We start from the raw sequence: 288,358 nt of genomic DNA, 5'->3' as shown, positions 1-288,358 counted from the left end.
AGGTGTAGCTAGGGGTTGAAGGGAGGCCAGAAGGACAGAGTAGTTAATTTTTGACCACCATTAACTCCTAAATTTTCTAGTATTGTTCAAAACAATAATATAATAACTCTCACACAAATATACAATGAACTCATGCCAAAGATTTTTAGCTCATTAATTAGTGAGACAAGTAGGATATTACCATAGGGTCAAATAATTCAAGGAACCACACATATATGGACTACAAGGAGTGCTGAGATGAATTTGCACAGAAATGCTAAAGGCTCTAAGCATATGGCAATAATCAATTACATTTCATCAGACCAAATTAGTTTGCTTTTTAATAGGTAAGAGTCATTTTCATTATTATCGGCTTTCTACAACTTGCAGAATTATAAAGAAGCTTAAAAACAGTGAAGAGTGGCTATAACAACAAGAGTACATTAGATGGGACACCCAGTAACTTCTCTTTTATCTGTTTAAAGTGTTTCACAATTTGTCCCAACATTTTAACAACAGTCCTTTCAGGTCACTCATATCCCTGAAATACTGAATTCCAGATAGCAGTTCCCACACTGTCTCTAGGGTTGTCCAATAGAAATATAACATAAACCACAAATGCAGCCATATATGGTATTTTTAATTTTCTGGAAACCACTGTAGGGGGATGACCACCCCATACTACATTTTAAAAAATCAGTTACAATTAATTTTAATAAAATATTTAAGAAAACATGCAAAATATCATTTCAACATGTAATCATAAGAATGAAATATTAATAAAGTATTTTGTATCCTCTTTTTCATGCTAAGTTTTCAAAAGCCAGTGTATGTTTTGCAATTACAGCACATCTTAATTCAGAAAAACCACATTTCAGATGTTTTACTGGCCACATGTGGCCCATGGCTACCAGACAGCACAGGGCTATATAAATCAAACATTCGTGAGCTAGCCAAGTTTTGCATTTCTTGAAATATTAATTAAAATGTTTAGGTATGTCCCAACTCTTCCATGCCCATTGTTTTCAAGGTAGCTGGGTTACCGGGTTTCCTCACATGGGAATGAAGCATGATCAATGCCCAAGGAAACCATAATTTGAAATGTTTGTCTAGTGTGGCCCCATGAATTTTCTCATTAGCAGTCTGCACCATTGTCTTTTCCCAGGGAGACCATACATACCCTGTGATGTGAGAGAGAGAGAGAGAGAGTAATGAGCACACAGGGACTCGGTGGGAACCATAATAATAAACATAAGGTTGCCTTGCCTGTCACCTGAGCAAGACAGTGCCTGTCAAAAATATTAGCTTTTTCATTTTCATATCACCCTTCTGAAGTAAAGAGAGAAGGGACTTTTCTCCTAATCTCTCTTTCACTGCAGAAAGAAAAGAGAAATTTTTCTTCTTAGCAAGGAAGTAACTTAAGTGTACCTACTCAGCATCTTATGTATTGCACAGGTCTCAACTGGGCACAGATAAATCCAATTCAAAGTCCTGCCTCTAGGAGGGAGGAAGACCCATCCTTATAGCGAGGCCGCCAGAGCAGCCTGCCGGGTGCAGCACCACGTCACTAGAGCCGGGCAGGGGTGAGGAAGAGGGAAAAGCAGGGAACTCAGCTCCACCGCAGAGCAGGGAGGACACTGGGTCCCTCCCTCTTTAAGCCAGCATGCTCAGAATCTCTGTATATGTATTTGCTTCTCTTTGTGGACTCTTCTCGTCACAGGGATTTCTGAAAAAAGGGATGAAAATTTCAGGGCCAGACAACACACTAGGATCCCCAATAAAAACTTTATTTCAGAGAATTCCAGAATAACACTTACTGTATTCTGGCATTTTATATAACCTGAGCTAGGAGAATAAGCCATAGGGCTGGGTGTAAATGTGTGTGTGGGGTGGGGAGAGAGAGAGAGAAAGAATAGCTCAAGACTGTCCTGAGCTCCAACATCTTTCCTCCCTCCTCATTTTCTTAGGACCCCAGGGACCAAAATCAGTGCTCCAGGGACTTGTGGCTCCCAAAACAACCTTTCACAGTCCTCCCCTCATACCATTTTTTGAACTTTCAGAAAAATATACAAACTTTTCTGTTCCCCAGCTATTTTGACTCTGACGGCCAGCATTTACAATTGTCACTTCCTGTGCATGAATGGCACTTTTACACCTGGGGGACAGTCATCCCATTCAACTGGCAAGTTTTCATCTGTATTTAACATTAGCTGCTAAATAATAACCTATTGAAGGACTAGGCCTGATCATGTTTGTATAAGGAGGGGAGCCGTTAAGAAAAGACTACATGTGCTGAATTCAAGAAGGGGGCTATTTCTTTCCTACTATAAACAGAAATGATTATAAAACCAGAACCCAGAAGAGTTCCTCACCCTTCACTTTGGCATGAGGGGTTTCATTTCTCTGCAGAGGCCTCCTCTCTGAGTGCTGACTTCCCCAGGTTTTTACTGCATTCCAGGGAGGGAGATAGAAACCAAAGCAAACAGAGTGCCCCCAAAGGACCCTCTCCTCCCTCCAAAAAGCTTCTATTTTTAATTCTCTGCAGCTTTTAAAACAGTGAAATGGGAAGGTTTCAACAGTCTGTGGTGGAAGAGAATTCCTGCTTTCTCTAAGGACACCCTCTTTAGATAATCCCCCACTGGCAGCGGGACCCTGGGGCAAGGACTGGGCAAAGGGGTTTTCCTGGCAGCTTCTCTTTAGCACACTCTGTCATCTCAACTTTTAACATCTATGTTTTACTCTCTGGGCAGGAGTAGAAGGCATGTTTTGAACTGGTGGCAAAATGTACCTACCTTTCTGTCTGAGCATCTGTCTCTAATGCTAAAAAGTGGTGCTTGGTACTTTGTATGGGTACTTGACTTTCAGCCAGGGATCCCTAAGCTCTCTGTAGGACTTCTCACATCCACCCCACATCCACCTCACAAGGTGGGTGGCAAACGGCGAGCCCAGTTTTTTTGTCAGGTGGGGAAACAGGGCAGACCCATAGCACATGGTAAGTTAGTTTTCCCAAGCATGTATGGGGGAATGTTACGGCAAATGTAAACATTCTTTGCATGGCTCTGTCTGGTTTGTGGGCTCATAGTTACTCTGACCCAAACACACATTACAGCGTATCGTCACGTAGGCATCAGATATGCCTTTTCTGCCCAGGTTCCAGGACATTCATTTGGCAAATGGTCCCTAAACTTCAGCCACATACCATGCCCTCTGATTCCCAGTAGCCTGCCCTGTCCCCACACAGGTCTTCTGAGGTTGAAACAGCATTGGACACGCCTGATCACAGGAACCACAAGGAAGAACAGAATGTCTTAGTGTTTCCTCTGCTTCATCCCCGGCTGCCGTTGTAGAGCTACTCCCGTGTACCCCCAGGGCCCACTTTCAGTAAAGCATACTCAAGGCAATTGGCCACAGAAAGTACTAGACCCAAATAACCGCTCAGGGTTCTTAAGGACAGGTCTTGAAGCATAGGAGGATGCGCCAAGTAAGCTGTAGGCATGAAAGTGATGAGAAGGGCTCCAACATAGTGGAGAGCTAGGCAGCCGAGATTTCAAAGCTATTTCTACCTCCTAATGTTACAACCATTAAATCAAGAATTTAATTCTTTAGCCAAAATGCCCTGTTTCCTAATAGAGTTCTTACTTGGCAAAACATTGCTTATAAATATCTCCTGCTCTTTTCTCTTCTCTCTAGCTTCCAGAGTTCAACCAAAGCCCATTTTATATTAAATAAGGAACAAAGCAACAGAAACTAAAAGAACAAATGTGTTTGGGCTCATCCCTTGTCATGTCATTTCATATCAACTTTGAATCCAAGAAAGCTTAATAGTAATTCAGCCATGAACCTGCTGCATAACCTGGGGGAAATTTGGAGCATACGTTTTTGACTCATTTATTCTTGACGCATCACAAAAGGTTGCTGCTTTAAAAAAAAAAAGTTCTATTTGATGTTTAAGAAAATATTTCAACCTTTTAAAATAAACCTTTTAAAGTCTTTCTCTATTCACAATAGGATGCTACAGAATGCTAAGAGAATAGGAACTCGAAGGCAGGAAGGTTCAGGGACAGTTCAAAACTTGGAGCCATGAATCTACAGAGTTCAAAAGTTGGCAAAGTGAACCCTCTCATCCGTACCCACAAATAATAAATAACAATCACAACAAGGAAAAGGAGGAAGGGGAAAGCCACTGGAAAGCTATAACTTATCCCGTCTCCAGCCTTACAGCTCTCTCCAATAAAACAGGATTCTTCGGAGAATTTAGGCTGTGCTGCCTGCAGGGAGCTGACATTGTCTTCTGTCGTAAATTACCTTGCTGGGGTAAGCTTTCCTCCAGGTCCAGCAGACAGGCAGCTCTGTAAGACCCATCACCCAGCTCCGTGCTTCTTAAATTATCCTTCATCTGGCTGTGACATCTGAAAAGCTAGAGGGAGAATGATCACCCCCAAATTTGACCTTCCCACTAGGTCTTTTTTTATAAAGCAATACAAGAGATAGACACAATAGCATTCAATTTGCAAACAAAAATTGAAGGAAAAATAGGGCTTTCTATGTACTTCTTCAAATAAACAGTACAATGTTTTCAAACTTGTTCACCTAAAGAGTTTTTTCATTAAAAATGTGACCCTAAGTCCTTTTCTCAACTAAGATAGCCATAGTGACACAGAAAATCATTAGAAGTGGGGACTGGAGGGAGCCTTAACTTTTCCCCTTCGTTCTCACTTTGCAATCAACAGCCTTGCTGCAGCTTCCCCACCGTATTCAGAAGTGTACACACACAGACAGATGTGTGCATACAAACATCTGAGGACCTAGAATATTTGAGTAGATGACTGTAGTACCTTGAAATGCGATCAAGCCTGGAGAGTAGGTACCAGGCCAAGAGAAATAACTCCTATGCATAAAAAGCTCCTCAATAAATCAGTAAGTCTTTTCTTCCATATGTCACCTGACATGTTTAATTTGTCTGCTTTGACGGGACTGTGGCGAGTGGAGCTGACCGCTGGTAAAATTAGAATGGGCTTTTGTGAAGGGCAGGCCATCAGGTGTGGATGGACACAGTGAAGGGCTACAGAGAGTAGGCATCTTACAAATGCCTGCAGGCCAGCTTTGTGTGATGGATGCCCCAAAAGAAGGGAACAAATATTTCAGATGTTACCAGTTTAAAGCACATCAAGCTAATGGGCAGACACGGTAATAGTCACGTTGTCCAAGAAATTCAACTTCTTCCTTCCCTCATTTACTTCTCCTTGGAATTCAGTCTTTGTCACAGATAATGAGAAATGTGATAGATCCATTCACTTCCACGTTAGCATTTTAATTCTGGAACACAACTTACTCCAGAGACAGGGAAATGTACTTTTCGCAATGTCTGCACCTTCTGAACAAGGAGGTGGATTCATTTGTGTCAGGCTGGCTAATCTTGGATCTGGTTATACAGCTTGTGGTAAAGGAAAGAGCTTTTTACTTGAAGAAGGAACACACCTAGACTCTGCCAATGAAATGGCTTTTAAATATCTGTACTTTGACATTTCATTCAAAATATTTTCTAATATTCTTAATTTTTTGATATATTGCTTCAAAGAGGTGAATTATTTTCTGTATAATTGGTGCTTTTGTTTTTGTGGAATTCTAATTTGTAGTGGTCAGAGAATATTCTTTGTAAAGTTTTAGTCTTTTGAAATCTATAGAGACTTGCTTATAGTCCTGCTATTGTCTGTCTTGGTATTCATTCCCTGTACATTTGAAATGAATGTGTATTCTGCAGTTGTTAAGTGGTAATAGTCTATAAATGTCAAATAGATTAAAGTGGTTGACAGTGTAATTCTGAGATACTCTACCCTACTGATTTTATTTCTTTAGTTTTGTATAAATTATTAAAATAGATATGTTAAATAAAAAAAAAAAATATCTGTACTTTGCTTAAGAAGCAGAATCCTGGTCACTAGCCATGAAGCCCAGTGCTTATTCCCCTGCACCTGCTGGGACACCCTGGTTGCCCTCACCACCTTAGCATCAAAGAAGGTGAGATTATCTCCACTTCCAAGTCTTTATATAAAGTGATCGTTCAATCCTACCCTGCAATGTAGGAATCAGCCATACCCAGTTTTGCAGAGAAATAAACCGAGAGATAGAGATCAAGTCATTACGCAAAATTATCTAGCAGTGAGACCTCCACTCAAATCCAGGGCACCTGCCCAACTACCTACATATGGGAAAAATTCCCTCAGAGACTCTTTTGACAAGATTATTTAATGCAAATGACTATTCAGTTTTCCCGCACTATATATATTTCCATATATATATATATATATGGAAATGAGCAAAAATAATTAAGATATTTATGCTCATTTCCTTTTTCTCTTTTAATTCAATTGAAGTGTAATGCACACTTTGGATTTAAAAATACAGAGGAACCAGAGATCAAATTTCTAGCATCTGTTGGATCATAGAAAAAGCAAGGGAATTCCAGAAAACATCTGCTTCATTGACTTTGCTAAAGCCTTTGACTGTGTGGATCAAAACAAACTGTAGAAAATTCTTAAAGAGATGGAAATACCAGACCACTCACCAGTCTCCTGAGAAACCTGTATGTAGGACAAGAAGCAATAGTTAGAACTGGACATAGAACAACAGACTGGTTCAACATTGGGAAAGGAGTATGTCAAGGCTGTATATTGTCACCCTGCTTATTTAACTATACACAGAGTACATCATTCAAAATGCCAGGCTGGATGGATCACAAGTTGGAATCAAGATTGCTGGGAGAAATATCAATAACCTCAGATATGCAGATGATACCACTCTAATGGCAGAAAGCAATGAGGAACTAATGAGCCTCTTGACAAAGGTAAAAGAGGAGAATAGAAAAGCTGGCCTAAAACTCAATATTAAAAAATGAAGATCATGTCATCTGGTCCATCACTTCATGGCAAATAGATGGGGAGAAAGTGGAAATAGTGACAGATTTTATTTTCTTGGGCTCCCAAATCACAGCAGATGGTGACTGCAGCCATGAAATTAAAAGACGCTTGCTTCTTGGAAGAAAAGCTATGACAAACTGAGACAGAGTTTTAAAAAGAAGAGACAGCACTTTGTCAACAAAGGTCCATATAGTCAAAGCTATAGTTTTTCCAGTAGTCATGTACAGATATGAGAGTTGGACCATAAAGAAGGCTGAGCCCTGAAGAATTGATGCTTTCAAATTGTGTTGCTGGAGAAAACTCTTGAGAGTCCTTTGAAGAGCAAGATCAAACCAGTCAATTCTAAAGGAAATCAATCCTGAATATTCACTAGGAAGGTCTGATGGTAAGCTGAAGCTCCAATATTTTGGCCACCTGATGCAAAGAGCTGACTCATTAGAAAAGACCTTGATGCTAAGAAAGATTGAGGGCAGGAGATGGGGGTGACAGAGGATGAAATGGTTGGATGGCATCACTGACTCAATGGAAATGAGTTTGAGCAAACTCCAGGAGATAGTGAAGGACAGAGAAGCCTGGTGTGCTGCAGCTCATAGGGTCACAAAGAGTTGGACACGACTTAGCAACTGAACAACAGTACATACATAAAAGTGCACGAGTAGTCAGTGCCCCAGGGTCATGTATGCATGTGAGAGTTGGACTGTGAAGAAAGCTGAGCACCTAAGAATTGATGCTTTTGAACTGTGGTGTTGGAGAAGACTCTTGAGAGTCCCTTGGACTGCAAGGAGATCCAACCAGTCCATTCTGAAGGAGATCAGTCCTGGGTGTTCATTGGAAGGACTGATGTTGAAGCTGAAACTCCAACACTTTGGCCACCTGATGCAAAGAGCTGACTCATTTAAAAAGACCCTGATGCTGGGAAAGATTGAGGGCAGGAGGAGTAGGGGATGACAGAGGATGAGATGGTTGGATGGCATCACCAACTCAATGGACATGGGTTTGGGTGGACTCTGGGAGTTGGTGATGGACAGGGAGGCCTGGCATGCTGCAGTTCATGGGGTCGCAAAGAGTTGGACATGACTGAGCGACTGAACTGAATGGAACTGAGTCAGTGCCACAGATTTTTACAAGATGCCTGAACCCAGCAGCTGGATCAAGAAACAGGTCATTTCCAACAAGCCTCTCTTCTGCCCTCCTTCAAGTCATTACTCTCCCATCCCGCCAACCATTATATTCCTGTCTCCTTTTTTGCCAGGGGTGATGGGTTTCTCTGTGTGTGTGTAGTATTTGGTTGTGTGTGTGTGTGTGTGTGTGTGTGTGTGTGTGTGAATGTATAGTATTTCGTTATAAGCATGTACTTTGGAGCCAGGCTGGGCTGCCTGGGTTGAAATCCTGCTATACGGTTTACAAACTATATATTGTTGGGCAACTTACTTCCCCTATGACTCAATTTCCTCAACTTTAAAATGGGAATATTAACAGAACCTATCTCGAAAGCTCGCAGTAAAGATTAAATGCTGTGGTTCATTTAAAGAGCTTAGGTCAAGGTAGATAGAGAAGCTCAGAGTAAGCCCTCAGAAAGCACTGGCTATTTTGGTTGGACACTTCTCCCTTCTCAGAGACTGTTTATGGAAGACCAAGACGGTTCAAAGACAGTAGAGCAAGGGAGAGGAAGAGAGAGGAATTCCAACCAAGCATGTGCTTTCTGTTATATATCTCTAGGTTGGGGAGAGGATCAGAGTTGAACAGGTGGAAGAAGAGCTAAACCAAACAGTTCTCCAGTCATACAGAATCAAGTGTTTAGAGTAAAACTGATATTTGAAACATTATATATTTTCTCTTCAGTCCTATATATGCTTCCTACATGTGAAGGTATAACAGAAATACTTTTTGAGACAATCCATGAACTTTCCATGACTCCCAGTGGTCCAGAATTGAATGCATATTTTAAAATTTCCTACAATAGAAAAAGAAAATGAGTGTGAGGTTTTTTTTCTACCCATTTCACAATTAATTCCCAACATAACTTTTTAGGTAGGACAGACTCAGGTATTTTTCCATATCACATTTCTTTATATTTTTGCATCATTTGAAACATTTTTTACCTATTTAATTTAAAACTTCTCAAAATCATCTGCTGTGTAAATCAAAAGTAAATAGCTCATTTAAAGAGCATTTTCCAAGAAATCAGGAGCTTAAAAAAAAAAAAAAAAAAAAACCAAAAACGTAAGATTGACAATTTGCTGGGCAAATTTCCTTTTTCGCCTCCAGTCCAAAAAATGCATTCACTGAGGCATCTATATATTTTATGAAATGCTTAACCAAGTTATGTTGGTTAAAAAAGAAAACAGAAGAATAAAAACACATTTCATGTAACATTGAAAATGATACGCCTATAATAGCAATTTGAATAATGAGTTGATTACAATAAAGAATTGGCACCACTTAGGTTTCCAACAATTATGAAGTAGGTTGAAGCCTGATGTATTGATTTGTTGTTTTACTTGGATGTAGGGAAACTCAAAATGGATAGGGAAAGAGACATGAACTTGATTACATCTGTCTGTCTCTCTGTTTCTGTCTCTCTCACCATTGCTTCTCCAAGTTTTCTTTTGATACTTGATTTCAAGGTAAGCCGATCAGAGATAACTATTAAACTCTAACGCTGCACACTTTCCAGTTCTTGACCTTTTTAATGCAGCAAAAAGAATCTTCTTTAATATGCACAGAGCTTTTCAACAACGTGGCCACTGGCTAGCCAGGCCCTCTGTCTGAAAGGAATGAAATGCTTCCTTCCTGGGTGGCTGCCTATGAGCTGGAACAGCACATGATGTTCAAGATAAGAAAACGGAAGTTCCAAGCATGGAGCTTGCGTGGTTTAGCCAAATGAGGTAAAATAAGAAAAGAAGGACAGTAAGAAGCTGCCTTATTTGCAGCACAGTGTCAGAGCCAGCACAGGGGTTTGGGGTTGGTTAGCATCTTTCTCATCCTAAGTGGGAAGACCTTGTCCCTGCTCCTTAGCTCTGCGTGGATATAAATATGAGATGAAGCAGCCTTGTTGCCTTTTAGGGATATCATAAATACTGAAGAGATCATTATAAAGTGATTCTTAATGCCCTTGAACTTGCTTTGAAAGATAAAGTAAATTGAGTTTATAATTTCCAGTCCAGCAGCTGAAGGTTGTGTTCACTCATTTCTAAAACCAGGGATTAAGATTTGAGCCCTTGGATCCCTCCACCCTCTTAGATCAGCAGTCCCCAAGCTTTTTGGCCCCAGGGACCGGATTCATGGAAGACAATTTTTCCACTGCCAGCGGGGAGAAAGGGATGGTTTAGTGTTCATCCTCTGCTCACCTCCTGCTGTGTGGCCTGGTTCCTAACAGGTCATGGATTGGTACTATGGGTTGGGGACCCCTGTTAGACAGCTGGGTTCACTCTGAACAGGATGCTGGCCAGCATCTCAGTCATGGCAACTGGTCTCTAGACTGACTCAGGCTGACACACTCAGGGACCACAAGCCCAGCTCCTGTCCAGAACAAATTCTGGTCATTACAGCCTTCTTCTGAACCTCTGGCTTTCTCATTTGTAAAATGGGGATGATGACTATTAATTCCTGCCACATGGGGGTATCTCTGCTCAACCTGCTGCAACCTATAGGTGAACAGGGTAACAGAACCATGACCCTCAGCAAGTCACTTCATGCCCTGGCTCTCCATTTCCTCATCTGTAAAGACCCACTTCATAGTGAGCTCAACAGCATAAAAGTCAATAAATTGTTACTACTGACTTGGCTCCTTTTGCTTTGCTTTGAATTTTCAGTCCTTCTTCTGCTCACAGGAATCCAACAAGAGCCAGTGATGCCCAAGCTTTATTCCTGGGTCTCTTCCATGGACACAACTTAAATTCTTCCCCTTGTAAATCAAGGAGCTCCCACCTACTCAAGTCCCCCTGTCCAGCTGAAGCTCACATAGGACTGCTGACCTCACATCAGGGGAAGGTGGGGTTGGGATATGGGCTGACCCCAGCCAGGGTGCTGGTTTGTCTCCACTTTCTACTCAGTCTTGTCTCAGGAAGCCATTGCTAAGTAAACAAAATGGGCATCTCCTCAGTCCCCAGACACTCCTTGATTCATTCCTTATGCTGTCTTCTGGGGCTGGTGCCTTCCAATTGTTCTTTCCAGAACTCCTTACAGTAAAACATTTTTGAGTGCACACATCAGTGTATGTTTATATATTTATAAATTTTATACATGTGGTACTCTGCTGATATGTTTTACACATTCTGAAAATATATAACACCACATGGAAATTTTTAAAGAATGAGATTAAAAAGTAAGTAGATAAATGAGTTAAATAATTTCTTTTGTGCACCCCAACAGATCACCATGGGCTCCCTCTGCTGCTGTCTTATCTCCCTGGCACTGTGAGAAGAGCATTCTCCCATGGGATCCTGGACCTCTGACCTTTGAGAGATTTACACACACCATAACCCAGAGCATGTAGGCTGGCCAGAATGAGCCTCCACCATCAGCTCAGGAGCCTCACCTCCAAGTCAGGCTCAGCTTCATGGGTTTGTAATCTGTGCAGTCAGATAGGACCCCATGCCCCATTCTCAGTAGGGGCCCATGCTTGGTTAAACCACAGCTATTGCCATCTTGAAATTTTCAAAAATTTTATCCTTGAACTTGTGAGGTCCAATGGGACAAAGGAGCATGTGTGCAAGCAGAGAAGATATGCACAGTAATGCACATCTCCGGTTCCCTGCTGCCCCATTCACATATAGCTTTGGCAATGCCTTTCAAGTATAGCATTCTGGTGGACCAACTTTGTGTGGGACTTTAATGAGACTCAAAGTGAGTACAAGGTTAGCGTATTATGGAAAAAGCCATCTGCTTCCCAAGTGTGGCAGAACATGCATGTCTCAAGAAGTGAAATACAAATAACTGAGTTTTGTGAAGTGTTTCCACTGTTCTGGTAAGAATTAAATTTATATGCATGTTCAGTTCAGTTCAGTCGCTCAGTCGTGTCCAACTCTTTGCAACCCCATGAATCGCAGCACGCCAGGCCTCCCAGTCCATCACCAACTCCCTGAGTTCACTCAGACTCACGTCCATCGAGTCGGTGATGCCATCCAGCCATCTCATCCTCTGTCGTCCCCTTCTCCTCCTGCCCCCAATCCCTCCCAGCATCAGAGTCTTTTCCAATGAGTCAACTCTTCACATGAGGTGGCCAAAGTACTGGAGTTTCAGCTTTAGCATCATTCCTTTCAAAGAAATCCCAGGACTGATCTCCTTCAGAATGGACTGGTTGGATCTCCTTGCAGTCCAAGGGACTCTCAAGAGTCTTCTCCAACACCACAGTTCAAAAGCATCAATTCTTCGGTGCTCAGCTTTCTTCACAGTCCAACTCTCACATCCATACATGACCACAGGAAAAACCATAGCCTTGACCAGACAGACCTTTGTTGGCAAAGTAATGTCTCTGCTTTTCAATATGCTGTCTAGGTTGGTCATAACTTTCCTTCCAAGGTGTAAACATCTTTTAATTTCATGGCTGCAGTCACCATCTGCAGTGATTTTGGAGCCCCAAAAAATAAAGTTTGACACTGTTTCCACTGTTTCCCCATCTATTTCCCATGAAGTGAAGGGACCAGATGCCATGATCTTCATTTTCTGAATGTTGAGCTTTAAGCCAACTTTTTCACTCTCCACTTTCATCAAGAGGCTTTTTAGTTCCTCTTCACTTTCTGCCGTAAGGGTCGTGTCATCTGCATATCTGAGGTTATTGATATTTCTCCCGCAATCTTGATTCCAGCTTGTGCTTCTTCCAGCCCAGCGTTTCTCATGATGTACTCTGCATAGAAGTTAAATAAGCACGGTGACAATGTACATACTATGAAAAACAAATTGTATCATTTCAGTGATTCTGCACACAAGTTAAATGTTCTTCCATTTGCATTTAAAACTGGCATTCTAAAATATAAAGACAAGTAATATAATTCATTCCAATAATTTAAAATTTTTATTTTTACTTACCAAGAATACTAGAGCGGGTTGCCATTTTCTTCTCCAGGGGATCTTCCTGACCCAGGGATCGAACCCAGGTCTCCCACATTGTAGGCAGACGCTTTACCATCTGAGCTACCAGGGAAGCCCCACTTAAAAAGATATCAGATAGTAAATGAAAACTGTGACAAGTTGAGAGATTGTGAAAGAAAGGAAAGCATTCTATATTTTACTACTTTTAATGCCCTTTATTCTTGCTTTTTGAACAAAGGGCTTTGCATTGGTATTTTATATGGTATTTATTGGTATTTTATCTATTTCCCCATGGCCCCTGATTCACCTCTAAATGACTAACTTATTTCTATCAAGAGTGAGTCCACCCCACTTCTTTCTGTCTTTCTGGAAGAGATAAGATCTTCCTCAATTTTGCCTTAAGAAAAGATCTGTCCTTTCAATACCATGGTTAATACATTCAGTCGATTTCATGCTTCAAATTTCATTCATTCAACAAGTAAATATTTGTGTATTTGTATAGTTAAACTTTAAATAAGAAAATAGTAAATATTCGCCCAAGAGAATAGCTGCCTCTTCTACCCTGTTTGTGACAGCAGAAAATTCCTGCTGAAATGAAGAGATCTCAGTTCAAAAGAATAATGCTATTGAAACTCAAGGACTGAGATTTGGAGCAACCACCCTTCAGAATTCTTCACCCACACCCAGAAGCTAATGATTTCCAGAGATGACCACAGCAACGAATTCACAGGAACATGGGTCACTGTGTCAAGGATCATGTCAAAAAGACAAGGTCACCAGTTCCAAATATTTCAGGGGTGAAAAGGTCATTCTTATAAATACCGTATCCTTCACATTCAGCACACCATGGTACGTGCTTTGTCATAATATGGTGGGTCACCAGCTGTCACCAGCGGAGCCTCCATCCAAGTGAAATTCCTCAGTCTTCAAGAGCCAGATGTCACTCTTGTGTCTTGGTTGATAGCTTCTTCCAAGAGTGGACAAAGTTAGGTTTTTGTCTCTAGAATCTGAAAAGTCAGTGGTTCACAAAATACAGTCCAGGGACCCCTGGAAGTACTGGAGACTCTACCAAGGCGTTCATTCAGCTGAAATTATTTTCATAATAATATCAAAATGTTATTTGCCTTTTTCACTTTCACTTAGTTGACAGTGGAGTTTTCTAAAGGCTATAATCATTGTTCTGTTAGGGGTTTCCTGGTGGCTCAGACAGTAAGAATCTGCCTGCAGTGCAGGAGACCTGGGTTCAATCCCTGGGATTGGGAAGATCCCCTGGAGAAGGGAATGGCAACCCACTCCAATATTTTTGCCTGGAGAATTACATGGACAGAGGAGTCTGGTGGGCTATAGTCCGTGGGGTCGCAAAGAGCTGGATACAAATAACACACTGGAGTGACTAACACACACGCACACCCATTGTTCTGTTGGTTAACAAATGGAATGTGCATTCTTAAATTTTAAAGAATTCTTCATTTAAATTTCCAATATAGTTAATATGTATAACCAGATAAGCATAAGTTCTCTCGGGTCATCAGTAATTTAAAGAATGTAAAGAGGTCCTAAGACCAGAGAGTTTGAGAAGTGCTAGACTTAAGTGAAGTAGGTATCCATCACATTTTGCATTTTCTTCAAAGATGGGTCTACCCTCTCCTTCCCAAGATAAATTCTTTCTCACAGTCTCAGCAGTCACCACTGACTCTTATAACTCACTAACAGATTGCCATGCCAATGACCAATGGGCAGATATTATAATTCAGTCTTGGTCACTTTGACAACCAAAATACTAAAGCTATACAACTATAGGGCTTTGTAAAGTGATTCTTCATATGACATAAACATCAATTATGTTTTATGTGAGCAACAAGATTTTAAATGTCTTTGCATAAGAAGGGTCCAGTATAGGAATTAATTTTAAAGTACATTTAGAAAATATTACCTTGTTTCCCCAAACCAAAAAAAAAAAAAAAAAATCAGTTAAATAAATTGCATCTGACAGAGAATGTACGTGAAAAAGGAATTCACTACTACTTCATAGAGAATATCAACACACAGGCACGTGCGTGCGCGCATGCACACACACACACACACACACAAAACCCTTCATGAACACATATGGTATTTAATGCATACCTGTTACACAACAACCAACACTTTTACCTTTTCATGAACTATGAGTCATTCCCCTGTTCCAGAGAGTGTTTCCTGAGCTTCATAAATATTAATCATACTCCCTAAATTCTAACAGACGGTTTCCTCAAATGTGAATGATGCTTCTCAACTTCACTCTGTATTTTCTCTATTCAGTCACATTGTTGACTACCATGGAAGAAAACGATTTTCCATATAGATGAACACTCCTGATAACCAAACTTTAGCTACTTCAAACCCCAAGACATGCTTTCATTCATTCACCCAAAAACATTCCTGGACCACAAACCAGGAATTGTGCTGGGCCTTGAATACAGTGATAAATAAAGCAAAATATGCCCTCAAAATAGCTTACATTCTAGTGGATCTTGAATAGAATTTGGCCTAAAATTTATCCCAAGAGTCTTAAAAGGGGGTATATGTGTAGAAAATGTTAGAACTTCTAATTTCATTAGAAGTAGAACTTCTAATTTCATTTTTATCTTGTATATGTTTTTATGATAAAACAATATGAGTTTAGAACACATGTATAAATAAATAAATCTATAAATAAATAAAAATACACATCTATTCAAAGTGGGTATCCCCAAAATTTTTACCAAGGAGGTGTACCATTATAAAAAGGTTAGAGACCCTGACTGAGCACACTTTGGGAGGCCTCCTTTTTGAAAAAAGCATCAGTCTGTTATCCTCACGAACACTTTCCTGACTGCTCAGCAGCTGCCTGGGAGTTGATCATAAAAATTAGTATATGCTTTTAGCTGGTCTGGCTGAATTTAGAGATCATACGCTAGGGGTTTTCTTTCACAGAAGCAGTAGGGCTCAGAACAAGACATGATTCAAGGAAGCCATTTCCCAGTTTGGCAAAGGAATAAGCCGTGTTTTTGAAAGTGTGATTCTGAGTCACCATCACTGTGGGAAGGGCCTTGTGAAAATGCAGAATCCTGGGCTGAGGATCCGGATGTTTTAGATCAGAATCCCCCAGGGCAGGGCCTCAATTCTGGGCTCTTATTAACAGCAAGGTCCCAAGGAGATTGCCAAGCACTCTAGGGGTAGACAACCTAGGAAGGAGATGGACACTTGGCCAGGGTCTCTGTGTTCCCAGCACAGGCTTGCTCCTTCATACGGGTCATCTCTGCTGTTGGAGCAGGAACCATGGTGCTCAAGAACAGCTGCGCCATGCTTTGACCCCAAGCGCTGTGGACTGCTGATCTTGCTAATTTGGGGGCTGCTTTTAAGGGGCTTGTTTTTATCTCTTCCTTTGATTTCAGACTGTCATCATTGCTGACTGCCTTCAGTGTGATCACTACTAATCTCTCTGCCATTCTTCCTCATCCCCCTCTAATTTTCTGCTTTTAATTCGCTGTGAGCTGGGAGACCACAGAAATGGGCTTGTTAGGAGTGTGTGTTAATTAAGAGTCAATTAGACATAGTTAAAGTGCATTGCTTTGTGACTGGTGTTTCCGCTGCTTCAAGCCTGTTTTGCTTCCTTCCTGCTTCTCAACGGAGTTCCAGAAGGCGGATTGAGGGACGCCTGACCTCTAGAGAAGTGGGGCACCAGGATATTTACTTTCTTGTCACATTTCACTGCTGTCAAAACTCAGAGGGTCTAGCTGGCCCCCCAGAGGAGCCAGCAAGCTTAATGATTCAGGACACCTGGGTCTGACCCGCTCCCCTTACGTTTCTCTGGGCTCAGAGTGATTTACGGGAAGAGGGCCTAGGATCCAAGAGACAGGAGACAGGGCGCACTCTCCGGTGTGGACCAGAAAGTAGGAATCCGCTCCTCTGAGAAATACACTAATTTCCAGTTCTCCAAGGGCCCAGATCCGTCCCCATCTAGTAGCTATGGAGACTCAGCCATGACACCCACAGGGATATCTGAATAGGGGTTGTAGAGGTGGGGGCAACTAAGTGATTGACATGGGAGGAGGGCAGAGAGCTATCTCTAGCCTGGAAGGCATAATCAAAATATTTAACATTAACGTTCATTCTGTACAAAAATACTGCTATTTAAAAAAAAAAAAAACTTCCAGTGTAGAACAATATCTTTAGAGCCTAAGCTTTATCTGTGATGCTATTGTTAAATGATGTAAAGACAGTAGTGAAGATCATAAAATTTTCCTCCTCATCGTGTATTGGGAAATAAAACTTAATCATCCTTCCAATACCCCAGGATCTTTCACCCTTCCTTTTTTATACATAAACATACAATCTTTTGAATGGAGACATCTCTTTTGTCTTTCCAAAGTTATAAAATGAAAAAAACAAAACAAAAAAAACCAAAATGGGAACCCAAAGTCAATGTTATTTTACTTCACGGGGTTCTAGGTTCGTTGCGGGCTAATTTCTTGTTTTTTTTTCCAAAAAAAAAAAAAGTAATATCCTTAGCTAATATCCCAGGTCAGGACATGCATGACTAAAGCTGAAAAGTGTGTTTATTTCAGGGAAAAAAAATAAAAGGAATTTTGAAAAGAGGCGAAAAATGAAAGGTACTTATATGCAGGGAGGGATCATACTGATCCATTTTCAATGCTTAATTACAAATCTGCTCCAACTAATTTCCTTATTGTGCCCACAGCTGCTGTTCTTTTGTCACCAGTTTATTTTTCTTTGAAAATCTGAAAGGCATCAAGGCTGGCCCTGAAAGTCATCAGGAGCAGAACTGGTGTCCCAGATGCCTCATTACTGGTCTCGTTTGCCAGCCTGTTTGGTTGTTTATGTCTTGCATTCAAATCATTTATTTTGTTCAGACCTTCTTTGCTTTGAAAATGATTGTAGAACACAGGACTTTTATCACTCAACGGTTTGCCCTGCTGGGTAACAGGAACATCATGGTTTAATCAACATCACAATTCCCTATAATCTCTGGGCAGGCCTTGTTTAGTAAATATCAAAAAGTGTAGAGCTCCAAAGACTCTTTCACAGTGACCCAGGGGTCTGAGTTTCTTTGCTGGAAGGCAGAAAATGTTGTTCACATGAAATCATAGTGGTTTTGGAAGATTTTCATCTGTAAGTCTAAATGTCATATGGAATGGTTTGGAACTTGCAAAGGTTTTGCTTTCACATCCAAGATAATTGGCTGCTAAAACCAGCCAAAACCCTGGGTGAAGAGAGGGGGGCACAGTATGGCTATTAATAAAATGCATAGTACTACAAGCAGCATGATGGAAAACCAAAACGCTGGTGCCTGGGAGTCAGAGAGACTCAAGTTCAAATACTGACTTAAGCAAGTTGTCTTAACCTTTTGTACCTCAATGGTCCCAAATGTAAAAGAGAAATGAGTAACATTTAATTTCTAGAGTTTAATGAAAAATCACATTAGCTAATGCTTGGAAAGGCCTAGACAAGAAGGCCAGGCACATGGTCAACTTAAAAAACAAGAGCTGTTATTATTACTATTGTTTGTTTCTTGGAAGAAAACAAACTAGTTGTTCAACTAAATATTTCTCTTGCCTTTTTGATTAAAACCTGTACTGTGGAAAACAGTCTAAGCAAGTGTGAAGGGAAATTGTTATAGTAACTGTTATAGGTAGGGTGACCACATAGTTTATGGTCCAAACCAGGATACTCTTGAGAGTGAAAATGTGCATTGTGAATAATCACAGTGGCATAAATCAGGACCATTGCAGGCAAATCACAACATGCTGTTCCTTGTCATTAGAACCTCAAACTGACAAAGTATTAGAACTGGAAATAACCTTTGATATTAATATTTCTAGTTCAAAGTTCCATCCAGTCTTACAGATGAGGAAAATAAAGTCCAGAGAAGCAATGTAACTTTCCGAGGTCACTCAGCTACTAGTTGAAAACCAGAGTCTGGAATATTGTTCTTTAATTTTAACTCCAGTGACTGTAGTTCTGTTTTCGATTCTCTTTAGCAAGACTGAGCACTTTTCTTTTTCCTTATTTCTTCTACTGAAAGAGTCCCAATCATCCTACTTTTTCTGCCTCCATTTCATCTGCCTCTTTGAGCAGATGAAACCTGAACAAAGCTATCCTCAGAAAGGAAGGCTTGTCATTTTGTTAACCTAAATCCCTTATGCTTTTGTTAAAGGCTGTTTTCTCTATTTATTCAGTCCTGGGCTGAGAGAGAATGAGAGCAACTATTTCCTACCATCTTTCTATTAAGGAAGTTCTTTTAGGTCTCTCTTGATTATTCTTTACTCTATTTTCCTTTGGGATCAGTGAGTTACAGTTAGTTCTTAACCAGGATACCCTCTTTTAAATCATTTTTCCAAAATATCTCACCAGGATGTATCTGTTTCTAAGACCCTGGAAATTGCACACGTGAATATCCATCTTTAATCCCTATTAATTATACAGTAGGTATTATATTTACCTCATCTAGATTTCAGTGGCTTTCACTCCAGGCAATTTTGTTGCATTATTTAGACAAGGCAAATATTCCATGTACAGGACGGCTTCAAAGAGACAAGGGAACCAGATGATCAGAAATCATTGGCGTCAGGCCCTCCTAAAGGTACATCACCAGCCTCTCTTTAATGAAGACCACATTTTACAACAATGCTCCCATGCACATGCAAATTTATGTAGATTGTTTACTTAGACTAGCGCTTTTGTACATCATTCTCGCTGTGCACCCTCCTCTCCTTTTTGCCTTAAAAGAGATAATGTGGCTATTCCAGTCATCTGTCTTCGGGTTTTATGGTCTGGAGTGCCCATAAAGAAGACAAGGGCTGCGTTTCACAGGCAGCAGCCTTCCACGGCCCTGGCTGTGTTGTGTTGAACTAGATGAGACACAGTGCTGAACCGGATAGGGTCCGTGCTCTCCTCCAGGATGTATAGTTCGGTGACAAGTGAGGCACCAACTTGGACAGTCATGCAAGTCCTGGCTGCTGCTGAGCATTGCTGGGGGGATATCCACGGAACACTCTTCTGCACCCTTCAAAGTTGGCCAGTCCGACACACTGCCAGTCCACGCTGTTCTTCTCACTTAGATTTACCTTGGGATGGGGTGGTGTGGGGCATCTTTCCATAGTTCTGATTACAAGCCCATTTTTGGAAGAAAGGGCTAAGACATCCAAATGACAAATTGTTTATTTACCACAAACCTGGTTAGAACTGAAGGGGACCCCAAAACTACACCTGCTGAGAAGATACCATTTCAATGATTTATTTCATTTTAAGAAGCACCGTGAGTCCCGGTTAAGAATTCAGACTGATGTCAGATAGATTTGAGTTTAATCCCAATGTCTTCCACTGTATGACAAGGTTCTTAATGTCCCTCTGACTCAGTTTCTCCATCTGTAAATTGGGAATGGAATCTGCCTTGTGGGAGTCTGTGTGGGTTAAATGCAATGAAGCACATAAATCTCTTAGCATAATGATTAGCATGTTACAAAAACAAAAAAAGACTTTGGCAATGATTTCATTTTTTAATAGGGTACTGTGAAATAAAGGTACCTGATTTTGTTTGGTTGTTTTTTTAAAAAAAAAAAAACAAAAAAACACAAGACTCGGGAAGCAGAGTTCTGACTGTGTGGCCTCTCCCCTGCATGGAGTCTGGGGGAGGAGGGCAGTGTGGCTGACCACACCACATCCACATGCAGAGGGATGAAAGGGAATGTCTATAACCAGAGGTCTAGGTGGCTTGGAGACAGAGGCCAACAGGGCACCCTTTCTACACAGAAAGTGCAAGCACCAACCACTCTGCTCAGCATTGGAGACTTCCCCTCGAGCCCCTGACCATGTTTTTAGGCTCACTGTGGATTTCCCTCATTCATGGTCCTACTAACACTGCATGCATCCCCATGTCCACACCTTGGCCTTCTGAGCGCTTATTCTCTTTATCGAGAACACTCTCCCTTCCAACCTTTGTCTAAAATTCAGTCCATTAAAATGCCTTTCAGTGAAGACCTTTCTTGGCATTTTTTTTTTTGAAGGTTAGGGTTTTAAACAAATAATAGTAAAAATCATCTCCTGTGAACACCCCCAATCCAGAAGGGGTTTCCTTCCCCTCCTGAGAGCACTAACTGTGAGAAGTGCCTTGCGGGAGACTGTCTTCTTATACTATTCTCTTTGGAAGACCATAAGCTCCTGACAGCAAGGAAGCCTGTGTGAGAGGCTGAGGACAGTGATTTTAGGAACTGAGCAGCAGGGACAATAGGAGACAGAGACAAATGATACTGCATGGCCAGACAAAAGCAAAAGGGGAGGACAGTAAGAGAGGAAGACATGCTCAAAATTGCCTAGCTGATCAGGATTATGTCGACCCCATTTCCACTCCAGGCTCATCTCTAGTTTAATATGGTGACCTTACCTCTACGGGCTTCCCTGGTGACTCAGATGGTAAAGAATTTGCCTGCAATGTGGGACACCCAGGTTTGATCCCTGGATCAGGAAGATGCCCTGAAGAAGGGAATGACAACCTACTCAGTATTCTTGTCTGGAGAATTCCATGGACAGAAGAGCCTGGCTGGCTACAATCCATGGGGTCACAAAGAGTCAGACCTGACTGAGCGACTAACACTTTCACTATCTCTATATATACAGCAAGATCTAGTAACTCAATTCATAGCATACTTAATAAACGGTTGCCTGAGAGTTCATGAGGAACCACAGCTTCCAGAACCAAGTAGGAGAAGGGTCCCCTCCCAGGACCACCAGGTGTCCATCCCTGGGGACATCAGTGAGCAGGATACATCAGCTCATGCAGACAACATTCACTTTGATTCTCAGCCATGAAGAAACCACAGGCCTCTCTGTGTTTATTGAAACCCTGGGCCTCAGTGCACCTGGTTTACAATCCCTGAGCTGAAAGCAGAGACAGCCCTGTTGCCCTCACAGCTCTGTGCACTCCATCCACAGCCAAAGAGTCAGGGTGGGCTCAGGTTTCATGGTCAGACACGGAGGCCCTCCAGGTATATTCCAATGGTCCATTTGATATGAAATCTTGCAGCTTGACCAAGAGTCAATGACCTCGAGAGTGGCCATTTAACCTCCATTATTTGGTTTATATTGGTAATATTTACACTGGGAACTTGATTAAAGCTGCCCTCTTGGTAAAAACGGAATCCGATACGTATCTGAAACCCCCGCCTTCTCCACCCAGTGTCAGGTGTCGTCTGCTTCACTTCTCCCCTAATTGGCAGACTGGCCTCCACTTTCCCTGCGTCCACCTCTCTCTCTGAATGTGTGCAGTGCCTTGCACTGGGCTCTGTACCTTCATCCCCCACCTCTATGCTTGAAAGTGAACCAGGTTAGGAGCTGCTGCTAAGTTGAGTCTGAGGACAGTTAGTCTCTTGTAAAGTGGTCCTAGTCATTGTAAGGTGCAGGAAAAACTTCAAATATCCTCCTCCTCTGTGTTCTGAGTAACAGTATCAATGTGCAGCCCTGTACACAGCCCAGCTCCCACCTTCACAAGGGCACTGCTCTCTCAGAGGAAGGAACGCAGTGGCCATTGGTTCAAGATAACCCTCCTCTACCTACCTGAAAATTTTATCCATATCACTTTTCAGATCAATATATCTGTAAAATTGAAGGGGAAGCTACTTGAAATGTTTGTCTGCTGCCATGTCTAGGAATTCCTCCTTCTCTCGACTGGCCCAGTTCAGCAAGTTTTCATCGATTACTCCCTTCAAATGCAGGACAGCCTGTGAGCAGATATGCCTGGAGGGAACTTTAAAAACCAGTGTGGGCACATTCGGGGTGGATGCTGAGGTAGGAGTCACACGTGAAAACACAGAAGTTAAATAATATTGTGAGACTGGGTTAGGGAAAACTCTGCTGTCCTCTGCATCTGGAGACCAAGCTTTGCCACGAGTGAGCTTTGGTGTTTGCAGTAAGTCACACAACCTTCTGGGTCTCCTGGACTTCCCTTCTAAAGGGGAAGGATTAGCCCAGAAAGTAAATTAGATCAATTTCAGCCTGACAAAATTTGTGACTCCAATGATATTAATATCAAACAACAACCTAAGGGTATTGCAAGACTGAGTATGATGAAGGTGCAAATGCAAAGTTGCATCAGAGGAGGGGAAGATGGATTTCATGGGCTGCTGGTGCTGGGAAGGGGCTACCCTACAGAGCATGGATGACCCAGCAGCACTTGTCCTGTGTCCTTGGCTTTATGGTTCCTGCTCCAGCTGTGTGGTGTGAGACACAGATGGTATGATATTCCGGGTGGGATGGCTTTCCTTTTGCAGAGATCAGGGGTCAAACTTTCAACTAGGGAGTGTTTTTCCTATGTCTCAGGCATTTGATTTCATGTCATCCTTACAATCCTCTGAGTCTGGTATAATTGTTCCCATTTTACAGATGAAATTGGGCATGCAGAGGGTCTGTTTCCTCCTGTCACATAGAACAGCAGTCCTCAACTTTTTTGGCACCAGCCAGGGACCAATATCGTGGAAGACAATTTTTCCCCAGATTTGGTGTGTGTGTGCCAGGGGTGGGGGGAAGAGGGGGCAGGGATGATTTGGGGATGATTTGAGCACATTACATTTATTCTGACTTTATTTCTAATCTAATGCTGCCACTAATCTGGCAGGAGGTATGGGCCCATGGCCCAGAGGTTGGAGACCCTGACATAGAAGATAGAAGCAGGATGTGAGTCTAGCTGTGTCCTTCCAGCCAAGTCACAGTGCAGGCCCCCAGTGTCCCCAAGGAGCAGCCCAAAGTGAGACCAATGCCTTCACCAAGGGAGCCAGCTGTGGCCTCGCTCACCACAAATACTGCACACCACGGAAAACAAAAGGCACACACAATACACTAAAGAAGCACCCAGTCTATCTCCTGCAAAATGAAAGAGCCTATGCTTCTCCAGAAGGCAGGAGCAAAGCCAAGTGCTTGGAAAGAAAGAAAAGCGATGAGCATAGCAACATGTTAAAAGCCTGTATCAAAAGGAAAAAAAGCTACCGGCTAAAAAATACCCGGACCACTGATGCCTTTTCATTGAACCCAGGAGAGTGGATGTACCTCACAGAAAGTGAAAGGCAAGGAAACTTCTCTCTGCTCTGCCCTCCCATCCACCTGCCATCAGCAGCTGCTCACAGTTTGGGCTGACCAGGCAGAGGCCTAAAGAGGAGGTAGAGACTCCTGTGTAAGTCACTTGACTACATGTTCTTTGGCAACCCCACCCCCACCCCGTAAGGACACCCCGGTGATGTTCACACAGCCAGACTTTACGATCCCTTTGGGAGCTAAATTGTGAGTGTGCAACCAAGAAAGTGAGTGAGTGTGTGTGTGTGTGGTGGGGTGGGAGTGGTGGGGTGGTAGGTGCCTCTTCAGATGCTGGACAGCTGCTCCCATACACTATAGAAGAAATAGCAAATTATTGGTAATTGTGTGATAAATTACAATTTTTCAAGATCATAGTCTTTTTTCTATTTCTAGCCAAAGACTCTCTTTCCCCTTATCTAAACAATCAGGATTTGGTTCTCTCAAATCCCAACCTTCTCTGCGAAGGTTATTATTGGCTTGGTTAAACAAAGTACTTGTTTATAATAGATATAATAGATGATGGAGTCATTTTGAAATTACACAGTTGGTGTAATAAAACCAGTTAAAACCTTATTTAAAAAATGTCACAGCTGGTCAAATGTATTAATGGCATATGGTTTAGTTTTCTCTCTTTTTTTTTCCCCAGAACAATATGTGCATTCTCATTTCACAGAGTGAGTAGAGGATTAATGGAGCAAGATAAACTTTCTCCTGGCTTTTCTTCTAGACAATCTACACTTTCATTAACTGCCTCGAGCTTTATTTATCTCCTTTCTCCATCTTCTCCGTCTTGTCTTTCTCTTCCCCATAGCACCCAATTATGGAATTCCTAAAATTCTGGGTAATGTAAGAGATAAATATTATATCATGTAGAGCATGTTTGAGAGGAAAAAGTTAATGCAGAAATTACACACTACATAAACAGAATGCCCACAACTGGCAGGCATAATTATTTTTCTCCTGTTGATATTACCAACTGTAATACTAAAGTTTAAAATGTGCCTCAAAACATAATATTTCAGCTGCATGTAGTCATCATACCAGTGAAGAATGTAATTGCATTATTTGTCTCCTCTGAAAGCTCTCACTCATAGCTATACCTTTTCTAAGATTTCTATTTGGAGATTTGCTTGATAGTTTCTAGAGATAATGCATCAATGGAAGTTTTGAAGTCAGGGCTCGTCAGGCTAAGCAGGCTGTACCTGGTCAAGTGGGTCACCCCAGAACGGTGCCAGGGCTCTGCCTGGAGCTTGGAGATGCCATCTCTAATCTACAGTTCTGCCATGAATTTGTTTTTTGTCATAAATGAAGCATGGGGCTGTGCTTTAATTTTCCTCACTGCCCTCTGTCAAGTAATAACCATAAATATTGTCCTGAATCATTAAGTCACAACCTGAAACGTGATCCTGCCCAGCTCCCAATCAGACGGCCATCTGGAAGATGAAAGAAGTCTATTTGGGTTTCAGAATGATCCAGACTCTAATTTGTAGTAACAGTCTTAACAGGCTGTTTCAGAGACATTAACCAGTGACTTGTCTCAGATTCTCAAGGAAGGTCCATTATCCACAGTTGGAGGTATTTGCTTCAAGCAGAACTGTGAATTGTAACTGTTGGAAAACTACCAGACTCTGTGGCTTTCAATCAAATGCCATGTTCTTCCATGGACACTAGATTTCTACCTAAAGGCAAGAATATATGCATAAAGCAGATGCATACATAATATATGTCCAAATATTCTCCATGTCACAAAGAAAGCAAATATTTCAAGAGAAGAAAACAAATTGCAGCTTCTACAAGCAAACAACAAAGCAACATGATAGATATATAATTTTTCCTATCACCCTGAGGTTACTTTTGTGGAGAAAAATAAATTGTACTCTTGTTTTGCTATAGAAATAATCCTGTAAACACAAAGAGAAAGACTTTATCAGAAGTCTGGAAACACATGCTTAAGCATGAGTATACCACTGATCAAAGGGATCAAGCAATTGCATCGAATATCTGAACTTCCTGGTCATTAGAGAAGCAAGCAATATCAATAGGAGATGCCTTTCCATTTCTACTTGGCTTTGAATTGGAAGACCAAAGAAAGAAAACAACAGGGGGAGATCATGTTTCTTCTCTTCTCTGAATTACACATTGCATCATTCTCGACAAGGGAGTGTGTTGAATTTAACTTTTGAACATTACAAGTGCACTAAAAAATAAAATAACAATTTTCATGTATAAATGCATGAAGTAAATGATATTTTAGACAAATGAGTGTGTCAGTGGTGAGCTGGAGCAAAACTAAACCAACATTAACAGCAAAAGAGTGTTTATCACCTTCAGGGAAGAAAATTTCATACCAACTTTCAGAATTCTTTTTTATTTGCCTCAAAATTTGTTCAGCATCTCTCACTGTCAGTAACTGGAAATACATATTAAATATTAATAATAATTAACAGCATGGACAAGATAGATAAAAAGAAATTTAAATGCATTTCATAGTCTTATTTAATTCTGATTTGAGCAAACAGATTTCAAGGCAAAGTCCATAGTTTAAGGCAATCATGGAAATCTGTACATCGACTGAGTATTAGTGTTAAGGAATAATTATTAACCTTGTTAGATGTGATGCTATTATGATAACACTTTTTCTATACAGTTCTTATCTTTTACATACCAAAGTATTTAGGAATGACATGACATGTTGCCTGAGATTTGCTTTAAAATACTCCAGAAAGATAGTAGGTGATGGGAGATGAAACATAATATAAATAATATTTGTAAAATATCAATGGTTATTGAAGAGCAGTGGTGGATACTTATGGTTTGTTACCCCTTCTTTTTCTACTTATATGTTTGCTTGTAATTTTTTTTGTAATAAAATACGTTGAAAGGTATTGATTAAGATTCTAGAACAGTGGTTCCCAACCAAGGTGACTTGGCTCCCTTATTCCTCCTAAATTCATAAAGTAAATTCTGGAGAAATTTTTGGTTGTATAATAACAGTTGGAAGGTAGAATGGTACTGGCATCTAATGTATGAAGCGAGGCCAGAGATGCTGCTGAATAACCGGCAATGAAGAGGACAACCCCCCAACAAAGAATTATCACCCAGCCCCGAAAGTCCACAGTGCCGAGATTGAGAAACTCTGGCCTAGACTGTGTCCTGTTAGGATAGAGTTGATAAATAGATTAAAAACTCTACACCTTTATAGAGTTTATAGTCTTCCAAAGAGAACAGGACAAGACAAATAGCTATCCTTCAAGGCATTCTGCCCTGGCCTCTGGTGGGGATGACTTCTCATAGTCAGTGCTCTGCAGGATGAACCCCTTCTAGTTGGGATGTTCAAGGAGGAACCATTGCTAGTACTTAATTATAACGCTATCCTCCAAAGAGGTTAAGAAGGGTCTTCCTCAGGAAGTCATTTTAATGGACAACTGCTGGTGCTAAGTTGCTTCAGTTGTGTCCGACTCTTTTCAACCGCACAGACTGTAGCCCACCAGGCTCCTCCATCCATGGCATTCTCTAGGCAAGAATACTGGAGTGGGCTGCCATTTCCTTCTCCAGGGAATCTTCCCCACCCAGGGATTGAACCCTGGTCTCTTAAGTCTCCTTCATTGCAGGCATGTTCTTTACCACTAGTGCCACGTGGGAAGCCCCTTAATGGACTGTTTAGTTCAGTCACTCAGTCCGACTCTTTGTGACCCCATGGACTGCAGTGCACCAGGCTTACCTGTCCATCACCAACTCCCAGAGGTTGCTCAAACTCATGTCCATCGAGTTGGTGATGCCATCCAACCGTCTCATCCTCTGTCGTCCCCTTCTCCTCCTGCCTTCAATCTTTCCCAGCCTCAGGGTCTTTTCCAATGAGTCAGCTCTTTGCATGAGGTGGCCAAAGTATTTAAGTTTCAGCTTCAGCATCAGTCCTTCCAATGAATATTCAGGATTGATCTCTTTTAGGATGGACTGGTTGGATCTCCTTGCAGTCCAAGCGACTCTCAAGAGTCTTCTCCAACACCACAGTTCAAAAGCTGGGAGAAGATAATAGCAAATGAAGCAACTGACAAACAACTAATCTCGAGAATATACAAGCAACTCCTACAGCTCAACTCCAGAAAAATAAATGACCCAATCAAAAAATGGGCCAAAGAACTAAATAGACATTTCTCCAAAGAAGACATACAGATGGCTAACAAACACATGAAAAGATGCTCAACATCACTCATTATCAGAGAAATGCAAATCAAAACCACTATGAGGTACCATTTCACACCAGTCAGAATGGCTGCCATCCAAAAGTCTACAAGTAATAAATGCTGGAGAGGGTGTGGAGAAAAGGGAACCCTCTTACACTGTTGGTGGGAATGCAAACTAGTACAGCCACTATGGAGAACAGTGTGGAGATTCCTTAAAAAACTGGAAATAGACCTGCCTTATGATCCAGCAATCCCACTGCTGGGCATACACACTGAGGAAACCAGAAGGGAAAGAGACACGTGTACCCCAATATTCATCGCAGCACTGTTTATAATAGCCAGGACATGGAAGCAACCTAGATGTCCATCAGCAGATGAATGGATAAGAAAGCAGTGGTACATATACACAATGGAGTATTATTCAGCCATTAAAAAGAATACATTTGAATCAGTTCTAATGAGGTGGATGAAACTGGAGCCTATTATACAGAGTGAAGTAAGCCAGAAAGAAAAACACCAATACAGTATACTAATGCATATATATGGAATTTAGAAAGATGGTAACAATAACCCTGTGTACGAGACAGCAAAAGAGACACTGATGTATAGAACAGTCTTATGGACTCTGTGAGAGAGGGAGAGGGTGGGAAGATTTGGGAGAATGGCATTGAAACATGTAAAATATCATGTATGAAACGAGTTGCCAGTCCAGGTTCGATGCACGATACTGGATGCTTGGGGCTGGTGCACTGGGACGACCCAGAGGGATGGAATGGGGAGGGAGGAGGGAGGGGGGTTCGGGATGGGGAACACATGTATACCTGTGGCAGATTCATTTTGATATTTGGCAAAACTAATACAGTTATGTAAAGTTTAAAAATAAAATAAAATTTAAAAAAAAAAAAGCTCAGCTTCAGTGCTCAGCTTTCTTTATAGTCCAACTCTCACATCCATACATGACTACTGGAAGAACCATAGCTTTGACTAGACAGACCTTTGTTGGCAAAGTAATGTCTCTGCTTTTTAATATGCTGTCTAGGTTAATGGACTGAGTTTTAGACAAAGATTGGAAGGAAAGGTGTTCCCGATAAAGAGAATAAAGAGCATAGAAGACCAAGATGTGAAGGCAGGGAAGCACACAGTGCTAGTGGGAACCACGAATGAGGGAAATCCATGATGTGCCTGAAAACATGGTCAGGGGCTCAAGGGGGAGTCTCAACACTGAGCAGAATGGTTGGTGCTTGTACTTTCTGTGTAGAGAGGGTGCCCTATTGGTCTCTGTCTTCAAGCCACCTGAAGCTCTGCTTATAGATGTTCCCTTTCAGCCAACTGCATATGGGCGTGGTGTGGTCAGCTCCCCAAGGACTCCACACAGGAGAGAGAGCAGAAACAGCAGGAAGAGGTGGAGCTGAGTGTGCTCAAGTGGGCGGCAGACATTCCCACCCCTGGAGTGCTTGTTATGCCCTGCTCTAGGCACCTTCCAGGCAACAGCATCTTTACTCCATATAACAACCCTGAGAGGGAGGTAGCATCAGCCCCATCGTGAGTTAAAGACTCTCTAACTTGGTGAGAAAGGTGGCTTTTCCTAAGGTCCCATGGCTCCTAAGTGTCATATGTGCGGTTTGGAGCCAGAACTGACTGATTCTAAAGGCACACACTGAGCCTCACCCTAGCCTTGCCATCTTCATGGGGCAGTAATAGCAGCCATGACAGTGAGTGAGATGCTCCAGGCTGGAAGCTCCTTGCTGGCCTGGCTGTGGGGGTGGGCAGTCCTGGTACAAATCCTCACAGGCTGAGACTGAGGCCAGGTGGACCAGGAGGGAGGGAGCAGGCACCACTGTTTCAGGTCACGCTACTGGCGCTGTCACCTAACTGAAGGAAGGGAAACTGCACACCCCAGCTGAGGGCTATGTCATCGACCCTGGGAGTGTGCTGGTCTTGGGGCTTTGAGACGCTTATGTTACAGGGGTATTTGGACAGGGAATTATCAGGAAGTAGAGAAAGAGCAGGAAAGCTGCCAACTCCAGGTCAGAGCTCCCTAATGGAGCCCTGGCTAAGAGGCACTTTGGGTGGTCCAGAATTGGTGCCTTCACAAAACAAGCAGGAGATACCTCTGTTCCCAGCTGACTCTCCCTGTGGCCCTAATCTGGCACCTGAGGCCACTGCCTCAGCTTTGAGGGTTCATTAGTGTCCCTGTCTGGGCAGAGTGGGCTGGAAGAGCAATTGGGAGGGACAAGAAAAGCTGGAAGCCACTCACTCGAGGACTTGACAGAGCTGACAATGGGCAGAGGGAAGGATCCTGGAGCGGGAGCCCATGATGCTGCTCCCCAAATGCATTGCAGACAGACTTCGATGCCTTTGAATAAGGGCTTAGAGTTAACCAGCTCTGGCACTAACTAGCTCTGCGACCAATCACTTGACCTCTCTGAATTCTTTTTCTTATCAACAAAATGATAGAAAAGTGACTTCTTCATAGGGTTGCTGTGAGAATTAAACAGTGAGCATTCATAGACTGCTCGGCCCAGTGCCCTACACATCTCAAGTATTCAATAGATGGGAGATTTTACTCTTGTCATAGTTTTTCTCACATAGATAATGCCTCAGGCTCTGTCTCAGCAAGAGGTTGTTACAATGATCCAATGAGCTCGTCTACACATATGAAAGTACAGCTTAGGCTGCAAAGCACCACAGAGACAATGGTTAGTCTTCTAAGTGGGGATATGCTGTCGTGGTTCCCTCATCTTCTTTCCTGGGTTCAAGGAAATGCCCACTCGAACATCCACTGAGTTAGGAACATCCATTGAGATAGATATCTGTTAAGGGTAATTGACTGTCACATTGGATGATTATTGGAAGAATAATCCTGACTTCAGAGAAGTTACCTGCCATGGGCAGCTTGCTTTCTACATATACCCAACATGAGAGAAGAAGCTCTGCTCACAGAAGACATTGGTTTCAGAGCCTGGGGGCCTCAGGATGGAGCAACTGCTTCATCGTTCTTGTTTTCCTTACCTACCAGCCTTCCTTCCACCCCAGCTTCCTGTCTTAAACAGAACTTTTTCCCATACATGTTTGTTAGACAAGTGATTTTCTTTTTTTAACTTTTTAACAAATTGCTCAGGCAACCTAGTGAGCCAGGCTCAGGGTTGTGTGTGTAACCCTCCGCTGACCCCAACCCTGGGAGGCTCCGGGGGACACAGTGAGGAAGCCCAGGACGCCCAGCCATTTGCCTCTTCAGACCTTTGCAGTCTAGAGACTTCAGTGAGAAGCTCTGGAGAGAAGAGTCCTCGTGATTGTTTACTCTTCCCTGCTTCCTGTGGGGCCTGCGGCCTCCAGTGGCCTCACAGATGGCCCCTCTGAGTTCTATTCTTCAGACAACTGAACCTTCACAGAAATCTGGAGAGACGGCATGACGGTCTGAAAATGTCTTCTTTTCAATCTGCTGAAAGTTTGGCTTTAGGTTTGGGACAAAGGTCAGGTCAGTGTTGAAGCTCCCCGTCCCGGGTCACCCCAAGCTGTGAAGGTGGCCCTTCGGGTCTGCTCTGATACAGCCATTGCCATTCTCCTTGTCATCACCCCATCCTGCACCTTGGAGGCTGTGCTCTGAATGTTTTGCTTCTCCTGATGTTACTTAAGCCCTGTGGTCACTGGCCCGTTCTGGCCTCTTGTCCACCACATCTGTCTTTCTGTCTGGTCTGCCCAAACCCATCCCCATGTGTCAACCTTCCCACTTCCGGGTTGGTCTCTGAGCCCACAGCAGGCTTGGCTGCTCCCTGGTTCTGAGGACCATGCCTGGGAGGACTTCTCTGGGTCCTCGTGGAGAAGGTGTTGCCTCTCTAGTCGGGGAGAGCTGCCTGGCAATGCTATAACGTGGGGCGGCCTTGTCCTCATATGGATTAAAGACCATTGGGTGGAGTTAGCACCACAGCCTGTGCTGTCTGGCTATAGGAGCTCCCCATAAACCTGATTCAACGCTCTGGGGTCATTGGGAGCCACAGGGCCTGAGAGCAGGCCTCCTGAGCCTGAACTCTGAGCCTCTTGTGAGCAGTCTGTGGTCCACCATGATGTGTTCCAGAGACCCAGCTACCACGCCCTTTCCTGGCTTCCTTATGGCCACTGGATAGTCCCCCAAACCCAGCAGCACAACTGGCCTCGACTGCTACCAGGCACCAGGTAGAGTGTGTCAGATTCTGAACTCAGACTGTCTAGGTTTGAACCCTGGCTCTGCTGCTTATTAGCTGTGTGGCCTCAGGCAAGTTGCTCAACCTCTCTGCGCTTCCACGGCCTCATCCATAAAGTGCAAGTGATAATAGGACCTACCTGCTTTGGTTGTTGTAAGAATCAAATGAGTTCACATCTGGAAAGTGCTTGTATCAGCACCTGGCATACAGTAAGAATTCATAAAATATAATATGCAGGGATCCAATGTCAATTTTTGCATGGGATAATAGGAGTAATTACTGGGCAGATGCTGTGAACTTTCTAAGTGGTGGGGTTGAAATTCACCTAGAATATAGTGGGGAAAGAAAAAGCAGTTGACATCCTCAGTGCTAGAGAGACATAGATTATTTGCCTTGGTTTCTTCTATTGTAAAACAGGAAACAGAGACCTCCACATAGAATTTTTTAATTAAATAAAATAATCCAAATAACTCTCAGTACCAGGGAAAATATTTAATACACACTTAGCTATACTTATTACTGTTATTAATGTAGCTGAGACGGCCAAGGAAAGCGTTGTTCTCGGATTCCAGCCCTCCAGGGCAGTGGATCCCCAACATTTTCGGCACCAGGGATTGATTTCACGGGAGAGAGTTTTTCCACAGATTGGGCGTGGGGGAGGTGGTCTCAAGATGATTCAGGCACTCTACACTTACTGTGCACTTTCTCTCTAATCTAACGCTGCCGCTGATCTGACACAAGGGATCCTCGGCCCAGAGCTTGGGGACCCCTGTTTCACGGGATATTGTCAATGTCTGGAGTAATTTTTGGTCATTATAATTGAGGCGTATCTGGTGGGTAAAGGCCAGGGATGCTGCCAACCATCCTACAATGTACAGTTCAGCCCCACCCAACAAAGAATCACCCAGCCCCAAACCTCCATAGTGCCGAGGCTGACTGCTCTGAGCCTAGATAGTGCCACAGGGAACCACATTCCCAACTATTGTGAAATCCCCCTCAGAGCAGAAATACCTCTGAACAGAGTTTCCACATCTTGCACAGAGAAAAGAAGGAGATAATAATTAGATTTATTGGGTTAATTAACTTCAGGTTTTACAAACGCCAGAATCAGGGAAGCCCATGAAAGCAATATTGACTCTGGACCATGTTCCCAGAACAGCCGCTTGATTGAATTCTCCCTAACAGTGATCAGAGGCTCATCAGATGTGGGTTCTGGCTCAGCGGGCTTCTACAGGTCAAACTCTCCCTGCTCCTTGCTTAGAAGGGCCCATGCTTGGTTCAACAGTTCTCTGTTATTATTCTGAAATTCTTAATTTTTTTTTATCAAGGGGCCACACATTTTCATTTTGTATTGGGTTCCCCAAATATGTAGCTTGTTAGTACAAGCTACTGAGTTTTACATGCTTTATGTTCTTTCTGCATGGTATCTATCAACTTCTGAAATTGTGTGTTTCACTTGTTTACTTGTTTTCCACTGTCTCCTCCAAACAGAAGAAAAACTCCTTAACAGGAAGCACCTTGTTTGTCTTGAGAGTCTTTGTAGATAAACAAGTGAACAACCGCTATAGCTTCTAAAACCAGACAAAGATCTGGGAACACTTCATGCACAAAAGCATTGGTTTTTCTCAAAGGAAGGTGCCTTAAAAACCAATGCTTAAGCATGGTCATTTCTCATATTCACCCTTTCCTATCGCTTATCTACCCAGAGTATCTGGAACCTCAGTGAAATTAGGACCCCTGTAAAATCACCTTCTGTATTCATCATCTAGGAAATGAACTGGAGGACAGGATAAGAAAAGCTTTTTTTTTTCTTGAGTTATTCCAAGAATAAGTTCCTTTCTTCAAGTGTGATTGGAGTAGAGACTGTTCACTGTCCTCTTGATTCATTCTTCCTCTTTATTTTAGCAACATGATGTCCAGAATTTTTTCTGGGCACCAGCCACTCAGCTTGGGCCCCCCTTGAATCTAGCTGTGCTGTGTAACTCATTATAGCCAATAAGATATAAGCAGAAATAAATTGTAGAATAACATTAATTCCACAGAGTGACTTCAAGAATGCAGTAAGCTAGCATGTCCCATAACGGATTTAGAGCAGCGCCTGACTCTAAGTGAGCACTCAATACATGTCGGTCACAGTCGTCATTATTATTTGAATTTCCAATTTTTTGCTTGTTTCAGAAAGATTAATTATGACTCTTCCACTGTTCTTATAACCAAGTGGTATCACAAGCTTCTCATTATTGATTCAGAGGCAGTTTGTTTATTGTCATTTGTTATTGTCTTTGTTTCGTTGCTAAGTTGTATCTGCCTCTTTGTGACCCCAGGGACTGCAGCATGCTAGGATCCCCTGTCCTTCACTATCTCTCTGAGTTTGCTCAAATTCATGTCCATTGAGTCATCTAATCATCTCATCCTTTGCTTCCCTCTTCTCCTTTTGCCTGCTATCTTTCCCAGCATCAAGGGCATTAATATTCATTGAATATTCATAGGAAGCACTGATGCTGAAGAAGGAGCTCCAATACTTTGGCTATCTGATGTGAAAAGCCAACCCACCGTAAAAGACCCCGATGCTGGGAAGGATTGAAGGCAAAAGGAGAAGAGAGCAGCAGAGGATGAAATAATTAGATGGCATCACTGACTCAATGGTCAAGAATTTGAGCAAACTCTGGGAGATAGTGATGGACAGGGAAGCCTGGTACGCTGCAGTCCATGGGGTCACAAATAGCCATACATGACTTAATGATGGAGCAGCAACAATTGTCATTTAGCAGAGTTCATTATCTTTGAGGAGACATTGCAGTGGACTAAGTATTAACAATCAACAAAGCATCTTCCTATCAGATTCCAATTCTTATGGGCAAAGTTATCCCTGGGGCCTGGGAAAACACATCCCAGCTCAGATCTGCTGTTAATACTCTGTCCTCTGTATGAGGCTTTACCCAGCGCAGGCATTTCCAAAGGCACTTAGAGCCTCAGTGGAAGTAGCCAGAAGCCTGTGTTTTAGCAATAACAGCTTCCTATTTACAATATTTCCAAAGCACTATGCCATAAAACTGGGATGAGTTATGAGAGAGAGAAATAGAACAAAATAAATACATTTCCCTCAGAAAGCAACTGAATCTAAGGTCTGGCAAAGGATGCAGCATCAGTAGTTCAAGCACCTGACCTTGAATTCCGACAACCAGGATTTCAGTCCCAGCTCCGCCCTTCCAGCTGGGTGACCTTGGGCAAGTCACGTCTCACCAAGTGTTCGTGTGTGGAATAGCAATGCCCACCTCATACAGTTGTGGTTGATTTAACAAGTGAATCACAGTGAGAGGGTGCATGCACAGTGTTTACAACAGCATCTGGAGCACAGTGGGCTGCCCTGGTTGTTACTGTCGGCTCGTTCAGAACTAATCAACCCCAAATCTTCCTTGTCACATAACTTCCAACAGAGCTTCCTGATGACAGAACAAGTTCCGCAGGTCCCCCACAAGCGACAGAGCCAGTGGGCCAGCAATTTCTATTCTCCCAGAGAGAGAGAGAATTTCCTGTTTTTCTGGTCAGTTATAGAAGTCATAATCACCTCCTATCCTCAGTGTTCAGCATCTTAAACCATGCTCCGTAAATAGAACACATTCTGTCGCCTTTTAGCCCAGCCCCTCCCAGCCAGGACCATCTTATGGAATGTTTCCATCCATTTCTTTATGTTGTCTGATTTGGAGTCTGATTCAGAACTTCAATTTGGTGTCTGATTCAGAGCCTTGGGAATCACATCCTCCATTCATTTCTCACCCTAGGTGACTCTCTGTGAACAGGCCTCACAGAGGGACTCTGACAATCTCCTGGACTGAGATGTGGACCCAACACATTTTAAGCAGGGAGGGAATCCCTTTGAGCTGCATAGACCATGATGAATGTTCATGAGAAAGTGCTTTAATACGTGCAGACTCAAAGGATTTCTAAACCCAGAAGGGGTAGGAGCAGAGGTCATGAGAAATAGGATAAGCATTCGGATCTAAGACCCCCATTCTTTCAGAGATCCACACCCTTCCTTGTGTTTTCTCCCAGAAAGCAGCAAAAAGCATCATAAACCACAAGAGTGCTTTAAGCTCAGGCTGGACACACACATGCACGATAACAACTCTCTCATGGCCCCATTATATAGAGCTCACCTCTTGGTCTAGCTTGAAAATATCTATAATAATACAATTCAGAAATAAGTCATCTCATTTTCTATTGGTCTTTGTTATTGAATCAATAAGAAGTTTCCCATTTTAAATAAATACACTACTCTCCTGAAAATAATGGTCACAGGGTTTTAGAAATAAGTACATTCCTTAATCGCACATAACCTGCCATCCAAAGAAAGTGGGAGGAACCAGGCTATGCCTTGGACAAGCAGTTGCTTGTATACATGGGTCTCAGTGGGTCTCTCTGCTTCTCTGAGTGCAATAATGAAGGCATTAAATTACCAGGTCAGAGGCCCCAATTCACAAAGAAATAATATCAGTTTATTATTTCTAATTTTATTAAGTTAGAAAATAGTCTTGAGATGTAATGTCATCCCAGAAGGGCTAAAGTATTGATTATGTGAAGCTGCATTCATGGATAATTCAAGGAGCCTGATTTCATTTAATTTCAGTGACTTAAAGCATTCCAACAAATTTCCTATAAAGCAAATAATCCTAAATTATTCCCATAAATAATGTAGCTATATGTTCAGATTTACTTAGTATTTACCCATTACACATTTTGCATTATGACTTAGAAAAAAAGGATTATCTTTAATCCCGTTTTCCTGATCCCCAGTGTCTTCCTGGAGGCAAACAGGCCTTTAAAAGAATATATTGCCATTTAAAAAGATGAATATGGATGTTATCCATATAGGACTTGTGATAATCTATTGATGCTGTCATTTCCTTATAATTCTATTATGTCTGAAGTTGAAACTAAATACTCAATAATGTGAGATTATGACTACAAGGAAAAGCATACAGCCAAGCATCGCCTTGTGGACCTACTTTAGGCAGACTTACAGAGAACACTGAAGCCTCCAGGAGCCTCATTCTCCCCTGCCTTCTGGCAAGCTCTAACTTGAGGGGGACCAAAAAGTAGCCTTTGTTTCACTAGCTGCAAACCACATTCTCCCACACTCTCCAGGAAGAGACCCCAGGGCCACAGGATCTGGCGAATAGGACATCCCCATACCAAAGGCAACAGCTTAATCAACATTTAATGAACACTGACTACATTCCAAGATCCAGGCAAGGCTCTGAGGGATGTAAGATTAACCAAATCATATTTCCACCCTTCAAGAAGTTCCCAATTTGCTGTGTGTCCAGATAGTGAGAGGCTCAGGGCAATGATGTGCAGGGTGGCTGGGGGCCTCTTCTCCCTGAGCAGAGATTGTCAAGGTGAAAAACTCACTGTCCTCTCCAACCACTGCCACATTTATGGCATTGCTTTCCATTTCCTTCTTCTCTTGAGCACAGGCATTCATTTTTTTCATTAATCAGGCAGCTAGTCAACCCCTGCCTGCCATGTACCAGGTGCTACTTTAGGCATTAGGAATACAGTGCCCAGTGAGCTGCACACCAGGCCCTTGAGAGATTTACAGTCTAGCAGAGAACACAGACAAGTCAATGAACACTTTTTGGTGTGTTCCACAGTGCAAGCATAAATGCTTGGTGTCATAGGGTTGTGGATGGCTGTGTGGGGGAGGCGGCGTCTAAGTTGAGTCTTCAAATATGTGTATGTGCTAAGTCGCTTCAGTTGTATCCAACTGTTTATGACCCTATGGACTGCAGCCCACCTGGCTCCTCTGTCCATGGGATTCTCCAGACAAGAATACTGGAGTGGGTTGCCATATTCTCCTCCAGGGGATCTTCCAGACCCATGGATCAAACCAACATCTCTTACGTCTCCTGCATTGGCAGTGGGTTCTTTACCACTAGCACCACCTGGGAAGCCCCCCAAACATAATAACACCATACTAAAGGGGAGGTGAGAATGGATACAGCCTTCTAGACAGAAAGGAGCCTCAAGTGCCAAGACCCAGAAATGAGAGAGAGTGACATGTCAGGAACTTCACGGGTGGTCTTTCGGGAATACCCAGTTGAGAGAGAAAAGCAGAGCCAACTCCAAGAAGGCCTGGTCTCTGGATGCTGTGTTGCCGGGGTGGGGCCCTGGCTGACTCGCCTGTTTGGCCACGGATCTGTTCCACCGACCCACCCACCTACCAGCATACCTCCTTGGTATGCTGCGCCCCATAGGCCAGAGAATCCAGTGGACATGCCCTCCTTCATCTCTCACTCACAACCCCCAGGTTATTAATTAGACTTTTGCCATCTCTGCTCCCAAGGTTTTGTGAGCAATAGGCAAAGTACCTTCACACATAATGAGCCTGCAGTTACTGATCTAAACCTGAGACTCACACCCTCAAGACTGTTTCCTCTCAGGATATTTATTAGCTCAGAAGACATGTGTGGGCAGAGCATGTTATTTAGTGACCTGTAATGCCTGAATAATGATCACAATAAATCAGACCTCATTATTATGTGCGGGAGAGCTGGACGGCCCAACTGGCTAGGTAATGAGGTCTAATTTAATGCCCTTGTATTATTCTCCACATGTTGGCTGTGAAGTCAGGAGCAGGGGGCAGGTCTCATAGGTCCAGATGCCCTGAATGTGCAGCAGTTACATGGGGAGGCTAGTGGCCAGGCATATGTTAGGAGTCAGGAAAAGAGCGCTCTGTCCCTCTGAGTGGCTTTCTACCAAGGTCTGGTCCTCTCACACTCCCTTAAACAGGAAAAACTAATAGCTAGAGCTAATTATAACAAACCGCAGCACCCTGGGATCTATTTCTTAGGCATTCAAGGCAAGTTATAGAGACAAGAAATGCCAGCATAGACAGAGAAAGCAGACTCTGCATGAAAAGAAATACAGCCATCAGAGGGCTTACTTTGTGAGCCACGCTTCTCCAAATGGTCTCTAAAAGCACCTGTTCAGGGTACCAGAGCCAGGGGAGATAGCCCTGGGTCCAGTCTTCTCTGGATGTGGCCAGCCCTCATTTGTTTCTTGCTGTGAGGAGCAATCCATTATTGTGGTTTTTAATTCTTCATACACAGCCTGTTCTCATTGATTACCTAACATCATTAGTTTGGGCCCATCCCATACAAAAGTCAATGGAGTGATCAATTTTGACCATATGAGATACAAAAATTTTCTCTTAAAGCATCCAGAGACTGAGATCATTTATCTTTTGCCCACCAAATTGTAAATCTTTTCCTGATATTGGTTTCTTGTTGGGTAGCAGACATAAAGAAGGAGCCAGCCAGAGACCTTTATGTAAGGTGGCCTTCTCCAGCTCCCTATGGAGCAATCATCCATGAAACCTCTGACAGCTGACGGCCGTTACAAAGTCTAATATCTGTGTGTGACATCAGGTACCAAACAGGCTGTAACGCTGGACACTCTGTAAGCTATAGCTCTCTCACTCCCCTCCTCTGTGATTTCCAACCTTCTCATTTCTAACGGTGGAACAGGTTACACCCAGCAAAGCAGCAGGCACCACCACATGTTTGGGGCTAGCTGCTGCTGCTGCTGCTAAGTCGCTTCAGTCGTGTCCGACTCTGTGCAAGGGGTGATGTAGCTCCCATTAAAAACAATGTTTAGTCAAGTCCTTCTTGTCCTCCATGGCAACAAAATAGCAGGGTTCTCTTGCATTCTCCTGAGCTACATCTTGAGCATTTATTTCTTTGGGGCCCAGAGAAAAAGCTTTCTCTGTGTCACCACTTGACTCAGGTTCCTAGGCCTGCTTCTCTTAGATCTGGGATCTCCAGGCTCATAATCAGACAGGAAATCTTTTAATAATACACACTATGATGCAGGATGGTCATCCCAAGTATAGGAGGGCAACTTCTGGGAGAAATTCAATTGTGTTTAAAACACTCAGAAAAATAGAAAAAGAATATTTGTTCCCTTCCAAAATCTCCTGTGTTACAGGTTGTCTAGCTAGAGTTTTAGATGAATGTGACAGGTATGTACAACATAAAACAAATCATTGAGAAGGGGCCAAGTGTATGCTGGGCTACCGAGGCAGTTTTTCTTGTTTAGAAGACAAAGCAGTGAGATGGAAGGGAGCAGACTAGTAGAGTAGAATCTATTGGAGGTTCAAAGTGATCACAATGAGGTGAAAACTAATTATAGTCAAAATTATCCTTGAACATCATTCAGTATAGTGTCTACTGGAAGTGGACAGCCTGGATCTCAGTACAGTCAACCCAGCTAGCTTTTCTCTGGTCTTGAAATACACGACTGTGTCCTCTCTTGAGCTTTTATTTAGGGACCAGTTGGCATAAAAGTATGTGTGTCCCTAACACTAGACTGTCACAGAGTGTAAAAGGAGGCTGATTCTGTGAGGGAAGAGGAAAGCTGAAGTCACCTGCAAGAGAACAAGGTCGAGCTTCCACTCCACAGACACTGTAGCACGATGGCTCTCAGAATTCACCTCCATTAGAATCACCAGAGGCTGGTTGAAGGACGGACTGATGGACCCACCCCCGAGTTCTGATTCAGTAGGTCTGAGGGCCTGAGAATCTACATCCCTTGCGATGCTACAGCTAGTGCAATGAACACACTTTGATAACCACTGTTTTAGGGTGGACCTTGTTTTGTGGACTGATGGTGGAGAGCTTCTGTCCTAACTGTGCATTATTGGCACATTACTGCCACACTCCCGTTTACCCAAAGCAATCACCTGTCTCTGGCTGTCGTTTCTATCAGCTTCACTTCATTCTATTATTGGTCTATTTTCCCAGGCTGAGGATGAATATATAATAGCCTTCACACTGCCAAATGAGTTCATCTTTAATTCCTTGTGATATTGGCCTACAGTCTTTTCCATCATTTCACCGACAGTACCTAGATTTGCCAGAATGTTCAATATTTTTATATGTAGGCAATACTGTTTTTGTTTCTATGTCAGGCATTCCCACATGCGCATAATTCATTAGCTATTATCAGTCAAACTTACCCACAGAAAAAGAAGCCATAAAAGAGTAAATAACACAAGTTGCAGAATATATTCAACTCAAAGGGTTGAAGCAATGGCTTATGACAAGATTCAGAGCATGCATATTAATCAAGTGCAAGTTAGATATATATAACATTTCAGAGACAAATAATTAAAACATTATTTGACATACAACATTCCTTCACAGGTAGGGCTTAAATATTAAATTCATGCTAAGCGCGCATAGTTGAACCACATAAATTGCGTCAGTGAGGTATTCCATTGAATATCTTTTACTGTTATAAGGAAAATATAAGTTAGACTATTCAAAGGAATAAAAAGAAGAAAGGCAGAAATCTACCTCACAGCTAATTCCCTGGCTTCAGAAGGTGACCAATAAAGCAAAGTAAACTAATAAAAGGCAATTTACACAGTGGAAAGAAAAAGACACTGAACAAAATTTATTTCACTTGTGGCCCCATCAGGACCAGAAAAGCTTCTCTCCCAAAGCCCAGAAATCCTAAACTATGAAAAACTTCAGAATTAGGTTTCATCTTTTGTGTAGATTCATTTAAGAAATTTTGGTTGAGCTTTGTTTTGTGCCTGGATTTCTAAGAATATTATATGCAACATACTACAACATTCTTTTTCTCTATATGTCTTTTCCCTCCTGCTGCTGCTGCTGCTAAGTCGCTTCAGTCGTGTCCAACTCTGTGCGACCCCATAGATGGCAGCCCACGAGGCTCCCCCGTCCCTGAGATTCTCCAGGCAAGAACACTGGAGTGGGTTGCCATTGCCTTCTCCAATGCAGGAAAGTGAAAAGTGAAAGCAAAGTTGCTAAGTCTTGTCCGACTCTTAGCAACCCCATGGACTGCGGCCCACCAGGCTCCTCCATCCATGGGATTTTCCAGGCAAGAGTACTGGAGTGGGGTGCCATTGCCTTCTCCGCTTTTCCCTCCTACTCTGTAATTAAAATATCCAGCATATAAATACTTTCTCTTGTCTCCGGCTTTTCATGGGTAAAAGCTGTAATTCTAGGAGAGACCTAATTACATAGTCCATGTTGCACTCTGTGCCAATTTAAACTTTAGCAAGAATTTTACAGTCTCAACTTACGACATTTCCCAAGTAAACATCCACAGGTATCATTGGTTCCTAATTGCCTGAAAAGGGTCAATATCTTCAAGCTACCAGGATTTAAAGTTCGGAGAATATATGGTGAGCCCTGACGGATCCACACTAAATATTATTCTTCTATTCTGGACATTAATCTACACTGAGGACTGGGGAGGCCCTGCGGTTCTTGTTTTCCTCCTTTAGCTATCACAAGCACCATTCTCCAGCTCCTATAGGCTGTTCCTAGGCCTTATTTCCCTATCTCCTTCTTTCAGAAAGCCCCAAATTAATGTCTGTATTTTTCAAAGCTACACTAATTGATAGAAATGAAGAACCCGGAAATCTCAATGGTTTAACAAATTTTTTTCTCACTCATGTCACAGCCCGCTGAGATTGTTCTTGATTGGAAGGTTCCCCTCATATGATGATTTATGGACCCAGACGCTTTCCATCTTGTGGCTCAGCATTTTCATTAGGCAGCTCCCGAAGTTGTTCTAGAAGTCATTTCCACCTAACCAGCTGAAGGGGCAATAAGCATGGAGAACCTCTCATGGATAGTGGGGCACATCACTGCCACTCATGTTGCTCTGGCCCAAGCGCAGTTGTACAGTCACCCAATTGCAATGGAGGCTGGAAGTGCAGTTATGTCTGAAAGCCCAGGAGGAAGAGGAAGCAGGTTTGGGTGATTTCCCAGCAGCCTCTGCCACAGTGATCTTTGGACATTCTTTCATGATTGAAGATGGAAGTAGGGAGGAAACGTGGCTGACCTGCTGTCTGTAGCCTCTGTCATTCCTAGTGTTTGGACTTCTTGGTAAGAGAAATCCTAGGCTTGCCCATGGGAAGAGTCTTCTAAGGGATGAGAGGAAAGAAAAAAATGACAAAATGAATACCAAGAAATTATAGCTCCTTTGTTGCTATTGATGTATGTGCATGAATTTAAAACAATTAAGCAGACATAACAGAAAGTTAGGAATTCATTGTGAGAAGCTCAGAGAAATAACTGATAGCCCACAAAATTTTAGCACCTTCTTAGTATACAACTGAGGCTGGCCTTTTGCTTCCCATTGTAAGAGAGAGGCTCATCTAAGGATTCTGATTTTGCCAAGCTACATAATGCGATTTGTTGGTGTCATCTCGTATGTTAGCAACTGTGAGATGTCAGCACAATGCATGCTGTAGACCCAGGTGGTACCTGCTCAGATGCACAGGGAATGCCAACAACAAAACATCTGAAGAATTGCGAGAAGGACTCTCTAGTACTAATGGCTCTGTGTGAGGCAAGGATCTCAGAGAATCAATAGTCACTGAGTTCCTAGGAGTAATTTAATTTTTATGGTAAACTCTTAAGGTAGCTTTTCCATGACTATTCCTATTTTGGGTGTAACTTTATCTTATTTGCTTTTATGAACACAGTCAAGACTGGAAACCTTTATCACTGAGAAAGAGTTCTCAGATTTTATTTGGCCATCATTTCATCAGATTTGCCAATCCAAACCAGATCTGGGGACCCCAGGCAGAGAAGGGATCTGGAATCTGGGAGAACACACAAATGCACAATCACTTCTTCCTCCCAGACAACATCACAAAGGCCAAAGAAACCGAGATGAATCAAGAAAGGGCTGTGTTTCCTCCCTTAGGTCCAGTTTCCATTCTTATAAGACTTCTGAGAAGAATGACCTTATATGGGTTCAGTCCTGCTCCCTAAAAATATAATAAACTAGATCCCAGAAAAGACCAGAGATCTGACAGAGTTCTCCTCTCACTGATTTCAGGGCCCACCACCTTCAGCCTACCTCAGAAATGTTTCATTGCCTAGGTGAGAGACGTTATAAGATCTCTATAGTCCCTATGGAGCAAAGTATCTGGGCTATTTTATGTAGTTCTCAGGATTAGAATGCCTGCTGCTGCTGGTGCTTAGCTGCTCCGTCTTCTGACTCTTTGTGACCCCATGGACTGTAGCCCTCCAGGCTCGTCTGTCCATGGAATTTTCCAGGCAAGAATACTGGAGAGGGTTGCCATTTTCCTCCTCCAGGTGATCTTCCAAACCCAGGAATCAAACCCAAGTCTTCTGTGTCTCCTGGATTGCAGGTGGATTCTTTACCTGCTGAGCCATCAGAGAAGCCCCATTAGAATGCCTAGCACTCTCTGGTGGAGAAGGCAATGGCACCCCATTCCAGAACTCTTGCCTGAAAAATCCCATGGATGGAGGAGCCTGGTGGGCTGCAGTCCATGGGGTCACTAAGAGTCAGACATGACTGAGTGACTTTACTTTCACTTTTCACTTTCCTGCATTGGAGAAGGCAATGGCAACCCACTCCAGTGTTCTTGCCTGGAGAATCCCAGGGACAGGGGAGCCTGGTGGGCTGCTGTCTGTGGGGTCACACAGAGTCGGACTGAAGTGACTTAGCAGCAGCAGCAGCAGTACTCCCTGGTGGTTCAGCGGTAAAGAATCTGCCTGCAAGGCAAGGAACTTGCAAGAGATATGGGTTCAATCCCTGGGTTGGGAAGAGCCCCTGGAGAAGGAAATGGAAACCCACTACAGTATTCTTGGCTGGAAATCCCCATGGACAGAGGAGCCTGGCAGGTTACAGTTCCTGAGGTCACAAAGAGTGGTACACATCTGAGTAAACAACAAACAACAGCAGTACTATTCAAATCTTTAGAAAGATTTTCTGCGACATCATGACAGTGCTCTATGCAGTTCAGCTGCTCAAGATTTATTTGCAGATTTGTTAGTCTTTGCTTCTTTGTTGTGCCTCCTGGTCTCCCATCTCATGTTCCTTTCAGTAATTGTTACCTTTACGGTCAATGGACACAAATAGGAAATTAAAAAGCTACCTCCTTCCCTCTGTGAATGAAATGGGGCTTCCTCCAGACTTTCCTTCCTCAGTCCTGAGTGACATTTTATTCCAAGTTGATCAGGAAGGTCTTAGTTCATAGTCAACACCCAAGTTTCTATAAAATAGCATTAAGAAGAGTTTCACCATCAATGATGAATAGGAGGGCAATTAGGAAACTTCAGGAAGCTCTGTGATATGGTAGAGGTCACATATTGAAAGGCTAATGGGGGTGGGGAGGCTGGAGGGTCAACAAAGCTGGATGGAACATGGGGTCGTCACCTGCTGCATCTGCTGTGGCCACCAACCCACCCAATGTTACCAGATCTACTGGGTTTTTTTTCCCCCCAAGAGAAACTGGGAATAAATACTTTTGTATGAATTTATCCCAATCCTACAATGATGAAAATCAATTCATTTGAAATATTTTGCTAGCTTAACCAATCGTATCTGATGGTGGCTGTCCATAGGGCCTCTGGTTCATAACCACTACAATTATATCCCTCTGCAAGTAATTGAAAGCCAACTATTGTTTTGCTTTTAATTTTTACTGGAGTATAGTTGATTTACAATATTGTGTTAGTTTCATGTATACAGCAAAGTGGAGAACCAGCTACTACTGAAATGTTCCATTTGTTCATTGGTGCAATTTCAGGTCATAGGATTTCCATGTCCAAAATAAACCAATACACATTCAGAACTTATTACTAGAAATAGAGATAAACAAAATAAATACAACCTATAGGGAGAAGTAAGAATCTTTGTGTGTTTTGCCTTTTCTAAAAGTGTGATCGTTCCTCCACATTGTAAGTTACTCAACGTGACTAGATACAATTTTCACTGAAAAGGGAAGGTTTTTTTTAAAATTGGCATATAGTTGATTTACAATATTAAATTAGTATGAGGCATTCTGCATAGTGATTCAGTATTTTTATAGATAATACTCCATTAAAAGTTATTACAAGATAATGGCTATAATTATGCTATATAATTTATCTTAGCTGCTTATCTATTTTATATGAAGTAGTTTGTGTCTCTTAATCCTATACCCATGTCTTGCCCCTCTCTCCTTCTCTCTCCCCACTAGTAACCACTGGTTTGTTTTCTATTTCTGGGTTTGTTTCTGTTTGGCTATATACTTCTGTTTGTTTTATTTTTTAAAAGCCACATATAAGTGATATCGTATGATATTTACCTTTCTCTGATTTACTTCACTTAGTATAATAATCTCTAGGTCCATCCATGTTGCTGCAAATGGCAATATCTCATTCTTTTTTATAGCTAAGTAGTCTTCCATTTCAGAGAAGGCAATGGCACCCCACTCCAGTACTCTTGCCTGGAAAATCCCATGGACGGAGGAGCCTGGTGGGCTGCAGTCCACGGGGTCACTAAGAGTTGGACACGACTGAGTGACTTCACTTTCACTTTTCACTTTCATGTATTGGAGAAGGAAATGGCAACCCACTCCAGTGTTCTTGCCTGGAGAATCCCAGGGACGGGGGAGCCTGGTGGGCTGCCGTCTGTGGGGTCACACAGAGTCAGACACGACTGAAGCGACTTAGCAGCAGGAGCAGTCTTCCATTTGGATAAGGGACTGGCTGCCCACTCCAGGATTCTTGCCTGGGGATTCCCATAGACAGAGGAGCCTGGCAGGCTACACATGGTGTTACACAGAGACAGACACAACTGAGCACCTAACACTACTAGATTTCACTGTATATATACCACATCTTCTTTATTGATTCATGTATCGATGTACACTTAGATTGCTTCCACATCTTGGGTATTGCAAATAGTGCTGCTATGAACGTCAGGGTACATGTACCTTTTCAAATTAGCATTCTTATTTTTTCTGAATACATACCTAAGAGTAGAATTGCTGGGTCATATGATAGCTCTATTTTTAGCTTTTTGAGGAAGCTCCATACTATTTTCCACAGTGGTTGTACCAATTTAAGTTCAAACACATTGTAAAAGATCTACGTTTTTTACTCTCCCCCGTCCCATTTTGTGTTTTTTGATGTTTTACATCAAAAATTTTACAATTTAAGTTTGTACCAATTTAAGTTCAAACACATTGTAAAAGATCTACATTTTTTTTACTCTCCCCCCTCCCATTTTGTGTTTTTTGATGTTTTACATCAAAAATTTTACAATTTTACATGAAATTTTACAATTTCATGTTTATCTCTTACTTATTTATTATAGCTGCTTTTACAATTTGCTTGTCATTTAATCTTCATGCTGGCTTAATTAAGTAATTGATCCTCAAGTCCTTACTGTCTAATTGCTTTTTCTAGTGGAATTTTCTCTTTCCTGGGATTCTAACTTCTTTTCCATTTAGAGAAGACCTATTAACATTTCTTTTAGGTTAGAAAGAGTATTGCAGAACTTGCTTACTTTTTGCTTGTCTGAGAAATTCTTTATCTTTCCTTTGATTCTAAATGATGATATTGCTGGATATTGTATCCTAGATTTCAGGGTTTTCCCTTTCAGTACTTTGACTATATCACACCATTTGCTTCTGGCCTGCAGAGTTTCTGCAGAGAAATCTTCTGATAAGCTTATGGGAATTCCCTTGTATACTACTCTGTTCTTCTCTTGCTCCCTTTAGAATTCCTTCTTTAACTTTTGCCATTTTAATTATGATATGTCTTGGTGTGAGTCTGTTTGTGTTCATTTTGTTTGGGAACCTCTGTGTTTTCTGTACCTGGATATCTGTTTTCTTCTTCAGGTTTGGGAAGTATCCAGTCATAATTTCCTCAACCACTTTTGATCCCATTCTCTTGCTCTTCTCTTTCTGGGACCTCTATAATGTGAACGTTTGTATGCTTAATGTTAGCCCAGAGATCTCTCAAACTGTTCGCATTTTTTTTTTAATTTGTTTTTCTTTTTGCTGTTATGATTGGGTGATTTTCTTTATTCTGTCTTCCAGCTGACTTAGGCATTCTTCTTTCTGTATCATTTAGTCTGCTATTCATTCCTTCTAGTGTTGTTTTTTTTTTCCCCCCCAGCTATTGAATTCTTCATTTCCGATTGGGTCTTTTTTTATATATTCTGGTTCCTTGTTAAAAATTTCAGTGTGTATATTTATTCTTTTCTCTAATTCAGTTGACATTTTTATTATCAATGCTTTGAATTCTTTATCTGGTAAATTGTTTATTTCTGTTTTATTATTTTTTTTCCCCAGGGGTTTTCTCTTGCTGTTTCAATTGAGAGCAGTTCCTCTGCTTTTTCATTTTGCTTAGCTTTCTCTGCCTCTATGAATTTAGGTTAAATAGTTAGCTATTGCACACTTAAAGGGGTGTTCTTATATGAGAGTGTTGTGGATTTGATGTGGATGCAAGTCACATTTTTTCCTCAGGGTGTGCTGGCAGCTATCACAATGGTAAGGGCTGGGGCTGGAACTAGGGGCTGGAGCAAGAGTTGGGTGTGAGTGGAACAACCCCTTTGCTCAGTGGTCATCACCACTGTATCAGGGCAGGGTCTGATACCAAGTTGCTGGACCAGGTCCAAGCTGGCTCTGTTCCCTTTCTGTGTGTGTTTCTCCCTCTTCGCACATGGGGACACTGCCCCATGGCAGGCAGTGCTGAAGCAAGGGAGCTCTTGTGTACAAATCTCCTGTGTCCTTCATAATCAATCACTGCCCCTAACCTCCACCGCCCCCATCCTGTTGTGGAGTTACAACACAGGGCAGGCAGGGGCCATATAGACTCAACATGTATTGGGGATGAACTAGTTTTGTGGCTGCTGCCAAAGATCTGCACTTCTTTTGATGAGTAAGTTGACTTACTAAGTGGCAACACTGGTCACCACCCCCCCCCCCCCCCCAACACACACACACACTCCATCCAGGACCAGGTCACGTCTGCATCCCGCAGTGGAGTTTTCTCCCTAGAGGTGGCAATCCTAGATGGGGTAAGCAGGGCTGGAGTGTTGGCTCGCTGGGGCTGGGGTGTCCATAAAGGTGGCTGTGGGCAAGCTAGAAGCCCTCTCTAGAACATAATGTTTCCAGCCTGGCTCAGGTGCAAACCAACACAGGTGCATTCCTGGATGAAATCCAGTCTTTCAAGTCTTTCCTGTTAGTCCCGATGGCCCACTCACCAGCCAAGGGGGCTCATCTCCCCACATAAAGCTCCAGGACTGAGGCATCAAATCTGTGGCTCTCATCACTTCCTCCCAGGTTGGGGCTCCCTTTTCCTCTGAGTCCTCTCCCAGGGGTCTAGGTCCCGATTCCGTTGCTTCTTCCCTTCCTACCCAATTATATGTGTAACTTTCTTACAGCCTTAATTGTACAGGAGTCCTTCTACCAGTGTCCAGTTAATTTTCTGTGAGAACTGTTCCACATATAAATGTATTTTTGATGTATTCATGGGGCGAGTTGAGCTCCACATCCTCTTGCGCCACCATTTTAATTGATCTTCTGGAAGAGAATATCTTTAAAGGTGCTTGTGCATGCATGTTCAGGGTCTTAAGTCGTGTCAGCTCTTTGTGACTCTGAAATGCAGCCTGCCAGGCTCCTCTGTCTATAGGATTCTCCAGGCAAGAATACTGGAGTGGGTTGCCATGCCCTCCTCCAGGAGATCTTCCTGACCAGGGATTGAAGCAGAGTGTCTCCTACATTGCAGGCAGATTATTTACTTGCTGAGCCACCTGGGAAACTCAAATGGTCATTAGGCAATGTGAATACACTTAATGCCATTGAACAATATGCTTAAAAATGGTTTAAATGGCAATTTTTTATGTTATGTGTATTTTACCACAATTTAGGGGAGGAAAAAAAGGTCATAAATTTCCAGGATTTTGGTCAGCAGAAGAGCCTACAAACATTACTAATCAACAGCTTTGGGCAGGAGTGGAGGATTCCACTCAATTATACCTCAGGAAAAATCTGTTGATTGATTGGAACGGGAGAATTGTTTAAATACTGCCTCAAGGGGAAGATAGCGAGGATTTTATAAAGGTGTTGAAAACCTGAAACAAAGCCAAAGTCCTGTAAACACCCTAGAGAATGGAGCAGACAGCCCTGTCTGGCTCATGAAGGAACAAGACCCATACGAGACCAGTTCCCATGAAAGATGGACAAGACTTTCAACAGGGAAAATTGGTAGATGTGCAAGTAGTGATAAGTCCCTTTGGCTGAAACCTTGGGCTGGACCAGCTTATAAATGTTGGAGTTTGGGGATTGATTGTTTCAAACATAGGAGCCTAAAGTACTGGACAAAGTCTTCTTTATCAGAAATGGACTTTACCTTCATCCCACCACTACCCTCCATAGGTTGGGAACCAATAATATAAGTAATTGACCTGAATTCATAGTCACTGGACACGGTCCATGGACATTAGCTGATTTCATTATCACATTTGTTAAAATTCTAGTTAAAGAGCTTAATTATCTAGACTTTATTTTTATTGATATACAAATGATTTATATTATTTGTTTCAGGTGTATGATATAGTAATTCAGTATTTTTATAGATTATACTCCATTGAAAGTTATTACAAAACAATGGCTATATTTCTGATAATCCAGGTTTTAATAGGCTGCATTCTTTTTTTTTTTTCCTTTTGAACTTTTTATTTTGTATTGGGGTATAGCCAATTAACAATGTTGCGATAGGTTCAGGTGAACAGCAAAGGGACTCAGCCATACATGGGGGAGAATGGATATACGTGTATATACATTTTACACGTATATACACATTTACACGTATATCCTTCCTCCCCCAAACTCTGCTCCCATTCAGGCTGCTGCTGCTGCTGTTGCGGCTGCTAAGTCGCTTCAGTCGTGTCTGACTCGGTGTGACCCCATAGACGGCAGCCCACCAGGCTTTGCCATCCCTGGGATTCTCCAGGCAAGAACATTGGAGTGGGCTGCCATTTCCTTCTCCAATGCATGAAAGTGAAAAGTGAAAGTGAAGTTGCTCAGTCGTGTCCAATTCTTAGTGACCCCAGGGCCTGCAGCACACCCAGGCTGAATGGTCTGCATTTCTTTATCTCTAAAGAAATGAAACTGAAAAAAAATTGAAAATACTACTGAAGAGTTTGATAATTTTTAATCCACATAAATTTAAGATAACTCAGGTGATTGTTGTATAGCTCTCTGATAGGAGAATGTGAAATCAGGAACACACAAAACCAGGCAATTCTCCCCGCCCTCATGAAACTTTCTTCTAAGTCTTCATCTTTATTTATTTCCTAATGGAAAAATGTTCTCCCTTAAGGCTTATTTGTAGTTCCTATTAATCACTGTAGAGTTTGAGAGTTTGGGAAAGTTGGGATTCAGGTTCCAGCACAGTTTATAACACCAACTGATAACTGCATCAGCTCCTGTTCTCTTAGGTCCTTAAATCTCCTAAGATCAAGAAGACTTTTACTCTTTCAATTACTCTTCTTGTCATTACGAAAGTGCTTCTCTTGTTGTTGTTGTTGTTTTCTAAATTAAATCCTAAAGTGGGCTTTCAAAAATATGTAATTAGTAATAACTGTAACAGCAATTTTTAAAAAGTTTACAAAAGGGTAGAAAATACAAGAAATCACACCAATGCAAAATTTAATGCCCCTCCCAATATAAATGCATAGGAAAAAATACTCAAATATTTAAAGCAATTTTCCTAGGTCATGGGAGATTTTACAGTTTTCTCTCTATAGCAAGTCAAAGTGAAATGCCACTTAAATTCACAGAGAGGGATGAATTTTTTTCCTATTATGAAATCAAAGAATGGAAATTAATTAGAACAGAATCCTATTGAATTTAACTTTTCTACATTTGAGCATCAGTTCTTTTTATAACAAAAATTTATTTTATAATTTACACATTTTAAATTCATGGGCATGCTTGTCACCTGGCCCAGTCATCTGTAGGAGAAAAGGGGACGGGATGTTATGAATGGAGTGTCCCCATGGTCCCTGGTGCTCAGAGTCCAGGGAGACACTGGTGCTGGACACTGTGGCTCAACGTCAGCGCTGAGCTACATAGTCTCAGAGGACTGAGTGATAAGAATTTTTTCTCTACCGTTTTTAAAAAGCCAAGTTCCTGATTTACACAGGTGGGGGGCGGGTGGGGGAAGTTTACCACATTACATTTCACATTTTCATCTATCATAATTTAGATCTTTACATTTCTTGAGTTGGTGATTGATAGCCTCCAAACACATAAACACTCTCCACCTGTACAAAATGCACCAGGGACTTTTGTCTCATAAAGGCAGGATCAAGGTGGAAGTGAATCAAATTCTAAAACCCGATCCTTAGCAGAAGTAAGTCCCAGGATTGACTGTGGCCACAGAAGGTGACAGTTTCTGGATGCTGTTAGTTTGTAGCAAATTGAAGTTTTGTAGTCTTATCTATTACCAGAAAAACCCTCAAAAAAAAAAAAAAAATGTAGCCGGTGGGGGAGAAAGCAGGAGCCCCACCGTCTCATTTTTAACTAGGACCAGCTGAAAAATGAAGGCAAGCACCACACAGACCATCTTATGTCTGCCAATTCATTTCCTGGCCCCAAAAGAAAAAAAAAGGGAAAAAAGGAAAAAAAAAAAAAACACCTCGTGTTTCCTCTCATGCAGGCCAAACATGGCAAAGCACCAGGGGAATTCTGAATGGAATCAATTGCACTTGTTACTAACTGAGTTTTCTTTTATTCTTATATTACCAAGGGCTGGATACTCAGCTGCAAGCAATTATAACGAAGAGTTACTGAGTAATGGTTTCCAGATTGCTCCATGATGGGGCATTAATTGAAAGGGACAATTTAAGAGCTTAGGCCATGTAAATGCATTTCTTATTCTGTCAGATTGAGAAATTTCTGGATGCAAAAGGCTGAAATGCTCAGAACTGATAAAGACTTAATAATGCCCATTTAAACCAACATTTTCAAAATGAGTTTCATGTTTTTAAAAGAACAAATATAAAATGGTGAACCTGTGAGCTTGTTCATTCAATCAGAAAAATATTTGAAATAGCACATTTGCATGCAGCACTCATAGGCATGTATCTTATACAAAATGTTACTTGATTAGTTGGATGCATTGCAAAGTTAAGCTTTCAGGTAAACTTATATTTTTCAGGTTGCATGCTGATATAATCTACACTAAGTGCTCTGTGTGTGTGTGTATAAACTTAAAATTTTTAAATAGTATTTAAAACACACAAATGAGTTATATACATATACATATACATACACACACAGTTTAACCTTTAAAACAGAATTTTAAACAGAATTGCATGCCTATGAAAATGGACATACTATGAAAATGGACAAGCCATATCACAAAGCTTCATTTTATCCTTTTAAAGGGCTTTTATTTCCCTGGGTCCCATTAAACAGAAACATTTACAAAGAGGTTCCTTGATATATCATATTAAGGACAAGTATCAGAATAGAGAGAGTTAGAGCCAAACAAGGAAAAAAAAACCTCACTCCTCTGAAATAAGAGTAGTACTAGCTTTTAAAGTCTAATTTCAGACTTCTGCGATAGTATGAGTTTTATTGCTGAAAAGGAAAGAAAGAAGGAGGAAGAGAAAGGGAGGAAGAGATAAGAAAATAGATGATAGATTTGATAGATTGACAGAAATAAATGCAGATACATTTTAAGAGTTAAATTCAAAGTTGAAGGTGGAAGAAGTCGTGAGATGGCTACCACCACTCTTCTTCATTCTGTTTTCTAAATCTGAACTGCCATCTGAGAATTGAACTTTTACCCTTCCTTCTGCCTAAGCGTCTCTCTTTCTCTAGTCTGGATTTGTGCCTTGGATCTGCGGTGCTGATGGTGGACTTCCCTGGAGCCTTGATACAAACCATGATATGGAAGGCAAAGTAGGCAGAAGAGAGAAGTTGTCAACCTATGTAAACTGAGAACATCCTATCGAAAAGACTGACAAGGAAAGGCCTTGAAACTACTACTATTATTATATTGCCCACTTTCCTCATTCATTCGACAAGCTATGGTGTAACTTTTCCCCATCTATCACTTCAAATGCTGCCTAAGCAAAAAACCAGAATGAGGATATCTTATGAATAAGGATCTTACCCATTTGTTGGCATCTCTTGGCCTGTTAAGGCAATTCCTTGTCTATAGCTGGGGTCAAAATCTTCTTTCTTATTGGATTAGTCATTCAAAGAATGAAAACATTAGATTAATATCTGACTCTTCACTTTGGACTGTTGTTTATTTGGTGGAAGTGAAAGGAAGTTCAGTCACTGGTAAAAAATCTAGTTCTGTTTCCTCTAAAGTCAAGTTCAAGCCCCATCAGAATGTCCCACAGAGCAATCCTTACACTAAGATGCCTGAAATTAAATACAAAACCACTTGAAAAGGGGATGGTCAATTTAGGTCAGGGTTGAGTACTTTCATAAGTAATAAAGTCATCTAAATTAATTATTCAAACAGACTATCAAGAATCCAAGATGAGAAAGAGGAGAGCATTCTTTTCCACAAGATAAAATAGGAGTGTCTCATGACTGTTACCAAATAACATTGTCCAATATGGTCCCATTTTAGCCAAAAACATCTATACTATGTATCTGTCCTTTATTTTCCTTTGCTTTCCTCTTAAGTTTTTCTCAGTCTTTGTGAAATCTGAAGTTTTAACTACAAGTTTCAAAAATCCCATTATTTATTTCTGAGATTTGAGGGGAAAAGATTTCTTTTTAAACATCCTGAATTTAAAAATAAATAAACTTAACAGGAAGACATGACAGTCTATTTCAATCGCTCTTGTGATTTTTCATTTTGTGGCATGTACTGATAAATTATCCAAAGTCACATCGTAATTTTGCCTAAGAAATGTAAGCATTGTGGGATGTTTCTAAAATATAAGGGGGGGCAATCTTTCATCCAGCCAGTTACTGGCCTGCTGCTCTTCCTAATAGCAGCCAAACACCTGAACAAACCCAGTGAATTCCGGGCCAAATGGTTCTGATAACAGCAGATCTGGGACAGGATTGATTGGTAAAATAAGTCTTTTAAAATACTGTTTAATAAGTGTCCTTATTTTCAGTACTTCTCTTAGCTCAGGTAAATAAAGTAAGGATACATTCTCTTTTCAAAAACAATTTAGGCTGGAAAAAAGTTTGAGCAAGTACATACATGCATAATTAAATAATACAGACTCAAAAGACGATCATTTTAACCTTGGATCCTGAATATATACTTAATTTCTGCAGTTTACAGAAAAGAATTAAAACTGCATTTGTAGGTGTGCAGTGAAAGATATAGAAGTTGAATTAGAGTGGTTGATTTTTGTTAACAGTGTTAAAGTTGCTGAAATATAGATAGTATTCAGAAGAGACCAAGATTTTCTACAATGACTGAAAATTCAGTGTCAGCCACTTCATGCTTATTACGCTAAGCAGTTTTGCTTGAATCAGTACCTGGAAAAACTAAGATAATTCCTGTTTTACGTACTCCTTTCAAGCAGGCCAGGAGCAACATTTGAAAGGGATTAGCAATCAAAAATTGAAAATCTACCATCACTACACAAGCTTGCCTTTTCATTTTTGAACAGATCATAAAACACATAACACCATCCAGACTCTAGTCCAGCAAACGGTTTGAATGCTAATTTTTAAAAATAGCTTTTATATGCAATTGTGCTCTTTTCAATAAAACAAAGATTTGTTTATAGCTACAATTTAATTAAGAGCCTTTTCAAAGAGGAGTATCTGGAAAACAGGGACTTTTTTTTTTCCACCAGGGTTGTTTGTTTATTGGTTTAATTTTCCCTGAAGTAAAAATACACTTTGAAATGTAACATGTCATTATGTAATTTGTAGTAACAAAGTGCAGGCCCTTGCACACGACAGCAAACAGGGCCACTCCAGCTCACAGACAGTCCCCACATCCCTTCCCCTCTCCTCATCTGATTAACAGGCTGTGTAAACATTCAGCCAACCAGAACCCCGGCCAGTGCAGTTTGGTCAGCCATAAAACTGCCAGCCAAACACAGACACGGGGGTTTTATGCAGAAATCTTAATTTGAGGGAAATGATCAAAACCAAGACAACATGGCCCCAGTGGAGATGGAGAAGGGCTGACCTATATTTTCATTAATCCCTCCCTCCCTCCCCCTGAACCAGTCAAGGATGAGATCACCACCAAGGGTGAAATGCTGAATATCATACCCCTAAGATGCAAGCTTGTGGAGGGAGTTGAGTCAGAAACCAACCCCCTAACAGGACATCTAGGAGAGAAACATAAGCTTCTGTTGCAAGGAGAAATTTTAAATTGTCTGAGTTGTTTGGAAAAGGTCTGATTTTGACATACCCAGGATGGGTTTGCTCCATCAACGTGCTTTCTGTTGGTACAAGAACAGCTAGTATGTGTTCTGATTATACAGATATTAATGAAATTTATACAAAGGAGGGGGGAGGTTGACTTTTTTCTTCCCACGATTCTCATTGCTCTTGGCAAAAGACTTTAGACCCTTCACAAAATGGAAAATTTTAAATGTTCAATGTAAATAATAGTAATAATTAGCAAGAAAATTATTCAATTTTTTAGAAGAATACTCTCACAAGATGGCTAACTTTTCTTTTTTTTTTGGCTTAGGAAAGTATTTCATATCTCACTTTTGAAGCTGTAGAACACTCTTTTTATAGAATTTTTGAGTTTTTTTAAAAATCTTGAAAAATACGCTGGTAGCAATGGGAGTGATAGAATTAACTACAACTAAGATCATGCCATCTGGTCCCATCAGTTCATGGCAAATGGATGGGGAAACAGTGGAAACAGTGTCAGATTTTATTTTGGGGGGGCTCCAAAATCACTGCAGATGGTGATTGCAGCCATGAAATTAAAAGGCACTTACTCCTTGGAAGAAAAGTTTATGACCAACCTAGATAGCATATTGAAAAGCAGAGATATTACTTTGCCAACAAAGGTCCGTCTAGTCAAGGTTTTTCCAGGGGTCATGTATGGATGCGAGAGTTGGACTGTGAAGAAAAGAATTGATGCTTTTGAACTGTGGTGTTGGAGAAGACTCTTGAGAGTCCCTTGGACTGCAAGGAGATCCAACCAGTCCATCCTAAAGGAGATCAGTCCTGGGTGTTCATTGGAAGGACTGATGCTGAAGCTGAAACTCCAATACTTTGGCCACCTCATGCGAAGAGCTGACTCATTGGAAAAGACCCTGATGCTGGGAGGGATTGGGGGCAGGAGGAGAAGGGGACGACAGAGGATGAGATGGCTGGATGGCATCACCGACTCGATGGATGTGAGTCTGAGTGAACTCAGGGAGTTGGTGATGGACTGGGAGGCCTGGCGTGCTGCGATTCATGGGATTGCAAAGAGTCGGACATGACTGAGCGACTGAACTGAACTGAACTGAAGACGCATGGGCTTCCCAGGTAGCTCAGTGGTAAAAATCTGCCTACAATTACAAGAGACATATAGGAGATGTGGGTTCTATCTCTGGGTTGGGAAAATCCCCTGGAGGAGGAAATGGCAACTCACTCAAATGTTCTTGCTGGAAAATCCCACGGACAGAGGAGCCTGGCAGGCTACAGTCCGTGGGGCCGTGGAGAGTAGGACACAACAGCACACATGGAACAGTAAGGCACGTGACTTAGTCCAGTTCATCTCCTTAGTAGCGCTTCAGTAACTGGTTACTAACAGGATACTGGGCTTCACGGCAATTGCTTATAATGTTCACCTTTGTTCTAGGCTCATTTCTTAATTTTTAACCTCTATTTTGTTTGAAAAAAATATGGTCAGCCATGTCATGATGCTCTCTAGGATTACCCATATCTTCTTTGTTGTATCTAATCATGCTCACAGATGTTCATTTTGCCTTTCATAAGAATCTCCGTGTTTTATTCTGGCAGGTCTTATGCTAAAGAAATAACTAAACACAATTTAAGTTCCAAGTAGAATAAGGAAAGTTATACACATGTTGAACTTTTTTTCCCAGGCCCTGGGCAGACCCTTTCTATTTCACTTAATGCTCATGAAACCCTATGAATTGGGCATAAGTATTATACCCTTTATTAAGGAATCAGAAAAGTGAGATCCAAAGGGTCCCAGTAATTTGTCCCAAGGCACACAGCTGGTAAACAGCAGGGCTGGAGTCCTAGTAGTCCAGGTAGCCTAATTCTAGACCCAGTTGACTTTGCCTCCTTGTTGTATCATCATTGCCTTAGTCAGGAGGCAGCTTTGTCTCCGATCCTTAGAGGCATTGGCAAGAGGCAGATTGGAAACTTTCCATGATGATTGCTCCTAGATAATGAGTGAGGTGTGTGCTAAGTCGCTTCAGTCGTGTCCAACTCTGTGTGACCCTAAGGACTGTAGCCTACCAGGCTCCTCTGTCCATGGGATTCTCCAGGTATGAATACTTGAGTGGGTTGCCATGTGCTCCTCCAGGGGATCTTCCAAATCCAGGGATCAAACCCTCATCTCTTATGTCTCCTGCACTTGCAGGTGGATTCTTTACCACTAGCACCACCTGGGAAGCCCAAGTGAGTGAGGTAGCCTGGTGAATTGGAAGAGCATTAGTTTCAAAGTTTGAAAGCCATGATTCCATTTCAAGTTCACCACTGATTAGTTGTATCTTAGAAATGTTTACTCACATCTCTAAGCCTCTATTTCCTCGCCTGTGAAAAGGAGAAAATTCTGTAAGATCTAAATGAAAGAACATTTTGTAAGGCTTAACACACTTATATATGTTCCAGGTCTTCTTTTCTCCCTCCCAAGCTAATCTGTTTACATCACCTTGTGATAGGTTTTCATCACTATAACTTTACTAAACAATGTCTAAAATTCTGTCATCTGGGTGTAGTTTGATGGAAGGAGTTAAGCATCTTAAAAATTTTTTTAAGTTTAAAACTCCTTGGGTCACACTGAATTGCATGTGCTCTAATTCAGAAAAACAAGTTAAGTCTTCCATTCTAAGTACTGTTAAAAGGTAGGCACTTCTGTCTTCACAAACCAGTAAGATAATTTCTAACATTCAGAATTCAAGCATATTCATTTCAAAAGCATGTAGTCACTGCATCTGGGCAACTGTTTAATCAAAAAGTTGAAGAGCACAGATGTCAAAGACACTTTCTCTGATGGAACATTTACAACTTGTGGTTGTTGGACCTTCACTATCATAGTCTGCCTTTGACCAATTCTCTTTCCTTTTTGGAATAAGGGCAAATGAGCATAAACTCTGACATGAAATACATCAGATAGCTACCCAAAATACTCTTCCAAATCTGTGAGTTATTTAACCTTAATCTATCTTGAAAACCACAATAGATTTCCATCTTCTTGAGAAGAAAGAAAGCAAGTGGACATTCTAAATGATCTTTTCAGGCTTACATATCTCTTTCAAAACATTTCACAGTTTTCCCCACTTCATTCCTAACCCCACCTCCATCCGCCCCGTGAGTACTTGCATAGAGTAGGGCCTTAAATGCTTTTGATGATAAATGAGTTGTCAGTGCACAGATAAATCCCCTTTTCCAAAGCCTCCTGGAGTAGGAGCATATTCTACTTCCTCCCAAAGACCCCAGAACTTCCTGTGCACTGGCACGCACAGAAGAAAACTTTTATTCACAAATTTAAGCTACATTAATCTGCTGAAAGGAGGATAGATACTTAAATGGAGTTTCAAATAACCCTCGCCTTTGAGATCATCTGTGCTCACAGCCCAATATTTGTACAAGATGAAATGATTTACAGAATCAAGCCTGGAAAAATTGGAGGGCAACTCCAAAAGGCAAGAACATGCTGCTGAGTCCATCACTCATCCTGCCAGGGAAACTTTTTGTAGTCTCCAAACTGTTATGAGACACTACTCTCTCTCCAGGACAGAGAAATCATCGAAAAGGCGGGAGGTGTGTTGGCTGCACAGCCAGAGTAAAGAACTGGAGTTCTTGGCAGGGCACTTCCACCTCAAAAGCAGACAGAGTCCTGGAAGGACTCTCACGTAAACAAAGCAGGGAGACAGCTTCAGCTCTGCAGCGAGGCTCATCCTTTCCCAGATCAAAGCCTGCGCCAGAGAGACAGCCCTACAGAACAGAGTGTCCTTTTTGGAACATCCAGCTCCAGGGGGGAGGCTTGAACTGGAGCCACAACCTTACCACCTGTATCCAATGGCTTAGATGCAAAGGCTTTCACAGGTTGGGGAGCCCACAGCTGCTCCAATGACAGACGATCAATGGAAAGATAAGACAGGGCAAGCAAGAGAAGTTTCTACCTTGCAAGCTCAGATCAGCTACTCTGAGAAAAAGAAAATGCGTCAAGCCAACCCCGGCTCTCTCTACAGTGTCGAAAGCGGGTGGCAATCAGTACAGGCTCGTGGCTGAGCTGTTTGCCTGGCTCTCTGCCACTTACTTGCTAACTGGGTGAGCTAGGCAGGCTACTGGATGTTTCTATGCCTTGGTTTCCTCACCTGCAAAAGGAACCTAATCGTACCTGCTCCACAGGCTTTAATGAATGACTGGTACAGAAGAAAGCTCTAAAAATGTTGCAATGATCATTTGAAAGTCCCACTGTCCTGCATTTGAACAAGTTCTGCTAATTGGCAGTTTTGTGAACTTGGGGAAACAATATGGGATGACTTCCCCCATCTGTAAAATGGAATTTCACCCAACCCTGGTGGGATTGCCAGGGAGATTTGACTTCATTTAGCACAGAGTAGGAATTCAGTAAATGCCACCTCTGTTTATTATCATTTTTCCTGACTTCGAAAGGAGAAAGCCCACAGGACTGGTCAGATGGGAAGAGATACAGCTAGTAAAACAGAATCCTCTTAAACCCCCAAACCTTCATCCATATGCAAAAGAGATACATCCCTGGGGATGATTGGATCCTGGTGTTTTAAATACACAGCTAATTATATTTTAAGAGAGAAGAGGGAACCTGGAAGTATTCCCAAATTTAACATCTGCAAGCAGAGAGGATGACGAAATGCATTAGTACTGAGGAATAACTTTCTCCCATCTTCTCAGAAAACATCTGGGGTATTACCCTCCCCTCTACTCATTCCCTCACCTCCCACCCCAAAGCTGACTCTTGGCTGACAGTTTATCAGAGATAAATGGAAACACCTGGGAACCAGATAAGGCCAACTGAGTGTGATCAGCTGAGGAGACCTTGGGAACTCATGCCACTCAATATTTCTCTTTCCACACCAGGCGGGGCTAGGAGTACCATCTAGCCTGTGATGGATGGCAAGGCTCACTTTCACATCCACTCTTTTCTTCAGTCATTCCAAACCACCTCAAGAGGTCAGCTGGCCCAGGTTCCTGCCTGAGGTAGGTCAACACTGAAACCGTCATGTAGCTTAGATGGTTATTGACCCCGCTTTTAACCACTTCCACCAAAAGACTTTCAGGACTAACTGTATTTGTTCAAAATTTTAATCACCTTTTCCTTTATCAAACCAAGCCCATTCCAGCTAAAATTTCTCATCCCTAAGGAAATATAAGACCTAAGATTGTCTTTTGTACCCTGTGGTCAGGCAAAAAAAAAAAAAAAATATATATATATATATGTATGTATATATATTGCCATTACACTGTAATAACCTCCTCAACTTGAAAACTTTAAATCTCCTTTTCTTCCCATGTCCATTGCATTATCCCAAACTATTCTGTCTCTTTTAACCTTTCTTCAAAGGCCTTACTTGCCTTTCTTTTAATTAGCATGTTCCTTTTCTCTCAACTCACTCCAGCTTCTACACATTATTTAGAGACCAGAATTTAACAGCAGATCTAGCTATTATTATAGTGAGATAATTCCAGTGTGTGTTTCAGCACACCCACTACCTGGATGCATGATCCCCATACAAGTTATATAACATTCCTGGGCATCAGTTTCCTTAGCTACAGAGTTGTTTCAACCATAAAGAACAAGAACTGTGAGCAGGTCAATAGGAAGACGTACCAGCAGCCAATGGAGACATTTTAAAAGAATTAAATTTAGAGAGACACATCACAATTAGCTAATTCTAACCATCAGAATTAGCTAGTTGAAGAGAAGAAAAGAGCAATCCTACCAGATGGAACTGCATGTGCAAAGGTCCTAGGGCCCAGACTCCTGGACCAGTATAGCTAGATCTCAGAGAACAAGGGGAAGAGGATTGGAAATGAGGCTGGTGAAGGAGGTATGGGCCAGTAACATTATAATCCTTATAAGCCGTGGTGAGGACTTTAGTCTTTATTCTAAAGGCATTGGGAAGGTGATACAGTTATAAACAGATTGGTTTATTTTTATGGAATACTGACCACAGAATGGATTGGACACGGAGTAGACCTGGGGGGAATAGAAGGCTTTGGAGGCAATCCAGGGATGGGACTGTGAGAACCTGGACTGTGGTGGCAGCTGTGAAGAGGAAGAGACATGGATAGAGTTGGAAATGAGAGTCAGCAACACTTCCTGACCCAGTGAACATGGTGGGAATGGAGAAAGAGGTGTCACGGATGGCTGCCAACTGTCTGGCTCACTCGTCTTTGGGTGTAGGTGCTATTTATTGGGGGGATGCTGGAGGAGGAAGGAGTTTGAGGGGAAAGCTATGAGTTCAGTTTTGGGACACGCAGAGTTTGAAGCACTGTGAGATGGCCAAGTTGAGATGTTGAAGAGGCAACTGGATTTATGATTGGGAGCTCTGAGGAGAGTCTAGCCTAGAGATATAAATTTAAGAGTCATCAACGTATAGATAATAATTAAAACCATAAGCATGGACGAGATCACAGAGGGAGGGTGTAGAATGTGAAGGAGAAGAGAGCCTTGCAATTTTCCAATATTTAATAGCTCAGAGAAAGAAGATGAGCCAGGAAAAAGACTGAAGAGAAGCCCCAGAGGTAGAAGAAAATTAGGAGAGTGTTAGGTCATGGAATTCAAAGGAGGAGGTGTTTTGAAAAGAGAATGTCAACAGCAAGGCTGTTACATATGCTTATCCTAATGACCTAGTCCAAGTGACATTCCTATTGAATTTTCATGTTTGTGTGCAGTCCTGGGTTTTTCCAGCTTGGAATTTTGCCATCTTCCTATGCACACAATGGCTTACTGATGGTTGCTGTGACCAAACTTTCTATCTAATGTGATTAGTATAAGAACACTGGGTTACGTCTCATTTGTCCAGATGCCTTGGCAATCCAGAATGCAGTCAAGAATTAAGTAGGAAAAAAAATCTGAAAAACTCAATGATTATTCAAAAGTCTGGTTACTAGTATTTATGTATTTACTAATACAAGCCCTTGTTTAGCTCTCATGGGTAAAACCGTTCTTTTGTAAGTTTTAAAAAGTTGATATTTGGTTTCTCAATCCACAATAAAATGGAAAAAGCCTTGAAGGGAGGGGCTAGGGTGGAGGAAGATCTCAGAGGCTACAGAAGCTCTTACAGTATTATTACTGGTTATTAGAAAGTAGATTAAAACCTACCCAAAGTAGGCAATGAAACAAAAACATAGAAATCAGAATCTATTTAGCGGATGAATATATCCTATACCTTAGTCATCTTTGGGGAAAAGATCACAGTATATCGCCTGACAAAAACATAGTAACCAAACAAATTTTAAATAAATGTTTGCTATATTAAAATAGAACAAAAAGGCTTAGCATGTGATTTTTCATGTTTTTCTGTCCCTTGTATTTTCTATACACTGGTAGCGAGAGCTGGGGGCTTAGGGGACTCCAGTATAATTTTTTGGTAGGAGTATATGATAGGAAGTGATGTGAATATCAGATTATTCTAAGATGTTAGGACATATTGGTGGCTTCAAGTCCCATCAGTTTTTTCATCTATTATAAAGTTTCTAATTGGCCTTTAACCCAGGGGGTTCACAGCCTTTGATTATCACTGCCTAGATTTATTATTGTTGTTGTTCTTCAGTCATTAAGTTGTGTCAGACACTTTGTGACCCCATGGGTTGCAGCATGCCAGGCTTCCCTGTCCTTCACTATGTCCCTGAGTTTGCTTAAACTCATGCCCATTGAGTTAGTGATACCATTCAATCATCTCATCCTCCGTTGCCCCCTTCTTCTCTTGTCCTCAATCTTTCCCAGCATCAGGGTCTTTTTCAATGAGTTGGTTCTTCACATCAAGTGGCCAAAGTATTGGAGCTTCAGCTTCAGCATCAATCTTACCAATGAGTATTTAAAGTTGGTTTCCTTCACTGGTTTGATCTCCTTGCTGTCCAAGGGACTCGCAAGAGTCTTCTCCAGCACCACCAATTCAAAAGCATCAATTCTTCGGCACTCAGCCTTCTTTATGGGCTTCCCAGGTGGTGCTAGTGGTAAAGAACCCGCCTGCTGGTGCAGGAGACATCAGAGATGCAGGCTCGATCTCTGGGTTGGGAAGATCCCCTGGAGGAGGGCATGGCAACCCACTCTAATATTCTTGCCTGGAGAATCCCAAGGACTGAGGAGCCTGGTAGGCTACAGTCCATAGGGTCACACAGATTTGGACACAACTGAAGTGACTTAGCATGAAATTATTTCATTAGGAGCTGAAAAACCAACTGGTGAACTCTACAGCAGAAACAACAGTTTCTTCAACAAATTGCTAGGAGAAAAGGCAAGGGGGAACCTACAGAATACAAGAGACTTATGACAAACAATAACCAAATGCAGTGTGGAGGCTTTGTCCTGTTTTTTTGTTTGTTGTGCTGAGTCACTCAGTCATGTCTGACTGTTTGCAACCCCACAGACTGCAGCCTGCCAGGCTTCCCTGGTAGCTCAGCTGGTAAAGAATCTGCCTGCAATGCAGGAGACCCTGGTTCAATTCCTGGGTCAGGAAGATCCCTTGGAGAAGGGAGGCTTTGTCCTACTTATTAGCAAAGAAACATTTATGAGTCAACTAGGGAAGTTTTAGCACTGACCCAAAACGTGATTCAGTTAAGGAATTGTTATTTTCAGGTATGACAATGGGATTGTAATGGCATATGTTTAAAAGTCCTTATCTTACTGAGATAGTACTGAAATACTTGTGGATGAAATGATACGATGTCTGGGATTTACTTCAAAATAATCCTGGAGATGGGGCCGTGGGCCATGGAGATGCTGAGGAAGTTCTGCCTGGGGAGAGATGAGACAAGACGTTATTACAGCAGGATGGTGAGAGCCTGAGGTTCATGTGCCATGTACTCTACTCTCTGTAAATGCTTGAAATGTTCCTTTTAAAGAGCTTTAAAATAGAGAGAAAAAAAGTCATTTCTTTTCACCTTGTTGTTATGGAAGAGAATACTTCTAAAATGCTTGCTGTATCAATGTGATATCACAAAGCAGATTATTTGGAAATTCTGACAGTGAACACAAAGGGAAATCAGAAGAGAGGTGTCACCGAGTCTGAGGGCATGACTTTCGGTGCCTGAGTTTTTGAAACACCAAATTGAAGCCAGGGTCAGGGAGGAAATCACTCCCCATCAGACGGTCAGAACTTCAGCGCCTCAGCTAGAAACTAATTTCTAATTGAAGACACTTCTAGACTTCAGTTCAAGCTGCAAAACCCTATGAGCCTCAAACTCAGCTCCCTGTCTGAAAGGAGGGCTCCTGGCCACCAGGTCTCCTAGTTTGAAACCTGAGGCTCTTATCCTTCCTTCTTTGCTTCGTGTTTCTCTGCTCCAGAGAACTCACTCGTTCGTTTGCTAGCTCAGTGGTAGTCATGAGGATCTGGGGCAGCTGGGCGTGGCCAGTTCAGGGAATCCCCAGCATCTGCTGAGGCTTTTGCACCCTCCTTACCTGTATTTTCACTCATGCTCTTCCCTGAGTTCAAGAAGCTGATCCACCAAAATCTTACTCATCTTTTAAGGACCATTTTAAATGTCACCAAATACACAGGTCTTTTCCCAACCTGCTCCTCAGAGCTAAGGGACTCTTCCTCGAATTCCCCCCAATTCTTTGCTTGTAGACCTTTTATAAAATAGTTGAGTTCCTAGAGCCCCAACTGGACAGTTCATCCCTTGAGGGCCGGAATACGTCTCTACCTCTGTGACCATCCCCTGAGCCACACACCCTTTCCTCGGCCTTCCCTTCCTGTGCAGAGCTGCCCTTGACCTTGCAACCCTCTTTGACCACTTGTCTCTGCCTTCCTATCCCCTCTGCCTCCTTCCTGCTACCTCGCCTTTTCAATATGGCCCATTCCCACACTGCCTCTGTCTCCCCCTAAGCCGAGAAGCGCGCGCATCAGGGAAGAGAAGGGTCGGTTTCATGCCAGGGTCTCAGCCCTATCTTCGGGTTTTTCTGCAGCAGGCCATTTGGCTGGTGACTGCTGAACTGGATGAGAAATCTCAGCCTGACACAGGAGTCCTCAGGCTCCCACTGCCTCGTGTGCCAATCACAGATTTCTGGATCAACAAACCCCTCCTTCAGTCAATAGAAGCTTTGTGAGCTGAACAACAGATGCCACAGGGCCTAGAAGGCAAATAAATATGGTTATTCAACATTCTATCGCACTGTGTATAATTCAGGAAATTCAATTATGGTTTCCCCAGCAACAGTAACCGAACTTCAGGCCTGGCACACAAGGGGTTGACCCTCACGCCTCCACATGTCGGGGACAGTGCAAATCTGGCAGACTTACAATTGCCATTGGAAATCTAACTGGAGCCTCCAAAAGCCTGGGCTTCCAAACTTAAAGCTGTTTTTCAGCAACTGGTATAAAGACTTGGGGGGAAAAAGTACTAACATGATCTCAGTCATGAATAGGTATGGGATGATTAAGCAGCATGGGCACAATTCCAGCATCAGCATACATTTGAGGCATAGAATGGCAGATCAGGACTTTATAATAGAATGTGAACTGTCAGGATGAGACCTGCAAACTGCCTGGAGCAGGGTTTATAACCTGGAGTCTGTGAAGTCTCTAAAGAGACCTATGCCATGGATTTGGAGCGTGGATTCTGAGGCCGGACTTTGCAGGTTCAAATCCTAGGTCTTCTGCATGACCTCAGGCAAGATACTTTTGCCTTAGTTTCCCATCCATAAAATGGAGATGATGCCGTTGGTACATGATAGGGTTATTTGGTTAGTTTGCCTTTGAAGCAGAGTATTATTAGACCTCTTGGCGGGATTTACTCATGACAGCTCTGAGCTATTTTTCATGACCCCACTTGTGATTCTGTGCCTGAGCCAAGATCGCAATTGGGACATGTTGCATATGTACTACCTTGAGTTGATTCTTTTTTATTTTCTCAGCAAACCATATTTCTTCTTGCACTCCTCACTCCTCCGTGAACTCAAATTAAGCCCTCTCCCATCTAGAGAGCAAGGCAAGGGTTAGGTTTTGTTTTTGAAAAGACTCACAAGCTCGCACGGCAGCAGGTTTTTCCACAGTTTGACAGTTCCAGTTCAGCTCAATGCTGCTGATTTATAAGACACTGAGCTCACTGCCTTTCTCCCCTCTTCTCCCCCAGTCATTTCTCAATCAAGCTGCACTGGCTGGAAACATCTGAGAAAGAAATTTACTGAGAGATGCACAGACAGCCTATTCACATTCCAGAATTTCCAGGAGCCTTCCCCAGAGGACCCAGCGGTAAACTGTTAACTCATGCACATCCCCTGGCCAGTGTCCCTGCCCCTCATCACCCGGCTGGCTGGTGCAGACAGCACCCAGGCTTCCTGCTTCCAAACTCGGCTTCCTCAACTCTAAGGCTACGTGATGTAGCTAACACAGCACACACTGTTCTCAAGCCTTGCCCAGCCTTGCCTACGACAGCAAGATTAGACAGGAAACTGAGGACAGAAGGTACCCAATGGATTTAGTGAGTTAGTTGTCTGAGCACTTAAAAATTCTAAATTAATGACACTATACGTACATGTGGTTGATTCTTCCTCATTAGTGAAAGGGACTCTGATTAAAATAACTCATTTGAATAAAGGCTTAATGGAGGCTCAGAACAATGTCCTTGCTTAACTCAAGTACTTCCTCTTTCTTTCCCCTCTCCCCTAGCCAGCCTCTCTCCCACACCAATTTGGTCTTAACATAGAAAGTTCTAATCTGAAACTGGTGTTTACCACTAAGCTCTCCATTTCTGCTTGAAGTAATTTTCAAGGGCCACTTTCTGCATCTTGTTCTCAGACGTGTCTTGGTCAATTAGTGCAATGTTGCAGCCGTGTATAGTTATTGTAACTCCAGCTGCGAGCTGTTAATAATAAACTTACCCACAGGACAATCATGCCATATGGTTGATGGTCAATCAAGAATAAAATATGCATTAGGAAGAAAAAAACTGCTGTCAACAGTGAGGTGGTGTAGGTCATTGATTAGGATGCTGGTTCCATAGAACGGAATTTGGGGTAGCAGTGTATGGAGGCATCTCTGCCTTGCCCGGGCCCTACCATGTTTGTCCTGGGACACAAAAGCATGATAACAAAAGTGACACAGCTGGAACCAGAAGACAAGCAGACAAAACATGCTGCAATGTGTAATGTGGGTTGGGGAATAGGGATTTGTTGAAAAGAAGCATAGCTCAGATTCTTTGCTAGGAAAAGGAGACAGATCTACATTGTGGTCATGGGAAATGACCTGTGTGCTACATGACGAATTTCATTTAATAGGAGTTTTGAGGCAAATAAAAATAAACTGATTTGTGGCTAATGAGTGAAGGAGGAGCTGTAACCCACTCAGGCAGTTTCAATTAACTTCTTGCCCAGGATCAAAGGACTTTTGGATTATTTTGATTTCCTTTTGAATTTTGAATGGGAGGTGGTGATTTGGCCGAGGGTGGAGGTGGGGTGGGTGCTGTCTTCAAAGTAGGCTCTTCAAGCTACTTACTGCTCCTGGCAAGTAGCTGAAACTTGACTTTTGTTCCCAGTCATAGCTGCCCTGGTAGAAAAGCAAAAGGCAGGGCCAATAAAGCATCTACGCATTTCAGAGGCAAAACTAAAGGTTCTACGTCAGTTTTACCGGAAATAGTAAAGAACCAGTGCAGAATGGTATCCTGTAAAGTAAAAAACCATGACAAATGTTTCCTTCAGCCTGTGCTTTTTTGTCTGTTTCCTTGTTTGTTTCAATGACAAGTTCTTTATACAACATCTATCACGGATCTCTCTCAATCACACACCAGGGTCCAGACCCTCCGCGCCATAGCAGTTATCTGTCAACATTTTCTAATTGGAAGTGCAGGTTAAATTCCTTCATGCAAACTTTCCTTTGAATTTAAATACTCCCTCCCGCCTCCTAGGAAAGATCCTCTCTTTCTTTTTTTTCTACTTTTTTTTTTCCCTCCTGGTCAAAAAATGTAATGATTCCATTCTTGCTGAGATTACTTTTCCATCGACATATTTTTTCTCCACTGAAAACAAAAGACCTTTTTCATTGCCATTTAAAGGGTGATCATACAATAAAGGCCTTATTAAAAGCCCAGAGCCCTGTTTACTTGCTGTGGAGCTTGATTTGATTACCTGATAATGAAAGTGCTCTACTAACCATGGGACCAACCACAGGGTCGGCTATCCTGGGGTTGTGCCCCCTTCAGAGGAAGTGGTATTTGTGATTATACTTTTGTCTTTGAGAAGGCAGACTATTCTCAGCCCTCCATGGAAGTCTCAGGAAGACTGCTGTACTGTCAGGAAACATGTACACATACACACACAAATTCTCCTCTGTGCCAGTTAGTTGGCTGTTAAGGGTTTGCTGAATTTCCTGTCATTCTGACTGTTTAACTCACTCAGTGGTCCTCAGCTAGGGGTCCACTTTGCCACCAGCAGACATCAGTAATGTCTGAAGATGGTTTGGGGTGTCACAATATCACAACTGGGGTAGAAGAGGGCTCCCTCTGGCATCCAGTGTATGCTGCTAAAGATCCTACAATGCACAGGGCACCCTCCTACCCCCCACCCTCCCCGCACACACACAAAGAATTATCTGGCCCAAAACGTCAGTAGTGCCAAGGTTGAGAAATACTCCACTGACTTAACCAACATAATTTGACGTGACTGGATAGATCGATGGATTTAGTCTCAGATTAAAAGCAATGAGACAAAGGGCTACCAGATTCCTCTTTCATCATCGCCACTTTGCCCCACCAAAGACCTAGGTAGGCCTGATCACATCAGTTCCGACTAAGCCAGTTTTCTTTGTGATGTAACAAAGCAGGGGTAAGCAAAACACAGTCTGATAGGGCTGCCATCTGTTTTTGTATAGACAACTGGCTTTTACATTTTTAAATGGTTGATTTAAAAAAAATAATAATATCTTATGATGTGAAAATTATATGAAATGTATATTTCAGTGCACCCTGGCTCTGCTCATTTGTTTACAATTTGTACGTGGCTGTTTTTACAAATACGGCAGCAGAGTAATTGCCACAGACAATATGGGCCTAAAGCCTAGAATATTTACTATCTGACCCTTTACAAAAATAGTTTACTGATCCATAATATAAAACTTAAGACCAATTATATGGCCTTCACAGCAGAGTCAATGATTTCATGGAGGGAGTGGATCCCACAAGTCACTGGAATATGTACATAAATAATGGTACATTATTTCTACACATTGTACACTCAGATATCATCAATTTGGTAAGGGGCCACTTATATACAAGTTATTTTTCCAATTTTTCCATCCATAACTTTCTTACTCCTAATAAAGCTTTCATCAATTGTGGCTTCAGAACTAGGCTCTCTTCTTAGTCTCTTTCCTCAGCTTTAACCTAAATTGGGGATAGGAAGCCAACAGGAGAAGACCAGAGGGTGTGGTTTATCCTCCAAGGGGATCCTTAGCCATGAGTGATGGAGAGAAAAACATATAAGCATGCCAACCACAAACTCCCATCGCTCCCCACTGAGACTGACATCCTCTTACTCCGTCAAAAATGTGTGGGTGCCCAACAACGCTATCCTGCTGCAACTCCAGCAAGAACGGGTCTTTAGGGATGTCTGCACGTACTCACACAGACATGAAGAGGTTAGCTGGGACAGAACTCCGCAGACAAAGGAGTTATTGCTGCTTAAGCTCACCAATTAAATATCAGAAAAGTGTGGTAGGGAGGAGGGATAGAGACTTAATATTTCAAGAGACAGAGTTTCAGTTTAGGAAAGCGAAAAAATTGGGAAATGGATGATGATGAGAGTTGCACAGCAAGGAGCATGTAGTTAGTGCCACTGAACTGCACAGTTAAATATGGTTAAAGTAGTATGTTTTATAATATATGGTTTTTACCACAATTAAAAAAAAATTAAAAAGAAATTCCTGTTCCTGCTCAAAGGGTTAAGTACTACCCCTCCTACCCATCACACACACACACACACACACACACACACACACACACACACACACTAGCTTAGAGACACAACATGCACACACAAAGGAGGCTATGAGAACACAGAAGGATAAACCATTTTTGGATTTGGAGGTGATGATGTCAGTGATAAGAAGGAGAAGGAAGGCACCGTCATTTATTGATGTGTCAGGAAATATTCCAAGCACTTTACTTAAAACCTGAAATGTTGATAGTATTCAGTCCATTTTACAGATAGGAAAACTGAACTGTGAGAAGTTGAGTAACTTGCCTAAGGGCACATAGCTAGTAAGGTAGAAGAGCAGGATCCAAACCACTTCTGTCTGACTGCTCTTTTCTCCATGTCCAGGGAATATCTCATTGAAAAGGTAGGATGTGAAGGGGACTGCAAGATTCAGATTGTCAGACTGGAGGGAAGAAAGCATTCTAAATAGAATAAAGACATGGGAGGAAAAAAAATAGACACTGGAATGGGCACATTATATTAAGTGTGCTTCAGAGATGGAAAAGACAGGTCTCTTGGAGGTACAGAGTTTGCACACAGCAGGTGCTACTGGAAGGGTCTGATTGGGCTTAAACATTGTCAAATGCAATCAATTTTAGGAATAGATCTTTCGAAGTCTTGACATTTGATGTTGAGCCCATATGGAAGAAATGTGCTGTAGTAAAAAGGTTACTAATAGGACATCTTTATTCATAACTGCCCAAACTTGCAGGCAACCAAGATGTCCTTCAATAAGTAAATGAATAAACAAACTTTGGTATATCTAGACAATGGATTATTTCAGCAATAAAGTGAACTATCAAGTCACCAAAAGAAATGGAGAACCCTTAAATGCATATTGCTAAGTGAAAGAAATAGATCTGAAAAGGCTACTACTCTATGATTCCAACTAGATGACATGCTAGAAAAGGCAAAACTATGGAAACAGGAAAAGGAAAGGGGTCTGGAGACAGGGAGGGAGGAATGAGTAGATGAAGCACAGGGGAACTTTGGGGCAGTGAAACTATTCTGTATGATCCTATTAATATAATGCTGGCTACATGCCATTTTACATTTGTCAAAACCCATAGAATGTACAACACCAAGAACAAACCATAATATAAGCTATGGACATTCATTTCAGTTCAGTTGCTCAGTCGTGTCCAACTCTTTGTGACCCCATGGACCGCAGCACACCAGGCCTCCCTGTCTATCGCCAACCCCAGAGTTTACTCAAACTCATGTCCATTGAGTCGGTGATGCTATCCAACCATCTCATCCTCTGTTATCCCCTTCTCCTCCTGCCTTCAATCTTTCCCAGCATCAGGGTCTTTTCAAATGAGTCAGTTCTTTGCATCAGGCAGCCAAAGTATTAGAGTTTCAGCTTCAACATCAGTCCTTCCAATGAATATTCAGGGCTGATTTCCTTTAGGATGGACTGGTTGGATCTCCTTGCAGTTCAGGACTCTCAAGAGTCTTCTCGAACACCACAGTTCAAAAGCATCAATTTTTCGGTGCTCAGCTTTCTTTATAGTCCAACTCTCACATCCATACATGACTAATGGAAAAACCATAGCTTTGACTAGATGGACCTTTGTTGGCAAAGTAATGTCTCTGCTTTTTAATATGCTGTCTAGGTTGGTCATAACTTTTCTTCCAAGGAGCAAGTGTCTTTTAATTTCATGGCTGCAGTCACCATCTGCAGTGATTTGGAGTCCAAAAAAATAAAATCTGCCACTGTTTCCCCATCTATTTGCCATGAAGTGATGGGACCAGATGCCATGATCTTAGTTTTCTGAATGTTGAGCTTTAAGCCAACTTTTTCACTCTCTTCTTTCACTTTCATCAAGAGGCTCTTTAGTTCTTCTTCACTTTCTGCCATAAGGGTGGTGTCATCTGCATATCTGAGGTTATTGATATTTGTCATGGCAATCTTGATTCCAGCTTGTGCTTCATCCAGCCCAGTGTTTCTCATGATGTACTCTGCATATAAGTTAAATAAGCAGTGTGACAATATGCAGCCTTGATGTACTCCTTTCCCTATTTGGAACCAGTCTGTTGTTCATGTCCAGTTCTGATTGTTGCTTCTTGACCTGCATACAGATTTCTCAAGAGGCAAGTCAGGTGGTCTGCTATTCCCATCTCTTGAAGAATTTTCCACAGATTGTTGTGGTCCACACAGTCAAAGGCTTTGGCATAGTCAATAAAGCAGAAGTAGATATTTTTCTGGAACTCTCTTGCTTTTTTGATGATTAAACGGATGTTGGCAATTTGATCTCTGGTTTCTCTGCCCTTTCTATATCCAGCTTGAACATCTGGAAGTTCACGGTTCATGTACTGTTGAAGCCTGGCTTGGAGAATTTTGAGCATTACTTTACTAGCGTGTGAGATGAGTGCAATTGTGCAGTAGTTCGAACATTCTTTGGCATTGCCTTCCTTAGAGATTATAATGAAAACTGACCTTTTCCAGCCCTGTGACCACTACTGAGTTTTCCAAATTTGCTGGCATATTGAGTGCAGCACTTGAAAAGCATCATCTTTTAGGATTTGAAATAGCTCAACTGGAATTCCATCACCTCCACTAGCTTCGTTTGCAGTGATGCTTCCTAAGTCCATTAGTTAATAATACTACATCAGTGTTGGCTCATTAATTGTAACAATTGTAGTACATTAATGCAAGATGGTAAAATAACTGAGGAAATAGGGGTTCACTTAATTTTTTTTTTTTTTTTTTTGGTAAAACTAAAACTATTTGAAAAAAAGTATTAAAAAAAAAAAAAAGATTGTGGACTAGACCCAGATTCAAACCAGCACTTTGAGCAAATTGCAGCCTCTCTGAATCTTACAAACCAAGAAGTCACTACATGGCCCACCACCAGGGGACATCCCCTGATTCTGAAATAATGTACATGGGCTGGATTTTCTCCCTTTGTTGAAGAGTGAGAGAGAGATCCAATGTGCCTGGGCCTCAGGTTTGTGAATGTTGGCCCTGAGAGGGTTTGGATATTTGAAGCCAGGGATCAGACTCATGACATCACTTTCCTCTTGCACATGAGGTCATTTTGCATTTATGGGCCCCAATTACCTAGACGTTTGTGGTTGTGATTGTTGTTTGTTTAGAGTAGTTACCAAATCCCAACTTCTTCAAGCATTAAAAGAAGTGTGTTTTTCAATGCTAATTATTTTGCAGCATGATAGAAACTGGCACCCTCAAAAGGCATTGACTTCAAAGGAGAAGATTGAGAATTAGAATGTCTTCCTTCTCCACCCAGCTTCTGAGCTTGTGCACTGCGCTCCCTGACAGAAAGTTGGCCTGTGCCAGCCCCCCAGCTGCCGTGTGAATGACAGCATGACTGGCACCCCCCGGTGGCCTCTGAAGATGGACTAATATTTATAGGCAGCGGCACCCTTTAGTGGCATTGAATCACCACTCACCTCATTTCACCGGGGCGCCCCTGCCCACTTCACAGAGCTGCCCCAGGGTGAGGAGGGTAGAAGCCTGAGCTTCTATCACAGGTCTGGGTTTACTTTAATCCCTCAGTCATAATTATCACCAGCAGGTTCCAGCAGGCACCATAGAAATAATAAAACCATCCTTTCAGAATACTACTCACGAAGGAGCTGAATGCAGGTGCCAAGTCGGATGGGTAATTTCATTTTATACAAAAATACATGTTGGAAATCTGTATTGTTTTTAGACTGTGCCTAATTTTTCTGCTCACATACACAGACATTTCTCTAACAGTTTGGCTAGAGTAAATAATATTACTAACTTTTACTCATGTGTCAGCTTTGCATACACACAGCTTAAACAGATGTGCCTGTTTATAATTTTAAAGACGCACATATGTAAAACATTTGATAGCGTATTTATTCATGTCGTTGATTTAACTGAAAGACCCTGTATTTACATCTTTTAATTGTGTTATGTGGGATAGTGCCACATACGTTGTTTACATATGTGACATGTGTGATGGAAAACCAATTGGCTAGTGGAAGTTCGTTCTTCTTGGGTTTGGAGGGTATTCCAGACCTAAAAAATTTAGTGCCACTGAGCAAGGGGTGAGGAATGAGGTGGAGGCAGGGGGCAATGAATGTAGATTGATTCCAAAATATTTAAAGAGGGTAAAAAAATAAAAATATAAAGTATCCCCCCCCCCCGACCTCGCGCTTCATATACATCACAAAATTTGAGACTATTTTTCCCAGCCAGGGAAAGAAAGAAGCTCTCTGTTTCTGGTGCCTGCCATGTGTGATGTTTAAAAGAGGGAGCACCTTGGGCAGGGGAGGGGGGCTAGGCAGTCCTGTACGAGCCTCCATCCAATACTTTTCAACGAGGATTCCAGAAGGCCCGGCCTGTAAATGCCTATATTGTCTCCCTGCTCTGCAGCCTCAGGTGGCTGAACATTTTGCTCAGTCAGTCCACAAAAGTTTTCTTCTTGCATCCAAGGTTTCAGGCTTTCATACCCACTCTGTTTGGAAAAATTCAAAAATCAAAAAGGATGTGGTCTGAAGTGTTGAAGTGTTGAGCCACATATGGAAGGCAAAACTCAGGGAAATGAAGAGGCACATTTATCAGGTCTCAATGGGAGATTCTCATGTTTAGAGTCTGGGATACAGTTATTTAACTACACTGGCCAGAGGTTCCTGAACTTCCTCATCCCATTGACATGCACACATTGTGTTCTTTCTCCACCTTCTTGAGTATGTAGGTGCCTCTCCCCTTTGGCATAGATTATAAATGTCATTCTCAATTCTGCTATTTTTCCTCCTTCTTATCAGTAATTTAGGCTTGTGAATCCAGGAAAGAGCCACCTAGACTTAAATTATATATTGATGGATTCTCTTGTCTTTCTCTCTGCTAGTTTTCCACAGCTCTATGGCAAATGATCAGAGAAGACAATGGCACCCCACTCCAGTACTCTTGCCTGGAAAATCCCATGGACGGAGGAGCCTGGTGGGCTGCAGTCCATGGGGTCGCAAAGAGTCAGACATGACTGAGTGACTTCACTTTCACTTTTCACTTTCATGTATTGGAGAAGGAAAGGGCAACCCACTCCAGTGTTCTTGCCTGGAGAATCTCAGGGACGGGGGAGCCTGGTGAGCTGCCGTCTATGGGGTCGCACAGAGTCGGACACAACTGAAATGACTTAGCAGCAGCAGCAGCAGCAGCAGGGCAAATGATCTTCCCAAGTGAGACATGCTTGTACACAGAACAGTGTTCCTAGAGCACTGCTGGTAACATTTCTTAGGTCTTATCAAGTCCTTCTAGAAATGTGTTTTGTAGGACTAATCTCCAAATATAGAAAGTAGAGACTTTCCAAAACTTACAGGTGCTCTCTACTCTAAATTCCAATGGACATGGAAACAAACAAGACTAGGGATGTTTCTGCTCCACGCTGCAGAGCAGCACCAAGTGACTGAACCAGTGTGATGGGCAGAGGAAAGGAAGAGTGTGTGACTTTGCCTTCACCTCTGACTTCCACATAGAACATACTTATTCCAATAAAATCAGGTTAAAATCATCATCAAGGGCAGCTTTCAGAAGCTTTGAGATAACTGGGAACGTTCCTATGCACAGGAACTTCATGCCTTGGCTGGTACCTCCTCCTCTTCTGGTCCTTCACCCTGTCAAAAATGGGATTTGCAAAGAAAGAGACCTGCAGAAAATGTAGAGAAGTCCACACAGAGAAAAGAGGAAAACAGAAGAGACCAGTCCCTCTTCTCCATCACTTATATCACTACCACCACTAAATCACTACTATGGAAGCTTATTTTCCCTACACCTTTCAAGGGAAAAAGAAAGTTTTATGCAAATGTAAACTTTTTAATCTGGGGGAAAGATAATCCAATATATTTTTGGAGGACTACATTTCAGCTTATAAACTGTGTTGATGATGAGCCCTCATCAGAATAGCTAAGGCTTGTGGAAAGATGTGGCTAATGGTACTCTGTCTCCATCAGGCAGTTTTTTCCTCGTGCTTGGCCTGTGTGTTATAGATGGAGTAAGCCCACTCCTGCAGGTTTGAACACGCTGCTGATCTTTGTTGAGGTGGGAACAATCAAGCCCTCTCTCTCTCTGCCATCCTGGAAAAACGATCAGGGTTCTTTCCACACCATTTTATCTGAGAGTTTCCACTTTAAAACTCATGCCTTTGCTGCCTCATCCAGATTTCAAATAACTTTCTCCTTTTTCAACTTGAGCCTCAGCATCTTCTGGTCTTTGCTGCTGCACCAGATCTCCCCCTGTAGCACCAATCTGCTGCCACTCATGTTGTCAGGGATGGTGCCAGGAGATTCAGATGCAGGGTCCCTTGTCCTGCCTATCTCTGGGAATTTCACAGGGCAAGCTCCCCAGGATCCTGGAGATGCACAGTGGGAAATGCTGTGTGGCTTCTTCTCTTCTTGGAGTTCTACAGTACTCATTAGTCCACACTAAAGGTCTTGAGACGCCTCACTATAAAGAAGCCTGCTTAGTGTCTATAAATAAGCATTGATAAGCTTATTTTAGAACCCCATCTTTTGAATCATGCCTCTACCATTTTTCAGAATTGTTATTCTGAGGAGCATGTGTCAGGAGATATCGCTGATCCACATGGAGAGTCTACCCAGGATCCAACTGCTTGTTATGTGTCGTGCCTTAGAAAACAAGCTCGCGCGCTCTCTCTCTCTCTCTCTCTCTACCTTTTTTGCCTTCTCTTAAGGAGACAACAGCTTCTGGTAATGCTTAAGATGCAGACCTAGGATAACCAGTCCCGAGACCTCAGCCTCAACTACTCATAGAACTCCAAGAAGTTCCTCCTGTTTGCCTTAAAGTGTCAGAGACTGATAGCTGTCCTGCAAAATTACTTCTCCCTTTCTTCTGTAATAAAATTTTGGCTGGACATAAAGTCACTCTGAGTAAAACCACAGTTCTCAGCCTTCCTTGCAGCTAGGTATACAACTACAGGCAGTGCTATATGTAGCACCTAGAAACTGTGCTTACAATAAGCATGTCTTCTTCCCCCTTTTCTCCTCTCTCCTTCAGGAATAAGAATGTGATGGCAGGAGCTTGAGCAGCCACCTTGGGTCATGTAGTCTAAGTCACATGTTCAGAAGAAGACTGGGTCTCTAACATTGTAGAATAAGATATCAGGTCAAGAATGGTACATCTGGGTTTATTTAATGTGAAATAGTAATAGAGTTTTGCTTTTTTTTTTTAGTCACTGTTATTTTGGGGGGTTTGCCACTTCATCAGAATGTAATTCTAATTCCTTGTCTCCTCTCTTCAGCCAACCCCTCAGAGCTCTCAAGGATAAACTAAAAGCCCAGATTATTTCCTCGAACAACCTCTCAGAAAGTCATCTTGACTGGGAACAAGTTAGCATCAGGCTGACCCCACTGGAGTGTCTCTCCTGATGGCTCTATCTGGAGATAGAATCTCTCTGCCCTCTCTCTCTGGACCCTCTCCCACTCAAGACTTTTTATAAGGAGAGCAGGAGGTGGGAGTTGGCTAGGCAAACATCCACACCACAGTGATTAGCACATCAGCCGACCCAGCCTGGGTGGTCTAGTCTAAGTGGCCATATGTTTCCCCATCCCTTGCCCCAAATAACCATTCCCAGAGTTTGCCAAACTTTTTGTCCTCATGTGTTCACTTGGCTAAATTCCCATTCACCCTTCATGCCTTTCCCACATGAACCATCTAGTTTATTTGTTTGAATACACACATCATCTATTCTGATGGGCTACAGCATGGTTTGGTTCAGATTTAACCTTAAACAACTTCTAAATTAACACACATACTACAATCCACCCACCACCGTGACCCCACCAGTCTACTCCAGGTTAAAATCTGTAATAAAGGTAGTAATTCAAACAAAGGCAAAACTGGAAGTGTCACCCACAGACATTCCCTGAGCTGGGTGAGCCACACGCCAGTGATCATTGATTAGAATTTGGTTCACTGGGAGAAACCAGAATATGATAATGTGCGTGCAACCCAATGTATACACATGAAGTTGCAATAAGTCTATTTTCATGTCTGTTTATAAGATACATGGACAATAGAGACTAATTATTTATATATTGAAAGGATAAAACTTCGAGTACACCCAAGTGTTTGGTTGTAAATCTTTTCATTTATACTTTTATTATAGCAGTTATTCAACACCTGGGATTAGACAGAGAGTTGAAGGTGCATGCTTATCCTTGGCCACTAGCCTGCAAATGCTTGCAGCATTGTTGGCATCCCCCGGATCCCTAGCTTAGTGCAGCAGTTCAGAAATTGCCACTGTTTTAGAGTCAGACAGCCTTGGTTTTGAACCTTGAGTAGTGGCTGTGCAACTCCAAAAGAATTTCTTAATCTCACTGAGATTCAATTTCTGATTCAAAAAAAAAAGGGATAATAGTACATACCTCATACATTGTGCTAAGGATTAGATAGTACACAAAACTCAGAAAATAGGATCTATGATTAAATCACAGTGACACACCATTAAGTGTTCAGGAAATATCTTATCAATGGAGTTTTTGAGAAGCAAAACCCAGTCTTCCTAGTCTATAAATTCTTCTGTACATCACTAGGTCCCCTCTCTAAGACATTTATAGATTTGTTATGTATTTAGCCCGAAAACATAAGCTCATACTGTCTACCAGGCACTGAAAGAGAAGCTAGGGATCCTGAGATATGTTTGACATGGCCTTTGTCCTCAAGGTGCTCGGAATCTAGTAAGGGGATGGACAGGGAAAACAAAGTGTTACAGAGTTATAGATGCCAGGCTAGAAGTGCTATAGAGTTCAATGAGTGCCCAGAGATGGGAGCATCAGCTCTACCTGGGGATCAGGATGTGAAGATAGCAAAGACACAAAGGTTTCAAGCAACAAGGGATTTCTGAATTGGACTTTGAGAAATAAGTCAGCATTTGTCAGGCAGACCATCCTCAACACAAGCAGCAGAGGGAGCAAAGGCATGGGGGAAAGTACATCAGTTTGGTTTTTGGAGGAAATAACAATAATACTCCCCTGGCTGAGGGTTGGTGGAGAAATAGAGACCAGGATGAGAATTGGAAATGGAGCACAGGCCAGTAGGGGAGCTTAGTCCTAATCCTATAAACAGGAAGGAGCTCAATCCACAAACACTGTTCATCACCCAAGAGAAGGGCAGAGATACCCAGAGAAGGGACTGTAGCCCCAGCAGCACCAGGTTACCTAGGGACAATGGAGCAGTTGTGCTCATGCACCCAGGTTGTAGGGTCCTTGCCTGGCACATCCTCTCAAATCCCCAGCAATATCCCGTCTTCTGGTCCAGCCTATCCCTCATCAAACATCACCCACTTGGGTTTCTGTTTCCTCAAGAGTCAGTTCTCTATTAGATGATCATTAGTGATCTAATTTTTTAATCCCAGATAGCATATCAGGACCTATAAGTTTGTTATTTATTCAAAGTTATATATTTACATTTAAACAGGGACTTTGTGGGTAATGCTTTAAACCAAATGAATAAAAACCCTAGTTGATTGCCAACAAAAAGGGTTTTGGGGGGAAAAAATTGCCCATACAAAGGCTGAAAAAACATACAGTGATACTTATAAGCTCAATTACATATGCTTTTGTCTCTATCCCAGTGATTGGCAGGTGATAGCTGATTAATATATAATGAAAGGGAAGGAGGCAGAGAGGAAGTAAGGGAAAAAAGAAAGAGAAGAGATCTAATCCATAATCCTTTTTTACATGGCTTCTAGCATGGAATTTAGCTACTAAAAAGAGATATTTTTCTACTCCTAAGGGGGCAAAACAAGAAACATAAATATCAACTTTATTGCCACTAACCCTTTTATCCTAAAATCTGAAATATTTGAGCCTACCAAAAGCTTCATTTTTGATGCTCTTATTGGATGCATGGATCTATGTTTATAGAAAGTTTTAATGGTTGCAAAGTCAAATTGCAAAAATGATTTTTTTTTCAGAGATCTTGATATATCATGCTGCATTCTAATAAAATTTTCAATACTGGCTGTAATGCAGATTATAATACTAATGTTTCCCATGGGATTGAGTAATCAGAACTCCTCTGGTAAATGTCCTAGAGTTAAGGTTAGTGCATCAAAGAGCTGTAACTCACTGACATTTAATACTGGCTGATGCAACAGGAAAAATTCAGTAGCAAAAACAGACTGCTGAGAAACTTCTCTGTAAGTTTTGGAGCCCAAGCAATTCACAGAATATTTCCTTCTCATACTCTGAAATCAATGTGGTTCTGACACCTTCCTCACAGATACACCATGATTTTGAAAAGACAACCAAAACCAGTCATGGGAATAATAGTATTATTGTTTAATGGGTCCTTTGGATGGTAATGTTATAACAAGAAATGAAACTTGAACTCTTTGAACTGACTTTTTCAGGAAAGCACTTTCAAACCCTTGAAAAGGAAACATCAAAGTTTGAAGGGCAGATATTAAAAAGACTCCCCCTCTTACACCAATGTGACACAAATTCAACCTGACATACATTTATAGTGAGTTTTGTGCACCAACGAAGATGAAAAGGGAAAAGACACATGCTTGTCCTGAAGGAACTTATTACATAAAAGTATCTTTCAGCTGATTGAGAACTTTGTTTCTGAATTATTATTCCCTTCCAGCCTCTGCCTATTTCAAAAGGGACTGGATGGTACATGATTTTTAGAGGTATTCTCTTAAGATAACTCTTTCAGGATAATAGGAAACATAAATTGTAGATATCATGAGAAAACATTTTTTTACCAATCAGTTTGGCAAATACCAAGAAGTTTAAAAACAGAATGTGTTGGTAAGAACATGGCACCCTCATACATTTCTAGTGCCAATGCAATGCAAAGAGGTATGACCTTTATAGAAAGAAACTTGCTAGTATTTACTTGAATTTCAATGAATATACAAGTTGGTGAAAAGGACATCTTTTTTGGGTGTTCGTTCTAGAAGGTTTTGTAGGTCTTCATAGAGCCATTCAACTTCAGCTTCTTTAGCATTACTGGTCAGGGCATAGACTTGGATTACTGTGATATTGAATGGTTTGCCTCGGAAATGAACAGAGATTATTCTGTCGTTTTTGAGATTGCATCCAAGTACTAAAATTCAGACTCTTTTGTTGACTATGATTGCGACTCCACTTCTTCTAAGGGATTCTTGCCCACAGTAGTAGATATAATGGTCATCTGAGTTAAATTCACCCATTCCAGTCCATTTTAGTTCACTGATTCCTAAAATGTTGATATTCACTCTTGCCATCTCCTATTTGACTACTTCCAATTTTCCTTGATTCATGGACCTAACATTCCAGGTTCCTATGCAATATTGCTCTTTACAGCATCAGACTTTACTTCCATCACCAGTCACATCCACAACTGGTTGTTGTGTTTGCTTTGGCTCTGTCTCTTTATTCTTTCTGGAGCTATTTCTCCACTTTTCTCCAGTAGCATATTGGGCACCTTCCAACCTAGGGAATTCATCTTTCAGTGTCCTATCTTTTGCCTTTTCATGCTATTCATGGGATTCTCAAGGCAAGAATACTGAAGTGGTTTGCCATTCCATTCTCCAGTAGGCCACATTTTGTCAGAACTCTACACCATGACCCATCTGTCCTGGGTGACCTACATGGCATGGCTCATAGTTTCATTGAGTTAGACAAGGCTGTGGTCCATGTAATCTGTTTGGTTAGTTTTCTGCGATTATGGTTTTCATTCTGTCTGCCCTCTGATGGAGAAGGATAAGAGGCTTATGGAAGCTTCCTGGTGGGAGAGACTGACTGAGGGGGAAACTGGATCTTGTTTTGATCAGCAGGGCCATGCTCAGTAAATCTTTAATTCAATTTTCTGTTGATGGCGGGGGTGAAGGGGGGATTGGGGGGCTGGTGGGCTGTGTTCCCTCCCTGTTGTTTGACCTGAGGCCAAACTATGGTGGAGGTAATGAAGATAATGGAAACCTCTTTCAAAAAGTCACATGCACACACTGCTGCATTCAGTGTCCCTGACCCTGTAGCAGACCACCATCAACTCATGCCTCCACCGGAGACTCCTGGACACTTACAGGCAAGTCTGGGTCAGTCTCTTGTGCAGTCACTGCTCCTTTCTCCTGAGTCCTGGTACACACAAGGTTATGTTTGTGCCCTCTAAGAGTCTGTTTTCCCAGTCCTATGTAAGTTCTGGTGGCTCTATGGTGGGGTTAACGGTGACCACCTCCAAGAGGGCTTATGCCATACCCAGGTCTGCTGCACCCAGAGCCCCTGCCCCTGCGGCAGGCCACTGCTGACCTGTACCTCTGCAGGAGACACTCAAACACAGTTCTGGCTCAGTCTCTGACTCTGTGGGGTCTCTGGGTCCTGGTGCATACAAGGTTTGTTTGAGCCCTCCAAGCGTCTCTGGCAGGTATGGGGTTTGATTCTAAATGTGGTTTCACCACTCCTACCATCTTGCTAGGGCTACTCCTTTGCTCTTGGATGTGGGGTATCTTTTTTTGGTGGGATCCAACATTCCCCTGTCAATGGTTGTTCAGCAGCAAGTTATAATTTTGGAGTTCTCACAGAAGATGAGCACAGGTCCTTCTACTCCGCCACTTTGTTGTCCAAAAAAGATGTCCTTTTCATTATAGGGGACTGGAATGTAAAAGTAGGAAGTCAAGAGATACCTGGAGTAACAGGCAAATTTAGCCTTGGAGTAAAGGCTAACAGAGTTTTGTCAAGAGAACACACTGGTCATAGAAAACACTCTCTTCCAACAACACAGGAAAAGACTCTACAAATGGACATCACCAGATAGCCAACACCGAAATCAGATTGATTATATCCTTTGCAGCCAAAAACGGAGAAGCTCGATACAGTCAGCAAAAGCATGACCAGGAGCTGACTGTAGCTCAGATCATGAACACCTTATTGCCAAATTCAGACTTAAATTGATGAAAGTAGGGAAAACCACTAGACCATTCAGTATGACCTAAATCAAATCTCTTACAGTTATACAGTGGAAGTGACAAATAGATTTAAGGGATTAGATCTGATAGACAGAGTACCTGAAGAACTCTGGATGGAGGTTCGTGACATTGTATAGGAGGCAGTGATCAAGACCATCGCCAAGACAAAGAAATTCAAAAAGGCAAAATGGTTGTCTGAGGAGGCCTTACAAATAGCTGAGAAAAGAAGAGTAGCTAAAGGCAAAGGAGAAAAGGAAAGATATACCAATTTGAAAGCAGAGTTCCAAAGAATAGCAAGGAGAGATAAGAAAGCCTTCCTCAATGATCAATGCAAAGAAATAGAGGAAAACAATAGAACAGGAAAGACTAGGTATCTCTTCAAGAAAATGGGAAATACCAAGGGAACATTTCATGCAAAGATGGGCTCAATAAAGGACAGAAATAGTATGGACCTAACAGAAGCAGAAGATATTAAGAAAGGTGGTGAGAATACACAGAAAAACTATACAAAAAAGATGACCCAGATAACCACGATGGTGTGATCACTCACCTAGAGCCAGACATCCTGGAATGTGAAGTCAAGTGGGCCTTAGGAAGCATTACTACAAACAAAGCTAGTGGAGGTGATGGAATTCCAGTTGAGCTATTTCAAATCCTAAAAGATGGTGCTGTGAAAGTGCTTCACTCAATATGCCAGAAAATTTGGAAAACTCAGCAGTGGCCACAGGACTGGGAAAGGTCAGTTTGCATTCCAATCTCAAAGGAAGGCAATGCCAAAGAACGTTCAAACTACTGCACAATTGAGCTCATCTCACACACTAGTAAAGTAATGCTCAAAATTCTCCAAGCCAGGCTTCAACAGTTCATGAACCATGAACTTCCAGACATTCAAGCCAGATTTAGAAAAGGCAGAGGAATCAGAGATCAAATTGCAAACATTCGTTGGATCATCAAAAAGCAAGAGAGTTCTAGAAAAACATCTACTTCTTTATTGACTACACCAAAGCCTTCGACTGTGTAGATCAAAACAAACCATGGAAAATTCTTAAAGAGATAGGAATACCAGACCATCTGACCTGCCTCTTGAGAAATCTGTATGCAGATCAAGAAGCAACAATCAGAATTGGACATGAACAACAGACTGGTTCCAAATAGGGAAAGGAGTATGTCAAGGCTGCATATTGTCACCCTGCTTATTTAACTTATATGCAGAGTACATCATGAGAAACGCTGGGCTGGAAGAAGCACAAGCTGGAATCAAGATTGCCATGAGAAATATCAATAACCTCAGATATGCAGATGACACCACCCTTATGGCAGAAAGTGAAGAAGAACTAAAGAGCCTCTTGATGAAAGTGAAAGAGGAGAGTAAAAAAGTTGGCTTAAAGCTCAGCATTCAGAAGACTAAGATCATGGCATCTGGTCCCATCACTTCACGGCAAATAGAAGGAGAAACAGTGGAAACAGTGACAGACTTTATTTTTCGGGGGAGGTGGGCTCCAAAATCACTGCAGATGGTGACTGCAGCCATGAAATTAAGACACTTGCTCCTTGGAAGAAAAGTTATGACCAACCTAGACAGTATATTAAAAAGCAGAGACATTACTTTGCCAACAAAGGTCCGTCTAGTCAAGGTTATGGTTTTTCCATTAGTCATGTATGGATGTGAGAGTTGGACCATAAAGAAAGCTAAACACTGAAGAATTGATGCTTTTGAACTGTGATGTTGGATAAGACTCTTGAGAGTCCCTTGGACTGCAAGGAGATCCAACCAGTCCATCCTAAAGGAAATCAGTCTTGAATATTCATTGGAAGGACTGATGTTGAAGTGGAAACTCTAATACTTTGGCCACCTGATGCAAAGAACTGATTTATTTGAAAAAACCCTGATGCTGGGAAAGATCGAAGTAGGAGGAGAAGGGGATGACAGAGGATGAGGTGGTTGGATGGCATCACCGACTCAATGGACATGAGTCTGAGTGAACTCCGGGAGTTGGTGATGGACAGGGAGGCCTAGCATGCTGCAGTCCATGGGGTCACAAAGAGTTGGACACAACTGAGTGACTGAACTGAACTGAACCAAACATCAACATGAATCAGCTATAGGTTTACTTACATAAAATTTTTGATTGAAGTATAGTTGATTTACAATGTTTCAGGTATACAGTAAAGTATTTCAGTTACATATATATATATATATATATATTCTTCTCAGATTCTTTTCAGTTTAAGTTATTATAAGGTACTGAATATAGTTCCCTGGGATACATAGTAGATCCTTGTTGCTTATCTATCCTAATCAGAGCAGTGCATATCTATTATTAATAATCCCAAATTCCAAATTTATCCCTCCCCAACCCACTGCATCCAGTAACCATAAGCTTGTCTTCTATGTCTGTGAAAATATTTCTATGAAACTAGATCTTTACAGAGAGTATTGGGGTGGCTTTACCCAGGGGTCTTCAGGACTTAGCTCTCATGTCAACGTTTTGGTGAGCGCGTGTCTCACCCCTGCCTTAACCGTGGCCCACTTTGAAACTAGACTCTTGCCTTGAATTCCTGCTTCCGTCAGCACTCTTAGCAATGCTTCCTGCTCAATAGGCATTTGCGTGCCCCACTGCTTTTCCTCACCCATGCTTTGTCCCTTCTCCACATACTCAACTCCCTCATCCACCCAGAGGATCCTCAGGCCAGCATCACTGCCTGGCCACTCAGAATGTTGTTACTTTCTGTCTCCTGCTACTGCTGCTGCTGAATGTCTCTCTGTGTTATAGGATATCTCAGCCGTAGCAATTTCAACACCTTTATTGAGATATGGTTGATATACAAAAAAAAAAAAAAGCACACTTAATGTATATTATTCAACGAACATGGACATATACACCCATGAGACGGTCATCACAATCAAGTTACCTCCCAAAGTTTCCTTGTGTTCCTCTTTTGTCATAAGAATGCTTATCAGCATGAGAACTACCCTCTTAACAAAATGCACAACACCATGTTGCTAGCTATAGGCACTGTGGTGGACAGATCTCTAGAACATGCTTATCTTGTATAATCGACACCTTTTACCCACAGAACAACTCCCTACCCCCTCCCCCAGCCCTGGCAACCACCATTCCATTTTCTGCTTCAGTCACTTTGACCACTTTTGATCCCTCATGTACATAGAGTCGTTCAGAGTCAGTCCTTCTGAGACTGGCTTACTTCACTTGGTATAATGTCTTCCAGATTCATCCATGTTGTTGTAAATTCCGTCAGCAGATGAATGGGATAAACAAAATGTGGTATATGTATTCAATGGCATACAACACAGGAACCTTTAAAAAAGAAGGAAATTTTATCACAGTAATGTTTAATTGCAGTTATTTACATGTTTGTCTCAAGTGGAGTATGAGCTCTGTGGAGAGAGATCTATTTATCTTTGTTTCTCCACAAACAGCCATTCAGTAGAGGTGTTTAATAACTAACCATTGGTTGAAGAGCCCCTTCAGAGCAGGTGCTCCTGAGTCCACAGGTCCAAACCATCAGCCCCCACTGCTCAGCAGGGCTCAATCTTCGCCTTTTGTTTGGAGAGCTTAATCTAATTACATTTAAAATAATTAGTATAAGGAAGGACTTCTGCCTTTTTATTTGTGTTCTTTATACCTTCTACCTTTCTGGTCTCTAGTTTTCTCTATTACTGCCTTCTTTAGTGTTAAGTTGATTTTTTGTAGTGAATCATTTTGATTTCCTTCTCATTTTCTTTTGTGTGTATTAAATATTTTTATGGTTACTATGGGAATTACATTTAACATCCTAAATTTATAACAGTCTTGTTTGAATGGATACCAGCTTAACTTCCATAGCATACAAAATCACTACTTCTGTAAAACTCTGTTCTCCCTTTATGTTATTAATACCACAAATTATATCTTTATATATTGTGTGCCCAATAACATAGATTTATAATTATTCTGGGTATATTTGTTTTTTAAATCATGTAGGACAGGTTGAAGGCAGGAGAAGGGGACAACAGAGGATGAGATGGTTGGATGGCATCACTGACTCAATAGACATGAGTCTGAGCAAGCTCTGGGAGATAGTGAAGGACAGGAAAGCCTGGCTTGCTGCAGTCTGTGGGGTCTCAAAGAGTTGGATGTGACTGAACGACTGAACAACAACAACAGGAAGTAAAAAGGTGAAATTACAAACCAAAAAACAAAACAAAAACTCTCTTTTCAAGCTGCTGTCTCTCCCTCTCTCTCCCTGCCACATGAGGACACAGCAAGAAGGCAGCCATCTGCAAGGCAGGAGGAGAGCTGGGACCAGGACCTGGCCATGCTGGCACCCTGATCTCAGATGCCCAACTTCGAGAACTGTATGAAAATATGTTCCTGTTGTTTAAGCCACTCAGTCTATGATACTTTGTTCTGGCAGCTGGAGCTGGTGAAGACAGAGTTAAGTGGTCCTCTGAACTAGCCTTCTAATTTTACACAGAGATCCGAAGGGCCACAGAGCAGGCCGCCATCAAAAACCCAGCCAGTCCCATAACCCACAGCCATCAACTGTAGCAAGTGTGACAAGCTTGCCAAATATTGCAGAATGAAAGAAAAGGCCCAAAGCAACGGGTGCATTTTTCTAAAACATACCTGTACGTTTAAACTCTTTTTATCCCAGCTTTGAAATAACAAAATAAAGGTCCAAGGGGACCACTAGCAAGGTATGAAATTGAAAATTTGGCTTCAAAGCCTTCCAGAGATGAGGAGAGAAAGAGGGGTCCATCTATTTGGCTATAACAATGCCATAATGACTGAGCTGTGAATTACACAAAAGAGAATGGACAGTAGGATTCACAATTGTACGAGATTTCTAGGACCTGTACCCAAAACTGCACGAACTAAAGCATTTCAGAGCTTCTTTTTAAAATATTGTTTTACACTGGTCTGGGGTTTTACACCTCAGAATGGGTTTCCACATACACGTAGTTCTTCTTGTTGTTTAGTTGCCAAGTTGTGTCGGACTCTTCTGCAACCCTATAGACTGCAGCCTGCCAGGTTCCTCTGTCCATGGGATTTTCTAGGCAAGAATACCAGAGTGAGTTGCCATTTCCTTCTCCAGCGGATCCTCCTGACCCAGGGATTAAACCTGCCTCTTCTGCATTAGCAGGTGGATTTTTTTTTATCACTGAGCCACCTGGGAAACCCTCCACATGACATGCTCTCATCGAATCTGTTCAACAGCACAGGAATTAGGATCTCTGTGGAGCCCATTGCCCATCCCTCCCCGCCGACCCCCTGTGTCTTAGATTCCATAAGTTGCCCACTGCTGAGTCACAAGTCTGCTAAGTGTTGGAGCAAAACTTGAATTGTGTGTGTATGTGTGTGAGAGACATAGACAGACAGATAGACCAAAGAGAGACAGAGACTGAATGAGTTGGGGTAGGGTTGATCCTACTTCACTATATGCTCCAAGACCACTCCAGGAAGTTCTGCAAATATTCTCCATTAACTGGTAGCTGAATGAGAACTAAACTGTTAATGAGAGACCTGAGTTTTTAGCTCTGTCACTAATTCACGGTTGACTTGGGTATGTTCTCTGTTTAGCCTCTTGTTCTCTGTTTCTTCAACTATGAAAGTAGTGTAGATAGTCTTGTCTTTGATTTTCTTTCTATTCAGACAATCTGTGATTTTTCATAATTAATCATGGCTAGATAAAAGATCAGGCTAAGTCAAGTACAAAAAAATTCTGATACCTGGATTAGGTCCCCAGGAAGAGGGCATTCTTCATAGTGAATCTTCTCCAGCCTCTTCAGTCGGGAGGCAGAGGCAAGACCTGTATCTGGTCTGAATGCTGCAGGAACTTAAGCCTGTCCTGTCCTTCTTGTTGAGACTCAGTTTAGTTGTGCACCAAAGCTGTCAACACAGCTCCAGAGGTAAATCAAAACCAATTACGCAGAAGATCAAAAGCTTTACTCCATGGAGACCCACAAAAGCACATTTCCCAGACTCTCTTCCCTAGGGAATTTAAGATCTGAAATCCTGCCTAGTTTAGACCCCAAGCAATAGTAAATTCAGGCTGGTGACTGCCCCTAGATTAATAAATATCCAAATCACAGTAAATCATAAAACAACATTTACAGCACTGAAGATCCCTTTATCATGGCAACATCTATATTTATTAACATTATTTATTACTAATAAAATATGGAGAGTGTGAGGGGATTAATGTCATTCCATGAGTTTTTGTCTTTAACACAAACAATTTTTATACAAGCTCAAAAAATTTCCTCGATGGCTCTTTTGTCTTTAAAGAAACTAAGAACATCCATCAAAAGAAAGATTTTAAAGCATGTTTTCAAAAAGTGAGATATTAACTGATTGTCAAGAAAAGATGAGGTTTTAAAAAACAGTTATTAGAATATATTAGCACTGGTTTTCAAGCCCCATATTATGTAATTCTTATATTCTATATTAATTCATATTTGCATATAATATGGAAATTTCAAGGACTGTCAACCAGTAGTCTTCTCCTTATCAGGAGATGTACAAAAGGAGGAAAGCAGGAAAATTCACTTGTCAGTGGAAATGCAATTTGAGACTAAAATAAAACTTTCCAATTTTAGCATTAAAGTACCACCATCACAGTTTTTGCCTTTCCAATATACTCACTACAATATTATTTACTTAACATTTACTTGATACTCATACTAAACCATGAAATCTGCGAGATGACAAGTTCAATGTGTAGGTTATTTCTTCCCAAACATATTAACTATAGAACAGCTATTAAAAACACCCATTTCAGAGCCCCTTAAAATTATACATTATGCACTTACACAATGAGTTAATCTGTAACTTTCTGAGTTTGTTGTCTACCATCTGGGTTTTACTCATCATCCACTTATAAATACCAAGTTGATATAGATACAAAATTAATATATATACACACATATACAAAATGAGTGTTTCACAGTCCCTTCCTATCATAAGATGGGAAGGCAAGCATTAGAATTAAAAATTATCATAATGCAGTTAGTGACACAATCAGATCAGATCAGTCGCTCGGTTGTGTCCGACTCTTTGAGACCCCATGAATCGCAGCACGCCAGACCTCCCTGTCCATCACCAACTCCCGGAGTTCACTCAGACTCATGTCCATCGAGTCAGTGATGCCATCCAGCCATGTCATCCTCTGTCGTCCCATTCTCCTCCTCTTGCCCCCAATCCCTCCCAGCATCAGAGTCTTTTCCAATGAGTCAACTCTGCGCATGAGGTGGCCAAAGTACTGGAGTTTCAGCTTTAGCATCATTCCTTCCAAAGAAATCCCAGGGCTGATCTCCTTCAGAATGGACTGCTTGGATCTCCTTGCAGTCCAAGGGACTCTCAAGAGTCTTCTCCAACACCACAGTTCAAAAGCATCAATTCTTCGGTGCTCAGCCTTCTTCACAGTCCAACTCTCACATCCATACATGACCTCTGGAAAAACCATAGCCTTGACTAGACAGACCTTTATTGGAAAAGTAATGTCTCTGCTTTTGAATATGCTATCTAGGTTGGTCATAACTTTCCTTCCAAGGAATAAGCGTCTTTTTTTTGTGTGTGTATTTTTTTTATTTTATTTTATTTTTAAACTTTACATAACTGTATTAGTTTTGCCAAATATCAAAATGAATCCGCCACAGGTATACATGTGTTCCCCATCCTGAACCCTCCTCCCTCCTCCCTCCCCATTCCATCCCTCTGGGTCGTCCCAGTGCACCAGCCCCAAGCATCCAGTATCGTGCATCAAACCTGGACTGGCAACTCGTTTCATACATGATATTTTACATGTTTCAATGCCATTCTCCCAAATCTTCCCACCCTCTCCCTCTCTCACAGAGTCCATAAGACTGTTCTATACATCAGTGTCTCTTTTGCTGTCTCGTACACAGGGTTATTGTTACCATCTTTCTAAATTCCATATATATGCGTTAGTATACTGTATTGGTGTTTTTCTTTCTGGCTTACTTCACTCTGTATAATAGGCTCCAGTTTCATCCACCTCATTAGAACTGATTCAAATGTATTCTTTTTAATGGCTGAATAATACTCCATTGTGTATATGTACCACAGCTTTCTTATCCATTCATCTGCTGATGGACATCTAGGTTGCTTCCATGTCCTGGCTATTATAAACAGTGCTGCGATGAACATTGGGGTACATGTGTCTCTTTCCCTTCTGGTTTCCTCAGTGTGTATGCCCAGCAGTGGGATTGCTGGATCATAAGGCAGGTCTATGTCCAGTTTTTTAAGGAATCTCCACACTGTTCTCCACAGTGGCTGTACTAGTTTGCATTCCCACCAACAGTGTAAGAGGGTTCCCTTTTCTCCACACCCTCTCCAGCATTTATTACTTGTAGACTTTTGGATGGCAGCCATTCTGACTGGTGTGAAATGGTACCTCATAGTGGTTTTGATTTGCATTTCTCTGATAATGAGTGATGTTGAGCATCTTTTCATGTGTTTGTTAGCCATCTGGATGTCTTCTTTGGAGAAATGTCTATTTAGTTCTTTGGCCCATTTTAATTTCATGGCTGCAGTCACCATCTGCAGTGATTTTGGAGCCCAGAAAAATAAAGTCTGACACTGTTTCCACTGTTTCCCCATCTATTTCCCATGAAGTGATGGGACCGGATGCCATGATCTTCGTTTTCTGAATGTTGAGCTTTAAGCCAACTTTTTCACTCTCCTCTTGCACTTTCATCAAGAGGTTTTTGAGTTCCTCTTCACTTTCTGCCATAAGGGTGGTGTCATCTGCATATCTGAGGTTATTGATATTTCTCCTGGCAATCTTGATTCCAGCTTGTGCTTCTTCCAGTCCAGCGTTTCTCATGACGTACTCTGCATATAAGTTAAATAAGCAGGGTGACAATATACAGCCTTGACGTACTCCTTTTCCTATTTGAAACCAGTCTGTTGTTCCATGTCCAGTTCTAACTGTTGCTTCCTGACCTGCATACAGATTTCTCAAGAGGCAGGTCAGGTGGTCTGGTATTCCCATCTCTTTCAGAATTTTCCACAGTTGATTGTGATCCACACAGTCAAAGGCTTTGGCATAGTCAATAAAGCAGAAATAGATGTTTTTCTGGAACTCTCTTGCTTTTTCCATGATCCAGCGGATGTTGGCAATTTAATCTCTGGTTCCTCTGCCTTTTCTAAAACTAGCTTGAACATCAGGAAGTTCACGGTTCACATATTGCTGAAGCCTGGCTTGGAGAATTTTGAGCATTACTTTACTAGCATGTGAGATGAGTGCAATTGTGTGGTAGTTTGAGCATTCTTTGGCATTGCCTTTGTGATTGGAATGAAAACTGACCTTTTCCAGTCCTGTGGCCACTGCTGAGTTTTCCAAATTTGCTGGCATATTGAGTGCAGCACTTTTACAGCATCATCTTTCAGGATTCGGAATAGCTCAACTGGAATTCCATCACCTCCACTAGCTTTGTTCGTAGTGATGCTTTCTAAGCACATTTCTAAGCACTTGACTTCACATTCCAGGATGTCTGGCTCTAGGTCAGTGATCACACCATCAGAGATATGTATAAAGCAGTAAGCAGAGCGGAAGAGAAAGCATTTAATTCTGTTAGGGAAGCTTCCAGGAAGAGATGGCACCTGAGTTCTGTTACTTGTTAGCTGTAGAATGTTGAAAAAAATCACTCAACCTCTCTGAACCATACAGAGTGATGTGTTCAGTGATTCAGTGTATCTAGAACAGGGGCTCTCAAATGTTTTCGTTTCAGGGCCCCTTTATATTCTGAAAAATTATTGAAAATCCCAAAGAGTTATGTGGGTTAGATCTATTTGTCTTCATTGTGTTGGAATTTATTTCTTGTTCATTAAAATATCAATAATATACACATGCTAACATAAAATACAACTCTATGAAAATGACTATATTTCCCCCCAAGACAAAGTTTATTAAGTGAAATAAGCCAATCATATAAAAAAAACTGTATAATCCCACTTATGTAAGGCACCTAGAGTAGTTAAATTCACAGAGAAGAAAGTAGAATGGTGGTGGCTGGGGACTAGGGAGGAGGAGGGGAGTGGGGGTTTTTGTATACAGTTTTAGTTATGCAAAATGAAGAGTTCTAGAGATTGATTGCCCAAAAATGTCAATGTACTTAACACTACTGAACTGTACACTTAAAAACAGTGATGATGGTAAATTTTTATTTTGTGTATTTTATCACAATTAATTTTTTTAACTTCTAAATTTATGAATGGTATAGTTTTACAGTTCTGCACATCTATTTTTTTTGTTCTAATTTAATAGAACACAGCTGGGTTTTCATATCTACTCCTACATTCAATCTGTTGCAGTATGTTGCTTTGATTGAAGTATATAAAGAATACCCAGCATCATGTTTAAGTGTTAGAAAAATAAAGAGCATTTTGATAACTTTACTAAATAATTTTGGGTCTTCTTTGATATTATAGCAAAACTCATTAAGTGGTAGTTTCTTAAAGGTTCATTGTGATGTGGAATCTGCAACTATAAAAATTAACTTTAGATACTCTGTTACATTAAAATCCATTTTCTAATTGCACTTTGAATGAATCTTTTACTCATGACTTTTTTAACATCAAGCATAGGGTATTAGGGAAATACGGGTTTACTAAGTTTTACTCTCTTGCAAATGTTGATACATTTAATTTTACAGTATGAAAAATTACATGTTATTAACACCTCTGATATTGTCAGAAAAGTCTTTAAGTATTCTGAAGCTATTGAGCTGACAGTGGTGAATATTTTCCAAAATTCTAATTTTCTCTTGAAAGCTCAAGTTCAGTATTGGCGATAAATACTACCAGTGGTTCTTCAACACAATAAGCTTACCTTGCTTATTCTTGCAAAAAAATCTACTAAATATGCCAATGCAAAATATCCCTAGTATGTCTATTATTCTTTCAAGTGAAAATGGGGCTTTGTGAAAGTAGTAACTCTTCAACTCACTACTCAAACTAGAGTGCAAGAGCTTTTCCTCAAGACAGTCGCTGTCATCTGGCATGCAAGAGAGCTTTATGTGCATGTCCCCGTCTGTCCTACAGAATATTAGAAAGATGTGTACTTAAAGCTCAAGGTTTAACAAAGGTAATATTTTTTTTTAGTTCTTCATTAAGGATGTTCTTAAGTGAAACTGGCTTTTTCCCCCTGGGAGTGTGTGGCAGTGAAGAACACAAAGACCACCAGCACCACTTTGATGCCCAAGCCCTGAGTCTTGCTAAGGAGGCTGTAGGCTGACCTGCCACTGTTTTTGCACCTTCGGTGTAAATGTCAGGACAGTGAAAAAAGGCAAATAACATCTTACTGTTAACATGAAAACCCTTTCATCTTGTGGGTCTCCAAAAAACAATCTGTGAATCATGTTTTGAGGGCATCTGATCTGTGGGTCCCCACTGAAAAAGCGCTGAAATGATGGCTTTAGAACAGATTTTCTGGGATTGCATCTTGGCTTTGTCACTGACTGTGTGGTGGTAAGCAAATTACTAAACTTAGGGAACCTCTGTTTCTTCTTCTCTGTATGGGAATAGTATGATACCTACCTCAAAAAAGGGCTTGAGGAAGAAATAAGCCAAACTAAGCATGTTTACTCTAGTGCCTGGCCCACTGCATGCAACAAATGTTAGCTCTCGGAGTTAACATATATGAAATGTACGTACAAAGTAAGTCTGTTGTAATTAATGTTGTTATTAACTTCTGCACCTTTGAAAAATATTATACATATTGTGTCCAATAAGTGCTTCTAAAAGAGGAGTTCAGTTCAGTTCAGTCACTCAGTCCTGTCAGACTCTCCATGACCCCATGAATCACAGCATGCCAGGCCTCCCTGTCCATCACCAACTCCCGGAGTTCACTCAGACTCACGTCCATCGAGTCAGTGATGCCATCCAGCCATGTCATCCTCTGTCATTCCCCTTCTTCTCCTGCCCCCAATCCCTCCCAGCATCAGAGTCTTTTCCAATGAGTCAACTCTTCGCATGAGGTGGCCAAAGTACTGGAGTTTCAGCTTTAGCATCATTCCTTCCAAACAAATCCCAGGGCTGATCTCCTTCAGAATGGACTGGTTGGATCTCCTTGCAGTCCAAGGGACTCTCAAGAGTCTTCTCCAACACCACAGTTCAAAAGCATCAATTCTTTGGTGCTCAGCTTTCTTCACAGTCCAACTCTCACATCCATACATGACCACAGGAAAAACCATAGCCTTGACTAGACGAACCTTTGTTGGCAAAGTAATGTCTCTGCTTTTGAATATGCTATCTAGGTTGGTCATAACTTTCCTTCCAAGGAATAAGCATCTTTTAATTTCATGGCTGCAGTCACCATCTGCAGTGATTTTGGAGCCCAGAAAAATAAAGTCTGACACTGTTTCCACTGTTTCCCCATCTATTTCCCATGAAGTGATGGGACCGGATGCCATGATCTTCGTTTTCTGAATGTTGAGCTTTAAGCCAACTTTTTCACTCTCCACTTTCACTTTCATCAAGAGGCTTTTTAGTTCCTCTTCACTTTCTGCCATAAGGGTGGTGTCATCTGCATATCTGAGGTTATTGATATTTCCCCCAGCAATCTTGATTCCAGCCTGTGCTTCTTCCAGTCCAGCGTTTCTCATGATGTACTCTGCATACAAGTTAAATAAGCAGGGTGACAATATACAGCCTTGATATGCTCCTTTTCCTATTTGGAACCAGTCTGCTGTTCCATGTCCAGTTCTAACTGTTGCTTCCTGACCTGCATACAGATTTCTCAAGAGGCAGGTCAGGTGGTCTGGTATTCCCATCTCTTTCAGAATTTTCCACAGTTGATTGTGATCCACACAGTCAAAGGCTTTGGCATAGTCAATAAAGCAGAAATAGATGTTTTTCTGGAACTCTCTTGCTTTTTCCATGATCCAGCGGATGTTGGCAATTTAATCTCTGGTTCCTCTTCCTTTTCTAAAACCAGCTTGAACATCAGGAAGTTCATGGTTCATGTATTGCTGAAGCCTGGCTTGGAGAATTTTGAGCATTACTTTACTAGCATGTGAGATGAGTGCAATTGTGTGGTAGTTTGAGCATTCTTTGGCATTACCTTTCTTTGGGATGGGAATGAACACTGACCTTTTCTAGTCCTGTGGCCACTGCTGAGTTTTCCAAATTTGCTGGCATATTGAGTGCAGCACTTTCACAGCATCATCTTTCAGGATTTGGAATAGCTCAACTGGAATTCCATCACCTCCACTAGCTTTGTTCATAGTGATGCTTTCTAAGGCCCACTTGACTTCACATTCCAGGATGTCTGGCTCAAGGTGAGTGATCACATCATCGTTATTATCTGGGTCATGAAGATCTTTTTTGTACAGTTCTTCTGTGTATTCTTGCCACCTCTTCTTAATATCTTCTGCTTGTGTTAGGTCCATACCATTTCTGTCCTTTATCGAGCCCATCTTTGCATGAAATGTTCCCTTGGTATCTCTAATTTTCTTGAAGAGATCCCTAGTCTTTCCCATTCTGTTGTTTTCCTCTATTTCTCAGGTGATAAGTTTCTGTTTTTGAAAGCTCTGTGTTAACAACCAATCAGTAAAGACACCTTCAATAAATGCTTGTTGACTGAAGAGTGAGGTATAGAAAGAGATCACTGCATATGTGTCTCTATTTTTAGATTATCATAAAAGAAACGCTTCTGCCACTAAGTATAAATGAAGATTATAAAAATAAAGACCAGAGTGTTTTAATGCCTGAACGTAACTATTCTGAAAGGGATTCTAGACCTGAGACAAACCTAGTATAGAACCTTCAGTACTGAAGAGAAAATTAAAGCAGGTGTCATATCAGACATAGAACAATAAAACAAAAATTATCCAGGCTGGTTACTGGGCATCTCTAAGAGAGTGTTGCAGTTTTTAAATATTCAAAGAATGATATTTTTGTCAAGAAAAATGTAATCTATAGGAATGAATCCCAGGTTGTTATTCATATTATTTCTTAATTTGGGTAAGAGTCATGACCTTCACAACCAACCACAACAGAAACTTTTATTCAAATAGCGCAGAATTTTCAACTTCCAAGTCTATAAGGATTGTTAGATTTCAAGGAACAGAATCATTGGAAAGTTACTACTTTTATCATATTTCAAGCTAAGCATGTAAATAATAAAGGCTGAACTCAGAAATAAGGCTGATAATTTCATGGTGACCAGCCAGACTCCTGTTCCCATCATTTATTCCTCTGTTGATAGACTTCCCCAGGAAGCCTGGGAAAATAACAAAAAGGAACTCAACTTCCCCCAAGAGAAAAGGCTTCATTTTTTCTTGGCAGATTCATTCCTAATCACATAGCAGGGAACCATTATTAACATCTGGTTATTCAAAAAGAGCCACTGAATTATTATAAAAATGTTTCAAATCATCAGCTGAAAACTCAGATGATCTACAATGTGTATGATGCTTTTTTTCTCCCTTTAGTCAAGAAGATAAATGGAGAATTTTTTATATTTCAACTTCTATTACACATTTGTTTCTAATCTGGGAAAATTCTTGTCTGCCTACTGTACTTCCATATCAAAGACCGATATGTCAGCCTTTGCTTCTGCTCCTCTTACCCTGGGTTTCTTTTAAGAGGAAAATTTTATAAAGAGTGAAATTACTGCAAAAATGAGTTGCTTCAAAATGGTCACAAGTCAGGTGCTAATACTGAGTTCAATTCTCCTTTAGTGAAGTCACATGTTTGTTAGATTGACAGCAATTCAGTTCAGTTCAGTTCAGTCACTCAGTCATGTCCGACTCTTTGCAACCCCATGAATCGCAGCACGCCAGGCCTCCCTGTCCATCACCAACTCCCAGAGTTCACTCAGACTCACATCCATCAAGTCAGTGATGCCATCCAGCCATCTCATCCTCTGTCGTCCCCTTCTCCTCTTGCCCCCAATCCCTCCCAGCATCAGAGTCTTTTCCAATGAGTCAACTCTGCGCATGAGGTGGCCAAAGTACTGGAGTTTCAGCTTTAGCATCATTCCTTCCAAAGAAATCCCAGGGCTGATCTCCTTCAGAATGGACTGCTTGGATCTCCTTGCAGTCCAAGGGACTCTCAAGAGTCTTCTCCAACACCACAGTTCAAAAGCATCAATTCTTTGGCACTCAGCCTTCTTCATAGTCCAACTCTCACATCCATACATGACCACAGGAAAAACCATAGCCTTGACTAGACAGCAATTAGGCAGATCTAATGTCTTCATGCTTAACTAGCCTCTTTATCCTTTAAACTGTTTCTAAAACTTAACTGTCATGATTTGTTATAAACACACCCCCACCTGAGATCTCAACATTAGGAGAGACCACTTACTCTATTGGCTTAAGACAGTAGTTTAGCTGGTGGCATTTAATAAACAGAAGGCACTTCTCTGTCTAAACCCTTTTTGTGGCTTCCAACTGCTTGCTCTCAGGACATGATATAGAGTCTCATCATAGCCCACAAAGCTTTGCTTGCTCACCCATCAAGAGTAGATTAAGCCCAGCTGAAAAAAATGGTTTTGGACTCACCCAACATGGATGAACAGGTTAAGATCTTCGCAAGCAATGTTTATTTAGCCAAGGCCCATTCCAATCTTCTTGCCCTAATAATGGATATTGACTTTCAACACTCTATCCTTCCTGCCTGCCTGCACAACTAGCCCCACCCCCAACCCTCCACCTGCTCCAGCCCTCTCCAGCACACTGCGCAACACCAGCCTTCCTGAACTAAGGCTCTGCCAAAATGGTCTTCAAGTTTCAAGTAAATCCTACTCAATTTCAGCATGAGTCAGTGCCTCAAAAAGACTAGGCAGCTCTCCCTCAAACATACTCAGACTCTGTCAGCCTCTTCTGTCACACTGACCACATGGTAGATAACTAGCTATGAAGTAGTCTGTTGTTTTTTTTTTTTAATGTCTGTCTCCCCACTAAGCCTCATAAATGCAGAAACTGGGTCCATTTGGCTAGTATAACCTCCCAAAAGCTAGGAAAGAATCTATAAATAGGCCCCTGGAAAGCATTTCTTTCTTGTGCCAGAAAATCCTTAATAAGGAGAAACCCCTCCTAACCAAACTTTACACTGGGGTGAAAGTCAGTGGAATGAACATCTAGGCAGGTGTCAGAGGGTAAAAATTCTTGGTGATACGCTAGATGTAAAGAAGAGAATGTGAAGAGGCTGAGAGTTTTAGGGTGATTGCAGATATATGAGAGCAGGTCCTCCCCTAGCGGTTGTATGGCCTGGTTCAACAGTGCAGATGGTGGCTCCCAAACCCCTGGTCTAAACACTTACAAGCTCGAAATCAAACTAATGAACAGTCACATGAAATATCTTCTATCCGATCTTGAAAAATATGGCTTCAAAGTAAACTGGAAGTCGGGTCATCAAACAGTGAAATATAGAGACTTTAATCAGGTTGGGTTTTTGATATGAAAATTATCCACATCTGACAATTCTTCAGTAGGAAGTAATTATGTTCTTCATCCTTTAAATGCACACACACACACACACACACACACACCCCAGAGATTATAGTTATCCCTATTCATTAGGAAAAATAATTTCTATTGTTTAAAAAAAAATACTAAGATATATATGGGAAGCTCAGAATCCAATTTTACTGAACTTGTGAAACCTACACGTGTACAATGGGAAGTTCCTGCCTATAAAGAAACGGCCACTCTCACTTAATTGTCTCTCCCCTTTTATATCTATCACAAGAACAAAGTCATGCTCTATTCTTTCTTCATACATATTCCAACTCAATATTCCATCCTTGGGGTCCCCCGATGACTGAAGGGTCTTCAAGTATCAGCCAGCAACTAACAGTACCCAGTCTTGTGATTACCGCAAGCATTTTGCAGGTTATCATGTGTGTGGGATCCAAACAGTGAGGAAAACCATTTACATGTCACATGGGTAGACCTTGCTTTACAATGTGTATGTGATCTGGAAAGCATTGTGCTCCCCAGTGCTCCAGCTTCCTTGGTTTTACCTTGTCTGTGCAGAGAGGTTGTTCATCTTCATTTCTGGCTGGTGACTTTCACAAGCATCTTTAATTTTATCCCTTTTCATCCTCTCTGTTGAGTAATTACCATAATTTTCATTCAGATACTCTGTAAGGAACTTTAGTATGTGATTTATAATTAAATATGATCTGTGAATCCCTTTAAAAATGTAACAACCTACTGTCGTATGAATAAAATGATTTCACAGTACTTTCCTATACAATTCCTATTTTACTGGTTGTGATACAACATAGTTCAGTGAAAGAATTGCTCGGGCATCTTGCTTACCTGATATTGCACCTACTACTTTTCTTAAGAAGACAAGAACACACCAGGAAATGAACTTGGAAGAATGAGATATTCCAATTGTTTGATAGTAATGATGGAGGTGTGACTAGCCATTGCTTTCTGGGCCAGTTCACCTCTGATGCGTTCTCCCAATAAGACACTTGTTATTTCTTCTTTCTCCATAATTTCCCATCTCTTTAAATGCTTCTAAAGTGGCTTCCCAGGCTGAAACCTACTGTATACAAGTGGTAGGAGAAAGAAGGATACAAGTCCAAGGTGAAATGTATTAAACACAGACTTATTTTTCAGCGTCTCCTCTGGGCTCCACCTCCTGCAGGACTAATGCCTAATGATTCCAGGAAGTGAAAGCAATTAAATTTCACTTGGTGTAAAGTTGAAGAAATTGTCCCATGTGAAAATAATGTTTCTTTGCCACATTCCATAGGTGGCAATAAACAGGCAAATTCCACTGGTTTTGATATAGTAGTATGAGCTTTCACAGGGCTCAGGTTGATTTCATTTTTAAAAGTTGAATTTATGGGACAGAGGACTGAAAGGTTTGTACTGACATGTTTAAAACCCTCTTTTAAAAAGTGGCATATTGCATCGTTCCATTTAAGTGTTCACACCGCAGACTGAAACATAATCTGTTTACTGAAAAAACAACTTTTTATTGCCCTGTGAATAATTTCCCATTGAAAAAGAAAACAATGTACAATATTTTAGTGCTTTGTGAAACATCTGGAAATTTTTCTCCAGTTGCAGAATCTATTAGGAATTTGCATCCACATTCAAACTACTGATTTTTTAATTTAAAGCAGAATAACTTCAAACATACTATTGAACAAATCTCAAAGCAACAGCTTCCAAAGGCCCACCGAGGGCACTCAAAGACACAGCAGCAAACCCACCGAAAGGCACATCTGGTCTCACCGGGAGCTCATGAGGGATGTTTTACATCTTCATCCTCACTTTCCTTCACACAGTGTAAAGTGGAATGTATTAGTTAAGGTTATGCCAACTGCTCTAACAAATAAACCCCAAATCTCAGTGGCTTAACATAGGGGAAGTTTTTTTTTCCTGTTCACCTAACAGTTCAACGTGGGTGTGCTGAGTAAGCGAGCAGCTTCCACATCAAGGTGTGGGAACTCTAACTGCTTCCATCTCTGACTCTGCACCTTCCATGGGGAGCTCTGCAGCAAAGAGAAAGAAGATGGAGACTGAAGTGGTACCCACAAGGCCTGCTTACATCCATGAGCTGGAACTCAATCACGTGACCAGACTAACCACCAGGAGGCGAGAACAGCAGACGAGTTCCAGGAAGGCCAAGGAAAGAGCTTGGCCAACGACTAGGCAGTCTGTAGGTCGCAGTCAGTACATTACAAGGTTAAAATTTCTTTCCAAATTTCAGCACATTCTGAGTTCATTATTCACTACTCTAGCCCCTACTGTGGGGTCTATATAAGTCACTGTACTGAAGGTCCTGGGAGATTTGAGGACATTAGCAGACAGGAAAGCCACTAGCTTTAGGCATTTTTTTTTCCTGAGCTCAGCTTCAAAGCCTTTATTTGTGAAAGCTGTGAAATGGGCTTAGTGGTAGAGACAGGAGATGCACAGTAATCAATTCCAGCTCTGGAAAAGATTATAAGCTTTGGAGTCAAAAATTCTTTTTGCATTTTATTCTGTTTTACTTTTCTCCCAAAGCTGCCATTTCTCCACAAGAGACCTTTATGCAAACTTAAGACTCAGGAGCTCTACAAAAATACCTTTCCACAGTTGTTTAAGCGCTGATGTGCAGGGCCAATACTCAGAGCTAAGGTGATGCAGTGATATGAACCAGTTTCCCTCAAGAGTATGTCCAGCTTGAAAAGGTAAATTAAAATATGAATAATTGAGGGTCATCTGAGGGTCCCTCCTTCCCTACCCTGTGCCTCCTTTTTCTGCCCAGCTCTTGTGAGCAGCTCTTCTCTGAGGTACCACCAAATAGGATCCAACTTCATTATCTTATGGTACTTGCACATTTACTTATCAGCCTCTTCCCTGAGATGATAAAATCCATGAGGAAAGAGACCCTCTTTATCTTGTTTGTCCCCAGCACACACCACGGACTCTGGCTCCAAATAGGTGTTTCTTATACACTTGTGGGGGCTTCCCAAGTGGCACGGTGTGACAAAGAGCCTGCTTGCCAGTTCAGGAGATGCAGCAGACACAGGTTCGATCGATGGGTCAGGAAGGTCCGTTGGAGTGGGAAATGGCAACCCATTCCAGCTTTCTTGCCTGGAAAATCCCAAGGACAGAGGAGACTGGCAGGCTACAGTCCATGGGGTAACAAAGAATCAGACACAACTGAGTGACTGAGCACGCACACACTTGTGGAATGGGATTGATCTGAGTGCAAGTTAGAGAAAGATAAATTCCGTAAGACAGTTAGAGAATCAAAGAGCAACTAGTGTTCAAAAGAGAGGACCACGCATCTGGCTCCGGAAGGGTAGGGAGAAGGGGGGGAAGATTTCCTGAAGCATTTGAAGTGGACTTTAAAGGGAGGATAGAGTTTCAACTGCAGTGTTTCAACAACGGCCCTACAGGCAGAGGAACAGCATCTGCAATGCTCAGAGGTGAAAAGGCGAACATGCATTTGAGGAATAGCTAGTACTCTTGTTTATCTTACACGTAAAGTGAGTAAAGGGAGGGGTAAGCAACAGGAATGGAAAGCAAGATTATGACTATATTCTACAAAGGGCTTTGACTCTCAGGCTGACAAGTTTCCATTTAATTCTGGAGGCACCAAGGAGCTGGGGGAGGTCTGGTACCAGGAGGATCAATCTGCCAAGTGGGCAGATAACTCAGAGTGTATGAGAGAGGTTGGAGGAGGAGAGGCCTCTGCCAGGCCTGATATCAATGCAGGTGGATGGCATCAGGGCCCTACCTGAGGCAACGGACAGGGCAGGAGAAGGTGGAGCACAAGGCAGAGGAAAAGCCTACATCGCTTGATAACTGGTAAGATTTTTAAGGAACGATGACCAAGGAGGCGGGCTAGGAGGGCTACTGCTGCCATTCCTGGGAAGAGGAACTTTGGGAAGAAGAACTCATTTGTTGATTGAGGGAAAGCTGGAAAGTTGAGTTTGAGACCAGACTCACAGACTTAGAGAATAAATATATGGTTGCCAGGGGTGAAGGATGGGGCGATGGGATAGTTAGGGAGTTTGGGATCCACATGTACAATCTGCTATATTTAAAATGGATAACAAACAAGAACCTACTGTGTAGCACAAGAACTTTGCTCAATGTTATGTGGCAGCCTGGATGGGAGGGGAGTTTGAGAGAGAATGGATACATGTATATGTATGGCTGAATCCCTTTGCTATCCCCCTGAAACTATCACAACAGAGTTGATCAGCTATACTCCAATACAAAATAAAAAAAAAAATTTTTTTCAGTCAAAACAAAAAGTAAAACAAAATGTGGTTTGAGATGTTTTGAGCTTGCAGTTCTTGGAAGAGGCAGGGTAGAGTGTTGGGAAGGTGGCACATCTAAATGGTTTGAACAGGGAGCAGGGAATGTAGAGCTGTTAGGGACAGTGGAGAGGGTGGGGAGGGAAGGAAGGAGGACCACGTGGCCCAGGCCTCATATTCATGAAATTTCTCACACTGAGACTTCTGGCATTGCCTCTAAGTGAGTTTATATATACAGTCCTTGAATTTGTTGGGTGTTGAAAATTTAATAAATATAAACTTTAAAACTATATCACAATTTTGCAACCCTATTGGGATATTTATTCACTGTCCTAATACACAGGGAAACTTAAAAAAAAAAATAGGAGTGTCTTTTAATAGCTCTGACTAGAGGGTCTGCTCATAACCTGCTCTTACCACCAATCATAGCAATCTCACCACTTTATAATTGCTGTCCCTTCATCCACATCCCCACTACCTGAGGGATGGCATGGGGTTAGAATCTCAGTAAGTCGGCCTGACCTCTGACAGAGACAAAGGCAACTTCATAAACATTTGAAGAGGGCTGGTGAGGAGAAGGGAAGTCATCTGTATCGAAGTAATAACTACAGACATCAAAGTGGAAAAAGACCATATAGAAGAAAGAAATTCTCTTTCTTTCAAAAATTGCAACAACACAGTCTTGCAGCGTTAGCAACCTTACATAATATCTGGCAGTTCTTGAACTCAAACCAGCTCCATCTTCTGTGTGCAGCTTCCTGACACGGAAGTTCTGTTCAATTCAGTGTTGAGATGCAGGGTGAAGAGATGGGAAGACGAGGGGGATTCTGCCCCAGTTCTTTTTAACAACTCGAATCCCATTTTTGAACACCATACAAACTTCTGCCAAGAATCTCTCTAACCACCTTTTCTATTCCTCACTCCCTTTGGCTCCTGAGAGAAAATGGATGGAGAGAGTCACATGAGGTCAAGATGTGAGCGACTGAAACAAATTTGAAGATGAGGGACAGAAGATCCTGGCCTTTTTCCTTCCCCTCAAGTCCTAGGAAGACAGTTTCAAGAAGAAAGAAAACACATTGCCCAATTATTTTAAGAATATACTTCTGATACACCTGTTTTACTTCTCAAAGCCAACTTTGACGACCTTAATTTTACCTACGCTATGGTATAAATTTTCAGTGAGATCTTTATCTCATCCTGACACCAATTAGCAGATGAGTTTCAGCAGAAGAATCCACAACAATTTAATACACACCTTCAAAGAAAAGGAAACACTAATCGAAATGAAGACAGTCTCAGAACCAATTGAGCAGGTGTGCATTTCCATAATGGCTGCACAATTCAGCCCGTTCGTCATGTTTGCTCCTTTCGCTTGTGAACTGAATTAGTAATCTTCACATGCGCTGTCCAAGTGATTGAAATAAATTACTTTGTTAAATTGCGAAGCAGGTTGACCCATCTGTTGGCCCACGAATGTTCAGATTCTCAGAGGGTTTATTATTCCAAATAATGACTGCCATATGCAGCAGTAAACAGTTCCTTTAAAACTGACTGAAGGATTTGGTGCGACTTTTGAAGGCAATTTATAAAGCTATTCGTGTTCTCCTAAAGGATCTGCCCTTCAACTAACTTCCAGAAAAGTTGTCTTGATTGGTTAATCCTGGCAAGACACCTTGTTCTCTTTGGAGAGGAAAGAGGAAGGAAAGAGCAGAAACATATGTTCTGGGAGGACCTACTATGCGTCAGGCACCAGCACAAACGTGAGCCCTGCTCCATGGCATCTCCCACAGTCCTGTGCAGTGGAAATTAACAACCCAGAGAAATTGGAAGGCCAGAGAGGGCAAGTGGCTCATCCAGAGACAAATGCTGAGGTGCAAGTGGAGACTCGAACCCAGTCCACTGACTCAGAGACACACTGCGCTATTTTCACCAGGCCTGAGCATCTGATAGAAGGGATCTACATGGAGTGTTACGGCAAAAATTGTGTACCCTCACAACTGAGACTCGTGGGAGGAAAAAAAAAATAAAAGAATGTTGATGCCACTCTTGAGATTCAGCAAACAACACCATTCTGACAAGCTTATGCCCTCTTTCTAAAAAAAAAAAAACAACAATGAGCCTAAGGCTCCACTTGAGGGGTGAGGACAGGGCTTTGAACTCCCATTGGCAAGAATCTAATACGAAGGTTTTAAAGACAAAAATCTGTGGGTCGTCTTTTCATATGTGGCTTTCCTTCCTTTAGATTATCCTCTTGTTCAAATCCTGAGGGAAAATGCATGCTCGGCTCACATGAGGTCTGTAAACTACTCTGACCATGGAGCAGCCATGATTTGTTCATGATGTTCACGGTGACTCACTGTGGCTAGATTACAGATGCTAAATTGCTGATGGATGGCCCAAAGCCAGCACATGGTCGGCTCCTCTGGTATTCAACGGCAGTATTAATCATGTGTGGAAAGGCTTTTTTTCCCTTCTGTGAAAAATGAAATGGCTAATATACACGATGGAATGAGTGCCCTGGAACAATTCCTTTCTTAACAGGAAAAGAATAAAGCTATTAAAAGAATAAACTCCTGTATGTGACATGATGACAGTGGGATTTTTCTGACAAGCTAAATGAATAAGCTCCCTCGCCTTTGATTTATGCCAGTGCAAAGAGTCTCTCAAAGCTTCAAAAGGCAGAGAGAGCATTTGGAGATGCCGACAGTCTCCACTCCCTTTATTATAAAGGGAATGAGAGGGTGAGACCAGGCCAAAGGCAAGCGTCTGACAGGCAGAGACCTGAAGAGGTCGGCACCTAAGGGCTGGCAACAGAAGGGAGAAAGGGTGCTTGGGTGGGTGTGCCAGAACCTTGGGTTGAGGAGGCTGCCCTCATTTCAACAACCCTGGAGGCACATTTGCATGGGTCAAAGAGAGGCCCTGCCACTCCAGTTGCTCTCCTCCCACACCGAGGGAAGCAACCTGTTCCTGTGCTGTCAGCTTGAATCCTGTGAAAGGGACTAGAACTTAAAATGGTTCTTCATTTCCACCAAAGATGGAACCAAAAAAACACAAAGCCCACATTCAGAGCCTTAGAAAAGGCTTAATATATAAAAATTAATTCCTGACAAAGGAGTGTATTTAACGTCAGAAAACACGGCCCAGGTGATGTCCATGGAGAAAATATTTTTATTTGAATTATGCATTTTTGTTTGTTTACAACAAGAGCAATGTATACATGATCAGAAAAGCATAAAACATCAGATAAAATCAAATTCAGAAAAATCCAAATCCAGAAATATTCTACAAAATAAGCTGCCAGGACTCTTCAAAAGTCATAAAAGACAGGAAAGACTGTGGAAGTGTCACGGGGAAAGTTCCCATTTGTCCTTCACCCAGCTTCTCTTAATGTCAATATCTTACATAACCATGGCACAATTATCAAAACCCAGACATTGGCCTTGGTACAATACTATCAGGGGCTAGTGGCAAAGAGCCGGCCTGCCAAGGCAGGAGATGTAAGAAACACCAGGGTTGGATCCCTGGGTTGGGAAGATCCCCCTGGAGGAGGGCATGGAAACCCACTCCAGTATTCTTGTCTGGAGAATCCCATGGACAGAGGAGCCTGGCGGGCTACAGTTCATAGGGCCACAAAGCGTAGGACACAGCTGAAGCAACTTAGCATGCACACACAGTACTACTAACTAAACTGTAGTCTTTATTGAGATTTCTCTGGTCTTTGCCCCTTTTCAGTTCCAGGATCCCATCCAGAGAACCACATTATTGTAGTTATCTTCTCTGGTGTTTGATGGTCTCTCAGTCTTTCCTTGTATTCCAAGACCTTGACATGTTCGAATAGGACAAGTCAGACATTTTGTTGTGAGTCCATCAATTTTGAGTTTGCCTGATGCTTTCTCAGGATTCAGCTGAGTTAGAGGTTTTTGGAAGGAAGACCACAGGGGTGATGTGTCCCCTGCACATGTCTTATCAGTGGTAATGTTGACCTTGATCACTTGATTAAAGTAGAGTTAACACTTCAAGGAAATGTTACTCATTTTCCCTTTTCATGAGAGGCAGTTCACTAAGTCCACACAACATTCAAGGGGAAACAAATTAAATTCCAGTTCCTGGAGGGGAGAGAATCTAAGAATTTGCAAACACATGTTAAAACTGCCACAGAAATAAACAAACATTTTGAAGAATATACTTTGAGGCTACGCAAAATTCTCTGTGAAGTTTCATCCACTATTTTCAGAATTGCTAAATGGATGTTGCCCGCAACAACTATTCCTGTGGTGTTCTAATGGGGATTTTCTTTTTCTCTCATTCCTGCTGCATTTATTATTTGGAATTCCTCATGGAGGAAGAGTTTTCCCTTCTTTCTCATGTATTTATTGATTTAATCATGTATTTATATCAATGTGAAATCTTGGGTATTTTATTCCTTGGGTTATAATCCTATCATAATCATAAATATCAGAAGTCAAAACTGAGATATAAACATATATATTTTATATATGCCTATTTATACATATATTTATATATATAAAATTATATATATATATGTAAATTAGTGTTCAGACTAGATTCTGTCCTTTCCTGAAGGTTTTGGGAACTGCTGACTCGAGCAAAGCCTAAGCTGTCTTCTTCCTACTGTACAATTGGAACAAATTTGGCCAAGGTCTTTCTGGATCACCTATTATATTATTATGTTGACAGTAATGTCCACTGCATTCTCCTGAGAGTTACTAATTAAAATGTGAAGTTTAATCAAAAGAAAAGTCATGCATTTCTTATTAATATGCTGACTTTTTTGTTGTTAGATGAAGTTTTAGCTACACTTTCAGAATAAGCTAGGGATGAGTACGCAAGAAACACAATGAAATGGGTGCCTACGATCCTAGAATAAAAAGTCAGAAAATATTGTCCTGAAAATACTGGATGTTAATAAAAATTTGTTGAATGAATATATGTATGTAAAACTTATACTTTTGGGATGATTTTCCAAGCATAATGCTACTCATACTTTTAGTATTCTCTATTTGTTGTCATTTTTGTTCAATTGGTAAATGGTGTCCAACTCTTTGTGATTCCATGAATTGCAGCACACCAATCCTCTGTCCTCCACTACTCCCAGAGTTTGTGCAAATTTATGTCCATTGAGTCAATGATTCTATCTAACCATCTCATCCTCTGCCACCCCAACTCCTTTCGCCTTCAACTCCTTTTACCCAGCATCAGGGTCTTTTCCAATTAGTTGGCTCTTCCCATCAGGTGGCCAAAGTATTAAAGCTTCAGCATCAGTCCTTCCAATTTCTATTTAGCAAACCAAAATGTGAAATTTTCATAAATAGTCTCATTTTCTTTGACTTTCTACCCATTTGTGTCCTAGAAGAAAACACCCTGTAAGTTTCTGTTTCTTCATACTTAATCCTACATGCTGTTTGTCCAATGTCCAAAGTAATGTTTTATTTGTACTTTATTTGACTTTATTTGCCAAGAGACAGCATACTGCCAGTGCCCAAGAGTGAATGAGATTAGAGTCTGCCTATTTAGGACAACAACAAGGGGCTTCTCAGTCCATGAGTGTGGACTCTTTCCTGAGACCAATCAACAATGACAGTTTGGTCTGGGAATCTTCTGCAGTGAGACTAAAATATCTGCATATAAATAATAGGCATGTTTGTTTCCCTTGTGCCAGGCACTATGCTGCAACTTTTACATATTTATCATACTTAATCCTCTCAACCAGCTAAGTGATTGTTGTCAATAGCCATCATTCTCCCTTTTTTAAAACTTAGAAGACTTCATCTCAGACCAGGAGGTGGTGGGCACCTGGGATAATATATTCCACATATGACGCCTCAGATCTCTAGCCTTAACAAAGTTTTTATCATTGAGCTCAATCATGAACCAAATCCATTGCTGAGATTTGCTTTTTTGAGCTTATATGTGTGTTGGTGGTTGGGGTATACGTGGCTAAGGAAGGAGAGCGCTAGAAAGTGGCATTCATTGCAAGCCAATATCAGGTACTGTGCTGGAAACTTTATATTATCTCATTTAATTTGCTCAAAAATGCAGGTAGATATTATCCCCACTTTACAGAGGAGAAAACTAAGGTTTAAGACTTAAGAACAGCCTTCACACCCAAGTTTGCCTGACTCCAACACTTAAGCTCTTTTCATATACACAATGTGCTGCCATGGAATTTTCTCCTTGATCAAGAAAATGAGCCAATGGCTTAGATCGCCATTCCAATTTCCTATGTTTTCCACATGTTGAACCCTGAAAATTGGGTTCCAGATTTAGAGTGGTGAAAACTTTGGTGGCCAAGTGGAATCCTTCTTCCAAACATCTGGTGTTTGTTGTGCCCAGAAAAAGGTTACAATAGGTGCATCTCATGTCTTTCCAGGATTATCTGTTGAAATCTCTATCAAGTTTGACATTGATAACCCTTTGCCAAGAGTCTGTAAAATCCATGAGCCCAGGGACTTTATTTTATTTTCTGTTTGTCTCCAGTACCTAAAATATCGCCTAACATAGAACAGGAACACAATAATTATTATTGGGAAAATAAATGTTTTGAGGTACAATAACCCAACATTTAGCTCACAAACACCATCTGTGATGTGGCAATAAAGAGCCTCTCCCCTGTGAATATGTCTTCTTTCAATCCTAAAGTCATAGCCTAAAGAGGGAACTCTTTCCCCAAACGTTAGGACTAGCTCACAGTAGAAGATACCCTGGCAAAAAGTTCACAGCACAAAGACTGAAACATAGTAAACAGATGTTCAAAAAATATACCAAAATAATAATTATTATTTTTTTCCTCCACGTGCCTAGGTCAACCATGTGTTAACTCCACCTACTGTTCTAGGCCATTGACTACAATTTTACAAGTCCTTGCATTATGATTTCACCTATTGACTTGAAATTCATTTTCACATATATTGTCCCCTCCAGAACCTTGTTTTTTTGTAGACAGGCTAATTAATATTAGTCTCATTTTACAGAAAACCTTCCCAGGGTTTTATAATTATTCAATTTAAAATTCTTTCTCACTATTTTTCCCAGTTTCATTAAGATACAATTGACATATAACATTGTATTAGTCCAGGATATACAACATAATAATTTTTTTCGGCATAATGATTTGATATACGTATATATTGTGAAATGGTCATCACAATGAGTTTAGTTAACATCCATCACTTCATATAGCTATATATTTTTTTCTTGTGAAGAGAACTTTTAAGATCTTTCTTAGTAATCTTCGTATAAATTATATGTATTGTTAACTATAGCCACCATGCTGCACATTACACCAGGACTTAATTCATTTAAACTGAAAGGTTTTACCTTTTTACCACCTTTACCCATGTTACCCACTTCCCATCCCACCCCACCCTGACCTGGGGTAAATCACCAGTCTGTTTCTATGAGTTTTTTTTTTCAATTCCACATATAATTAAGATCATATAGTATTTGTCTTTCTCTATCTGACTTATTTCACTTAGCATAATATCCTCAAGATCCATCCATGTTATCACAAATGGCAGGATTTCCTTCTTTTTAATGGGTGGATAATATTCTAGTAAATACATGCACCACATTTTCTTGATCCATCCATACATTGATGGACACTCGGATTGCTTTCATGTCTTAGTTATTATAAATACTGCTACAGTGAACATCAAGGTGCAGACATATTTTCAAGATAATGATTTCATTTCCTTTGGATATATACCCAGAAGTGGCATTTCTAGATCCTATGGTAGTTCTATTTTTGATTTTTTGAGGAATCTCTATAATGGTTTCCATAGTGGCTGCACAAATAGTAGATTCTCAGTAAAATTCTGTTGAACCAATTATTAAAGAAGAGCTATTGAACTGTGGTGCTGGAGAAAACTCTTGAGAATCCCTTGGACTACAAGGAGATCCAACCAGTCTATCCTAAAGGAGATCAGTCCTGGGTGTTCATTGGAAGGACTGATGCTGAAGCTGAAACTCCAATACTTTGGCCACCTCATGCAAAGAGCTGACTTATTGGAAAAGACCCTGATGCTGGGAGGGATTAGGGGCAGGAGGAGAAGGGGACGACAGAGGATGAGATGGCTGGAGGGCATCACCAACTCGATGGACGTGAGTTTGGGTAAACTCTAGGAGTTGGTGATGGACAGGGAGGCCTGGTGTGCTGTGATTCATGGGGTCGCAAAGAGTCGGACACAACTGAGTGACTGAACTGAACTGAACTGATGCTTATTTAAGCTCACTGTTAGTCAGATATTCTACTAGTTTTATCTTATAAGAAACATCCTGTGGTAGATTGTATAATATTCCCATTTTGTAGAGAAAAGAAAAGTTTAGAGAGGTTAAGTCACATGCCCAAAATCATATAGTGTGTATGTAGTGAAACTGGGATCAAATTAGGACAGGCTCTTTCAGAACTCTCAGAAACCTTGAGAGCCTGAATCACCCCACAGCACTCAGTGAACCTGCCAATCCCACTCCTTCCTAAAAGTCTTTGTTCTTCCCTCCCCCTGGATCTTGGAGGCATGGTTGCCTCCTTTTCATTCAAGTCTGCCCAGTGTCCCTTTCGCAGAGACACCTCGCCCTACCCTTCCCTGTAGAGTAATTCTCGGTTAATTGCCTTATGGCATGAACCACCATCTTACATTCTTTCGCTTAATTTGATTATTGTCAAATCCACCAATCAGAACTTGAGCTTCATGAGAGCAGAGACCTGTTTCTGTCTTGTTGTTCACTATGCCCCACAGTCTGGTGCTGAGCATTTCCTAAATACTCACTGAATTCCAGAGTGAGCCCCAGAGGCCAGATAACTGGTGGTGTCTTAGAGTAGACAGTATTTGCCTCCAGTCTTTAGGGAGCGCCTGGTGCGTGACTGGTGTCTATCTCTCCAAACCTATGAAGTTCAGTTCTCATCTCAGTGTTTCTTTGCCATCTCAGGCAAGAAAACTGATTTATACATGGGCCATGCAAGCACATTTTTCCATCCAAAGAGGAAGGCTCAGTGACTTCACGTTTGCAGCAGGCTTTATAATCTCTCCAACAAAGATATGCCCCTAAAAAAAATCATTTCTATCCCCCTCAGATTGTAGCCATACATACTCAGTTACTCCAAGACCAAAATGTCAGTTGCTTCTAGTCTACAGAATGCTTCTCAACAGACAGCTCAAAACATTATACAGACTAAAGTCCAAGGGAAAAGAAAACTTACTACAGAAAACTCTCTCTGGCCTGGATCCCATGTTTGATGGAGAATATTAACAATATTACTTGAACTTAAGTCTCTCAGTTTCCCCCAACATGTGTCTGAATGAGCTCGAGGTATGTGACATGCATCATATTTTCAACCCTTATGAGTACGTTTATTGTCAGAAGAATTGTTGTACGCATCTCTGAGCAGACTGAGACCTCACACATCGCTGCCATGTTTGTTTCTTCAGAAAGTTTGGTGCCTCTGATGACATCACCTTCCTACATCCTCTCCAGCTTTGCATTTTCTAGCCCAGTCCCTTGGAGCTGCTCTGATTTTGCTCACTTTGAGATGCTTTTCTCTCTGTTTAGAATCACTCTCCTTCTGTCTGCGTCTTAACTTTTAATTTTTCTTAAAGACCTGAACATAGTATCTCACCTCCCCTTGCCTAACATCATCCCTCAGGTTCACTCACTCACTCAGACAATCCAGGTTAAGCCAGGTGCCCTCCTCTGAATTCTGAAAGCACTTTATGAAGACCGTATAATTAATGCATATGGGTTCCCTGCCTGTCTACTTTATTCACTTTGTATCCCCAGCACATCACTGTGGTCTGCACATGATAGCACCTCATAAAGGATTGGGAACTGAATTTGTGCCAAATTTATACTGGTTCCCACCACCCTTGCCTCCATGTTGTATTAAGTTGCCTCAGAGGAGAAAAGTCATTTTCTTCTACTCATTCTTCAGAAAGCTGATTTCAATCAGAAAATAATTAAGGCCAAGTTTTTAGTTTCTGGTGTCAGGCTCCCAAATATGTCTGATGATTCACACTCACCCATAGTGATGAGTGGAAGTGATGGTCTTGGAACTACAATTACTTTGTAATTCTCCTAAACAAATGGTTTGCTTGCAGCGGGGAGGAGGGTGATCGGCATCCTTGTGTGGGTAATTGACGAGATTTCTCTTTCATATGTTCCTCTGTTAGAAAACACAGAGCCCAAGTCAGGGCCAATCCATAACGGAGGTAGATTCTGGCATACGCTTTGAGCCTTTATTCTTGGCTCCAAATGACCTCACTCTTGCTTTTCTTAATCCTTTTAACCTCTCTTTTTTAAGTTATACTGTTCTGCCCTACTTTGTTTCAAATTGTTTTGGAAAAAGCTTTAGTATGTGTACCATCTTACTCGATAAGAGTAGCCGCTAGGTGCATCTGGCTATTTCAATTTAAACTGTAATTCATTATAATTAAATTAAATTAAAAGATCTAGCAATCTTATTCCTTGGCTTTTGCCCAAAGGAATTGAAAATTTATGTCCACACAGAAACTTGCACTCAGATATTATAGCAGCTTTATTCATAACTGCCTAAACTTGGAAGCAACCAAAATCCTTCAGTAGGTAAATGGATACACCGGCACATCCAGACAATGGAGTATTATTCAGCACCAAAAGGAAATGAGCTATCAAGCCATGAATAGACATGGAGGAAACTTAAATGCACCTTACAAGCCAATTTGGAGAGGCTGCATACCATATGGCTCCAAATCTATGAGATTCCAGAAAAGGCAAGACAATGGAAATTGTAAGGAAATCAGTGGCTGCTGGAGGCTGTGGTGAGTAGATGGTGGAAGTGGTGGAGGCAGACCAGGTGAGAAGGCAGGACACAGAGAATTGTTTAGGGCAGTGAAAATATTCTATAGGATACCATTAGTGATGGATATTTCCTATACATTTCTCCCAACCTACAGAATGTATAAGACCGAGAGTGAACTCTAATGTAAACCATGTACTTGGGGCACTGATGATGTGTCACGGGAGGTTTATCAGTTGTAACAAATGTACCACTCTGGTGGTAGATGTTGAGAATGGGGGAGGCTGTGCATGAGTTGGGGCAGAGGGTACATGAGAAGTCTTTATAACCTCTTCTCAATTTTGCTGTAAACTTGAAGCTGCTGAAGAAAAAAGAAGTTAAAAAAAAATAATCAATTTAAAATTTAGTTCCACAGTCACACTAGCCACATTTCAAGTGCTCCATAACCACATGTAGCTGCCTATTACATAGAACAGATATAAAACATTCTCATCATCACAGAAAGTTTCATTGGATAGCACTGATATAAGCTATAGTACAGTATAGTATAATATCATTTAATATAATGCATTTTTTGTTCTGTTGCCTTGCATAATTTGTCAAAGACTGAGGTCTCCTTAGGGACCTGCAATGGCAAGGGTTCTAGAATGCTATATTTAACACAAAGCACATACTGGAGCTGAAGTGGAAGGCTTATCACCTCTGGCGTTATTAAAGACTCTTCCCATGTCTCAGGATGAGGGACACTTGCATGATGATGTGCTCTGAAAAGAGATCTTCGAGATGCCATCTCCAAAGAGTGAACACTAAGGCAGTGAGAACTGTGTCCTGAGCCTGTCTGGGCATTATATGGGCACTTAGAACGTACGGGGGGGAAAGAGAGGAGCTCAGAAACTGCCCCTTTGGTCTGCATGGCACAGTGCTTTTTCTGAGGGCAAAGAAAACATTCTAGTAACCTCTAACAGAAACGAAAGGTTGCAGTTTGCTAATTTAATAGAAGTAAGCAGTTATTGCTTTACAATATCATCTCTTAGAAAGCAAACTGAGGTTTCTATATCAAAATGGAAAAACAACTCATTTTCTCCCAACAGTTAATATTATATGTCTTCTTTATTAAGCAAAATGCACACAAAATTATTATCTCCATTGCTTCCAGGTCAGCAAGACTGGGAACTGATTAGGAAGAGCAAGCAGTGTCTTTCAGACAGAGGAAGACAAGCCAGGCGGGAGCAAAGATTTTTCAAAACAGCTGATTTTCTTCCACTGGTGAGCTTTGGGCAAGAGAAGGGAGCTCGTGGGACGACTATCAACTTAGTAGCCTAGTGGTTTTCTTCTTCTCCTCTGGGGAGCTATTTTCTCTGCAAAACTACTGTAATTTTAATGAGCTGCCATTTGCTTATTAAATTCATCGGGAATTTAGTCAGCATATGGGCCACAAAATAGGACTCTTGTATGTTTAGAATTTTGTCATTTAATAAAACACTCTATAAGCACAGTGCATACTTATTAACTAATAAGTGCCCTTCTCAGGGCCCAGCAGCCAACAGGGCACTAACTGCTATAGGTGAGTTATAGAGAGATCATCTCCCAAGTTCTCATTCATCTTTATTATAACATTAAAATAGCTGATGATGAGTAATCAGTCACTGTTAAATTCCATCCTTGGGAATTTGACCAGGCCTGGCTTCTTATCATTCAAAATCTTCTTGAGGGCTGTCTCCTTTGGAAAAGGGAGGCCCTGAGCTTCTGATCCTGTGGAGGGATTTATTATCTGCCGGAAAGCAGGACAGAGAGAGAGAGAGACAGAGACAAAGTGTGTGTGTGTGTGTATAATTGATAAAGCAGTTCCTAAACACGGGTCTATGAATTGACCCCATCAGAATCTTCCAGGATGGGTGATGAAAATAGGTTTCCCTAGGCTCCACCCTAGATCCAGTGAATTATCCTCAAGGGCAAGGTCTATAATTGTTTGACCAACCTGGCTCCCAGCTTTTTCTGATAAACAGCTTTGGGAGGCACTGGGAAAACAGAATACTCCCTAGATTGAAAGGCATGCACTGTGTCCTTACAGTGGAATAATTAGCTCAAAACAGGAAAAACAAAAATGAAGCATCATACAAACTCTGTTTCAAAGCTACAGAATGCATCTGGGAGCCTAACCATGTATTTAGCAAGTGTTGCTCACAAAGGTGAAAATGTGGCAGATGCAGCACAGTCTATCACCATGCTTGGAAGATTCAAAAAAGGCACCACTTATTGACAGGCTTCATTTTTTTACTTTTATTAAGACTTTTAAGCACCTTCACCTCATTTTACCTTCATTTCCTATGACTATGGGAGAGGGGGCTCACATAGCCCTAGGTTCCAAATAAAGCATGACTCAACCCTGAGAAGAGCCTGGGGAGGAAAGGGGACCTGAGACCCCAGTACCTGGAGGCAGAGGACAGATGAGTTCCTGTAACTGTGTGAGTGAGGGGGTGGGGAGAGGCAAGGACCCACAGCACAGGTAGGTGAGAGAGTGACTATGTAAGAAAGCCTTCACCCTCTGACTGCTTTGATTGTGTTCCAATGACATATTTCTCACGGCTTTGTCCAATATCTTTTCATCATAAATAGAACAAATCTCAAGTCATCATATATTAAAATGTGTTGAAAAGACACCACTTTAGGAAGTTTGTGCTTACTGGGAGCAGCAATTTCTTTTATCACCAACCCTAGTTTGGCTTCTGATTGAGGTGGGGGCTGGGGGAACATGCCCCTACAAGTTCCTAAGGGCAGAAAATTGTGACAGAAGGAAATGCACTGGTCCCAAGCTCAGAAATCAGCCACATAAGCTGTGAGATGCCAAGCTTCTTTGCACTTGTCTGGCAACACTCATGGTATCAACAGACGTTTTCTTGGGGCTGACTCCTCCATGGCCATGCCCAACATTTTGCAAGCGTTGTCACGTTTGTTCTTCACAAACACCCTATAAGCTAGGTACTATTATTATCCCCATTTGAAAGATGGGGAAAATAAAGCTTAGGGGAGTTATTATTTGGAAGTAATTTTTCAAGTTATAGCCTCAATATTCCAGTTAACCCTTGTTTCTAGATTCAAACAATACCATATGGAACACTACTGGTGGCAGAGAGTTCTTTTCCAGTGATGGGAACAGCCAAGAAAGGAGAGATGGTTATCTGCAGCAAAAAGTGGGTTTCTCCCCTTAACCAAAAACTCCCCAACAAAGATCAAGTCAGTTCTGATGGAAAAAAATAAAATAAATTAATATTTGTTTAGAACGTGAGACATGAAACCTGCTTTAACCCAGATTTGCAAAGGAGTCTTGAGTGCTTCTGTGACCTACTCCATCTTTCCCGGACCCCACCCCTGTCCCTCGACAAAAACAAAATCAGAATAAAAATAAAAATATTTTCACTTTTTTCCTCAAGCAACAAACTTTTTTCTGGAACTTGTCTTCTCTGAAAGCTAAGCTCTCCCAAGGAGCATCTAAGATTTTGGACCCCTTCACAAAAAGCAATTGATGATTCAAGTCCCACCCACACCCCCACCACCCTCTCCCCTTACCCACACCCCCAGCTGCATTCCGTGGGCAGCTTTTTCTGTGGGGAGTCCCACCCACACTTGTGCTTTCTCTCAACTTCTCCCTCTTAGATGCCCGGCCTCAGAAAACCCCGACATTCAGCAGAAGGCAAATTTGAGCCCGGAGGGTTTTCTGAGAAGCTAACTATGACCCAGAAGCACATCAAAGAATCTGACATTTGCCCTCCACAGACCCTTCGTGCCCTTTCCAAAGAGCATCCACCCACTTTCTCTGATGATTAGTATTGATACTTAGTGAGCAGTCACAATGCAGCCCAAACAATGACACACACAAAGACTTCTTTACCTTCCACCCAGAGCCCAGTGTCCTGCAGATAAAAATAACAATGGCTGCCATTCACTGCACCCTTACCATGGTCCAGACCCTGTGCAAACCAACTGACATTCAATCTTCACAACAACTTAAATAAGTGAGAAGACATAGGCATCCCCATTTTGCAGATGGGCAAACCGACACTCAGAATCTTATCAAACTAGTATAAGGATATGCTAAGAGCAGCAGGCTGCAAACCACAAGCTCTTATCTAGCGTACAATAATTCCTCCTACTGCTTGGTAACTGTGCTTGGCAGGGAGAGAGGAAAATATGGCTTCAAGTGGCACTCATTTCCTGTTCAAGTTATCTCCCACCGTGTTTTGGTTGGACTGATAAATATTTTTTAAGGAGAATCAACAACACGGAAAAATCTTATGTGACTCTAAAAACTGTGTTGATAGTATGGTACTTGAAATTATTCTGCCTTTAGGCAAGCTTTGCAAACACTCTAGAAAGGGAAATGGAGAAGGCAGAGGCAGGGAGCACCAAGAAATGAATCATCAATGAAAATGCAGGGTTTTTTCACAAAGTCATAAGTATCTTGATAAAGTATAATAAAATAATTAAACAGCATGCAAGGTGGAATTCAAGAGAAGTTTTATTTTTCTTCTCTCTACTACAAATGCCTTCCAACATGCCATATTTCCAGGTCTGGGTCAGAGTGAGAAAAAGACCTTGCAGTGATCATTATAAGGCTAAATCTGCTCACTTTAAGTAAGCAGATTATTCTTCATTTTGACCTTGTTTCCTCCTTTTTTCCTAAGAAGGATGATGATAGAAAATGTTCATTTTCTTTTTCCCTGTTTTAAAATTGCCTTTATTTCACTAAGTAAAGAGTGGTTTGGTGAAATGAAGTTTATTTTCAAAAAAAAAAAAAAAAACTTTAAAAAAACTTTGTCACTTAAGAAAGTCTTGGGCTAACTTTTTAATTTTTCTAATTTTTCATCTTAGCATGAACTAGTGTGTAAAACCTAATAAAAAGTTATTTAAAAAAATAAGTTATACATTTTTAGGGGAACCACATATACACATCTCTCCTCTTTAGTATAACCTTATTTTTAATTTTGTTTTCATCTGTCCATTTCTGATTCTTTGTATCACTTACCATCACTGAAGAAGAGCATAGAAAAGCAAAGTGGTTTCTTGACAATGTTGAGAAATTCTAATGACAAGGGAATAATTAGATGCATCAATAGGTCAGATGAAATTTAACAAAGTAATATTGTAAAATTATTTTTATGAGGCCATAAAGACATTTATTTATTGGACAACAAAGGATTTTTTCCTCTGGTGCAGACCTGAAAATTTAAAAATATATACATGTATAATGCTACCAAAGTTTAGGCTACAGCAAATGATGCTATACATCTGATTAAAAAAAAAAAAAAATTAAAGCAGAGTATCTGGCCTCGTGGAAGACAGCCTGACACTCAAGAAACAAAAGCTCTATTGTGAACAGACTCTATTTCAAGAGCAGACTGAGGGGGGATTTGGCAAAATGTAGTTTAGGCTTAGACTAATTTCACATTCTAATGAGAATCTCCAGATAAAGCTGCTTTATAATGGCTACTAAGCAGTTGGCAGATTAACAAGATTCAGACCATACAGAGAAGGAATTAGTCATGTTTGTCATAAGACCATATGGCTAGAAAGAGACTGAGAGAGTTTGGTTTAGCCTGTCCTGGAGGTTTTCGGGAGGACAGCATACATAATTAAGAGCCCCAGACAAATCAGAATATTCCACAGCCTAGCAACCTTTACACAGCGAAATCATGCAAGGTTCATAGGTAACCAACCTCCTGTAATTCCTTTTGGTGCTGGAAAAGTTTTGTAGCCAAAGAATTGGATCCTAGAGTTTGTACTCATTCTCTTTCCTTCAGTCTTCAGAATTGATGCATTAAATGGAGGAAATACGGCAAAGAAAAGAACAGGACAGATTTTAGAGATGGTCTGTGTAATATGAGAGCCCCTAGCCACTTAAAATTCAGTGATGTTAGCCCCATTTTTAGTGCTCAATGGCCACATATGGCTGGTGGTGACCATACTGAACAGCACAGGTAGAGAACATTTCCATTATCATAAAAAGATCAGACAGCTCTGCTCTAGAGTCAAAGATCCCGCCCCCATAGACTTGAAATCCTCTCAACTTCTTTATCTGCACAATTAGGAGGCTATCTGTCTCACAAGAATGTTAGAATCCAATTGGAAGAATTCTCTGCAAGATATAAAACAAATAAATGTTAGCTATTTTGATAAGGATGATGATGATGAATGACTTCTATATAGGAGGCCATCATATAGTTAGAAATGATAGCAAACTCAGTCTTCACTCAGAGTGTACACAATCTCAGGTTGTGAGACATTTCCTCCAATCATATACTCTCTTTTTCTTCAAAGCTTCTTCTTCACTCAAAAACTGGTGACAAAGAATTAAACCATGTAGAAGTGAAAAGTCCCCAGAATCCTATTTGCACTCTTAAGCTTAAAAAAAAAAATCACACCAGACAGAATTCATATTTTACACCTAATTTATTTACCATTTCCCAAGCAATGGCACCCCATTCCAGTACTCTTGCCTGGAAAATCCCATGGACGGAGAAGCCTGGTAGGCTGAAGTCCATGGGGTCGCTGAGGGTCCAACACGACTGAGAGACTTCACTTTCACTTTTCACTTTCATGCATTGGAGAAGGAAATGGCAACCCACTCCAGTGTTCTTGCCTGGAGAATCCCAGGGACGGGGGAGCCTGGTGGGCTGCCGTCTATGGGGTCGCACAGAGTTGGACACGACTGAAGTGACTTAGCAGCAAGCTAATGTCCGCATCTCCGAGGAGCCTGTGGAAGTCTGAGGGTTGGGCAGAGCAGGGCAGATGGGGTAAGGGGGTATGTGGAGGGAAAGTGATGTTAGAGTTATTACCATTATTATAAAAGTCTTCCAGGAAGACTTGTGTGTGTTTTCCAGAATAAATCTTCTAGGCCACATATAAAGCATTGGTTCAGTCAAAAATTATATTAATTAAACTAATAATATTGTTTGGTGGAACTATACATGACTGCCATTTTTTTTTGTAGGTCAAAAACAGTAAAATGCTGGCAACTGCATGTAGTACAATCTAATGCTTATCTCAGTTTGACCCATAGCATGGGGGTCAAGAGTTCCAGTGTTGGCAAACATACCCGGATTCAAATCTCCCTCTGCCACTTAACAACTGTGTCCCTGGAGAATTAATAGAATAATGGGAAAAATAAATGGAATTTGCAGATCAAATCTTCCAAAATCCTGGATCTATGAGAAAAGAAAAAGTGAAGACTTTTTTGCCTCAGAGTAGAAATGACAACCCACTCCAATACTCTTGCCTGGAAAATTCCATGGACAGAGAAGCCTGGTAGGCCACAGTCCATGGGGTCTCAAAGAGTCGGACACGACTAGGCAACTTCACGTCACTTTACTTCAGTGCTTTTAATTGGTCGATACCACCCCCTTCAGGCAATATTAATCTTGTAGGACAGAGACTAACAAAGTACGTAAGCAAAGGAGTTGTTGTAAGTAAGCAAAGGAGTTGTTGTACAGTAGCGAAGTCCTGTCCAACTCTGTGTGACCCCATGGACCGCAGTATGCCAGGCTTTCCTGTCCTTCACCATCTTACGGATTTTGCTCAAGCTCGTGTTCGTTGAGTCAGGCTCTTCAGTCCATGGAATTCTCCAGGCAAGAATACTGGAGTGGGTAGTCATTCCCCTCTCCAAAGGCTCTTCCCAACCCAAGATTGAACCCGTGTCTCCTGCATTGCAGGCGTATTCTTTACTGTCTCAGCCACTAGGGAAGCCCTACCCCCCACCCTACTCAAGGGAAGGAGAGCTCCTTAAAAAACAGACTTTTCCAAAAGCCTGTGCCCTTCATGCCATAGGCGTGATAAAAACCTCAGGGTTGACTGAGAAAATTGTGCATAAAAAGGCTTGTTGATAGTAGAAAGAAATAGCCTTTACTGCTGCAAAAGCCAGAAACAAAGGTACATTTAAAAAATAAAACAGCAGAACTGTTAAGAGACTTTGGTTTTGACTTTCTCAGTGGCCTGACAGCTTCATCTTATTACAATAATGTTTCAAATTATTAGTTGAAAAAACAACAACATGGATGTATTGCATCATCAGGGTATTTCTGATCAAACTAGCTATAGTACAGGCCTTTATCTGACCAAGGAGGCCAGGCTGCTGCCTCCAGTTCCCCTTGCCCATTACAGCCACACAGGAGACCTGGGAGCAGATCCCAGGGTAAGTGGCAGCACCAGGGGGGGAAGGTCAAGCCAGGCTGTTGCAATGAGGGTAGAAAGAACAGTAGTGAAGACACGGAAGCCAAATAACCAAAAGGAGAAATTGAAGAACAACAGCAACAAAAAAAAAAAAAAAAAAACAAAGAATCTGAGAGCAAAAAGAGCAGAGCAGACCATCAAAAAAGGGGCTAGAGGAATTCTGAAGACAAAATTCCTGGGGTGGGTTTTACACAAGTGAGCATGGGTCTATGCAGACAAGCAGAATGCACTTAAAGGGACCAGAGAGGAACTTCTTTGTCCAGAAAACTCTCCCATATAGGATTGTTGTTGTTCAGTCGCTAAGTCGTATCTGACTCTTTGTGACCCCATGAACTGCAGAATGCCAGGCTTCCCTCTGCTTCACTATCTCCTGGAGTTTGCCCAAACTCATATCCATTGACTCCAGCAGGGCATTTGCCCTGGCCTCCAGGCAGCACCTTGACTGACACCTGGCAGCAGGTAAAAATTCACATACTCAACAAGGACCAGCAGTGGGACAGCCAGGGCGCCAGGCATGTCGTCCAGCTACATGGAGCAGCTGAAGGGCATGTTCCTGCGAATCAGGCCTGACAAAGCATGGTTCTCTGGAGAAGGGAACGGCAAACCGCTTCAGTATTCTTGCCGGGAGAACCCCATGTAGGATGCCTCTCCTCAAATCATAAGTGAATTCCAGTTTACTACAAGAAATGAAACATATTCTCAATTTTGAACAATAGCCTAATTGTCCCTTGAAACAGCATTACTGTGACGGTATAACGAAAAGAGCATGAGACTGGGATTTGACAAAACTGAGTCATTTGGCTCAGCGGCTATTAGCTCTGTGCCCAAGGACATGTGGGCGCAAATCTCTGTGAACTAGTTTCCTCATCTTAAAAGAGGAATAATAATGGCGCCCTCACAGTGTGTGGTGAGGGAGTGTGGTGAGATCGAAAGTGCACGGTCAGTAGCTGGTACTTAGTGCGCATGCGTGCTCGTCTCTCAGTTGTGTCTGACGCTTTGCGACCCATGAACCATAGCCTCCCAGTCTCCTTTATCTGTGGCATTTTCCAGGCAAAAATACTGCAGAAGGTTGCCATTTCCTACTCTAGGAGATCTTCCTGACCCAGGGATGGAACTGTGTCTCTTGCATCTCCTTCAGTGGCTGGTGGATTCTTTACTAAGGCACCATCTGAGAACACCACCTGGTACTTAGAAGGCACTCAAATATTAGATGGCTTCTCTGTAGCGATAACGATTTACTAGCAGCAAAATCAATGGTTTCTGGATTTATATTCTCTCTTATGCTTGGTCAGTTACACCCCCTTTATACCTGCTGGACAAATGTTCTTTCCCGAGAAACCTGCTCTGTTTATTCTTCCAAAGCAATGTGAATGGCAGTCTCCACTTGGAGACTTAGAATGAATGCATGCATGCTAACTTACTTCAGTTGTGTCCGACTCTTTTGAGACCCTAAAGACTCTAGCCTGCCAGGATCCTCTCGGATTCTCCAGGTAAGAATACTGGAGTGAGTTGCCATGCCCTCCTTCAGGGGATCTTTCCCATTTAGAATGAATGCTGCTGCTGTGCTCCTAAGTCACTTTAGTTGTGTCTGACTCTATGTGACCCCATAGACGGCAGCCCACCAGGCTCCCCTGTCCCTGGGATTCTCCAGGCAAGAACACTGGAGTGGGTTGCCATTTCCTTCTCCGATGCATGAAAATGAAAAGTGAAAGTGAAGTCGCTCAGTCGTGTCCGACTCTTAGCAAACCCATGGACTGCGGCCTACCAGGCTCCTCCGTCCGTGGGATTTTCCAGGCAAGAGTACTGGAGTGGGGTGCCATTGCCCGAGCCTTAATCTGAGTCTTAGTTCTGGTAATATCCTATAGCAGAATGTCAACACTAGAAGGTTTCATTGTCAGCTGACCGTGGCAAGAGAAAAAGAATCTTCAAAAAGCAAGAGGAACCTCCCCCACACCTGCCATGAAAACAAAACACTGAAGCCCCAAGCCCTGTCTCCCAGCATGAGCAGCTGCTCGGGGCCCAGCACTTGGCCTGGCAGCTACTTAACCTTCCAGCAGAGCTCATGATGGGTCCCTTCCCACCCCTGGTCTCCGAACTTATCAGGCGCAGACATCTGCAGCCCGGTCTTCGGGGACCACCCAGAGGGCAGACAGAGAGCCCTGGGGCTCCCCGAGAATTTGCAGAAAGGTCAAGAGTCACTTGCTCTGACCAGTTCACTGAAAGCATCTCAGGGAGACCCAGAGGAAAGGTCACCTTACGATAGTGACAGGGCACAGCTTGAAGGGGAAAAAGAGGAAAAAGCAGAAGAATTTCTTTCTTAAGTAGCAAAAAGTCCATCTGTTTCTGGCTCAGCTTGGACTTTCGAGTCTGATTTTTATTTCAATGGCATTTCCTTGGCTTTTCCGATTCATGTCTAAATCACAAAATGTGTCCATTGTGCACTTCTGGGCTTGCGTATATGTGCCACGGAGCACAACGCTGGAAATACTTTTTCTCACTTCATTAAACATTGCTTTAAAACGGCATCCAAATGTCCGCTCCCCTCCGCAAGTTGAGAGGGGATTGTGTTACTCCCCCCACCCCAATGGGAACAGAAGGAACGCCAAAGTCACAAGCTGTGATGTTTAATATTTTTCAATTTTGCATGTTAGACTTTTCGATTTAATCATGGAGACAGGCTGGTCAGCCCAGCCTCTAGGTAGAAGTGCCCACATCGTGTTGGGGACATGCCATTTACTTTGCAATGCTTCCAGCCTCACTGTAGCAGCTGAAACTGGCCTAACCCCCCGCCACCCCTGGACCCCCCAGGAGCCCTCTCTACTTCACTGAGTGAGGTGCTGACTCCATCTCCCACAGGCAGGCCAGGACACATTCTGCTGACTTAAGAAGATGCCACGTAAATTAGAACTCATGTAACCATATGGTTCAAACCTGCGGGTCATATTTTATACACGAATGACTATGACAGGCGGTATTTTTGTGCTGACAAGTTGTATTTCATCCATGTTTACTTAGAATTCCATGCTATCATTAAAAGCTGAGCAACAGAACTTTATCATATTTGTATGCAAAAGTTTGATTGAGTTTCCTTCTTATTAAAAAGAAGAAGTAATCGCCCAGGCAGCTTTTGCTTCCTCCTTAACTTACTATCCATGTGTTGGGTGGTGGGTTCAGATGTCCTGACAACAGGAATTTAAAAGGAGTCCTAGAGTCCTGCCTTCCAGATTGACCAGTCTTGAATGTGCTAAACAGTCATCTTATTTGGGTTCTCAAAATAGAAATTGCATCAGTGTACCAACCACCCAATGCTGGACAACCTCTGGATGTTTGCACACACAGAACCCATTGACTCAACCTTTTTGCTTCTACTTCCTCTAAAGTGGTAAATAAGAGAATCCTCAATGCAATGATTAGTAAACTCCAAAGCCCTTTCATTGAGAAAGGAAACAATAAAATACCAGTTGGATCATCCTACAGCCTCCAGTTCTTAGAAGACAAGCCCTAGAAAAATACCTCTCAAGTTTACTAGAATTCTGATTCAGTAATTTTCTTTCAATGGACATGTGTCCTTCCATTTGAAAGATAATATATAATTACTACCCAAAAAAGAAAGATGCAAAAAATACAAAGCATAATTTCCTATCATCCCATACTCAAGGACAAGCACCATTAACATTGTGTTGAATTTTCTTATAGTCTTTTCTGCATGCCTATTTATTGTAACATGTGTGTGTGTTAAAAGGGATGATTGATAGCTGTGTTCAGTTCTAACTTAGAACAGATTCAAATACAACTTTACATATACAAATTCTCATTTAACATTTTAACCCAGGGAGCATTTCTACATGATTATAAACTTCTCATAAATACTTATTTTTAATGGCTGCAAAACAAGGAATGCATTTTAAACATACAATTTCTAACTCTATTAGGTGCTGTGGGCCATAAATGTAGGAAACAAAAACTAAATGTACATTCTTCTGAGGGCAGTGACTTTTGTCTCTTTTTATTTGGGGCAGTAACCCTGGTACTTAGACTAATGCCTGTTCCATGATAGGGGTCCTTTACTGAATGAGAAGAAGCACGGGTGACTTTGTGGAGTCCTGGAGACCACAAGGACCCTCTCTCCCAGCACTGTGCCCTGCTTTGCCATTAATTCACTCTTTATGGTGGTTGACAAGTAGCTACTCTGTTTGTACTTTGATTACTTCTATGATATGTTGCTAAGACACAGGTAAGAGTAAATACATGATTCATAAAAATAGCAATAGTTTTTTTAAGCACCTGTTTCTCATTTAACTCCCTCACAAGCATATTTTGAAAACTACAAGGAAATCTAAGAATGCTTCAAATTGTTTCTCAAGTTCTTTTAGAAATTAGGAAATATGTAAGTTACAATAAAGCCGTCTCTGTGTGTCTCTGATCCCCAAATATCAAAATATGTTGGACACTGGGCAAACAAATAAGAAATGAATTTAGTTTAACACAAAAATAAATTATAAAAGATATATTACTTTGTTTAGCTAAAAGTTTTGATGCCCAAGAAAGCAAGTCAAGTCCTGCCCTGGAAGTAATTGTGTAATGTTCTGGTAAAAGTGGTGTCTAGCTAGGATCTAGGGTCTCATCCCCAAGAATGAAGGCAAGATCAGTGATTCAACCCAAGAGCCAGAATGGAATTCATGGAAAATTTCAAATATCAGTTGGGCAGAGTTGAAAGGATATTTTCTGAAATGCTTATATTTAGTGGAAGGACCCCATGAGCAAAAATACCCCTATTTTGCTTATCTGGGCTTTCCTGGTGGCTCAGATGGTAAAGAATCCACCTGCAATGCAGGAGACTTGGGATTGATCCCTGGGTCTGATCCCTGGGTCAGGAAGATCCCCTGGAGAAGGGAATGGCTATCCATTCTAGTATTCTTGCCAGGAGAATTCCATGGACAGAGGAGCCTGGTGCTAGGAGCCACCATTGAACTTAGCCTTGTATTATACAGAGTAATTTTTAGTATATTGTATGAATGTACTGTCCTACTTTTTTTCTTTTTTTGCTCTTCCAAAACCTAAAGATATATATACCCTTATTAATGTCCATAGACCTACTGTATGAGCACAATTTGACTTTGAAAACAAATATAATATGGGCAAGGAAACATAATATGTAATTTAAACACAAAAAAATATAATATAATGTGGGCAAGAAAAATATTAAAATTTTAAAACATTGTCATTACCATTAACCTCTTCCTTCAGCTCTGTTCCAGGGAAAGATGCAAGGACATACATTGCCAGTCTCTCTTCTCTCCCAGCCCAGAGCAAGACTTCCCACAGCAGAGGGAGTTTCTGAGGCTACAGCAAAGGTGAATAAGAGGTTGAAAGATGGAACCCCTCCAGGAAGGCTGAAGGAAGTGGGGAGATGTGATGTGATAAAGAAAAGGAGACAGAAAAATTTTTGAGTTTAAAAATTTATCTTTAATTATGTGGAAGGATGTTGATGCAAGAGAGTGACCTCTTTTTCCCATCTCTTTTGGGGCAGGTCAAAAGAAAATGGACTTAAGCTGCAGCAGAGCGGGTTTAGGTAAGACAGAAAAAGGAATTTCCTGAATGTGGAGATCGTTAAAAACTGGAATGAGTTACTAAGGGAGTCTGTGGACACTCTTCCTCTGGGGAACATTTAAAAATAAGATAAATTTTCATCTGTCAGGGAGGGTTTAGAAGTAATCCAACCAGAAGGCCTCTCAAAGCATTTTCCAGCCCTATAACCTGAAGGCCAAATTCCCTCCAATTTTATTTCTACAGTTAACTAGACATGAGATGGATGCCTGAAGCGGAATTCAGAGTTTCAGATACAGCAACTAAAGCCTATTGCCTTTTGTTCTATAATAAGACACCACTTTGCATAAAAGACTAAAGTCATAATCCTTCCTGGAAACCATATCAAGAAAAACATTCACAATTCAAAACTTGGCAAATTAGCTATTGCTTAGACACCTTCACTCTCATTCTCAAGAATACAAAATACCGTGCCCTCCTCTATGCCCTTTTGTTCCCTTTGGTCTTCTGAGCACACCTCTCCAGCTTTTAAGTTTATCTTTCCCAGACAGTCATTCCAAATATTCCATTTTACAACTAGTCAGTTTCTCCAAACAGTCTTTCGAAACCTAACCAAATATTTTCCCAGCAATTATTTGGCTAAGTTTCAATCTGAGATATACCAAGCTAAAAAACAAGTTTGCATTGTGAAAAATTCTACTCAGGCACATTCCTTTCTTTTCATTTTTCCTGAGTTTTTAATCAAGCCAATCGGTGGATTTACACATGCCCTCTGAGGATGGAATATCCTGACACTGTGGAGCGCTCATATAACACTCTCTCCTGTAATTTTCCAACTTTGATTGAGTTCCATGGTTTGCCTTTCTTTTAAATGCTTCAAGTCTCCTTTGTTTCAGGGATTTTAAAGGGAACTGATCACCAAGCCCTCCTCCTGTGATCACTGGTACTCCCTCCTCTTCATTCTTAGCTTCACATTTTTTTTCCCTTCAGTTTCTCCCACCTACTTCTTATCCCCTTATGCCAAAGCACGTGTCAAAAGTTCCCCGGAGTTCTGCAGTCCCTTTGTGCTGCATGATCTCTCTGAAATCAAGTGAAGAAATGTAATTCAGTTTAGGTAAGAAAAGGAGAGAATGGACAGTGGAAAAGGAGAAGAGAGAGGGTTTCAGCCACTCTGAACATCTAGACCAGATGCTTTCTCGTGGTCATCTCTTAAGTAGAGAGAGAAAGGTTCTCAAAGAATACATTTGGTATGTGTCATGGCAGGATTTGGGCCAAAAGAGATATATGACCTTCTAAAAAGACAACATGAATTTATTCATAGGTTGTGAATTAAAGTAGATATCATATAACTCACAATATTCATGACACCATCAAATGTCTGCTTCACTTCTGGTTCTAAATTAAGGTGACCAAATTACAATAATCAAAATAAAATCATAATTATTTTCACTTCTATAGAATCTTGCTGGAGAACTTGGAGTCTTGGTGGGGAGTGGCATCACTTTAGTCTTTACACACCATGAGGAAAGTAAGAGGTGTGTTCTTTTCTTGTATTTATGTGGGGGGAACCAGGAACAGCCTGATGATGTAATCCACCAAGGGCGGCCAAAGTCATCACAAGGTATATAAGTATCCATACATAATATACTCTTCACCAGGGTCCCTGTTAGAATAAAATTTATTTGTATAGCTAAATAGGTGGTAAGGTTTTTTGTTTTTAATGTGTTCATAAAAACATCCTAAATTGAGCTGATGAGTAACATCCTTCAAATAATGAAATGCATCATTAAATATTTAACACACTGAGAGAAGCTTGATCAATAGCAGCCTGTCTTCTTGGCAATAGTTGCTTTCATCAGCCTCTCCAAGTCTACAAGCCCAAGGCTCTATCCAAGTTTACCTGGAGAGCTAACCACACACCACCTCCCTGCTCCCCCCACCCTACCATCCTCTTCAAACTACTCAGAGTGCAACCCTCCCTTCTCAGATGGAGATGCCAATGGGGTTAGGGAGAGGGGTAGAAATGGGAAAATCATAAAGGATCCTTTGGATTCATTCCACCTCCAGGGACCTACACCCTTCTGGACACTCTTTACTGGACACTCAGGGGGAAAATAAACTGTACTAGAATATTGCATGTTGGATGGTGAACCCAGCTCAGTTAAGTGGCAGTCCAGTCCTTCATGGAACAACCCCTGGACTAACCATAGCTTTGCCCCCTGAATCACTGAGAAATTAACATGAGCACAGTTCCTCCTTCTGGTGCACCACTTCCTTGCCCCCATTCGTCCAACCACCACATTCACTATTTTAGACAAGAATCTTTCTTTTCACACGTGATTTGAATCTTTGCCTTAAACCTTTTGCCTTATGACAGCCACCTGGTTCTGTCTTGGTCCTGCTACACCCTGAGATGGGAAGAGTCCAGCATCCCTGCCCACAGAAGCATGCAGATAGATGGGTCAGGGAGATTCTCCCAAAGCTTGGGTACCACAGAGCATCAGGTTCTCTGCTAAAACTTCCAGCAACAGAAGGAAACAAATCACCCCTTTGAACAAAAAGCTCCAAAACTAGAGGGAAGAGAAAATGAAAGCTTCAGATCTCTGTAAATTATATATTATCTGTGCCTGGAATGCCCACAGGGGTCATGAATTCAGAGACCCCAACAGCAACAACAAACCAATATCTGACACCTTATGTTCCTAACTCATTACAGCTCTGGGAGTGAAAGGATGGAGAGAAAACCAACAAACAAGCTGCAAATAAATTATTCAAAAGAGGGAAAGCTTTCATTATTTTCTTGAGTTTTTCTTGAGGTTTTCCCAATAGTTTCAAAACTGGCAGAAAGAGAAGTCCTGTCTCCTAAATTATCCATTGAATTCAAATTATCTCTGGTCTGGGGTTGAAAGGGTTCTTTGTGCTTTTATGAACTGGACTGAAAAGCACAGACTCTCTCAATCTTAACCTTTATTTTCTTTCTGAAATGTTATAAAGAAAAACAATATGAAGATTTAAATCACATATCAACTAAGAAAGAGATTAGCTGTTTTATTTTAAATCAGCCTTTCAAATTAATGAAAACTCTGTTCTTTACATTGAATTGGGAAAATGTTTTGGGAAAAAGTGTTGGCCCTTCTCTCATACCTAAAATCTGACTATATTCTCTCACACTTTATTCAAAAACAGTTGCCATTGTGCTACATTGAACTGTGTTGTGCTGTGCTTAGTCGCTCAGTAATGTCCAACTCTTTGCAACCCCATGGACTGGGGCCTGCCAGGCTCCTCTGTCCATGGGATTCTCCAGGCAAGAATACTGGAGTGGGTTGCCATGTCCTCCTCCAAAGGATCTTCCCAACCCAGGGATCAAATCCAGGTCTCCTGCATTGCGAGCAGATTCTTTACTGTCTGAGCCACCAGAGAATCCCATATTGAACTGAGCTGGTGCTGAATCAATTCTAGGTGTATAATGAATGTGTAGATCTACCACATTAGCTATGAACTCAGTAAGACGCCATGCTCATCCTCATACCCACACCTTCTCATTCATAGTGAGTGTTCAATAAAACCTGGTGGTCTCTGTGAACAAATGAATGGACAATCATGTCTAAATTACTAAGGTTTTCTCCCTCTCCCCCCACTCCATATCAGTCTTCACTGAGAATTACTCCTCGTCCATTTTCTTCCCCTAAGACATGTTAGTAATCAAAGGAATGCACCGTACTTTGAGAGTCCTACACATTCTGTTTCTTATTTTATCTGAGAAAGAATGTACTGAAGAATCCTCCCCACCGCATGTGGATTGAATTTCCATTCTCTTCTCCTCATTTCCACCTTTCTTTTATTTCTGTCTCCATCAGAGCACAGCACTCAATATGCTACAGAAATAATTTTCTGCTGAATGAGGTTCGGCCATAAGTCAAGGGCAGATTTATTAAGGCCCCTGCACAGCCTGTTCCCCAGCTTACCGTCAACATGACAGTTTAAATCTTTGATCACTCTTACACGTAACCCCTTCAGTGCTGAGCAGTCCACTACATATGCAACAGCCACTCCTGGCATGTGAGTGGTGTTGAAAATGGTTTTGAGCCCCAGAGACAGGTATCATGACCAGGCCCCAGGGGGTCGGGACCTTCCACAGATGGTCAAGGTATCTCCCCTCCAATGCTCTCTACCACCTGTCTCTGCTTCCAGAAGTTCACCTCACTGTCACTGCAGCCAGGCCCTATCATCTATGGCTTCCTAGGGAGCCAGGAACACTCCACTGAGGTTCATGTCCCCTGGATAGCAGTTATATTTAGTGAATTAGTTGGGGGTCCTATGAGAGACCCTGTTTGGTTTTCATTTCTGCTTTTTAATTTTACTTTTCTGTGACTTATCAAACATCTGGCACCATATCAACCAGTCTTTTAAAAGAAGACGCTTGGTTTCCCTGATGGCTCAGAGGTTAAAGCATCTGCCTGCAATGCAGGAGACCTGGGTTTGATCCCTGGATCAGGAAGATCCCCTGGAGAAGGAAATGGCAACCCACTCCGGTATTCTTGCCTGGAGAATCCCATGGACGGATAAGCCTGGTGGGCTACAGTCCATGGGGTTGCAAAGAGTCAGACACGACTGAGCGACTTAACTTTAACTAACTTAACTTGGATCAGTCAGGTGGTGAGGTTATATGGTGCTCCAATGATTACTTTTGTATGTAGTTGAATGGCTTCACATATTACATTTTGAGCACTTTGGTTACCAACACACACACACATACTTTCCCTTCACAAAACAGTACTGGAAGGGACCACTAAGAAATTAAGCTACTTGCACAAGTTCAAAGGCTCCTGGGAAGGGCTCCTCCATTCATGCTAACCTGAATGTCAGGTCATCAGGTATACATACCCTTGTTTCAGATCTTTGATCTACATTTGCCCCATGGATTCTTCCCAAACAGAGGAGGGGTGTTGTTATTCCTCTCATGTGGGTAGCCCTTCACACATATCAACATTTTATTCATGCTTATCTCAGTAGAGTCTCACCTTAATTTCTACAAGTGGAGGTTACTGTCATCATTTTACACATGAGAAAATCTGAGTTATTCTGAGTTACATACAAATGTAGGTAGCAGACTAAGACCTTTCACACAGATCTTCATTGGAGGCATAATCTCCTCATAAATAACATATTAAGAAATCACCACAATGCTAAATAGCTTTGGGGGAAGGTTAGGAATAAAATGGCTTCCCTGGTAGCTCAGCTGGTAAAGAATCCACCTGCAATGCAGGAGACCCCAGTTCAATCCCTGGGTTGGGACTATCCACTGGAGAAGGGATAGGCTGCCCATTCCTGTATTCTTGGGCTTTCCTTGTAGCTCAGATTGTAAAGAATTCTGCCTGCAATGTGGGAGACATGGGTTCGAGCCCTGGATTGGGAAGATTTCCCTGGCAAAGGGAATGACTACCCATTCCTGTATTCCTGCCTGGAGAATTCTGTCCCAAAGAGTTGGACACGACTGAGTGACTTTAGCTTTTATGAATAAAATATCCTATTTTAAAATATATGCACAAATTCACACTACACAAAAAGGTATGAAAAGGATAGGAAAAAATGATGCAAATATCCCAAAGCTAATCGTGCTGTCATTTGGGTGTATGTATCCTTCCAGCCTCTTTTCTACAAAAAGATGTTTTTTCAAGATCAGATGCCGGTCCGTATTATTGAAATCATCTCACAAAGCCTCCTTGAGTGTATACCAACTGGAAGGATGGATTCAACACTAAGTAAAGGGGGGGTTGTTTTGGCGAATGAGTAAACTCAACCATTACGTTTCTTTCTTAAAAAGCAGTTTACCGACATAGTCTTGAGTTAACATTCAAGATTTCTCTTCCCTCTCTTAACTGTTAATACAGAGGGCAGAGCCTGGCAAACCCCTTTTGAATGATGCAGGAAATGTTTGCAGGCAAAATGTAAGATGTGGACTAAAGACATAAATTAAATGTAGAAAATATACATTATAGGTGATGGAAAGATTCAGTCAGGGCGCAATGGTCCGTCAATGTTTTCGCAGGAAGGGGTAGGCCCTCCAAGTCTCTGTTAAAGGGCTCCCTAACTTCCCTTGGTGGGAAATAAAGAGTGGCAGGAATTGGGGTGGGGAACAGGCAGGGAGGAAGAGATAATATCTAAAGGAAGCTTCCAGGAATGGAGAGACTCTTTTATGAAGAGAAGCAGAAAACCGTGTTCAAACAGAACAAACACAATCATCATGCACTCATCGACCACAGTATGAGGGTATGTTCCTATAAAGTTGCAGTGACTTCTAGAAAAATAAAAATTCTCAGAAACCTGCCATGGAGTGGCATGATCAGAAAAGAGCTGGCCAGCAAAGCTTAGATAGGTGATACATGTTCTGTTTTTGTTTAGATAAACAGAGTTCCTGCCCACGCCCCAGTTGTTGCCAGAGACAAGAGAAATAAGAACCCATTTTTCTTTCAGCAGAAGATTAACTGTGCATCCACTGACTTGAGGGTTAGTATGGTCCTTGGGGCCTCACAAACTCTGCTCCAAAGAAGAAAAAGAAAACAATACAGAAAGTACACAAAGAGCTGAGCAGAGTGAAATCTGCAGGAACCAGCTCGGTGTGGTCAGGAGATATAATGAAACATTTATCAATACCCAGAAAGTTGAGTGCTCTTGAAAGATCTTAAGTGTTTCCTCCCCAGGGTGACTCCCATAAGACAATGTGCTCCTATTGGGATCTCATACTGACCCTGAGGAAACAGCCCCAGTCCCTTCACTCTCTCCTCACGCTAACACTTAGGTGTGTCAAGGGCTGCCTTGTTCTCCTGGCAAGTCCTCGGTGGTTACTAACAACTGCACTACAACACCATCCACCCAGCTCACTTATAGGAATATGGGATATTTTCATTTTCCACTATGTAAGCTGGCAGATCTTCCTAGCAGAGACATGTACATGCCTCCCTTATTGATAACATCTATTCATCTCCTTGGATCATTTTACTTAGATGTAGCAATGATTTCAGGCAGGCATGTCTCTTGGAATTATGGGATATTTGTCCATATCTACTAACATAGACAACATTTTTTAATCTACATGCTTTAATGTGTCATTATAATAGTATTGGTCTGCTGCTGCTGCTGCTAAGTCGCTTCAGTCATGTCCAACTCTGTGCGACCCCACAGACGGCAGCCCACCAGGCTCCTCTGTCACTGGGACCCTCCAGAGGCAAGAATACTGGGGTGGGTTGCCATTTCCTTCTCCAATGCATGCATGCATGCTAAGTCACTTCAGTCATGTCCGACTCTGTGCAACCCTATGGACAGCAGCCCACCAGGCTCCTCTGTCCACAGGATTCTCCAGGCAAGAATACTGGCGTGGGTTGCCATTTCCTTCTCCAAGTATTGGTCTACTATTCCTTAAAGTTAAGTATTTCAAAAAAATATTTGTGATTGAATTTGGGCCCATGAACTCTTATTTATGAAAAGAAGTTGGCTATAAATGATATACTTGAAAAGCCACTTTCTCAACATTTCCTCCAAAACACCTTAAGAGCCACAGTCAAAGTATGACAGCCACACTGAAACACTGAGGATAACTGACAGGTTTTTGTGCACGTGAACTTTTTTTCTCCCAGGCTCCAAAGTCTCTGAGCCTTTGGAGCCTCCAGGGACAATGACTCTGGTTTAATAACTGTGAAAAGCTATTGAACTAGCAATAAAAAATATTCTCCACAACGGAACAATATGATACTTAACAACAGCCAGCATTCCTGCCAATCACAGGACATTCACGAAAAAGTGACTAGAGTTCCTTTAGCAACGGGACTGCCCCCTTGTAAAATCTGAGTGCACAAGCAAGAGGGTTTGGCAAAGCCGAAGGGCTCCACAGCTGCATACCATGATTTAGACTGCATTCAACTGCTGTATTTATGTAAGCCCAGAAGAAAAACATCTCTCCTGTTTGAAGAAGATAAGTTAAAGCATTAGAGTTGCATGCTAGTGACCATGGCCTCTACCACGTGCATTTTTACTTTTAAGTCCGTCAGACATAAATTAGAGCACATATTCTATAGGTCCACTAAGACATCCCCACAGTTCTTTATGTTGATGGGCAGGTTTGGTAAAATAGTCACTCTGAAAGAAGGTGATTTTTTTTCTTTTAAGTAAAAGGAAGAAGCAGGACAAAAACGATGCCTCACCTTAAATAAATAAGAAAAGAAGGTAAATGCTGTTTGCTCAGAACTGGGAAGTGCTCCCTCTCCGGGAAGTCATTAGGCTCCAGTGAGTAGCCAAAGGCAGGTGAACCTAATGACCACTCCAAGAAGGTGAACAACCATGCTCTCTCAACAAGGAATCCCTTTTCTACATGAGATCAGCTGACAGCCTGATTTTGGCTAACTGCCAGGCTCTGGCTCTGTTTTTTTAAGTGCACATTACATGGAGGAGAACTGGTGAGCAAATACCCCAAAGTTAAGATATTTAGGAAAAATCACCATACCAGACTGCTGCACCACATCTAGAAACCTAAATCAAAACAAATGGACAGAAGAAGCATGAACAGTCATTTCAAATGCCACCAAATGGGAGAACCCAGTTACACAGAGGTAGAAGTCATAGCAAAACTTTTGTTACTCTTTGGCTGTGTCGCATTACTTATTCTTCAGCCTCTGCTTAATATGAATTTGGATTTGATGAACCACAGATAAAATTTTAAGTTGGTTGTTTTCCAAACAAAGGGGATGAAAAGAGAAAATTCTCCTGGGGACAGGGTGAACTGGCATAAGATATTGAAAAGGCATACTGTGTTCAATATTTTCCTTGACCTTTGACTCTTTGGGCTGAAGTATGACAGTTCCACAAGGGTTCTGAGAAAGTTTGCCAAAGGAGGGATTCTAGGAACCGTAGTGACAGAGCTCTTCTCTGAATGTGACACTATCCAGGTTATTCGTAGATTGTACATGGTGCGCTTCATTGATGAAGATGAAATCTTCCCCACAAATGACTAATCTCTTCACTAGTTTGTGGAGTGAGGCCCACACTCTAGCAATGGTTTCTTTGTAAGCTGTAAGTCCCTCATGAGTCTCTAGTCTCCCCAAGAAGCCTCCTGTTTCCTCCATCTTAACTTCCTCACAGCACCCTCATACCTGCATAGAGCAGAGTCTCAATAAACGGTGACTGACAGTCCAGCTCTCCTTCTCAGTAGCTGAAGATGCTATTGCCTTAATCACATGAAATCACTTTTTTCATAGGTCAAATGATCAAACATTGGCAGCTTCATAGCTAAACCCATAAAGTAGTAAATACTACTTACTATCCCTGTAGTATTAGCTACTTCATTTATTCCATGAACATTTCCTAAGAGGCACTGTGTACTCACCATGCAGCTAAACTTTGCTTAAAAATGAGGGAAGAACTGCGTGCATTAAACAGATTGCCAAAGCCAAGTAGTTAGTTGAAGAATAGCTAAACCTAGTCGGTTAGTCAGTCACCACTCCATTGTAAGAGAAAGAAACCCAGCATAAACAACCAGAAGCATAATGTAGCTCACAAGCTGGGAAGATAAAGAGGGAATTATTTTTAGGCATAGGTACTCAAGTAATAGCAACATTCTTTTTCTCTGTATCTCTCTTTCCTTCTCTCCCCCCATCCTCCTCCACTTCTTCCCCTTCCCTCCTTCTTCTTCTTCTTCCTCCTCCTCCTTCTCCCCCCTCCGCATCTCTCTACCTGTCTCTCTCTTTTTATATGTTGCCCTCATTCTTTCTTATCATAGGATACCTTTATATACAAAAGCAAGAGGCCCTAAATCTGTCCCAGGGCCCACAAACTATCTTGGAAAGACATGATTGACATTAGTTAGGTCACCTGCTCAAGCCTTGGCCCAATCCCAGTGGAAAGGAAGACTGGATTCAGCCAGGTTTAGGTCATGGGCTTACCTCTCAGGTCCTATGTTATAGGCTGAATATCCATGTCCTTTCAAAATACATGTGTTGAAACCCTACCCCAATCTGACACTGTTAGCAGGTGGGCCTTGGGGAGGTCATTAGGATTAGATGAGGTCATGGGGGTGGAGCCCTCACAATTGGGATTAGTGCTCTATAAGAGTCAGGAGAGAGCTTCCTCTTTCGGCTCTCCACTGTGGGAGGACACAAGAAGTAAGTCAGCAGCCAGCAGCCCGCACTCTCACCGTGCTGGCACCCTGATCTCAGACTCCCCCTGCTTCAGAACTGTGAGAAAAAAAATTCTGCCGTTTATAAAGTCACCCAGTTCTGTGCCCTTTTATTACAGTAGCCTGAATAGACTGAGATAGCCAAGGATGAGGTTCAGTGATTAACAACCCACCAGAGGCATCTAGGATAAAGAAGCCATTTCCCAATGGAAAGAGAAAGGGGGCAGACAAGACCACTGACGCCTAATATTACCTTTCCAGTCCATCCCCATGTGCCCACCATCCTATCTGAGAACACTAAAACAATTCACTTGCTGATTTACAACTATGTCCTCACTACAAAGTTGATATTCTTGAGACTGAAAGACCAAACCACTGCTTACTCTAATTTGAACCCTACCCTCCCCCACCCCAGCAACAGGTTGTTTGGGCAGAGTGCTTCCTGGCAGGGGTGGAAGTTAGTGCTATGAGAGTTAGTGCATCCTTTGGCTATGCCAAATGGCTTTGGTCTCCACATAAGCCAGTTAGTTCTGACCTGCATCATGCCTGTGGACTATTCTGCAGCCAGGTCAAACACAGTCAAGGTTCAAAATCAGGCATTCCTTATTCCACATTTGCCAAACAAAGGTGGGGAGGGGAGCATCCATGCAAACCCACCACACCCAGGCAAACCTGCAAGAGGTGAGAGCCAGACAGCAGGCTGGGCTGATTTCTAAAACAAGACAAAAATGATAGATGTTTCAACATTGACTTGTGGAGGACAAAAGTTATCAGAAATTGAAGTTAAAATAGTTTGATTCTGCTGGTTTTCTTGTTTCACATTAATAGGTACACAGGAGATTCTTTATAGGAAAGAAGACCAATGATTAAAGACATATATAGATGATTGACGAATACTAACTCAGTTAAACTGAATTAAATTAAGGATTATCTGGCCTATCACTAAATTGGCTAGTATGCAGAGCTGGTGAAACTTGCTGAAAGAAAAATGGCAGATCTGGCAGCAATTAGAAAGCAGTGGGCACAGCATCCCAGCAGAATCTGACTGTGGTTGATACCCTGAGGCTATGACTGCATCCACCATATGAGATGGCCTGAGAACACCCCAGGCTGAGCCGCGGGAGGGGGTCTGGGTTTTAAGAATGCCCTCACTGAGCAGTCATACTCTTGAGTGCCCTGCTAAGAGGCCTTCTCCAGTTTCAAGACTATTTTCTTAACAGATGAGGCCACTTTAATATCCTTCCATGGCACTTAGCAGTGAAGATCAAGAGCAGCCTGGGGGAGAACCAAGACAGGTTTAATGAGACCAGTGTCAAACATTTTGAAAGAATACAACCCTCAAAGTTCAGGCCCAGCACTTTGGAGATTGCAGAGCAAGAAGAATCCACAAGGGGCCTTCCCTGGCGGTCCAGTGGTTAAGAATACTCTAGTTCAATCCCTGGTCAGGGAACTAAGAGCCCACAAGCCACAACTAGAGAGTCTGTGCACTTCAATGAAAGACCCTGCATGACACAATGAAGACCTGAAGCAGCCAAATAATAAAATTTTAAAAAAAGAAGAAGAATGCACAGGGATTCAGAGGGCAAGGTGCCATCCTGGAATCCTCAGGAATCCTTCCCTTCCAGGTGAGTTGCTCACCAGAGAGCTTTTTCTGGAAGGTTTTAAAAACCCACTCACTTACCAGAAATTCACTGCTGCCAGCCTTGTTGTTGCTAATCAGCCACTAAGTTGTGTCCAACTCTTGTGACCCCATGGACTATAGCACGCCAGGCTTCTCTGTCCTTTACTATCCCCTGGAGTTTACTCAAACTCATGTCCAGTGAGTCAGTGGTGCCATCCAACTATCTTATCCTCTGTTGTCCCCTTGTCCTACTGCCTCCAATCTTTCCCAGCATCGGGATCTTTTCCAATGAGTTGGTTCTTTGCATCAGATGGCCAAAATATTGGAGCTTCAGCATCAGTCCTTCCAATGAATATTCAGGGTTGATTTCCTTTAGGATTGACTGATTTGATCACCTTGCTCTCCAAGGCACTCTCAGGAGTCTTCTCCAGCACCACAATTCAAAAGCATCAATTCTTTGACACTCAGTCTTCTTTATCTCACATCCTTACATGACTACTGGAAAAACCATAGCCTTGGGCCACTTTACATACCAACAGAACAACGAATTGGATGAATGGTGGTGGGAGGAAATACAGGATGCTACTGTTATTGATGAAGAATGCTCTTCCTAACCGGTTGAAACTACCCCTTGAATTATTAACATAGGCTGCAAACAGTAGAACAAAATAATAAGTCATAACCTTACATGGGACTTATGTGCCAGATGCAGTTCTAAGGGCTTTCTGTACATGAACTTCACCCTATGAAGTGTTTTAAAAATACAATGTTATATTTTAATATTTAATATTTTATTTATTTAATATTTAATATTTTAAAAATACAATGTTAAAAAAAAGAAGAAGAAAAATAAAGAGAGAAAACAAACAAACCAACAAAAACAATGTCGCAAAAATTATAAAGAAAATACAGGTACAAAATTGATATCAAATACCAAAAAGCATAAATTAAAAATCTTGAGTAGAGTTTGGAATTGCAGATATATGATGTTATACAAAAGAAGAAGAGAAAGAAACAGAGGAAAAAAAAAAGTCATAGAAATTATGAAAAAAACTATAGGTACAAAATTGATAACATATACCAAAAGGCTAAAATTAAAAATCTAGAGTAGAGTTTGGAATTTCAAAAATACAATGTTAAAGAAAAGAAGAAAAAGAAAAAAAAAAACAAAACACGGTCAAAAAATTATAAAATATATATATGAAGTTTGCTGAAGAAGAAAGAAAAATAGGGTCTTTTTTTTTTTTTTGCAAAGTAATAGTTATAAAAGTGAAAATTAAAGGACAATAGAGGACTTAAAAATTTTTTTTTTTTAATTAAAAAAAAAAAAGAAAGATTGATCGTAAAAATAGTAAAAATATATCTAGGTCTTTCTCTGGTTTTGTTGTGAGTATTGTGGGTTCAGTTCATTTTTGGCTAGTTCCTTGGTCCGACTTATATTTCTCAAGATCTATAGGCCCCTTCCTATGTAGTCCGTAGTAACCACAGGGTTTTAGTCTATGGCCTGTAGCTTCCAAGGCTTTTCCCTCTGTTATAGCTTCTTCTGTTTGCTGGTCTCTTCAGTGTCTGGTTCCCGCCCTGACACAAAGGGGACGGTGGAGGACACTATTTTTTTTATTTTATTTAGGCTCACTTGTTCAGCCGCGCTGTGGGGAGGGAGGGAGGGATGCTGCAAACAGATAACACTGGCGTGCACTCGCAGTGCCTCAGCCACACTGGGTCTGCCCCCGCTCACTGCGCGTGTAGCCTCCCTGCCCACACTGCTCGGGCTCTAGGTTGTTCCGCTGGGAACAATCAGAGGCCGGCCCTGGGCTGAGCTCCCAGGTCCAAGCCGCTCAGGTTCAGGCACTCGGGTAGTCCTCAGAGGCGCAGACTCGGTTGGGCCTGCATTTAGTGTTCTTCCCAGATCCGAGCAGCTCAGGTGTTGAGGTGTTTGGCGAGAGCCAATGCTGCGACTTATCGCCTCCCCGCCACTTGGTTATCTGGGTATTACCCCTATTTTATAGACAAGGATCACACCTAGTAAGTGGCAGGACCAACTTTTGAAAACAGGCAGTTCATCACCAGAGGCCATACTCTTAATTGCTATAACCACTACCCCATTCAGGGGATTTTTGTCTTTTTAAACAAGCATATGCAGAGAAAAGGCTTCCCAGGTGGCTCAGTGGTTAAAAAATCCACCTGCCAATGCAGGAGAGGTGGGTTTGCTCCCTGTGTTGGGAAGATCTCCTGGAGAAGGAAATGGTAATCCAATCCAGCATTCTCACCTGGGAAATCCCATGAATAGAGGAGCCTGGTTGGCTATAGTCCATGGGTCGCAAAGAGTTGGACATGACTTAGCAACTAAACAACAATGTATATAGAAGGTATGTGAAATGCACCTAGCATATACTATTCTTATTATACCAATAATATAATGTCTAGTCAGCATGCTATAATTAATAATTATCATTACTGGGATTATAATTTTAAATCACTAATGGGAAAGGTGACCTGATTTGACTAAAAATCATATAAGAACTGATGACAAAGGAATTGGACCTGAAGGTTGCCAAGGTTCTGAGCCTGTTTCCAGCCTCGAGTCACTGATGGACTGATTCACAAACTCATGCCTTGTTTCCCCCAGCCCTGCCTGTACAGACAACTCCTCCGGCTTTTTGGTAATCTTGTTTTGAGATCTTCAAATGAAACTCCAGGAGTGCTTTATTGCAGAATTGGCACTAAAGTTGCCGAATGTTAAAACAGTAAAACTTTTTTCAAAGGAATTTCAAACCTAAATCAGTCAAAAAAAAAAATTAGAATGAATTTAGCATTATTAACCAGACTTTCAAATGTGGCTTTTGGTTGCTTCCATATACAACTCTAGGAAGGAAATTGTGTCGCTTATAGCATCCATCCAAGATAAAAAGTTTAGCAGTCGTCTGAATGAAAACCCAGCTGGATATATGTTTAACAAGCAGCATTTTAAGTATGAAGGCCGAGAGATGTATTACGACCAATATGTGAATGTCGTATCCACCCACCATCAAACCACAGGACTGACTGCAATTGGAACTGAGTGGACATGAGGTTTTGGTTAGATGTGGGCACAAGCAAACCAACTCTGAGGTGTCAGCACTGGGTGACAGGAGCAGGACTTATCAACAAGCTGCTATCTCCCTCTCATCACCCACCAACTAGAAAATGTGCAGGAAAGATAAAAACTGTTTGCTCCTAATTGTGCTTTAATAGAAGGAATTTGGGGACTACTGGAGCAACAAGTAGGATTTGGTTCATTTTTGGTTTGAAGCTTGTGTATGTGTTTATTTGCTTTTTTTTTTTTTTTTTTTTTTTTGGCATGCAGGATCCTTGTTCTCCAACCAGGAATTAAACCCGAACCCCCTTCACTGGAAGTGCATAGCCTTAATCACTGGACCACTAAGGAAGAGCAACTTTCTGAGTGTCACCTATGGAGAATCTGGAGGAATGGAGTCTTCCCTAAAAAATTTTCAAAAACGGTAAGCCTTTGCTTGCAAGTTTTCATGTAGCCGTTAATTTTAAAAACAGAAGCTATGGCCTCTGTTTTCAGTCTCAGGCATAAAGAAAAAACTGTTTCCCTTGTGTAGATGCCTCCTGTGTTCCCAGCAGTACCCCAGACGTGATGTTTGTCTTAGGCTGAGGGAAGGGAAGCCAGGCAGAAAGTGAGCTGAGAAGTGGCTTTTTTTCTAAGTGTGGCAGATCATTAATAATCAGTGAAGGATGGACTCAGGAAGCCTCCAAGCACATATTTCTAGGATTGAAGTTGAAGACTTCATTAATATTCTAGTGGAATATTGTTCCCATGAAGTTTTCTAAGGGCCGAAAATCTTACCCAGAGTCCCCTGTTGGCAACGAGAGGAGCAGTGAGCTCTCAGGCAGCTCAGGGACCCGATCAGTGAAGATAAGAGAACTGTGTTCTCTGCCCCAAAGTAGGAATGAGCTGTTTAGCTTGGTCGCTGCTAACTGGTTCTGGTTGGGTCTCCTTGACTCGCTAATCTCCCCATATTGTGGCAAAATGCTGAAAATCTATTTCTTTGGAAAATGTTTAGCTTTGTGAACACAGAATGTGCCAGTTTATCTTAACCATATTCTGAACTTCTTCAGCTTGACAGAGTATATCAGTCTGTGCCAAAGGCCTTCTGAATTTTAGTTCAGTTTGTCTGCATGCACGCATGCTAAGTTGCTTCAGTTTGTCCAACTCTTTGTAACCCTATGAACTGTAGCCCACCAAGCTCCTCTGTCCATGAAATTCTCAGGCAAGAATACTGAAGTGGGTTGCATTTCCTCCTCGAGGGTTCCTGACCCAGGGATCCAACACACGTCTCTTTACATCTCCTGCATTGGCAGGCAGGTTCTTTACCACTAGCGCCACATGGGAAGCCCTGTTTGTCTAAAACCAGCTTATCCCTACAAGCCCAGCACACAGATAAGAGAAAACAGTGTCTGAAAGTGAAAGTGAAAGTGTTAGTTGCTCAGTCATGTTTGACTCTGAGACCCCATGGACTGTAGCCCGTCCGTCTCCTCTGTCTAAGGGATTCTCCAGGCAAGAATACTGGAGTGGGTAGCCATTTCCTCCTTCAAGAGATCTTCCCAACCCAGGACACAGATAGGAGAAAACAGTTGTCTACATTTTGGCTAAAGAGAGAAGGAAGGAGAGGAGAGGGGGGACTTTCTTATTAACTAAAGTACCAGTGTACAGACACTAAGTGTCATGAGTGGTCCCTGGAACAGTTAGGAAATGGATACCCCAATATCTAAATCTGACCTTGGGGTGAAAAGGGGGAAAAGAGGAAGACAGAATCAGTGCTAATCTCTGCCTGTCTTGGGAATAGTGTGTTAGGAGGGTGGAAAGCAGCCCATCAAAGAAAAACAAACAGCAACAAAAACTACTGGGGAGGAGGCAGAAATCCCTTTATTTTATGCAAAATCTCCCAAAGAGAGGAAAGAAAGCAAGTAAGTAATAAATAACACACCCATGTTTAACCTGGAGCCAAAACAACCCTCAGAGTTGAGACCCCGAAGAATTCCTCTCCTGCCAGCCCCGGGGCCATTAGCAGGCCACCCATCCAGGTCAGTGGGTGACTCTCCCACCTAGACACCTGGAAGTTCAGGCCCAGGTAAAACTATCTTTTGTAGCGCTCCAATGAGAACAAACCCTGCTTGTTTAAATCTACGTCTCCATGCCCTCCGTCTCATTTCATCCCATTCTCATCCTTCTTGTTTTTTTTTTAAGCCCTTACAGGAAACGTCACCAAAACATAAAAGATCAATAGATCATTAGGTTGTCTAATGGCGGACATTTTCCATGTGAAGCTCTGAATCAACAGAGAACAAAAGCAACTGTTCAGAACCCTCCAAAAAAAAAAAATTGCCCAGTAATTTTAAGTTAATGGGCAAGATTAATGGATTGTCATATAATATGAAGGGAAAGTATTAGGGGGGGAAAAAAAAACCCAAGTGGCTCTACAAAATTGGTTTGGAATTGGAGTCTACATGAAGACCTTTCAGCCAGAGGATTACTGTCGGTGGTGCTTGCAGCTAAGCTGTGTATTAATTTGAAAGCCATGCCTTGTATGGATACCCAGCACTTAGTGGTTGGTTTTATGTTAAAAATGCTTAGTATGAAACCTGTGCTGAAAGTTTGCCCAAACATCTCATAGTTGATTGCAAACCCGAGTGCCTGGGGGCTGTGAGCCCACACCTCAAGAATGCTGGTGATTGGGTGACAGTTTGGCTCCACACCTGGGTTTGTTGAGGCCTCTTAGCGGCTGCTGGGAATTCGCCCCGCCTGGGGCCCACCGGTCTCCCCGTCACCCCTCTGACAGATGAAAACACAACGGGGTCTGTTGCCTGACTGACACATTCCTCTCCTGTCTGCCTGTGAAAGGACTTTATTTAACCGTCCTGGAGTCGGGCTTTTGAGTGACAGATTGTGAAGGGTAAAAGTCATTCAGTTCCATTAAGCTCTGTAACTGCTCTGGAACAAAACACCTTTAAAAAAAAAGTGTCGGGGGAGAGGGGGAAAATAGAGCTGAGGAGAGTAGGGGCATGAGCTTTAGGGAGAGAAAAAGGGGATTCTTTTCAGGTTCAAAAACAATCCTTCTCTTTGCCTCTGTCTATCAATTAGGGCTGCATTCCCAGAGGGAATATGGGCCTGGCCTCATTGGTGTCATTCAGCTGCCAATCTCCTGACAGGGACACCAAAGGGCCTCATGTAGCGCTGCGGAAACTGTCTGTCAGGCCATCAGCAGCTGCTATGACGACATCACCTCCGTTTTTCTGTGTCTATTATAGAGAAAGGGGGGTTTGGGTAGGGGCTCACCCAACAGAGCCTGAGAGTCTCAGCTCCAAAGCTCATATTTTCCTTTTCCAACCCCCACATTGCCTCCATCCCAGGGTGAATTTCTTCACAAAAACAACGCCAGATTTCCTTGCCTGGCTGGGCAATGGGGGTAAATAATAATTCACCAGCTGAGGACATGGGCTTGGGTGTGAGAACGGGGTTCTGTTTCTGGGAAGACTGAAGTCCTGACTGAATACATTCAATGACTCTGGTTCAAATGAGTCCAAAGAAACTGGTGAAAGGTGGCTCAAGCCCCTGAAAGACCTCAGGCCGAGCTGTGTGAAAAGCCATGTGGCCTCCCCAGTGGTTTCCTGCCAAGCTTTAACCTTGTTTGGGTTCCTGTGGGTTTCATTCCCCCGTGAGTTCTGCTTGGAGACTGAAAGCTTCAGTGGAGCTCTAAACTCGAAGCCAAACTCAGCACCAAGCAACCACTTCCCACTTGTCTGTTTTTCTGCCTCATTCGTTGCTTTCCCCCAAGGCCAGACTCATAGGCTGACTTGGACTGGCCCCAAAGACTCCTGGCCACAGTTGATCACTCTGAAGACCCAAGACTATGAAAGAGGGGTCCCCGAGCTTTGTGGCTTGACTGGGAAAAAATCTCCCTCCTCCCTCTGACTCTCTCCCTGCTCTCCCCTCTCCCGATTCTGCATGAGAGCAGGAAGTGAATCAGAGCCTCAGTGGCGACCTGCAAAGATGCCTGATGGCTTTTCTGCGGCTTGGGATGGCTGCTGTTTCCCTGGGAGCCTTTTCACATCACAGGGAGCTACTTCCAAAGAGTAACAACAGAACAGCACTTCGTACCAAGCACAGCTGCCAAGTGTCACAGCCGGGCCATTGTGTTGCGATACTTCTGCTTCACGTCAGGAAGGAGACGACAGTACTTCACGGTTCCACATGAACTGTACAAAATGTTTAGCCAAACCCCGTAAGAACATGCACATAAAGCTGTCTCCGTGCTCCCAGGGCTGTGATGTCTCTTTTCTGTCGCTTCTTCTGTCATTCTGAAATCTCCACTGGGGTCCTGCACTTCCTGATCATAAACTCCACTAGGATGGCTAGTACACTGGTCTCTGGCATCTAGATGCTAGACCTCAGATATCTGCCACCTCCATGAGGACCATACCTGGAGAAATTCAAAATTAGCCAGGCTTTTGGCACCAAGCATATTTGCAGAGGAGCAAATGGACAGGATAAAGAGAGAGAGGAGACTAACTTGATCATAATCTTCCTGCTTGGCAGCCTCAAGAAGACACGTTCAGGAGCCAGCCCTTTGCCATCTGCAGCAGTAGAACAGCAGCAGCCAAGGGAAGCACTAACAGTTCACTAATGAGTGAATATTTCCAAATTGCTTTGCATGCCCTTCATTGTGGCTGCTGCACATTTTCATTACTGAAGAAGAGAGGAAACCAAGCTAAGGGATTGGATGGGGAGGTAGAGATATACACATCCAGCAGGCATCCCCCAAAAGCAACTTCAGCTATTGGATCCAAAGATGTTGGAGCATTTTGTTCAGGTTGAATTATCTTGAAAATACTACTTGGAGCAGCCTCCTGCAAGCAGACGCCTGGAGCTCCTGGGTGCTGGATGGTAGTGTGGATTCCCATTCAGGGGCTCCACCTCACAATCCAAGGTCCTGAAAACCCATCACTTCTCTTCATGATTTTTCACAAGGACCTCAGATCCAATATTATAAGATGCTTACATTTTTGGCTTTACCATAGACAGTGGTTTCCAAACATTTCTCAATCGAACACCCGATTGCATAAGATCTGAATATGGAATTGTCTGTGTTGGAAAGACAGCTGTCTTTGTTCACCACCTTTGCAAGGAATCCCTGACTGTTTGCACCCACCCTGGATTCTACATAGTACTCTCTGGCCTCATGCTCCAACATCTATTATATTAGCCACTGTGCACTTGCTGATTTTCTTTACATTGTGCTAGCAAAAACTAAACGATCCTTTGGGCCCTCAACAGCAGTGAGGCTGCCTTCCTTGCATATGATATCCATTGACTAGTACCATCTTTGAATTGTTTATTCTTATATTTTCCCGTGACTAGTTATACTGGGGATAACCTTAAACCAAATCTGGTACAATTCAATTTCAATGGAATAAATATTTGGAATCTAAAGCCTATTAAGTCTTTATCTATAAGTTCAGACAATTCACTCTCACCAATAGGAGGGAATTGCCCCGATTATGAATTAGTACTCCTTTTATGTCTCCTTTTATAGACATAAAAGAACAATCAAACCCATCACAAATGCCACTCATCCATCTTTCATTTTCACTTTCATGAAAACCATGAGGGCTTTCTATGTAGGAGGCACTTGATATATCTTTATGTAAGAAGCACTTGACATAAAAAATACCTAATTCCTTTCCCACACCCCAACTTGGGAAAATTCTAAAACAAGAAATATAAATGCATATCATGTCACCTTGTGCTGATGGTTACTTCTTTTAGTCTCTGTCCAGAAGTGAATAGGAAGTGGGGATTTGAATGACCACCCATAATCTTCACTGATGCCAAGCTGGTTAGCATGGCTCCAACACATTGCCTGGGATGTCGCAAAGTTCTAAAAGATCACATAGACCCATATACAAAGGTATATAAAACTCCATTATTGTGAAAATTATCTACCACTTTCTCAGCTACACATCCAGCTCTCCTGATACAAAAGATAACTTTGAAGGAATTAGGATACAAAAGTGTCAGAATAACCAAAAATAATTGACAGAAAAAATCCAATATATCAGCTTTACATAACAAACTTAGATATGAGAAGTGTATTCTTAGCACTTCAAAGAAACATTTTGGAAAAGCTCATTTGAAAAAATGAATAGAACTTCTCTATTAAAAGTTCAGAGACAGCTGTCAGATCCCAAAATAGTAATAAGGCTAAATTTTTCCAAGTTGAGATCTTGCTCCTGAAAGGTTGTTGCTGCGTTGTGAAAGACACCGGGATTCTTGGCATCCGGAGGAGAGGAATTCAATCCAGGGCCAGTGATGAGGCTTGATTGCTCAGAGCTTTTGTGTAATAAAGTTTTATTAAAGTATAAAAGAGATAGAGAAAGCGGACATAGACATCAGAAGAGGGCAGAAAGAGTGTTCCCCTGCTAGCTTTTAGCAGTATGTTATATACCTATCTGCAAGCTGTTAATTAGAGAAAGAAGGTGTCTTAAAACTCAGAGTGGCACCAGGCCCCTCACCCACAACATACATTTCGAGGTAACATTGGCACATGGTGAGTCATCCAGGGCCATAAAACAATTGACATGAATCTTGAAGTAAGGCAGGTTTCCAAGTAAAGATATAGTTTCATTAACACAGATTAGGAGAACATATATGAGTAAAACGTACTGGTTTGTTGAGCCTTTCTCGATTCTGAGTCTTAAGCTGAATGGACTTGAAAAAAAACAGAGTCTAGGGTAAATACACAGTTCATTAACATAGCCTAAGAAAAGCATTTCCATAAGAAAAACACATTGGTTAGCTCAAGGTTTGAGAAAAGTTAAGTTCTGGTGGAACCAGGTGTCATCATGGCAACACAGAATTTTAAGAGAAACCTTTAAAATTTGTATAGATAGATAAATAGTGAAGTCGCTGAGTCGTGTCCGACTCTGCAACCCCATGGACAGTAGCCAACCAGGCTCCTTCGTCCGTGGGATTTTCCAGGCAAGAATACTGGAGTGGGTTGCCATTTTCTTCTCCAGAGGATCTTCCTGACCCAGGGATCGAACCTGGGTCTCCCACATTGTAGGCAGACGCTTTACCATCTGAGCCACCAAGGAAGTCAAAATTTATATAGAGAAGAGAAAAATCTTCTAACACTTGCAGCCTATTTTCTCCATTTGGAGACCCCCCCTAGCCTTCCTGCTTGTTACCCTCTCACTCCTCAACAGTATCTTAGACTAAGGATTAAAGATACACAGATACACTAATTTTTTTTTTTTTTTTTTTTTTTTACTCTCCTAGACCCTCTGGACTATAATACAAAATTACTTAACTAGAATAACCATGATCTAGGAGAAAACTGTTTTTTTAAAAAAAGGAACTTAGCTAAGAAAAGTCAATCTAAAAGTAAAATTAACCCAAGTTGAGAGAACTGAGCATTGCATGGACTATAAATTTAATCAAAATATTTAGGGTTTGTCTTGTTTCTTTTATATGATAGACTACTTTTAAAAAAATTGTGCCCTTTAACTTTCAACACCTGTTTTTTCTTAGAGACAGAAGGAGAAGGAATGGAAAAAAATAGGATAGAACAAAGGAAGAGGTAAGCAAGAAAGATGGCTAAACGTGTTACTAAGTTTAATAATGACTCACCCCTGAAATGTCCATTCATCAGCTGCGTTAAGGAAGCCACAGAGCCCAAAAGATGAATGGGAGCTGTAGGAAAGCAAGCCAGTCACAGATGACTTTCTTCAATCTGTTGACATTTGATTAACATTTGAACTAAGTAACGAGAAAAGGTTGATCTTGCTCCAAAGTGAAGTTGGGCATCATGGTGCTCCATTGCCTGAAGGAACTTGTTACCAAACAACTCCTGTCCCATCATCTTTTTTTCTAACTTGTAGCCTTTATTGCTTTTTATGTGTTTAGAAACTGAAGCACTTTGTACTAAAATGCTGTTTAATCATTTGTAAAAAGAAAAAAAAGCAAATTCTCACAAAGCACAGTGCCTTCTGCTGTCCTGGGAAAGCATGCCTTTAATTGGAACCAAAAGTCTAGCTTTGTTTGTATGTTGAAAATGAATGTATTTCATTCCATTTCACACTTTTTTATTATAATTTTATAGGGAGTAATATTAAAGAAGTTTTGGCAGAAGATTTTTGTTTTAAAATGTGGTTCCAAGAGCCAAAACTCAGTTTTCTTACCCTTCCCCATTTGTTTCTCTCTGATGGCATTGACAAATTCACAGTGCAAAGCAGCCAATTCTTATTCCTTGCTGGAACCTTTTTGTCTTTCCAGGGAAAGGAGAACTTTTTCTTCTAAGACTGTGAAGATGAAAGAATCAAAAGAATCTGCTTCATCTTGGTTTTCATTTGTTCAATACACTTGTTCAGAATATTTTAAATGCCCGCTTTTCCAAAAGAATTGGATCTGATCTATTTCATAGTCATTTTACAGGTGAAGAGAGAACATGGAATTCAACCAAAAGGTTAAGTGAGACTGGTATAAGCCACAGACAAAATCATGATGCTAAAAGATGTCATTCCTTTCTTTTTAAGGGTCTCTCTTACCAAGGACGACGTGGTTAAGCCACTGTCTCTCTCTGATTCTTAACTACACAACATAAGTAATATTTCATATCAGTCGTGCCATGACAGAATATACTTGTGGCCTTTCTGTAAATTCCTGATAAAGATCTTCCATCTTTGGTTTTGATTTATCTCCTGGTTTCTTCCATGACCCAGGCCATTGGGAAAATCAAAATCCAAGCTGAGAGCCAACCAAGAATTTAAAACCAACTTCTTCAATTGGACAAGTTTATGAACATCAAGCAAATTAAAACTTTTATTCAATTCTTTTAGATGTACATTTCATTAAAACTGAGTTTCTTCTACTTTACATTGTTGAAATGCTTTTATAATTGGCCATTTTTCAACAACAGTCACACTCATGTCCTTTTGAATAGGTGTCAGAAAACACCAGTGTGCTCTTAACATTAGTTTGACATTTACAATTCAGGCTTCTAATGTGCAGAAATGGCTTTCATGCTAGACTGATGCACTGCCTTTTCTAGATGAATGTACATTGTGGTATCTGAAAACGGTAACATGGTTAATCAGTTGCATTCTGAGCATCAGTACTTAGGTGGCGCTTTCACAATATCTGAAATAGAGTAGGATCCCTGGTATAACACAGCGGATCTCTTTGGTCACTGAGCCAATGTGCTCAGTCATTTCAGTCGTGTCCAACTCTTTGCAACCCTATGGACTGTAGCCCCGCCAGGCTCCTCTGTCCATGAGATTCTCCACAAGAATACTGGAGTGGGTTGCCATGCCCTCCTCCAGGGGGATCTTCCCCACCCAGGGATCAAACACACATCTCTTATGTAGTACATTGGCAGGCAGGTTCTTTACCACGAGCACCACCTGGGAATCCCAGGTGGGATTTACTGAGCCAATAAAGTCTTTTTTGCTTAAAGTAGTTTGAGTTTCCTGTCTGAAGTGATAAAGGGAGACAGATAATGTACATAATCACAATGCAATGTGATAAATCTTAAGGTGAAGAAAAAAACGAAGTGTTTAGGAAGCACTGAACAGACAGTATTGCTTCTTTTGGGGACTCTGGGTAAAATGACTAGGTCTGCATAGTAATCTTTAAAGAGCCTCCACCTGGACTCCACCCCCATATTCTATGATTCAGGGACATGTCAGTTCCTTAGGGCATCTCTCCCATTGTCCACGATGGCTCCACCGGGCATTGGTGTGCTCATGGCCATCTGGTCACTGGGAAAGCCCTGTTACCTTTCTCTGCCTACTTAAAGATTCCATCAGATGATTAACATGGCAGGTCATAATTTGGAAATGCAAACCCGTAGCCAGTTAGTGGAAGAAGAAATGAGCCTGCCAATCTATAATCACACCACCTGAGACACTTCCAAAACTTACCTCAGGACATCCCTGGGTCCTTAGGTAAATCCTTAGATTTGAGGCTTCAGAAAATGAATCCCATATGTGTCTTCCTCCCCGATGAGATGTACATTGATCCGGGTGAAGCATCATAGCTGTTCTATGTAAATATGAAAAGCATTTGAATATGTGCTGGTAATGGGTATCATAGGAGGGGGAATAAGAATCAGAGAAGGTTCCAGGTATTTTCATCATTCTAACAGTAGATGACAGTCTGAATTTCCTTTCCTGTAGTGCCTACAATTAGGTCATTACATATAGGTACTGAATGAACCCAGAAAATGGCTTAGTCTTTTTCCCTCAACACACAGATCCTTCAGCCAGAGAAGTATGCGGGGCCCTCCATACATCTGGACAAAAGAGGCTATTCCTTCCTCCCTCTCTCCAGGCCAACTGTACATTTTAGATGCAGTGGAAAGAAAAACCTGTCATCCATTTCTGATGGTCCTGACACCAGAGCCGTCTCAACGGAGGTATGGATTCTCACCATCCATATACTCAGTCTTTCAGTGCACCATCACTCGTATCAGATAGTGTGTCTAATATTAGTGTCACTAGATGCTTTGAACGGTGGTGTTGGAGAAGACTCTTGAGAGTCCCTTGGGCTGCAAGGAGATCCAACCAGTCCATTCTGAAGGAGATCAGTCCTGGGTGTTCATTGGAAGGACTGATGTTGAAGCTGAAACTCCAATACTTTGGCCACCTCATGCGAAGAGCTGACTCATTTGAAAAGACCCTGATGCTGGGAGGGATTGGGGGCAGGAGGAGAAGGGGATGGCACAGGATGAGATGGTTGGATGGCATCACCGACTCAATGGACATGAGTTTGGGTAAACTCTGGGAGTTGGTGATGGACAGGGACACCTGGTGTGTTGCGGTTCATGGGGTCAGAAAGAGTCGGACACAACTGAGTGACTGAACTGAACTGAACTGAATATTAGATAGTGACAATATTAGCCAGGGAACTACAAACTGAAAAAGCATTCTTTAATGCATCCCAGTATTGACCCACACAATATGACTGGCCATCCTGAAGAAAAACCATGCCCTTATTTATGTCACAGCCTCTGTGACTGTGTTGAGAGATGGCAAAGTGGGTGGGTGGCTGGCTGGGAGGATGGGGTACACCTATTAGAAGTCGGTACTATGTTAGGTTCTTGCATCTATTGTGGTTTGTTTCCATGGCCGTCCTACCATGAGAAAACTGTTTTCTCTGTCTTGCAAGGGAACTGAGGCTCAGAGACATTTGTTAACTTGTCCAAGATCTCACATCTAAGAAGCAGTGAAACCTGACTTCAAATGTGGAGGCTGTATTCTTGCCCATTATGCTCAACCACCTCCCCCAGCTTTTGCTCTTTTCCCAGGCAGGAGGCAATTCAGTCCCACAGTCCACCCAATTTCTTTTGCTTGACAGATTTTTCTTCAGGTCATCAAATAACACACACAAGGTGCTTGTAACTTAAGCTAACAATATCATTCCCAAAATGGTGTTGGAAATTTACAAAAGTCTTGTATGTCTATTTTTAGCAGATATTACATACATGAACTCAAGCTCTGAGAGCTCATGACTGTGTATATCAGGGTAAATCCCCATACATACCATCCTTTCCAAAAAAAAAAACCTTGAGAGAACATTTACCTGTCCAACAAATGTTTCTTGCTTATCTCCTACATGATACTGGAAGAATAATAAAGGTTAGGTTAATCTTTGCATTACTTTGGCAGAAACATTAACAAGCAACTCCAAACAGAGGGGAGAATAAACAAACTTCTATGATAGTACTATCAGCCAAATCCTTTGAGTGTGAAGTGGAAGAATCATAAGTACAGGAAAGAGTTTGAAAGGAAGTAGCATTTTAATTAAGGCTTGGAGATTAAGAAGAATGTTGACGACTGCAGGGGAAGAAGAAAATTCCAGGAACAGTGAACATAAAGAAAACAAGGTGTTAGGGCAAAGGCAAGTTTTCACACAGGTGATAGTCCAATGTGATTAGTAGATAAGAGATAAGAGCCTATAGAAAACTCTTAGGAGGAGCTGACAGGTGGAAGGGCCAAACCATAGAAGACCTCAGAGAGGACACCTGGTGTTTTTTTCCGTCCACCACCCCTGCTGCCTTTAGACAGCTGCTTCTCCTTCACTGCGTGTGGTCCTGGTGAGGTTGTCATCACTGAGTTCAGGCACACACATTCATGGGGGTGGGCACAGTGTTCAGGAGGAGCTAGTCAGGCCAGCAGTAATGACTGACCCAGGGGTGAGCACAAGATCCCAGCAGGATTCATGTAACTATATCAGAAGAAAGAAATGCCTGTCTCCTCCATTTCTGGATGTGGGCAGCCCATTTCCCTGTTACCTGGAAAGAGAGTGTCTATAAAAGGAAGCCACAATAATGAGAGACCTGGAGCAAGGAGGTGACAGAGGGAGACAGAGCCTACAAGGCACTGATTGAGCATCTGGATTCACCCATGCCTGAAGCTCTAGATCTCTGTCTGAATGAGCTGCTCAGTTATCTGACTCTAATGTCCCTTTTTGCTTGAGTTAGTTTGAGTTAAGAGTCCTGACTAGTACAGCTGTGAGTGCCATGCTAAAGAGTTTGAGTTTATTGAAATAAGAAAACCACTGAAAACCTTTACTTTTAAATGCTTGGAGAACAGAGACTTATACTACAGACAAAAGACTGTGGAGAGGGCTTCCCTGGTGGCTCAGTGGTAAAGAATCCGCCTGAGGATGCAGAAGACACAGGTTTGATCGCTGGACCAGGAAGACCCCACGTACCGTAAGGAAACTAAGCCCGTGCTCCACAACTACCGAGCTTGTACTCTAGAGCCCAGGAGCCCCAACTACTGAGCCCACGTGCCGAAACTACTGAAGCCTGAACATTCTAGGGCTCGTGCTGCGCAGTAAGCGAAGCCACCACAGTGAGAAGCCCATGCGCTGCGAATAGAGGAAAGCCCTCAAAGAAACAAAGAGCCAGAACAGCCAAATAAAAAAAAAAAAAAAGACTGTGGAGGGATTAAATAATCTTTCAGGAGTCAGGGGCAATAATCCACAGAACCTTCTAATTCACTATGGGAATGGAAGAAGTGAAACCCATACTACAGCCATAACAGGATGGTAAACTTTGCTATCCAGAGTGATCCAAGGATCCACACTAACTGATGACATAAGTTTGAACTATACATTTTCCTCAATATTATTAGTAAATCTGGATAGTAGCTATCTCAGCCCACAGGGTAACGATATCTCAAGGGGAACAGGTGACTTGTAAGGTCAAGGAATAGGGCCTGAAACGGCATTAGTGTAGCAAATGTGAAGCGTCTGGTTACCTCTCTGTCTGAAACCCAAGACGTCTGAAAGAAAAGAGGTGCTGAAATATCTGCAGTTGGCAGTGACATCTGAGAAAGTGGTGCTCACCCCCCATCCCACGTATGAGCACAGGGATCGTGACTTTCCTGTAAATAACTTTGAACCTTCTTCTCACCTCCAGCACTGACTTCTCTCTTGGAGAAAGAAGAAAGCTACTTTGCTCTTGGGCCTAGGCCTACAGCTTCTTGTCCCCAATAAGTGATGTTTGGCCAGTCCACACCACAAGATGAACCCTCACCAAATAGGAGCTACTCAGGGCTGGGGTCTGGCTTAAAGAACATATAAGCCCGGCAACGTGCCTCCTCAGAACTAGGAGGGCCCGCCTCTGGGGCAACTCCTTACCATGCTGATTTAAAATAGCAGCAAGAGATTTGAGGAGGTGGCACTGCCAAGTCTAAGCAGGAAGCTTCCCAGGATCCTGGGCTTTGCACTCACCACTCCTTAGCCTCCGCAGGCTCCTCCTCCCACTGCTGGAGGAGAAGCAGAAGGCCAGCCAGTTGTAACTCAGGTAGGGGAACTTTGCAGTGGAGGTCTGCAATGGAGGCTGTGGCAGGGGATGGTGCAGGCAGACCCACCAGGGCTGAGGCTCAGAGACTCCAAGCTGCCTCTTGCTGCAACAGCCCCACTGTATCTGACTAATTCCCAGACACTCATATTTCACATTTGCACAACACTAAAGTAGAGGTGTATCATATAATCAATGATTTGTCATACTTTAAAATGGGTGTCACTTTTTCCTTTCTTGATGATTTTTGAAATAATGGTGTATTTTATAATTGATGATGTTTTAGGTTCAATAAAATGCTGTATGGGAAATTCCCTGGTGGTCCAGTGGTTAGGACCCAACACTCTCACTGCTAGGGCCCCAGGTTCTATCCATGGTCAGGGAACTAAGATTCTGCAAACAGCATGGTGCAGTCATAGAAAAATAAAATGTTGTATATCAGGACCACCTACTCACCATGTAAACTAAGATTTCCTGCCCATTCCCCAAAGACATTTTACAGTCCATTGCAGCAGTGGGAACAGGAGTCACAAAAAGTGTTCCCAATACAGCAAGAGAGAGAAATGATCTAGGCATTCAGTTCCTCAGAAGTTACAACATGCAAAAGAAGGATGACCTGTGAACTATACACATTTGGCAAATGGCATACTGCTGCTTCCTATAAGAAGCCCCCAGCTCCATGTGGTGCTTCTCATCTTTTTTTTGGTGGGAGGGGGGTTCAAAAAAACAGGTGCAAAGTTTATTATTAGAGACACAGCAAAGCAAGTGGGAGAGCACAAAGACAGTTTGTTAAGACAGAAGCAAGGTAGAGATGCACACTTGGAAGAAAGGGTGGGCACCCCCACCCACCTAGTGAAGAGGAGCCTGGGTGTTTCTCATCTTGACACCTGGTTTGAGAGCAGATGGTGGCAAAGGTGGTAAAGTGATGGAGATGAGAAAATGACGGTCACAATGATGAGACCTAACATTTAGATAGAACGGAACAGCGTTCAGAACATTTTTTCAAACATCACATAATCTCAGACCCTGCTGGTATTGTTGTCTGTCTTTATAGGTGACGACACTGAAGCACGCACCTGGGTGCCTTCCCCGAGGTTGCACAGTGAATGGTAGAGAAATGACTAGATTCCTGAGACATATGATCTTTCCTATGACACTTAACCTATTCCATGAGGGGAAGGGGAAGATTTAGCCATAGGAAGACCTTTCTTCAACCCTTTCAAACTCAAGAAGTAGAATAATGATCATGATAAATCTATTTTTTACCAACATTCCAGAAAAAAAATTGTTAATAAAGACAGCGAAAAGGGGCAAAATGCCTGTTTTAAATCATGGTGTTTAAAATGATGTTTACATTAACATTGATCATTGAAATTTAATATGGTAATTTGTGCCTCAAAAGCACATTTTTCTAATTGTTAAAGTGATATAAATTTAGAAAATAATAATACGTCCAAAACTTTGAAAGTATTTGCACCACCAATTAGCCCAGCGTTGATGGGTGCCTTCAGCAAGCAATCAACATGCACACATGAACAGAAAGGCTGGGACAGAATTCTTCCCTCCTGGGAACAGACATCGCAATTACAATGGAATTAGGGGGATGAGATCAACATTTTAAAATATATCAATACTGAATAGCACAGGGGATTATATTCAATATCCTGGGATAAACCATAATAGAAAAGAATATTAAAAATAATATATACATATATATGTACAATATAACTGAGTCACTTTGCTATACAGCAGAAATCAACACAGCATTATAAATCAACTATACTTCAATAAAAAATAAAATTAAATCAATACAAAATCATAGATGATTAGCTCAAATTAGGAGGGTGGAAAGAAATATGACTGGGGTTGTCAAAGCAGGTGATTTGGAGAAAGAAGGGGTTGAAATGGGCCTTAAAGACTGATTAAGATAAATGGCAACCCACTCCAGTATTCTTGCCTGGAAAATTCTATGGACAGAGGAGCCTGGAGGGCTATAGTACATGAGATCGAAAAGAGGTGGCCATGACTGAGTGACTGAGCACAAGATCAAGCTCAGCTTGGAGGAGGAAGGGCACATTCCTCTGTCTGGTAAACAGGTGAAGAAACAGATGAAACCTTATCTAGGGCTCAGAACTTAGCAGGGTGTTCGGTGAAGGTCACTAGGGGAAATGGAGACAAACAGTAGTCTGTCCCGAGTACATGAGTACAAGCCTGGCTAGAGCAGAGGGTCTTATAGAGTAGTAAGAGAGAGATCTTTGGGCAGGTTGTGAAGTTCCTTGACAAGAAACTAAGGTATTTTAATTTTAACCTAGAAATAATGAGGAGCCACCGAAACTTGTTGAGCAGGAACTGGTGTGCAACATGTCAGTGGAGGATCCCATGGAAAATTTCTTCATGTAACCATGGGAGAGGGTCATTACGATAGACAAGACTTCATCTAAAGTGGTTTATCTAGAGATGGAGACAGTCAACTTCAATGATGGATCAATGATGGACCAGCCCTGAAGAGCAAATGGCAGAGTTTAGGCTATAAGTGGATATACAAGTAGAAATGTCCAACAGCAGGTGAACTGTGGGTCTTAAACCTGGGAGAAAGGTGAAAAGCAGACAGATAATAGATAGACAGTGCATGCTAAGTCACTTCAGTCGTGTCTGACTCTTTATGACCCCATGGACGGTAGCCAGCCAAGCTCCTCAGTCCATGGGATTCTCCAGGCAAGAATACTGGAGTGTGTTGCCATGCCATCTTCCCAACCCAGGGATGGAACCCACGTGTCTTACATCTCCTGCATCAGCAGGTGGGTTCTTTACCATTAGCACCACCTGGGAAGCCCAAATAGATAGTAGATAGAAAGAAATATAAATTTTTTAAGTTTTCCACATTGATTAATAAATTTCAACAGCTAGTTTTATGTGTGTATAGATATGAATAGATTAGACAGATGGATGGATAGATGATAGATAAGTAGATGGACAGATAGATATGTTTGGCGTCTATATTTTGTATTCTCTCCTTTCTCACTCTACTCATCTATCTCTCCTCTCTTGTCTATAGTCCAGAACCTTATCTCATTAAGTTAAGACACTGATTTTTCAAACAATGACAATATGCCACTCTAGCAACCAAAAAGATTCCAATGTAGCCTGGCTTCTGGTATGCAGGAGAGGAGTACTGAAGATAGAAACACCTGGGGAAACTGATCTGCACCACTCGTTCATTTATTTATTCATCCCTCTAGGATGTACTGAGTACTTCCACGTGCTGGCACGAGGCTCAGAGCTGGAGAGACGCAGTGAGCGGGACAGTCCTCATTTCATGTAACAAATGTTTGCCCAACACTTTCCACCTATAAAGCCCTGTGCAAAGAGCTATGTAAGTCGTGGTTCCTGACTTCAAAGGATCACAGCCTCACAAGAAAGAAAATAAACCCCTACTGGCAATATCAATATACATGAAGTCATCACCTTGCAGGGAGTACATTCACGACTCCAGTCTCAAATAAAGTGCTCCACTCCACACGCCCGGGGGGAAGCAAGGTCTGGGGAGGAAATGAAACCTTTATAACTGTCCGGAGCTTGTGGGATTAACAAGTGCTCTTGTAAAAGTAAATGCCAATGGCAGAACTGCCTATTGGCCAGCTGCCTCCTCAAAGGCATGTATGTTTATTTATTTATTTGTTTATTTACTTGCTAGATTTATCACATTTGCAGCCTGTGCCATTTGGCCTCAGGGTCAAATAAATCTCTTTTAAAACTTTACCATCACTCTTCAGCATTGTGTGCCCCTGTGTGCCCCTGACATTCCTTTCTAAAGGCTTTACAAGGACGGAATTAAATCCATTTTACAAATAAATACACTGGGAACAATAGAGTTTAAATGCACCACCAAAGGGAAAGATAAATTCCAGGAAAAACCTGGAGATAGGATGAAAGCATTCTGCAGTCCCTTTCAGAATCTTCAAAATTCCTTAAGAAAGAAAGAAAGGTAGAGGGTAGAATTCTGTCTCTCTTCTTCTTGGCACCTGTCCCTGTCTAGAAGGTATTTGCTCCATGAGGATTTGTCACAAGGTGCAGAGAGACAGCCAAGGATCATAACAAAGTGTGTAATGGAATGGACTAGAAATACATTTTTAAGAAAGCTGGCCACATCATTTGGAAATTCAGCCCATGCAGAATCTCTCATCTCCCAAGGCCTAGGGCTGTCTCTGGGAGACAGTTAAACATGTAGAAAGGAGAGCTGATTCTTCAGGTCTCAGATTTAGGCTATTGTTCAGCTAGCATCACTAAAACTGTGTTAAATTATCCTTTCATTCATTTGTCAAACATTTATCCAGCACTATGTACTCAGCTCAGGATTAGCTGCCAGGGAGTACAAAAAATAAGGCAGGGCCCCTGGGCTTTTATATATATAATATTATATATATGTTATATATTTTAAATGTATAATTTTATTTATTTATTTTGGCTGTGCTGAGTCTCCATTGCTGTTTGGACTTTTCTCTAGTTGCGGCAAGTGGGGGCTACTCTTCTTTGTGTTGCACGGGCTTCTCATTGAGGTGGCTTCTCTTGTTGTGGAGCATGGACTCTAGAGTGCGTGGGCTGAAGGACGTGCCGTTACCAGGCTCTAGAGCACAGAGTCAACAGTTGTGAAGCATCGGCTTAGTTGCTCCATGGCATGTGGGATCTTCCCAGACCAGGGATCAAACCCATGTCTCCTGCATTGGCAAGCGGATTCTTTACCACTGAGCCACCAGCAAGGCCCTATTCATGCAAATTAAAAATTAGAGGAAAATAAATCCTCCAGAAATTGCTATCACAGAAGGTGCTCAATTTTAGCAGATGATTGTTTCATTGTCACCTCAGTCTAGCAATTCCTCATTTTTTGTCCAATGCCTTCTGAAAATACTAAGATACATATTTATCCTACTATAAAACAACTTGCTTTTTCTTCTATTTCCCAAAGGCCCTGGCTTATTTTGGTTAAACTAGTTTACTTAGACATTGTGATATTTGATATTTAAGACATGCATTTTTTTTGTTCTAGTTATTACATTAAACCATGATCTTGGATTAATCAGTAGATTTCCAGGCCCAGCTGCATTAAATAAGGGACCTTCTACTCTATAATTTTTACCACTTCAACAACTAATAAAGACCAGAAGCCATGCTTTAAATAGCTATGATTCTGTACATTCTCCACCCCAAGAAAACACAGGTATGAATAGTAAGAGTTCAATAAATATTTAACAGTTTAGACAAGTACTTGCAAGATCCTGTCACCTTATAACCTACCTCTCCTCCCAAAACTCTATCAAAATGTGGCAACATTTCTACGCTTTTGACATTGTAAAGATAACTCTATGCTATGCTATGCTCGGAGAAGGCAATGGCACTCCACTCCAGTACTCTTGCCTGGAAAATCCCATGGACGGGGGAGCCTGGTGGGCTGCAGTCCATGGGGTCGCTAAGAGTCAGATACGACTGAGCGACTTCACTTTCACTTTTCACTTTCATGCACTGGAGAAGGAAATGGCAACCCACTCCAGTGTTCTTGCCTGGAGAATCCCAGGGACGGGGGAGCCTGGTGGGCTGCCGTCTATGGGGTCTCGCAGAGTCGGACACGACTGAAGTGACTTAGCATATCAGTGCTAAGGATGGTTTTGAGGCTTCAATCAGATAATGGATCCCAAAGTGCCTTATAAACTGTCAAGGATGTGAGAGACCAGGAATCTAGCAAGGCTGATACAAGTTTTAAATAGAGTCAAAATTTAAACTTTCTAGTCAATGTTACTATTTTACTATTTTTCAAACCAAAAAGTACTAGTATTATAATTGCATTGTTAATTTAATAAATATTAGCTCTATTCAGCTACAGTTTGTGTTAACTAAGTCTTGGAGGACTTGCCTAGAGACCCAATAACAACCCATTTAGATTGTTATTTCTAGGGAATTATACAATCTGTGGTCCAAACAACTGACTAAAAAATGAATTTCTAGAACATGATGCATTTACAAGTAGGGGTATGCAGCAAATAGGATAGTGAAGCTGATACATGAAAATACTTATGAGAATAATTCCAACACCAAAATGGTACATTCTGCCAAAGTCAAAAACCATATACCCCACGGACATACCAAACAGTGATTTTAATAATTTAGCAAGTTTAGGAATAACAAACTGCAGGTATTCTCTTTCTCATCTTCACAAAGTATTCTGTTAAACAGAACAGTAAATCCCTCATTGGTGGGGGTTGGGGAGGTAGGATCAACAGAGTAGCCACCAATGAAAGACCCAATGTCAACTCCAAGATTAACTATTTAGCTGTGGAATAAGCTTGCTCCAAAAATGCCTGAAGTCCTCTGTACATGGAAAGACCTGGACAAGATTACTGAATTCTGTAAAGCTCACAGAAGTGCTAATTTAACAGAACCATCTTGTCTCCCCAAAGTGAACGGTCCTGCTCACTGCCTGCCCCTAGTGACCTTCCAGCCTCAGACATCACCAGTCCATCACATGAAACCTTAGCCCCATGGCCCGGTAAATGCCCACAAATCCCTGGACACCCTACAGCCTTGTAAGACCTGGTTTTGGACACGTTATTCCTGTCTGGCACATCTTCTCCATTCGCTTGTTTTGTAGCCTCCTATTTATCTATCAAAATCCAGGTTTGCCTCCTCTGTGAAGCCTTCCCTTTATCTTCCAGAAACAATTGCTTCTTCCTCAGTAGGCCATGTCAGAGCACTGACCACTTGTGTGCTGACTGTCTTCTGTGACATGTCTACAGATCCTAAGACTTGAGGAGTAGAAATCTTGCCCGATTACCCCTATAGCTTCAGCTCCATGCATGGGGTCATGCACACAACAATAATAACAGCAACCATTTGATAGAGTGTCCCAGGCACACTTCTAAATGCTGTGTGTAGATGTGTGTTAGTTGCTCAGTTGTGTCTGACCCTTTGCAATCCCGTGGACTGTAGCTTGCCAGGCTTCTCCGTCCATAGAATTTTCCAAGCAAAAATACTAGAGTGGGTTGCATTTTCTCCTCCAGAGGATCTTCCCAACCCAGGGATCAAACCTGAGTCTCCTGCATTGTACGCAGATTCTTTACCATCTGAGCCACCATGGAAGCCCCCTAAATGCTTCACTATATGTTACTAAGTTAATACTCATAAGAGTCTCATGACTATGATGCTACTTTAATTATCCCCACTTTAGAGATGAGGAAACTGAGGCTCATAAAGATTAAGTGACTTGCTCAAGTTTACACACCCATTAAAATGGCAGAGCTGAGATCTGAAAGCAAGAGAACAGACTTTAAGCAGACTAAAAGCTCTACGCTTTTGTTCCTGTTGCCATTCGCACTCCCAATAATTTTCCAGAGGAGAGAAGTAAAGGCTCAGAGGCCGGCCTGCCATTTGACCAGCACTGTCTTTCTTCAGGAGGAAGATGAGATCCAAAGGCAGCCCAGACATTTCCTAGGGTGCAAGTCTGTCTTCAGAACTGCTTCTAACAGAAGGGGCAGGAAAATTCTCATTTTGTGGCTATTTATATTAATGCCTCCATCTCAAATGTAATGTAATTCAAAGCCATTTTATTAGTCCTCTTGGGACTCTTTAAAAAATTTTTTTTCTCTGCTATATTACATTAGCCCCACCATGATTGCCCTGTTTGTAGAATAAGGTCAGGCTCTTTGTGGGTATTTCTTTGTCACTCCTACCTACACCAGGGCACATGAAGGTCACTTTGTTGTCTTTAGTTTCCCTTCCAAACACACCAGGAAGAGCTCAGCACATCTTCTAAACACCAGATTCAAACTGATCCTCCATCTACTATAAGCTGTCAGTGGCTAGCTCTGTGTACTTTCAAACGTGTCATGAAAGCACTACTTAACACACCTCAGGATGACAGAAGTGACCTGTTTTAGAGGAAATTGCCTTTGCCTCTGACCAATGCCACCCCAGATATACACACAAACTTTGAAAAACAGGGCTGTGCTCTAAAAGTTCTTCTCAGGACACTATGGTACCCCATTTCTTAAGCATGTGACTTAGAATAAAGTCACAAAGCTTCCTTCCCTTCCCCAGACTTGCTACAAGTCCTCAGACTGCAGAGAACATCAAGGAGGGGCTTTTTGTGATTGCAAATCTATCTTTCCAGGGTTATATTCTCATGGACAGCTACAGTTTATGGACTGCTTGCTCTGTGTGCCTGGCACTGTGCTAAGCACCTATATCCAGGGAGTGAATGTTGACCACTGACTCCCTGTGTTGCATAGTAAAAACATGGGTTCCAGAACCAGGCTCCATGAGCTTGAACTGTGTGAACTCCACCTCTGCTAACTGTGTGACCTTGTCTAAGTTACTTAACTTCTCTACCACAGTTTTCTCTTCTAGACAATGGGGTTAATAGTAAAGATGTCTAACTCATACAGTTACTGTGAAAGTCACCATGTGTTAATATATGTAAAGTTTATAAACCAATGCTTGGCCCCTGATAAACCCTATAGAAGAGCTTTCAATCTGTATTTCTCCTCAACATTGATGTCTCCTCTCTCCCAAAGCCCATCTCCTACATTTACCCTGATTAGCCCAAGTTAATGTTCCTCAACTTTTTTATTTTCATGAACCAAGTTTATGAAATAAGTTTCTTTTTATCACAACCAAGTACATTCACAAATACATGTAAAATTTAAACAAAAGTTTCATGAAACATTATTTACCTCTACCATAGCAACATGCTCTGGGATTCTTGATTCACTAAGGTTCTATTTCGTTTCTTTCCTCTGTGTTTTCAAGGTAGCCACAATTCACTAAATTTATTTCATAATTTACCAATAGGTTGCTATAGATGGTCTGAAAATATATATACTGATCTCAAGTAACCATCATTTATTAAATCCTAACACCACCTCTATTAAGTAGGTACCACCATGAAGTCCATGACAGATAAGGAAACTTAGAGCGGTTAAGCTACTTATAAAAGGTCACACAGCTTTTTAGCAGCTCATACAGGAACCCATGATGATTGTCCCTGACTCAGAAGCAGGCACTGGCCTATGTTAGCCCAACTAAAGTGGAAGTGAATGAGGACATATGGACACTGACATGATGCTGCAAACACGAGTGGAATAGGTCTGGGAAAGCTCCACTGTGGACAGTAGAATAGAGAAGGGTTGAGCTGCTCCTCCACAAGATGGTTCAACCCTGAAGCCACTCTACTCTTTAGTGCCCTTTCACAAGCTAGCAAGTTTTCTGTTTGGCCAGTTTGGTTTGGGTTTTCTGTTACTTGTACACAAAAGTATCTGCATATCCTGGCTGCTGCCCTTTTGGACCCCAATAACAATTAAGTGAGGGAAGCAATATAATGGCCATTTGTAGACAAACAAGCTCAGAAAATTTGCCAGAGGAATCCTAGCCAGTAAAAGGTGAAGCCAAGATTCAGACTGAGGTCTCTCTGACTTCTTCTCTATACCGAAGAGCCCACAGTAGATGATGTCTTAAACGATAAGGGCAAAGAGGAGGGGGCAGTTTATGCTGTCCTGCTGTCCTCTAATGAAAAGCCTTCACTAACATGACACCCCTTCCCCCACCCAAGCACAGATGCTCTTACCCTCTTTTCACTTTATCTTAGTTATTTATGAGTCATCGTGAGTTATTTACACTCGTCCTAGGTTCTTTGCTAGATTCTAAGCTCTTAGAGGATGGGGCCATGTGACATGGCTTTACAGCTCTGTGTCTTGCACAGAAAGCACGTAAGGAATACACAAGGCATTGATTGTCCTCGAATCACTTTTTGTCCCACTTAGAAGTTACCGGGTGGAGTTGGGGGGGGGGGGCGGTGGCGGGAAATGCTGCAACATTTAGTGGCGAGTTTTATACAGACGTCACCCAGCATGGTTCTGTCTCAGGTGTGCGCTGTGTGCAGGCACTCCTTTGTCTCCATCACACAGACAAAAAGGCAAAAGCAGGACAGGTGGGATCACTTTAAAAACAGATAAAATATTGGCACTGCCCTTGATGCAGGGACCAGACCAGCTAAATCTGGCCCCTGTGAGTTTTTAGGTCTGACCTAATCCTCATTCTTTAAGCCAAATTCACATCCACTTTGGACTGTGTCCTGGCTCTGAGTTCATTTTAAATCCCAGGACCGAGGGCCTTGCCAATATTTTATGTGTTCCCTGGGTAACTCTTGGAGCACCACTACATTCAAGAAACAAACAGGATTAACCATGGCGTTCACCACTTACACTCCTCCAGTGGTTTCCTTGCCTACCGGATGCAGCCTGAACTCTTTGAAGACATTTGAGGTGCTACCCAATATGACCCACCTCATTCTCAGCCTTGACTTAGATGTTTCTCCACCCTTAGCAAACTGACCTCATCACAATTGTCCCCAGCATGCCTCACACTCTCCTGCTCCCATGTCCTGGCCCCCGCCCTGGTCCCATCCTTGCTGCCGACTGCGCTTGCATACGTTTGAGCCACACGTCCTCTCTGGAAGGCCCAGCTTCTAAATGTACTCTCTCCCCTTTCTGAACCCTCATAACCTTTTGCTTATATCTCTCGTAGAGCAGCTATTAAACTCACTCGGGGAACTGGCTTCTAGCAACCAATTAAAATGTAATATTTATTACAATTGCTGCTAACATTTACTGAGGTCTCCAATTGTCAGACATTGTGTTAAGGGCTTTATATTCATTTACTCCTCAAGGAAATGGCAACCGACTCCAGTGTTCTTGCCTGGGAAATTCCATGAGGGGATACAGTCCATTGGGTCACAAAGGACCTAGACACGACTCAACACAACATATCCTATGAAGGAAGCAGAAGTGCAGATAACAGAGATAATAGCTACCTACCTTATTATCATGTTATTGTGAGCACTGGGTAAGGAATACACGAAAAGCTCTAACAACTGAGCTCACTGGGAGCTGAGCACGTGGTAAGTTCTCAATACATGTCTGTCATCACATCATCACCATTATCATCATCTTCATCAACCCATTTTACAGATGAGGAAACAGTCTTAAAGTAATTTGTGCATAGTAAACTAGTAACACGTGGAACTTGTGTACTGAATTCATCACTGTACAGTGCTTTAAAACAAATCCTTTTAAGGTTGACATTAGATAAACACATCTTTAAACCTGGTCAGAGTTTAGCCGAGTCCTAACCCAGAGATCGGCAATAAGTATACAATGAAAATGAATGATTCCATCTGAAACCATCAAGAATTTCATGATCCTGCAGGTGGTTTCCACTGGCGGCCATTGAAGTTTTATTTTCCTGGATGAAATACTACTTGCATTTCCTGTATAAGCTTTTCTGAATGTAGGCTTGTTTCCTATTCTTATCCTGTCCGATGAAGCACTTTCCTTAAGCTATTAAAAATGCCCTCTTACAATGCATGATGTAAACAAAGCCAACGCTTTTTCCACAATTTTAGTGTGAGCAGAGCATGTCGCTAATGAACCAAACAGTGAAGTCATGCTGCCCAGGCTCACTCCACGTGAAAGGAAGGGATGTTAACCACATTATCCATGCCCATGCTTCTCTCCCATCACCCTCCTCTTTGTAGTTTTGGTCCAAGCAGCTCAAGTTTGTTTATGTTGCCATAAATTAAAGGACACGCTTTTTACATGTTCTGAATCCATTTCACTCAGGATGATGGAGTAAGGGAAAAGTGGTTTCCCATAACCCTCTCGAATGTCGCGGGTGAAACGCATTCAGACAGGAGGGCATGCTTCCCAGTCCGAAGGGGCGCATGGCCACCGGAAACAGCACCATCACCTCAAGCTGCTGACTGCTAGCTGCCCGCTGCGCCAGAGCTGGAGGGGGATCGTTTTCACCAGCGCATGAGCTGAAGCCTCTCACTCCAGGTTAACTGTGGGCCTCTCAGCTAACCATGAAAATCGCTCACATATGTTTCCTGGACTCTTCCACAGGATCTGATTTGACCACAGTATTTCTAATTTGTTTCACCAACACTTGCAAAGTGACCTATGACTTCATCCAAAGTCCCAGATCGTCCCCTTGCGTGGAGCTCCCCCACACAGAGAGCCCAAGTCAATGAGGACTGCTGAAACTTGAACATCCAGGCTCCTACCCATCCTGACTTAGGCCCTGCTGTATGGCCAGATACAGGCCAGATACAGGGCTCTCAGCCACACTAGGCAAACTGCAAAGACTGAGCAAACTGTCAGGGAAATGGGCCAAAGGTTAGTGTCTGAGAATGTAAAAGGAAAAAAAAAAAAACCCACCCAACTTACAGAAGCATGTATTTGGTTCAATATAGTATTTACAAAAGTCACAAGCATACAATACACTCATTCACTCCTAGCTAATGAAAAGGAAAACATTGTACGTTTTCATGTCTCATTTCACTTGATATCTCACCATCCTCGCAACAGCCTGATGGCCTTGGTGTTATTTTCTCTTCTTCATAGCGAAGAATCCTGAGCCTCAGAAAGTTTGAATTATGTGACTAAGGTTATTCACCAATTCATGGCAAAGTTAGGACTCCAATGACACTGATGTGATTGGACCAGAGCCTGTGTTATCTGGGAGGGGAAGAGAGTGGTTTTGGCAGTAGCCCTCAATGCTGATCACCTGAGAATCACCTGGAGATCCTTCTAAAATAACTCTGTCCTGGCCCACTGCAGGCCAACTGCATCAGGATGACTGGGGAAAAGGACTCAGATGTGGGAGTTGTACTAGTGAGGGTTCTTCAGAGAAGTTGAGCCATCAGGATGTGTACATATAAAGAGAAAAAATTAAGTTTAAGGAACTAGTTCATGTCATTACGGAGACTGGCAATTGCAATATCTATAGTCATCAGACGGGAGACCCAGGAAGAGCCCGTGTTGCATTTGATGTTCAAAGGCCATCTGCTGGCAGAATTTCCTCTTGCTAGTGGGAAGGTCAGTCTTGTGTTCTCTTGGGGCCTTTAGCTGATTTGATGAGGTCCACACACATTATGGAGGGCAATCTGTTTTACTCTCAAAATCTACCGATTTAAATATCAAACTCATCCAGAAAGGCCTTCACAGAAACATTCAGAATAATATTTAACCAAATGGCTGGGCATAATGGCCCAGTCAAGCTGACACATAAAATTAACCATCACAGATCATTTTAAAGCCCCACAGTTAATTCCACTGTGTAGCCAGGGTGGAGAACCACTAGTCTGTCATTTCATATACTCACAACTGCATACAACTGCCTCAAAACCAAAAACTGCCTAACTATTAACAAATTGTCCAGGATACAGACAGATAAGGTGCTTGTCTAAACCAAGTCCTGCTTCTTTCAGGAAAAGAAAGTTTCTGTAGGTACAGAAATAGGTGGAGCTGAAAGGTGCATTTATAGATTTTATAGAATGTATGTAAGGCAATCACATTCTGCATAAATCTTTCTGACTGCAGGTTCCAAATCATTTCCAGTGAATAACCAATGTTTTTTCTATTTATTCTATTCATTTTCTTCCCAAGCCCTCTCAAATTAGAATTCTCTTAGAGACAAGGTTTAATTTTTAAAACTTGGGAAAATCCAGAATGAAATGGTTCATTTGCACATGACCTATGGTTTGACATGAGATACTGGAGGCTTGTGTTGAGAGCCAATAAATCTCACCAAGATGGCAGGAAAATTTGTAGCCGAGCTGGGCAGAGCATTTTCTATAGCAGGTAATTCAGGAAAGCTGATAGTACTAGCTGATAATATATTTGCAAAATTTCTCTGCTTGTTGGCTGAGAAAATTTGAAAACACAAAGACATCTGAAGCTGAGGCAGCAAGAGGCAGTATGCCTGTGTTGTTTGGTTTAGTTTTAAGCATCAAAACTTTGGTGTTTTTGTGGTGTGTTGACTTGAAAACATTTAGATGCACTTTATACATGTTTGTAATTAACAAACTCAGAATTAGATGAGTGTTTATCTTTGTAGTTCAGGCCAAAAAAAATCATTGGCCGGAGGATGGAACTTAAGGACAGGACCCCTGGGAAGTACAGGAATGCCTCCCAGGAGTCTGAGCCTTCCTTCTCGGGGCCACACCCCTCCCAACCGGCCCCCAGGAAAGCCAGTGCTGCGACTAAGTCCAGGCTCAGGGACAACAGCTGAGTGGGCAGAGGTGGTCTTTGACCCGTCCCCTCCCTGCAGATTTCCCTCTCTTCTTCTCCCTTCTTATGGCTCAGTCATCTTTTTCTTCACTTTAGCTTTTAACAAAGATATTAGCTAATAATAATTTATATCCTGGCCTCAACATCCCAAGGGGACATTTATGAGGGGATTTTTTCCCCTGTGGGAAAATGACAGACCATAGGAATAATACAAGTGGGTTAGGAGGAGAGATTTGGGAAGGAGATGTATTAAAAGCCTGCCAATAAGTCACACCAGATAAATGACTCTCATGCCTTTCAGGGGTAACTTGAGATGATTTTCCCACCTGTTCTGGCTGAATTGTGTGGCTCCCCCACCCCACCCCCCAAAAAAAGACACATTGAAATCCTAACCCTCAGTATGTCAGAGTGTGACCTTATTTGGAAACAAAGTCTTTAGGGATGTAATAAGGCTGAAATGAAGCCATTAGGATGGGGCCCTAATCCAATACGACTGGTGCCCTTATAAAAAGGGCAAATTGGGACATAGATAGAGACACACACAGAAGGAAGATGATGTGAAGACACCAGGAGAACACCATGTTAGGACAAGGCGGTGAAGTGGGGCAGCTACAAGGTCAGGAATGCCTAAGGCTACCTACCAGAAGCCCAGAGAGAGGCAGGGAACACCTCCCTTGCACCTTCAGAGGGTGCACAACCCTGCCAACACCTTGATTTCAGACTTACAGAACTGGCAGAAAACAAATTTCTGTTGTTCAGAGCCACTAACTTATGGTACTTTGTTACAGCAATGCTAGGAAACTAATAAATCACCTTTTTTAACCTGTTAGCCTAAAGGCTCTTGTATCAATTTTCTCATGGCCGATAAAGCTGGTTCTCTCCCAGCAACATCTGGTCCCCTCTGAGTAACAGGAGCTCGGGGCCACCCCCAGGCAGTCATTTCTACTGAGTTCTCGATTCCTCTCCAGGGCTCGCCCCAGAAGCAAGGTCCCCCTGCTCTCAGGTCACCCTAACCTGGTCTGGACTTCCTGTTGTCCCCCAAAGAGCAAGGAGGACAATAGATACCACCTGTATTAGGAAGCAGAAAGTTAATGTGGGTTGGGATCTCTGAGGGAGGTGGGGCTGAGCTGAAGACAGGGAAGGATGCCAAGGAGAACAAGCAAGGAGAAAGGCATTGCAAGGGGGGAAGACGCAGACAGAGGGTAATAAAGAGCAGAGTGTGTAGCATGGGAACTGGGAAATCGAGGGCTTCAAGATGAGGGTAGGCGGGGGGTGGGACCGAACCTTTGGTGCTGGAGAAGCTAAGACCTACACCCTTTATTTGATAGACCCGGGCTTCCCAGCTTTGCACCCCAGGAAACAACTTTTGGAAAAGCCTGGACACATTTTTGATGGTCATGGTGAGAGTGGCTGCTAGTGGGTAGAGGCCACAGATGCTGTTAAACATCCTCCAATGCCCAGGATAGCATCCCACAACAAAGGATTATCCTTGTATCAGAAAACGAGGTTGAGAAACCTTGCAGGAGACACTGGAGATTTCTGAGCAGGGATGTGACAAACTAATGGTGGTGCAGATGCCTTCATACCCCTGAGAGGAAGTCAGCCAGCACAAGGAACTCTCACTTTGTGCAAGAGAGAGAGACCTAAAAAAACTTTGCAACAATCAATGTTTCAGAAATTAAATCCTATTTTAAATGTACTGAAGCAACTTAGTAAATTAAATCCGGAGATGAATACTCTTCTAAAGTGAAGAATGTCTTTCCTAATGCAAGTATCATTCCTACCCAGCATCCATTCTGATATATACAAATAGTTGTGCTTTCAAGTTTCTTAATCTGATTTTCTCTTTGGATACAGGAGGGCAATGCAGGCTCCCCATCCCAAGAAATGGAAGATGAGAAGTTAAAGATGAGAAGCCAGGTCCCTGACTCTTGCCCACTGTCTGACCCCAAAGTAACTCCATATTAGATCACTGATTGGTTCCAGGTCCCCAGTTTCTTTCTTTCCATGATTCATCAACTCTTAAATGCAACTATTTCTTCACCCTGTCATTGTGGGACACTTAATCCAAAATTTTATTAAAATCAAGAGATATTTTCCTTGCTCTTGTGTTGGAAGCAGAATATGATTCCTTTGAAAACTTTAGCAGTTCATTTTTGTTTCTTGGTGACTGCTTTCAAGTCTTCAAACAATGAAATAAAGGATTTTATTTTCCTCTGGATAAATGCTTGTTTTTACCCAGTCTTGATTTTCTTTCCTTTCCTTTAAAACCTCTTAATACATCGAAGTATGCTAAATATTTATGAATGTAATTTATGAGCCTTGGATGTTTACTTCTTGCCAAAACTAAAAAGTGTGCCTGTGTGTGGCCTAAAAAATCCCAACTATGATAAAACCAAAACAGAGAAATGAGCAACTACTTCATATTTTTAAGAGGAGGGGGAAAAGAAAGTCAAACTTCAAAAAATCCTGATGTTCCTCATTCAGCATATTCAGACAGCAAATAAACAGGTAAATAGATGATCTTCTCTAAAGGCACGCTCCTGTTTGTCCTTCCTCAGATGGTTGGTTATTGGTGGGCATCTATTAACAGCATCAGGAGAAAAAATAGTCCAGGCATCCGAAGGTTGGAGAATGGTTGCTTGCTCAGCAGATAGTGCTAAAGGTGCCCACCAGTTCCCCAAAGGCCTCTTCAGCTGCCTGCCTTGAACTCTTAATTGCCCTGGGAGGGAAGTCAGCAAATCTCTGATGGATTCCCGATCCTGCTGCCAGCCTCCCTGCCTTGCACACACTGCTTTGGAGACTCAAAACCCAACATCTGGAATTTGGCTTTTCACTGTCACAGGATATCTCAAATGTTGGCTGTTCTTTCTAGAGTTACATAATTTTTCCTAAGGAGTTTGTTTTTTTTTTAATCGCTTCAATAAAGGAATTAGAAAGATTTCAAAGGAAATGCCTGTGATATTAAAAAGTCATAAGTACTCATCTGTGATAACGAAAAGGCAGTGGCACTGGGCGTCCATAGAGTCTGAGTGTTAACTAACAACTTGAGGGAACAGGTCCTGGGGGAACTGACCAGAAACGAGCAGAAATAAAGAATGTGAGGGAAAGAGGCAAATGCCTCGTGGTGTGTGAGCATTGGAGTGATGATTTGAACACCTCTGGGAAGAATTAGAGAATTGGTGGCTTGAGGTGCATCTAGTTAACTCAGAACATCTCGCCTAGATAATTTTCCCAACCTTTTATCAATTGTTGGCTTAAAGTGTTTAAGTCTTGCTTTGATACCTCAGTCCTACCATAGAAGGGCCACCTTGGAAGCACACACCATGCCTTCAAGGAAGAATCCAAGGGAACCCAAGGGCTTGTCTTCAGTGACCATACCCCACACTGGCCCACAGCAACCCTCTGGGCAGACTCTGACTCTTTAACCAAGGTTCTACCAGCCCTGTTGAGTGGAAGTGAGCTTTGAAAACCACCGCTTGGCCTCTTGAAAGAGGCAATTGACCTAATGGCTGATTACTTTCTTGAAATGACCCACTGAACTGAATTCCCATTCTCCCTGTTCAAGGAGAACAGGGATAAATACAATCCAAGAATTGTCATACAGGAGTTTCACTCTCCCTCCTGCCAAAATCTTTACCACCACTCCTAAGAGTCTGAGTACAGAAGATTCCAGGAAAACCAGGCGATCCTTAAATTCTCAAATATTTTAATCTCAAAAGAAATGTAGGTCCTCTGCCCAACCCAAGAATCAGACCTGAGAACTGCTGTGTATACATGTATGCGTGTGTGGCGTTGCGTAGGTGAGGTGGCACTGTCTCGCTGGGGTGGACAACCACCAAGGATTTCACCCTCTTCAAGGGGACCAGTGCAGGGAAGCACATTAGGCTGAATTTCTCTGGAATGGCAAAACCTCTTTCCGTCTCAGGTGCTTAAAAATAAAATAAGATGTCTAAAGTTGTCATGAAATTATCAAATTTAAAATTTAATATTATATGCCTAGTGCTTGGAATTCTATAGTTAACAGATATAATCCCTACCCTTAAGAAGTCAGAACAGACTTGTGGTTGCCAAGGCAGAAAGGAGGTGGGGAAGGGAAAGATTGGGAGCTGGGATTAGCAGTGCAAATGATTATATACAAAAGGAATAAGCAACAAGGTCCTACTGCATAGCACAGGGAACTATATTCAATATTCTATGATAAACCATAATGGAGAAGAAGATGAAAAAGAATATATGTATGTATAACTGGATCACTTTGCCATATAGGAGAAATTAATGCAACACTGTACATCAACTACACTTCAAAAAAATAATTTTTTTAGAAATCTATGATGGAATGGGCGATCCAGATGAAAAAATAGGCAATTACACTTCAGAGTAATTAGTGTTGCAATGGGAAGTTTCAGACTCTCTGGGTGAAATGAGAGTCACCTAGCTCAGTTTGGGAAGGTCAAGCAAGGCATAATAGAAGAAATGACATCTGAGCTGAGATGAGATGACAAGGTAAGAGATAATGAAGAGAAGGGATAGAACATCAAAGGAGAGCTCACATCATTTGCAAAGCCCTAGAAATTTAAGTCTGTGGCATTTGGCTGAAATGTGAGTGATGAGAAACAGAAACAGGATTCTATAAACCAGGGCTCACCAAACTTTTCTATAAAGGACAGATAGTAAATATTTTAGGCTTTGTGGTCCATACAATCTTTGTCAAAGCTGTTAAATTCTTCCACTGCATCCAGGGAAATACCTACAGACAATATATAAATGAATGTGTTGTAATAAAACTCTGTTTATGGGGCTTCCCTGGTGGTCCAGTGGTTAAGAATCCACCTGCCAATGCAGGGCACGTGAGTTCGATCCCTGGTCTGGGAAGATCCCACATCTAAGCTCATGTGCCACAATTATTGAGCCCATGCTCTAGAGTCTGAGAGCCACAATTACTGAAGCCCAAATGCCCTAGAGCCGGTGTTCCACAAGAGAAGCCACCACGGTGAGAAACCCGTGCACCACGATGAAGCCCCTGCTTGCCACAACTAGAGAAAACCTGCAGCAATGAAGACCCAGCACAGCCAAAAATAAATAAATGAAAATGTTTTTTAAAAACCCAACTCCATTTACAAGAACAGACAGACAGGTGGCAGGTCAGATATGGCTCCCAGCCTTGCTTTCGTGGTACCTGAACCCTCACTGTTCTAAGTATGGCTCCCAGATCAGTAGTCCCTGCATCACTGGGGAGTTTGTTAGAAATGCAGAATTTTGGGACCCATCTATGAGGTACTATACCTAGAGTCCACATCCGATGCTCGAGGGCTCCCCGGGTGGTTTGCAGGCACATGGAAGTGGGGGAAGAACTGCTGGAAGTCTTATGAAGACCTTTGGATTCCATCTTTAGGCCACTTACATGTACATAATTGGCAGATTCCTTTGGCTGTAGAACTGCAAGTATCAAAGAGTGAATCTCCTTAAATTTCGCCCCCTAAGTTCCTCATCTGCCTCCCTGTAGTCCTGATCCCAGTGAGGAAAATGGACAACAGAGGTAAGACTGTGGGCCAATCTCTCTCTTCTCCCAGCTTGGGCTAACCCACTTCTACCCTACCTCCCAACCCAACAAAGGCTGGTCTTCAAAAACTATAGGGAGTTTACTTCCGTTAAACTTCCTAAGGTAACCCCTTGGGTGTACTTTCAAGTCTTAGATGAAGCCATGTTTCTAGGGATCGTTTCTCCAGACTAGAGCTGGGCATCATGTTCCTCTGCTGTCCATTATATCACCATCTGTTTCTATACAGATTCTGTAACACCCCAGGGGTTCAGCCTTCTGTGCCCACTCCACCTCTCAAGGCATTTCTGGCCACATGGGTTTGATGTCAGCTTGCAGACCAGCACACAGGCAGCAGCTCTGAGTGAGAGCGGAATAAGGCCCCTTAATTAGGAAAGAGAAAGACTCTCAACCAGCTATCACACTCTGAAGGAAGGCATCAATCAAAGAGTGCATCTCCCTTCCTTCCTTTTATTTATACTTTAGAAAATCCAATTAAAGCAAAGCCTGGCACTCTCCTAATTTTTCAGCCATTTAACACATACAACAGAGTTTCTGGCCATGAATTTAAACACACACACACACTCTTGCATGTACACAAAATGAACACGCACACATCCAGTTTCTTCCTTATCAGCTTCAAGGACTTTGGGATGTGGGGTGTGCCTGTCAACCTTGTAGATGCCGAAAAGTCAGTAAGACACTGTCCTTCAGCAAGCTTTGCGATTTCTCTCATCTTTTCCCCTGCCTCTGATTATATTTCATCCACATGCCTCTCCTGCTCGTTATGGCTTGTCCTTGGGGATGGTTCACTCAGATTATGCTGATGTGAGCAAACCCGGTGAATAATTTTGCCTTGCAGTTTCACTGGTTTAAGGTTAGACTGATGCTTTATAGTCGAACCTTCACTATCTTAGCAGAGCCTTGATAATGTATGGCCTCAGGAAGGACACCTGTGAAAATTTTGTAATGACCACCTTGGGTGAAATGGAGCCTGGGCATTTCCTGGTTTCATACTCGCTAAGCTCCTCATGTCCATAAATGCATCTCGAGAGGTCAACTGCAAGGCCCTTGTGTAAGGTGATGGGCAGTACATCCACGTGTGCACTGGGATCCCTGAGGGTATCACAATCTAAAATCCAATGAACGTTTTGTCGGCCCTACCAGTCTACCGGAGACATAATAAAGTTCAACATTTTTTAAATGGAATCTTTTTTAATGAAATTATGTCTAAGTGTATAGTGGTTGGAAACTTAGATTCTGGAGTCAGTCAACTTCAGCAGGAATCTAGTTCTACTTAGTAGCTGTGTGAACTTGAATGCATTTCCTAACCTCTGTAACTCCATTCCTCATATTTTAAAATGAGGAGAATGATAATACCTAGGTCACAGAGCTGTCACGTGCAAACACTATAGGAGAGGTCACATGACAGAGTTAGCCATGTCCTGGTATGGGGTCACACAAGAGACAGCAGCCATCATGCCTATTGTTTATCATTATTAAGGGTTTCCCTTGAGTTTTTGCTAATCCATGAGTGTTTCCTCCCTGACAGCTCAACTTAACTCACCTAGTCACAAGGCTTCCCTAGCTAAACCCAGACAGCCCCAGGCATGACTTCAGTCCCTGTTTCCCAGCAAGTATGAATAAGGCTTCCAGGGGGCTTTGATTTTACTGTTTTTTGTTTCCCGTTTGCATGTTTTATCTCCTCAAATAGAATTATAAATTCCTCTCAAGAAAGAACCAGGTCTTCCTATGTTGCCGACAACCCAGCCAACCTTAAGACACCTACCATAACACTAACTACACGGAGACATCTTAATCTTTGATGAATTAACTTTATTTCAGAATAAAGAGTGTCACGTGTGTTACAAGTAACATGGACTTCACTGAGTGGTCATCTGCGGCACTGTGACACAAACTGAGTTGAAATTTCCTTTTGTCATTAGATACTCAGGGTATATGCTCTGCAACCAGACTGTCCAGGTTTGATCTGAGTTCTTCTAATTACTAGCTGTGTGGTTGGAGAAAGTTACTTACCTTTCCTAGCCTCAGGTTATGCCTCTGTAAAATGGAGATAGTAAGAGTTCCTATCTCATATGCTTTGGGTGAAGATTAAATGGGTTAAGGTATGCTATGTGCTTAGACTAGTGTTTGACACATAATACTTGCTTAAGAACATTTTTATTTATTATTGTCTGTAACTGAATTATCTTGGTATGAAATTAATTAGAATAAAGACATTTTCAAAGAAGAATGTTCACTCTAACTGAAAAAATTGATAAAAATATTGACTGTGCTAGCATAACCAATAATCATTTATCAAATAAGTTATGTAAATGATACAATTGCTTTTTTCCTAAACAGTATCCTTCTTTGATATCAACTCTTGACTTTTCCAGAGAATCACCCCTTTCCTTCCTCATGGTTGTGGTAAGACTGCCTGTCTCAGCAACCACCTCATCCCTGTGCTGGGTTCTCACCATATGTGTACTCACACATGACCAAAGTGACTCAATCAGAGCCTTCCCTGAGATGTGATTTATGGATCCTGGGAAAGAAAAGTTCCTCTTCCCTGGGGATTGAGAGCTAAGGATAACACAATCTAGAGATGCAAGGTGGCTATTTTGAACACCTTTGAAAATTAGAAGAAACTACAAATTGAAGTCCATGCAGACCTGAGTGATGGCAAGAGAAAGAGAAAAATCTAACAATATTTTATAAGGTCCTGCATCATAAGTTTGTGGAGACATCTCAACTTCTGTGAGCCAGTAAAATTCCTCTTTGCCTAAAAATTCCTTTTTGCTAGTTTGTGGTATCTTTCTATCCCTTGCGACTAGAGAAGCCAGATTGAAACACTTCTAACTGTGTCAGTCATGTGTCTGTTAAAGCAAATCCAACTGAGAGAGGAGAGTTTACTTTCAATTAGTATTATATGAAACTAAGAAAAGAGTTTTTTTTAAAGAATTCTATAATTTGTATTTTTAATTTGGAAGGAAATTTTACTAAAAGGAATTGTTTTTACTGTTTTGAATTTTAATTAGATCAGATCAGTCGCTCAGTCGTGTCCGACTCTTGGCGACCCCATGAATTGCAGCACACCAGGCCTCCCTGTCCATCACCAACTCCCAGAGTTCATTCAGACTCACGTCCATCAAGTCAGTGATGCCATCCAGCCATCTCATCCTCTGTCGTCCCCTTCTCCTCTTGCCCCCAATCCCTCCCAGCATCAGAGTCTTTTCCAATGAGTCAACTCTTCGCATGAGGTGGCCAAAGTACTGGAGTTTCAGCTTTAGCATCATTCCTTCCAAAGAAATCCCAGGGCTGATCTCCTTCAGAATGGACTGCTTGGATCTCCTTGCAGTCCAAGGGACTCTCAAGAGTCTTCTCCAACACCACAGTTCAAAAGCATCAATTCTTCGGTGCTCAGCCTTCTTCACAGTCCAACTCTCACATCCATACATGACCACAGGAAAAACCATAGCCTTGACTAGACGAATCTTTGTTGGCAAAGTAAAGTCTCTGCTTTTCAATATGCTATCTAGGTTGGTCATAACTTTCCTTCCAAGGAGTAAGCGTCTTTTAATTTCATGGCTGCAGTCACCATCTGCAGTGATTTTGGAGCCCATAAAAATAGTTTGACACTGTTTCCACTGTTTCCCCATCTATTTCCCATGAAGTGATAGGACCGGATGCCATGATCTTCGTTTTCTGAATGTTGAGCTTTAAGCCAACTTTTTCACTCTCCACTTTCACTTTTATCAAGAGGCTTTTGAGTTCCTCTTCACTTTCTGCCATAAGGGTGGTGTCATCTGCATATCTGAGGTTATTGATATTTCTCCCGGCAATCTTGATTCCAGCTTGTGTTTCTTCCAGTCCAGCGTTTCTCATGATGTACTCTGTATGTAAGTTAAATAAACACGGTGACAATATACAGCCTTGACGTACTCCTTTTCCTATTTGGAACCAGTCTGTTGTTCCATGTCCAGTTCTGTTGCTTCCTGACCTGTATACAAATTTCTCAAGAGGCAGATCAGGTGGTCTGGTATTCCCATCTCTTTCAGAATTTTCCACAGTTTATTGTGATCCACACAGTCAAAGGCTTTGGCATAGTCAATAAAGCAGAAATAGATGTTTTTTTGGAACTCTCTTGCTTTTCCCATGATCCAGCGGATGTTGGCAAGTTGATCTCTGGTTCCTCTGCCTTTTCTAAAACCAGCTTGAACATCAGGAAGTTCACAATTCACATATTGCTGAAGCCTGGTTTGGAGAATTTTGAGCATTACTTTACTAGCGTGTGAGATGAGTGCAATTGTGCAGTAGTTTGAGCATTCTTTGGCATTGCCTTTCTTTGGGATTGGAATGAAAACTGACCTTTTCCAGTCCTGTGGCCACTGCTGAGTTTTCCAAATTTGCTGGCATATTGAGTGCAGCACTTTCACAGCATCATCTTCCAAGATTTGGAATAGCTCAACTGGAATTCTATCACCTCCACTAGCTTTGTTTAGTTATAAGTAGCAGTTTAATTAAGTAGCTAGATAATTTTTAGATAAACACAGTAGTGAATATGCCAAATGGAAGTCAATTTATTGTCCATTTATCAATAAAATGTAAATTATTATATTTGGACATATGTACACTAATACCTGGGCTTCCCTTGTGGCTCAGTGGTGAAGACCTGCCTCCCAATGCAGGAGACATGAGAGACCCAGGTTCGGTCCCTGGGTCAGGCAGATCCCCTGGAGGAGGGCTTGCCAACTCACTTCAGTGTTCCTGCCTGGAGAATCCCATGGACAGAGGATCCTGGCAGGCTACAGTCCATGGGGTCACAAAGAGTCAGACATGACTGAAGCAACTTTCGCACATGCACACACATACATATACAAATACAGTGTGTATATATGTATAACTGAGAAAGATCGTGTGAATTTATTGTGTCCCTACTATGTGCCGGGTGTTTCAGTGTGTTCTGCTTGTATATTACTGCATTGAGTCTTTACAACAACTTCCCTTCCAGATAAGCATGGTTATCCCTGCACTGCATGAAAACAGACCCAAAAAGGTTATGTAATATTCCCAAGGTCACACAGCTGCCAGTGGCAGAGGCTGGATTAAAATCTGAGCTCTCTCGTTTCAACAGCTGCCATGTCTTTCTGTTACACCACACTGGCTCCCTTAGAAACAACTGGCACTGCCACCCATTTTCCCAGTGTCAGGAATGAATCCAAAAGTGACTGAATAAGTGCATTCCAGGTACATTTGTAGGGAACAAGCATCTCCAACACTGTGCTCACATCCACAGAGTGAAAACACAAAGTCCCACATCACCAAATCAGAAGAGGCAGCTGCTTAGAAGGTCAGCATATGCAAAAAGACCCCGGTTGGAAGACCATCACATCTCACCTACAGGATCCTCTCTGCCCCTAGGTGACTTACAGACTTGCTATAAAATAAATGGGGATGCCTGGAATAAAGTAACTGTTCTATTGGATCTGAACATAAATAACTCAGATCTAAGCATGTTATTTAGAAATATTAAGGTAAAATATTCTTTTAATGATAAGATAATTGATAATTTGGAACATGGATATATGATGATACTAAGGAGACCATGATATGTGGTTATGTTAAAAACAAGATTCCTTATATATTTGGAGAGTCACACTAAATTATTTACAGGTAAAGTGTTTCAGGGACTTGAATTTGCTTTGAAATAATCTGAGAATGGGAACTTCCCAGGTCGGTCAGTGGATAAATAATCTGACTGGAATGCGGGAGATGCAGGAGATGAGGGTTCGATCCCTGGGTCAGGAACATCCCCTGGAGGAGGACATGGCAACCCACTCCAGTATTCTTGCCTAGAGAATCCCATGGACAGAGGAGTCGGGCAGGCTACAGTCCATGGGGTCACAAAGAGTCAGACATGACTGAAGCAATTTAGTATACACACAATCTGAGAGTGGTGAGAGAGAAATGAAATAAGACTGGCTGGGTGAGGATTGGGATTGAAGGCAGGTGATGGAGTATGGGGTTTCTCACACTATTCTCCAAACTTTTGTGTAGGTTTGAAAGTATCATTCATAAAAGAAAAAGAGAACTATGAACATAGGAATCTATAGCTTTTAAAAATAGAGAGAGTTTGCCTTTGGGGTATTGGGAGAGGTGAGACCAAGAGCTGCTATTTTCATGAAAGCTCTGTAGTATCACTGCTTTTTCCCATTATGTAAATATATTCCTTTGAGGAAAAATTAAAATTAAATTTTAAAAGAAGTCAGAAAAGAAAGAGCCTATGGGTCAACCAGTCCTTCTCAGCTCCAAGTCAGACATTATTAATCAGCTCCAGTGTGATCTCCCACTGATCCAGAAGGAGCCTCTGGATCCTCAAGACAGCCTGCCGGAGAGGAAGCCCATCCTGGGAGAAAATCTCTGACTTGTTTTCACAGTTTAGATAGGCTCTGCCCAGATGCAGGTCTTCCATTATTCCAGGTCAACCTGAATACCTTCCCAGAACCTCCCACGGGGCCCTGGGAGTTAGGTCATCTCTCCTGACCTGCCCTCTGTCAGCCTGGCTGATGCTTCCCCTTCTGGTGGATTCCCTGCTGAGCCCAGACTACCAACCCTCCTTCAGTGACTGGCAGTAACATTTTCCTATGATGTGCTTTAATGCAAATCTCAGAAAGTGATGAGTACTAACAGTTCCCAGTCCTGTTCAAAATGAACATGTTAGCATTATATTTGGGTCAGCTTCGGATGTGTGATGGGCTTTCCCACGTTTGGAAAGAAGTTGAAATGCCTGTCATGTCTTTCCTGGCTGGTTTGCAATTCTCCTGGGATGCGTAACTGCGTCAGAATGCAGCTAGGTCCTCATTCCTTGTGTGAGAAAACTTTGCTGCTGTTCAGTAGACCCTGGGACCTGCAGACCCCGATTCTCCCTATTCCCAGTCTTATCCCAGTGCTAAGATCCTCAGCCAACCCCACTCTCAGTCTCTGACACTAAACCCAAAAGGAGAGTTTGATTTTTTCACTTGAGAGACTGGGAAAGAAGGAGGAGGGATTAGCATGTGTTGACTGTCTCTAGAGCCAGGCACAGTGCCAGGAGCTTCCTACCTATTTCATCCAAACCACAAATTCTATGAATCAGGTTTTACAAATAAAAACTCTGAGGCTCAGACAGGTTGTGATTTTGCCCTTGCCACATAGCTACAAAGTGCAAGAATAGGATTCTATTCTAGGTTTCTGAATTCAAAAACATTCGTTCCCCGATCCAATGCTCGTAAGAAGTTGATGCTCATCTATAAACCCCTCACTAGTGCCAAGCCCAGATCCATAGATAATTTAGAGTCAGCGCATATTTCCATCTGGAAAAAGTTTGCTACTTAGATATGGGTTTGAGGGGATGTTTGAACCTGTATATCCGGCGGTGTCAAATGGACTCCTCAGAAATTGCTGAGGAGGCAAATCTTAGAGATAAAGGGTACTTATCATGCACCACCCCCCACTCCCAGCACTTGTATTATCCTTTTTCACATCCAAATTCCTCAGAGTTTTCACAGAGAGCTTGACTGAGACCTTAGGGTATGCTCTATAGGCTGGAAAAAGAGAGCATTTTTATGATCTCACTTGAAGAAGAACTATCAGATCAGAGAAATTTAAATTTGTACCAGAAATCAATTATGTAACTGACAGCTTGATTTTTTCATTCAAATATAGTACTAAATTTTCAACACAGCCCTCGGGTTCATCTTACGGTTGCCTAGTCTATTTAGGTCCAGGTCCTAGGGTTGACTGGCTTCCCTGATGGCTCGGTGGTAAAGAACCTGCCTGCAATGCAGGAGACATGGGTTCAATCCCTGAGTCAGGAAGATCCCCTGGAAGAGAAGATAGCAACCCTCTTCAGCATTCTTGCCTAAAAAATACCATACACAAAGGAACCTGGTAGGCTACAGTCCAAAGGGTCACAAAGAGTTGGACACAACTGAGCACAAATACACCTAGGGTTGTCGTTCATTTTCAGCATAAGTTCCTACTCCAGAGAGTGCCAGTCACACATTCTGAAATAACAGGACTGGCCTCTGCAGCTGTACAGGGAAGCCCTGCCCATATTCTCCAGCCAGACTAGTACCAACTGTGACAAACCTCTCCCAGGAACTGACAGAGCATGCAGATAGAAAGATCAATAAAAAACAATCTGAAACAACATGAGTGACCAACTTGACCTAATTCTCATATTTAGAATACTTTACCCCATATCTGTAGAATATTCATTCTTTCTAAGTGAATGCGAAGCATTTACCAAAATAAACTATAAACTCAACCATGAAATAAGTCTCAACTTTTTTCGTTGTTTTGTTTTGGGCTGTGCTGGGTCTTCATTGCTGCTTGGGCTTTTCTCTACTTGCGGCAAGAAGAGGCTACTCGCTAGCTGTGGTGAGCGGACTTCTCATTGTGCTGGTGAAGCACTGGCGCTAGGGCACGAGGGCTTCAGTAGTTGCAGGACGTGGGCTCAGCAGTGGTAGCTCCTGGGCTCTAGAGCACAGGCTCAATAGTTGTGGCGTATGGGCGTAGTTACTCCACGGCATGTGGGATCTTCCCAGAGCAGGGATTGAACCCGTTTCTCCCGCATTGGCAGTCAAATTCTTTATCACTGAGTCATCATGGAAGCTCTCAACAACTTTTAAAAGACCAAAATCAAAATAGTTTCTTTGATCAGAGTAGCATTAAATGAGAAACAAATACCAGAAACATAAATAGAAAACCATCAAATGTTTGGAAATAAAGCAGCACATGTTTAAATAGCCCACAGATCATAGAAGAAATCAAAATGGAAACTAAATATTTTGAACCAAGTGAAAATACAATGTATCAAAATTTGTAGAATGCAGCTACAGCAATGCTAAAAGGGATAGCTGCAGAACTAAATGCACATATTAAAATATAAATGAATATAATAAGTAATGACATGTATTTTAAGAACAGAAAGGTTGAAAATCAATGACATGTTTCCATCTCAAGAAGCTTGAGAAAAAAACAAGTTAAGCCCAAGAAAAATAAAAGGAAAGCTATATTAATGATCAACACAGAAAACAGTGAATATAAAATAGACATACAATGGAGAAAAATCAACAAACCCAAAAGTTGGCAGTTTGAAAGGATTAATAAAATTCATAAGCACTTAACAAAACTGATTTATAAAAAAAGAGATGAAACACAAGTAACGCATTCCAAGCATTAAAAAGGGAACATCACTACAAATTCTACAGATATTAACAAAATAATGACTGTATTTATTGCATGACAATAAATTTGAAAATTTAGTGAAATAAACTCCAGAGGGAAAAAAGACAACAGTTTACCAAAACTGACATAAGAATAGAAAATGTGAGTACTCTTATGTCCATTCAATCTAAAATTTAAAAACTTCCCACAATAAAAATCACATACATGATTTCAATCATGATTTCTTACACAAACATTTTCAGAGAGTAGAAAAAGAAGAAATTATTTTTTCAACTTTTCTATGAAGACCTTAACTTTGATATCAGAACCTGGTGTAAGAATATTACAGATGCAAAACTCCTAAGCAAGATATTAATGAATCAAATCTAATAATAGAGCAAAAAGATAATATATCATGACCAAGTGGGATTTTCTTCAGGAATGTAACATTGGCTTATTCTAAAATCAAGTAATTCGTGCTCGCTTCAGCAGCACATATACTAAAATTGGAACAATACAAAGAAGATTAGCATGGCCCCTATGTGAGGATGACACGCAAATTCGTGAAGCAGTCCATATTTTTTTGGGAACACATGTACACCCGTGGCGGATTCATGTTGATGTATGGCAAAACCAATACAATATGGTAAAGTAATTAGCCTCCAATTAAAATAAATAAATAAATAAATAAAATCAAGTAATTCATCATATTAACAGAATAAAGGAGAAGGAAATATGTGCATCTCAAATACACTCTATATCTCAAGTATGCTCACAAAAAAAGAATTTCACACATTAAAAAAAAGGCCCTTGACAAATTCAATTGTTCATAATCTTAAAAAAAGAAGAAAACTATCAGCAAACAAGGAATAGCAGAAAAAGTCCTTAATCTGATAAAGGATATAAACAAAACTCTACATTTTAGACTAGCGTTTCTATTCATTTTCTATTCATTTTTATACTAGAGCACATAAAAGTGATAAAGAATCCACCTGCCAATGCAGGAGACATGAGTTCAATCCCTGGATCTGGAAGATCTCCTGAAGGAGGGCATGGTAACCCACTCCAGTATTCTTGCCTGGAGAATTCCATGGACAGAGGAGCCTGGTGGGCTACAGTCCACGGGGTCACAAAAGAGTCGGACACAACTGAGCTACTAAACAACAATGTAAAAGTACAATAAGGTGAGAGAAAGAAAAGTAAAGACCAGAAAGAAAAAAGTAAAACATCAGTGTTCGTGGAGGACATGATTAAGTATACAAAGAGAATCAAATGAAATTTCAGTTTATTAATTTAGCAAGATTGTTGGATATAAAAAATGATTATATAGTTATGTAATATTGAAAAAATTTTTAATGTCAACTACAATAGCACCAAAAATCATAAAATACCGAGGAATAAGTATAACAAAAAATTTGCAATATCTATACACCAAAATGACAAAACACTGCAAAGGGAAAATTTTGAAAGACTTAGATTAAGAGATAGACAGTTTTCATGGATTAGAAGGCTCAATTTTGTTAGAATGGTTATTCTCCCTAATTAACTTGTAAAATTGATGCAAACCATATCAAAACCTCAGCAGGCTTTCTGTGGCAACTAAATTTCTGAATTCAAAGTTTAACGAATTACCTGAAACAATGAAAACAATCTTAACACAATGGCTGGATTTTTCTAGAGTGGCTTAAACCTCTGTGAAATTTTATTGTTCTTTTTGTGAAAGGTAGCTTTTTCACGGAGAAGGCGATGGCACTCCACTCCAGTACTCTTGCCTGGAAAATCCCATGGATGGAGGAGCCTGGTAGGCTGCAGTCCATGGGGTTGCTAAGAGTCAGACACGACTGAGCGACTTCACTTTCACTTTTCACTTTCATGCATTGGAGAAGGAAATGGCAACCCACTCCAGTGTTCTTGCCAGAGAGAATCCCAGGGACGGGGGAGCCTGGTGGGCGGCCGTCTATGGGGTCACACAGAGTCGGACATGACTAAAGCAACTTAGCACAGCACAGCTTTTACACACACACACACAAAATAGCAACCTTTCCTGCAGAGAAAGAGAGAGGTGTAGGTGTAATTGTGTATGTGTGTCCCATGAGTGTGAATATATAAATTCATGAAGTTCTGGATATAAGTATACATTTCGTCCTAAAAAGACATTGAAAGGTATCTTTTACTTCTCTTAGGAACATAATGAAGGTAAGAGGACTATAGCAGCATCAGTTTTGTCTAAAAGAAACAGATTTTCTAGGAAAATATAGATTGTATATGCAATTTGACATTTGAAGACAGATACTTTTACCAATATGCAGAGTACATCATGAGAAGCGCTGGGCTGGAGAAAGCACAAGCTGGAATCAAGATTGCCAGGAGAAATATCAATAACCTCAGATATTCAGATGACACCACCCTTATGGCAGACAGTGAAGAACTAAAGAGCCTGTTAGTGAAAATTAAAGAGGAGAGTGAAAAAGTTAGCTTAAAGCTCAACATTCAGAAAACTAAGATCATGGCATCTGGTCCCAAGAAGGGGATACAGTGGAAACAGTGGCTGACTTTATTTTTGGGGGGCTCCAAAATCACTGCAGATGGTGATTGCATGAAATTAAAAGACACTTACTCCTTGAAAGGAGAGTTATGACCAACCTAGACAGCATATTAAAAACCAGAGACATTACTTTGTCAACAAAGGTCAGTCTAGTCAAGGCTATGGTTTTTCTAGTGGTCATGTATGGATGTGAGAGTTGGACTATAAAGAAAGCTGAACATCGAAGAATTGATGCTTTTGAACTGTGGTGTTGGAGAAGACTCTTGAAAGTGCCATGGACTACAAGGAGATCCAACAAGTCCATCCTAAAGGAGATCAGTCCTGGGTGTTCACTGGAAGGACTGATGTTGAAGTTGAAACTCCAATACTTTGGCCACCTGATGCGAAGAGCTGACTCATTTGAAAAGACTGATGCTGGGAAAGATTGAAGGCGGAAGGAGAAGGGGACAACAGAGGATGAAATGGTTGGATGGCATCACCGACTCAATGGACATGGGTTTGGGTGGACTCGGAGTTGGTAATGGACAGGGAGGCCTGGTGTGCTGCGATTCATGGGATCGCAAAGCGTCGGATACGACTGAGAGACTGAACTGACTTTTACCAATGAAATGAAAAAAAACGCTGAAATGAGAAGCCTGCGTACTGTAACTAGAGGGAAGCCCCCACTCACTGAAACTAGAGAAAAAGCCCTCATAGTAACAAAAACCCAGCACAGCCAAAAATAAATAAATACATAAATAATTTTTTAAACTATAATATAAAATAAAAATTGAATTAAAACTTTTAAAATAGAAAAATAAAGTTTTATTGGCACACAGCAATGCATACCCTTTTAGGTATTTTCTATGTCAGCTTCCATCTTCAAAGCAAAGCTGAGTGGTTGCAAGAGTCTATATGATCCATAACATCTGAAGTATTTACTGTCTGACCCTTTACATAAGTTTCAGACCCTGATCCTAAGTCCTCACAAAACCATTTTTCCCTTGAAAGACTTCCAAGTAAGTAGTTTTTTTTTTGCCACAGCCCTAGTTTCTTGGCTAGTACTATTGCTGTTTACCCAAGCCACATGGACCTATATCTACAGAGGCAGAGACTAGCAGGGAATTTATCAATTGCCTTTAGTCAAAATAAGTAGCCTACCATGACTCATATTTTCTCTCCAGCAATTGTAGCTGTAATATAAAATGTTCAAACTCCATCTCGCATCTCTCCACTCATTTATTTCTTGTCAATAGACAAGAAAGTTTTTAAGAAGATTCCATGTCTATTCAGGTCAAGGTGAAGTGAAACTGTGAACATCACTGAGTTCCTCGTAGATGGTAATATCTGACAAAAAAAAAAAAAAAAACACAAGGAAATCTAGTTGGGGGTCGAATTTCCTATTTTGTTGAATAACCAAATCATTACTGAAATGTCACTTGATTTTTTAATTGGGTAATAAAGCAATAAAAAGGAAAATGGCACTAATAAAACACTCTACCCACATTTTTCAGTTTTATTCTTTGTTAGTGCATCAAAATTTGGAAAACACCATGCATCCTGTGAAGGCTATACCTCTCAAAAATTTTCTGTGTAACATCACACTGACATAGTGGGAAAAACCAGAAGGGAGTGAGCAGGAGACCTCTTACACACACACACACACACACACCTCTAACCAAAAAAAAAGGAATCCAAAAGCAGTAACCAATCCCAAAATGCCAGGAAGCAGGGTTATAAATTTAACACAAACAGCTCCCTCTTTAAATTCCCAGTCCATTTATCAAATTTTAAAAACTAAATGACAAGTTAAGATTATTAGTCAAAATATATAAATAAATCACCTTACATATGTTATTTCCAAGGTCTGTGAATGATTTCACAGTGGTTAGTTGCAATAAGTGAATACACAGGCAACCTGGGCTCAGGAGTGAAGCTAGTCCAGGTAAAACTGGAAACCCACCAATTCTCAGACAGCGCAATTAGCTCCAAGAGCAGATGCCAATGCTGGGCTGCACACAGGGGCCTTTAAGAAGTCATTTGGTGAGATTTCTCTCACAAGGCAGCACTGACATCTTACCCGTTGCTTGGTGCATGATGCCCTGCACACAATCCCATTGTTTATAGAAAGAAGTTTTTTTCCAACATCTCCAAAAAGCATGGATTAAGTCAACTCATCATAAATTCCTTCTGTGAGAGACCAACTTACGGAAAAACTTTTCTAAAATATAGTTTGTCAAATGTGTTGGGTTTTAACGAAACACCAAGATCTGGGAGTCATAAATTATCTGGTGGAACGGGAGGCCTCTCAGAGAATGAGGAATGCTGGAGTTCCATGTTCAAGATGAATTGTTGGAAAATTCTCCATCTTAAAAATCAGTCCTGTTCTTTACCTGCTTAGGTTTACACAACAGCCAATGTTACAGCTCTTATGTGGTTGCTGAATGCCAAATATAAACAGAAAAACAAGGAAAAAAAAATTCTTTGAGATGTTCCTCTCAATTGGTCCAGAGCCAGATCTGCCAGGGAGCCTTGCTGCCCTCCTGGCATCATTCTGTAGCTGCCGTTAATAGCATTATTGGTGTTGGAACAAAGCCAGCTGTCTTCCTTTTCAAACCAATTTGTCTGATAGCATGGATTATTGTGTTAGGTAATCTGTCACTTCTCAAAAACACCCAGCTTTAATGTCCTTTCCACATATACTGCTCTTTGAACATTTGAAGGCATTTTGGTGGCAGCAGCCCAGGTCCGACTTATTCATCTCAAAATAAGCCACCATCATTTGGCACCTTCTCAGCTAAACAACAAAAGCCCTTTTAAATATAGACCTACGGACATCTGACTTTCTTGACATTACTTAACGCAGCACACGTAAACATTCAAGGCAAATCTACACCAGCCCAGGAAAGTGATCCCCTCATGTATCGAAAAATCATCTGTGACTCAATTATATGAGGAGTTCCTGTGAAGGCTACAGGAAGGCAGGCAATTTCCTTAGTTCTCTGCTCCACTTGGTGAGCATAGACTGGAAATGGGAATCTTTATTTTTTTTTTTTTCTTTTGGGGGGAATGTTTCAACCGTGCCCTCCAAAGAAAATACAGGCTATTTTCAAGAAAGACATTCACTACTTGGAGGTCTGAGTCCTGGTCTCACATTTCTCTGAGAAAGTTTCCCTAATTCAAGAGCTGCTGTCTGAAATTGGGTTAAAAAACAACACTTTATTTTATACCATGCATGTATCTGTTTGAAATCGCATTTCTGTGCAGGCCAGAGCACTGACTTCGGTCACTTGATCAAACATGATTTATTTCTCAAACTTTACAAGTTCCTCAAGAGGTTGCTCCAAGCCAGTGTAGAAGCTTCAACAAGAGCCAGGCCCCAGTCTTACTGGGTTCATCCTTATGCTTCTGACCTCAGGTCACGAGATGGCAGTCTACCTCCAGCCCTTCATCCCAGCAGAAAGAAAAGTGGAGAAGAAGGTGACATCTGCCTATACCAGAAAAGCAAAATCTTTGCCTCAAGTCCTCAGTGAATTGCTACTAATATCTCATAGGGGAAACTGGGAACTTAGGGACTGTACATTATCAGCAAAATAGAAGGGGAAGACTGTTGGAAAGGTTTCTAGCAGAGCCCACCACAGCACATCCTTAGTTACATACCTCTACCCAGAGGGGAAGGCCATACTCAGACTTCATCAAGACAGGCTATCTTTTCCAAGACTTCAGGAGCACCAGAGATATTCACCTCCTGAGAGAGAGGATTTTGAACTCAGTTCCTAGGGGGTGAAATCCTGAGCTATATCACGACTTACACAAAGTGGGCAATTACGGAATCAATATTTATTGTTGTTCAGTCTCTCAGTCATATCTGACTCTTTGCGACCCCATGGGCTGCAGTATGCCAGGCTTCCCTGTCCTTCACCATCTTCCGGAGCTTGCTCAAACTCATGCCCATTGAGTCAGTGATGCCATCCAACCATCTCATCCTCTGTCGTCCCCTTCTCCTCCTGCCTTCTATCTTTCCCAGCATCAGGGTGTTTTCCAGTGAGTTGGCTCTTTGCATCAGGTGGCCAAAGTATGGATATGATCACTGTGATATCAATATAATCACTAGTAATTCTGGAAGTAAGTAGCTTCAGGATTTTCTCATACAAGATGGACATAAAACAGGAGCCAAAGACGTCATTATTTTTTTTTAAAAATCGATTTTCTAAAACTCTTCACTTTCTCATTGAAACTATCAGATTACCTGGTGGTGGTAGCTTAGTCACTAAGTCATGTCTGATTCTCTGCGACTCCACAACTGTAGCCTGCCAGTCTCCTCTGTCAGTGGGGTTTCCCTGGAAAGAATACTGGAGTGGGTTGCCATTTCTTTCTCCAGAGGATCTCCACAACTTAGGGATCGAACCCATGTCTCCTGCTTGGCAGGTGGATTCTTTACCACTGAGCCACCTGGAAAGTCCATCAAACTACATAGTCCTGTGGAAAAGAACAACTTCCTGGTTCAATATATTACAAAAAGTACTTCCTACGAATCAAAAAGAAAAGGAATGGACTTCTTTGGTGGTCCAGTGGTTAAGACTCTGTGCTTCCGATACAGGGGCCATGGGTTTGATCCCTGGTCGGGAAACTAAGATCCCACATGCCATATAGCATGGCTTAAAAAAATAAATAACTTAAAAAAAAAAAAAAAACAAGAAAGGAGGGAAGGAGAAAGAGAAGACAGAAGATATTTATTCTATTTATAAAACAGAAGAATAAGAGGGTGATTCTTCACTTTAACAAATGGATTTCCCTTAATGATTTGTATGAGATGATTCCCCAATATCTTTACAGCACCCAATGTATATGCCTCTATATAGGAATGCTTGTGCTTCATAAGGGCTTCCCTGGTGGCTCAGTTGGTAAAGAATCCACCTGCAATGCAGGAGACCTGGGTTCAATCCCCAGGTCAGGAAGATCCCCTAGAGAAGGGAATGACAACCCACTCCAGTATTCTTGCCTGGAGAATTCCACGGACAGAGGAGCCTGGTGAGCTACAGGCCATGGGGTCACAAAGAGTCAGACACGACTAAGAGACCAACACTTGATCCAAAACTGGTGACTCATAAAGCTGATAATAGATACACAGGGGTTTGTTATGGTTTGTTCTCTCCTTTCGTTTTGGTTAGAAATTTTACATGACACTTTCTTTAAAAGATTTGCCTCTAGAAGAGGAAAAGTTTTGATTTCCTCTTTAAAAAAATGTTTAATTCCCCCTCTTCTAACTTAAAGGGGAACCTGCTGTGTAAAGACCACATCTAGCTCAGTAGGAAAATGCAGAATTGGAACTGGTTAATTCATAAAACCTGTTTTCAAATACAGCAAAATGGTTTCCATTGTGCAAAATAAGCACTCTTTCAGGAATATTTAAAAGCATCAGTTCAGTTCAGTTCAGTCGCTCAGTCGTGTCTGACTCTTTGCGACCCCGTGAATCGCAGCACGCCAGGCCTCCCTGTCCATCACCAACTCCCAGAGTTCGCTCAGACTCGCGTCCATCGAGTCAGTGATGCCATCCAGCCATCTCATTCTCTGTCGTCCCCTTCTCCTCCTGCCCCCAATCCCTCCCAGCATCAGAGATTTTTCCAATGAGTCAACTCTTCACATGAAGTGGCCAAAGTACAGGAGTTTCAGCTTTAGCATCATTGCTTCCAATTTAAAAGCATAGGAACATGTTATTGTGGTCAGAGATGTTATCTGATGTGGGAAAAGAATCTCTTTGGAAATTACATCCCCAAGAGCCTGTCTCCTCCTCTCAGTGGGACTATAGCACTTGATGCTCAAAGCGCATGACAAACACTGTGCTCCTCTTCCCAACATCCCTTATCAACAGCAAGTTGAAGAAATTTTTTCCTCTCACTTTCCTAGAACAAAATTCTTTGAAGTCTGTGACTTCTGCAAAGCATATTTTGTATCTAATAGACTCAACCATGACTTTTATTTTTTTAAACATTTAGCCACATCCAAATTTATTTCCTTTTACCTTACCATCCACAGTACCATTCCTCAGTTATAGCTATCATTGTTTGAATTCCTGAGATGAAACTATTTCCCTACTGTTTGCCTTGAGATTTCTCTTGTTTTAAAAGAGTTCATTTACTCACCTCCCAAACTTCCCAAACCCTCAAGACAAGTGTTTCCTTAAGTTCAGTTACTCCTTCAGAGGCACATAAAGAACTTTTGTATTCATTGCTATTAGATTGCAATGCAAACCAACTTGCCCTTTTCCTGATCAGTCACAGAAAGGTCTTCTTCCAAATGATAACAGACCTTAAGCACAAACCATTGCTATTTCCAAATTATTAATGTATGGCCAAGAAACCTAACCAAATGTTTCTGTGATGAAAAACAAGTTAGCAACATTAATTAATGAAATTCATTAATCTTGGAACTGAAGGCCCAAGACAGTCACAATTTTTTTCCTTGATAGTTCTATTTGGAACACTATAAAAACACTTCAACTTTATTATTACAAGGCCAGAATTGGATTGACACGTGAAAATAAAGTGTTAGCTTAAAAATAGAAATTTGTCCATCAAGATAGCTTGCAAAGCAAAACAGACCTATGGGCAGCTACTACAGTCTTTGTATATATTATCAAATTTGTGGTGGGAAAATGTTAGAAGCCTTAGTTCTGGTTAATAATTCTTGCCCATATCTGTATGAGATGTAAATTAAATACACATGGTTAGCCCAATTCTGCCTTTTGTAGATAAAAGCACCAAAAAAGAAAATATTGGCTGTTCTCTGTACTCAACCAGAGCAGCTTAATTTGCACCATACTTTGCCACATCAGCAGAAATGGGGTCCCCGGAAGCGATTGTAACCCATGAAGAAGCTGCTAATATTGGGAGAATTGAGGAGCAAAGTCTCACCAAACAGCATGATGTCCTGGTCACCAGGCCAGTGTGGTATTGTAAACCCATTAAAAAAAAAAAAAAAAAAAAACTGTTTCAAAAACAAATTTTCACAACTATAAATCTGAATAGCTCTTACAGCTACCAAAGCTTCTTCTCTGAGAGTCCTGCCACTTGAAATATAAATCCTCCCAGGCCCCTGGTGAGCGGTAGCCCTGGTTTTAAGGAATGTCTCCAGTATTAACAGCCTATTTTTATGCTTTAAAAAAATCATTAGATGGCCACCAAAGTGGATTTTGGAGCAAATACTCTTTGTTTTAAGAACGTCAGACTTTATTAAAAGCTTATGAAGAAAAAAAGGAAAGGTCCACAGCGGGGCACATGTAATAGGTATGAAATGCAGAAATACCCCAAAGACCCGCACCTGACAACGTTCTTGGAAAGAGGGCTTGTCTTCAAGAGATGCTAACTAAGGTAATGTTAGTACCTCCAATTTATTCCCATCAGGGCACTCTGGCAGAGGACTAAGTGCTAGGACTTGCCTTGTACCCTAGAGAAAGCTCAGTGTTGTTATGTTTATGAACTAAACACGCGCATTCTGTGTAGAGCGGTGCTGAATTGGAGCCAAAGTGGCACTGACACCTACTTGATGGGTACAACGCTGAGCACAACTTGGGCTCATTGGAGTGATGTGCTGGAAAACTGGTAGAATGTAATCCGAAGAATTTCTTTAGGAAATTCTATGGAGATGGGAATGGAAATGCTAAGATGGAAAGATTTTATGGAAACACTTTGGGGAAGCCATACCCCTGGCAGCACTTACAGACAGACACCATGGCCAAGTCGTTCATCCAACAAAAAAATAAGCATCCCACGAAATCCAGCAGCTGTCAGACTCACAAGACTGCAAGGAGCTAAAGAAAGTCTCGAAGCCCAGCTCATGCCTCCTCCTCTTGTCTCCCCCGACATCTTGAGAGTTGACGCCTTTTTAACATCCATTACTCACTACAGGACTGTGAGTAGGTTAGTTGCTTTGTTTTGTTGTTTTTTCTCTTTCACATTTGCCTCCACCCTTGCTTAAAATTTGTAAGAGATAAGACACTGTAAGTATGGCTCCACAAAGCTATCTCTGGGAGGAGCCCTAAAGAGATTTCAGAGCACGGTCTGAAAATACTCACAGGAGGCAACAGAACATTGTAGAGAAGACATGTAATTTGGAGTTAGAAATGGATTTGAATTCTGAATCTGCTCAAGTCATAAAGAATTGCAGTCACTAAATTCTTTTATCCAAAACCTACCTCACTTTTTCTTTATCACATCACATTAGTGTGTATCTCTGGTTGCCACTCGAAGTATCATTGGGCTTAGAAATACATTGCTTTCCAGATGTGAACTATAATAGTAATACACAGGATGAATCACTGACTTAATGGACATGACTTTGTGCAAACTCCAGGAGATAGTGAAGGACAGGGAGGCCTGACCTGCTGCAGTCTATGAGGCTGCAAAGAGTCGGACATGACTTAGCAACTGAACAACAATACAGGATAAATAAACAACAAGGTCCTACTATAAAGCACAGGGAACTATATTCAGTATCCTGCGATAAGCCATAATGGAAAAGAATATGAAAAAGAACAAATATATATATATAATTGAATTACTTTGCTGTACAGCAAAAATTAACACAACATGGTAAATCAACTATATTTCAATAGAATAATTTTTTTTAAAGACACACATTGTTCTCATAACTTGCAGACTATAGGCACAAGAGAAAGCATTTGCTGGTTTCCCAGTTTGAGAATTGGCTATAAATCAGTAACAGAAAATCAACTCATCAAAAACTAATTTGTTGAAAATCAACTGCTAAATAATCCATTTTGCTAAATGTTCAATTCACTAAATTTTCCAAGCTTACTGACTTATTAAAAACTTTTTCTTTCAACTATTTGTAGAGTTTGCAGAAATTTGTATTGGACAAAATGACTTTTAAAAATCATTGAAATAAGATCTCTTCAAAGTTATAATAACTGTATTTCATTTTCTCTTCACAACATAGTAAGGAACATTCTATTAGTCAAAAGGAAAGACTCACAAGATAATTTGGTCTCCTTATGAATATATTTAAAGTTAAGAAAATATATTTCATTGTTAACTAAGATTTCATTTTTCAAGGTAATCTTTTGCTTTATAGTGACTCTTTCTCATTTTCTTTTCTATAACTTTGTCTTATTCCAAGTTCTAGTCAAGAATCTGCCACTTAAGGGAATTAAGAGGTACAAACTACTATGTATAAAATAAATAAGCTATAAGAATATATTAGATGACACTGGGAATATAGTCAATATTTTATGATAACTATAAGTAGATTTCTGCTGCTGCTGCTAAGTCACTTCAGTTGTGTCCAACTCTGTGTGATCCCACAGACGGCAGCCACCAGGCTCCCCCGTCCCTGGGATTCTCCAGGCAAGAACACTGGAGTGGGTTGCCATTTCCTTCTCCAATGCAGGAAAGTGAAAAGTGAAAGGGAAGTCGTTCAGTCGTGTCCGACTCTTAGCGACCCCATGGACTGCAGACTACCAGGCTCCTCCATCCATGGGATTTTCCAGGCAAAGTACTGGAGTGGGGTGCCATTGCCTTCTCCGTAAGTAGAGTTCAGTTCAATTCATTTCAGTTCAGTCACTCAGTCGTGTCCGACTCTTTGCAACCCCATGAACCGCAGCACTCCAGGCCTCCCTGTCCATCACCAACTCCCAGAGTTCACCCACACCCATGTCCATTGAGTCGGTATAGAGTATAAGTAGGGTATAACCTTTAAAGTTGTAAATCACTATGTTTTACATTCAAAACTTATATAATATTGTACATTAATTATACCTCAATAAAAACTTAAAATTAAATAAAATTTCTCTAAAAAAGAATTTGTCACTTAGTCTCTGGTTAGCCCTGGCCAAGTTAATTCATCTTTCTGTGCTTTAATTTCCCCAGTTGTGAAATAGGAATAATAATAGCCTCTACTTCATAGAGTTTTGAAGAAGAACAATCTAGTATATTAGCATATGTAAAGAGTTTAGAGACGTTTCCCAGGTGGCACTAGTGGTAAAGAACCCACCTGCAAATGCAGGAGACGTAAGAGATGTGGATTTGAACCCTGGATTGGGAATATCCTCTGTAGGAAGTCATGGCAACCCACTCAAGTATCTTTGTCTGAAAAATCCCATGGACAGAGAAGCCTGGGATAGTACAGTCAATAGGGTTGCACAGAGTCAGACACAACTGAAGCAACTTAGCACACATGCACAGAGTTTAGAACAGCAATTGATACATAGTGAGGCTCAAATGAATATAAACTATTTTGGCTTTTTAAAAAATACTGTATTAGAGCATTATTTTCAACACTTGGGTCACCTTACATGAGTTTTGCAAACTCTCAATTTTGTTTCACTCTATACCCACTACCCCCAGAAAATATCCTGTTCTGCCTCTCCTGTACTGTGATAGAATCTTAAATTAGTCTCTCCAAAAGCCTGTGTTTACATCCACATCCCCACTAGACTGTGAGCCACGGCCAGTGTCCATTCATCACTGAATGCCTGCTTGCACAGCGCTCAGTGCTTGGTGAACTTCCCATAAGCCTTTGCCAAATGAACAGGTAAATGGTACAAATGGACAGCATATCTTAGGATGGGTCCCATGACTAGTGTCCAGGCTCATCCCTTTGTTGTTGCCTCTTACTGGCTTCTGTTTCAAAGAGTAGCCTTTTTGTGAACGTCTGCCCTCATTCTGGAATATACTGTCCTATGTGCAATCAATTCTTGTCTGCACTTAACACCAGCCCCCTTCCCTCCAAGCCAAGGACCAGTATTACTTTCCTAGGCACCCTCATTCTCAGAGGTGCTTTCCTGGGATGAGGTGTAAATTAATGCCAGCCTGACCACTCTGGGTCATTAAAGACCAGATGATCATTTTTGCAAGAGAAGCAACTGAACCCTACTGGCCCAGACCAAATCCAACCTGGATAATTGCCTCCCGCCTACACAATATCCCCCGTCTCCTTTTCAGACATAGAAATGATTTTCACTTCATCCTCTAAAAGCTAGCCAGGCAAGACTGTGCTGGCTTCCACCTGACTGCTGTTGCTAGGGCGTGGTATAACGAAGCAGCATTCCTCAAGGCATGGGAGAAGGAGGGTCAGGGGTGGGGGGCAGGTGGGGCTGTAAAGTGCTCTGGGGAAAGGGGGATGGGCAACAGAAATCTAAGCGCTTTAATAATACACTTGGAAAAATGAGACTTAGTCATGTTAAGTCAATACACTTCATCTCCCATTACATTTTTAAAGTGACAGGTGGGATCAGAAGTCCATTGTTTGTGCCTTTTTAAAAGTTTGAATTTGGAAATGAATGATCTTTTATTAGAATCATGGAAGTATGGCTGGTTGCCAGTCTAGGTAGGCCCTGGAGTAGGTCCACTTTTGACAATAAAACTACTGATACATAAAGCAGTCATGGATGGTCTTTTGCTGGAAGAAATCCCACTTGCTTCTTATTACTATGAGGGAAAGCTGAGGGGGCTGCTTGCTGAGCATGTAACTGCCTACACAGGAGAAGACCTGCTTAGCAAGATGAACGCAGGTCAGGCGATCTGACCATGAAGCATTCAGGGCCAAGTGCCAAGGTCAAGAGCACCCAGGGCTGACTGATTGGCACAAAAATAAACAGACCAAGCACGAGGCATAAGTGAGCAAGAACTGGTTAGGAACACCATCCCAGAAGGCCTGCAGGTCCTGACCCTTTTGCATGAGATTATCCAGAGCACGCTGGATTCATCTGAAGGGGGAGAAATGCTCCTGAAGTGGTTTATGGTTATGTATTGGCTTGCTACTCTCGAAAACACCAGAGGCTCAGAACTCTCTACACCTCCTTTTGTGTCCTTGGCCAGACGTAAGGTTTGTGTGGAATGGGCTGAAGCACATTTTCTGCACTCCAGAAAATGTCATGAGGCCTCAGAAGACCACTGCCTAGCTTATTGCAGGATCATAGGGGAGCCCTGACTTGCCCACAAACACATTCTCTTCACCCGTGGCCTTGGCTCAAAGCTGTCTTGGAGAAGCTATGTCTTGATATTTAGTAATAAAGCTTCCTGGGAAAGCAGGACTGCCAAAGTTTAAGTGGTGGGTTTTTATGACCAGGATTATGGTCCATTAAGGGACAAGGATGAAAATACCAGCTCATTTCATTTTGATCTCTGGTCTAAGCTAAACCACCATTCTATTTCCAATTAAAGTTCCACAGAAAAAATGCTGATGTTTCTCCTCCAGAAACAACCTTCCTGGCATTTTCCCAAAAAACCTCCACCATAATTTGAAGCCACACGCTCACAGCATTGAGATTTTGTGGCTGTGTTTTCTCCAAGAACATAAATGACCTGTAAATAAAGTGAGTTTTTGACTGAGATTTTTTTGCATTTGAAAAGAGAAAATGTGAGACACATTCAAATTAAACCAGATATGGGAACAGGATGCCATTTGGTAACAGGGAAATGGGGATTCGTCCCTTTGAGGATCTTCCTGGCTTTGTGTCACATGAAGCGGGACAAGGTTGTCATAGTGAAGCCACCATGACTATAAAACGCAGTTCAGCTTCTATCTTTACTTTGCACCATGGCTCAGGGAATGGGCATCAATAACCTAGTTCCTCCATTCTTTTCATACTGGTAAATTCCACTTACCGGACTCTTCTTGGCTAGAGAAAAGTCCCCTCCCTTCTAGACATGATGTTGTCATTTTTGAGAACAAGATATACAGGCATCCTAAAGGTATTCTAGAGAAATCCTAATGAGTATGACCACTGGCAAGGAGCAAATTAGGACTTCCTATTAAACAGCTGAGGAAAGCCTAGGTCTGCCCCAACCTTTGGGGAAATAAGGGGTCAATGTCATAAGCTAGTCTTTGGATTTTTTCCAATGATAAATAAAAAGTACTTTTGTAGCATATACTGAAATAAATTTCCATCTAACCAAAGAACTCTCATATCTATGCAAAAATCTCTCAAAGACTTTTTGAAATGAATTAAATAAAAGAACTAATAAGCTATTTTTTCAAGAAATATTGAAGAACCATACCAATAAAGTAATCGAATAGATTGTCAAATAAAAGTCATCTTCATATAAACAATGAGAAAGCCCAACATTTCCCAAGAAAGCTAAGAAATTTCTTCTTGAGAACATTTTTGCCAAGCCATGAGATTTCAAATAAACTCAAAATAAAAACAGATCACAAGTTCCCAGGTTATCAGCTTTACATGTGTCCTGGTGTGTCAATGTATATTAGAAAACACAGTCACCTTTCTAAAAACATAGAGAAAAAAATATCCTTCATGAACAACAAGGACCAAATGTCTTAATAAATAACTAAGGACAAATGCAAATTCCAGCAACAACTATGATTTGAATCAAATTGTTTTCCTGTTCCTCCCCTTCTCTACCCATGGCCCACTCCAGAATACACTTGTCCCAAATGATGGCTTGGCTTATCTCTGGACAAGAGAGTGTGTTAGAAACTGTATTTCCATGGGGAAGATTTTCTTCTTGTCTTTACTCAAGCTTTAAGATATTGAGGTTGGAGGAAAAGGAAAGATGACTGTAAGCTGTGAGTGTAGGTCATCACTTAGCTGGGAATTTGGTGAGGAAATCCTCCTGAGTAGGACAATCTTCTTTCAGGTGGTGTTTAGAAGAGGACAGATGGTGCTCTAAATAAAGTGAACCTAGAAAGCCGATGCTATTGAAATTTGAATTTGAAATCTGCTTTCATGTAATTGCATATAGACATATAAACTACGAACGGCCACCCAAACCCATAAATCTTCTCTTAAGCTATTATAACCTCAAGATAACTAAATGACCTGCTTGAATTTTCAGGGAGAATCAGTATTTGTTAGGAGGATATGTTAGTCTGCTCAGGTTGCCATAAAAAAGATACTATAGACTGGGTGGCTTACACAACAGAAATTTATTTCTCACGTTTCCAGAGACTGAAAGTCTGAGATCAAGTGCCAGCAGCATCGGTGTCTGGTAAGAGCACTTTCCTTGGATTGCAGACAGCTGTGTTCTAGCTGTGCCCTCACATGATGGGGAGCAAAAGTGAAAGAGAGAGAAATCACCCGTGTCTCTTCTGAAAAGGACACTAATCTCATCGGGTCAGGACCCCACCTTCACAACCTCAATTAACCTGAATTACTTCTGTAAAGGCCCTGTGTCTGAATACAGCCACTGTGGAGGATCAGGACTTCAACATATGAATGGATAGGGAGGAACACAATTCAGTCCATAGCAGAGGGCTAATATTCAAAATATTTAACTATTGGCCAGGCACCAGCCAATCAGAACAGATACTTGCCGTCAGATGCCAGCTGGACTGGTGCATACCAGCAGAATATCCTGGATGAAACAAAAGAGGCAAAATCCTCTCTTTGGCCTCCTCCTGGAAAAATCTCCACTGTGCATGTAAAAGATAGCTTCTGTCACATAGTATACCACCCAAAAATGCAAAAAATAGGTCTTATCCATTCATGTACAGAAGTAAACATGTTGCTTGATCAATAGAAACATTTTTTTGGCTGAGACACTCAGCATATAAGATCTTAGTTTCCCTATCAGGGATTGAACCTGGGCCTCCTGCATCCCTGCATTGGAAGAGCAGGATCTTTTTTTTTTTTTTTTTTTACTTTTACTGAAGGATAATTGCTTTACAGAATTTTGCTGTTTTCTGTCAAACCTCAACATGAATCACCCATAAGTATGCATATATCCCCTCCCTCTTGAACCTCCCTCCCATCTCCCTCCCCATCCCACCCTTCTAAGTTGATACAGAGCCCCTGTTTGAGTTTCCTGAGCCATACAGCAAATTCCTGTTGGCTATCTATTTTACATATGGTAGTGTAAGTTTCCATGTTACTCTTTCCTTACTCTCCTCCCCTCTCCCCATGTCCATAAGTCTATTCTCTATGTCTCTTTCTCCATTGTTGCCTTGTAAATAAATTCTTCGGTACCATTTTTCTAGATTCCGTATATATGCGTTAGAATATGGTGTTTATATATGCGTTAGAATACGGTGTTTATCTTTTCTCTTTCTGACTCACTTTACTCTATATAATAGGTTCTAGGTTCATCCACCTCATTAGAACTGACTCAAATGTGATCTATTTTATGGCTGAGTAATATTCCATTGTGTATATGTACGACAACTTATCTATCCATTCATCTGTCGATGGACATCTAAGTTGCTTCTATGTTCTAGCTATTGTAAATAGTGCTGCAATGAACAATGGGATACATGTTTCTCTTTCAATTTTGGTTTCTTCAGGCTATGTGCCTAGGAGTGGGATTGCTGTGTCATATGGCGATGGCACCCCACTCCAGTACTCTTGCCTGGAAAATCCCATGGACGGAGGAGCCTGGAAGGCTGCAGTCCATGGGGTCGCTGAGGGTCGGACATGACTGAGCGACTTCACTTTCACTTTTCACTTTCATGCACTGGAGAAGGAAATGGCAACCCACTCCAGTGTTCTTGCCTGGAGAATCCCAGGGATGGGGGAGCCTGGTGGGCTACCGTCTATTGGGTCACACAGAGTCGGACACGACTGAAGTGACTTAGCAGCAGCAGCATGGTGGTTTTATTTCCAGTTTTTTAAGGAATCTCCATACTGTCTTCCATAGTGGCTGTATCAATTTACATTCCCACCAACAGTGCAAGAGCATTCCCTTTTCTCCACATCCTCTCCAGTATTTACTGTTTGTAGACATTTTGATGAGGACCATCCAGTGTGAGGTGATATCTCATTGTATTTTTTTTTTAATTGGAGGCTAATTACTTTACAATATTGTGGTGGTTTTTGCCATACATTGACGTGAGTCAGCCATGGATGAACATGTGTCCCCCATCCTGAACCCCCCTCCCACCTCCCTCCCCATCCCATCCCTCTGGGCTGTCCCAGTGCACCAGCTTTGAGTGCCCTGTTTCATGCATCGAACTTGGACTGGTGATCTATTTCACATATGGTAATATACATGTTTCAATGCTATTCTCTCAAATCATCCCACCCTCACCTTCTCCCACAGAATCCAAAAGTCTTCTTTATATCTGTGTTGGAAGAGCAGAATCTTAACCAATGAACCACCAGGGAAGTCCCAATAGAAACATATTTTAATTCATCAACCTACTAATAGTGTTTAACTGGAAGAAAGGAAGGAAATTGTAGGAAACTTTTACTTTATAGACTGTGGCTTTATCATGTGCACATAATATTTTGTAGTCAAAGAATAAACAAAAATTTTCCTCCTTGTCTTATATTTGTAAATATCCTGACTCTTTAGTTCTTAATATTCTAAACTATGCTAGCTGCAGAGTTTTGCCTAAAGGTTTTCCTTTCAGAATTAGTCCATTGTGCAGAGTTTGATCTGTTCAAAACATAAAAACAAACTTTCATTCAGATGGATAGTTTATTCCTTGTTCCTAGGTTGTTGCTGTTGTCGGGGTTGTTTATGACAAGAATGACAAATTTCTGAATAAGGAATTGAAATGTTTAGGAAGACAATTCTAATGATATTTAAATGAGTAATTGTCAGGAGGGCCCTAGTCACCCTTTAAACATGGTTACAATTTCTCTCCCCTAGGATATGAAATCAGCCCTTCTCTTCCTCAGAATTCAAAGAAAGGAAGCCTTCTTGCCCCCAAGTGAGTGTGAGTCGCTCAGTCATGTCCGACTCTTTGCAATCCCATGGACTGTACAGTCCACGGAATTCTCCAGGCCATAACACTGGAGTGGTATCCTTTCTCTTCTCCAGGGGATCTTCCCAACCCAAGGACTGAACCCAGGTCTCCTGCATTGCGGGCAGATTCTTCACCAGCTGAGCCACAAGGGAAGCCCAAGAACACAGGAACGGGTAGCCTATCCGTTCTCCAGCAGATCTTCCCAACCCAGGAATCAAACTGGGGTCTCATGCATTGCAGGCAAATTCTTTACCAACTGAGCTATCAGGGAAGCCCCCCAAGGAGATGCTATATAGACAAGGAAGGCATGTTGTTTCCATGAGGATTTCCTGCTTCATATTTGTGTTAGTTCCACAACTCTCACACTGCTGGTTCATATAACCATACACTATACCCTAGATTCACCCCCAGGGCATTGTGACATTTCCAAATTCTCCCTGAGATTATCCTCTTGAGAGCCACTGTATTTAACTATGTCAGACCTCTCACAGCCTCTAAAATACTCCAAACAATACTGCTCCTGTGGATGACTGCATATTCTGTTCCTTATACCTGAAAGGTTCATCTGAGATTTCTTCCTTGCCAGTTGAATTACCACTCACCCTTTCTAATTCCAAAGAGGCTTTCTCTCTTCTCCCCAGTCACTGTTCCCATGATCCACTTTGAATATTGCAATGTAGTAGCCAATGGGTTCTTGTACAAATAATTGAAAACCTAACATTAGTTTTGAACAAAAAAAAACAAATACAAGGCCTGAAAGTGAGTGAACTCAATTCTGTTTCAGCAGCTCAATTTTATTATTGAAATTTCATGCTTTTTCTTTCCTTCAGCTCAACCATCCTCTGCATTGTAGTTTTTCATCCTCTTGCTAATTGTTTCATGGTTTCAAGATGGCTGCTAACGCTCTAGCATCATGCCCTCACATGACTGTAGCAATTAACAGAAGGGATGATGATGGTCAGAAGTCTCTCTCCCAAACATATTCTACCTTTTCATGTAGGAAGTAAACCTATCTAAGACATCCTGGATATCTCATTAGCCAGAACTGTTTCACATTAGCATGTCCCAAAAGAAACTGATGGGAAGATAGATTTCTGTTAAGAGATAACATGTGCTCTGCATTGTATCCAACATACTTTAACAATGCTGTTAAAATCTCCACAAGTAAGGTATCATAACTATTATTAATTTTAGCAACATAGTTTATGGTAGACCAAGAAAGCATTGTTTAAAAAAATAAAACTGCTCCTTAGTATATAGAGAACATTTAATTAATATATTTCAGATTAAAAGTACCTTGGGATGGGTGACCAAATGTACTGAAACCATCAAATTCCTATCATCCAAAGTTCTGTTCCTGTCCGTTGTCCCTCAAGATGCTGGACCACTTTATAACTAGATGATGATAATAAGATAACAATATTTTACAGACCACTTTGCTATGTACTTCATTTAACCTTAACATCTACCTTGAGGGGAATAGTGGTGATTTAGTTGCTAAGTCATGTCCAATTCTTGTGACCCCATGGACTTGTAGCCAACAGGCTCCTCTGTTCATGGGATTTCTCAGGCAAAAATGCTGGAGTGGAATGTCATTTCCTTCTCCAGGGGATCTTCCCAACCCAGAGATCAAACCCAAGTCTCCTGCCTTGCAAGCAGATTCACCAGGGAAGTGGAGGGGAATAGAATTATTCCTAATGTACAAGGGAGCACAGATGCTCAGAAAGGGTAGTCACTTGCCAGAGTCCACATAGCTTAGGTAGTTCAAATGAGGCTGCATCCCAGACCTACATGACTGTACCTACTCCCATCCTGTCCTGCTCCTGTTCACACCGGGGTCACTCTGAGCTAGAAATACCCAAAATCTTGGGTAAGACTCCATAAATTCCTCCAGCCCTACCACCCCAAAAAGATAAGTAAGCTTCCCCACTTCCCTCCAAGCAATTACAGCATCCCAACATCTAGACTGCAAGAATGAACCAGGAAATAAATAGTCTTTCTAGCCTCACTGTAAACTGTACACTCACACATTGCAAGAAAACAATTCAGGATTTCACATGGGCTAAGAGGACCCAACTTCTCTTAAAGGCAGAGCAATTATAAGTACTTGGTTAGTATAATGAAATCCAGTGAGTATTAAATAAAAGTGTTTATTGAGGGGCTAAAATGGGTTGGCTCTAAAGACAAAAAAACAAAAAATCAGACCTGGATGTCTACAGAAACCAGATTTCTGTATGCTTCATTGACTCGGTTATGAAATAAACATTAAAAATAGACTCATACATTATTCCAAGTAAAGTTAACAAGGCAGGCCCTTTTTAGACTTAAATTCACATGCCCGATTATGAAGAGCATTAATAGAAATGTTCCCTGAATGTTTACAAGGTGTTTACTTATTTTCTATACTGAAAATCAGGATATCTTGGTACTGAAAAAACTTCATGCCCAACAGTTATACAAAACCACTATTTCTTCGGTTTATAGCCTCTCTTAATCTCTTTGTGGAAATCTCCAGACCTCAACTACATTCCTTGAAATTTTACAAGGCACAGGAGGAACAGAAATCAGCTCAAAATGAATATGTGTATTCAGAAATGCATCGAGATTTTTTTTCAACTTTTCGGGTACCTCATACAAATTAATCTTCTGAAGGGCCCTGGTGGTCTCTGAATCACTGCTTCACTCCCCCCACTTCTCAGCACCCCCATTGTATTCTCTTGATAGGAATAACTGCCAGATCATTAGGGAAGAAAAAGTTTATTGAGTCAAATCTGGGAGGGCCCGCACAAGGTCAGGAGCAGGTACCACTGGTTTTACATAATTTTTGCATCTGCACCAATTTGATTTAAGTTATAAGTGGGATTTATTGGCGAGCATTGCATTCTAAAAAGTGGTTTATACCAGATTGTCTCATATTTATTATGATTCAGTCAAAAGTGAATTGTACACATGCCATCTGCAATGAGCTGATACAATGGAGAGGAAAAAAAAATAGCTCTTGAAAAGCACATTTCTTCTCCTTTCCATTGTCCTTAATGGTTTACTTGAGTGGAAGAAAAATTGCTTTAATGTGAAAACTCTATCATTTCCTGTGGCACTGATTACAAAATGGAAATTATTCAGGAAAAAAAAGTAAAAGGAAGTTGAACCCAATATATTAGGATTGTGGTAACAGAGAAAAATAAAATTATCCAACGAAGTGTGTAAAATAAAAGATATTATTGTGCACCTCCAGAAAGGAAATAGATGTAGACGCAGGATAAAACATGCCAGAATTTCAGATTGCTAACAAAAACAAAACCAAAAAAAAAAAAAAAGTTATTTGCTTAGCATTTTTTATAGATTGTATACGTCAGGAGGTGGCAACCTTTCCAAAATGATCCAAGTGGCTTGTCCCTGTGCAACTGGCCTGCTTAGGGAAGGAGGGGAATAGATACATAGACCCTCTTAAGCAGGACGACAACTGAAAGCAATTTAAAGGCCACTGAGAACTTCTCCAGGTTTTTAGAAGCAAATTGGGCATTATTACTTTTTCTATACCAATCTTGCCATTTTTCACTAGAAATTTTAAAAATCCTTGATTGACACAGCTGAATAACTGATTCTACCACCCCAAGAGTCAATAACCTGCTCTCTAAACTGATAGGAATATCAGAATCCCTTCTCAGGCTCTAACCAGCTTCCCAGATTCTAACTTATTCCTCCATTAATATATTCTTTGTCATGGTTATAACTGTACTGAAATGCAATAGAATGCTGAAAACAGAAAGTTTACTTCTTAATTGATTGATGCGGTAAATGAGCTGAAGATTCATGGCCAGGTGTGTCCCCAGTAGGCGCCTCCGAGTTGGGAGAGTGAGCATAGTTTGGCCGTGTCTTCACCCAGTTTTTTTTATAAAGGGCCCTCATGAGCACAGAGGATGCTTTCAGTTAGGTTACGTTTTGTTTTCTCTGCCTCTTACTATTCACCATGTGGTTCAACATCCAAAATGGTCTTTTTAAATATGTATAAATAAAATAATATGACGTCTGAGATTTTCCTCCAAAGATCCCAAGGAATAGGGGAGATCAGGGAGCTATAAATGAAATATGATGAGCCGCAAGTTGGTAATTTTCTAATGTGGGTGATGGGTACAAAGCGAGTTTGTTATACTTTTCTCTCTGTTTTATATTATGTTTAAAATTTTCCATAATAAAAGTTATTTAAATATTGTTGTTAGGAATTGGCATTGTTTGGGATTTCATTTTGGTTTGATTCTGTTATTTGAGAATGTACATGCAGCTTCCTACTGGACAGCCAGGCTGATGGTCTGGTCTATTCTAGACGGATGTGGCAGGGTGGCCCTTGGCAGACAAAGTCAGAGCACAGACACTTCATTTTTATTATGAACAGATGCCGCTACTGATCCATGAGCCAGAGCCAAGGCCGAGTCCTATAAAACCCACGCTGTGGGATTCCCTTCGAGGCAGAATCGTATCCATTGGTCAGAGAAGACTGCTTGGAGAGAGTCCTGGGCACCTCCACCCCACACCTGCGAGTGACTCACAGGGGATTAACTGGGGGAGGAGGAAAGGCTGCTCCAGTCCATGGGGAGAAGGGGAGAAGGGGGAGGGACAAAAAGTGGCACGAGAAATGTCTAGCTCCCAAGAGAACTCTTCTTCTCAGCTCCAAGTTGGAAAGCTAAGTCCACACTAAGTCTGTCACCAGCCCAGCAAATATTGGGTTAACTAGGGCTGTTTAAACTTGAAACATTGAGAATCCAAGATCCAAGCAAAAGAAACTATCTGGTAAATATACCTTGAATTAAAATGAATCTCACTTTACTTCTTTTCTCTTCCCCCAATACTTCAAAAGAAAATTCCTAGTTGAAGGGTCTCCAAGGTCGTCTTGATTTTCAAAATTAATCTCTCTCTGGATCAGTTACTAGAGTGTGGAAAGTGCAATGATTCCAGAATAATTTGTTTTTCCAAAAATCTTAAGACTGGCTCATCCCTGTGTTCTCAACGCAGCTCAGCTCTTTGTAGATGAGCCTCAGAAAATATATCTATAATCGGAAAGGCACTTTCTGAGAATGTTTTCTCTCTGGCGTTGTTATGAAAACCCGCTCTATTCATATAAAAGTACAGCCACCAGCAACCTACGCCTTTAAAAAAGGTTAATGTCATAGTTGTTAGATGAAGAATGATTTTCATCACCTCAAAGAGTGATCTCCAAATTGTTTTAATCATCCACCCCATCAGTGAAACAATGTAGGGCACATACATCTAATATTTTCATATTTATTTACTCGTAAGTTATGATGCTATTGTAATGAGAGGAAATTAGTGACAAAAAATATATAACAGTGTGCCAGGCTCCCTTCCAAGCACTTTACAGACATGAAAGCAACATGGCCATCAAAGACGCTTCTGTAAACAAAGCTGGGAGAGGTGTGGATGGACCTAGAGAGTGTCACACAGACTGAAGTAAATCAGAAAGAGAAAAACAAGTATCACATATTAGTGCCTATATGTGGAGTCCAGAAAAATGGTACAGATGATCTTATTTGCAAAGCAGAAACAGAGACACAGAGGTAAAGAACAAACGTATGGATGCCAAGGGGTGGGGGAGGGGAGGAATAGGGTGGGAGGAATTGGGAGACTGGGATTGACATAAATACACTATTGATACTATGTATAAAATAGACAACTGTTTGGAACTTACTATATAGTACAGGGAGTCTACTTAATGCACGTTGGTGTCCTAAATGGGAGGGAAATCTCAAAGGGAAAGATGGTACATATATGCATGGCTGATTCAGTTTGCTGTGCAGTAGAAGATAACAACACTGTAAAGCAACTGTACTGCAATAAAAATTAATAGAAAAAAATAACATTCCTGTTGCCATCTTTAAGGAGAGAAGAAAGATAATTAGTGTTCCTTAAAGGCCTCCTACACCCTGGATATTTCCCATTCTTCATATTCCATAACACCACAACTGCATAAAATAAGGAGACTGAGGCACAGACCAGACCTCACACCAAGTTTTATATTCCCTGTGAGGCCCTGTATGATGGGGCCTCTGGCTGCCCTGTGATCCACTCCCTACCGCTTCCTGTTGGTTACTTCGTGCCACTGACACTGTCCCATTTGCTCCGTTTCTAGCATGCCAAACCAGCACCTTCCTCAGGGCCTTTGCCCATGCTGCCTCCACAGCCTGGAATATACATCCAGGGAACTCATCAGCTTGTTCTCTTACTTCACCATCTCCCGCCAACTAGAAACATTGTTCCCTGACCTCTATAATAGCACCTCATTTGACATCCCTTACTTAGATTTTTTTTATTCAAGAGCCTCCATGATATCATATCATACATAGATATTTGATATATTGATTCCTCCCTCAAAAAAAGAAAACTCTGTAAGCATAAAAAATATCATCTAGTTTGTCCTGAAATACAATCTCAGTGCCTTGACTATTGTCTAGAACAGAGCTAGCCCCCAAGAAGTATCTACTGAATAAATTCAGTAAGTCATGTATTCCCAGCACAGACCCTAATGATGAGGAACGCCCTCCTAGATTCCAGCTTCATGGGAACTACCCACACGACTTATTCTCAGAACCTGCTGCTTGAGAAAGCCCCACCCACTCTGCAAGATCTGGGCATACACACCTAGGCAGCCCAGGCCTGGGAACGCCCTCTGAGGCATCAGGGTGAGGCGAGAGAAATCACTAAGCCTGCATAGCATTACGCCCCGGGTACCCGTCACTGTGAGAACTCCAGGGATTCCCTCTGAGAAGCACTGCTTCCTGTCTGCCCTGGCTCTGGGGCATCGCTTCTCTTCTCTGACTCTGTCATGCTGACCCTTAGCTTAGCCAACACCCTAGGGAAATGCTGGGGAAATTTCAGACATGACAAGGCAGACACATCCATGCATTTGTGAAAGTCACAAACAAGGCCAAGAAAACGAAGAACTTTACAGCTTCAATAACCCAGAGAATTCCAGAAATCAGGTCAAGCCAAAAGTGGCTTTTCAGTGAACACTAAATCAAATCCTCCATTTAGAGCTGCAAGGTCCTGGGAGGGCAAGCCTGTACCCACTGTTTTCTATCTGGGGAGGTGTACATGTATCACTTCTGTTTTCATTTAAAAGCATGAAAGGCGATGTTTTAAAAAATAATAACACTGACCCTAAAAGAGGTTCAAGGTATGGCTTAGTAGTTTGTGAGCCCAAGGAACCTTAAAAGAGGACATTTAAAGAACTAGAGGTGATCAAATTCCACTGGGACTAACTTCCTTCTGCAAAAGGGTTTCCTCTGAAATCACAGTGGGCGGGTGTAGGTCTCCTTGCTGTCAGGTGGCTCTGCACTGTGAGCTGGTCTGAGGACAGAGCAGGATTTTCAGGGACTCTGACAAGTGGATCCATACATTCAATGCTCCTACAATTGTCCATGTTTCCCAACTGTGGCTGTCTGCCAAGAAGGAATTGGGGGTGCCTCTGTTGGCCCTCATTTCCATCATAACCAGTCCTATGTTGTAAATGAAGCTACAATGAACACAGGGATGGATAAAGAAAATATGGTATTCCCCTTGCAGTGGAATAGTATTCAGTCCTAAAAAAGAATGAACCACTGATATGTGCTACAACGTGGATGAATCTTGCAAACATTATGCTAAGTGAAAGAAGCCAGTCATGAAAGGCCACATATTCTATGATTCCATTATGTGAAGTGTCCAGAACAGACAAATCTACAGAGACAAAAAGTAGGCTAGTGGTTTCTGGGGGCTGGGGACCCAGCAGAGTGGAGGGATTGTGGGCGGCAGGCAAATAAATGATGAGGAGTTTTTTTTGCTTTTCTTTTCTTTTTTTTTTTTTTTTTTTGAGCATAACAGCTCTTATTCTTTTTTTTTTTTTTTTTTTTTTTGGCCATGCTGTGGGGCATGTGGGATCTTAGTTTTCTGACCAGGGATCAAACCTGCACCCCCTGCGTTGGAAATGCAATCTTAACCACTGGACCACCAGAGAGGTCCCACAGGGTTTCTTTTTGAGGTGAGAGTGAGGAAAATGTTCTAAAACTGAATGCAAGAGCAATTGCACATATCTGTGAATATGCTAAAAAAACCACTGAACTGTATAACTTAAACGGGTGAATTGTATGGTATACAAACTACACTTCAATAAGGCTATTTTTTTTAATTGAAGTATAGTTAATTTACAATGTTGTGTTAGTTTCAAGTATACTCAGTAAAGCTATTTTCAGTCAAAACAAAAAGACAAAATGCCTAATCCACATATGCCACAATCAGTCCACCTTAAAACATAACTTTGAGTATTTCACTTAGGGCATTGTATTGACTATTTTTAAACAATAAAACAAAAACAAAATAGAACAGAAAATATCAGAGAATATTGCACAGAGTACAGGTAAAGTATTATCTCCTAAAGATTTTCATTTGCTCTGCTTGCACCAGGTCAAAATGTGCTACTTCAAAAACTTATGATGTATTTTATGAAGAGTCTTCAAGTGACCCCCATTCCTCTTGTATCTGATCAGCCTAGGTGACTCTGTTATACAACTCTAGACGGCTCAAGGTTGGTCACTTTACCCATCAATGTCTAGAGTCAAAACCATCATGCACTTTCCTTGGAAGGCCTCCCAAACTTGACTAGTGGGTCTGTGAAACAGCAATCCCAATTTTGCCATCAGTATTAATGACAGATGGGCTTCCCTTGTGGCTCAGATGGTAAAGAATCCACCTGCAATGCAGGAAAACCGGGTTTGATCCCTGGGTGGAGAAGATCCCCTGGAGAAGGGAACGGCTTCCCAGTCCGGTATTCTTGCCTGGAGAATTCCATGGGCAGAAGAGCCTGGTGGGCTACAGTCCAAGGGGTTGCAGAGAGTCAGACACAAGTGAGCAACTAACACTTTCACTTTCTTTTTCTTTCATTACTGACAGATGGAAATATTTTATTCTCCCAAACAATCATTCTGTCCTTCCCCCTCCCAGAGTGCTCAGGTGTCTGCCCTCCTCTGCCTGAAATTCCTGCTTGCTGATGGCATGAGGTTCCCTGCCACAGAACTCAACAAGCCCTACTCCTAAAATGGAGTTGCTCCCAGGAAGTCCCATGTTTCTCTTCATCCTTTCATTTATTGATGGGGTAAATATCTTGTGACTACCTGCTATGTGCCAGGCACACTAGACATACAGTGGCGAGCAAGACAGGCATGGTCATCACCTTCCCAAAGTCCACAGCCCCATCAGAAGAGAGGGATGCTTTCAAGTTCTTTTTATAACTGACAATCAGGTGCTGTAAGACCTTTCCCAAACTATTCCACTCTGCCACTCTGAGGTGTGTTTGCTCAAAATCTGGGTTTTCTAGTCCACTGAGACTCATGGGGGTTTAGAGCTGGAAAGGCCCTTGCTGAACAGCTCCCCCTTTTACTGATGCACCCAAGAAGTGACATCCTTTGCCCCCTGACGCATGACCAGCTAGAAGCACACCTTCCAGCACCCCCATCCCACATCCCTACCTCATAATGAAGCTGAACATGGCCTTCTCTTTATGAAGAATTGAGAGATCTTCAAAAGGAGTGCCTTACATCCTGAACTTGCCAGAGAGGCGGTAGTTCAAAATGTTCAAGCTGCAGCTAATGTGAAAAGAACCAAAACCATATTTGGACCTTACAGAAGGGTTTTCAACAATATAAAGGTTGGGGAATGAGAACAGCGGGAGCCCCAGTTACCAGGAACATTCCCCTCCAGCCTCCTAATAAATCTCCTTTCTCCTTTTTGAAGTTTAAGTGCTCCCTTCTTGAGTGGTCCTCTGATAGCCAGGACCCCCTTCGGCAAAAATAGCTGTGTTCTGTTCCCAGGCCTGGACCCTCAGCATTTATTTGTCTGGTTGGTTGATGGTTGTTTGTTTGGTTGATTTGTTGATCAGTTGGATGGATGAATGGGTGGGTGTGTGGGTGATTTTTTCCTTTTCCCCATCCTCTTAAAAATCTAGCCTGCATGCTACGAGCTCTTGGTTTAACATCCCCAAATCCTAGCAGTTTCCCTAAAAGTCTGTCGCATTAAACATAAAATCTACAGAACACACACCAAGCTACTTTTTCTCTCCCCTAATAAATCAGGTAAATTACCTCCTTTGTTTTTAAGACCATTTCAAGTTCACTCTTAGCATTCTTAGTTAAGGTATTATTTATGTTGTCATTTAATAGAGATTTAATCCACTTTTCAGCACACAATCGTATCACAATATCCCAGAATTTTTCACCTGTATTATTAAAGTTGAGGAGAAAGGTGGTTTTCCTCAGACACAACACTGATCGTTTCCAGATTGCATGTGTTTCTCTGGCATTTTAACCCACCTGAGTTTATAAGGCCCACTAAAATAAATAACAGTTTGGTCTGCAAAGAGTTGGACTGGGCTAATATATGCATAGAGAAATCTCTGTTTATCTCCACTTTCTAGAAACATGGAGTCTTCTACAAATATGTGTATACACAGCAGAAACCATGTGAATCTCCTGTAAATGTTTGCCTTCGTCCTCCTGGGGCATGCTGTCACCAGATGTTTGGTCAAAACAAAATCACACACACACACACCACATATTTGAGCGCCATGCCTCCCCCACTTTTTTTTTTTTTTGAATTTTTTTTCCTTTCATGCATGAGAAAGAACGTAGAAACACTTAGAATAATGACCAGTATGTTCTGTGTTTACTGCTGCTTTCCCTCACTGGAGACTAACTCATAAAACTTTACTCCAAATTAAACAAACCCAGGCTCTCCTTGCAACCAGTCAAAAGCTTCCACTTATACTGAAGGAAATCATGACTTCCATCTCTGAGAGGCTATACGGACACCCCAGTGGAAAGACAATGGGTCTCGCTTTTTCTCCCCATGTTCTGCCAATCCTTGGAGGTGCCACAGTCCTCACCTGGACTCTGGTACCCACAGCCCTTCCCTTGGAATTAGAATGGAAGCTGCAAGAACCATAGATAAACGATATTTTAGAACATTAACATCTTTCCTCCTGTTTTTTAAAATTATCTGATTGCTCCAATGATGGTTATTCAGAGAATTTGAACAATCAAGGGTCTTACCAACAGATAATCAAGAAAGCATCTTTGACTGTGGCAGAGAACATTCAAAGAAAACCAGGTCTGTAATAGATTGAGGAACTCTCTCACCATCCAATCTTTTCAGCTATGACTTCTCTGGGGATAATTAGACGTTGTCTTTGAAGAATCCAAATGAAAGAATGTCTATAAAGCCGTCTAGTTCTGTGCCTAGGGTACAATATATTCTCAGTGGATATGAATTCTGCTGGAGTCCCAGACTTGAGACTGTACTCTAATGATGCATATAAAAGACCTTGAGAAAGAAAACAAAAAGTCTCAAGGTCAGGTCATTCCAGCCCTGACCTTGGCAGTCTGTCTTCCTCTCAGCAACACTTGGGTTTCACAGCCTCCAGCCCCATCAGACAACTACCTGGAAGAAGTTTAGAGAGGATTTCAATTTTAGAAAGACATCTACAAAGATCATTTGATGCAACCCCCCTGCTTCCTACTCTCAACAGTCTGCTTATTTTCAAACATGCCCGGCTGGAGCCGAGGGGGCGTTTTTGTGTGGTCCAGTTCCCGTTTTTTTTATGGATTGTTCCTGCACTCTGGAATCCCTGGAATACTTCAATTACAAAAATTACCATGTGCTGGGTCCTTCCGGGTTGACAAGACTGCCTTCCTTTCTATTTAAGCTGGGTTGTGTTTGTTTACTTAGGAAATGTACTCTTTCTGAACATTCAGACTAGTTCAACATCCACTGAGATAGCCCCATTAAAAATAGGAGGATAAAATATATATTGATATATATATATGTATATATATATATATATATATATAATATGAGGCAAAAAAAAAATTTAAGAAGAAAGGCAAGAGGAGGATAAAAAAAGTACACCCATAGATTCTAACCATGATTTTTATTCAGAACAAACTCAGAAAATCAGGGGGTGCTTTTTCCCTCCATCCTTGAGACAAAGACTTGCTTGTTCTCAGAAGATGGGAGGCTTACCCCACTTTACATCACTGGTCATGCTGTGCAGAGTGATTTTCCTGTTTAAACTTAGTGCTTTCTTAAATGTTATCTTTTCAAAGAAAAATTAGATAACCCTGTGTCCCCAGACTGTATCATATTTGTTTGAATAGGAAACACTAATGTTTTTCTACATGTTTGGAATCTGTGTCAGTAGTAACTCAGGTTGGTGGTTAAGACAGACCCCTTTAATCTCTGGGAATCTCCCTGGCCATCTTCCAGGAGGCAGAAAGTTCACAGTGATTTTGAATAATGATCTCTATAGCTATATGAATTATCTGTATTATTTAGCAAGAGGGAAAGAAAGTTAGATTTACCTTTTTGGTATGTAATTAATGTATCTTTAACTATGTTATTTCCTGGGTTTCCCTGGTGGCTCAGTGGTAAAGAATCTGCCTGCCAATGCAGGGGATGCTGTTCAGTCATTGATCTGGGAAGATCCTACATGGTACAAAGCAGCTAAGCTTGTGTGCCACAACTATTGAGCCTGTGCTCTAGAGCTCGGGAACCACAACTACTGAGCCCACATGCAGCAACTGCCGAAGCCTGCATGCCCTAGAGCCGACGCTCTACAAGGGAAGCCATCGCATTGAGAAGCCCTCCCACTGCAGCTAGAGAGTAGCCCGTGATCTTAGCACTAGAAAAAAGCCTGTGCAGCAACAAAGACCCAGCACTGCCAAAAATAAATAAATATATAAAAAAATTTTTAACTAATTTATTTATTTTTAAAAAACATGTTTTTTCACAAGAGTTTTTCTTCTTAATTTCTCTTCTTTACCTCTATGCCCATGTTACTTTTGCCTTTCACCCAGCCCACTGGCAAACCAACTTTCAACTCCTTTGAACCTCTAAAGACCCTTGTTTCATTAATCTCTACATTCTCATTGGTCTAAAGCAATGTCTGTCCCCTCAGAGTCCCACCCTTTCCCATGAGTCCCAAGTTGTGTTCAGGCACCTGTGTCTGACAGGGAGGGAAGCAGAAATAGCAGCAAACACACATTTCTAAAACAACACATTCTCCATGTGAACAAACTCGCCACCAGGACAAAACTAACCTGTCCTCTATAGCCAGCACTGGCCCATTCAAAGTTTTTAAGAGTAAAAGCTTATTATTAGCACCCCAAACTTTATTTTTCAGTACCTTCACTTTAAATACACACACTGAAGAATTCAATGCCACCTTGCTTCCTAGTATGGTAACCAATCCTTTGAAAATCTAGCATCAGGCCATTGGTGTGCTTCCTCTCCCAGGGGAAAGTAGCTTCATTCTACCTAAGAATGAAGACCTGTTTCCTCCTAGTCATGTTTCAGCCATCAGTGCTCAGATGACAGCAGTAATACTTAAGGTAATAAAACATATCTCTGGTCATCAAAAGCACCAGATAAGTGGTTTGCTGCTCCACTGGAATGAGTAAGCCCTTTGCTAAAAACCTTATGTGTCTCTTTAAACCCAAAGCTTCAAACCTGTGTTAAAGGATAACACTCTTTTCCTGCCTCTCTTTACTCAAGAACAATATCCTTAGCTGCTGCTAAGTCGCTTTAGTCATGTCAGACTCTTTGTGACCCTGGGGACTGTAGCCCACCAGGCTCCTCTGTCCATGGGATTCTCCAGGCAAGAAAACTGGAGTGGGTTGCCATTTCCTCCTCCAGGGGATCTTCCCAACCCAGGGATCAAACCTATCCCTCCTGTGGCTCCTGCATTGCAGGCAGATTCTTTACCACTGAGCCACCAGGGAGGTCTAAAGAATGCCCCCAAATTATATAAGCTTCAGACTCCACAAAACCTAGATCTACTCTGTTATGAACGGAACTGTACTCTTTCCAAAGTGAATATATAGAAGCTTTAGCCTCCAGTGTGACTGTATTTGGACACACAGCCTTTAAAGTGGTAATTAAGGTTAAATGAAGCCTTAAAAACTGGGCCCTAATTCAATGTGACTGCTGCCCTTATAAGAAAATAGACATCTAATTTGCACACACACAGAGAAAAGGCCACGTGAGGACACAGTGAGAAGACGGCCGTCTGCAAGTCAAAGGAAAGAGGCCTCAGGAGAAACCAAACCTGCCAACACCTTGATCTTGGACTTTGAGCTGCTAGAACTGTGAGAAAATAAATTGCTTGTTGTCTAAGCCACCCACATGGTGGTATTTTGTATGGCAGCCCTAGAAGACTAATAAACACCCCTAGAAATTAGGAACCATTTTTTAACTTTTCCACTACCAAATTTTGTTAATGATAACATTCAGTGCTAACTGAAGTGCAGTTAAACAGGTAATCTCATCCATAATCAAAACTACGTTGCTGACAGCACATGATTCACCACAACTTTTCGGAAAGCAAGTTTGAAATAAGTATAAGACATAAAAATGTTCATTCTCATTGCCCCAGTAATTCCTCTTCTGGGAATCTATCTTTAAAAAAAATCACTCATAATATTTTTTAAAACATATTCACAAAGAAGCTCTTTAAAGTATTATTTATAATACTTGCCCATGACTACAAGTGATTCCCCCACCCACCATGAGTTGCAAGCTGTGTGGCCCTTGGATTTCTGGTAGAATCTTCCAGAGATATTTGCAGATTCCCAAAGTTAACCATATATCTATATACGAAATTGTGTTAGTTTATTTGCAAAGAATAATTGTTTCCATTTCAGTATGCATGCTCCTTGGCAATATGATATTTCTTGTCCACCCTGTAAGAGGTAAAATCTGTTTATCCATCCTTTGGTCTGGGCTTGGTCATAGAGCTTACTTTGGCCTATGGAACACTGGCAAATATGATGGAAGCACATTGAAAAATGATTGAGAAATATTTGCATGTGAATTTTGCTTTCTCTTTCTGCACTTGAACCTTGAGGCCTCTGTGAGTCCAGTCTAGTCTGCTGAAAGGTTCTGTGCTGGAAAACCGAGGCACACTCACCAACAGCCTGCAAACCCCAGGTATGTGCTTGAGCCCTTCCAAGGCTATCCAGCCCCAGCCAAGCCATCCCAGGCCAGAATTCTCCTAGCCATCTCAGCTAACCACAGAATCACGAACTAAACAATAAATGTATATTGTTTTAAACTTCTAAGTTTTTGCTCATTTGTTATAGAGCAAAAACTAATAAATAATTTCCTTCATAAAATTCAAATGGGACAAATAGACAAATGCTCATATCTTGATATTGGGCAGTCAGGACTGTTTGACTAGCTCCTGGACTCTAATCTTCTGATTCACATTCCCCTAATGCTTCACTAAGATTACTACTTATCACATGCCCTGGGCCTTTGGAATTGCTTGAGCTGAAATCTCAAAGACAAATATGCAAATGCACATGGTCTGGTTTACTATAAAATTGGAAGTGAGGTGAATCCTCTACATTACATGCTCTCCCTCAAGCAGGCCACTTAAAGTTACAGCTATGGAGAAGATATGGAGGGACTTGCCTGGTGGTCCTGTGATAAAGGTTTCATCTGCCAATGCAGGGGACACAGGTTCAATCCCTGGTCCAGGAAGATTTCACATGCCAAGGGGCAAATAAGCCTGCACACTGAGACTACTAAACCCAAGTGCTGCACCTACTGAAGCCAGCGTGCCTAAAGCCTGTGCTCCACAGCAAGAGGAGCCACCTCAATGAGAAGCCTGCCCACCACAAAAAAGAGTCGCCCCCACTGACCGCAACTAGAGAAAGTCTGCACCCAACAACGAAGACCCAGGGCAGTCAAAAATAAATAAATAATAATTTTCGAAAAAGAAAATATGGAAACTTGAGAAATGTTTTGATGGAACATTAAATAAAAAGAATAAGAATCAAATTTGTCTTTAACTTACGATGACAAATAGGTAAAGAAAAATAGATTAAAAAATAGATAAATAGTTACACTGAGGGAAAAGATGGTAAAGAATTTTACCAAAGTTCATAGAAGCTGCTTTAGGATGCTGAGTTATGAGTAATTTTTTTCTTTTCTATATTTTCTGTAAGATAATTGCATTACCTTCATCAGTTAAAAAATTTATATAGAATTCTTTTTTAAAGTTGTAATCTGATTAGGGGTAGAATCCTTTTATCATTTTTTGTTTTAAATGTTTGCTTTATTATTTTTAACCTTGCTAGCCTACAAATTTAAAAACATAGCTTAAACCATACTATCCCAGAAAATGAAAAAGACTATGGTTTTCTGATTTATTTGGATCTTGCTCTGATAGCTCAGTTGGTAAAGAATCTGCCTGCAATGCAGGAGACCTCAGTTAGCTTCCTGGGTTGGGAACTTCTGGAGAAGGGATAGGCTACCCATTCCAGTATTCTTGGGCTTCCTCTGTGGCTCAGCTGATAAAGAATCTGTTTGCAATGCAGGAGACCTGGGTTTGATCCCTGGGTTGAGAAGATCCGCTGGAGAAGGGAAAGGCTACCCACTCCAGTATCCTGGCCTGGAGAATTCCATGGACACTATAGAGTCCATGGGGCACAAAGAGTCAGACATGATTGAACGACTTTCACTTTCAATACTGAACTAGAGTTTTGCAAAATCGGTTTAAACTCAATTTAAACCACTTTTTGAGACCAGGGCAAGTCTAACTTCACTGAATTATAAACTGTTGAAGCCTCCTGGCTGAGTCCCAGTTTGATTCAGCTCTAAGCTGAGTGCAGAAGCAAAAACCAGTATGCCACATTTTTAGACCACAGCTGCCCCAAGAGATGGCTCCAAACCCAGCTATCTAGCTTGGAATGAATAGACTTTAGCTATCTTCCAGAAAAAATACAGGCCTGAAGCTTCTGCTAACTCCTACACAATTATACCCACAGTCAGGAAAGCATTCGGAAAGAAAAAGATAATAAAATCAGACTCTTTAAGTGTTTTCCTGTGCCCCCACCCCTGCCTCGGGCAATCTTTACAGAGTAATTCCTTTGACTTTTGGCCTCTGTAAATTCTTATTCTGAGCCAGTCTTCCCTCATCTCACATCCAATCATTGCAGAATGTGTCCAAATGAGTGAAAACATGTATTTCATCTCCAAGAAATTTTCTTGTGAAACTTAAACAGAAAAGACTCTGGTCAGTTTGTGCTGCAGCTTTCCTCAAACACTCACCATGGATTTCCCACATCTCTCAGTCAGTTTAACATAAATTCTTACTAGAACTGTGTCAGTCCCCATTAATAAACATGGCTCCTACATACAAATTCAATCACTTTATGAAATCTAATATGTCAAATGGCAAAACCATAAAATAGAAAGTTTATGTAATTAGAATATTAAACAACTGTCACTCAGTTGTAATACAGCCAATTCCACAGCAGCAAACGGCCTCGTTAATATGGAAAGGAACAGGATTCAGTCAGCTTTATTGCTTTGTCCATCAGTCACCCATGAGGGTGGTTCTAAGAGCTGAACTTGATTCTAGGAAAAGTTCTGCCCTAAGGGGAAAAAAAAGGAGGGGGTAACTAAGTTTATAAAATGTCAAGCCAGAATTTTAACTATTTGCCTGCTGCCACTTGAACTTTGTCAGATGCTGTACCTCCTCCACTCAGGCTTTCCAGGTGGGGCTAATGGTAAAGAACCCACCTACCCATACAGGACAAATAAGAGGCAAGGGTTTGATCCCTGGGGTCAGGAAGATCCCCTGGAGTAGGAAATGGCAACCTGCTCCAGTGTTCCTACCTGGAGAATCTCATGGAAAGAGGAGCCTGGCAGGCTATAGTCTATATGGTCACGAAGAGTCAGACACGACTGAAGCAACTTAGCATTCACCTACCTCCACCCAGAGCTGTGTGTCAGGACTTGCAGAGTTGGACTGGAATTTTCCAGAAAAGGGTGAATTTACACATCAATGTTCATAGCAGCATTATTCCCAGTAGCCAAAATATGGAAACAACCCAAGTATCCATCAACAGATGAATGATAAACAAAATGTGGTAGATACTTCCAAGGGAATGCCATTTGGCTGTAAAAATAAATGAAAACAGACACAATAGGACAAATATTATATGATTTCACTCATATGACACCTAGAATAGGCAAATACACGCAACAAAATGGGTGAAACTTGAAAATGTGATGCTGAGAGAAATAAGCAGACACAATAGGACAAATGTTACATGATTTCACCCATATAAGACAGCTAGAATAGGCAAATTCATAGAGACAGAAGATTGACTAGAAGTTACCAGAGGCGGAGGGTGGGGAGAAGGCAGAGGTTTCGCCTAAGGGGTAGAGTTTCTGTTTTAGGATGGTGAAAGAGTTCTGGAAGCGAATGGTGGTGACGGCCGCAAAACACTCATGCGTGTCCTTAAAAGCTATTGAATCTGCACTTGGAAACTATTAAAATGATCAATTTTGTTTTGTATATATATATGTAGTTTATCATAACAAACACCTTAGAAAACAAAGGCTTGAAAGATCACATATTTGGATAAAAAGAAAATGAACACAACTTAAACAACTCTGTACAGCACATGTCTATCCCTCTGCAACACTTTTCTCATCTTTTCAGTCTTCCTTAGCAGAATTTCTTCAAGACTCTATGTAGGATTTCTTATTTTGAAGGTGAGAATAAATAAGAATAAGAATACTAAAGAATACTAAATACTAGAGAATAATAAATTACCCAATAAGTTGACCCCAGGTAGGGTAGTCAAATGAGAACACCCTTATCTCCACTTTATCTTTCAGCCCAATGACCTGTATCACATAACTTCAAGATTATGAAACACTTATCTTATGCTATAAAGAAATAATGTATATCCCTAATTTCAGTTTTGTTTCTCTGCTTTGCATATAGCCAAAGCCCACAGAAGGACGATAGTCAGCCATGTACTCATCACATGCTCAATAAGCAATTTTTCATCATTAAAAGCAATTTATTATTCACATATCAGATACCAAGCTAGGTGATACAATTAGTGAGTTAAACAGTTCAGCTCTGACTGATGTTAGAATCTGAGAAAAATAAAACTCATGCAGAAAAGAGACATAAAACAACCAAATGAAGTTGCTTGGTTTTATTATTTGAAGAAATACAAATGATAATTCCTTAGCAACAAATTATTTAAGGGAAAAAAGTGGTGGTTGGGAGAGGGCTGGTTTCTAAAGAGATTACTGATGATCTATAAGGATCAGAAAGCATGAGAACTTAAAAGATTCTTTTCCAAATCTATTTTTTACAGCTCTTCAGGGCTGAAGACGTGTTAGCTAATAAAGAGGCATTGGACTTGCTGACATGGGAAGGTTTTCATGTCTGGTTCTCACTCACTGAAACATGAGTTTCAGAACTCTATATACTCCTTTCACCCAGACTCTCAAATCAATGTTTTTTCTAAGGTTGGTTCTAACACCTCACGATGAATCAGAGCAGCATTTCCCAAAGTGTTCTCTGTGGAATTTGAGAGGGACCTCAAGCAAAGGGTTCTGGGTTCTGTGGTCAATTAGTTTGGGAAATTCTGCTTAAAAAAAAAAAAAAAACCCTCCCACTGGACGATTTACTGTGCACTTGAGCATTTAAACATCTTCTTCCCTATAAAAGCAGAAGCCATGCTTCGCCTTTTCTATTCTTGCCTGTGGGCAAAATCTACTTTCTGGCCACACTGGAAGGCTTGGCCATGGGACTTGCCTTTGCCAGTAGAATACTAGCAAATATTTTGTGAAAGTGTTAGTTGTTATGTCGTGTCCAACTCTTTGCCACCTCATGGACTGTAGCACGCCAGGCTCCTCTGTCCATGTAATTCTCCAGGAAAGAATACTGGAGTGGGTTCAGTTCAGTTCAGCCACTCAGTCGTATCCAACTCTGCAACTCCATGGACTGCCGATTACCAGGCTTCCCTGTCCATCACCAACTCCTGGAGCTTGCTCAAACTCATGTCCATTGAGTCAGTGATGCCATCCAATCATCTCATCCTCTGTCATCCACTTCTGCCTTCAATCTTTCCTAGCATCAGGGTCTTTTCCAGTGAGTCAGATCTTCTCATCAGGTGGCCAAAATATTGGAGATTCAGCTATAGCATCAGTCCTTCCAATGAATATTCAGGACAGATTTCCTCTAGGATGGACTGGTTTGATCTCCTTGCAGTCTAAAGGACTCTCAAGAGTCTTCTCCAACACCACAGTTCAAAAGCATCAATTCTTCGGTGCTCAGCTTTTTTTTTTTTAACTGAATGATAATTGCTTTACAGAATTTTGTTGTTCTCTGTCAAACCTCAACATGATGGTCCAATTCTCACATCCATACACAACTACTGGAAAACCATAGCTTTGACTATACAGACCTTTGTAGGCAAGGTAACGTCTCTGCTTTTTGATATGCTGTCTATGTTTGTCATAGCTTTTCTTCCAAGGAACAAGCATCTTAATTTCATGGCTGCAGTCACCATCTGGTCTGGAGTGAGTAGCCATTCCCTTCTCCAGGGAATCTTCCTGACCCAGGGATCAAGCCTGGGTCTCCCATATTGCAGGCAGATTCCCTGCCGTCTGAGCCACCGGGGAAGCCCCAAATATTATGTAGACCATATCTAAGCAGAAGCTTTGGATGTGCTTGAATAATTTGGGTCAATTTCTTTGTTCCTCCCCCCTACCATGAGAAGAATGTGTCCCAGATAAGGACAGCTGCTTCAACCTAAGTCCTAGAACAAAAAGAAAAGTGGAACTCAGCAGAGCCAAGTCAAGTCAGAGCTGACCTATAGACCTAGAAGCAAAAAAGTAACATTAGGAGATTTCTGGTCTAAAGACAAAGGAGAAAGTCTCAGAAAGGGCAAGTCTGACCCTAACTGCCAAAATAATAAACAGTGATCAGGCACTTGGTGGTTCAGGGAACTGCTACTGGAAGAGATTTGAAAGTGAACAAGACAGAGGTGGCAGCCTTGAAGAATCATTCTTTCTAGGAAAGAATCAGAAACATAGAAAAGGAGCCACGTGCCTTGGAGACGCAGCAATGAGGATAGGAAGAATATAAGAAGGTAACAACTAAGAAATTTTTAGAATTTCTATAGAAACAAAAAGAATTACAGCATCTCAGCTGATTGCAGTCAACCCCACTGCTATCACACCAATATTATCCTTTATGGATACTGAACTTTATTACCAAAAATGAGATGCAGAATAGTTTCTCATGGAGAGAAAATTTGTCCACAAAATGCCTGGGAATCAAAAAAATCCAACCCACTGTATGTAATACCACTGTAAAAAGAAAACAAAACTATAAAAGATATTTCAGTTAATAAAAACTCTCCCTGAAAAATCCAACCATGAAGCTGAGACACATATAACACAATACTGACTGAGTATTGAGATTATACTGATTGAGATTGAGTTACTTTCAAATAAACCCACATATATTCAAAAACTAAAACTAAAAATAGACAAGAAATAGGAAGAAATAGAGTTCATTTTACTAAGGAAAGAAAGAAACAGAAAAGACAAAACAGTAACTACATGATGTCCAAGGGAGAATAGATAAAAATATAAATTAAACACATTATAAAACAGAACAAATGAGTAAATGGGTTCGTGATGCTGACAGTCAAGGTTCTAACTATAAAGACATATAAAAATGGAATGGGGAACACAAGGAAGAATCTGTGGGTTTGAATTGGAATTGACAGTATCAATATCAACTCATAATATCATTAATAACTTCCTATATGTTTTAAATTCTAAAATCAGAGGACTTCCCTGGTGGTTCAGTGGCTAAGTCTCTATGCTCCCAATGCAGGGGGCCCGGGTTTGACCCTTGGTCAGGAAACTAGATCCTGCTGCAAATAAGAGTTTGTGTCCTGCAACTAAAGATCCCACATGGCACAACGAAGACCCAGTGCAGCCAAGTAAGTAAATACATAAAAATAATTAAAAAAAAAAAAAAGAAAAATGCATAAAGTCAATTACATTCCAGTTGGCTGTGAGTACATCTGGCACCAAAGTCTTGGTATCTAAGTATCATTCACAACAAAAGGAACCAGGGACCTCTGGAGAAATGATTGATTCCAGGACTGGGGCAGAGAAGGTAAAGATGGGTCTGGAATATTTTATTGTGCAGAAAGGAAGGAAGCTCTCACCAAAATGACATAGATCTGTCAAAAGCACACAGGAGCCCCCTTGAAAGTGTTCCCATTGGCCAAATCTGAGGCAATTTGAGCATCAAAACACATGGATGATAATCCACTTAATAAAATAGGAATCTGTGAGTAATGGATAAAAAAGAGAGAGAAGGGAAAGAAAGGTCCTTCCACTAAATAGAAATGTGAAAGGAGTAGGGTGCACTCTGGATTTAAGCTTCCACCCCCTCCCTTTACCCAGGCAACCTTGTCTGATCACAATTTGCACACCTGTATGCAGTGGCCCCAGGGAGCACAAAGAAGCACCTCATTGACCACAATGGTCCAAAAGACAGACTTCTCCAGGGAAGTCATTACAGTCAAGAGGAGCCTTCATAAATCTGGAAAGGGGGTGAAAAAGTGAAGTAACCTAAGGTTACAGACTATGAGGTGCTGATAAGACCTGGTGACAGGAGCGTGGAGTCTCAGTCCTGCTGACAACAGAAAAGAGAAAGAGTTCTGATAAAGAAACAAAAGACTGCTCATCAACTGAAAAATCCTTGAAGCCACAGAGCAAGGTTAGAATTACATAGCATAAGCTACATGACTTCCCCTCTTGAATTATCACAGACCTCAATCGTCGGTCATGGATCTTTTTCCTACTGCTCCTGAATGCATCCTCAGAATCTTTCTCAACACGGTTACCCACTGGCTTTTTATCCAAGGCAAAGGATATCTTTTCTATGTGTATGAGAGCTTTACAAAGTTGGTAGCAGAAAGGGGAAGGAAAAGGAAGAGGAGCCTGGGTGCTGGCTCTCAATTCAGCACCCATGTTGGTGACAGACCTAAATCATACTTAGTATAAGTACATTTTAGAGTTTACAACCCAAACAACTACTAAAATTTTAACATTATAGCAGTTTGGTGCTTTAAAGGTCAATTCCTTTCCAGTTATAAAGAAGAATTATTTCTCTAAGCAGTCCAGAAAGTATGAACTTAACTATGGAATGTCAGAAAAAGCACACCAAACTTCTACTAAATCTACCTGTCGTGCTGGGAATGTTTATAGTCACCTAACCTGAAAGCCAATCAAAATCTCGTGTTGAGCTTCTACACCTCCACTTAAGAAATCAGGAGTTTAAGACTCACACACATAGAAAACAGACTTGTGGTTGCCAAAGGGAAGAGGGGCAGTGGGGAAGAGATAGATTGGGAGTTTGGGACAAGCAGATGCAAACAACAAGATCCTACTGTAGAGCACGGGGAACCATATTCGATATCCTGTCATAAATCATAACAGAAAAGAATACAGAAAAGAATATGTATATGTGTATAACTGAATCACTTTGCTGTACAACAGAAATTAACATAACACTGTAAATCAACTATACAGTACTGTGATAAAACAAAATTTTAAATAAGAAATAAGCAGCTAAGACCATGGGGGCTCCAAGGGACTTAAGATTCCACCAGTTGTCCCACGTTCCCTAAAATCATGGGAGGCTGGGCTTGTTAGCTACAAGCGCTAGTATCTTAGGGCAATAGAATCAGAATAACGCAAACAAATTTTAAAATTTTCATAATAAGAAAAGACCAGACTGGGCCCCATCTCTCTCAAGCCCAGTTTTCTAGTGCTCAAAGCCCATAATGAATCACACAGCTTCTTTATGATTACAGACCTTCCTACTGAAAGCTCCGTTCAATTAGTTAGTATGAAAATTGTCAGCAGGCCTCACACATTAGAGCAGGAGTCAGCAAGTTTTTCTGTAAAGGCCTGGATAGGAAATATTTTCAGCTTTGTGGGTCATGCAGTCTCTACCTCAACTACTCACCTCTGCCCTACAAAGCAGAAGCAGCCCTAAATAAACAAATGGTTGTAACTGTGTTCTAATAAAACTTTATTAACAACTGGAATTGGGCTAGATTTGGCCCAAGGCCATTTTGCTGAGCCCTCATGCTGTTTGCTCAGTGTTGAGTCCAGACGAATGGCTGTCACAATTCCACCCCCAGTCCTGGAATGAGACTTTTCCTTCTGAAAAGTCAGACTTGAGAGAGAAGGGGCAACAGTCTGGTCTTTTCTTACTGGTCTTTATGAAAACTTCAAAATTCTTTTACATTATTCTGATTCTACTGCCCTAAGATACTAGTACGTGTAACTAACAAGTCCAGCCTCCCATGACTTTAGGGAGCATGGGACAACTGGTGGAATCTTACGCCCCTTAGAGCTTCCATGGTCTTATCTGCTTATTTCTTACTTACCTAGTTATTTAAAAATTTATTTTATTGAAGTACTGTAGAGTTGATTTACAATGTTGTGTTGATTTCTATTGTACAGCAAAGTGATTCAAAGTGGTTCCTTTGTTTAATCTTCAAGGGAATGTTTACGAGCTATTGGCTACACCACTGCCTCCTGAGTTCTCATTTACAAAATGTTATGGGGACCACTGAACATGAGCTAACCAGCAACGTGTTGGCACAAAGAGGATCTGGAGGCTCCACTGAAAACACTCCTAGTGCACAGTTAAAATGTCATCACTGGAGATGCATTTTTGCACTCAACCTTCCAACTTGAGTTTGCTGGAAAAGTTCACATTTGCCTTTTCATTCCTCACCCTGTGTTGTGATGGCTTCAGGCCTTTAGCAGGGGCCGTATTTTAATTGTCAGGAGATGTCAACAAGTCGTGAGGGACAGCCTCACACTGGCAGCAATTACTAGAGGGCAGTGATCAATGGGGGTCTTTTGTTAGCATCGCAGGATCACCATCGACTCAGGAAGTAAGTGTCCTGGCGGTTTAGGCGAAAGCTGAAATGGACAAGCAGTTTCACCCTGGCTGCACATAAGCCACAAACCTACACTTATGCCATTAATTATTCCTGCCCAAATAACTGGGAGAGGGGGAGTGTTACCCGCCACCGTCTGCAGTCTACAAGAAGAGGGGGTGGCCAGGCTCACAGAGGTTCTATTTACGGGGCCAGGAAATGCATCCTTCTTGCTTTCCGGGAAAGGGTGATAGACTTACTCTGCTGAGATTCCTTCTGTAAACAAGGCAAGACCACGTGATAGCCACTTGGTAATGAAAGACTGAAAGCTTGGTCGTGTTTTTTAACTCCAGAGATTATATTTAACTGGCATGATGACCTGACAAATTACTCCGATATGAAGAGACACCCTTTATAATCCATAATGCCCATGTTGACTTGCTCTTTTTTCTTGTCTTTTTTATTTTTTTTTCCACTTTCTTGCTTTCTAGTCACACAGTTTGTGCAATAGTATGTCAAGTTGAAAGTTGAGAGAAAGGTCCACTGTGATCATCATCCAACCCTAATTACCATAAAGAATATAAGTACTTAGAATGATGTTTTTCAGGAGCAAGCAGTCAAAAATCTCATTTCCACATTAATTTACTGTTTCTGGATCTTCCCATAATATTCACCTAGTTCAATGCCACCTCCTCAAGAAACTTTGCCCCATCTAAAAGCTAGAAGCAATCTCTCTTGCCTCTGAGCTTCTGTAGGAATTCTTCTGCATCTTCCCAATACACCCTGTACAGGCTGTCTTTATGTTTCGATGTGAACGTGCCCATCCTCCCCACCTCGTCTGCCTCCTCTGGAGCAGGAATCAAATCCCATCCACCCTTGCAGTCTCCATACACCCACAACAGTGGCTCAAATGAAGTCAGGGCCGGACAAATATGTCATGTATGAGAAAAGTAGCTACTGCCTCTGTCTCTGGAACTCGGGGGACCAACATCAGCATGAGTATTTGGCTTTATAAGTCATGATGTTATTGCATGGGACTTCCCTTCCGATTAAGATTCAAAGAATACAAAAGACCTCTGCTTCCTTGATAACAAGAAAATTTCAGGCAAAATCAACATCAACTGGCTTTTCTGTAGAGCTAATTGAAGAGCTATGGGAACAAGGAAGGCTTGATGAATCCAATTCCAGAGAGAAATGGTGTCACTGCAGATGGGAAAGCAGAATGTCATTTGTGAAATGATCCTGAATTACATTCTCGCTGATGCACCATAGAGTCCTGCCTTCAGAACAACACTGGGCTCTAAAGTCACCTAGAGGATGTGGGGGAAGCAAAGTGAGTTGACTACACAGGGATCCCTCTGATCTCCTTGGCAACTGCACCAGAAACCCCTCTGCATATGGGGTAGTTTCTCACCCCCAGAAGAGCCATCTCAGAGAATTCCCGCCAAATTCCATAGGATGGAAAGCTGGTGTGCTGCCTCCAGATGAGAACAGATAGTGATGAATGAGGCCCTTTTCCAGCGAGGCTCTCACTGAGGAAGTACGCTTCTGAGCGCTGACACCATCTCCCCGGATCACTGAGTAGCACTATTCCACAGGGGCCCCAAGCAATGGAAAGAACATCCAGCCAGAGGAATGTTTCCCATTTAAAAATTGGCTTCGTGGAGAGGTAATTATGTCCTAAGGTAAATTTTAAGTATAAGAAAGGACAGCCATTTCCATACATGAAATTACGCCATTTAACTTTATAATCATATCTTTCCTCAAGCAGTTAAGTTAATTTTTAGATGAAGGGCTTAACCATCTGTTTTTACTACGTGAAATTTCTTATTCTGTAACTTTCGCAGCTATTGGTCTTCGTTTCTATGTGAAAAATCATAGAGATTATCAGGAGTGTAGTTTCAACCATTCAGCCATATCTACAGGATTTGCAGATTTAGGACACAAGGGAGACACTTCTTCCCCAAAAGAGTTTGTGGTCAATAGATTCCTTGGGCCACTCGACTGTAGCAAGTCCCCTTTGTGATGTTTTTCTTGGCACATGGGTTTGGCATAACCCGAATTGAAAGTAACTACTTCTGACACAGTATATACAAAGAAAATGTGCCCATCTCTGGCTCAGTTTGCAAACCTGTAAAGTAGGAATAGCAACATTTACTTACACCACAAGAAAAGCTGCCATTTAGTGTTGAAATGTGTATTTTATAATTATGAAATGAAACTAAGTGATAAAAAGGTATTACTGCTGTTATAGGTAAGACGCCAAAAGAATGCAAGATGTGGGAAAACAGGCTTTATTTATGTACAAAACAGATGACTATGCCCTGTGGACTTTATTCAGAGAAAAAACATGGGGAGATTAAGCAAAATTATTTTAACTAGGTGGAAGAAAAACAGTGGTGACATAAAACTTTGGCTGAGTCTTCCTGCTTTGGGAGGATCATAGGAATTTCCTCAGATTGGTCAACATGACAAATCACACATCTTCATCTTCTATTTCTGACAAAATGAGTTGGACTCTAGTAAAGATTTATTCTCAATGGCTGTAGCAGGGACAGTAGTTCTTGACCTGTTTGATCCAAAGGTCCCTCTGAACATCTGATAAAAAACTTACATCCCTTTAAAATTCACATTGTTGTTGTTGCTGTTCAGTTGCTCAGTTGTGTCCAACTTTTTGCAATCCCATCGTCTGTAGCACACCAGGCTTCCCTGTCTTTCACCATCTCCCAGAGCTTGCTCAAACTCATGTCCATTGAGTTAGTGATGTCATCCAGCCATCTCATCCTCTGTCATCCCCTTCTCCTCCTGCCTTCAATCGTTCCCAGAAGCAGGATCTTTTCTAAGGGGTCAGCTCTTCACATTAGGAGGCCAAAGTAATTAGAGCTTTGGCATTCATCCTTCCAATGAATATTCAAGATTGATTTCCTTAAGGATTGACTGATTTGATCTCCTTGCAATCCAAGGGACTCTCAAGAGTCTTCTCCAACACCACAGTTCAAAAGCATCAATTCTTTGGCACTCAGCCTTCTTTATAGTCCAACTCTCACATCCATACATGACTACTGGAAAAACCATAGCTTTGACTAGATGGACCTTTGTTGGCAAAGTAATGTCTCTGCTTTTCAATATGCTGTCTAGGTTTGTCATAGCTTTTCTTCCAAGGAGCAAGCGTCTTTTAATTTCATGGCTGCAATCATCATCTGCAGTGATTTTGGAGCCCAAGAAAATAAAGTCTGTCACTGTTTCCATTGTTTCCCCATCTATTTGTCATGAAGTGATGGGACCAGATTCGATGATCTTTTGTCTTTTGAATGTTGGGTTTTAAACCAGCTTTTTCACTCTCCTCTTTCACTTTCATCAAGAGGCGTTTTAGTTCCTCTTCACTTTCTTCCATAAGGGTGGTGTCATCTGCCTATCTGAGGTTATTGATATTTCTCCCAGTAATCTTGATTTCAGCTTGTGCTCCATCCAGCCCGGCATTTTGCATGATGTACTCTGCATATAAGTTAAATAAATGGGTGACAATATACAGCCTCAACGTACTCCTTTCCCAAATTGGAACCAGTCCGTTGTTCCAGGTCCAGTTCTAAAATTCACAGAGGCACATCCTAATAACCTCAGTTATTATAACGGTAGCATCTAGTATTTAGAGAATACTTCAGTGGCTGGCATGGTGTTAAGTGCATTTTGCTGTTTAATCTTCACACTAACCCAATGAGGTGGGTATCATTTCCCCCATCTTATGGGTGCCTTTAGAAGCTTAGAGAGGTTGAGTTACTTAGCCTCCCATAAAAAAATTTGCTTATGATTGTAGGGATTCCCAGACCTTACTAAAGTCCAACTGTGCACCACCAAGCAGGACCGCAGGTTAAGAACCTGCCCCCCAGAGACAGAACAGATGCACACAAGGACTCTTCAAGATGTGACTGAGGATGTCGTAAATCAAAGCTCATTCTAAAACACCAAAAACACCACCATAGATGTGTCTACATACAAGCACACATATATGTCTATATGTATGTATGAATTATCATGTCTAGGACTGACCAATTATTATTTTGGATGCTGCTCTCTAAAGTTGATTGAAACTGATGACCTGTCTCACCTCTATCCAGCTCTGTTACCTGATAAGATACTATTATGAGGTGTTTACACCCCTCCCCCAACACACACACACACACTAATCAAACAAAAACTACATTTCAGCCACCAGAAGCCCCAGCATTGACCCTGGGGAGGTGTCAGAAAAGGGCTCCCAACCAACAGACAGATTCACAGTTCCTCCACTGACAGTGATAATGAATAAAATATTACGCTGGGCCTTGAAGCCTCTCTCAGACCCATTACTGATGACCCGCCCTGTCACTGGGCTCCTCTAGGAGCTGGCGTTTAATCATAGGCGTGCAATGACATCAGGGGACTGACGCTGGTTCCAGGGACGGGGTGGTTAGTGTTAAGTGCCACTGAGGCATCCGGTGAGCCATCTCCAAGGGACCTGACAGCCTGCGTCTTTCAGCAGCCAGTATCCAGGTGAGCCAGAACCTATAGCAGAGACTGGCCCTGGACCCCATGTCCACACAGGCTTGCTAAACAGCCCTCCAGCCTCCCATCAGTCTTCCAAAAGGAGGGTCAGCCTGAAAGTCAGTATTACCTGCAGGCTTCCAGGACATCTGCTCAAACACAGAGCAGCTTCAGGAAGAGAGTGCTGGTCACTGGGGTGTGTTTTCCCCTCTTCCTTCCCAACAAGAGACTTTGAAGTTTAGGTGGTAAGCCAAGAGTCCTCTCCGAACATCAGGAGTTGTCAAAAGAAGTTATCCCGTCCTCCTATTGTGGGAATCAGTAAAGAGTTGACTGCTACCCTGAAAGGTGAGTTTTCTAATTAGCATGAAACTGAACTGTGTCATAATCATGTGCTGATCCCCTACCCAAATTTGGTGGCCTGACCCCTGGCCAAGGGAAAAAAGTCAATGTTAAAAAAAAAAAAAAATATCCATTAGGAAATATCAGAGATGGATCATTGTGGAGTGTCTTTAAACTACAGTGAATGAAAAGTGCTTTGGTGCCATTTCACCCAGCATGAAAAAGAAAATATCGATCTAAAGCCAAGATACTTTTTTAAAACACTATCCGGGAGTTATTTACCACCCTCCAACTTTCCAAACAAATCAGTTGTTGATTTGTTTATTCATTACAGAACCAGACACATCTGGCCACTGAAAGCTATCATATGGTGGTGGGGTGAAAAAAGAATTCAAAAATAAAGCGAGCTAAAGACCAAAACATGCTGCAAAAAAGTTCAGGGCTCAGGCACACCTTCCAAGTCATGTTATTCTATGCTATTCATACCACTTTCCTTATTTATGTAAAACAATTTTTGTTTTCTTTTCCAGAAAGAATGCTGCCAATCGCCAGAGGCAGACATGTTTATCAAGCTGTGCATCTCGCAGTCTGACATAAAATCTGTGGCCTTTGGTACAGCTGAAAAACACTCTGTCAACACCATGGAGAGAGCAAGCCCGTGGCTCTGGCCTCGACCCAAGGAGTGCAGGGGAAATGGACAAAAACTTGACTCGCAGCCAAAAATTACAAGATGAGGGAAAGGCAAACTTGAGGCGAACAAACCTTTTCCATCGAGTCTGTTTAACATCTCGTGTAAGCATCCAAACCACAAATCGGTCAGTGCTTAGGTGAAAAGACAAGTTTTTCTCCCTTTTGGAAGGCTATTTCACTTAAGCTTCTATGAATACATCAATTATATTAGCCCTGAAAGTGTCTGTCAGTGTGATGTTAAAAGGTCCACTATTTTACAGACTGCCCACTTCAGAAACAAAATACCCTTCAAACTCCTTGCCCTGAATTGCTTGGGCCAAAAAAGAGCTCCAGGGGAAAAAAAGTGTAAACTCAGCCAGACTCAGAGAGAGAAGAGCCACTGGTTTTAAGTAAACTTGTATTAATATTTGCCAACTTAATAAAACCCCACCAGCACTTGCGTGCCTTCATGTTCTTCAACAAGTCAGGAAAAGCTCTTCTGTGACAGAAAGTGTGAGACCAAAGAGAAAGTTGTCAAAGAGCCCTCACCCCTTCAGCCCAACTGTGCTTGGAAGTTTGGGGAGCCAAGCTTAACAGAAGAAAAGACCAGCCCCAGGAAGACAGTCCTGAGCTTTCCTTCAAGGCAAGTGTTTGGATCCCCAGAGAAGGCATCTACCATAGCCAGACAGCACACCCAAAAAGCACTGTGTCAAGAGAAGCAGTTCACAGGCCTTTGCATAGAGATAGAAAAAATATATATAATGACAGCTCATAATTGTGCGACTTCCAATGGACTGTATTATTACCTGGTGCTCATCGGTCGATTGCAATCACCCCTGGCTAAGCTTCCAGAAGTGGAGCCATCTCAGAGCTGTTGTTTTCATCGTCATGTGTTCTTTCCAAGGCCCTTCTATCCCGGCCTCTTCCAGCCATATCTACCCTCGATCTCCACCACCCTCTATTGCTTTCGTTGGCCAACCCGCCTGAAATGGGAGAGTTTGAATCCTTCATGCTATGTGCATAGCCAACATTCCACAAGATTTATGTCATGAAAGCCTGAAAAAATGACAAATGGTGGGAAAGAGGGCCAAAGGGGGAAGTAAAAATAAATCCAACTATGATTTAACCAAAGGTGGCCCCGTACCTATACCCAGTGGGTCCCGTGAGATCCTAAGGGGCATGGGTTCAACAAGACAGAAAGAAAATGCTTCATGAGTATCTCCATAATGTTCTTATTTCCCATTCAAAATCTCTTTGGAAAAATTTACTTTTCACCCTTAAGTCATAATCCACTTGTGGCAAAATAGTAACCACACACCTATATTGAGCAAGTGGATGACTAGTCATGAGGAGGGGCAATTCTTTTCTAAGATATTTACATCTATTCTCTAAAAACTAAGCAGAGGTGGTTTCCAGCTGTGACTACAGTCATGGAAGGCAAGTTCCCCACCTGAGGGGTGAGGATGACCACACTGGAGGGCAGCTTTTCCATAAAGTAGTCCATTTGTCTTTTGCTATTGCTAAGTTACTTCAGTCGTGTCCGACTCTGTGCGATCCCATAGATGGCAGCCCACCAGGCTTCCCCGTCACTGGGATTCTCCAGGCAAGAACACTGGAGTGGGTTGCCATTTCCTTCTCCAATGCATGAAAGTGAAAAGTGAAAGTGAAGTCGCTCAGTCGTGTCCGACTCTCAGTGACCCCATGGACTGCAGACTTCCAGGCTCCTCCATCCATGGGATTTTCCAGGCAAAAGTACTGGAGTGGGGTGCCATTGCCTTCTCCGTGGTCACCATTTAATAAGCACACTGCAACGTTCACTTTACCAAAGGTCACTGACTTCAGTAAACTATGGCCACCATGCGATGGAATACCATCCCAACACTAAAACTTATTCTTACAAAGAGCTTTAAACATAATAAAATGCTCTGAAATTAAATTAAAAGGACAGCAGCAAGGTGGACAACTGCATTTGCCATATAGTCACAATTATAGGAACAATCTGCCTGTGAGAACTGCAATATCCCAAATTCTGAATGGTGGTCATCTCTGCATGCTGATATTATAGATGGTTTTTATTATTTTCTATACTTTGTATCATCTAGGTGCTCTGTAACAAGTAGGGATTCATTTTATATATTTTTTTTAATTTAATAGAATAAAATCCCTAAAAGGCATCATCTACTTCTTTCAAACACCAGATTTTCCTTAATTCATGGCATGGGATCTAGGATTCTCCTTTCTAAAGCTTTTTAAAATAACAATATTAAAAATACATTTCTGCTTTACAAACTATTTTCTTCAGTCTTTTCTCTGATATTTAAAAGTTCTGTTGAGCTTAACAGAAAATTGGGAGGAAATCTGCTATTGACTTTACACATGCATGTCTACTTTCTAGAGCTGGAACTCTCTAGAACCACATCCACGTGTGCTAAGTTGCTTTAGTCTTGTCCAACTCTTTGCAACTCCTGGCCCGAACTGTAACCCACCAGGCTCCTCTGTCCATGGTTCTCCAGGCAAGAATACTAGAATCGGTTGCATGCCCTCCTCCAGATGATCTTCCCAATCCAGGGATCGAACCTCCATCTCTTATGTCTCCTGCATTGGCAGGTGGGTTCTTTACCACTAGCGCCACCTGGCAAGCCCCTCTAGAACTACACTGTCCAATAAAGTAGACACTAGCCACTTGTGGCTCCTGACCTCTTGAAATGTGAATTGAAATGTTCTGTGAATATAAAGCACCCACCAGACATTTGAAGATGTGGGGAGAAAAAAAGAGAGTATGTAAAATATGCTATCAATAACTTGATACTGAATATACATTAAAAAGGTATTTTGGAGATAATGAGTGAAATTAAAAATATGAAATCATTTCATGTTTTTTTTAACTTTTATGTGGCCTCTAGAAAATGAAAAATTACCTGTGTAGCTCACATCATATTTCTATTAGACTTACATGATCTAAAAAAAGAAAATTCTGAAGAAGTCTGATCAATTATCCATTGTCTTTCTAAGAGATAGGATGTACACATAGACTGCTCGCCCAAGCCCATCTACAGTCCCCATAAAATGTATTCCCTGCCCCTGGTTTGAGTTGCACTACACTTTCAGTGGTCAGATAACTACCATTATTTCCAAGCACGGATGAGTTGAGGCCAATTCCAGGGCAACCATACACACCAGCTACACCTAAAGGAAATCTTGCCTGTCTTCAAACTGACACATATCTCAGAGTTCTCTAACTCCCTAACATCTGCAGTGGACAGCCTCTGTTCTCATGGATTCACTCACATGTTACATCTGTGTAACATTTCATTCAAAGGGTGCAGTCCCCATCTGCGACAGCCTCAAATCTCGCCAAGTCCCCAAAAGCCAAGCCAAGAGACTTCCTCCATGGGGTTCAAGGCCATCTCTCAAAGTGCCCCTCATATAAGAAGACTGAAAATGATTACTCTTCAAAAGGGCAGGGAAAAATATGAAAGGAAGGATTATATCTGCCTGAACTGCCAAACCAAACTCTGAGGAACAGGTCCTCCAGAGAATGACTCAGACCCACATGATGTTTTCCAGGGACGGTGTTTTCACGGGAGGGGCAGCTGTGTATTCGGCTCTCTGGCCAGAGGCTACGCTAACTTTAACAGCTAGCCCACCTCACCACAATGTGGACCAAGAGGACCTTGTTCTCTCTGCTCAGAGCTGCATGCTCTCATTGAAGCAGTCATTAGAATAAATAAAACCCTGACTGTCAATATAAGGAGCAGAATACACACTATCTTTTCAGTGCTGGGGGGCAAGGGGCTGAAGAAAAAAAAGAAAAACAAACTGCGAGGTCTGTCGGTTCCCAGCCCCATCAGCCAGAAGTAATAAGTTACATTCTTCCCCAGCGGGGCGCTCTCAGAAATGGCAAGTCTGTGATCCCAGTCCCCTCCAGGACAGAGGAAGGCAAGAGCATACGCTAAACACACGAACACACAACTCTGAAATTTCCACTTGTGATAGCTTTCTCCTTGTGGCTTCTGTTGTTTAAAAGAAAAACGAAAGGAAGAAAGAGAGAACGGCTTTTGGGTAGGAGTAGACTTCAGCAATGAGGGGTGGGGAGCAGCGTGGAGGGGAGAGACAGACCCCAGAATCCACAGGCTGCAATCACTGTAGCCAGGTTCATGAGGCTGAACCGAGTTAATAACTCCTGATTATTCCCTCCAAGATGACTAATACGCAGCCCTAGCTCATCTACTGAGTGCGTATTTTAAAATAATTTTCCATAGAATTCTCTTTAATCAACCTCAGCAGACTCAACACCTTCATAAAACTAAAGCCCCTTTCTTTACAGAGGAAGAGCTTCAGTTCAAATTTTCCTCCAGGGATGAGACCCCAAAAGTCTAACTCCATCTGTGCCATACTGCTGAGCTGTCATCCTTTTCCCTCCTGACATTTTTGGGCACAGCTTACAGATTAAAACGTTATAAGAAGTAAAACTATAAATATTAAAAGAACAATAAAGATCATGATTTGATTTTTTTAACATTCTAATTATTAAGGCAGAATTTAAGAAGCAAAAACAACATTTAATTGCTTTAAAATATACTTCCCAAATCACTACATTAAAGGGTGTTATGGAGGGTGACACTGTAAGAACATTTAATTGACGTGATTAGAGGAAAGAGGGCTGGCAGCACACAAGGAAGAATCGAATTTGATGGAGAATTTGTTAATTTTTAAATGTCATCCAAGTAATTACAGTCATTATACCTCCCCATGTGCAGCAAAGAAGTAAAAATACCAAGCTCTCCGGCAAATTTTCCAATATATATACATACATTGTTGAAACATAGACGCGTGCACACAAACATACAGTGAAACCAGATTTTAGACTTCAGCTCGTGCTTGCCAAGATTCACCTTAGAGCAAATATTTACTGCGGAGCTACAAAGTTTCCCTAGAGGAGGACCAAAATGGAAGCGTTTGCATACGCTAAGAGTACTTTATATGCGCAGGGGCCACAAGAAAGATACAGTTTAATAAAAACATTTATGGACTTTGAAAGCAAACACAATCCAAGAGGCTTCCATGTGTGGGGAAAGATGTTATTTCGAACACGTTTTCTCTTGAAGATACTTTGGCTGTTTGTAGTGAACAAGTCTCAGTTTCTTCTGAGGCCCCGGTAATCCGTATTGTAAAACATTCTCGGAAACAAATGAAAGAACTATCCGACACCGCCGTCAGAGGCAGGGGCAGAGCCGTGGCTCTTTTCTTTTTCACGCAGACAGAAACTTTACAGAATTTACGAACGTCGCTGCACTAGGGCTCTCTAACCTAAACCATCCCCACCTCCTCCCCCACCCCGAGAATGTCTCTCTCTTAAATGCTTTCTTCTGCATTCTTCCACTCCATCAGCCTACCCCCTGTTCATGATCCCAAAATGAACTCGATGTTTGCAAAAAAAAGTAAAAGAGGGGCAGTGAGGAGGAACATCCACTACTGTGTGTCCTCGCTGTTTCAGCGCCTTTTGGCCTTCACCTCCAATGCTTTCTCCGGGCCTTCGAGCCCACTAAGTATGCAAAGAAAGTTTTTAAAGTTAGCACTTTGCAAGTTTCACTTTATTTTGGTGGGCCACTGGGTGTTGGGGAGGTGTGCAAGCCTGTTCCTCATTAATGCTTTTGTACTTGATTTCTCATGAATCTCAGACTGCATCCAGAGCTGATGACCAAGTGGAATCTTAAAAGAAATAAGTCTACGCCATTTATAAGTCACACAAATAGAAAAAGGAACAACTCCGAGTTTGAAAAACTTTCGGAAAGACCTTAGGGAGCCTTGCTGCTCTATCCTTGGGCTCTATCGCCCCCTGGTGGCGTCTCCGAAACATACATGGTCAAAGGTTCAGCTGGAAGGCTGAACGGTCCTGCCCTCCGCCTGGAGCAGCTCTCCGGTGCCAGCTAGGGTGTCCAGAAGGAGGGGGACAGGAGGAAAAATAAACGTGAGGGGAAGGAACTTCTAGACATACACCCAGTCAAAAGAGTTAAGGCTTCTCCACCCCCAAACAAAAATTCATTAGAGCTGGGTAAACAATACAGATCCTAACAGTCGCTTCATTTTGCAGACAAGAAACTGAGGCCGAGAAAGACTGACTTGCTCTGGGTGTCCGGTTGCTGTGGATTGATTTCCATAACCCGGGCCACTCTGGTCTTTGGGGATGACAGGGTTGGGGGTTCAAGCTGCCAGGAAATATTGAGGAGAGTGGGCCTCACTCTGTTGGAAGCCACGAGGGAGTGATCAAATGAGGGGGCAAGCGGAACGACAGAGTTGTCATAGGCCTGAATTGTCCCCGTTACTGGGTGGGACTGGGTGGAGCGGCTCTCAGGCCACCTCGTCCCCTGGTAGGAACGCGCCGCGCCCCTGGGGCCCCGCCGCGGCCTGGCCCGGCCTCCTAGGCCCCGGGCCGGCAGGCGGGCGAGACACAAAGCAGGCCCGGCGGGCGGCGCTCCGGGTCTCAGGGAGGGCGGCGTGGGCTGATTGATTGATTCACGGCATTTAACCCCCGCCGCCGCGCCGGAGGCGGCCGATCCAGCTGCGGCCGCGGGCCTCGGGTGGCCGCGAGCCCAGCCCTGCGCCTCCCAGCGTCCCCGCGCCCCCGCCCTGGCTCCAGAGAGCGGCCGGCTGGGGGTGCGATGCGGGGTGTGGGGGAGGAGGGGGTGATTTACAGCCGCGCCGGGCGGACTCGAGCGAAATCACTTCGACCGGGGAAACCGACTCCCAAGGCTCAGACCGGAAGAGGCCCTGAAAGGGGAGAGGGGAACGGGGGCAGGAGGAGGCCAGCCTCCACTACCCGCGCGGGCTGCGCTCCGGAGACAGCGGCCATGCAGCTTCCCGCTCTATGCCTACCTTTGTGCCGGGAATTGAGCTCCTGGGAGAGCTGGGTATCCCTCGCCCCGGCGGACCGCTGCCCCGCGCGCCCGCCGCGCAAGCCCCGGGCCTTTTCCACGCGGACCCGCCCAGCCCAAGAACGCTGCTGTCCCACGGCACGCGGGGCGCCAAATTCGCACCTTTGGGCTGCTTTTACGCGGTTGGAAGCAAAAGGAACTTAGACGCTAGCTCCCAGAGGTCCCCAGAGAAGCCTAGGAACCCCTAGGTCCCACCTCTATTTAAACACAATTTGCTTTTTTTTTTTTTTTTTTTTTTTGCAGCTCAGAAAATAAACAGTTAAGAGGGCAGCGAGACTGTGCTTAGAATCTTAAGATTTTCTTATAAATGACCCGAGAGTTTCGTTGCTGAGTTCTCTGCCTCTCCTCATCATTCTTAATACCTAAAAGAAATAAGCGCTCCCTAAAATTTTGGCTTTTCCATTAACTTCTGTATGCTCTCTGATCAAACATCACTTGGGGGTGGAGGGGTGTGCAAATAGTGAAATAAAATAAACGTATGGTTTCAACTTGAACTAAGAAATCCTAAGTGGTAGTTCTAAAGTAAAACGTAATTTTATTCAAATTTTGTACATATATTTGGCTGGCTGTGATGACTTTTCCTACCTACAGCTTTATCACTAGAAACAGGAGTTGGTGAAAATGTGCACAAGGAATATGGTATTAGGTTGGACAACTACTCACAGTTAAGATGCCCAGAGAGACGTGAATTCACTTGAGCACCCTAACCATTACTTTCTGCCCAAACAAAAGTCGACAAAGCCAAGCAACAAAGTTAATGGAGCCCCCTTTTTGTAAGGTGAAGGCTTTTTCAGAAAGATTTTCTAAAATAAATACGCCAACTTAAAATATATTTTTAACTACTGATTGCTATTCTAAAATGCAAGATTATGGGGTAAAAGGTCGAAAGTAAATGTACAACTGTCCTGCTTGTATAAAGGAGTAAAGAAAACAGTTTCCCAGGAAAAGAGAATCAACTTGTAAATGGCTTTACTTGTTACTTTACTTGGATATTTCCTTCTATCCGCCCTTCTCCCCTGTGTCAGTACCATTAGTTCTAAGTCTGGCCTTGAAGTATGGGCAGCCGAACATCTCTATTCTTGATAAACAGAAAAACATATATACTCATAAAGTCAAAGGCATGAGAAATGGAGGTCAGTACTTTCCAGGCTCCACTCCCCAAAACCACTGCGCAGGTTGGCAAAGGCGCTGCCTCTGATTACAAAGACTTATGGAAGGAAAGTCTTTTCTATCTGTAATTGAGACTCCAAAAAGAATTGTTTTACAAAGCCACGCTGCTCTAAAAGCAGCTTGATCCGACCTCGGCCCCACTGGTCCAGCCAAGCTCACTGAGAAGTTTAGGTTCACCCTCAATCTCATTTTAATCCCTAGGAAGCCGAACACACTTCTTAGCCTTTATTCTTAACCTTTTCATCTCGCGTGGTGCTGTGCTTATGGTGCACACTTTAAGGAAATGTTTTTGCAAAAAAATTAACTGGATGAGTATTTTAATCGAAGAAAAACTTTCCTTGGACAAAAATCTCAAGAGGAAGTTTCACATCAAAGCAAGGACCAACAAAGCTTATTTTCGTAATATGGAGATCCTTAAGAGTGCTAGTACCTTCTCACTTCATTTAGCTATGAAATATAAAAGTGTTTGGTTTTCAATTTTTCTAAATTACTTGTGGGGTACAGGGATCGGCGGGATACTGAGATTAGAAGGCGATCCTTATGCCATCTGGCGGTGCCGCGCGGAATTTCGCTGAAGAAGCTAAATTTATCGACCATCTGTGCCTGGAAAGTCTTTGTGAATCTTGTCCTTTAGAAACCAAGGAGGGAAACAGCCTCCCTCTCCAAGGATTAATTTGAAGACAGAGATTCCCTGTGTTGGTAAAAATGAGAGGAAAATCGTGTGCGATGAAAGTTCACCGTTTCATGACATGGATTTCTAAGCTAAACCATCATATATGTGCACTACCTAACTCTTGGGTTTTTAAGATGGATAATTATAGCCCAGTGACATAAAAGTTTGGGAACGGTGAAGGCAAACTGTGGGGTTGAATATTTTGCTGCATTTATCTACTGTGCCGGCGTCTGTGCAATATCCACCACTGAACACCTGAGGGCGCACTCAAGTCTATCCAGCCGCTGGTAATCTGATTCCTTCCTTTATTTGCATGTATTGCCTTGATTGGCTGTTAGGCGTTTAAAACGTCAATTTTACGTCAAACATTGTTCAACCAATCAGCAACCTACTCCAGCGTGATTGGTTTCTACCCTATGTGTCAATCATCTTAAATTTGCATACCAGTCCGCTGGTCCCTAGGAGCTAGTCAGTCGCTTGTGGCTGCTGAAGAGAAAGAATCGGACGGAGAAGAATGAAAAATCACTTTGTTCTAGCAAAGCGAAAGAAAAGTATTATTTTGCTGCTTATTTTTAAGTAAATTTAAGTGTATGTTTATCTAATAAAATATATTCGATTAAACAAAAATAAGCAATCAAAACCTGGTTTACTAATTTTATTTCATGTTTGCTGCTTTAAATATATATATAAATTGTAAAAAGTATATTGAAATGCAGAGAATGGTTGCTAATAACTCATGTCATAAATAGTAATTTTAAAATTAAAGGTGAACATGGGGTTTCTAAATAAAATTACTGTGAGGGTTTAAAAACATGACTTTAAATACTTAGGCAGGCTGAAAGCACTTATTCAAAAGAAAAAATGCACCACGGGGATTTAAAAGAACGTTATTTTAACAGTCCTGTATTTCCACCACTCTGCTCTTTTTACTTACTTACTGTACACACACAGGATAGTACTTGAATGGAGATTTTGTAATGCTTGTATTTGTGCATTTCTTCCCACACAGAAACACCTCAAAATAAGAACAAAAGAAAAAAAAAATCTCAGGGCCCGCGAAGAGGTAATTACAAGTTTTAAATTTCAGAATTCGTAAAACCGAAGCTTTTATTTACCAGTTACAAAATTCTTCTAGGGCTAGTGTAATTTAAAATACGTGCGCAGCTGTAAGACCTTTATTATCTTACTAAAATACGTGCAAACACAAACCAACGACCTAACACTTTATATTAAGAGAAAACTCTCCAGCCTCCTGCCCAGCTCCAGCACTCCGAAGAAACTTCTCCGAAACGAGAATTTGGATGCAACAGGGCAACGGAGAAATGTTTCTGCTGTCCAGGAAGCCAGCTCTCGTCTCTGAAGAATTTTGTACCAGGCGTTAACAAGCACTGGAATAAACTGGAACTGCTCCTACGGCATAGACCTGATTGGGAAATTAATTTCAAATTTTACATTCAATAGCCAGTGGGTTTTTTTCTTCTGTATCTTTAACACTATTGTTTTATTGGTTGCTACAAGTTTTCTTTTCCTTTTCTTCTTCCTTCCTTTATTCCTTTTACTCCTTTTACCTTCCAGTTAAGGATTATCACTGTGTTCCGAGTCTTGCAAGTTCACCCTGAGTTGCTGGTTTGCATAACTACAGGAGGCTAAGATATGTGTGTACCTGTGTGCTGGGGGACCGAGCTGGCTGTGTCAATCTCAGAGAAAGTGAGTTGTGAGGTGCCTATGAGGGCTCAGCTTTGATACGAATCATGACTTACTGTGTGCTTTACAAGAAACGCACAAACGACAAAGGAGTAGAATTAAATCTCTTCCTGAGAGTTTTTGACTATCTTCTTCAGACCCAGGAAAGCATGCATGCCTTTATACTTCTCTTTACGCCCTCCTCAATCAACCTGCTGCTAGAGACCCTCCTCAGTAAATCGCTTCCAGACAGTCTCCCCAGCCCGTGAGTGCCGGGTCTCTGTCAGCCCTTCTGACGCAGCGGAAAATGCCCGCAAAGAGGACTACAGCCACCGAACCAGAAGAAGCAGCTTCAATTCGAGCACTCATCGCCACCACTATCACCACCATCACCCTCCCACCACACACTCACACGCACATACACGCGCACGCGCGCACACCCCTGCTGTCAATCATACACTCACGCCACAGGGCGCATGCGCGTTGATGGACCCCGGCCCGTACCGACCCCACGCCCTTTCCGTGCGTCACCCCGCCTGATGGGCCAATAAGAGGGCGGATTTGGGGGCCGGGCTACAAGAAAACAGCCAATGAGAGCGCGGTTGAAAGTCAAGGATTGAGGAGAGTAAATCCTTCCGTGGTCCACGTTCAGCCGCCCCCGCGATGATTTATGCGTCTCTTTTATTATTTGTAACACTTTGGGAAGTTATTAAAAGGAAGATCTACTGCTTCCTCTTTTTGGGGTGGAATTGGATGGCAATATTTGTCACTGGCCCTTATTAAGGAAGAGTGAGGCGCAATAGAAGGTGGTTGGATGCCGGGTTTGTTTGTGTGGGTACTGTTTTTTATTACCAGACAGATTATCCTTTTCATTACAAGCTGTAGACAGGGCCAACTTCGAAGGTCCTCGTGGCCGAATCATCTTCGATCACTCAGGGAACTGAAACCTGATGCCTTCCACTTTCGTGCCTGTATTCTTGGCGTTGGGAAGAGCCTCTCGAGAAGGTGTTGCAACCTTTGGTTGCAAGAGAAAGAAATAAACAAAGTACCCCCTTCCCTCCCCCCCCTTAACATGGAGTAAACCTCGGCCTTTTTCCGCTTGGATGCTCATTAAGAGTTAGTTGACTTTGTAGCGGATGCAATAAAACTTGGATGGTTTCAGGCCCCAAACAATCCTGGTTTCTGTTTTTCTCTCTCCCCGACCACACCCCTAAGGAAATTGCCTTTTCAGCAGGCGCCTGCGGGAAAGAGCCGCAGGAGACGGATTCCCCTTGGAGACTTGCAGTTGAAGGGGAGGGGAGTCTGGGGGTATAGAAATAAAGGGGGCCAAGGTAAGAGTGCAGGGTGGCAAGGCAGGTCTTTCATGTTTGTATTTGAATTTTCGTCCCAAATCCACAGGACTTAGAGAACACGCTAAGAAGTTAGCGGTCACCCACAGAGCCGCTGACCGTGCTATACAATGGCTGCACTTCTGCGGGATAATACCAGTCTCCAAGGGTGGAATAAGCAGAAAAAGCAAAGGGGGAAAAATGGATACAAGTTTGCTACTTCTGACCTCCAAATATAAATACAAGTTTCAAACGTGAGACACGATTCCAAGAAGGCAGGGGTTTGGAAAGTCTTTGATAGCCAGGTCACAGTCAGGAACTTAAATCGCTGGTCTGGAGATATTTCTACCTGAAATTATGAAAATCTATACAGGAAGGGTTGCTGGGGGATAGGAATGGGGTGATGAGAGACCCAAGGAGGAGGAGGAGGTGGGTAAAAGGAAATAAGAACTGTTTGATCGAAGGGCTGAGTTGAAGGAAAACAAAACCGTGAACTTCAAAGCTCGCCTAATCCCCCTCAGGTTAATTTCTGCTTCCTAAAAAGTTGATCAGGGTCATAAATCATGCGCCCCACCCCCGCCGGTCCTAAAAGTTTCCCGAAAGGTTCTCTCCCCGCCGCCCGCCGCAGGGGCGCGCGGTGATCCTCCAGCCACAGGTTGTCTGCGGCCTCCCGGGGCAGAAGGGCTCCTGGGGCTGGGTGGGCGGGAATCGGTTTACTGGGCGAGGTGATGGTCTCAGGAAGACGCTGCTGGAAGCGGGGGTGGGGGGGAAGGGGGCGGGGGCTAGACCACAGAGAAGCCCCTAAAGTGGCCACTTCCATTCCGCCGGGCCCTAAAATAAAACCCAACCCTCAAGTGTGTCTAGAGCACAGTTAGAAGAAGATTACAGCGTGTTTAGAGATTTGCAATTCTCTGCCGAGCAGTAAAGGTTAGAAAGGCCTGCTTGAGATTTATCAAATGACTTCCGGTAGTAGAGCCCCGGTGAAAGCAGAGCAAATCCTGCAGCCTCTGATCTTGGTTGGTCCAGGGTCTGTAACGCAGCACTCGGCAGCGCGCTGGTGGCACCCTGGGCCAGGCGCGCCCAGGAAGCCGCCAAGGGTCCGCCTCCAGTCCCGATGGGGCCATCCCGGTGTGGTAAAAATCAAGTCAAGGTTTTTCTGCCGGCTTTACCGCGCGGAAAACCCCAGGCGTGGACCAAGCACCTTGCAGCTGACTCTTAGATTAAGGGAAATGTTACCTGAATCCAGGGGCTAACCCTCCCTAAATGAAAGCCATCGCGGTGGGGGCTAGGGAGCCAACCTGCCCAAGGGTAGGAAAATCTTAATCACAAGGGCCCACGTTCCCACCAGTAACAATAAGTAAACAAAATTTTAAGATAAAGTCAAACAACACGTTGTCAAAAAAAAAAAAAAAAAAAATCTAAGCGACAGCGATCCTTGAAGCCCGGTGCGCTTAGTGGGCTGCCGTTCATAGAAGTTCTCTTCTCTCCCGGATTCTTTCCAGGCGGGCACTGACGCGGGAATTCTGTTCGGAGGCTCCGAACACCCCAGAACTGCGCATCACATCCCGAGTGGGACGTGACTGCCCCAGAGCCAACCACAGCGCCCTGGTTTACGTGGAGTTTACAGCTTGGGCTCACCAGGTTAAAGTAAACAACTGAAAGAGATTGTTGACCAAGAGGGTGGGGGGCGGGGGGGTGGACAAAGAAAAAGAAAATAAGAAAAAGCATCTGTTGTTGGACCTCAGCCAGTTCTCTCCAGTACACCGGAAAATCTTTTAAAAAAAAATTTTTAACACTAAATTTTGTTAGTGTCCCTGCATATTAGATACCCTCCCCCTCAAAAAGTATATCCGAAAACGAAAAATCAAGCTGGTAGAATTCGTGATTATAGATGAATAACTACTTGGATTCACACATGTAAATATTCTTTTTTCCGTGGGAGGGAGATTAACATGATCTGTCTATAATAGGGTACACAGACACCCACACACACCGGGATTATATTTCCATTTTAAAAAGCATAAAATAACTCTGAAGTTGTTCAGTGATGGATACATTTTTGACGGTTTAAATATTTTATGATCCATGAGTAAAAGCAGGATTAAATTTCAGGAAATAACAGATTGGAGATTTGATCATTTTCCCTATTGGTGGGGAGCGGGGCGGGGGAGGGGGGCAATAATAGTTTCCCAAAATAAAGTTAAGGGCATAGAAAACCTCAAGAGAGAGAAAAACAAAAAGAAGACTGATATGTTGAGAAAGGTTTAAAGATCACGCGCCAAAATAAAAAATTCAAAGGCAGATTTTCAAAAAGGCCTTGAGGGTTTATATGAAGGGCCGTCATGGCCAGGGGTGGAGTAGCCACATCTGTCCCAGATGTCAGACTTTCTTGTAACGTGTTCCACGCTTTTACACTTTGGTTTCGGAACCGGGAAGGGAGCGCCTGCAATCCCAGCGAGCAATGCGGGCTTCGCTCTCCACATGTTGGTGAACTCAGCCGAGCCCAGGATTCAATGACACTGTTTCCTAATAAGAGGATGATAAGAACAGCTCTCTCTCTTAGCAACCCCAGCCCCGCATAGCCAAGGGAAAGCCGATGTTCTGCACAGCTTCGGAATTAAAATGATTGGCTAATAACTACTGCTCGCACTTTCCGGGGCCCCAGCCTGTCTAAACTCGTTGTATTTACATTCCTAGAGGCCCCGCTGAGGATCTCGCAGAGGTGCATGATCCTCAGCGCCTAGAGCCCCACACCCGGCCTCCAAGAACAGGGCAAAATATTTTCAATACCTGCCCCCCACCTTCGTGAAGAACTTGGGAGCATTCATCAAGTCTGCAATGCGTTTATTCATTGCTGTACTTCAGAGCTTTCTAATCGAATAGGAACCTATTATTTACATCCGTTCCTTGAACAGATATTTATTATCTGTAGGAATATTTAAGGGTCTGTATTCAGCCGGCCACCTTTGACAGGCGCCGTCACCTCACACTCCCGGGTAATGGACCACACTGTGGCTGCATTTAATTTATTGGGGTGAGAAGTTACTGCGGGGGATTTCCAAAGGGGGCCTTTGCACGAAGAGAGGAGCCGCGGCCCAACCCCGTAGGTGCTTGGAAGATTGTATTTTTGCCTCGGAAAAGCGCACACAAACACAACCCAAAATAGGAAGACTATTTCCTTAAGACATGAATTGTTAACTAGGATCCACGGATGCTTATGGGGTCTGTGAACTGGCCTTGGAACTCCCTCAAATGGAAAGTTAAAATTTGAGTAGCAGTTATGGGGTTCTTTAACTTTTTGAAAATCAAACTTTGAAAAAAAAGTTTGTGACCACCACTCACAGATAAAGAAAAAAAAAAAATCATCAAGAAGCCGTAAGTTGAAATTTACACTAAGAGTTCCGAAGCCTTATGTCAGGCCTGGACAGAAGAAATCTGAGAAGCTGGTACAATTAGCAGCGAACCTAGGCACGATTTTTCGCTAGATTTAACGCAATAGATCAAAACAAGCAATTCTGAAATCCTTTAATAGCCATGCCATTGTGATAAACTCAAGAGAACTTGTGGAACTGGCAAACGGCTACCTGGTGTTAATATTAATGCGTTTTTAAGCCAGAATATTTCAATGACTTCTTTTTCCCTCTAAACTTCAAGGCAATCCAAGATCTCTTAATATTGTCATTACCACGGCCAACAGAGGGAATCCGATCCGATGTGGTTCTAAAACAAAATGGGATATTAACCGTGTTTGTTTTCACTTTGATCCATAGGAAATAGGTCCTGCGCCCTGTGACCCATTAAACTAATAAGATTATACACATCAGCAGAGCGGAGGTTCTAATTGTTTCCATCTGTACTACATCTTTGCATTTTAAAAACTGATGAAAATGGGACTTGAGTTACAAAAAAGAAAATATATAGACAGCGAAAGAGTGACAAAGCTGGGCCAGTCGGACCACACATGAAATCAATTACCGAGAAAAGAAATAAGTGTATATGGTTTGCGCTTTCGAGGAAGAAAAAAATGCAGCAATCATTTAATTCATCGGTGAGGTGCAAGTCTTTCCCTGACGCTAACACTAGCTTGAGAAAACAAGCCAATCCGAAGAGTTTCCGGGGGACACGCTACACTATCCCGCCTCTTCATGAATATTTAAATAGCTAGAGTTCTAGATTTCTTATTTAAATATTCAAGACCCTGTGCCTCGCAGGCTCTTCTTTCATGGACTGCAGCCAACGAGGTGGGGGCAAGAGGGAGGAGATACGTTTGTTCTGCGTTCTCGTTTGCTCAGACGGCCCTCTTTTACGTCATCGTACAGTTAAGCCAATCCGTGAAGCTCCCTTTGACAAGCTCCTCCGCCCCTCCAGCCTCCGCTCGTGGCCAGTCTTAGCCAATAGAATGGCTGCATGCAAATAAAAGAACGCCAGCGTTTCTGGCTCCGCCTGCATCCCCGCCTCTTCCCGGGGCGTGGATGGGAGGAGCCGAATGAGGGCGGGGCGGAGGGTGGAGATGAGGAAGAGGCGGAGAAAGCCGTAACACGTGGGATTGCGTTTACCTCCTAGCTTCCTCCCCCGCGGCTCCACCTCCCGCCGGGAGGGATGCCGTTTGGTCATTGGCTGGGTTAAGGAAAGCAGGGGCGGGCTTATTTTGTATAAAGAGTAGGCGGGAGGCCGGGGTTCTAGCTGTAACTGGAGAACTAGAGTCTCGCCCACCTTCCCGGGGGGTGTGGGCGGGAGAGGGGTGGATCCCGACCAGCCTCGCCCAGCTTTCCGCAAATAGCTTAAGGAAACGGTTTTCTGAAAAGATTCGTTTAATTTCACTCTTTAAAGGCAATTCCATATTTCTAAATGGGTCTTTTCGTTTATTTTTACAAGTCTTTCAGGGGTGTGCCATGAAATAAGTATATATTACCAATACATCCAAAAAGAAAATTAATTTCCTTTCAATCTGCGTAAGGTCCGCGGCTCCTTTCTGGCCTTTTGTGAGGAGGAAAAAAACTTTTGTAATAAATTAAGCTTTCACGAGAATTCATTTATGTCTTTACTGTGAATTTCCTGTCTCCCTAATTTTCCACTAGCGGAACTAGGGAAAGCCAAGTTGAAGGGTGTAAAAAGCCAAGAAAGGGTGGAAAATTCTTGCAGGCTAAGCGTCGTGAATTGCTCATGAATGATGCAAGTGTTAAATTGTTTCCAACAGTAATATGCCCAAGGGATACTCAGTTGACATTCTTTAAATAAGAGAATTATTCTTGTGATTTATTTGTTTGGGGTTTGGGTTTGGTTGGGGTTTTTTTTTACGAAAATTTCTGTTTTATGTCCAACTGAACATAGACTTAACTTTTCAGGACTCGTGAAATACGATGTCAGGTGACAAATAATTTGGAAAAGCAAAGGATGAACATGCATTCCGGGAACCTGAGTTTTTAAATACCTTCTATGCGTTTATATTGGATAACATTTCAAAAGCTTTCAGAAAACTAATTACTGTAGTTTGCTCCAAACTAAAATCGGGGACTGTTGATTCCTTAGATTATTCTCAGGCCCATTTGATAGAACCGTGGAAGAAGCAGTGGGCTTGCAGGGCTTTATTTAAACAGAAGTTAAAATCTATAGTAGTAACGAATATATAGCATCCCATACTTAAATTTTGTGTGGATCCCATACTAGAAGACAAATCACATCTTTCCTTTCTTCAGTTCCTTTGTTCCTCGGCGCAAAAATAAGTTTCCAAGTACTACATTAGTAAAATCCTGAGGGATCTCTCAATGGAGAATACCGGTTCCAGGAAAATTACGATCAAGGGGAAAGGAAAGGTTTTCTTGATAAGTCAGTGTGGTCTAATTTTTTTCTCTGAAACACTTTTTGACACGCAGTAAAAGTAGAAAACTTTGCTTACTTACTACCTTCGTTGAGTTTTATCAGTGTGTTTATTACATTTAACTCAATGCATGCTTAATTTTGTAGTCTTAAAAGTAAATGGCTTGAAACATTTCAATAATGAAATAATTAAAATAGCAATAATAACTGAAATTATATTCAGAAATATTTTTTCATTTCTAACAAGTGATTTAAAGTTAAAATGCATGTTAATATGATATTCCAAGCAATAAAATAATGCAAATCCATCTTTAAGCCAAGAAACATTATGTCAGTTGATAATTTGTTAAAATTGTTACCTGAACTCCAGGTAAGACAGACCAGTTAAACATTAGCAGTTGTATAAACTCAATTGTTAGTAATTATAAACGGCTAATTTTACAATATAATGGCAAAAAGTTATATGTTCAGGTTTATCAGTTTTAAGAGTTAGCTCTCTATGACTGTGTTGGTTCTGTTTTAATTAGCCTTGGGATGATAAATAAAATACCAGTTTAACAAATCTAAATGAAAACTTCTTTAATGCAAGCTATCAAATTGTTTTTTCTTTGCTTTTTTTTTTAATGAATACGGCTTTTCTAGTTCTAAGTAATATATGTTCCTGAAAAGAATCTGAGAAAAACTGAAAGGCATAAGCGGGGGGAAAAAATCCTCAAAATGTACACATATTCTCACTGTCAAGAATTAAACATTAAACATTTCCCTATATTTCCTTTCTAACTTTTCCTATGTATAAGGATTGTTCCTTCCTCTTGTTACGAAATACAATTTGGGCTGTATAGTAAGAACTCACTGTCCAAAGCTCAGATTTACATAGCTCTTAGTTTCTGCTTGAACTGTAATTTAACTTTGTAAGAATTTACAGTTTTATTACATCCATATTTTTAAACTTTGTTCTATTACAAAGAAATATGTTAATAAAATAACCATTTGAATCTACCAAAAAATAGAAATAAAGTATGATGATCTGTTCATAAATAATCCACTGTCACTTGTTTGCATTTTTAAAAAAAACACAGTATAATTATATAATTATAATTTTAAAACATAATTAATGGGACCGTTGGGTTAAAAGAGTATGCCCCAAATTAGTTTACCATTTTGTATACTTTAAAAATGATTTATTAAAAGTTTCATTTTCATACTCAAGCAAAGACTAATGAGCGTTTTCTTTATGTTCTGCGTATCTTCTACAACATAACCACCAATTCCAATATTGTTCATATAAACATTTTCTCTGAGTTTTACAAATAGGCTTCTTCCCTATGCTTTCTACTCCTCTTAAGATGTATCTGTTGATTATTCCTATTTCAAATTCTATGAGCATACATAATCACAGCAAACCAACATATTAAAGACAGTGGTCTGTTTTCAAATTGCAAAAATTTTCCTTTAGCCCAATTATGTTTTACTAACAGCATCTGCTTCCAATCTATTTGCACTTTTAGAAATACTGATTTTTATTAATAGCACCTGAAAATACCAGCAAGCCACAAAGGACATGTAATTAAGAATATCATCAAGCAAGTACTTAACTAAATACATGGTTGGCTATGTTTGTGGCCTCTAAATTAAGCCAAAGTACCCATCTCACCATTTCATGTTACAGTCTCTAATGCTATTTACATCTTACTCATCTTGATGTTATGATTCCAATAACAAAGCAAAAACCCTGTTAATCATTAAATCATGAATTCATAACTTTATAATATATTCTTTATATATTTCATTCTTTATATAATTCATTCTTTATAATATATCACATATCCTGTAAATTTCTAAGCCAAGTTATTTCATAGTGACAGCAGACAGTTGCAAAGAAAAACTCATTTTTACATCTTGGCTCCCTTCAACTTAACGGTACTAATAAATTCAAGCAAGAATTCCAATGGCAAATTTGAACCTTTGAATCTTTTTCTAAACTAAGTTGCCAACCACGAGGATGTCTAAATCCGTGTTCTATGCTTTTGTTTTATTTAAATGCACAACGTGCATGAAGTGGATGATTTCACCAATTTTCCAGGACAGTTTAATAGGAAAAAGACATGGAAATGGGTATGCTCCATGAAAGAGCAACAGTTAAGGCCACTTTTTTTATGGATGCAACAATCTAAGAACTGAATAAGAACATACATTTTAAAATCTCTATGTAAGAACTGACTGACCAGTTACTTGCTCACAGCTGGGAAGGTGCTTGCTTCATATACATTTGACAAGACTGCATTTGCCCTTGTGGCTATACACCATCCATAAGAAAGAAAATTAAGGCCATAGTGGAGGTGTTTGTTTTGTTTCAGGTTTCTTTCATCATGAATGTTTTTTAAAATATTTGAACAGCATGCATTCAGAATAGAAAACGGATGTGTGTGTATTTGTGTGTGAAAATTTTTGTTTCGTGGAAACAAGAAGTGTTTTGTGTCCAGAGTCCCATAATTAAGTAATGAAAACAGACTCTTAAAAAAATGAGTAGCTTTACAAACAGTTACCCTATTTAAGGATCCTGTATTCTATGGCCTTTTCTAAAAAGTGGTGAAGCAGTTAGAAAGTAATTTAATGTTCATTTGCTATAAAAATGCAATATATGGAACAAAAACAGTGCCAGAATACCAGCTTTCTATGCAAAGACAAAATTTATCTGGAGAAAGAAACAGAGTCTATTTCCAAAATGTAAAATGAACATTTTTGCTGTTTCCTTTTAAGCTTGGGTTATGTTGAAAAGTGCCTCAGTGTTCTCCCTTCACATCATAGATAGTTCAAGTGAGGTTTCAAAGTAATATTCAGCCTCCACAAACTAACCAATCTTATTTATTTAAATTTGATTGTAATATGAATTTTGTATAGAAAAAAACTCCAGGATCCATGTTGGATCAACTTTTGGTTACAGTGTTATTTGCACATTCTCATGATGGTGAACAACAGAATGTCAGGCAAAATTATACTTTTTAAAATTGTACAATAGTACTGTAACTTCCAGAGGTGGTAATACTACATATTTCTGAGAGGAAAACTGGGAAAAAGTAATGTATTTCATCACTACAGTTTTCTCCCTCTCATTTTAGTTTATCTTCTGCAACATATATAAAATGTCACTATTATTCATAAGATTATTTGAAGGGATATTCAAGGCATATGAATGTATTTTGCTGACCAAACTAAAGTATGAGGTTGGCAGCTGACAATATCTCTGGGGTCTGTTTGCTTTGATTCTAGAAAGAGTCATCAAACATTGAAAATGACCATGTACGGGCTTATACACTTTCAAAACTATATATATGTAACATATGTACATTGTAGAAAATTCTAAAAGCTCAAAGAGGCAAGAAAGTTTACCCCCAACTGTAGAAAATCACCGCTCAGATTGTGACAAGTTTCCTTGAAATCTTTTCTGTGTATATATTTTCATTCAAAAAATTAAACATTGCACATGCTATTTTGTAAACTGTTGAGTGTTTTATGACACTTAATAGATAATGGAAATCTTCCCCTGGTCTAGGATTCTTCTACAACATTATTTGGATTAGCTGACAGCTCTACTTTCAATGATCATAACTGGGTTTATTTAACACATTCCACATCATGAGCCATTTAAGTTGTGTCAGATTTTCTGGCATCATGAAGAGAGCTGCAGCACACATGACATTATATCTTTGTCAGCAGCTGTAGCTATTTTTGTAGGGTAAACTCCTATGAGAGACATGGCATACTTTCAAAGCTTTTTGTTTCTTTTGCATTTTTCTTTCTTTTCTTCCTTTTTTTTTTTTTTTTTTGCGGGGGGGGTGGTGTGGGGGGGGTGGTGGGGGGGTGGTGGGGGGGGTGGTGGCGGGGGTGGTGGGGGGGGTGGTGGGGGGGGTGGTGGGGGGGGGGTGGGGTATGGTGTGAATGTGTTTTGGTCTTCGGATTTTTTGCTTGGTTTGGACTTATTTTATTTTTAAAATGACCAATAAATACTCTTTTTGCTTTGAAAAATCAAAACATTAAAAGCTTAAAAGGGCTAAAGTTCCCATAGACCAGCTTTTTCCTCCTCAATTTGGTGTGGAGCTTTTTATTTCTTTTTGTATGCATTTACAGATAACATATATGTACATATAGAAAATACATCATACTCTATAGTCTTAAATATGATTACAATAATTCAAATTGCACTCATTCTCAGTGATGATCATACATCACTTAAGAGAAAAGGAAGAGAAATTAAAAGCGCTGTAATCAGGTAAAATAAAAATAAAAGCTAAGTTAAAGAAGGTAATGATTTCCTTATTTCCTTTCCACTACTGGAAAAAGACAGCTTAGAGCTTAAAAAAAAAAAAAGTGATCCTTTCTTTACCTAGTGTCAAGTCAGCCCACAGTTTATTCAATCCATAGAGGTGATGAGAAGCCCCCTGGACTGCCAAGCAGAGTCATTCCTAGTATAGAATCTAATCCTAACAGTCCTACCGTGCAGTTGTGTATCCTGGTTGGCACCAACCAATATTACCTTAGGAAATGCCCAGTAGATTTGTTGACAATGAACACCAAGCCTGGACGTTTTCTGTCTTTATAACCAATTTTAGAACTAGGTAGAACTGAATTCCCGCCATAAGTACCAATAGAGAGTAGGAGCGACAGAACTGAATTATGAATCTTCCACGCCCCTTTTAACCAGTTTCGGGGAAGGTAGAAGGAGACCCGCGAGCGTGTGGCTTCTAGCGTAATGGGGGCGGGGGCTTTGTTACCTTCTTGGTGAAGCGGATGCCGCTGTGGAAGGGCTCAGGAAGAGGGCTTAGCACGTTGAAGTGCTTCCTGCAGGTATAAAGTGATCCCCAGAGCAAGGTCTCCTTCCCGGCGCTCCCTCCCCCACCGACCCGCACATTCCCGACGCGAAGCCCAGGGAGGCAGAAGCGTATGAGGGTAGTACAGGTTACAGCTGAGTCGTCGCGGGGCCGCCTCATTCCCCTTCCTCCTGACCCTTACGCACAGATGGGTCTCCAACTTTCTTTCTTCCATTCTGAGATCCCCCATTATCTGTCTCCCCAGTGGGATCACCCTTTCCTACCATAAAGGAGAAGTGTAGCCGGGACAGAGGGTTGGCCATAAGATACAGAAGAAGGGAGAGGAAGAGCTATGTAAATAATAAGAATAATATATAACTCCATTCACTTTTGTTTATCCTTGAAAGTTCTCCCAGCATGCAAATCAACGAAACTTAATTGAATTAAACCCGGTGGAATTTAGAAATTGACCAATTAACTCCTTTCTCCGTTTCTGAGCATCAAACTGATACTAAAACGCCATGAAAACAAACTTCCTGACAGTAAAGACACAGGCTTCAAACTTATGGAAAATACTTTAGAGGCATACAAGACATCAAATAACTGCTACAAAACATTCTGATACATCCAGCCTGAAAGTATCAGAAACAGATGGGCTCACTTCCTCTTGGTATTTCACACCAACTCCAAAATAGTTAAGGAAGAGACTGAAAACAAAAAAAAAAAGAGAAAGTTTTTCCATTTGCTCATCCCATATTGGAAAATTTTGAAAAACCCCAACCCATTCTAATTATATGGTTTTACTGCACTGGGAAATTAATTATTATTGTTCCATTAGAGGTGCTGACAAACATTTGATCTTTCAGAAATGTCTGGGTTTTCTTTATGTAGTCTCTTTTACAAAGGCATCAAGTCTTTCAGGAAAAAAAAAAATCTCATAGACCTCCTGGGTTCTGGCATCAGAGCTTATGCCATATTGTCCACAAGCAAACTTAAATCTTTGCACATGCATCCTTCTTGAGGTTTACCTTCAAAACACAGAATGGAGATATTTATTTTCTCTCTAATTAATATGAGCAAAAGTAGTCTCTCAATTTAAGCCACCCAGATTTCTCTAATTTTTTTCAATTTTATTCATTAACTAAATATTTTCTGAACTTTTATTTCTTTCTGAATTATAGAAAAATCTAGGAACTATGAGTATCTCTCCACCTGTGTCTATTTAAATATCTACAAGTGTGAGTGTATGGATTGCTAACATCCAAGTGCCTGGAGTAATAAAGTAGTTCCTACTTCTATGTGCAAATAGAGTGAAATTCTAGACCAAGGAGATTGTATTTGTGAGAAATATTTACTCTTAAAGACCTCTCCCTGTCATTGTTAGCCTTTTTAATTGATCATTTGGTTCTTTTTTCTGGAAAAATCCATCAAGAGTTAGGATCAAAGATGGAGACCCCAAACTTAAACCAGCTCCTTCCTTCCATCTTCTGTTTATTAAATCAAGAGTTAAGACCGGGTGAATTCAATTATTCCTTTGAAGACCACATCTTTGTTTTGAAACGCAGATCCCTAAAAGCAGCATAACTCAAGCATCTGTTCAACTGAACAGTACAGAAATGTGCCCAGCTTGTGCCAACTCTTAGTTTCAAACACAATCTGGAGTGTAGACCCTGGGGCCAGACTGATTCTCTACTGAGTCAGCCACTGGCCACCTGTGTGACCCTGGGCCAGTTTTATAGCTTTTTATGTCTCTCTCTCCTTCATTGGCATAAAGAGAATAAGAGAGCATCCACAACCTCAAGGAACTGGGGTGAAAATTATATTAATATCTGTAAAACTCTTAGTGCCTGACACATAGCAAGCAATCAAAAGATTATTTTCTCCAAAGACTATAAGTGTTAGGTAGCCTATTCAACTGAAAAACTAGAAATTCCCTTTGCCTAGAAAACAGGATATTTAGGCCTTTTCAGGAATTCTCACAAAGGAAATTTGGTCCATATATTGTGGTTAAGTTAGTGTCCCATGGGGAAAACAAGGGCTTCTTATGCTACCATCTTGCTGATGTCACTTGTTATACTTAGGGCTCTTAACATGCTTTCTTTTCTCTTTGTTTCATTTTTTTCTTTTTTTTTTTTTTTTTTTTGCATAGGATGAGTGCCATGCCCATAACAAGTACCAAATAAATAATTTTATTGTGAATAAATGCAGAAAGAATGGACTGTGAGTTCATTTTTTAATAATGGAGGGGATGGAAGGGGTCATGTATGTGAAGAGTTGAGACATAAATAAGTCCCTCCCTTAGCACCTGCAGGAATTTGGGACCATCGCCAAGGACAGAAACTGAGAACTCTGAGTCCAGTGACCAAGAAGTTGGTTTCTAATAATAGAGCTAGCGCAGCTGACAGAAGCAGAGACAGTAGACCTGAGCGGAAACAACCCGAGAGTCAGGTAAGCTGTTTCCAAGCTTTGACTCCCTCACAAACTGTGTAACATCATCTGGGAAGCCTAGTACTCCCTCTGATGACAATGGGGATAAGAGAGTAGAACTGTCCTTTTGGGGTTCCAGGAACCACCTGAACCTCAGTTACTTATTTCTAAAAGGAGGATGCTAAGCTAGCCGCAAGTGACTATATCTGTGAAAGTGCTGTGTAATCTACATAAAACAATAAAAAAGTTAAAGGCATAATCATAACTGAATTAGAAGAGAAATTAGGGTTAACCCTAAGAAAGAGGTTCTTAAGAATCTATGGCATCAAGTGTATGCTCAGTCGCTCAGTTGTGTCTGACTCTGTGGCCCCATGAACTGTAGCCCACCAGGCTCTTCTGTCCATGGGGATTCTCAAGGCAAGAATACTGGAGTGGATTTCCATGCCCTCCTCCAGGGGATCTGCCTGACCTATGACATCATACCAGACCAGATTTTGAAAGGAGACTGTGGGATCTCTATATGAGAGGAACTTGAAGGAAAGGAGAGGAAAGAACATCTGTGGGGAGGGGGAGTGTAAAGTGTCCCCAGCAATGCTTTTTGGCTTTCAGATGCCATAATTATGCAGCTGCTAAGAACATGCACCATGATGCCCAGTGGCTCTCAGGATCAGGGCAGTGTCACTTCACCAGTGACATCCAGAGGAGCAAGCCAGCATGGCCCACAGGTGTGCTGGGGCATGAAAGAGGCTGGCATCTGGAAGAAATAGAAGAGCTCCAGACCTGCCGGCTTGGCAAGATCTTGTTTGATGGGTGATCTCTTTTTAGAGAGAGCGGCCTACCTGGTGCCATCTCATTTTTTTAAATACTGCCAACCAAGTTTTGTGGGGCCTGAAGCTCAAAAATTTGGGGGCCCCTCTTTGAGGAACAGATCAGGAAGCGACAACAAAAAGTCAAAATGAAGCCCAGGGTCTTGAAAGGGTGCTGTGCAGATGAGGGCCCTGAGATCTGAGGCTCATTAGCTGCCTGGTATAGCAGCCTGCCTACACTCATGTTATTATCTTTGCTCTACAGATGGGGAACCGAGGTTCAGAGAAGGAACACGTCCTGGGGCGTGCGGTTCATGAATGGCCAAGCAGGAACCAGCTCCCAGTCATCCTCGTTTGTGTGACACCATGGCTGTACTTGGAAGTAGGGTGGAGTCTCTGTTCTCACCTGCGTAAATGCAGATTGCTGGAGCCTCTATTCTGGGAAATGTGTTTGCTTCTAACTCTGAAAGAACAGCTAAATGATGAACATCCTCATACGTGAGGATTCCAAAAAATCTAGAGGTTTGCCAGGCCTTGCACACTTGAAGGTTTGATTATGGGAACTGTAAGTGGGGGCAACTGACAACACCAATGATCTATAAATGTTAATAAGAAACAATGTTTATGGCTATGATAACAGGTATAAGCTCTAATGTCTGTAGCAGAAGTCAGAAACACAGTCACAAAAGTGATCCCAGAAAGATAAAGATATCACAGATCCAGTTCAGTGCCATCTTTCTCCAACTAAAGATGAAAACTAAGGCCCAGAGAGGGTAAGTCACTTGCCGAAGGTCACACAGCTTCTAGTGGCATAGATGGAGCTAGGAATCTACTCCTGCAGTTTCACTTCTTCATTGCCAACATTGTCACTGGGGTTCTAATTCCACAAAGCATTCACTATTTACTTTCTAAACAAGGACAGTAATGGTGCTTTCAAGAGTTTAACAATTAACCATGCATTTTGATTTTTACCTAACCTCAAAGATAAATAAAACAGTATCCATGTATAAGATGCTTGGAAAAAGTCTTCAATCATGATCCTTGCAAAAATAAAGAACTTGCCACACCTTTTACATTTGGCTTTTAAATTTTATTTTCTGGTGCTTTCTATAGTTGACTAAAGAATGAGCCCATTCGGGGGTAGTGGGGAAAAGAAAGTTACCATGTCCTTTTGTTTTGGTGTCAGTGAAGGCATATTTTTATTATGAAGTAAAGGACATATTCTTTTTATTAACTTTTATAAGTTCAGTTCAGTTCAGTTGTTCAGTCATGTCCAACTCTTTGCGACCCCATGAACCGCAGCATGCCAGGCCTCCCTGTCCATCACCAACTCCCAGAGTCCACCCAAACCCATGTCCATCGAGTCAATGATGCCATCCAACCATCTCATCCTCTGTTGTCCCTTTCTCCTCCTGCCCTAAATTTTTCCCAGCATCAGGATCTTTTCCAACAAGTCAGCTCTTCAAATCAGGTGGCCAAAGTATTGGAGTTTCAGCCTCAACATCGGTCCTTCCAATGAACACCCAGGACTGATCTCCTTTAGGATGAACTGGTTGGATTTCCTTGCAGTCCAAGGGACTCTCAAGAGTCTTCTCCAACACCACAGTTCAAAAGCATCAATTCTCCGGCGCTCAGCTTTCTTTATAGTCCAACTCTCACATCCATACATGAACACTTTTTTAAGATCACCACCAATTTAAGACTTAAGATGATCTGTCTCCAGGAAACTGGCTACATCTTTCCCATGATCCCAAACCAAGAGATAAAGTATAGTGGTGAGAAAGGCAATTATCCCTCCCATTTTCTACCCTCCTGCTCCTTTTCCTACCCTGGCTACCATCTGGGTTACTGTGAACATAGTCAAGATTACCCTCTATGGCTGTGGTGTACCATAGAACTGTTCACAATGATGGAATGTCCTATATACTGTCCAATATGGCAGCCATAAGTCACATGTGTTTTGAAATTTGAAATGTGGTTATCGGGACTTAGGAACTAAATTTTAAATTTCATTTTATTTTAATTTATTTTAAATTTACATAGTCACATGTGGTTAGTGGCTATAATATTGGACATGTCCAACATAGAACATGTCCATCATCACAGGAAAATTTATGAGACAACATTGACTTAAAGGATTTACCCCTGAGCAAGAGCCTAGAGACTGTGGCTCCTGTCTGACCCTGAGCTGGGCTTCATCCTTTGGGCTGAGCTGAAAGAGAGGCCTCCAAGAGGGCCTGGTGAAGACTCCTGGGGCATCAGGAGGAAAGGAGGTGGAACAGAGTGGACTCACTCCATTGATTCCTACACAATAAAACAGAGAGGGACCTTAGCCCCTGCCCCTCTTTACAGTTGAGAAAACTGCAGAGCAATGAATTAATGACTCGGTAAAACTTAAAACAATCAGTGAGTAATTGAGTCAGGCTCCTAGTTCCCTTCCTGATTAAGTGACAGACCTGTTCCAAGAGCCAGAAAAAAAGTCATTCGTTCTTTCATTCTTTCAGCAGAGACACATTTTGTTTCCTCTGCACAAGGATTCTAGTGTGTAGGATGAACACACAAGGGAGATGTGAGTTGGTAGAGGAGGAGGAGGTGCCATCAGTGCAAATCAAAGGGCTCTCCGGAGGATCTAATAGGGTGATGGAGCAACCCAGGAGCCTGGGACTGAGCCAGTCTTAGCACTGAAAGTCCCTCATCCCAAGAAGCACCTTGGCTGTGCGTGCTCAGCCATGTCTGACTCTTTGCAACCCCATGGACTGTAACCCTCCAGGCTCCTCTGTCCATGGAATTTTCCAGGCAAGAATGGAGTGGGTTTCCATTTCCTAGTCCAGGGGATCTTTCTGATCCAGAAATGGAACTGGTGTCTCTTGCATCTTGTGCATTGGCAGGCAGATTCTTTACCCCTGTGTCACCTGGGAAGCCTAAGAAGCACCTTAGTCCAGGGCAACTCAAGATAGTTGCTCACCCTCAGACTGGTAATAACATCACTGATCCTCCAGAATCCAGGTGAAGCAGAGAATCAAGGCAAATACTGCCTTTGTGTGGGTGGCTCAGGCATTTATTAATACTTTATAAATCTGGAGGAAAAAAATGTTTCCTGGGGTAATAATATCCTGTATTTTCCCCTTCATCTGCATTCAATTGTTCTCAACCAGCAGCCTGCAAGCAGCCCAACTTTTAAATGGACCATGCCTCTTTACACAACATTACGTCTTAAAACATACCTTTAAATGACCATAACATGATTTTAAAACAGAGATATGGAGTGATTAATCCACAATGTAGAACTCTGTTCTGGAGGCTGAGACTGGTTATTACAAGGTGAAAGCACTTATACAATCATCAGTCACCTGCACCATACCTTGCTTTAGTGGAGGTCTGGGGATTTCTAATGGCCTCTTTAAGAATGTCCTGTTTCCACTTGAGTCAGTCCTAGACAGAAGCATTATTCAGGTGCCCATTGAACACCTGGCCTATGGCATCAATTATCCAAAACCCCAGGATGAAGGAGACAGCAGAGCATACCAGAAAGAGTCCAGGGTTAGGAGACAAGAACTTGGATTCGAGTTTTAATGTTGCCTTTAACTAGCCTGTGTGACCTTGGGTAAGTCACTTTAAGTATCTGAGCCTCGGTTGCCTAATCTGCAAAAGAGAGATTTCAACCCCTGCTCTGATTGCAAGAAATGTGAAAGGGCTTGGAAAGTACAAAATATTACACAATGGCAGGGCCTCTGATAAGTGAAGCTGACATTTGAAAAATGTAACTGTAAGTAGAGATCAGGTACAATTACTGGGCTCTGCAGCAAACCTTCACTTAAATCACCTGCCTCCCTGGAGGACAGGACAGGAGACATGTGAAGACAGGAAAGCAATAGCACAAAGAAGCACAAGTCCAGAGAAAACATGTCAAAGGTCTTGAGAAGTCAGAAAAGCCAGGTGATCTCATTCTGGTGTGTTCTTCTGTGACAAAGACATAACCACAAAGTGAGTCATTTAAAACAAACCATCAGAACAATGGTAAGATCCCCAAAAGGCAGAAATATGCATAAGACACACATTCTACTGATGTATCTTTATGGATTGAGTCTCTAGCCTTGGAATGTATGTCGGTATAGTTTTTCTTGCCATTTCTGTTTGCTCACAGGGCTTCATCACAATTAGATCATCCTCACCTGAAGCCCAAATCAGACTCCTTTTCCTGGAATAATTTTTATAGATAGTTCTAAGTAGTCAGCTTCTGCCACAATAATATCACGTAATAAACGACCACCAAACCTCAGTATCACACACCAATAAATATTTGTTTCTGCTCATGAGTCGAAGGGGAGTTCTGATTTGTGTGGGGCTTACTTACGCACCTATGTCAGCATGGGGAGGGCAGATACATGCTGACCCTGGCTGGGCCCTCATCTATGTCTAGGGATTGGCTGACTACTATATAATAGAACCATCTGGAATCTCTTCACATGAACTAACCAATAAAATACAGGACACCAAGTTCAACTAGAATTTCAGATAAAATATATGTGTATTTTTGAGTATAAGTGCGTCCCAAATATTTGCTGAGTCTGGGAACCCTACCTATGTGTCTCTTTCATCCCTCTAGCAGGTGACCGCGGCATGTTCACGCTGTGAGCTGGGGAAAGAACAGCAGAAGCGCACACAGCTCCTTAGACTCTGGGCTCAGAACTGAAGAGTCACTGTGTTCCATTGGCCAAAGCAAGTCACAAGCCCAGCCCAGATTCACGGACTGTAGAATCATCCTGAGAAAGACATAGATACAGAGAAGGTGAAAACTGGAGCTGTTTTGACAAATCCTCTGCTACAGTCCCCAATGGCAAAATCACCAGCCAAAGGCACAGGAACACTATTGCGTTGTTTAGTTGCTAAGTCGAGTCAGACTCGTTTGCACCTCCATGAACTGTAGCCCGTCAGGCTCCTCTGTCCATGGGATTCTCCAGGCAAGAATACTGGAGTGGGTTGCCATTTCCTTCTCCAGGAGAGCTTCCTGACCCAGGGATTGAACTCACATCTCCTACATTTCAGGTGGATTCTTTACTGCTAAGCCATGGGGGAAACGTATGAGTACAATAGCCTAGAAGAAGAGGTACTCAAATGTCACTTGTCCATTGAATTCAAGCAAGGAAGAGGCATGGATTGAGAAAGCATTGAGGACCTTCAGCTACAGGGGAGAAGACTGGGTTCTAGGCCGGCTTTGTAAATTTTCTTTGTTTCCTTGGACAGAACCCTTCTTCTCTGGGGCTCAGTTTCTTCATCTATAAAATGGTAACCTGCACTCCAGGACCTTGCAGTTCTAAGATCTGATATTCTTGAATATTTTAACTCAAGCTACTTACCTTCTTCCATCATTTCCCTTCAGCAAACTCCTGCAGCCTAATGGACTTTATGACTATATTAGCAATGCTATAACTTAAAACCACCCACCATGGTCCTCATGGACTGCTCCCGCATTCAAAGCAAATTTAATCACCAATGCATATCCAATAAAAAAAAATGGAAATCTTCAGGCCAAGGGGACATCAGCTCCTGGCAAGGAACAAGCCTCTTGAATAAATAAATCTGCTTTGCCTAATATTTCCCCCTCTTGATTTGAAGAGAGACAGTAACCCTTTTTCTGTCATTGAATTAATTTGCTAGAAGTGGCTGTAATTTCTATATAAATCCTGAGATTGTTTCTAATTTACATGTTATATATGAATGTTTATGCATGTGGTCCCAGCCTAATATCCTCCAGGGGTCCTCTTGGAAACTGTATGAATCATGTAAACAAAATTAGACTGAAATAAAAAGAATGTATGATATTTTCTTCACTAGTACTAATTTTTTTCTAAGTTTGGTTTTCTCCATAATGGTCTTCCTGCTGACTTTAATTATATTTATGACACAATTATCCTGTGCCAGGCACATCCTCACGTGCCGGCTGCTCATTTGGCATCTGTCTGGTTTGGGGGGATGCCCTGCAGGCAGAGGGGTGGTCTGGCTTGTTTGCTGTTTGTCTTTTGGGAGGCTGCTGAAGGAAGAGGGGCTAGAAGATGGTATAGGGGCATCTATGTGGCTTTTCTCCCTGTCCCATCCCACCTCCCCTCTATTTTATGGGGATGAATTCGGGTCATGGGCAAAACTGAAACCAGGTCCAGGGAACTTCCTCTTTCTGTGGCCTCCCTAGAGTGCTATTTGAAGACCATTACTGCTGTTAATTAATGATTTGCCAGCTGTCTGCACTAATTTTATAGCATTTATGTATGCACATGCGTTGTACTTTAGTCTGTTTCGCAGACTAAACCAAACACAATGAACATGAAATATGAATTCAAACCTCTGATTTCCGTTTCTAGCAGGAGGCCTGCTGAGCTGGTGCAGTTCTACCTTGTGCAATCATTGGGAGGGTGTACTCACCTCGCGGTTGGCGGGAATATGGCCTCCGAAGTTCCATTTTGCTGGGAGGCCCTACAGGGGCAGGGTCATGAAGGGAGCACGCTGTGTCCTGAGTCAGGGGTAACTGTCGAGTCAACAGTCTGGATAACAAGGGCACAGCTCTTCAGAAAGTTAACCCATTCCAGGTCTCTCAAACATTCATCAGAAGGACGTGTCAACACCTCCTCCGGACCCCTTTCTTGTCATGATCTCCTTTCTCTAAATAGAAAATATTGTGTTTGTGATTCTTTGGAACTACCCATCACCGTTTATCCCAGAGATTGTCATTCTCAGGAATATGAGAAGTTTGCATTGGCTGATCTAACAGACACCTCTGAGATTTAGAATTAGAGTGTTTGTCATGACTAGCTTTGGCTTCTATCATTTCTCTAGGCTCACCCAACATCAGACCAGGTCATTCCCATTCAAACATTTGACTGTTCCCTTCCCTTCCAGAAAAATCAAAGAAAATCATAGTCTGCCTACAACAGAGTAAGGTACAGCATAATGGTTTGATTTTTGCAGAACCATTCAATAATAACAACACCCCAAAACATTTTATTTTACTCTGTGAGGTAGAGAAGAAGACCCAGCAGAAATGGGACATAGTCCTTAGAAAGAAGTGGGGGACCTCATAAACACTTATTACGAGCCAGGCCTGTGCTCTGTCATCTTCGCAACAACTTTTCAAATGTTATCATTTTATAGACAATGAATCTGAGACTCAAAGAAGTTAGATTTTCTCTAGGGGAGAAGCAACACAATTGAAAAGAGCATGTAACTATCAAGTGCCAGGCCAGGCCATCCCTGCCAGAAATGCCACAGAGGCTAGGAAGACAGAAAAACAAGCAAAAGCTGGGGTAGATGGTTTGGAGAAGCACACAAGACTTTGGTAAGAGCTGGATAGCTGCAGGCATAGAGAACTTTCCAGAAGAGAACCTAAGTGAGGAATGAACAGAGCATGTTCTCAGGGAACCGTGAGGGTGTTGGCCTGCTTAAGGCTCAGGTTGGGGTGGGAGGAAGCTAGTGGGCTCCAGAGTCCACACTCGAGACATTGGAAGTTGGCTCAATCTGGACACATTCTGAGCTGTTCCAAGGAGTTAAAGAAGGAAGCAAGGTGACCCGAATGGTCACAGAGTCACCACCGTCATTCTGCCTCTTGGGCGGGGCCCTGAATCTGGCTGGAGGACCCTTTTCAGCTTACTAAAGCAATTAAATTCAGAATATAAAGGTATATGTAAACACCACTACTTCTAGAAATGACTAGTAAAATAAGTACCCACAATATGAGTATAAAAGCTGGACACCTTGGTGTTCTGGGTGCATGAGTGGAAATATATTTGATGAAGGCATGAAACAGAGGTTGCCAAGTGGTGCTAGTGGTAAAGAACCTGCCTGCCAGTGCAGGTACATAAGAGACGCAGGTTCAATCCCTGGGTCTGGAAGATCCCCTGGAAGAGGCGATAGCAACCCACTCCAGGATTCTTGCCTGGAGAATCCCATGGACAGAGAAGCTGGGTGGGCTACAATCCAAAATGTCGCAGAGTCGGACACAATAAAAGTGACTTAGCACGCATGAAACAGATCTAACATATCACTACCTTTTGGAGGTTTTCCCTTTTTCTAGGTTTCTTTCAGTTCAGTTCAATTCAGTCGCTCAGTCGTGTCTGACTCTTTGCAACCCCATGAATTGCTTTAGGACATTGCAATTAATCCTGATATTCCAATATCCTGTACTTATGTCCTGTTTATTCATCTGTCCTTATGAACATGAAGATTTTTGTAAAGGCGGGAAAGAAGCAAAGTAAATTTGGGAGATTATAAGGCAGAAATGCTTCTTTAAAAGTTTTCCTTTTCAATATTGAATCAATTCAAGAATTCAGTTGACAAGGTCAATGCTGGGTCACATATCCTGACTTCCTTATACCCACAGCTTAATAATCTAAAAATAAAAATCAATTCTTGTCTGAGGGTTGTGAAGGGCTCATAATTGCTTTAGAGTGAAGCTCAGAACCACTGTGCCTTCTCTGGCCTCCCATTTCTTAGACAGGAGAACACCGTTTTTCAAGTCCAAGGCACTGTCAGTATTAGATTGCATGGTGACCAAATAGGAAAATCTCTGTTTAAGATGAGATGATAATCATTACAATCATCAGGCAAAAATGAGGCCCTTTCTTTAATGCTGCCTATAGAGATGGCAGAGAAGTAATAAGAACCAATTGTTGGTTAGAAATCACTTCCCTTAGAAAAATTGGTTCATAATCATTTTCCTTCCTATTTTCATGATAGTATTTTGAATCAAAGAACTTGCTTTGATTTTTAAATAAAACTGTTTGCCCCCCTTCCAGCTACTGAATTTTCTTTCTCTTTAACCCCAAGATCCAGATGTGCTTGGAACTTCATTATAGCATACACTTTAGCTGTGAGCCTGGCTGGGGTGAATTTCTGGTTTGTTTGCTTTATTAGATTTTGTGCCATTAAATAAAACCTTGAACTTCTAGAATGCTGTTGAATTTCCCATCATAGCTACACCTCCATTTGTACATGTGAATATCTGTAATAGAGCCGGCTTTCTGTTTTTATTAGCACTTCCTTTTTTTGTTGTTTAAATGTATTTATTTTTATTTTATAGTATAAAAAAAATTTACTATGAGATTTACACTCAATAGTTCTTTTATATATACTGCAATTTTACTCAAATTTCACAAAAAAATTAGCATGTAGGAAATTTGAATGAAACAGTATGGTAAAAACAACAAAGAACCAAAAAATCTAAAAAGGAAGTACACCAATAGATGACAATTCAACATTTATTAGGGTTTCAGTTTTGGTTGACACTTAATGCTTGCAAATTTTGAAACAAACTTTGAGATCATGATAACTATTCTGAAGAGATCTCAGCACCAGCATTAAGACTTGTATTATACATTCAGTTGGTATTAGCACCTTCTTATAGAAGTATTTAGCCTTCTAATCAGCCACAGTTTTTAAAAACCAATTCCTGGAGTTTTCATAAAATTTTAAAGTATCTATCAAGAGTCTTTTAACTATAAAGATCAGCCATAAGATGGAAATGGAAGAGTCCATTAAAATCTCATTATGGAAGAGAAATTCTCTGCCACTTTTTCTTAATTCTACCCCATGGGAATGTAACTGCCCTCCCTCCCCCCGCTCTATCTATATAGCGACCGATTAGAATCCAAGGACTGGGATGCGAGGGGTCAGTGGAGACACGCATACACCATCCTCATCTCAGCCTGGGTCATGGAAATGCACACCCAGGTCAGCTTCCTCCCATCCTTGGTCTCCCCAATCCTGCTTCATCCACCTTCTACCACCACAGCCTTGGAGAAGCAAAACATGCCTCCTGAGTCTCCCAAACCTTATTTTTAATCAAAATTTAGGCATTTGCACAACTGATTTCTTTTAGACCAAGCCAACTTTCTTTTAAGCCCAGTCTGTTCTGTGAGGCCAGCTAATTAGCCTGCCTGTACCAGAAGTACTCACTTTTTATTACCTTTAATAAAACAAAGCCAGGTTTGAGGAAGTGTTGGATGGAAGCTGTCTCCAAAACCTCAGGAAGGGAACCCCCACCTTCTAAGCCCCCACCTCCTCCCCAGTAAGATTTGTGGTCTGGTTAGAAGGACCATTTAGATGATGAAAGGAACCAGTGGACAGCCCCTGATTTATAACCAGCGTGATTTTTTTTAATATCCACCAAATTAATATTTTTATGTCTGTTCCCCCATCAGGTTGCTTCGGTTTGAATTTCAACGAGGGGGAGCCTGCCAAGACCATGTAGTAAAATACAACTGGATCATAAATCCCAGCAGGGGTGGGAGAACGTAAGACAGATTGCTAACACCTTAAAAAAAACAACACTGAAACCCCCAAAGCAGGAATTCGCTTTAAAGTATTCCAGGCCCAGCAGGGAACAGGAGAGACACAAGCCTTCAGAACGTGAAAGTTGGTTCGCCTTCCCTTTATCACTTCCCGGCAGACTCCAACTCATAGCAAGCCATTCTGGCAGGTAAATCAGGCCCCCTGAGCTTTCCACCCAACGCCAGGGATGTTTCTCGGGGATGTGTGCTAGAGATAAGGCAGAAATACTCTCAAATGAGCACCTTCTAGCAAGTCGAGTCTTTCTGCAGCCCTTCCTCTGGAATGGCGGTTCACACAGCTCATCAAAGTCTCCTTTCATTAGTGCCACACCGAGGGAAATAAACGCAGCTGGCAAGACGGGGTTTGAAGCTGTAAGAAGAAAGCCATGTGTTTCCTTCCTAAGACTAAAATCATTTCCCTACGAGGAATAAAGAGCTTTTACAAACTTTCTGGAGGGATACGTCTCGGAGGGGACAGGTTGATTACTCTCACACCCGCACTGGGTACCAGCAGGAGAAACAGAAGCCTTGATTTGCTTGGTTTTATAACAGGTTGACTTCACTCGAGCATATATGGAAAAGTAAACGCCCTTATAACCTAGCTTATTATTGCACTCATTTGGATAAACTACAGGACGAATTGAGTCGGCTGAAACATAACTGCTGCCAACAGGAGAACCCTGATAGAGCTCAGTGGATAGCCCATAAAATAGAGGCTAGTCCTGTCTGTCAACACCGGCATCGTAAAGGCCGCTCACTAATCCTCCTCGTGGGCAGCGCTAAATCCTGGCTTCATGTTGTCTTTTCGTTCTGTCACTTGCCTGTCCCTAGGTCTTGGGACACACCACTTGATCTTGGGAGCCAGATGACCTGCTCTCAGCAGATGCATGGAGTGACATTCCCAGTGTCACAACTTCACCAGGAATTGTTTCATAGAAACCCACTTACAGACCAGATTACCCTTTCTCATCACACGTTACCAAACAAACGAACACCCTTCAAACCTTTGTTTCACCCACTCTGTATTCAGAGGCAAAGTCACGGCTGAGACTTTCAGAAAATTTGTGAACAGGCAAAGGCACAGCACCAGAGAGGGTCCAAATCGATGTGTAAAGAGACTCACACGAAATGGAAATGCATGGAGAAACCTAGAGTTTGGTTTGATTTTTTTGGTTAGAATATAAAGATTTTTAGTTTGTTAGTATGGATATTTCATTACAACCATAAAAACAGAATTCTATATATAAATATTTATGTGTGTGTGTGTGTGGTAATATTGAGTTTTTAGGTAAATAGCCTAAAACTTTAGCAGACTCACACAAGTCCCCACAAGTGGAATATAGGTCTAACACAAACCCAAAGTATATGAAGACATTTTTCTAGAAAGGACATTAGTAGGACAAGTACTGAAATTTGAAAAAGATCTGCAAGTTAGTGATATTGCTTTCCTGGATTTAATATCTGCACTGGGGTTGTATAAATGAATCTAGGAAATATGTTCAGGAATAAAAGGCAGCATGTCCACAATTTCCAAACCATTCAGAAAAGTGTTACACACACACACACACACACACACACACACACACGGAGAGAGAAAGGAAACATGATAACATATTAACATTTGAAGAATCTGAATTTAAAATAATTCTTGTTGCTATTTTTTGCACCTTTAATGTAGATCCGAGGTTATTTCAAAAGTAAAAGTTTTTTCTTTTCTTAAAAAAAAAATGTCTCCCTATTTAGACCCCCCAGATTTACTGTGTCTTTTTCTTTTTCAATTTTATTTTTAAAATACTCATTCGTTTATTTTTAATTGAGGTATAAGTGACATAACATTATATTAGCTTCAGGTGTGCAGCATAACGATTTGATCTTTGCATACATTGTGAAATGATCAGCAGTAAGTCTAGTTAACATCAATCACATAGTTATGAAATTTTTTTGCCTTGTGATGAAAACTTTTAAGGTTTACTCTTAGTAACTTTCAAGTATGCAATACATTATTGTTAACTATAGTCAACACACTGTATGTTGCATCACCAGGACTTGTATTTTATAACTGGTTTATACTTTTGACCCCCTTCACCCATTTAGCCCACTCCCCACTCTCTTATTTAAAATAAAAGCCTATAAACATAGTTTGAAAGACATGATTTAAAAGAAACAAGATTACAACTCAGTCAAACAAGTGTAAAGGGAAAATAAAATCCTAATTGAGTATATTTGTAAGTTTATTTATTTGCTTCCCCACATCAGTCTAAAAATGATTTGGTGTAGGTTCTCACCATTTTGGATATCATTTAGAGCCCTTAATCTTGAAAAACAGAGGATGGGGAGCTGGAGATGAGATTGGTAAAACTACCAGTTAAGAGTCTGTCCTGAGAAGAGAGGCTCTGGAAGGAGAAGACCTGGATTCTCTAGGCCTATAGGGTTCCAGGCCCTGGGACTTTTTCCCTCTGTGGCCCTTAGTTTCCTCATCTTCAAAATGGGCATGAAGGCAGGGCTGTCGTGAGGATCAGCTTGGGATGTCTTGTCTTGTACAGAGCCCGTCACCTGCTCAATCAGGGGTGTCTGCTCTCAGCTCGGACACCTCTCCTGCCCGTCTGGAGCAGGGAAATGGCACCCATGGCATGTGGTAGGGCTCACCAAGGGCCGCACAGTTTCTAAGTGTTGATGATAGCCCAGTGGGAAAGACAGTGATCATTAAAGCTCCACGTAGGCACCTGGGGGATCGTCCTCACCCTCAAAGACAAGCCTTTCCCTGTAGCGCTTTAGTAATGGAAACATCCCAACTGTGCTTCTTCCTGTGAATCAAATCCCATTTGGGCTGAAGACCTGCTGACATTTATTAATCCAAATCTGCTTTTCAGAGACTTCTGCTGACTTTGAGCTAAACATGTGGGCCCCAGCCCTGGGCTGAAATGGAAATGATGCTTTCTTCTTTCTCTTTTTCACCAGAAACACCATTCGGACGCCGTCAGAAATTGATGCACCTGAGTACAAAGTGTCTGTTCCCTGCATCCTTCACATGAATGTGGTCCAGGGTCCAACACAAGCCCACACGCACACATGTGCGCACACATCCTCAGCCTAACACATGTCCACATGCACGCATGCACACACATCCTCAGTCCAACACAAGCACACATGCCTCACATGTGCACACACATACTTAGCCCAACACAAGTTCACATGCACGCACATATGCACATACATCCTTGGCCCATAAAAGTCAATGACACCTCTGAATATCTGAAACCCACTACTCAGCAAACACCGTCTCCTTCCTGGAACTTGAGAATGGAGACAACGTCTTGTCATGGAGCATGTGTGTAGCTTCAACTAGCGATAAATCGAGGCCCTATTCCTGATGCATAACAGCATGGGCAGTAACGGGCAAGAACATCTCAGCAGACGACACACATATAAATCATGTTTATTTTCATATCACATTTAAATAATGTTTTGGCTCTGGGGATTTTCCACCAAGTAATGAAGCATCACCCAATGAGAGTCTGCGACGTTGCTCCGATCTGCAATGCCCCTCACAGCAGACGAATAAAGCCTGTGATTTATATGGGTGTCATCAGGGTGGTGGAAGGGCTTCCTTTCCTTTGCACAAGACGTTGCTCTGCATCCAGATTAGAGACGAGATTTATCTGCAAAATAAACAAAGAACAGGTCCCCACACCCTGTTTTTCCCTTCATCACACCAGACGAGATCTAAAACTATCACACGCATAAATATGCACTCACTCAACAGCATCTGCCCTCCACACACACAAATACAGACAGGTTTATTATGAGATAACAGAGCAAACATTCTTGATCAAGATGATCGTTTGTACACTGATGAAGATTTGTCTTGTCAACGATTCTTTGCAGGAAGCATCTAGTTGGTGGGCTCCCATTGTCCCTCTGCAGTGCTGCCCTGCCCCTGTCCACACGGGTGCCTGTGACTATCACACCATACAGAGAAATCAAATTTCCACATATCACAAGGTGATAGTGCTATGCAAATTCACCTGCTGCTTTCTATTGTCTTGTTTTGAGGGAAAAGATGACCTCATTCTAACAAGATTTCCCTTTGGATTGTCATATGAGTGGTTGCCCCTGGTTACTTAGGATGAATTGCAAATCATTATTTTGAAACCATCATGAATTCCTTCTTCCTGCCTGCCTGTCTTCCTTCCTTTCTCTCTCTCTCTTTTTGCCTTCCTTTCTTTCCTTGTGGCAGCCATCTATTCTCTAGAGCTCGTTATGACTCTCTATACATTTTAACTTGAGGCTACTGCCCACCTTGCTAAGTGTAGGTTGCTTCTGACAGTTAGGGAAACATGTACGCTACATTTCAGTGAAGCATGAACTTGTGAAAATACAATTTATCATTTACAGATTGGGATACAAATCTACAGTTCATTCTGCGACTGCCAAAATAGTTCAGCTCCATCCAGAATACAATGAAGTGAGAATAGTAACTCATGTTGTACTGGTACTTTACGATTCGTTGTTGTTTAGTCCCTAAGTCCTGTCTGACTCTTTGTGACCCCATGAACTACAGCCTGCCAGGCTCCTCTGTTCGTGGGATTTTCCAGGCTAGAATACTAGAGTGCGTTGCCATTTCCTTCTCCAGAGGATCTTTCCAACCTAGGGATTGATTCCACATCTCCCAGGAGGATTCTTTGCCACTGAGCCATTCAGGAATCACCTGGAAATAACCAGTGTGTGTGTGCTAATTAGTAAAATAAATATGTCCCTATACTAGGGCTTCCCTGGTGGCTCAGAGGTTAAAGCGTCTGCCTCCAATGCAGGAGACCCAGGTTCGATCCCTGAGTCGGGAAGATCCCCTGGAAACTGAAATGGTAACCCACTCCAGTATTCTTGCCTGGAGAATCCCATGGATGGAGAAGCCTGGTAGGCTACAGTCCATGGGGTTGTGAAGAGTCGGGCACGACTGAGCGACTTCACTCACTTATACTAGGTATTATTACCACAGTTGGTCTTCTCACAGACCTTAGTGACAGGTAGGGCAGTAAGCAGGGCATATCTGACATGTGGTCCTTGTGTGTGGACAAATCACTGCTGCTTCAAGGACCCAAAGGTACTTTATTTTTCTGCCTCAGGTTCACATGTTTCAGTATCACTGGAGAAACCAAAAGTAGAAAGTCTGATATTTCAATAAGCAAAACGATTCCTTGGCTGCCCAAGAGTGGAAAATGGATGGCTGATGGCAACTTTAATGACAAGGATGCTAAACAGCCAGTTTCACTTGAATCAACCCAGAGTCAAGGTCAGCATCACTGGATGCCACCCAGATATTACTAAGTGAGGGTTATTTCCCAGAAAAACACATTCTCATATTTACTGATGCATATGCCATTTTCAAGCCAGAAGGTGAGCCTTTCATTTATGCAGTCTGATTTTTGTGGAATGGAGAGAGATTATAAAGCTCCTTTGTGCAAAGGTCCCTATGCCTAGGGGAAGGTAAATGTATTTTCATATTGTGGTCCAGGTCACACATTTAAAATTTAAATAAAGGCAAGCTCAGATTTCCCTTTACCCTTTGAAGTGGTCATGTCAAAGCAAGTCCCCAGCATCCACCTGTCTGGATGCAAATATACACTTTGTTTCTTGTCATCTTAATTTCTCAGATTTGTTGTGAAGTTGCACTGTAACTATCCATGTAGCAAGGGGAAATGTTTAATCTACAAAGATGATTGCCCCAAATTAACATTTTAAAAAAGACAATCAGAAAAAGCAACAAGGCCAACCAACAAGACTAATCCATGACTGCTGGGGAGGGTGGTCCACCCCCAAAAGTAGGGTAACCACAGTGGGTAGCTGCCTGGGGCAGTTCTGGCTGGTGCTGTTGTCTCGACTCAACTATTAATAGCTTCTCTTTCACTTTCACAGTTGTCCCAGTTTGGACGCTAAATTATAGAGTCAGTCTACCTAAAAGCTGTAGGGAAATCCAGCTGAAATAAGTCTTTTTTTTTTTTATTTTAACGACTCTGAAAACAACCTGAAAATGAAACTGGAGCGGGGGAGGTAAGGAAAAAGAATGTGTGCAGTCAGTTCAATTGCTCAGCCATAGAAGACTTGGTGAGATTGTATCTGTTTTGTTCATGTAATTCTAATTATGAACCAATAATGTGGAATAGAACTAATTTTATTACAACCACTAGTCTGCAATAAAGCAAATGCACAAAATAATTTGTTGAGTCATAAGGTCCAGATACAGATTAACTCAAGTGTTCACGTAGGCAGCGAGAGGAAGGCCCATCACTTCCCATCTCATCTCATGTCCGTGTAGGTGGCGGGTGGGAGGGAGTTTGTCTGGGCTGTTTGGTTAGCAAATTGTAAGTAGATGGAAATGCCACCCTAATTAGATTCTGGATGGTGAGAGCCAGGCCCAGGGGGATGAGCAAGCAGTGGACACATCACACCTCCCTGCCTGGCACCTCACACAGGGTGCATGCCCCATGAGCCCCATATGAATACTCCCGGGCTTTAGGGAAGAAATGGTGGCACTTTTCAGTGATGGGAGTTTGGTATCCTTTGAGCAAAACAGGATGTGTTTTTTCATTCCTGATGCATTTGATGCCCTCTTTAAGGCAGGCATGTGTTTTTAAAATCTATCCCCATTGTGACTGCCTCAATGGCAGATATGGAAGAAGCATATCCCCAGTTACACGGCAGAGAACCAGGGGGATCATCTCTGCCTGGCCAGCTCCACTTTGTCCTCCAGACAAAACCCTGAACATTCCAGGAAGCCCTCTCTAACAGCTCCGCTTGTTCATCTGCACCCCCACCAGTGGTCACCCCGAAATAAGCACTTAGAGTTTGTAAAACTGTTCTCAGATTTTCCACAGCCTGCTGGGCACATTTCTGCCATAGGACTTCACACCTTAGATGGCTGCTTGCTCCTTTGTCTCCTCTCCTAGAGCCTTCAGTTTTTGAGGTCAGGGACATTGTTCTTTTCTGGATCTTCCCAGTCTAGCCCAGTGTCCTGCATAGGGCACTTGGCCCTTACTTGTGGGATGAATGTATGAGCAGGCTGAGACCCATGCAAAAACAAAAATAAGTAGTATAATAATAGGGATGGTATATTTATCAAGCACTCAGTACGTGGCATGAAGATGAGTCCAACTCATCCAGTCTCTCGTTGATTTCATGTTTGTATAAAAATGTACTTATATTTTATATAGACAGAGAAACACATCAATTTCTTTATTTCATGAAAATAGATATAAACATACATATATTCAAAAAATGTATGTGAAACTTGAAAAGGGCACATGATAAATATTGGCCAATGCAACTATATACAACTTTCATCTGTACAGTGACAAATTTTGATGTGAATTTAGTGATGAAAGAGGAGTTAATTGTTTTTAAGATTTCTTTGAAATGTAAAGCTGAATATAGGGTACTTTGTCCCTACTGCAGAGAATAAACGTGGGTACTGCTATGACACAGCAGTGAATCAAAACCACAGATTTTTCTGTTGTCAGTAAATTCAATAATTAATAATAACAGGTGTGAGTGTGTGCTAAGGGTTTTTAATGGATTATCTTGTTTAATCTTCAGAAGGGTTCTGTAATAAAGCATCTTACTCCTACTCTACAAATGAGCAGATGGAGGCTGGGAGAAGTTGGTGATGAGATTGGAACTTGAAGCTAGGTCTTCTTGCCTTGGAAGCCAGACCTTTCTGCCACTGCCCTATCCTCGCACCTGGCTACAAAGAGGATGCTAATGCCTCTAATTCAACTGCTCTTTCCAAAACAAGTTATCAGTCCCAGAATCAGAGGCTTGTGGGGAATACTGCCCCCAAATGGAGGGTTCCTTTACTGTTTTTCACTTTTATCATCACCCTAGCAAGATGAGCGGAGAAGGCAGTGGCACCCACTCCATTACTCCTGCCTGGAAAATCCCATGGACGGAGGAGCCTGGTAGGCTGCAATCCATGCAGTCGCGAAGAGTCGGACACAACCAAAGCGACTTAGCAGCAGCAGCAGCAGCAGCAAGATGAGATGTTGGCAGAGCTGTCCTCAGGTATTGTCTTCGGTCCTTCCTTTGGCCATTTACTTAAAGACTTCATTGTTCTAGAGCAGTTTTAGGTTCACAGCAAAATAAAGAGGAGGTACAGAGATTTCACATATATCCCCTGTCCCCAGAGAGCCTCCTCCACTATCAACACCCTGCACCAGAATGACCCCTTAGTTACAACTGATGAACCTACACTGACTTATCACTATCACTCGAACTCCATAGTTTACATTAGGGTTCACCCTTGGCACTGTACTGTACATTCTATGAGTTTGGACAAATGTCTAATGACATGTCTCCACCATCGCAGTATCAGAGCAGTTTCACTGCCTAAAACTCCTCTGTGCTCCACCTATTCACATCCCCCACTGTCTCCAACCCCTGGCAACCAGTGATCTCCATGGCCACAGTCTTGCCTTTTCCAGAACATCATATAAGTGGAATCAGATTGGCTTCTTTCACCCAGTAATATTCATTTAAGGTTATCCATTTATTTTCATGGCCTGATAACTCATTTCCTTTCAGCACTGAATAATATTCCATTGTCTGGATGATTTATTTATCCATTCACGTAACTGAACGGAATCTTTGTTGTTTCCAAGCTTGGGCAATTTTGAATAAAGCTGCTATAAACATCTGTGTGTGGGTTTTTGTGTGGATGTAAGTTTCACCTTCTTTGGGTAAACACTAAGGGGTGCATTGCTGGATCGGGTAGTAAGAGTATGTTTGGTTTTATAAAAAGTCACCAAACTCTCTTCCAGGGTGACTGTACCATGTTGCGTTCCCACCAGCAATGAATGAGCGTTTCTGCTGCTCCACATCCTGCCAGCTTTTGGTGTTGTCAGTGTTCTGGATTTTGGTTGATGGCAATTTTTAGCACCTGTGTGCACTTGAATCGTGGTGACAGAATATATACAGCCCTTGACCTCATGCGGCTTACATGAGAAGGAGCAGGCATTGATGGTGTCGTTGTATAATTACACAGCCAGGCACTATGGATGGTTTCAGGATGCTGTGAGAGCACACAGGGGCCCGGCTCCTTTGGAGCATTTACACGTGAATCATTTTCACTTTAATCAAAGTTAAATACCATTTACAAAGGACACCTGCAATGTGTCAGCCCCTCTCCTATTTACATCCCAGTTCTGTAAAGTAGGCATTATTATGCCCAATCACTGGTGAGAAAAACTGAAGCTGAGAGAGGTTAGGAAACCTGCCAGAGGTTGGCAGGGGGCAAGCCAGGGTTTGAATGAGGACCAACAAGTTCCAAGGCTCTTGGTTTCTTCTTTACCCCCAGCTCCCTCCTCATATTGCAAGGATCCCTGTAAGCCCCAGTGACAAAGCCAGGAGAGAGTTGGAGATGCCACACCGTCGTTGCACTGAAAATCTTTTGTCTGCCTGCACTGATCCATCTCCGGCCCCCTCCAACTCACCCTCATGTCCCTCTCCTGCCAAACCCTCCGGAGCAGCCGAGGCCTCCGTTTAGTACACAAGTTGGGGATGCTTTCAAGGCGTGGTCCTCTTCCCTTCACACACCCTCACTAGACAGAAATGCAATTCTGGCTTCTTGGCCTGGGCCAGGGCCTGTTTCTTATAACACCCTTGACCCTCTTTTGCCCCCTGGTTAATTCCTGTCTCCCAAGGTCATGTCCTCCAGTGAAGTGTCCCCTGGTTGCTCCATCCTTCGAGGCTCAGCCTGCTTGCTCCCTCTCTAGCCCAGCATCCATCCCACGGATTGGAAATGGTGGGAATTCCTGGCACGTCTCCCTCCTGGGCCTGGAGCTCCTGAAGGGCAGGGACCCCACTATGCCTTGGTCAAGCGCAGTAAAGCGCCTGGCACCCAGAACTGAGCGTTAAATATCTGCAAACTGAATTAAGCTGACTTTTGTCATCATGGAGGGGATAGAAGAAGAAAAGTCCTTTCTTTCTTTCTTCACATTTCATACTCTTGGCTGCAACATTTAGACCTAAGCCAAATTCACCCATAGATATCCAATAACCTCAAATCCTTGACAATTACTTGTCACCATTTTTGCTTACTAAATGGCTATAATTTAACTAGTCTCCCTTTCCTTGGAATATGAATATCCTTATTGAAATAAATTTCAACACACTTTTTAATGACAAAATACTTCTACATTTCATCCACAATCTTCATTCTTGTTTCATAGACTAGCTCTGTATGTCTTTTATTTAAATGAATAGGTCTCAAGAAAAACATAAAAAATGGCTCAATTATTGTATGTGATAATTAATCTCTGAAATTAAAAACTGTCCTCTGTCCAACTGATTTACAAAGAACCTCTTAATGGGCAAAAGAAACTGCTTAATAATCTGCCTTCTGACAAATAAAATTAAAAAACCAATAATTTTTTAGAGGTGAAAGAGCTTTTTTTCAAGATAGCACATGGCTTCAGTTTTAAATATTATACCAGTGTTAATGTATTAATTATTTTGACATTGTGGTGGTAACCCATTTGAAAAAGGACTGAAAGAAAGGATTTTCCCAGCATCCTCCTGCGTCTTCCACTCTGCCTCTAAGTAAGCCCCAAGCTTATAAATAAATCAAGAAACATGCTAATGACTAAAGCGGGGCACAATTACAGGCTCTGGCAATTCCATAGAAGGGGCACCAGGGGGCACTACAGGACCACATTTGGTAATTCCAGGCGCCATTTTACCCTTGGACTTGGGAAAATAATTTTTTGAAAAAAAAACGTTAACCTTCTGAGCCCCGGACGTCGTTTTATTTATTACTTTCAATATGCCATTGCCACTCATCTTAACTAACCCGGCTTGGAAGGTTATTTTAAAGGACAGTGCCATAAAAAGTAAACACAGTCAGGCTTCTTGGCTTTATCTCCCTGTAGAATGTCGCCCTGGGTGTGTGTTGGGGGAGGCGGGAGGGCGGGGGGCGGGGGAGTAGGGGGTGGGGGTGGGGGGTAGGGGGTGGTGGTGGGGGGGTAGGGGGTGGTGGTGGCGGGGATGGGGGGGTAGGGGGTGGGTGTGTGTCTGTACATTTTTATTATTAGCTTTACAATTAAAGAAACAATTCACAGAGTTCAAAACTACAATAGAGGGAGTTCCCTGCCCGCCCAAAACCTTGGTGTGTCAGGCAAATGGGTTGTTTTCATTGTTATTACTTGTGTACCTGTCTTCATTCATTTATTAATTCAATATCAGCAAATATTTATTAAGCCCTTAATGTGCCAGGTCCTGGGTACGTCAGGAGACTTGAGCCATGTCCCTTCCCCCAGGGTCTTATCCAAGGTGAGAAAACAGTTCTCTTTCCTCCTGAGAGCCAGATTTCATCTTAGAGCCTGAAAATCCCTAAGTGAAAGGTGACAAGTGCTGTTTAGATCATTTCTCTTTCCACTGCTAGCCAGAATTTTTTTTTTTTTTTTTTTTTTTTTTCAAAAGAAAAGAGTTAAATCATTGCTCTCTAGATGTGTCAGTTTCAGCCTGAGCATGAGGGCTTAAAATCTCAAGCAGGAACTATATGCTAAATGACTGAATTGTTATTAATCAAATAAAATAGATGCTCCTGAGTTATTGTTTTTCTTTTCCTTTCAAAATCCTATGTCGATTAGGATGAATTGTGTTGAAATTTAATAAGAAACAGAAGAACATGCCACCACTCTCGGCATCTGATGGAGCCTGCTTTCTGGACTCAGCTGGGCCCTGCTTGGCAGTTCAGGCACACAGGGCTGAACGAAATAAGACACAGGAACTCAGTCTGTTTTCTCCTCCTTTCCTCTCCTTCTCATCCCAGTGGTGTTTAAAATCAAGGTGAAAGTGTACTGTGACATAGACATTTTACAACCATTTAATTCTCATAGTAACCCCACAAGCCGCCCGCATTTCCCAGCTAAACAGAGGCTAAAAAAGATTGATTCTTTGCCAAAGGTCATCCAATCAGTATCCAAACCCAAGTCCATCCAACTACAAAGATCACACGCCCTCTGCCCCTCAACATAAACCTCCCAAAGCCTGAAAATGACAGTGCTGCGGGCTTGTCGAGACCCATCCCATCTCCTTGTTGGGCACGCAGATGGACGACATTTCCCAACCTCCCTTGCAGAAAGGCAGCCTTGTAAATGGCTCCCAGCCAGTAGAATATGAATAGAAAGAAGTGAGACACCCCACTTCCAGGCCTGACCATCTCATGTGCAACCCTTCACTCCCTCTTTCTACTTGTCTCAATCTAACAACTAAGTTCAAGGCCCTTGGGGATGGAGGAAGCCACAGAACAAAAGATGTTTGCATCCCTGAATCGCTGCATGAAAGGTACCCAACAGACAGACTTTAAATGGTTCAACAAGCAAGGTGTTGAACTTCTTGTTTAACTTCTGCTGTGTTAAACCACTATAATTTGGGGTTGTGGGTTAGTTTGCTTTCAATACATAATAATAGACAAGGAAAGACGATGGCATCTTGAAGGCTTCCATTCACCCACCCAGGGGCCTTGGGGCCTTGTTCTAGTTCTCAGATCATAAACTTGTCACAACCTTCCTGGGTGTCACTAAAAGACAAGCATTGAACCAAATGATCTTTAAGGTCTTTCTGTGGTCTGAGAAATGAAGTGAAGTCGCTCAGTCATGTCCAATTCTTGCGACCTCATGGACAGTAGCCTGCCAGGCTCCTCCATCCATGGGATTTTCCAGGCAAGAATACTCGAGTAGGTTGCCATTTCCTTCTCCGGGGATCTTCCCAACCCAGGAAAGAGAAAGTCCTGTAATTCTGTGGTGCCCCTCCCTCACCCACTGCAGTCCCTGCCACCCCCCACCCCCACCCCCACTACCCATCCTTATATGCAGGATCACAGCTGCCTGGACCAGGAAAGACTCAGTTCAAACTCTGATCTGCCCAGGTTTCCTTTCCATCTGACACCTTTCCTCCACCTGCCAGGCACCCCTCTCAACCACAACATGAGATGCAAGATGTACCATCAAGGGAACGAGTGTCTTCAAATGGCTCACCCTTGGACATCACAACCTCCCCTGTCACACTCCTGCCTCCTCTGTGATCTGCATTGGGATAAAAACATCTTCCACAGGAGTAGAGTTGACCGTAGACCAAGACCTCGAAAGTGGTCAAGCATCAGAATAAATAGAAAGGAATTCTGCTCTTTGAAAGTAATGGTTCTTCACATAAAGTCACTTTGACATCTATAAAAGATTATACTTAAGATAGTAAGAATATCTTCAACGGTTCCTGTGACATCATTTTCTGTCACTGAATACAATGTGTGCAACATGAAGATAATGTTAATACAGAGAAAGTCTGCAGAGGGAGGGTTTTAATCACACAGACTCCCAGACCAGTCAGGAAGGAGTGTGTTGTTTGCTGCATTTGTGATTCGAGCTGGGTGCCCTATGCTGGGATGAATCTCGCCCTCTTCTGGCCCTGCTTGGCACTTTCAGAAATAAGATGTGAACACTGGCAAATCGCTCCTGCTGCTGCCTGCCTGCTTCCCGAGCTCTGCACCTGGGGCGGCAGGGAGCCTGGCGTCCCTGTGGCTCATGGTGCCCACGGGGCCCACAGCAGGGTGTCTTGAATTGGATAGTGCTGGGATATCCAAAAGAACCAGTGAGGGATGAAACCTGGGTTTTTGAAAGTTGTGACAAATTGGGGGGCAGATGTAAAAATCCAGGACTCCTATGCCAGTGGTACTAGATTTCTGGATGTGTCAGAAAAGACAGGAACAGAGGAGGGAAATCTGTCAGCTGAGCAGGGACACAGATGCTCTTAATAGTACACCATTACATTTTAACCTAAATCTGATGAACTATTATGATGGACATTGTTTGGGGGCTGGCGGCTAATTTTCCTCCTTTCCCTTGGTCTATTACACCCTCACTGATCTCAGGAGGAGGTGGGGTGGACAGCAGGGGGATGTCTGTCCCAGGCTTGGCCATTCAGAATCCCTCCTTCTCCACCAAAATCACTGGCCATATAAAATCCATCCCTGGGATTACCTGCTGAACCATGGCCCCTGTCCCTGCTTCCACTCTTCCAGGCTGTAAACGAAAGAATCCTGACCACTCAAGCTATTGACAGGACCTATAACATGTATTGTTCTAATGCATTAGCACCTGATGCAACCCAAATTATAAATTACCATAATCACCAAGGGTAGAATCCAAGGTTAATGATGAAACAAATTAATGCGTACTTAAAATATATAAACGTGTTCTTTAACTACTACAAGATGAAATAAGGTTAATTAAAGTAATTTTCAAAATATTAACAGCACCACAGTTCCAGCGAGTGCAAGAACATTATCAGCACATTTGAATCATTAAAGGATTTAAACAATTTATAGAGTCATGGAGAGAGCACTTATATTTTCGAAGGTCAAAAAAAGGATGAACTCTTGAGCTTTCTTGTGTTGTGTGTGAGCCTCTTTTGGTTTTCACATACTGTGGCATTATTATATATAAGATTTAAGCCGCTCTATTATTCTACTAAATAGTAGATTTTTATTTATGAAAGAGGTTATCTTGCCTATAGGAAAAATAATTGATTAAGTTTAACCGTTCACAAATGGACAGTTATTTGTAGGTACTTAAACATGAAGATCTATCCAAGTGTGGTCATTTGTCATTTTTACTGCTCGTCTGACTGCGTATAAGCTCTCAACTGAGTACAAAATGGTGAAGCTTTCTATAGTGCTACTGCTGCTTTGATTGATAATGGGAAGATAGAGCCACCATTTTTAATTTTTAAAATGCAAGATTATTCTGGAGTAAATTAACCTAATCACACAGCACAAGTAAATTAATGTCATTTCATTACCTAATAGCAAAAATAATATTAACCTAAAGAATCTAAATCCACTTCTGACACATATTCAATTTTTATAATGTTACGTTGACAGTTTTTTTCTGGATTATATGTGGTGGTTTTCAACATTAGCTGCTCTGCTAATTGGAAATTCTGGGACTGAGAGCACAGATATCCCCATGGTGTGGAGGAAGGCCAGGAATTGATCCAGCTGTATCACACCTCGGACACCACGCCACTAAAACACCACTGGGTAGTTTGTGTGGCCAGTCTGCCGTAAATTCACCCCGTGAGAAAGTCTCAGGGCTTTCACTCCTGTGGCATAAGTGGATTTTTTTCCCAAGCAGCTCACCTGGAGCTCTCGTTTGAAGAATTCAAGTTCTCCAGCTCCTTGACACCCCAACACTGTGTGCGGCGCCAGAGTCCAACAGTGTCTACATCATCTTCCCCTGCACCCCGAGGGGGTCTAGATCTTCCCCAAATGGGGCTCCACGCGTGGGTCACACGGGCCGGAAGAAAGGCCCTGAATTCACAAAATGTCTCCTCAGCCTTAACAGCTAGCAAAGTTGGGAAATTTATGTTGCAACCTTGAGAAAGGCAGAGTAAATACAGTGCACGCCAGCTATTTGTTTTCCTGTTGATGAATTCTCCAAGTTCAGACTGGAAGCCCTCCAAGGACTAAAGTCTCCTCCCAGAGTGGAATGTTAACCCCGAGTCCTTCGGCTGCTTTC

The 288,358-nt window shown here is 41.8% G+C and overlaps 5 long non-coding RNA genes and 2 other non-coding genes across 13 annotated transcripts; 4 read left to right on the top strand and 3 right to left on the bottom strand.

Moving 5' to 3' along the window:
• Positions 1–56,447: 56,447 nt before the first annotated feature.
• Positions 56,448–148,978, top strand: LOC129659328 (uncharacterized). 5 transcript variants are annotated; one of them, XR_008717988.1, is made up of 5 exons: positions 60,890–61,588; positions 67,688–67,806; positions 117,127–117,236; positions 144,870–145,023; positions 148,546–148,978. It is a non-coding gene; the product is annotated as an uncharacterized LOC129659328 (long non-coding RNA). The 5 variants fall into 5 exon arrangements; XR_008717984.1 differs by lacking the exons at positions 117,127–117,236; positions 144,870–145,023; positions 148,546–148,978 and adding an exon at positions 56,448–56,595 and having other exon boundaries at positions 61,469–61,588; positions 67,688–67,824; XR_008717985.1 differs by lacking the exons at positions 117,127–117,236; positions 144,870–145,023; positions 148,546–148,978 and adding an exon at positions 56,453–56,664 and having other exon boundaries at positions 61,469–61,588; positions 67,688–67,824.
• On the bottom strand, positions 59,054–67,434 carry LOC129659331 (uncharacterized). Its single transcript, XR_008717993.1, has 2 exons — positions 66,015–67,434; positions 59,054–65,351 (listed from the first exon to the last, which is right to left on the bottom strand). It is a non-coding gene; the product is annotated as an uncharacterized LOC129659331 (long non-coding RNA).
• A 1,536-nt stretch (positions 148,979–150,514) lies between the features above and the next one.
• Positions 150,515–248,679, bottom strand: LOC129659329 (uncharacterized). Its single transcript, XR_008717989.1, has 5 exons — positions 247,703–248,679; positions 243,706–247,030; positions 154,511–154,631; positions 152,220–152,282; positions 150,515–150,920 (listed from the first exon to the last, which is right to left on the bottom strand). It is a non-coding gene; the product is annotated as an uncharacterized LOC129659329 (long non-coding RNA).
• Positions 187,743–187,849, top strand: LOC129659773 (U6 spliceosomal RNA). The gene has a single exon (XR_008718242.1). It is a non-coding gene; the product is annotated as a U6 spliceosomal RNA (small nuclear RNA).
• A 9,787-nt stretch (positions 248,680–258,466) lies between the features above and the next one.
• On the top strand, positions 258,467–268,251 carry LOC129659330 (uncharacterized). 3 transcript variants are annotated; one of them, XR_008717991.1, is made up of 5 exons: positions 259,297–261,053; positions 261,393–261,463; positions 261,546–261,691; positions 262,742–262,974; positions 267,083–268,251. It is a non-coding gene; the product is annotated as an uncharacterized LOC129659330 (long non-coding RNA). The 3 variants fall into 3 exon arrangements; XR_008717992.1 differs by lacking the exons at positions 259,297–261,053; positions 267,083–268,251 and adding an exon at positions 258,467–259,280 and having other exon boundaries at positions 262,742–263,544; XR_008717990.1 differs by lacking the exon at positions 267,083–268,251 and having other exon boundaries at positions 262,742–263,544.
• Positions 267,104–273,866, bottom strand: LOC129659332 (uncharacterized). Its single transcript, XR_008717995.1, has 3 exons — positions 273,036–273,866; positions 268,894–269,130; positions 267,104–267,239 (listed from the first exon to the last, which is right to left on the bottom strand). It is a non-coding gene; the product is annotated as an uncharacterized LOC129659332 (long non-coding RNA).
• A 3,695-nt stretch (positions 273,867–277,561) lies between these two features.
• On the top strand, positions 277,562–277,634 carry TRNAW-CCA (transfer RNA tryptophan (anticodon CCA)). The gene has a single exon. It is a non-coding gene; the product is annotated as a tRNA-Trp (tRNA).
• The last annotated feature ends 10,724 nt before the right edge of the window (positions 277,635–288,358 follow it).

The sequence above is a fragment of the Bubalus kerabau genome, chromosome 8 (assembly GCF_029407905.1).
Source record: "Bubalus kerabau isolate K-KA32 ecotype Philippines breed swamp buffalo chromosome 8, PCC_UOA_SB_1v2, whole genome shotgun sequence".
NCBI lineage: Eukaryota > Metazoa > Chordata > Mammalia > Artiodactyla > Bovidae > Bubalus > Bubalus kerabau.
Note: the sequence above shows the minus strand (reverse complement) of the source record. Positions and strands in the feature narration are given on the sequence as shown.